This window comes from Scleropages formosus, chromosome 2 (assembly GCF_900964775.1).
Source record: "Scleropages formosus chromosome 2, fSclFor1.1, whole genome shotgun sequence".
NCBI classification, from domain to species: Eukaryota; Metazoa; Chordata; class Actinopteri; order Osteoglossiformes; family Osteoglossidae; genus Scleropages; species Scleropages formosus.
Window position 1 is genome coordinate 20495564 of NC_041807.1, and position 234468 is coordinate 20730031.

At 45.4% G+C, this 234468-nt stretch overlaps 10 protein-coding genes and 1 long non-coding RNA gene across 20 annotated transcripts; 7 read left to right on the top strand and 4 right to left on the bottom strand.

Moving 5' to 3' along the window:
* Nucleotides 1-3812: 3812 nt before the first annotated feature.
* hyal6 (hyaluronoglucosaminidase 6) lies at nucleotides 3813-6169 on the bottom strand. The gene is made up of 3 exons (XM_018747182.2): nucleotides 5234-6169; nucleotides 4872-4961; nucleotides 3813-4271 (listed from the first exon to the last, which is right to left on the bottom strand). Exons 1-3 carry the CDS (start codon nucleotides 6167-6169, stop codon nucleotides 3813-3815), a joined length of 1485 nt encoding a protein of 494 aa, XP_018602698.2.
* Nucleotides 6170-15612: 9443 nt separating this feature from the next.
* LOC108931433 (neural Wiskott-Aldrich syndrome protein-like) lies at nucleotides 15613-39369 on the top strand. 4 transcript variants are annotated; one of them, XM_018747183.2, is made up of 12 exons: nucleotides 15613-16061; nucleotides 20437-20571; nucleotides 21721-21807; nucleotides 22933-23029; nucleotides 23495-23518; nucleotides 27494-27674; nucleotides 28010-28052; nucleotides 29625-29778; nucleotides 29974-29991; nucleotides 31082-31647; nucleotides 32178-32286; nucleotides 33919-39369. In XM_018747183.2, the coding sequence occupies exons 1-12, from the start codon at nucleotides 15954-15956 to the stop codon at nucleotides 33978-33980; spliced, it is 1584 nt and encodes a 527-aa protein (XP_018602699.2). In that variant the 5' UTR covers nucleotides 15613-15953; the 3' UTR covers nucleotides 33981-39369. The 4 variants fall into 4 exon arrangements, with proteins under 4 accessions (XP_018602699.2, XP_029103833.1, XP_029103837.1 ...); XM_029248000.1 differs by lacking the exon at nucleotides 29974-29991; XM_029248004.1 differs by lacking the exon at nucleotides 23495-23518.
* A 651-nt stretch (nucleotides 39370-40020) lies between these two features.
* On the bottom strand, nucleotides 40021-44538 carry LOC108931499 (ankyrin repeat and SOCS box protein 15-like). 2 transcript variants are annotated; one of them, XM_029249811.1, is made up of 11 exons: nucleotides 44423-44538; nucleotides 44040-44146; nucleotides 43811-43863; nucleotides 43573-43704; nucleotides 43260-43418; nucleotides 42413-42519; nucleotides 42274-42277; nucleotides 41748-41919; nucleotides 41095-41653; nucleotides 40444-40597; nucleotides 40021-40358 (listed from the first exon to the last, which is right to left on the bottom strand). In XM_029249811.1, exons 2-11 carry the CDS (start codon nucleotides 44141-44143, stop codon nucleotides 40183-40185), a joined length of 1620 nt encoding a protein of 539 aa, XP_029105644.1. In that variant the 5' UTR covers nucleotides 44144-44146; nucleotides 44423-44538; the 3' UTR covers nucleotides 40021-40182. The 2 variants fall into 2 exon arrangements, with proteins under 2 accessions (XP_029105644.1, XP_018602784.2); XM_018747268.2 differs by having other exon boundaries at nucleotides 42274-42519.
* A 308-nt stretch (nucleotides 44539-44846) lies between these two features.
* LOC108931434 (ankyrin repeat and SOCS box protein 15-like) lies at nucleotides 44847-50512 on the bottom strand. Its single transcript, XM_029259987.1, has 11 exons — nucleotides 50448-50512; nucleotides 49602-49840; nucleotides 49393-49496; nucleotides 48601-48653; nucleotides 48273-48404; nucleotides 47966-48124; nucleotides 46917-47162; nucleotides 46647-46818; nucleotides 45810-46365; nucleotides 45483-45636; nucleotides 44847-45388 (listed from the first exon to the last, which is right to left on the bottom strand). Exons 3-11 carry the CDS (start codon nucleotides 49488-49490, stop codon nucleotides 45222-45224), a joined length of 1737 nt encoding a protein of 578 aa, XP_029115820.1. The 5' UTR covers nucleotides 49491-49496; nucleotides 49602-49840; nucleotides 50448-50512; the 3' UTR covers nucleotides 44847-45221.
* Nucleotides 50513-50516: 4 nt separating this feature from the next.
* Nucleotides 50517-53003, top strand: ndufa5 (NADH:ubiquinone oxidoreductase subunit A5). Its single transcript, XM_018747215.2, has 5 exons — nucleotides 50517-50585; nucleotides 50922-50966; nucleotides 52156-52272; nucleotides 52488-52553; nucleotides 52778-53003. Exons 1-5 carry the CDS (start codon nucleotides 50565-50567, stop codon nucleotides 52877-52879), a joined length of 351 nt encoding a protein of 116 aa, XP_018602731.1. The 5' UTR covers nucleotides 50517-50564; the 3' UTR covers nucleotides 52880-53003.
* A 144-nt stretch (nucleotides 53004-53147) lies between these two features.
* On the top strand, nucleotides 53148-63187 carry iqub (IQ motif and ubiquitin domain containing). The gene is made up of 14 exons (XM_018747121.2): nucleotides 53148-53743; nucleotides 54909-55022; nucleotides 55254-55427; nucleotides 55849-55983; nucleotides 56078-56245; nucleotides 56667-56848; nucleotides 56980-57135; nucleotides 58122-58332; nucleotides 58425-58600; nucleotides 59102-59272; nucleotides 60175-60351; nucleotides 60449-60697; nucleotides 61324-61509; nucleotides 62338-63187. The coding sequence occupies exons 1-14, from the start codon at nucleotides 53587-53589 to the stop codon at nucleotides 62458-62460; spliced, it is 2379 nt and encodes a 792-aa protein (XP_018602637.1). The 5' UTR covers nucleotides 53148-53586; the 3' UTR covers nucleotides 62461-63187.
* A 9604-nt stretch (nucleotides 63188-72791) lies between these two features.
* Nucleotides 72792-159598, top strand: LOC108931435 (calcium-dependent secretion activator 2-like). 2 transcript variants are annotated; one of them, XM_029246819.1, is made up of 30 exons: nucleotides 72792-73221; nucleotides 86760-86873; nucleotides 95693-96025; nucleotides 103803-103883; nucleotides 104589-104828; nucleotides 105717-105838; nucleotides 108680-108791; nucleotides 109339-109478; nucleotides 117704-117770; nucleotides 118056-118164; nucleotides 118263-118466; nucleotides 121804-121940; nucleotides 126245-126432; nucleotides 131593-131694; nucleotides 133717-133780; nucleotides 134190-134313; nucleotides 135824-135924; nucleotides 138156-138312; nucleotides 139613-139754; nucleotides 140863-140982; nucleotides 142394-142423; nucleotides 143877-144032; nucleotides 144532-144679; nucleotides 146804-146818; nucleotides 148341-148415; nucleotides 148867-148950; nucleotides 149066-149098; nucleotides 154350-154457; nucleotides 158130-158234; nucleotides 158721-159598. In XM_029246819.1, the coding sequence occupies exons 1-30, from the start codon at nucleotides 72865-72867 to the stop codon at nucleotides 158889-158891; spliced, it is 3939 nt and encodes a 1312-aa protein (XP_029102652.1). In that variant the 5' UTR covers nucleotides 72792-72864; the 3' UTR covers nucleotides 158892-159598. The 2 variants fall into 2 exon arrangements, with proteins under 2 accessions (XP_029102652.1, XP_029102648.1); XM_029246815.1 differs by lacking the exons at nucleotides 140863-140982; nucleotides 142394-142423.
* A 3683-nt stretch (nucleotides 159599-163281) lies between these two features.
* LOC108931501 (fez family zinc finger protein 1-like) lies at nucleotides 163282-167005 on the top strand. The gene is made up of 5 exons (XM_018747270.2): nucleotides 163282-163344; nucleotides 163488-164650; nucleotides 164785-164919; nucleotides 165291-165423; nucleotides 166687-167005. Exons 2-5 carry the CDS (start codon nucleotides 163808-163810, stop codon nucleotides 166935-166937), a joined length of 1362 nt encoding a protein of 453 aa, XP_018602786.2. The 5' UTR covers nucleotides 163282-163344; nucleotides 163488-163807; the 3' UTR covers nucleotides 166938-167005.
* A 3528-nt stretch (nucleotides 167006-170533) lies between these two features.
* On the top strand, nucleotides 170534-187873 carry aass (aminoadipate-semialdehyde synthase). Of its 2 annotated transcripts, none has more exons than XM_018747482.2 (24): nucleotides 170534-170701; nucleotides 171225-171468; nucleotides 173326-173502; nucleotides 173810-173894; nucleotides 174263-174330; nucleotides 174419-174565; nucleotides 176248-176326; nucleotides 176402-176529; nucleotides 178280-178428; nucleotides 179238-179360; nucleotides 179509-179620; nucleotides 179907-179966; nucleotides 180251-180318; nucleotides 183691-183812; nucleotides 183920-184049; nucleotides 184128-184238; nucleotides 184349-184457; nucleotides 184636-184776; nucleotides 185068-185235; nucleotides 185941-186036; nucleotides 186370-186485; nucleotides 186581-186669; nucleotides 186971-187147; nucleotides 187394-187873. In XM_018747482.2, exons 2-24 carry the CDS (start codon nucleotides 171241-171243, stop codon nucleotides 187510-187512), a joined length of 2802 nt encoding a protein of 933 aa, XP_018602998.1. In that variant the 5' UTR covers nucleotides 170534-170701; nucleotides 171225-171240; the 3' UTR covers nucleotides 187513-187873. The 2 variants fall into 2 exon arrangements, with proteins under 2 accessions (XP_018602998.1, XP_018603000.1); XM_018747484.2 differs by having other exon boundaries at nucleotides 171264-171468.
* Nucleotides 187874-189432: 1559 nt separating this feature from the next.
* Nucleotides 189433-232856, bottom strand: ptprz1a (protein tyrosine phosphatase receptor type Z1a). Of its 4 annotated transcripts, none has more exons than XM_018747491.2 (30): nucleotides 232578-232856; nucleotides 222278-222346; nucleotides 212459-212638; nucleotides 211921-212072; nucleotides 211519-211614; nucleotides 210189-210255; nucleotides 209859-210016; nucleotides 208209-208359; nucleotides 205753-205937; nucleotides 204671-204797; nucleotides 203081-203133; nucleotides 200519-202559; nucleotides 198152-198296; nucleotides 196712-196803; nucleotides 196490-196575; nucleotides 195805-195825; nucleotides 195556-195652; nucleotides 195361-195443; nucleotides 194639-194773; nucleotides 194351-194485; nucleotides 193913-194076; nucleotides 193347-193482; nucleotides 192905-193051; nucleotides 192246-192339; nucleotides 191838-191911; nucleotides 191627-191755; nucleotides 191269-191418; nucleotides 190291-190433; nucleotides 190034-190169; nucleotides 189433-189900 (listed from the first exon to the last, which is right to left on the bottom strand). In XM_018747491.2, the coding sequence occupies exons 1-30, from the start codon at nucleotides 232642-232644 to the stop codon at nucleotides 189757-189759; spliced, it is 5457 nt and encodes a 1818-aa protein (XP_018603007.2). In that variant the 5' UTR covers nucleotides 232645-232856; the 3' UTR covers nucleotides 189433-189756. The 4 variants fall into 4 exon arrangements, with proteins under 4 accessions (XP_018603007.2, XP_029105724.1, XP_029105725.1 ...); XM_029249892.1 differs by having other exon boundaries at nucleotides 189435-189900; nucleotides 202055-202559; XM_029249891.1 differs by lacking the exon at nucleotides 195805-195825.
* LOC114909876 (uncharacterized) lies at nucleotides 208281-213825 on the top strand. The gene is made up of 2 exons (XR_003797434.1): nucleotides 208281-208926; nucleotides 213766-213825. It is a non-coding gene; the product is annotated as an uncharacterized LOC114909876 (long non-coding RNA).
* Nucleotides 232857-234468: the final 1612 nt, after the last annotated feature.

Consider the following 234468-nt stretch of genomic DNA (forward strand, 5'->3'; position numbering starts at 1 on the left):
CGCTACTTCTGTTCAGTCCTGACCAAACCTGATGGCTTAATAGAGCACGTCTAATTTAGGCACGTACCCAGCTAGAGAAAGGTGTCTGTGCTGCTACCGCAATTCACAGCGCTGGCCCTTTAAGAGCGCGTACAGAGACTCTGTGAAAGTCACATGCGGACAGGGTTCCATAAGTTCCGCCAGTGACCTGGTGAAGTTTGAGGCGACGCGACTGCATCAGTTATAAAAAATAAAAAAAAAACTATATATTCTATGACAATTGAAGTAGCTTCCCTGTCAAAAACTTTTTCCTTTTTGCAAATTGTGAACATGTGCTAACAGCACAGAAATCATTGCTGATGAAGCGATGCCACCATATTAGCAACAACAAGTGCGTGAAAGCTAAAAATGGACTGAGAATACGCACCCCCGGCGTCCCAGAGTTTAAATTAAAGCACAGTGGATGACACTGCTCCGCACATAAACCACAGAAATGCCAGCAAAACATCCCCAGCTAAAGTAAACGCACAAACAATGTTTAGTCTTTTAAAAACACTGTGTCAATTGAAGAGTCGTGCAATTATAATGGTCCTCCTGAGATTAGGTCTCCTGACCCCCAGTTCTCCCCCGCTTCGCTGTGGGAAATGTAACATGGAGGTTGAAAAATCACATTCGTCTAGACATGACCTATTGTTAAGTTTAAGGGTTACTTTTACGTAACACTTTGCTGTTCTTGTCACTGTCAAAACTGGTTTAAATGAGATTTTGTTATTATTTCAAGAACCCCCAGCAGTGGCAGATTTACTGGGGTCGCCAAGGTTACCTCATGCTCTTATATGTCAGTCAGCCCATCTCTGCATTCATATAGTAATTCCAAATAAAGTGATGTTTTACATTCAAGCAAGAGAAGATGTCTGAACAGACAAATGAAGTCAATGGTTAGAACGGTGAATTGAGGTATCAGAAAGTGGTAAAGTCGCTGAGGTTGCAGAGTCGTAAGTTTTTACTGTTGTGCTTCTTAATGAGCCACTTAGCTTGAATTTCTCCAGCATGCCTTGTGTTGCAATGCAGCCCTTGGGAGTGCTGACCAGGGACAGAGTTTGTTGGCTTTTCCACATTTCTTCTACAAACCCACCATTATGTGGTGACCATGTGGACATCACACAAGACACTTGCCAAAAGTCAGGGATAAAGTCCAAAAAGTGTGATTTCACATCATTTCCCTGTACTGCAGTGCAAAAAAGATAGAAAGGTTGAGGTTTTTTTAGGTTTTCACATGTCTTTGTTGGCATATATTTAACGTAAGAAACTATTGCAAATAGTGGGGGGGCGTGGTGGTGCAGCGGGTTTGGCTGAGTCCTGCTATCTGGTAGGTATGGGGTATGAGTCCTGCTTGGGGTCCCTTGCGGTGGACTGGTGTCCTGTCCTGGGTGTGTCCCCTCTCCCTCTAGCTTTGCGGCCTGTGTTTCCGGGTTAGACTCCAGCTTGGGATGAGCAGTTTCGGACTGTGTGTGTATGTGTGTGTGTGTGTGTGTGTGTGTGTATTATTGCAGATTGTATCTAGAAACACATTTAATTTAATATATGCAAATGAAAAAAGACCAAAGTTTACTCACTTCTACTTTAGTGTGCTGGAAGTGCTTGCTGGTCTGCGGAGCTGATTTAAGGAACCCGGTGTCATGTTTTTCTGACATATTTTTGGAATGAATGAAAGAGCCTGTCAAATTAAGATTTAAATTTAACTCAAAATCTTAAATATTCTTATTCCTATTCTTACTCTTCAATATTTTCCAAACTAAATTAAACGCCTTTAAAAGTACTGGATTGTCCACAGGTACGTACAATTATATGATTGACTTCTTTGTGATATCAGCTAGATTTTAATTTTACCACTTACCAGTCAAATAGTTATAAATTACACATTGCACCGTTCCACCAAGATTTTTATTTTTAAGGTAATGTTATTCATGTGAATTTATCTCATATTCAGCAAGTTCACAAATATTCATTCACACAGATACGATGGATGCAAAGGCAAATGCTAAACACAGGCCATCTTTTCATAAGCAATGCATTTGATTCAGTACTTTTTAATTGTTATCATTTTCCTTTAATGTAATCCATGTGGTGCTTAGGTTGTAAATGGAGGTCAGGTGACTTGCTAACTCCATGCCTTCTGTCCGGCCACAGAATTGTCCAGGCCTGGTTGGAAAACAGTGACTCCACCTCACTACACCAGAGGCATTCTTTAATCTGCTGTACATATCATTTACTCTCCATCGATGTTGGTTCTCAATGCCTTGCACAAACCATCAGCAAACAGGGTAGCGTTTCCCTCCTTTGGGGTCTTTCACACGCATATGTTCCATATTTCTGTTGAGTTTCAATTGCAATTCAAACTATCAATAATGAAACCCAAACAGAACAAATCCACTGAGATTTGTGGAGTAATGTCTGCAAAAACAACGCACAGCTTATTCCTGAAAGGTTATGACACGTAATTTGATTTTTGCTCAAGACAAAATTCATGAATGTTGCTATATATTTTTTCTCGTCTTTGAAGAGCCATATTAAATACAGATTTTCACCAGCCCAACGTAAGTAAACCCAGGTGTCAAGCATATCACATTTAGCTTTTACGACAAAAAGGTAATCATTAACAAATGGCCGATTTGCTGACTCCAGTGTTAAGGTGTTTCTTCCTCTTAAAATCCATTTTAAAAGACGTGAAAAAAGCTAAGTTAAGGACAGAAGACTGTCCTGTCCCAGTTGAGGAAGGTCCATAATGGCTATCCATTCACTTCCTTGGTCTGTGGTGCTGTTAGTGAGTCTTACCAGAGTTCTTTCCTCTTCATTTCAGTCACTTACCCCCCCCCCCCCCCCCCCCCCCCCAGTACATGGCACACTTCATCTGCTCTTTCTTACTCTTTCCCCCTCTTTCTTTTCCCAAGTTAGGCCTGGCTGATGGCTTCATGGATGGCCAGTATGGGACAGCAGCACAAGTGGCTTAAGTCCTAGTGCGACAGGCTCTCTTGCTGACCCTGATACACTTCTTTGCAGTTATCTCTCCACCATGATTTATTTCAGATCCCTGTGGGTCTGCAGTTACAAGGAACTATCAGCGCTGTTGGCAGCAGCTGTTTGAGTTCTGTTCTCAAAACAAATGAACGCATCCACGGTCCAGTGGGCTACGGGGCGATTTCTAAACTCATCACCCAACACTTTTATTTAGCAAAACTCTAATGTTCTTTCTCCTGTCTGGCAATCAACTTCAAGAACTCATCTCGTCTTCCATCTCCTCCTCATTAAGACCTTCAGCAATCCTTACCCCTGTGATACAACACTCAACACCTTCCAGAGAAGTCACACTTTCTCTCATTTCAGTTCTTCTCCCAAAGACATTTTCTATACTAACTGTCCAGCTAATCTCTCATGATCTGCTGAACTGTGAAGATAGCAGTGTATATTCTTCCTTCCCCTGGACCATTTTTCCAAAGATCCAAGTGTCTCTCCCCGCTCTTACTCATGATATGCAGTAAAAAAATACATCAGAACTGTTCTTTTCACAGTCAGTACAGAAATTAAAGGCCTTTACATACAAACAGTGATCAGAGTGCTTCTTTGTATGCAAATGGATTGTGCAAAACACTCTCATTGTTAGCTCAAATAATTCTAATGTGTCCCAGACACCTGCAACACAGCAGTTTCTGAGTCAACAGGTCAGAGCATGGGAATACCTAGGACGTTTAAAGGAATTCTAACACGTAACATATTCTGTAAATGTTCCATTTGCTCTATGTTGTCACCTCTCTTTCCTTGGGACATAAACACATCTACAGCAAAAGGCACTTGATTATGAGGCAGAAGCTGAGAAAGATGATGACACACAGACAAGGGAAATGGAGGGACAAGACAATGAAGAACTCCCGGAGAAAGGTGTCCTGGGGCCACGGGGGCAAATCGAGGGTCTCGGGCACCTCACAGTAGATTCCCGTCCAGCCCTGGTAGCACTGGCAAGTGAACTTGTGCTTCATGTCCAGGATGTCATCGTAGGTGAGGTGGCCACTGACGCTGAACCTGGATCCTTGGTGGCTCTGAGATGCCGGCTTGCGGTTGATGTGAAAGAAGCGGGGGTTCAGATGAAGCAGAGCTCCTGAATCAAGGCTCTTCCTTACACACCTTCCGTTCTTCTTGCACAGGGCCTTGCTGCACAGTTTAGCTGCTGATGTCACATTGATGACATAATGACCCAAAGGACCATCTATGTACTTCTTCACTATCAAGCAGTTCCTCTGGAATCAGATGCACAAGAATTCAGTTTAAAACTCAGTCTTTTTAACCCTACAAAGTTACTATAGATGACCTGTATTAGCGCAATCTGAGCATTGCCATTTTCAGTCCCATTCAGACTTGGCTTTCAGCACTGCACAGTTTTGGTAAAAAGTATCAGCACAGCATTTAAATAACACCAATTGTGAAATATACAAATAAATACGGCATGAAATATGCATCCAGAGAATTAAGACTTGTAAGCTGTTCACTTGTTCACATTCTTATTTTCTGACTGCAAGTGGCTCATACAGCACATTTATATTTAAACAAATACTTTTGAAAGGGATCCTCTTTGAACGTTTAAAACACTAATGTGATGCACATCTGCTGTCATACTGTCATGCTAAATGCAGTACATACAGACAGATTAATACCCGCATATACTGTACATATAAATGTATCTGTGAAACAACTCATTAAACATTCCCCCACTACAGAAAAGAAGGGCAGGCTTCTGCTCATCACTGGATACTCAGTTGTGAGATTCAATCATTGTTCTTGTCAATTACACAAACGGATGATTCAAAGGTTTACATGTGCCAACCAAGTGGTCCCCATACCTGCGATTGGGCATACTCTGAGGACCCCCATAGGATCACCCCTGCTGCCCCCAGTGCAGCGCTCTCCCCGATGGTGTGGACCAGGTCACTCTGTAAAGGGAGGATGACAGCCAGGACATGTCACTCACCAGGAGCCCATTTTAAATATTCTGGGGTAAACCATGATTTAGCAACTGCTGTTACCACCCTCCAGAACTCCTCTGATGCAATTGCTGGAAGATCAACAGCTTGTGGGTCAACCAGACAACAAGTGGGAGAAGGGGTTTCTTGAATGACATAAAGTCAAGAGAGGAATACTACATGGTATACGTGGTGAACGGTGTAGCATTTAAGGGACATGGCTACTGCATTTTGCTCCTCACCTCTGAAAGGACATGGAAGGTGTAAGCATAGAAGGGTCTGGAGTAGACAAAAACTGGGATTGCGTAGTCGCTGCGGGCAATAGATGCAATCCTCATGGCTTCCTTGACTCGGTAGTGAACGAATTTGACAGCGTTGGGTGTAGACTTGAGCTCATAGTCCAGGTAGACTGAGGGGTAGAGGGCAGTGCTCTGCCTCCAGAGCCACATCAGACGGTCATTGCGCACATGCTCCACATTGGGGCACTCGCCCGTGTATCGTTGAGGGCGTTGCTTATAGCCGTAGTTGTAGCAGTCAGGAAAGAGGTAGAAGCCCCAGAGTCCACGGGGCCTCCGGCTCTCCGACAGCAGCAGGGTGGAGTTCATGAATGCCTGGCCAGCCTTCTCAAACTGCTCCTTGGCCTCTTTCTCTACCTTGCTGTCGGGCCACTGTGGGTGGAGTAACTTCATGAGTTCCTTGGACTTGTTGCGGTAGATATCCTTGGAGCCCCAGTTGCGTACCCACTGCGGTCTCCAGTTCTCCCAGTCGATCACAGCCAAGCCCTGGAAGTCCTTGTATGGAATGAGCTTGTCAATGTCTGCACGGGCCTTGCTGAGGTGCTTGGAGAGGCTCTGGTTCTGGGGGAGGCCGCCATTGATGGGCTCACGTGAGTGCGAGTAGTACGGGTAGTAGCCTAGGTGGGAGTGGTAGAAAATGGTTACATTGGGGCCGCTGAGAGTATCATTGTAGTTGGCCACGATGTCGAAGACGCGCAGGTCCAGGTCCACCCTGAATCGCAAGAGGCAGGCCTCGGTGGGCGCGTTCCACACCACGATGAAGGGCCGGTGGGGAAGCAGCAATGCACGCGCCGGCTTTAACTGCTGCCCGGCGGTGCCCTCGCAACCGAGCAATACAACCACCGTGAGCCAGCCAATCACCGGGGGGCAAAAGAGCTTCATGACCTTAGAGTCTACATGGATCAATTAGTCCTCCTCCTAAACTTAAAAAACAAGAAGAAAAATGGCAGAAATTACATCCTTCAGAAAAATAAACACATTACTGTGCTCACTTGGCACAGATAAAGGAAAACGTTTATGTAAGAACATGCAATGAGGGTTCACTGGGGAGTGCTCCACACTTCTCAGGACGGTAGTTTTCTATGCGGTGGAAAGGTACTACTTACGTTTATATGCTTGATTGGTGAACAAAGCAACTAAAAAAAAGTCAAACACAATAAAGGTCCCCCTTGACGGGGCTGCTTTGGACCTGTCAAAAATGTTCACGTTGATTGTCCATTGGCTGCTTTCCTGAACAAAGGTTGCATTCAGGGCTATATTGTGAATGTTCACTGTGCGCTTCTCCTGCTGCCAACCGCAAAGACCCGCTTCTTTGTGCCATGTAAGATCCTGCAGCACGGTGCAGTAATCAAAACCTACTGTGTTAATAATGGGCCCTGAATTTACATTTTGTCTGAACGCTGTGTGAGAAACCGTAAACCCGCTCTCAGGAAACACGGCCACTGATGTGGCCTCCGTAGGAGACATGGAAGCTCACCAGTAATCACACTGACCGCCAGCTGGACCAAGGAAGGGAGTACAAGAGAGTACAAAAGGGTTCTGGAAGGAACTCAAATGATTCGTGAGAACACGGACATGCTTCCCAGGTTTCCTACTTATTTTTCACGTTTGAAATGCTTTTTTCCAAGATAGAAGAGGTGCACAGGACCACCATGAAGACTATAATGTGCACAACACTGTATGTCTTTGGTTATAAAGTACGCAATGTACACTCTGCTACTTCGCTTATGCCAATTCTTTGATTTCTTGCTGAGAGAGAAAATGAGTCACTGACTGACAAAAAAATCACTTTCCCCAGTGATGCGAAGGCCGAGCCAAGCCAAAAGAAAGCGACGGGGCTGCGGTTTGTTCGCCCCAGACCCAGAGAGCTGTGCGTAGGCCGTAGCCCGGCTCATTCTGTCTGAATAGCCATCTCCTCCTGGCCACAAAAGAAGGACTCCCCAAAGAACACAATAGAGGAGTCAGCATGGCGAAAAATCTGTTTCATGTTTCCAGAAATAGTCCCAGTTCAGAGGCAACAGTGGGGTCTGTGTCAGGATACCATATTAAAGACAGATGTATGATTCTGTGGCATCTCCTTAGACACTCCAGACATCTACTTGCCGGTTACAGTAACAGCACCAGCGGGTCAGCGCTGGGTGGCCAACAAACCCACGAAAATAAGTCAAACATAAGAAAAAAATTAGGTTTGTTGACATATGGATTGTATACCGCCTATACACCGTTTTGCATAATTGCAACTGTGCAAAAAATTATCGTGGCTCTGAGTCACTGCTTCTCCTACTCAGGAAACAGCCTAATTTTTAAAACTGCCAAACATCTATAAGTACATTTACTGCACATATATTCTTATTTTTATGTATCGTTCAGAGATTTTTTTCAAGCACAAATCTCAAAACATAGTTACTGCTCATAAAAATTGAAAAAAGTTAAATGAGAAAATTTCTCTTGCTGATGTTTTGGTTTGTGGCAAGGAAACGGCCACAGCAAACCTTGGACATCTGTGTGCAATTGACATGCTGTGAATACTTTGGTCTGGGTGAGACCCACACTCATTCGGAGCTCTTACGGAGAACGCCTTCATATGCGCTCAATCCGAGCCGAATTTCTGATTTGGAAATAATGACGGCAACCAAAAATGAAGGAAAATAGACCGACGAAGAGCCAAAGCAACCTTCGGTCAGTGCCAGTCACTGTTCTCCCACTGCTGATTGTTTACATCGTGAATGTTTATATGGATGTTTTGTTTTTGTTTTTTCTTTAATTTCTGGGATATGAATTCATGGTTTTGGGACGTCAATTTTTTTTTTTTTTTTTTTGCCAAACAATTGACACAGTTATGACTTTTCCATGGTGGGCATGACATCTTGGATTTCCTAGATACTTGTACCCAAGACTCGCAGCAACGCTGTTCAGAAACCCTGAGTTTTGACATGTCATTACCACTCCCCCCGAAAGGTTTCTCATAACATCTTATACTTTTTATCTTTTGAAACTCCAACGCCTGACTACTTTACCATCTGCCACTGACCGCTCTTCACCGAGCCCTCTGTGTGTCCGTGTTCCAAGTTATGAGCGTAGACACGTAGTTCCCCACTAACGCTGATCAGTGACACTCCCAGGACACTGTCACCCTTCCAGGCCTCATTAGGCGTGGGGGCTCATTCTGATGCCCCGTTCATGTTGGACGGTGGGGAGTTACTCCATGCTCCAATAATTCTTTCACCCATCCAGACTCCAGCGCCTTCATTGACATTTTCCCATCAGCACTCTGGGTTCTGACTCCCACTCCTGTGGTCTGCCCCTCTCCCCAAGTTCGGGAAACACCGTTCCACACGCGCACACGTGATTTTCCTTAACGTTTTCAGGCAGCACAGACATTACCTTTACATTTGTTCATTTAACTGACCCTTTTCTCCAAAGTGGCTTACAATGGCAAGGTACTTTACGATTATTTACCCATTTATACAGCTGGGTAATTTTTATGGAGCAATTTAGGGTAAGTACCTTGCTCAAGGGTACTACACCTGGAGGTGGGATTCGACCCTGCAACCTTTAGACCCAACTTCACAGCATCTTCTCATAGCTGCAGCCACAAGGGTTCGGCGATTTTAGCAGCAGTTTGGCCGGCACCGTTATGAACTCAACTACACTCCACAGACACTAATGTGTCACACAGGAACACTTCAGGTATACAGCCATGGCATTAATGAGCTGTTATACTCATTGAAATTGTCTCTCATGGCAACGTGCACCTACCATGTGCTCTCTTCCTTAGCTGACCTTGAGCTGGGGGCCCAGGCACTTGTTTCTCGTTCCTCAAGAAATGTTATTTTTCCCAGGACTTCATAAGCCCTTTGCTCCAGTGTCTGTCCGTGCGGCACCGGTGATGTCCCGTTCACATGGCCTGAGCAGAGTGAGTGGTGCCCCCGTTTTGCTAATCTGGCTCCTCCTCTAGAACCTGACCAACGCTGGCAGGCAAAATGGGGGCAGTCACCCGGGTCCCAGTGCATCATTATTACTGGTGTTGTACCTTTGTCACTCATGCTCATCTCTCCCAGCAAAGAACCAAAGGCAAAGAGAACAGACGGGAGCTGTTTAAAGGAATGCTCAACCGGAATTTGTTAAAAACACTCTCAAAAAATGCTATATGCTATTGGAATTGGTCATTTTCCAGTTCAAGGTTATTTGAACTTTTTATTAACAAGGTACAATAAGCTTAAAAAATTATTTATTGCACTTTTCACGGCTATTCTCCATCATGGGTGCACACACTTGCACATCTTTCCTGCGTCTCTTTATACTGCTCTACCTGATTTATCCCTTTGTACCAGACAAAAAGATTTCCCATGGTCTTCATAACCCAGTTCCTGTTAAGTGGAATTTTACCAGTAGCAGAAACACTGTGTGTCCGAATCGTTTATGGGAGGCCATATCACAGATGCAAATGAAGCACATATAGAGGTAAATACCACATGGCGAATAATCCATCCATTCAATTTCAATAACAGCTTGTCCTGAGCAGGGTTGTGGTGATCCAGAGCCTATTCTGGAGGCACTGGGCACAAGGCTGGGGGGGTCAATCTACACAGGACACCAGTCCATCACAGGGTAGCCAGAATTCAAATTCAGCCTTCATAAATGTGAGGAAACATCCCATTGTCTTGCGGAACTGAGGACGCCGGGGCGGCTGGACCCAAGTGCAGGATCGTTCGTCAGGAACCAATGAGTCAGGCGAGTTCTCGTTGTCGGGGGCGGGCGAAGAATCGGTCGATCGGCAAACAGAGTGAGAACGAGGATCCATGGACGTGGTCGGGGGGCGATGCGAAAGGTCGAAAGCCGGAGAACAGATACAGGAAGCAAGGGATGAGGAAGAGCAGGACATAGCGCAGGGGACAGTTGTCTCAGCAAGATTCCGGAAGGGAACGGGAGCAGAGGAGGGTCTTTTAAGGGTGTGTGTGCTGATTGGTATCCGGTGCTTGATCTGTGTCAGGTGCTATCGATGGTGATGCTGGCGTGGACATGACACCCATAAGATGAAGAAGGGGTATCGCATGAAATTACTTCTAAAGTGAAGTCTCGTAACTCATTTACCTTGGTATTTCTAATGCCACTGTACCCATCTTTGCGCTCAAACGCATACAGTGTGTGTCCAGTGCAGGCTAGCAAAGCGCATTCTTTCAGGCTGAGTGTTTCCGTTGGAAAATCAGTAACAGCAGGTGTTTGGGCCAACGGAGGGATGTGGCGCTCTCCGTGTGAGCCCATACAGTAACCCTGCACTCTGAAACTCTCCTCCAAACCCACTGCCATGGGACGAAAAGAGGGAGGCCCCTCAGCTGTGCAAACAGAACAAGAGACTGGTACCGAGATGCCTTACCTTAACCGTACTAATGCCCCTGCTGAGGACAGCACAGCGACTAACTGGAAAAACAAGAGAGCAAAAATAACAGAATATAATGGCTCTCATGTGGTTAAAGTTCCACCTTTGGGCTCGAAGGTCCCCTGGTTCGAATCCCACCTCCAGCTGTAGTACCTTTGGGCAAGCAACTGACAATGAAATACACACACACACACACACACATACATTCTCAGAACCGCTTGTCCCTTACGGGGTCACGGGGAACCGGAGCCTACCCGGTAACACAGGGCGTAAGGCCGGAAGGGGAGGGGACACACCCAGGACGGGACGCCAGTCCATCGCAAGGTACCCCAAGCGGGACTCGAACCGCAGACCCACGGAAGAGCAGGACCCGGTCCAACCCACTGCGCCACCGCGCCCCCCTTGTGACAATGAAATACTCCAGTAAAATGGGTAACACTGAAAGGCGCTTTTGTGAAACACATCAGTTAAGTTAATGTAAAATGACATGTAAATATGTTGGGGAAGTTTCACTATTTTATCATGGGACACTGGGTGTCTTGCCAAAGGTACCTCTCCCCAGAGGTGTAAGCACTCATTACGTGTTAGGGGACCACCAAAACTTGAGGTTCTGTACAAATATTAGAGGGACAGATCAGGTTTGTTTAAATGCTCAGTGGGGGGAGCACATCTCCCACCTCCCACCTTCTTACACCTATTCTTCTCACCCTTTGGGCCACAACCTATTCCCTGTTGTTCTGCTGTGAACATCTCACCTCTTGGTCTTTGCTCTCCATTGGCATCACTGGACGGCACAGAGCTTAGGACGAGTCTGGACTATGAAGGGTAGAAAATGCTTTTGGTGAGAAGAGCGCTCTATGAAAACGAACTGAGCCAAAACTGACGGTTAACACGTTTATGTGTGGTGTGGGCTGCCATCTATTGGAGAAGAAAGCTCATAAAGTGAGGAAGCACATGAAATACAGTACAATGCTGACAGTGCAGGGAGGAACACATCGGGCCCACGGGGTCTGCCAGGTACATTTGTCGGTCGAACCTTTGAAACTTTACGATTGTCGCCCCATTATGTTTCACTTCGTAATCTGGATCCAGTAGGGATGTAATTTTAACATGAATAAACATAGATGTTCAGTTACGATTGTTTTGAAGGGAATGGGGTCCTAAAGTACATCACATTACATTTACATTTATTCAAGCAATCGTCAGTAATTATCAGTAATTGTCCAACTTTATAATGAACTCGTTTGGAAACTTGCGAGCACTTTTTCTTCTGGGGAGTGTGACCTCTGCCGTTCTGATCTTCTCACTCTGGCTATTTCCACCTCCTTCTACACCTAATATGCCTCCAGATGGGAGGCCTGGGTCAGAAAGCACATTCCTGTTCTGCCATTCCAGTCGACAGTGTGAGGCTTTAATTAGAGAACATGACCTGTGACTTCTTCAGCCTTGAATCGTGGTGGGCTGAGGGACCAATTGTTTAGATTACATGTGCAAAGCCATCAGTGTTTTTTAGCAACATGTGACATCCTTGTTTTGTACTCTGACTCAAAGGAGACAGGATATAATTAGCACCACAAATGATAGCAAATCAGGACTTCTGCTCTGGAATCGAGAATAAGAATTTGTTTAAATTTCAAGAATTTGTGTTTAGGATCATGGCTGCGCTCTGAAAATGAAATACCATAACAGTTCACACAGGAGCACACAAAAGATTAGGAGAGAAGTGGGTCCAAAACAGATGGGTTTTGAGACCCTTCTTGAATTCAAAAAGGGATTCAGCCGATCTGAGTGACAGTGGGAGCTCATTCCATTATACTGGAGCCAAAAATAACTTTGGGCTTTTGATTTTGAGCCTCATGTGCGTTGGACTACCAAGTGGCCGATACATTATCCTAAAATGAATTATACAGCACATGAATTTTCAGTTTAAAATATATGTATATATACATGATTTTAAGCTTCATCAAATGGATAACAAGCATGGATTAATGAAGTTTTACCCTGAACTGCTGAATAAAATAAGAAAAAAAGATTGGTTTAGTAAAAGAGAATTGAACTGATATTTTTCTTTGAGGAATGTGTGCCTGTTTTCTGCACCTAAAACATTTGTGGTATTTCACATTCCTTCTAAACACGAAACTTAACCATTCTGGTTTTTCTCTGCCTCTTTTTACTGAAGTGTGGTTGAAGTTTACCGCTCTCAAGTTTTCTTTGAGAGGAATGCGGTTTAGCAAGGTTTCTGCAGCACTAATGCTCAGATTCTTGACCCTTCTGACAAAAGTGCAGAGTATTTCCAGTACAATATTTCCAACAGGCAAAATTTGGAGCAGATGCCTGAGCTCCAGAAGCAGCAAAGATCTCAGCAGGGCCACATGGAGCCCAGAGCCATGACAAAGAAACATGTTCATAATTGAGATGGACCTTTTCCACCACCAGACCCCTGCCATTCCAGTGTCTGGGGTCAGCTCTCTGGTCCATGTTCGCTGAGTTTGCACGGTCCAGTCACGTGTTCGCCGACACCAGCTCACATGGTTTATTCCCAGTTTTGCAGTGACTGAGAATGAAAAATTTCAATGGTAATTTTACAAACTGTGATTTGTCTCATGAGTTCCAATAATTAGCGAGTGCTGTCTTGGGAATTCATTTCTTTTTGTAACCTGTGTGTGTGTGTGTGAAGAATGTCTGTTGTGGCAGTAGCTGGTTATAAACAGCCCGATCAGCTAATGATATATAGTTGTAATTGTAATAAATTGTAATATAGTTAAAATTGTATTTGCAATAGTGGGTGTGGTGGCATAGCAGGTTTGGCTGGTACCCGCTGTCTGGCGGGTCTGGGGTTTGAGTCCTGCTTCGGGTGCCTTGCGATGGCCTGCTGTCCCATCCAGGGTGTTTCCCATCCCCCTTCAGCCTTGCACCCTGTGTTTCTAGGATAGGCTCCGGATCGCCGTGACCCCACTCAGGACAAGCGGTTGTTGACATTGGTTGGTTGGCAGTTGCAATATTGTTGTAACTGACAGCAACACACAGCTGGAGGAGTAGTTCCAGCAGCAAACACAGCTTCTTCACAAAGTGACATGTTTGAAAAAATCTGTCATGGCTGTCTGAAACCGCTTGTCCCAAGCGGGGTCACGGCAAGCCGGAGCCTAACCCGGCAACACAGGGCTGGAGGGGGACGGGAACACACCCAGGACAGGACGCCAGTCTGTCACAAGGCACCCCCAGCGGGACTCGAACCCCAGACCCACCAGAGAGCAGGACCCAGCCAAGCCCACCACTCCGCCACGCCACTGTGCCCCCATGACAAAATCAATATAATGAAATCTTTCCAAAGCGGGAATAAAAAAGAAAACATGAAAGTTGCACATTGCACAAATGAAGAGGAAGTGCAGTAATGTACTGTACTTAGGGTTAGTGTACCATCAGTGATTTCCGTTTCTATTCCTATCTCTTTTTTTCTTTCTTTTCATGGGTTTGTGCAGAGCAGTGCAACAATGACTGCCAAACATCTTCCCTCCTCTACCCACCACAAGTCACAATCAACTGTTCTTTTCATTTGCAGAGTACAGCATCAGTTCATAACAGTAAACTATTGTGTTTGTTTATTTGAAATTGTTGTCTCCTCTTATTTCTTTAACATAAATTGTATTACCGAATGTTTGTTGCTGCCTACTGGATATATGAGAAACAGTTTTCTAAATGTACTGCTTTTAAACACACCTGCTAATTACCTGATTTAGTGTTTTATAATCACAAAGTGTTCTATACTTTGCTGAAATGATGGGATGATAGCTATGTAGGGTTTTTACAGTGTTTTGGTGATATAAAATTGGTTTGATTTGGTTTTCAAATGGGCCAGCGAAGCATTTTTATTTTTCCTTTTTAAAATAATGGGAAATAGGCTTCGAAAATGGATTCATGTCATAAATCCAAGGATCACTGTACTTTAAACTGGTGTGTATGCTCTGCAAAAACTTCCCAGGACATTTTAAAACTTAGGCTTACTTGTAACTTGTGTCAGTGTCATATGAAACATATATGTCAAGGATGACCTGTCTTATTCATTTATTGAGCTTCTGTTAAACGGTAACACATAAAGTTTAAATTAATTTAATGTTCATGTATATTCATCCCAATCATGATCTCTGAACACATCCCGATCATGGTCTCTGAACAATTACCGGGCAATTTTTTTGTTTTGGAAAATTCATGTTTTCCTCAGTGAGAATGGTCGGAAACCCACCCTCTTCACTTCACGAGTGGAAAGCGCCATATAAAACACTGAGGGAAAAACACGCACTTGGGCAACAGCTGGCGCAGTTGTTAGCTGTTGCTTTGCAGTCAGAAGGTCCTGAGTCCGAAACTCTCCGCTGGAGTACCGTGAACAGTGACAGTCAAGTATGTTTTTGTAACAGAGTCAATAACTGCGGGATTTATTATCTGTCCGTCGCCCAACGCGGCGTCACAACATACGATACGGTAGTGCTTTTACACGATGCCCAGACAGCTGTGCAGAATTAATAACTTAATAAAAAAAAATGGAGTTGTTATTGTCATTAGGGCGCGGTGACGCCTCTCAGTTCCACGCTCCTCCTCCTCCTCCTCCTCCTTCTCCTCCGCAGCAGCAGCAGCAGCAGCACCAGCAACAGCAGCATCGCGCTGCGCGTTACCGAGGCGCGCGCCCCTCGCCACCCCTCTCACCGCATTCCTCTCACAGAATCCTCGGGAAAGTGGGCCGAACCATTCTCACACTGGAGCGGGGGTGCCCGCGCCCGCCCCACGCTCGCGAACCCGCTCTGTCTCCTGTTCCACGAAAAAGCGCATACTTTCAATAGATTCTGGCTAACGTGTTCAGGCGGGAGTAGGGTGTCTGTGCTCGTGCCAAAAGCGGACACGCGCGGTGCCCCCCCCCCCCCGCGCTGTGGACCCGGTGGTCGCGCTCTCCCGCTGCCATGTTGGACGGCGCGGCTGACGGTGCGGCTGGGAGTTGCGATAAAACTTTGGATTGTACGTCGTGTGGCAACCCGACGGCCCTTCTCGCAGCTTCTGGCTGTTTCGGGGTGCGAGCATTGCGGCCTGAACGGAGGGCGAAAGCGCCGGGAGGAGCGACGCTCCGCTCGCTTTGGTCGCTGGAGGCTCCGGCTGCAGGCCACGGTCACCAATGAGCGCTCCCGTCCGCGCAGGACCCCTGTAGGCTCGATTAGATAACGCGCGGCTCGTCCTCCGCCTTTGATTCGCGTTCTTTGCTCGTGCGCGCGCCGCCGCCGCCGCGGGACTCTGCGGTGAAACATGAGCGGCCATCCGCCTCCCCCGCGGCGGGTCGCCAACGTGGGCTCCCTGCTGCTGACCCCGCAGGAGAACGAGTGCCTCTTCGGACACCTGGGCAGGAAATGCATCGTAAGTGCCAGTGGCGCTCGTGTCCGCTCCGCTCGCCGCGTCTTTCTTTGTCACTTTCGCCCGTGCGAGTGCATTGTGGCGGTTAGGGGTAGGTAGGCGGGCGGCCCCCGCAATGCAGATCGGTGCTGCGGGATCCGATCCTGCTGGGAAACTGCCCCCCCTGGGCTGCATCATCATGCGCGTCCGCTCCCTGCTCCCCTGCGGCCGGGATCACAGAGAGAGAGGGGCCCAGGGGGACGGGTGCGCGCACCACCCCCCCTCCTCGTCCCGGAACCCTATCCCTGCCTGGGTCCCCCCGTGGCATCGTCTCCCGCTGCTTTTCCCCTCAGCCGTGTGCTGCGACCCTGCGCGTGCGTGTGCGCGCGACCACCTGCCTGGTGCTGCTGCTGCTGCCCAGTTTCGGGTATCTCTTCTTGATGCCTCTGACTCTGCAGCCCCCTTTGGGGAAGATGGCAACATTGTTGCAATGCGAGAAGACCCTTGCTAGGGAATGACATAATAAAACTGTTGATGATCATGATGATGCTGCAAAGATGCTCGTGAGGCACACCTGCCCTCGCGAGGCTGTACGCACAGCATCAGTGTGTGATGGACACGCATTTACGTTTATCCATTCAGCAGATGCTTTTCTCCAAAGCGACGTACATCTCTTAGAAAATACAATGTGTCCATTAGGAGAAAGAGACATTGCTGCAGATGTGCGATTCTTAAGCGCAGTTAGTTTCTTTCCGCTATATCCAGCAATGTTCATCGCACGAGCAGCTGCATAAAACTCAGAATATTGACGATTCCTGTTCAAACCACTTGTTTCACCGTTTTTCCTTAATGTCAAACGTGTTGTGATACAGTGTTTATGCAAACATAAGGAATACTGAGACTGTTATTATTAGATGATAATTAACTGAGTGACTGTAAAGTGGTAGGAAGGACAAACCTCCACCTCGCTAGTTTACCAGTCATTACTGTGATTCAAGGGCCACATGTCAGGATCACAGTGACATGTTAACTGTCAAAATTTAGTAATGATGTGTTTTATTGATTGTTAATCCAATAAATGTATTTGTGGGCTGCACATTGCCCACCCCTGATTTATATATCCTTTCCAGTGTGTTCTGTGTTTGTGCTGAATGATGACCCCATAGGTTGGACCGCGGTACGAGGACGTCGGTCAGTGCCGCCTGAACTCTGTTGTTGTCGTGGAAGAATCGGTTGCTGAAAAATGTCTCTGAAACAGGACACGTGTCACTTGTACATTTAAAGTCACATGTTCTTAACTTACTCTTGGGGTCCATTGATTGCACTCGTGACTCAAACGATGCATCAGCGGAGAGGATGAAACGTCTCCGCTCTTATATAACGAATGAGACGCCGCCGCTGCCGCGCTCGTGACACCACTTTGAATAAAGGAACGCGGCTTCCTGTCGGGCGCTCGCCTCGGGATGCCGGGACGCTTCCCCCCCGCCGGGTCTGTGGCGGGGGAGAGACTTCTGCTCCGGCGTCGGTTGTCTCAATAAACTGTTCCGCTGTTGTCCGGCTCAGGTACCCTCTGTTTAACTGTGGAGGAACAGGCCTGGTAACATGGTCGTGATCTCTCCCGCCCACCCCTAACAGCTGTGACTCTCCTCTGGTTATTGTAATTTGTGCCTCGTTCCACAGTACACTTGATTATGGGTTAAATGAACGCGCTACGAAGCCTTGTATGGGGCAAAAGAATGTTTTATTTCCGTACGCGTTTGGGATCCGTTAGATGGGCGCAATGACGGAGCCGGTGTTTGTCGTCATCCTGCGAACGCTCGCGTCATCTGCTCGGCGCGTGTGTGTACGTGAGCGAGCGAGAGACGGGAAAAGCTTCCGCCAGCAGTGCTGCAGCTGCGAGATTTTAGCTGAGTAAACCCGAAGTGGGAGGAAGTGCCGTTAGCGGGGACTTCCTGCCTGCGATCCGAAGGGAATGAGTCTCGCGCTCGTTCATTCGCCGCAGTTCTGGCCTGAAGGTGAAGGGCTCTGGCCAGCAATGCAGGGCGGTGTGTGTGTGTGCGTGTGTGAGAGAGAGAGAGAGATGTACTGCTTGATCAGCATTCCTCCCGGCGATAAAGCTGCAGTGTGTGTTTGTATGCGTGAGGGTTTTCTGCTTGGATGGTCAGAAGTGCTTTCCTACCATTTTCCTCAAGCGGTCGCCGGGTGTCAGCATTTTCTGAGCCTCACTTTCGGATCAGATTACTTCCTCTCCCGGGCTTTCCGCGGGCCCGGGCCAATTTGTTTCTTTTGTAGATTGAAAGCAGAGGAAAAAATAAATTGGTAATTTTTAATATTATTTTCTGCCTGCTCTGAGTGTACAGATCAAATGGCATCTGGAAGGAGAAGCGAGATGATGGGGAACCGTGACTGGGCCTCCCCAGTTTATCTTCTCCCACCTTTTTGGTTCAAGACCCATTTCCAGCCTGGTGGAATCTCCCTCACTTGTTCAGCCCTCTTGTCACTTGAATTAAGTGATCTTTTCAGGTTGTTTGTACCAGGTTAGGGGGTACTTGGCCAACAGGGATGATGCGTTTCACAGTAGCAGTGCAGGAACATCCAGCCTCAGGAGTCCAACAAAATACGTGCGTTCCTCAATTTACAGAACAAAAAAAAAATAACGATTCATCTGAAGCGTGTACAAAGAAAAAAAAGTCTTGTCACTCAGGTGAAGCGGAAGTGTAGTAATGTACTGTAACTGGTGCATCCACATACAGATCAGTTTGTTGGTGTGTTAGGAACTTGGGAATGTGAAACTTCATACGTGAACGAATTTCATACAGGAATGTCTCTTGCCGGGGGGCGCGGTGGCATAGCGGACTTGGCCGGGTCCCCCTCTCTTGCGGGTCTGGAGTTCGAGTCCCGCTTGGGGTGCCTCGTGATGGACTGACATCCCGTCCTGGGTGTGTCCCCTCCCCCTCCAGCCCTACGCTCTCTGTTGCTGGGTTAGGCTCCAGCTCGCTGCGATCCTGCTCGGGACAAGCATCTTCAGCCGGCGTTTGTGTGTGTCCGTTGCCCTGCTTGGGCGTGTATTTAACTGAATGATTCAAGAGACAGCAGTGCGATTAGCAGCAAAGGTTTAGCTGATGGTGTTTCAGGTATTTATGAGTTTTAACAGCAGTGTGCAGTTTTAGAAAGTTGTTCACAAAAGCAGCATGCTCAGCGGATCACTGTTTGTTTGGTTGCTCATCCTGTGGAGAACTGTTCAGAGCAGTAAGCGAGTAAATGTGTTTTATATAATGCTGAAATTGTGGGTTGATTGTTATATAGGTGAAAATTTGTTTGAGGTTTAGAATGGGCTGGAAACACATCGTTTTTTTTTTTTTTTTTTTCCCTCTCCTCCCCCACTTAAAATAATGGACAGTAGGCTTTTGGTATCTGAAATTTCAATATCTGCCCCATTTTCAGGAACGGATTAATATCATAAATTGAGGGATGCCCGTAAAGGCCCAAAATGTATGTCAGCAGGTGACAAATATCTTCTTCGTGCCCCATATCCTCATTCAGTATCTCAAAGATGAGGTACCAGTAACAGTAGCGTGCAGTTTCCTGCAGTTTGTGCCGCACAGAGGCGGCTCTCTTCAAAGACCACCTCGACAGATTATTCCTCTTTCTCACAAGTCCGCAGGGTTGCTGTTGCAGGTCCCAGAGAGTCGTCCTCCTCGGTAGGCAGCGGTCACTCAGCCCTCTGTTAGCGCTGGACCTTTTGTTTCATGCAGTTACATGTCCTGCAGATGGCAGTAGTGAGTGTGTTCCTCTTTCCCCTTTTAATACTCGCTCATTAATCTTTGCTGGTTTTATTTAGGGCATTATTTGTTCAGCTCAAAATTGTTCATTGTCAGTGCCATGTAGTGTTAGCGGCTAGCTGTACCATCAAGTAACGTGACACTTCAGCAAATGTCCTGTGTGACGACGGTCACGTCTCGTCCCCAGGGCAGTCCTCCTTTGTGCCTCTGACACAATTTGCTTAACCTGGAATGCTGCAGCGAAATATACTGTGGTGCAACTGGGTAAGCAAAGCAACAGTAGGAAACGTTTTCCCTCCATTTGCATCCAGTTCCACGGTGAGGCACATGTGTTCGGTGCTGCTCTCTAATTGGACGCTGCTGAACTTTCACCTTGTTGACATGGTCCTTTGTGCATCTTTGACAATGTTCCAGATCTGCACGCGTGGACGAGATTTGTAGGGGTCCTTCCTCTTCTAGTCGATTGCCCCATCATGGAAAGAGGCGTGCTGGGCTGTAAGGGTTCATTTCAGAAATGGGTCGATGTTTGAAAAGTCTCTTTTTGCTAGACTCGTACCCGTGTTTGTATTCGGGGCCCGTTGGATGATTAACGCTCTCCACGTTTCTTTCAAACGCAGACGCTGTGCTCGGCTGTGGTGCAGGTGTTTGCCGCCGACCGCAGCTCCAACTGGGTGAAGAGATGCTGCGGGGTAGCCTGCCTGGTCAAGGACAACCCGCAGAGGTCGTACTTCATCCGAGTCATAGACATAAAGGTGAGGCGGCGCCCTCAGCAGAAACGGCACGCCCAGTGCGGGGTGCAGGTCACAGAACATCATGAACGAGCTTCATGCAGAGTAAGAAGGTGCTGGGGGCGGGGGACACTCTCTTTGATATGACTTTAACATGCTGTCGTGTGATACCAGGTTGGTTAGAGAGGATTCTGGGTAGTGTAGTTCTCTATCACTGTGCTCACCTGGTGTAGTCATTTATCAGCGTGACTTGTCACTCGCAGGAAGCTCGTTCACGGCAGTCATCAGGCTGTATCGTTACTGGACAAACATTTGCCTACTGACTGGTAATAAGGAACCCTTACTATCAGTGCCCAGTTTATAATTTCTGAGTAAATGAAAGGTTTTTTTTATTCCAAGTGTCTCTGGATTGTGGTTTGTTGCTCATGTCAGAGGTCCTCGCGGATCTCAGCTTGTGATTCGAGAACCCGGGTTGCAGTGTCCTTTGAATGAAAGGTGTTGACTAAGCAAGGAAAAGTAATAAATTAAGAATTTACGTCCTCGGTCAGATGTTCTAATCCAGTACACTGACTCCACAGATTTAAACATCAGTTCATGCTTAATTTAGTTTATAATGCCAAATTCTCACAGAAGGCCAATAATAACAATTAAAAAATAATAATAGATCGATAATATATGTTCAGTTTATTCACTGGGTAGACTCTTAGAAACAGACTTGGATATAACTGTAAATATGTAATTTTTTAAAATGTTTTTATTAACTTGAGCTGCATTAAAACTAAAAAGTCTTTTTAATTTCAAGCTAACTTTCAATAAAAATAGATAATCGCCGTAAAATTCTGTTCAGCACCAGTTGTTGACCAGTTCATCCCGTAAAGGGGCAGCATTGCTCATCTTGTTATTCATCTCCAACACTTGGGTGAATAGGAGACCCGGCCTGTAAACACTATGAAAGTAAGTTGAATTAATGGTGCCTGTGCATTATTGTTCTTGGGTGCTTCTTCATTTCGGTCCAGCATCAAATTTGGAAGTCGTAAATTGGAGTGTTGGCCGGATGAAGAGCCAACAGTGAGATGTGGGCGTGATGGAGGGATGCATGCAGTGAGAAGGTGTCATGTGGTACAGTTTAGGCACTCTCTTATCAAGCCCTTTCTCTCCCTTTTATCACTCCAGGAAGGAAAACTGCTCTTTGAACAGGAACTCTACAACAACTTCTCAATAAACTATTCACGGTCGTACTTCATTTCATTCGCGGGGGATGTAAGTTTGTCTTTCTGTTCTTACTTTTGGTTGTTTTGCTATTTTTTTTTTTTTCTTTTTTTTTAAACTGCAGATTATGTCAACTTTGCATGCTTTATCTGTGGTTCCCGTATGTAGTACTAGTAGCTGTTCCGCTGACTTCTAAATGTGTCTTTTCAGCGTGCAGTAAAAAAGCTTTCAGCCGCACGCAAGCGCTCAGTTCAGACGGAGAATGTTCCGGAAGCAGCATTCCGTAACCCTCTGTAGCTTTTCAATCGCACTCGTACGCCATCTCATTCGCTCTCATTTATGTCTCTTTTGTGCATGTAGCTCCACACCCTGCTTGTCACTTTAACACAGTAGTGCATCAGCTTCCTGATCTCTGTAGGACCTGTAGTGACTCCCTGCGCTCCAGCAAGAGTGCCACACTCCTCTAGCTGTGGGTGCCTGCTTGTCCCGTTTATAAGTGTCCAAAATCGCAGGTTCTTCACCAGCCTCGATGCAGTGGAACACACTCCCCCAGTCCCTCAGAACTGCTGAAACTGTTGGAACCCATGTGTGAGAGCCACTTGTCTCCTGATCTCTTGGCAGCTCCATAAATTATTTATGTATTTGCTATTCAAATGTCACTTCCATAGCAGCTACTGGAGGGCTGTGAACCAGCAACGTGGTGGTGTCACACACACAAGCAGTGTCCCTAATCCTCTGTCTGTGTTTGAAGCTCTTTGTCTTTTGTTGAATATGCTTCTCTGTACAGGTAGTCTCCAGTTTACGACGGGGTTCCGTTCCGACAACCCGTCATAAAACGACTGTCGTTAGTCGAAAGTCCCATTATGCTGTACTGTATGAACCGTTAACATGCATCAATATATGGTATAATTGTGCTATTTTCACTACTTTCACACATTCTATATTAAAATACTAATATAGAATAGTAATTAAATACAGTACTTTATAAACTGGACAGTACAGGTAATCCATAGTGAATGTTGTGGTTTATTGAGGACACCCAGTATTCATCAGTGAATATGAACTCTCCCTTTTTCACTTACCGGCTGTTTAAAATAAAAAGCAACTTGAAGGGAATCGCAACACAGAAGTTCTGCAAAGGAAAGTTTAGTAAAGATTTCTCGCCCGTCTCCCCAGAACTGTCAGGTGGGCTTGAACTTCGCCAGCGAGGAAGAGGCCAAGCGGTTCCGTGCAGCCATGGCTGACCTGCTCTCCAGACGACAGAGGAAAACTGGTGAGTGGGGGACCCCCAGCTCCCGCCTTCTCTGCGTCGTCCAGCTTCTCCCGCTCGCTCGGTGCAGTTCTCACCGGCCTTCTCTTAAAAGGACCGCTCGTACCCCAGCCTTCTCTCGCGAATGAGCGGGGGCTGAACTCGACAAGCACTAACATCTGTCGCATCTGCCACTCGCCTTCCTCTTTGTCCCGCCCTCGTTTGGATTCCCGCGCAAGATCTCCAGCCTCCTGTTGGTTCGCCCGATGGTTCGAGTGAGCCCTCGCGGTGGGAGGGAACACGGGGAACGTGAGCTGTTCCGTGGTGTCTCCACTATCATTTCTGTTCTTTTGTAACTAACGCAAAGCAGTCCGTGCGCAATTTAACCCTTTCGCTCGCTCACTCGCCCACTCACTCTTTCCTGTTTTACTGGGATTTGCCAGCTGAGTAGACTTTTGTTTTTAATTACCTTAATTTTCTGTTTTGCAGAAAAAAGACGCGATCTTCCAAATGGTAGGTTATTTATTACCATTGAATTTGAGGACAGTTGTACTGTAACCTTTGTATGATACAACTCATTTTAAGCTACTGTGTCTTGTTTTGTGTCATCTAATTTAGTAATACTTAGTGAAAACTTGCAGTATTTTAACAGTCATGGACACTTACTTGTTTTTTGTTTTCAATATGGTGTTTGTTTTTAGCCCTCAGGTCAGAAATGTTCTCCAGGTACATGAGCACACAGTACGCAGTACCTACATGCTCTCCATCCTGCCACACAACTCTGCACACACTCTGAAAGCAGGAGTTTAATCACTTCAGTGGAGGTCTTACTTGCATTGACCATATGGCTGCCATATGGGACACGCATTTTAATTGACTTTTTCTCCTTTTTTTTATGCCCCCCCTGCTGGGGTGGAGTGGTACTGCTGTTTTGACAAGGGGAAGTACACGGAACTGAAAAATTCTTCCAAAAATTCCAGGCAGGAGTAGAAGTGTTTCGCTTCACCTCGGGTGATCAATTTGCAGGGACTCTGTCGTGGAGTTTCCTGACACATCAGTGCCAAGACTGGAAAGTCCAGGGTTTTATTGGTTGTTTCCAGAGGGCGAAACTGTGTATACTGTGGTTGATGGGTGGTGTCTTCATCGCTGTTTAAACCTCTGTCTGAGCGGCTCGTTTTTCGCACGGACAAGTTGTCCTCGCTGGGTCTGATCAGCCGCCACAGCGTACGTGAAGCCTGAAGTTAATCTCTTTAAAGAGGCTGTTGATTTCTAAAGCTTTTAATGGACTTTTCTCTGCAACATTAACACATCCACAGCACGAAGGTTGTGTTTTGACATTTTTGACTTGCTTTTACTTGGTTTTCAAGTGTTCCTTATTCCCACTGATGTTCGGAGAAGGTCTGCGCTTTCGGAGGACTTGACTGGCAGTGTGTGAGAGCACGGAGTTTTTTTGCCCAAGATGAGAAGTGTGGGTCTTGTGAGCAGCTGACAGGTAGAGGGTACGTCATTGTGGCCACACCTGGTCTTGTGCGGGGGGTGTGTGTCTGTGTGCTAGGGCCCTTTTTAGCGGGGTAGCGCCAAGTCTGAGACGAGTGGTTTGTTTTCAGCACCGCGATGACATAGATTTATCTTGTTTAAAGGAAATTCTGGGATTTACCAGGATTATCGTTGTCTGTGTCGGTTATGCAAAATCCTGCAGTGCTTGTAATTTGTTGGGATTATAGACACACGCACGATGGGTGGGACAGGAGGCACGGGTGGGGAGCAAGCAGGCACCAGCTGGGTGACCTGAAAACGACATTCGTCATTTGGACTCGGAAAGGCCAGGACTGCATGTGTGGGACAGGCGTAGTCGCTTGAAACCTGCAGTCTCCGCCAGCTGGTTTCAGGAGGACGACATCTCCCATCGTGGGTTCCTCTCTTGCCGCGGCCCGCTGGCCAGCATGTTCTGCACGGCTTTCCTGTCGGCTCCAACTGAGGAATGCAAACCTGGCGGGTGCCTGGCACCGTTGCAGTGTTTGGTCCTGCCTGAGGATGAGCTTTACTCTTCCCTGTCGGCCTCCGACTCGGAGTCGCGGCTCTCGCTGCACCACGGGGACCACGCCTGCGTCGTCATGGGACAGATCCTGTTAGATGTTGGTGTGACTGGAATGCTGGAGGGTGAGAGCGGTGACATCGTAGGCCCATCGGTCACACCCTCCTGCAGTGAGAGCGAGGAGGTGATGGAGCCCAGAGGTAGGTGGGGCAGGTGTCACATGGTGCGTGAGCAGTTTGATCAGGGACCGTTTTATGATTAGGCAAATTGTCTAGAGGTGCTGAAATTTTGGGTGCCAAATTTTGCTACTAAAATTAAGAAATAACTTTTCCCCCAAAGATCACAATTTTATTTTAAAAAAAACCTTGTTTAGTAATAGGTTTTTTTTTTTTTTTTTTAAAGAAAATTGAAGATCTGTCACATTATCTGAAAACATTGAATGACATCGCCTCCCCATGCCTTGTCAGGAAATTTTCTGTGAAACTCTGTTGCTCTAATAGTATGTTTATTTGTTCCCTTAAACTTCAGTTTTGAAAATAGTTTTCTGTTTTCAGTGGTTAAAAATTTCAGTTTTGTACATATATAATGTTCAAATATGTGAACATATGTATTATAAATTAGTACATTAAACTTATTTTCTTTATGAATTCAATATTTTTTTGTATATGTGTATATCTAAAAAAAAAACATTATTTTTGTCATATGTGTAGGGTGTGAACAAAATGTATGTACAGGAGTTAAAAAAAAAAAAAAAAAATCGAGTGCTTAAAAATGTACTAAGGAGCTGGGCCACCCTTTATCTTCAGGAGAGCCTTAGACCTTCGTGAAATACTGTCACAAGTGCTGAACTTTGTGCAGTGCGATATTGTACCGTTCTTGAAGAAGAAAACCCTCCAGTTCTTCGAAGAGAGAAGGAGGTGGAAATCTAGTCTGCGCTCCAGAAATCCCCATAAAGGCTCTATGGAACAGTGGAACAGGGGTTAAAAAGATGAATACAGCAATACCTTGATTTACGTAACTAATGCTTTCCCAAAAACGGTGCGGATACAACAAATACCAGAAGATACGAAAAGCCTACCGTAAAATCCCTAATTAATGCCCCCACCCATTTTTTGAAAATACCGGTATATGTTTTTTCGAGTAATCTGAAAAGAATGGGGGGGGACTTAGCGGTACCAAGTTTTAAATCCCATTCTCTTCCGTAGTCCGTAACACGAAACAATCCACAAACTCATGTGAACACGTCAAACTTCCATGAAAAACAGTGGCATTGACAAATGTTAAACTATTAACACATTTACACACTGTGTAAACAACAAAGATAATCCACTGGTTTATTAATGTCCAGGACCATCGTAATCCGACGCCTCCCCGTCGTCTGTCACGTGCGAGTGGTCAGATTGAGTCCGAAATTTCACACCCGGCGAGGCCAGCACTAGCCCCGGCGACATTCTCAAGCACATTTTCACTCACATGAAGTTCACCTGGGTCAAAATCATCGAAGTCCAGGATGCTAGGGGGTAATACCCGATGTGCTTGTGGCATTTGCGTGAACATTTTAGGGAGAGAAATGATCGATTTCACTACCATGTGACCTCTAATAAACGACACCCTTTTGGAAAATGTAACTCCCCCGGGGGCGTTAAATAGGGATTTTACAGTATTTCCCATTACTTTAAATGGGAGAAAAGTAGCATGCTCTCAGCCCATTGGAAAACCCCAAACCAGTTTTCCCAGATACTACTGAAACACTGTAAAACACACCTACATAACTATGATCCCATGATTGAAAACACTTAATGATTATTAAACACTAAATGAAGTAAGTAATGGGTGTGTTTCTAGGCAGTAGTACGTTTCAGAAAATTGTTTTGTCTTGCTGCGCTTGGTGAGTGACGAGAAGAACGCTTGATTGCGACTTGTGGAGGGAGGAGGAGGCTTGGCAGTTATTTTTGCACTTACACCGCATAAACGTGTGAAACAAAGTGAACATGAGACAGGACACCCAACAGGAAACTGCTGATGGTACACTAGTGCCAAGTACAGTACATTACTGTATTTCCACTTGTACCATGTGTCATTTATTTAATTTCTGATGGAGAGCCTTCATAAATTGAAGGATGCCCGTATTAGAAATTGAACCTAATTTAATCGACTTGCAGGGCCTCCCTACTGTTCCCTAAGTGAAACTTTATGCAAAGTTGGAACACGATGGTGTCATTGTCGATTTGATTCAGATCAACTGTGTCTTAAGGAGCAATATTAATTCTTTTGTTGATTTCACCTCATGTAATAATGAAATTAATGGTGCTATCGATCCCTTTTTGCTTGGAGCCTTGCAGTCTGAGATGATACCTCTCGACCTGTTGGTGTAAGGCACCGGAGGCCTTGTGCCAATCTCCTGTGGACCCTGTGGTGTCTCTGGTTCTGAAGGAGCTCTCCTCCTTCCTCAGGGCCGGCCTTGCCTATGGCCACAGTGGACATCAAGAACCCGGAGATCAATAACTTGCGCTTCCACAACAACGTCCAGGTCAACAACATGGTGCACAGCAGCTTCAGCAAGGAGAAGAAGAAGGTGAAGGGGAAGCGGAAGAAGCTCACAAAGGCTGACATTGGGACGCCCAGCAACTTCCAGTGAGTTCAGGGTGTGTGTAGCCCACTAGGCACCTGGGGGAGCAATCAACACACACACTTTTTAAAGCGATCTTTCTGTTTGGTCTGTTAGTCTGGCAACACCAGCTGATTCAAATAATTTATCACCAGGTAGTTCCTTCGCATTGCATCCTGTCTAAACATGGAATATTAAAGTGCTTCTGGCAGGTCCTCACTGAAACAAGTCCTCCATCATGAGAGCAAACAAACCACAGGTTTACCAGTGGTTATTGTAAAGAAATGTCTGTTGTAATATGCTTTCAGTTTCTGTGTGTCTGTGTTTTTATGTAATCAGTTATTTTTATTGTGTTTTATAGGCACATTGGACATGTTGGTTGGGATCCAAACACTGGTTTTGATGTGAGTATATCATTTTACACTTCATCATCTTGGAACGTGTTGTAGCATCTGCTGAGAGGAGAGCAGTGATGATTCCTGAAAATATAGTGGGCATATAAATCGCTTGTATTGCGAGTTCACAGGGATAAGATACCATCTTATCTTTCTGCCCAGGAGGTAACCTCATGGTATGGTGAGAGTAGGAGTTTGTCAGAAGTTTTATCCTTAATTTTGTTTCTGTGATTTTCTTCATGTTTTGCTGTGTCACACTGCGGCGGACAGATTTACCTCGTTAACATGTGGGAAGGACAAGATTTACTGTTAGTGTCACTTCCTCGACCATCAGCATGCACTGAATTCCACAGTGTAAAAAAATAGAGTACTTGACTGCTTATGCAATATGATTAAAAAAAAATTATGTTCATAATCCGGAAATGTGGTTCCAAAAACCAAGATTGGCGTATAATCACTTTTTCTCCTGAGAGATCTAACTGATGCTGCCAAGTCCCGAAAAGGATTTTTCCTCCCTTGTTTGCTTTTTATTGCACCAATTAAGATACTTTTTGAATGTGTACAAATTTATTTTCACTTATACTTGCAATTAACTGTGTATATGCACACAGGATTCTTGTTTTACAAACAACCACATTATAAATTTTCACACATGACCTGTATTTACAAGCCCATCCAGTAAATTGCAGAAAAGAACACCTAAACGGTATAGGAGTGCAGTACTGCCTTAGTACTGCGTTCTGTCACATTGTTTCCCCCCTTGTGTCTGGTGTTTGTAGTTATAGGTGATGAGGAATGTTGCCCACGTTTATGGGGTTAATAGTTCAACAAGTGGAACTGAATAGTAGTTTGTGGAGACATTTTTATTTTCATTCATAATCATTCATAAAAGTTTCTCCTTCAGTGTATTTTAATGTATTTAAAATTGATACTACAATTAAAATAATTTTAATGATACTGTGTATGTTTAATTTTATTTTGACTTTATCTGACCCTATCCGGCAAATAAATGCAGACCAGAACCAGAAAATACATTGAGGGATGCCTGTATTATTAAGATCTGATTGGTTGTGACTTTGTGGCAAAAGTGACTCCAGAGTGACAAACAAAACAAATTATGAACAGGCTTCTGGTCCCAGGTGTTAGTGAGTTGCACAGCCAGTGTAAATATATTTATGGTCTGAAAACAGTTTGTTCTGTTAGTGGTTGGCGATTGACCTTCAAACCGTGAATAACACGGTAACTGCTCTAGTTATAGTACTGTTCCTCTCTTCTGCTTCCACACGGTGATGCTCACACATCCTGGTTAATAGCTAGCACTTTGGAATCATTCAGTGTAATTTGACAATTTCAGTGTGTCTGACTGGACAGAACAAGAGTTTCCAGTCCAGCTTTTGACGTTGACAACTTGGAGGAACTCCCCGCCATGTAGCTGTTCCTTAAAATTCCTGCAGAGCCACAATCGGTTGAGGAAATGAGGTGGTCACTCAAAGGGTGACTCTTATCTTCCTGAATGGTCTCAGGGCCTGTCCAGGTCTTGAAACCTTTGGTGTGACTCAGCTCCTGTCCACTGCTTTCTAGCTCAACAACCTGGACCCAGAGCTGAAGAACCTCTTTGATATGTGTGGCATCTCAGAGGCCCAGCTGAAAGACAAGGAGACGTCCAAAGTCATCTATGACTTCATCGAGAAGAAGGGCGGGGTTGAGGCTGTCAAGAACGAGTTGCGCAGACAAGGTCGGTGGCGCTCTGCCTTCGTTGTCCCTGGTGGGGCTCATCAGAAGCGAAGCCAGAACTGCGTGGCCCGACGAGCCATGACAATGGTGTAAACTATGTATACTGTGTTGGTGCTCTTTTGGACAACAGTTCTAAATATTGATGGGATAAAGGCTGACAGTTCTTTTAAAGTGGTCATGTATGGTCTGTCCCCAGGTCCACCTAGGTGGTGCGGTAGGTACTAGCCTGTCCGTCCTCGTGGGTTGACGTGATGCATGGTCTTTCCAGGACCTGTCAGTGGGTTCTTTTAGGATACACGTGACCTTGTGATGGCATTACAGTACCTATAAAAAGTATTCAAGTATTTAAGAACTGTACTGTCTAGATCCAAATTCCTCATTTGAATGCCCAGGAGGGGTGGCCAGCCGCTGGTACTTGGACCCAGAGGCTTATATTTCTTTCTTCAGTTGGGAGTTTTTTGTTTTCCTCTCCTCGGCTGCCTTGCTTTGTAGTGAACTATAGCTATTTATCATGCCCTGTAACACTGAATCATCCCCAGTAATTTGAATTGAATTGAATCAAATGGATGGCCACGTGGAATAGCCTTTAGTGCTACTGCCTCTAGATGCGGACATTGCAGATTCACATCCCACCCCAACTGTAGTAACTCTGAACAAGGTTTTTACCCTGAATTGCTCCAGTAAGAATTACCAGCCTGTGTAAATGGGTAAATAACTGAGTAGTTAAACATGGGATTTGGAGAAATGCCTCAGCTAAGTGAATAAATGTAAATCGAATGTAAAAGTTGAATTGAATCCAAAACTTACTGTTGCTGCAGAAGGTGTCCCTCATAAATATTGACACAATGGGGTGAATGTTTATGTGCTTGGTTGTATTTTATGTTTGTAACTAATTCAGAATTGATTTCTACAACTGTTTTCTGTTTGACATTTGAGTGTTTTTCCGTTCATCAATGCCAGAAAGCTTAATCAAACCCAGTGTGATTCAGTGACAGAAAACAGTAAAACAAGAAGTGAAGGGGGTGTGAATACTTTCTATAGGTACTATAGGCAATAAGACCTTGCACTGTAGATGTTCTTTGCTTGCTTTAGGTGCGCGCAGTTGTTATGCATGTGTCCAGCTGACCAGTTTGGGTGTGTGTGTGCGTGCGTGCGCGTGCAGTGTGTGTTTAGGAAAAAACGTTCACAAATGAAGGTTTTGGTGATGCTACATATGTGGAACCACAGATTAACATGCATGTGGCAGCTGTATCCAGTTTAACTTCCTCTCTTTTGCTCTGTCACTCTAACTTCACCAACTGTAGCTCCCCCACCTCCACCATCTAGAGGTGGACCACCTCCCCCTCCCCCTCCTCACAGCTCTGGACCTCCTCCTCCTCCACCTCCTGCCAGAGGAAGAGGGGCACCTCCACCTCCTCCTCCTTCCAGAGCCCCCACATCTGCTCCACCGCCCCCTCCTCCATCAAGGACCGGAATGGGGGCCCCACCACCACCACCAACCAGAGGCCACCTGCCTCCGCCACCTCCACCCTCACACTGCTCTCTGGCCCCAGTGGCACCTCCACCCCCACCACCGCCAGCCTCCTCCACCTCCTCCCCCTCTTCCATTGGTGGCATGGTGTCAGGAATCCCCCCGCCCCCCCCACCTCCACCACCACCACCTGGCCCCCCTCCCCCGGGACCACCCCCACTCCCTGAAGTGGATGGTGGAGAGTCACTCCCATCACCACTGGGAAACAAATCGGCGCTGCTGGAGCAGATTCGAGAGGGCACCCAGCTGAAGAAGGTGGAGCAGAACAACAGGCCGGTGTCCAGCACGGGGCGTGACGCACTCCTCGACCAGATCCGGCAGGGTATCCAGCTCAAGACTGTGAGTGGGTCACCTGCACACAAAATCAGAATTGATCTTTATACCAAGGGATATTTTCATAATAAATTTTGGCCTTTGAAAACCCATTGAATCCGTACCTTTAAGTCTGAAATACATTCAGTATTTTTGGAGATAACAAATATTTCCATTGGTGTATGAGGTCAGTTTTAGCAAACTTTCAGCTTCACATTTTTGATGGGTTAGGGTTAGTGTTTTGTCTGACACTAAGCATTGTTGGGGAGGAAAGGGCACATATTGTATGTTCCCATCAAGATAGTTGCTTGTGCTGTGCATTATTGTTTACTTTTTGAAGTCAGACTAATCTGACTTGTTCTCTAGTCTCCTCTTTGACTCTGTTTTAAATAGCTAATTAGTTAACTTGGAGCAGACTTCTGGGAATGAATTAGGTTCATAAACTGATGGGTGGATGTATTTGAATATAAAGGAGGGCACGTGGCTATGGATTTGGAACACAGCAACACTCTTCAGGGCATGACTGTAGGTGCTTATACACCTATCTGTGTGTCCAGGTGTCTGATGGGCCAGATTCGGGCCCACCAACGCCTGCACCCTCAGCAGGCATCGTGGGGGCACTGATGGAGGTCATGCAGAAAAGGAGCAAAGCCATCCACTCGTCCGGTAAGTGGCACCCTACTAAATAGTCCATAAGCTTCTCTGTGGAAAGTTTTGGTGTACATACCACTACAATGTTATTGTTCATCAACTGAGATATTCACACAGTCTCCTGTGATATGGAAGGTGAGGAGCACCACCAGAAAGCAATCAAGTAATCCACCAACCATTGAAACAAATTGAAAAAGAGAAACAATATATCAAACGATAAATTGAAAACAATGAAACGATACCAAAAATTGTCAGCAATCCTTCAATTTACGAAATTAATTTGTTCCTGAAAACGGTGTAGATACCAAAATTTCGGATACATGGGGAAAAATAATAATGCGCTTCCAGCCCATCCAAAAATCAATTTTCTCAATATTACTAGAGTAGCATACAACATATATAACCTATATAACCACACACACATTGGCTGAAACCGCTTGTCCCAAACAGGGTTGTGGAAAGCCGGAGCCTAACCCAGCAACACAGGATGTAAGGCTGAAGGGGGAGGGGTCACACCCGGGATGGGGACGCCAGTCCGTCACAAGGCACCCCAAGCGGACTCGAACCCCCCCCCCCCCCCCCCCCCCATAACTATCTATCCATAATTTCAGCACAATATAAAACACTTCCTGATTATCAAACACTTAAGGTCATCAATGGTTATGTTTATAAGTAGTACATCTAGGAAATTGTCTTTGCTTTATGTCCAGTAGACAACAACATTCAATAACTGGTAAGAAATAAGTTCAGGCAATTTTTAAAAGGACAATTTACTATAATGGAATGTTACTGTGCTCACCAAAGAGAATAGCTGTGAGGTGTGGTGGGTGGAGGAGGCTTGCCAGTCATTCTTGCACTGCAATTGCACAAACGCATGGAAACGATGTGAACATGAGACAAGAAATCAACAGGAAACTGTTGATGGTATACCGGCACCAGTTACAGTGCATTACTATGGGGGCATATATCAGATAAATTTCATTTTACTGATTTTTCTTCATTCCAGAAATTGGATATCAAAAGCCAAAGGCTGACCAATTAGGTCCCTGTCAAAATGTTTGGTCACTGACCAATTAGATTTGTGGCGTTCCTGATCTTTTGTCGGCCAAGGAGAAGCAAATGGAAAAAGGATTTGAAATGCACACACACACCGGCTAAGTCGCTTGTCCCTAGCGGGGTCGCGGCAAACTGGAGCCTATCCCGGCAATGCGGGGCTCAAAGCTGGAGGGGGAGGGGACACACTCAGGATGGGACACCAGTCCATCACAAGGCACCCCAGGGTGCAGGACCCAGACAAATTCACTGCGCCACCCCCCAAGCTGGATTTGAAATAGGAAAATGGAAAATAAAAAGCGTAAAGTAGTAATACAAAAAACAAAAGCAGTAAATTGAAAAGTGAAGCATTATTTACTTATGTATACATTTATCCTTTATTTGATACCGATTATTTTCTTTATTCCTTTTTTCCCCATTTACTGTATTTGGTGCGTTTTTAACTTTAATCTTTTTTTAATAATTATTGAATTACTCATTTGCTCTGTGGTGGCTCTCTTCCATACTTTGCGGCTCACCCTTAAAGCTTGAATGGTGATTCAGACCTCAAGCCCAGTGGGTCTTACTGTACATGTGCATTTGTGTTTCTCCCAGATGAAGATGATGATGATGATGAAGACGAGGACTTTGAGGATGATGATGAGTGGGATGACTGAATTGGATGACATTTCTGCCCCCTTCTCCCATGTATAACTGACACTATTGTTCCTGTCTTTCTGAAACTTATTCAAATTATAATGTAAATGTTCTATCAATTTGCTGTATATTTTTGTTGCCTTTTTGCTTTTTTTATTGATCTGTGCAATACCTCATTTAATCTGTAAAGGTTTGTCATATATCTTTTGTAAAGTTTTCTCCTGGATTAACTTGTGCAATTTTACATCAGGACAAACTTTCTTGATTTGTAGGTTTGAATGTTTTGTTCTTTCATCAGTAAAGGGAGAGAAAAGGAACAAACTGACAGAATCCTTAATGTTGTAATTGTTAGTTAATGCAAGATAACACTATTTTCATACTGTACTTTTCTGTACCTTAAATTTTCTTATTGAAATTAGTTTAGCACTCTTATTTTCTTAAGAATCAGCTACTGGAATATTTAGCCCCATCATTTTCTCTGTAAATTTCCACAGAGTTTGAGGCAGTTATATTTTTGCACGACTCAGAATTGAAATTCACTAAAAGAAATATTGTCCAAGGCTACAAAAGAATCTAAAAACATGCTTTGAAAGGCTCTCCAGTTCACCACCGAAACAGTAATTCACAAACTGCGCTTTTCCTGCTGTAGCCTCATGCCTCGAGGGGTCGATTTCCGGGACTCGTATGACTCCCGTCACTGTGTGTCTAATGACTCCTCGCAAGCATCTTTCTTTTACTTTTTACCATAGCGATCAGCGGAGTGACACGTTTGAAAGTGAGGTCCGTACTCGTGTGACGAGCGATAACTTGAGTAGTTGTCATAACTTAAAAACCTGCACCTTAGCGTCACGTAGTTTACTCGTTTTGCTGAAGGCCGCAGTACAGAGATGGTGAATGAACAGCTTGCGAGAAGGTTCTACGGGGCTGTGGCTTGATAACTGCACGCATGGTGATTAATGCTCGTGGAAAGCCTGCCAAACCTTCCGTAGTAACGGATGCTGTTGTTCGCAGTATTGTATGTACGAATTTTACACTTGTGTTTGCCCCTATGGTTTGTGCTGCAATAAGAAGCCAGGTAATAGATTTCAAACCTTTCGAATAGCTTAGAAAAAGAACGGAACACTAAATTGTATATCTAAATAAATGTTAATATTTAGACCTTTTCTGTTGTTTTTCAAGTATTATTTGATTTTGTCTCAACATTTTTTCTTTTATCGCTGATATGATGTCCATCCGTTAAGATAGTTTTGCGAGTGCTTAGTTTTGTGTATACTGTACACATGGTGAGTGATAGTTTAATCCATCAGTGGATGGATCTGTAATCTGCTGTCTTTGGGCCTCTGTCGTTCTTGTACTATCAGGTTCATGTGAGGTCGAGCATGACATGGGTCTCTGGTCTTTTCATACCGTTCCTCTCTGTGACACTGAGAGGCTCAGTGTTCATGGCACCGAAAGGCATTCTGCAGCCTGTGTTCTCTACGCTTTCGGCGGAACTCCTGTTGACCTTCAGATGGAAGGAAGGGGCATGTTGATGTTGGCATTAATCGGGTAAGGGGTAATCGCTGTCGAGTTTTCGTGGCAAGGGATGGCACGGTTTCACTTTGCTTTTTGCGTGTGTCCTTGGACTTCAAATGTGGGGAGAATGTGAACTTTGAACATGGCGAGTAGGATTCGAACCAACGTCGGAACGCACGGCTCAAGCACGGAGAGTCACCGGCCTTATCGCATTAATGCAGAGTACAAAGCCATTCAACGGGGTGTAAAAATAGACTGTACCGGAGTGCCGTAACACCATGTTGTACGGTGTGACTTTATCCCGTCAGCCTCGAGGAGGGGACACACTGTTCCTGAGAGTGACACCGTTCTACTTATTTTAGAGGGTACCTATCGCCACCCTCCTCAATTAAGTAAATAATTGCTTCCTATAAATACGTGTGCTGCTAAACTGTGCAACTGATAGGTTATTTAGCTGACAAACTAGAATGTTAGCTTACACTAATATTATTGATACATTTATGCGTCTAGGATATTTACTCCATGTCAGTTTGGGTTAAGTACCTCGATCAAGGGTTCTAACGCAGGAGCTGGCATTCAAACCCTGCTCTTTAAAATGCAAGGAAATGGCTGTAAGTACTACCCCACACGCTGCCCCAGTGTGAGAGTAAACCGCTTTAGATGAATGTGTCACGTGAGGAAGTGCAGCTTGCCGGCCAAGGCGGGAGCCCTCTTTCTAGAACAAATTCTCCTTTGGTCAGTTTGGGCTCCTGCTCACACATGTCCCTTTACAGCTGTGCAGTGGACTTAGAGGGGAAACTCCTCCAAGACACAAACCCAAAAGGACGGGATTAGAAGTTCTTCCTGCTACATATTCTGCTTATGCTTCCTCTAATTACAATGTAGGTAGTTGAGTCCTACATCCAGTAGGATGGGTCTAATCTTTTCATCTTCCTTAAGCCAGGATTTTGCAGGATTGGAAAACCGTAAAGCACATTCTTGTCTAGTTCACCGATTCTGCGGGTGATATTTGCCCTTTAAAGCTCTGACTGCATTTTGTTGCTCTTGCTTTGTCATAATAAGGGCTGGAGACAGAAATTCTGGCCTAATGAAATTCAACACAAAGTGGTGTCACCCATTATTGCTGTGGTAAGACTAGAAGGAATGGATAACACGCCTCACGTAAAATTATCATTCCTGGTAGCTTGTCGTGTAACTGATTCCACTGAAACAATCACATCTTTTAGCTCTTTATTGCTTTAAATACGAAAAGGCGGATAAATATTTGCTTCAGCCAGAAAGTACTACTTTTATTCTTATGTTGACAATTACCGTAGATAATGTGGAACTTCAGCCTGCGGAAGGGACACGTTTATAGCCGAGTGTCCTCAAGCATGACAACGCACACACACACGTGTGGCCAAGTGTGTAACGACCATAATGACACGATTATCGCAGACGTTCTGCTGGTTTATAAACGTGCTGCTTTGAAGGAAGGTCCTTACTGGTCTTTTACAGGTAGCACCACACAGGTGTGATCACCTTTGCTCCAGAGAATGTTCTCTGATGACCAGACTCTTCAGCTCACACTCTATGTGCATCCGTGCCCGGAGCTACTGTAGCGCTCAAGACAACAGTAACAATGGAGCTATTTATAATATATCTTGCTAACTGGTCGCAGTTTGTAGTGGCTCTCGTTTCCACAACAGGGCTCTAAAAGCCAGTCCGTTTGCTTTTTTTTTTTTTGTTTTATTTTTAAAAACTAATCTCTGTTTTCTTGAGTGATGTATAGCTACAAAGTCATGTAACAATGTTCTCGGTGACTGCATTTTCGGACATCGCTTTGCCGCTCATCTAGTTGAACGGCCACCTGTTGATACAGCTGTCGTCGATGAATTTGCCGATCCAGCGGCTGCTTCCTGTGTTTTTCCTCCTGGCAGCAAGTCTTTGGAACCACGAAAATATAGCTAGCTTTGTAGTCTATTAGTGCAGCGGATTTTACAAGTAGCCCCAAATCCCAGTACAGTTTCTCCTGTCCTTCCAAATAAATTTTGACGCTACACGATTTTCCAGCTGTGAAAGTATTTGTTGAAGAAGCAGAAACCGAGTTTCTTCCATGAGCTTCTGGTGTTGTGGTATGTTTCTGACTGGTAGCCTTCAGATCCTAGCCCTCATATGCTGTTATTGCTGTTGCGAGAATGGGTGTGTTGATGCTTTTCTGGTGTCGGCTCTCGCTCATCTCAGTGATTGGATGCTGCTACGATGGTACCCCCGAAGTCTTCACAAAGTGGAAGGCCCTTTCACTGGTTTTAGCTTGTTTTACGCCCTTGAATATGCTACTTGCCATCTTCTGTCGTGTGCATTTCAGATGATGTGGCAAGACCTGAAATGAGCTGTTTGTGCTTGAAAACCTGCACTTTTTTCTAAACTACAACAGTTTTAGAGGGAGGGGTGAGGAAGAAGTCCTCCAATGAGCTGCAAGAAATATGTAGTTGTAGTCATTGCAGCTAAAGGTGGAGCAAGGAGGTATTGAATGATAAGGGGCGTTTCGTCGCCTTGCAAACCAATAAAATATCACAGAAATACTGGTCTCCCATTTGCTCTCTGAAGCTCCATTTAGATTGTACTAGAAGTGACAAAGATTTGATCAAGGTCAAGGTCAAAAAAGCTGCAAAAACAGAATTGGAACAGGGCCAAACACTTCATAGCACTGTAGAAGCCATTCCACTGTGTTTTCTGGAAGAACCATAGTAGGTGTGTGGTCCAAGGTTTTGTGATTTCTTCCGGTCCCATGGATGATCTCAGGTGCAGAAGATACCTCTGTTGCCATCTGGGGTGGTGGCAGGTGAGGATGCCTGTCCTCCTCATCCCGAGGCCCGGCAGATCATGCTGTTTTTGCGTGGAGTTGTCCTTCAAGAGCCTGACCAGGTTTATTTGGGCTAGGCCTCCCAAAATGTGCCCTTGGTTTTGGAAGTGAAGTTCAGCCAACATGCCATAGCCCGTATGCAGTTGTTCGTTATGAAGTTTGACTCAGTGTTTAGGTTTGTGAGGCTCCAGTTATTTTCAGTGGTTCAGCATTGCGAACGGGTCACTGCCTGAATGTTAGCGAGACTGAAGAGCCGTACACGAGTGTTTGAATGCAGGGCTTCAGAGAAGTGCACCATCATCTCCTTAGAGATATTCTTGATCATTTTGAGTCTGACCTCAGTGGTATTAATGTTGTAACTCATTACTACAGGGTCTTCTCGATCACTACAGGGTCTTCTCGATCACCACAGGTACCCTTTCGGACTGGTCTGACTTTGGGGTTTTGGTATTCATATGCGCTCAGTTCTAATCTCCTCTTAATCACTTTCCTTTTCCTCGTTACTTTGCTCCCAATCTTCTTTGCGGTCTTCTTTCTTTGGGTTGTTTTCTGTCACAAATTCTTTTTTTCTGGTTTTCCCATATCTTTTACAGCCTTCATTCCCTGTATTGCAGAATAAAAGCTTGGTGCCTTGGCTTTGCGTTGGCTGATCTGTAAATCTATCTGTTAGGAAAAAATCTGAATAAACTTTCAAAACCAATTTGAGTGATAATCCTGAAGAAATGTTGTTTTTGTAAAATTTTGTCGTGTAAAATCCTTTTCTTGAGTGATAATCCTGAAGAAATGTTGTTTTTGTAAAATTTTGTCGTGTAAAATCCTTTTCTAATAGTTAGCCGGCCACATAGAGATCATTGCATGAAGCACAGTTGGTCAAGTTGAAATAAAATAAGAGCTCTCAGAAAACATTTCAGAAACCATCTTTAAAATGTTCGCTAATATGAGACTTGGTTTAACCAAAGGTTGAGGTTAACATACTACAACTCCCAGCTAAACAGGTTCACCCTCTCTCTGTTTGGTTGTATCACCTTGCCTTTGCGGAGTTTGTAGCTCTTGTTAACCTAGTGATTCAACAGAGCTCCTTGCTGAAGCCACAGATGGAGACCTTTGCGCTCTGGTCTCCGTTTCCACCCACTGTGTGCATCGTCGTCATTAGGTATGATCTCCGCCAGCTCCTGAAGCTCCCCAGGGGTCAGTGAGGCTAGTACCTCATCCTCATCTGTTTCCTCAAACTATCTCCCTCCATTGCTGTATCAGACTGTGCTTGTGGCTGCACCACCGGACCGTCCCTGGTTTATGACCTCAACATCCCAGTTTTTGTAGAGGAAACGGGAAGACAAGTCCAAAAGGATGAGTTGATGTGCTTCTGCTTTTCTCAACTCGCCAAAGGAGACTTTAAATGGTCGACTTCCAGACACAAATGCGGCAAAGCTTCATCCACGTGATAGGGTTCCCTTTCTGGTAAGTGAGGGTCAATGAGATGAGCTGCACTGGGGTGAACTCGCGTTGTTTATCAGCCTGTGGGGGTCCTGATGTTTATTTCCTAAACAAGTCCATAGAGACGTCGAGAGCCTCGGAACAATGGTCCCGCTGATGTGTGCTACCAATGTGTGCAGCTTGGCATAAAGACTCAGCCCATGTACTCTATAGAATACTCTAAAGAGCACAGAACTATTTCTTATTAATTTATTTAATTACCCCCATTTCTGGCAGAGCATAAAGCTAATATAAAGTTGAGCTAAAAAAATTAATTTTAAGTCATAGCCATACTACATTTACAACATAAGGCAGCTCAAATGTAAGAAACTGCTATCAAAAAGGGCATAAAAGCAAGTTTCAGCTTCTTCTCTCTAAGGTGGAAGCGGTCACACACTTGTGCCCGAGATTCTGCTGTAGAGATCGTGTTCTTTGTACAGAAGGTAGTCCTTAAGTCTGTGTGGGAAAGGGAAGGAGTCCATAATGTCGGGGTCACACAAACACCTCGGGGTCATCTGTCTGCGGATCGCCAGCCTGCACAGATGCTTCAGGTGCCGCGGGCTCCCTAGCACACGGGGGAGAAAAGACAAAACAGTGCAGTTGTATTCAGCGCTTCCGCAGCATCAATCGCCCCGCTCTCGGTAACGCACCTAGGATGTCGCAGATTTCGGACCACTCCTTTTTCTTCTCCAAAGTCCGTTTCAGACTGGAGCAGATGGGCACGTGACTGACGTAGTCCAGGAGAATCCTCACAACGTTTCCCACCATGTCGTTGAGCCAGGACAGCCCGATAAAGTCACAGAACTTGATACCAATGAACGGACAGAAAGATCAGGTTTAACAGCCAGAAGTAACTGACAAACTGCATCTCGTAACTCTGCGATACCTAAAGCGTGCGAGTGGAGGAAAAGCTTAGTGTGACTTTGTGGATATCCTGAAAAGAAGTTTAGGGCGCGCAGTGTTCATCAGGTCTTGTGGGTTTTATATGCGTTTCTCTAACTGGTCCTTAGTGTATGTTTGTGTGACGTGCAAGGATCCTGCCCTTGGTTTATCACGATTTTCTCCCCGCTCTTCTCAAGACGGGCTACAGGCCACGCACCCTGACTCTGGCTGGTAAAACAGTAACTACAGAAGGACAGATGAAAACATGAGAACATGTCCTATTTGTAAAGCAGTCCTGGACCAAAATGTGGACTTTTTGTAGAAGATACTCAAAACATTCATTTCAAAATGCAACAAACTGTACTGATGATGGATGATCTTCATGAGATAAAGTGCTAACGTACAATCTGTAGACTCACAGGTATTTTGTCTTTTTGGATGTATATTTCATAGAGATAAAGACCCATCCAGAAGGTTCCCAAATCAGGGGCGCGGTCATGGCAACAGAGAAAGCAGCTCTCAGCATCGTAGCCGTTGTTGAGCAGCAGGCGCATCATCATCTCGTCGCGCAGGCAGTACTGCAGGGCCGTGGGGAACACCGTGTCGCTGACCGCCGTGAAGTAGCAGTTCACGTCCGCCTGCTTGGCCAGGAGCAGCCGCACGATTTCGTACCTTCCGGCCCTGACAGCCACCAGGAGGCAGCGCAGCGGGTCGGCGTCGGGATTCGCCCCGGCGTTCAGCAGCATCTCCGCGCAGGTGACGTCCCCGTTGGACACGGCGAAGTACAGGGCGCTTTTCCTCATGTCCGCGTAATTCTCAGAGATGTGTTTCTCCAGGATGGCATTGACATCGAAGCCGCTCTCGATGAGAAGCCTCAGGCACTCGACGTGGCCTCCATCAGCAGCGGAGTGAACCGGGCTCTGACCACAGGCGGCAATGGCTTGTCTGGAGGTCACCTGGATGAGGAGCTCAAGAGCCCTGGTTATGCAGGATGACAAAGCTCAGAAGGTTTGCTGTTTGAGATCTAGAGTTTTGACACAACCGTCATAGATGACAGCCCACGTTAACTCACAAGTAGTGACCCAGGTACGCCGCACGGTGGATCGGAAGGTGCCTGCTCATGCTGGGCACGTCGGGATCGGCTCCAGACTGCAGCAGGAGGTCGATGCAGTCTGGATTCCCGGAGCCGGCAGCGTCGTACAGCACGCTCTCCCCGTTGTAGGACTGGGCATTGACATCGCCACCTGGTGGATTACAGAAGAGGCGCTCAAGGTCTTGTCAGATTGTAGTGCTTCGAATTCTGGGATCCGGAACGATTTAGAGAACGGCACGTTCGCGGCATAACGATTTTCATATTGTTGAACGGCACACCCATGAGCCAAAGGGCAGCAATATGAAGTCCTTGGATTACACTGTCCAGTGCTCCTCTGCATAGGGATGAGGATGTAAATCAAAGTGCATCCAGTTTACATTAACGTGATCCCTGGAGATTAGGAGATACAAAGAGACTAAAGCCACTGGTCATCTGTAGGATTTCCCGATTATTCCCCTTTGGGACTGACGGCATCTGAGGCTCAAGAGGTTGGTCATGCATTTACCTTTCTGGATGAGAAGGTCCAGCACATCGGTCTGTCCAAACTCTGCTGCTATCCCTATGGGCATCACTCCATGGCCAGTAAGATGAGTAATTCTGGCGCCGTTCCTTAGCAACAGCACTGCGATGTCGCTACAGCCCACCTTGGCGGCCTCGTGCATGGCTGTCCAGTGCCTCAGGCAGACCTGGTCCACTAGCGCCTTGTTCTCGATGAGTACAGAAACCAGCTCATAGGACCCGATTCTTATGGCTGCACAGAACGTGAACAACATGGGACTCGGCGCTACGCATCTTAGCAGGAGATATTACAATAGAGCATGCGTACATTTTGCTTCATTGGGGGGGAAGTTCATACAGCTCAAACTTAACATTTATTTGGTTAGTTGACGCATTTGACCACAGGACCAGTTTATCACGCAAGTACAGAGTAAAAACGTACAGTGCACAAAACATCGAGGACAACAGGTATGGCGGAATTACTGCAGCGTGTTTTTCATGTAAAATATCCCATACATTATACAGTAGATGGATTACAAATTTCACATGGATTATAGCTGATATTTACTATACTAAATATAATGATTAGTGAATACAAGTAGCAGGTATTTCTTTATGTTACTAAAAAAATCTGTTACAGTTCCAGTCAAAAGTTTGAGTACACTTGAGGGGAACCAGTTTTTTTTTCTTCTCCCCAGAAGACATTTGATTAACGGGTTAGATCAGCAAATGAGTCACAATGTTTCCCAAACTCCTCCGTAGCCCTTTCCACAGGTGTCGGATAGTTGTGGGTTGTTTTGTCTTGACTCCCCAATCATCCCACGCAGGTACTGCACAGGTGTACTCAAACTTTTGACTCGGGCTGTATTTTAATACAGGGGAATCTTTTGGGAACATTTACATTAAAGTTCCTCCGATGCAGGATGTGCGCGAGCGCCACACTTAGGTGTGTAAGTCTGTGGGCGCTGCACTCATGCAGTACGCCAGCATTACCCAGCAGGAGAGGAGACTCGTTTTTGTCGTTGGTGTTGTGTGGCGATGCCCCACGTTCCAGCAAAATCTTCACGTTCTCCACATGACCCGCCTGAACGGCCAGCGTTAGCGCCGTCTCCCCTTCCAGGGTCTTCTCCTCCAGGTTCAGCTCATACGAGGCTGTTGTCCCCGGGGGGTCGGAGCAACAACAGGGTCAGTCGCGCGCTCCCTTTATGCCCTTCCGCTTGCACTCGACTACCGAGCCACTGCTTCGCACACTTTCCGGTACATCGAGACACGATGCTGTGTTCACAGGTGCAACACAGAGACTCACCGTCGAGCACCAGCTTCAGAACCTGCTTCACGGGTTGGACCGCAGCCCTGTGCAAAGGGAGCCAGCCTCCAGCATCCAGCTCTCCGAAGGCAGCGGGGCACTCGCAGAGCTCCTCGAGCGTGTGCGTGTCACCTGGTGATGGAGGGCCAGGAGGTAAAACACCACCCTGAGGTTCATCTTCACCTGAATTACTCACGTGAAGGTCGGTAAGCCAACAAGGTAGGGAAGAGTGCAGCACCTTCCTCAATGGCAGCTTGAATCGTCACTTGTTCGTCGCTGGCAGCTCTCGAGCTTTTTAAAGAAAGAAAGGGAACCGATTGAGCGATTTAAAGACTCACTCACCAAAATAAGTTAGGAAATATGTTTTGAAATGTAAAAATGATACTTGTATTAGTAGTTTAAAAACAGAGAAGCACGTGCTGCCCAGTTACAGGTCGTAGGGGTTTGCCACGCGCCGAGTCACGCACCTCGTCGGCTTTGTTGAAGGCAGCTCTTTGCACGAATCTTCAATGCTCAGACGAATCACGTAGTCCAAGAGTTGATCTTCATCCATTTCACTAATGTCATCCATGACCTTTGAACGAAACAGTATTAACAGCCCACGTTTAAACCGATCTCCGGCGCGAAACGACGACACGCGCCGTCTTTTTAACCGGAAGCATCTTGGATGGCAAATTTCTGCAAGTTCTCCGCTGGGAGAGAACTTGGATCCGTTGGCAGGTGTCAGCAGAAACGTTTCCACAAAGACAGACGGACTTAACACGCCACGAAATAAAGCATATAAGCACGTGCACATTATCATCAAAATATTACTTAACCTCGCATGTGCGCTAATATGATAAAATAATACCTTTATTTTTAGTAAAGAGATTTCAGAGGAAGCCGGTGGACGTGTTCCTTACAGCTCCAGGCTTCTCTGGACTTAACCAAACCACAGGTCTTGCGCAGTCTGGAACACTTGTTGTTGTTTTGCCATGTCTGTGCTGAGAAAGAGCCCACAGATATTTATAGGTCTGACCTGCTGTCTGCAGATGCAACTCACAAAATTACACTCAGCTGTTTTGGTGTCAAATTCATACAGTCCTGCTTATGCAGTATTAATAAAATGTTACAAAGAAAATGTAGTGAAACATGCATAAAATGACAATAAATGTTATGAAAAGTCAATTTTAAAAAGACTACAATAAAACAGACTGCAATAAAATTCTGAAAACTTTATTAAAATATCCATGTTTATTAGTCACCATACAAAATCTGACTAGAAATATGACTGAACCGCAGTATTTACCTCTCCATGGTAGAGCTTACTGTGAACTTTATCCCCAAGATCACAATGAAATACCTTTATTTTAATGTATGCAAGCAGTAACTCTGAAGCAGAATATTATTTCAGATCTAGTGAGTGTTTCATGTATTCCTCATCAACTCATGGGTTTTCAGAATTCAAGGCCAACGAACGCTGAATGTTGTAAGTTTACACCATTCTCGGTAAAACACCTCATTCTGAACGCAACAAAGCTGGAATCGGAAACCTTCCGGTTTCTGGAAACGGCCAAAGGAACACCAATAGGGCATCTTGGCAAGAGATGAAGAAGAATGTCGTGAAAAAAGAAAGTCTTGCCCACAAGTCAGAAGGCCGGGAAGGGTGTTCACTTGGTGAGGCCCATGATACTGTGGTACAGATCATACTCCCTGAACAACAGGTAGTCCTTCACTCTTGGTGGAAAGGGAGCAGAGTCCATTTTACTGAGCCTCCTCGCGGTGATCCGTGTGCGAATGACCAGTCTGCACAGGTGCTTCAGTTGGCGTGGGTTCCCTGGGACATGGGTTCACAGACAGCGTGTTACCGTGATTTACACTGCAACGTTAGCAACACTCACCGCCCACATGTTCAGCTTATGGTGCCATACCCAGTATTTGGCAGATCTCAGGCCACTGCCTCTGCTTCTTGAGGACTGCTTTCAAGTTCGAGCAGATGGTCACATGACCGACGTAGTCCAGCAGGATGCGCACTGTACATCCGGCCAAGTGCATCAGCCAGGACAAGCTGATGAAGTCGCAGAACTAGGGTATGATCAGCGGAACAGATCATATTCAGACACCATGGTAATAGTCACTTAGTTCACCTGAAATGAGGTACATGTGTACATGACCTGTAGAAACACTGAGCAAATGGTGTCTAAATTTCTTACTAGATGCTGAAAATGCATGTGTGTGTGTGTGTGTATGAAACTCACAAGGATTTTTTCTCGTTGATTTTGCACTCCACATAGGTCATCTCTCCCTGTGTAGCATGAGGCAAGGGCATCGTTGTGGTGACAGCGGAAGCAGCTCTCAGCATCGTAGCCGTTGTTGAGCAGCAGGCGCATCATCATCTCGTCGCGCAGGCAGTACTGCAGGGCCGTAGGGAACACCGTGTCGCTGACCGCCGTGAAGTAGCAGTTCACGTCCGCCTGCTTGGCCAGGAGCAGCCGCACGATTTCGTACCTTCCGGCCCTGACAGCCACCAGGAGGCAGCGCAGCGGGTCGGCGTCGGGATTCGCCCCGGCGTTCAGCAGCATCTCCGTGCAGGTGACGTCCCCGTTGGACACGGCGAAGTACAGGGCGCTTTTCCTCATGTCCGCGTAATTCTCAGAGATGTGTTTCTCCAGGATGGCATTGACATTGAAGCCGCTCTTGATGAGCAGCTCCAGGCACTGTGGGTGGCCTCCATCTGCAGCAGAGTGAACTGGACTTTGGCCAGAGAGCCGGATGGCCCTTTCGGTGGTAATTGGAATGAACCGTCTCAGGGCCCTGATGGGGCAAAAAAGTCAGTCCAGCTCGTCTTACTAGCAATCAGTGCATTCAGTACAATGCTGTGCATGTTTTACCATGTCAGCGGTATTGTGCATTGAAATAAAGAATACAAAACGAATAGAAATTGCAGTGTAACCTTGGTAAACGATGTATTGAGAAAATGAAGACATTACAGTTACGAACACAGTTCGTAGTTTCTGCAACACAGGCAAAAACCTTTGCAGCCTTTAGGATGCACACCGAGAGTGTATGTGAGACGAAGCAGCAAAGACGCTCACAGGTAGTGACCCTCGTAGGCCGCGCGGTGGATCGGGAGCTGAGCGCACAGACTGTGCACGTTGGGGTCGGCTCCGCGTTCCAAGAGGAGATCGATGCAGTCGGGATTTCCGGAGCCGGCTGCATCGTAGAGCGCGCTGTCCCCGTTGGACGCCTGAGTGTTCACGTCAGCTCCTGGGGGGCGGCGGTGGACATCGGTCAGTACTTTGCCTCGTTGCATTAAAGCGCAGACACGGCACTGGTTTGAGGTTTGCTGGAAAGCACCGTCTTACCATTCTTGATGAGAATCTCCAGAACTTCTGCGTTCGCATGTTCTGCAGCGACGCCCAGTGGAGTCACGCCGTGTCCGTCTTTCACTGTGACTTTGCCCCCGTTTCTTAGCAACAGCATCATGATGTCACCGGAGCCCACCTTGGCAGCTTCGTGCAAGGCACTCCACTTCTTCAGGCAGGTCTGCTCCACGAAAGCCCCGCCCATTACGAGCGTTGACACCATCTCATACGAGCGCGTTCTCACTGCTGCAGAGAGCAAATAACAGAAGATGTTTTCTTAGTTGCCGTCTGGAATTCTCTTTAGCCTTGTGTTTCAGCAGCTGATCCAAACTGACTCGCAAACAGTTCTCCTTTTTCTTTTTTTTTTTTTTACCTGAGGTGTCTCAGCACCATAGGAATACTAGCCAAGGCCCTTGGTAATGCTAATGTACTGCCACCTTCTGGACAGATGACCTGCCACCAGGAGTCAATGACCACCTACAAGAACCACTGAGTTCTGCAGCCAGGAGCTGAACACTGCCTACCTTGATAATTAGGATCACCAACCAGGGGCTTAGAGATCTACTTTACTCTCCACTGATTATAGCTATCTCTGACTGACACACGTACCGGACTTTTGTTCTAGACTTCTCCACACAGGTTTTCTGTCACCACAGTAGAACGCCCAGGAGGGATGGGCTGCTACTGGTACTTGTACCCCCAGGGGTTTGTTTTCTCCTCTTCTTAGCAGTGGGAGGTTTTTGTTTTCCTCTCCTCAACTGCCACCTAGATTATCCTAATAGTTATTACTACTACTACTTTATATTATATCTTGGTATTGTATTTTGTATTGTATCCTGAACTTTGTTCAGAGGCCTGTGTCACCTTGGTGAGAAGGATGCTCTATAAAAATAAATTAAGTCGTACTGAATAATTTACACTGTTATAATACGTTATTTCACGCATTTCCCTGATCACATGTAAAGAAGGATCTGAACAGCGGTTCAATGATAGTACAGGGATGTAACAATTTGGTCTTTCTGTGTTGTGCAGCACACCAGCAACATTACCGAGTAAGAGAGGGGACTCGTTCTTGTCATTGGTGGTGTTTGGCGAGGCACCCTGGTCCAGCAGAACCTTCACATTCTCCACCCAACCGGCCTGAATGGCCAGTGTCATCGCAGTTTCCCCATCTAAGGTCTTCTCCTCCAGAGTCAGTGTGTATGACGCTGTTGGGCCACAATTAAGTGTACAGTCCAAAGTTCAAATTTATTTTTACTGTATTAAAATTATTTAAATACTGCAATAAAATGCCGAAACTGTTTTTGTTACCAAATATAGCATAGCTGATTAGGTGAACTGGAAAACCTCACTAACCAACAATGACAGTCTCCAGGACTTCCTTCACGGGCTGGACGGCGGCCCTGTGCAGAGGGAGCCAGCCTTCTCCGTCCACCTCGCCGAAGGCAGCCGTGCACTCGGACAGCTCCCGCAGACTATATGTGTCACCTGGACCAAACCATATACAGTATGTGCGCTGTAAAAAGGGTCGGTAAGAACCTGGGGATGAAAATAAGTTTTTGCTAAGTAAACTAAACAACACAAGATAACATGGAGACCCCCTGGGTTTGTTCAATGCCAATTCTCAAAAATCATTTTCTTGGAGCAATATTTGAGAGTTTAACCGGGTAGAGGTAGGAGGTACCATTGTCAATGGCAGTCAAGATCTTCACGTTTTCATCACTGGCAAGTTCTAAACTGTTTGAATAAGGAAAAGACGAGGAATACAGTGTTATTTCTAATAGAAGACAAAGGCTATAATACAGCAAATACAATGTAAATGCCAGCATCATGCTGAGAAGGTGCTGAATGAGGTGAAGAGAGAAAAAGGAAAACCAGAGACCACAGCTCTGCCCTTTGAATCTTTTTCACTCTTTTTTCACTTCGTTCTTGCCTTTTCTCCACACCTGCGCTCTGCTGAGGTTGACAAACCACAGTTTTAAACATGACACATAAGGGCCTTCGGAACGTTACAATTTCGTAGGTGACATATCCTTTTATTTAAGTTGTAGGTCTTTGCATGAAATGCTGTTAGCTCCCTTAACTAACTAGAAAATAAGCCCAGTTTTCAGTCCATTTTCAGTTGTTAAAAGTATAAACACGAATGTAATATAAAAAATGTGAATGCAAAAGTTACTAAAAGTTAATATAAAATATAAAAGTTACATAAAAATAACATTTCTTTCATAGATTCAAATTTTATTTCTCCATCTTCATGATCTGTACATATAAATATAAAACATATTTTGTCATATATATGCTGTACATAGAGTGTGTATGTGTACCTTGATTAATTTATTAATGAAATTCAATTAATTTAGAGAGAGGTCTAAGGGGTCCCGACTGGATCCAAAGCCTCTCCGGCCCTGGTCATTAATAGAGTCACTGGTGATACAAAATCAATGCTTATTGGAAAGGAAGAGATGCTCCTGCAGACCTGTCACCGCAGGGGACCAGCTGTCCGCCACAGTCTCCAGCGCTCATCTCCAGCACATAGTGAAGAAGCTCACTGTCTATGTCCTCGCTCTCCTCCATTGACTGCTGCACACACAGTACGACAACAAGTAGCACGAAAAACAGCCACCGATTCTGTCCGCAAATGGATGAAATCGAATTAAAGTAAAATGTTACGCTGTTTTTAATTACCAGTTTAGGTCTCGCCTCTGCGAGGTCGGTGTGTCTCGACCTGGAGATCACGGGCTTCAGCTTCGGGTCTCCGGACCAAACCCGAGCCGCTCGGCGGGTTATTTTTAGCCTAAAAATAATTAAATTAGGCCCGATCCGGTTTCGCTCGCGGGACCTCGAGGTGCGGCGGGAGCGCGCAGCTTCACCGTGACTGGAAACTCCGCCGAAGTTCACACTCAGTTCGGGCCTGTCCGTCTTCTCTTGGTTTTAAAAAAAAAAATCCATATATATTTTATTTAATTTCATTTAATTAATTAATTAATTCATTCATTCATGAGCGCAGGGACTTAAGGCAAAAAAAAATACACCCGAGAAATGGCACATTCATTGCAATTCCTCGGTGTTTTTTTTTTTTAATTTTTTTATCACTATATATGATCAACAGTATGTTAAACAAGCCGGGCGACACGTCACGGCTTCAGAATTTTGCAGGAATGATGCATCTAATAAGTTCCACAGCGATGTCCGGACGTTCATGGATTCCTTCAAATTGTGATGCAGATAAAATTGTTTTTTTTCCCTCCTCTGACGGAGGAAATTAAACACTTTGGTGTGTAGAGGGTACCCACGACACGATTCTGTGTGAAACTGCAGCTGGTTTTGCTGCTTCACATAGTAGAAATATAAACACAAAACTGAAAGAACTAGAAACCAATATTAGCAATTAAAATATAATTTCAAAAAGTCAACATATAGTAAATAAATATATACACTAAAGAGTGTAAATACAGAAATATATGAACGTATCAGTTTACGTAACAAGTAACTACTCAGGATGCAATTTTGTAATATACGCAGGTACTTTACTTAGTTAATGCGAAATATCGACGACATCTTAGAGCTCGACACTCAACTTTGCGGCCTTGCTCGAGGATTCGTCCATCTGCTCTCTTGTTGGACTCCCAGCGTGCTTTGCGCGCAATCATGGCTGGTGTCTTGAAGAAGGTAACGACAGAGGTCACCGGTTACTATCGCTTACCGTTTTAAATTACGTTGTAGCCTTGGTGGTTTTCATGAAAGGAGTGGAGTGCAAGGGGATGGTTGGATGTCATATATCATAATTTCGTTGCTGTCCGTGTTGTTGCTTTTATTAGGGTTAGCATGAAAGCTAACGTGTGAGGAGGACTGTGTGTGTGTGTGTGTGTGTGTGTGTGTGTGTGTGTGTGTGTGTGTGTGTGTGTGTGTGTGTGTGTGTGTGTGTGTGTGTGTTCAGTTCAGTTCCGTGTTTTCCTATTTACTGCTCTTCCCTGCACGTTAACCAGTACAGCCCTGTTTTCACAGACCACTGGTTTGGTGGGACTGGCTGTGTCTCAGAATCCACATGAGGTAGGTGTGTGTGGAGCTGCTCTCTCTCTGCTACCACACTGGTCCACAGGATCCGCTGGTTCTGCTTGCCGATTTATTATTATATACTTATACGTACGACGGCTCTCTCTCACGCTGCGGTGCTTGCTTGGTCTAGTCGAGTCCCTCAGACATGGGCAGATGGAGTGCTGACACCTGGCCTGCTGTGTGGGCCTGTTGCCTGGCTTGTAGTCTGAAGGTTGGAGGTTCAAATCGCTGTACTGCCCTGGCTTCAATCAAGCAGGCACTTGATCCTGAATTGTTACACTTGCTGTTTGACATTTACATTTATTCACTTAGCTGACACTTTCCTCCAAAGCAAATTCCAATGAACTCTATGTAGTGTTATCAGCCCACACACCTTATTCACCGTGGTGACTTACACTGCTAGATACACTGCTTACACTGGCTCACTCATCCATACATCAGCGGAACACACACAGTGATAGTCTCTTTGTCGCTCGCACACTATAAAGTTTTAAGAGGCTTAAAATTATGTTGCCTTGGATGTAGAAGTCTCATAAATAAAGGTTAATGCTTCCCTTATGAATTCCTCCAAAGCAACTTACAATATTAAGTTACCTACAATTATCTACACGTTTATACAGCTGGGTAATTTTACTGGAGCAACTTGGGGTAAGCACTTTACTCAAGGGTACTACAGCTGGATTTGAACCTGCAACCTTTCAGTCCAAGGGAAGCAGCACTAACCACTACGCTACGAGCTGTCTGCTATTCATACTAAGCAATAACAGATATCAAGTAATGACTCAGAATGAACTTCATTAGACTGTGCCTGTTGGCAGCTCTTTGGAAAGTTTGCACCAGTCTGTTGACTTAACTAACAGTTGCTCTGGATGCTTCAGATAGCAGACAGATTTGCAACATGAGCCATAAATAACAGAAAATTACTGGTTTTTGAGTCTGCTTCTCACAGGTTTTCTTTCTGTTGTTCCTTTACCATTTTAGCCTACTTGCAAGTTTTTTTTCCCCTTCATATTAAAGCAATACATGTAATGATCACTAGCCTGTAATGATTGTAGCAAATAAGGTTCAAAGTACGAATATTTACAAATGCTGCATTTGCTTTTAACAGCTAATTGTAAGTCTATATTGCTTTAATTTTTGTTTTTGGACTTTACAGACTATGTAAATTTCTGTCTTTCTCCAGCGTCTTCGAATTCTCTACACCAAGATCTTGGGATGTCTGCAGACAATGCCCCAGGATGCTGCCTACAGGAAGTACACAGAGCAGTTGATCAGTGAGAGATTTAACCATGTCAAAATGGTAATGTTTACACCTTGAGCTCTGTGGCACTTTAAGCTGTTATAAACCTATGATAAATTCTGAAACCATCTGGCACTGGGAGGGTTTTCTGGATGGGGAAAATGACATGCTGTGTTTGTCAGAAATAACATGTGCATATTATTAGTTTCATTTGTGTCAGTACTTATTGGTTTCACATAAATTTAATTGCAGTAATATAATTTTATTTCCTCTAGGAACCTGATGTCAGTAAACTAGAAAAGAAAATCAATTGTGGACAGATAGAAGAGGTCATCTTGCAGGTGCGGTAATGCTTGTCTAAGTAAACAGCAGATATGTGGATAAAAATCATTTAAAAAATAAACACAATATTCAGAGAAACATGGAGTATAAAAATTGTATAGTACATAAGAATGGTTTCTCTTAGCATGCATTTTATTGAAAAAATTGACACTTATTGACCTGTTTTTTTTTTGTATTATATTGCTGGTGATGTACCATTCTGAGATGCGCTGTCATGCTGCAGGCGGAAGCGGAGCTCTCTCTCTCCAGGAAGATGTTAGACTGGAAGCCGTGGGAACCTCTGATTGAGGAGCCACCTGCCAACCAGTGGAAATGGCCTATTTAAAGCCTGTTATTGAAGTTAATAAAACCCTAATAAATTTGGATTAAGTGTGTGTGTCCCTGCAAATAGACTTCAAGTCTGAGGTAATCTGTGTGATAACCATGTAAATACAAATATTTAAACAGTGTAATGTTGCACTTTTTTTTTCTTGATGTCCTGTATGTTGTGCCCTGCTTGCTATTTGTCGGGGTGGATGGGGTCGTTTGTCTCGGTCACTTGCTTTGCAGGTTTTGGCAAAACAGTAGTTTGCCACCTCCTGTTAAACGTAACGTTATAAGACACCTCGGACAAAGCTTGATAAGGCTCATAATAATAATTGTTTTCCATCTTGGTCCTAGTCGCTTTGCCATCTGTAATAGCTCTTCTGTTTACTGCTCTGTCTCTTCTGTATCATAATTGTTGATAGTTAATTTCTGAAAAACTGTCTAAATTCAGTTTTTATCAAGAACGAGAGCCGATTTCTTGAAAAGAAAGGGAATCGTCCCCCGCTGCTGATGACGGTGCCTCCAGGCGCCGTCACGTGTCCGTAACCATGGAAACGACTAAACAAGCGGGCCTCGCTCAGTCCGCGCGCGCCGGTGTAAGCGGAGGGAAAATAAGGACCAAACTCGGGGAAGGTTAATAAAACTAGAAGGGGTCTTACCTGTTTGTGGTTATTATGACGGCCGCCTTCTAATTATCAAGGTAATTATCGAGGTTTTACATGCATCATGTCTCGAGAGAATGAAGGTAAAACACGGTACTCCTCCGCGGAGGAAACCGCGGATAATCCCGAGACGGGGGAGCCAAAGGTGCGAGAGGAGGGAGATGCAGAAGACCCCCCACACAAGGAGAGAGGGGTCCATACGGCCGACAGCACTGCCACAGGTATCAAGACAGCTATAGCAAAGCTTTTTAATATGAATATTTAATACGGATATTTTTAATATGCTTTAAGTATTGAAGGAAGACGCACCTTCTGTTGCTTTTAATACACTGAGCACCTCCAGGGCAGAGTAACAGTCTTTCTGATCATTATAAACCTTTATTTGTCTGAGATCTTTGTCCAAGGTGACAAAGGTGTTACATATTAACCCGTATAAAACAGAACTACTTTGTAAGAATGTTCATTTTAACAGTTTTATGGACTTTGAGCTATATTACAATTAAATCTGTGCTAAAAGGACTGAAAGTAATAATGCATTTCAGATGTTGACCCCTTCATTCCATAAATGTGCAAAATTTGTCATCTAGTTATTGACACTAAAAAATAATACCAATAATAAAATTGTAAATACTGTGGAAGTGAGCTGACTGAAGACAGTCCCACCATCCTCTTCTGTTTTTGTACCACCGCTCTGTGAGGAAATTTACATTTACACTTCTCTCCATCATCTGACATTTAGTTGTTTAGCTGACACTTTTCTCCAAAGCAACACAAAATGTTAATCTACCAACACTTATTTACCCCTATGTATGTATGTGTGTATGTATGTGTGGGGACAGCTGGTAGCATAGTGGTTAGAGTGATTGCCTTTGGACCCACAGGTTTGAGCCTCAGCTCCCACTGTAGTACCCTTGAGCAAAGTACTTACCCTGAATTGCTCCAGTAAAATTACCCAGCTGTATAAATGGGTAAATAATTGTAACCTTAACAATGTAAGTTGCTTTGGAGAAAAGCATCAGCTAAAAGAATAAATGTAATTTAAATGTGTGTATGTATATATATATATACATATAAATATATGTATATTTATATGTATATATATACATATAAATATATGAACCTGTGGGTCCTAAGGCAGCAACTCTAACCACTACACGGGCAGCTGACCCTGGGTTATATGCTGTTTTAACTCCCCAAAAGACATACATTTTAGACAATATAATGGTGAAGAAAATGCATTTAAAAGTAAATAGACTAAAAAAGCTTATATCTTCAAGAATTTGTAACTCAAAATGTTCGCAACATGAGGAGTTCAGTGTTTAACTCTGAGCTTGTGATGATTCTGAGAGCTCCTCTGTCAAAGCTGAATGTCCCTTTTGTCTCAAGAAGAGAATGAAGGTAAAACGTGGGAGCCAGAGGTGCGAAACGAGAGGAGTGCAGAAGACCCCCCACACAGCCCAGCTGAGACCCTTGAGGAGAGAGTGGTGTCTACAGGGCTGAGTATGAACCTTCCAGATGATGACAAACCTTTACTTATCAGACACCTCTGTGTCCATGGTGACTTACAGTCTTTGATCACCAACTTTTCACTGTAAAGTTGAACCTCTTTCCTTTCCCTTGGGGAGGTGTAAACACAACAAAGACAAAAAGCAAGCTGTAGGGATATTAATAAGTGAAGTAAAAGTCTGAAGTATTTGTGGTTATTCTTATGGCTTCCTTCCAATTATCAAGGTTTTTCATCCATCACGTCTCAAGAAGAGGATGAAGGTCAAACACAGGACTCCGCCACGGAGGAAACTGCGGATAATCCCGAGACTGTGGAGCCAAAGGTGCAAGAGGAGAGGGATGCAGAAGACCCCCCACACAAGGAGAGAGGGGTCCATATGGCCGGCAGCACTGCCACAGGTAGCAGGGCAGCTATAGCAAAGATTTTTAATATTGATATTTATTTTGAATATTTTTAATATCCTTTTAATATTAAGTGTTGATGGAAGACGCAGATTGAGTTGCTGTTAATATATTTATTATATTTATTATCTATTATCCAGGCCAGAGTATGAATCTTTCCAGTCACTATAAACATTTATTTATTTTATATCTTTGTAAGGTGACAAAGTATTAGACGATCAACATTACAATAATTTACCTGTTTATCCAGCATTGTAAATCCCTGTATCATTGGGGTTCGAACCAACAAACTTTACATTATACGGCTGCAGCTTTACACCACCTGCTGCCACCAGCGATCATGTTCCTTTATTGATCATTCAGTCATGTGTGGGTTTCCTTGGCTTTGTCACGTGTGTTTCGTGTTCCATGTGTCAAGTCAAGGTAAAGCTCCTTCCTGATGGACGCATCGTGACTGCAGCCTTTTCAACTGCACTGACCATCCAGGATCTGAAAATTTATTTTTCAAAAGAGCTAAAAATCCCATCTGATGTCATAGAAATTCTCCTCTATGGTAAGAGTTGCACATTTTCTCCCTTTAATTAATTTGGTCTAAATGGTATTTAAACTTGAACTCACACTGATCTGTTTATTATTTGACCCTACAGGTGATGCTGTTGCAGACCATGAGACGCTCATCAGTTTGGGAGTCCAGCCACATGGCGCAGTTGAGTTGGAGCTGCGTTCCTCTGACCCCACCGGATACCCGATCCGCCCCTTGAAACAGCAAGCGGAGTATAGCACGCAGGACGTCATCACTGTGAGGGTTCAAAAAGGTGAGCACTGCTGGAAGCCCCCGTCTCTGGTCTTTCTAGGGTAGGGTCTGGACCACTGTGACCCTGCATTAAGATGAGTAGTTGTTGAAGATGGATGGATGGATGGATGGATGGAGATGAGTAGTTGTTGAGGACGGATGGATGCGTGGACGGATGGATTAAGATGACTGGTTGTTGAAGATGGATGGATGGATGGATGGATGTGAGTAGTTGTTAAGGATAGATGGATGCATGGACGGTTTGATGGATGGATAAGATGAGTGGTTGTTGAAGATGGAAGGATGGAAGGAACAAAAGGCATCCATGTATTGTGAGAAAGGCCAGGAAGATGCTCAGGTGTACCAGAAACACTTTGGACCCTTAGAGCTCTAGGACTCTCAACATTCTATGCTCTGAAGGGTTCACCTTTATCACTGAGCAGATCCAAAGTCAGAGGCTTTCCAGCAAGTGGTGGTGGAGATAGATAGGGTCATGCAGAAGAAGGCCTTCCTAGGTGGGTTCCGGCACAAGATCTCAGGGACGGAGTTCCACCACGCCGCGGTGCAAACCCTGCCCAGGAGGAGACCGGACCGTGGTGTGAAGATGTTCTCTCAATGGACACAGGTACCTGAGATGAGCTCTTCCTGAGTTACAACCCCTCGTGCTGGTAGCTTTGCATGGGAAAAGGCTCCGATGGATTTAGATCTTCTGCGTTTTACATCATTTGTGTTGAAAGTCTTTATCCCAAAATACAGACGGTTGAGACGAAGTCCCAGGCTGTGCAGCTGGCCAACACAACATCCACGCAGATGACGAAGATCGGCTGCTATGTGTCCAACATGGAGGACAAAGTCATCACCCCGGGAACGTACATCACTGCTGACGAGTACCACAGCAAGAGGCTGAAGGCGGTACTGTGATTTTTACTGCTTCAAGTTGCTGCCAGTTTTCTGCCTAGTCCGGTCTTTTATCTAGAGTGATTTGCAGGATTTATTTGACCCGTTTATTCCACTGGGTGTGTTTTCGGTTAAATGGCTTGATCTCGGTTGATGTCTAGATAAATGTCTTGAAGAGCACTCGAGGGCAGGATTTAAACATACATTTATTCATTTAGCTGATGCTTTTCTCCAAAGGCGATTTAACAATGTTAAAATTATTTACCCAGCTGGTTATCTTTACTGGAGTAATTTAGGTTAACTTCCTTGCTTAAGGGTAATACAGTAAACCTGCAACCTCTGGATCCAAAGGCAGTAACTCTACCAGCTCTCCAGAGATGTGGAAACATAAGGGTGGTAAAAACCAGTCACCTTCAGGGCCCAAGACCCCCCCCCCCCCACCCCGCTTAACTGTTACACTGTGAGCTAGACCTTGATGGAGCTGTGAACTCAGTGTGGATTCCTCCAGGACTGCAGCTCATGACGATGCCAGACTTATCCTTCTTGAAATTTGATAAAGGGATGTTTCCACATTAGGGGGCGCAGTGGGTTGGACCGGGTCCTGTTCTCCGGTGGGTCTGGGGTTCAAGTCTGGCTGGGGGTGCCTTGTGATGGACTGGCGTCCCATCCGGGCTGTGTCCCCTCCCCCTCCAGCCTTATACCCCCTGCCGGGTTAGGCTCCGGCTCCCCGCGACCCCGCATGGGACCGGCGGTTTCAGATGGTGTGTGTGTGTGTGTTTCCACGTCTCTGATTCTCATTTTTCAAAGATTTCTCGTTTTTCTCCTTATTTCCGAGCATCTGCCGTGGTCCATCCTGTTGACGATACGCACTCTTCCCTCTGTTTCCCTCTGGGTGTGGATGAGACTCTTCCTTTGGTGAACATGGTATTCCGTGTTTCCGCTGCCCTGCTGCTGTGAAGACAAATACGGGCAAAAACCGTTCCGCTGTCATTGTGTCCCAGGTGATCGTTCTACAGACGTACGTGAGACAGTGGCAGGCCAGGCGTGTGACGGATCGGCTCCGGAAGGACAAGGAGCGCCGTGTGGAATGGGTGAAGAAGGAGGAGCTGAGGAAGAAGAGGGAGAAGGAGGAGCGCCTGAAAGTCGAGTATCACAGAAGGATGAATCCGGAGACGAAGGAAGACTTTGACCTGCTGTACAACGCTGTGGACAGTAGGTTCTGCTCCTGGGCGCTGGTGCTTCCTGGGGCTGGAGACGGACCAGGGGTGCGTGTGGGCTCATCTCCCCGTGTCTCCTGCACCCAGAGTGGAGGCAGGAGGAGCTGGAGCGCATCAACGCCACCCTCAGCGGGCCGGAGCGCAAGGCGGCCCTGTGCGCACTGCTGGAGCAGGAGACGCAGTTCATCGCGTACATCGGGCAGCATCGCTTCGCCGCCGCCGAGAAGAACCGCCTGAGGTCCCTACAGGCCTTCCTGGAAAAGGTCGGTGAGGTCACCGTTACCGTAGTACAGAGTACCGTGGAAAAGAATTTATTTTCAGATTATTCGCAGATTATTGCCAATTTGTAATTCCTGCAAGACTTGATCGCTCGCTACTGTGGTGGAATGAGCTCCCTGCGTCCCTCAGAGCTGCTGGATCCCTCCCAGCATTCAAGAAGGGTTTCAAAGCTTTCAGAGCCACTTCTCCCCGATTTCCTATGTGCTCGATAAACGTGTACTACGTAATGTGTTTAATAATTTGAAATGTTTTTTTTTTAAACTCCACACGCAGCTACTCATTATAACTCTGGTTTATACCGTGGTATGTGACAAATGGACTGTACTCAAGAAGTATTACATCTCCTCCTTCTGATGTAACGTACTTTTTGTGTTCTCGGACGCGTGCGTCTGATAAACGAAGAAGTGTAAATTTTTGACACCGAATCTTTTCGGGAGCCTATTCATTTCACTAACGCTTTATCTCACCACACGACCACGCGTCAGTGCGCCGCCCCCAAGAGATGGCTGGCGTTTGACGGCAAAGTGACCCTCATGGACACTCAGCACACCATCAGGGCCAGGGAGCTCAAGGAGCTGTACAGCAGCGTTACGGCGCAGAGCGTGAGCCACGAAGAGAGACTTCGAGCGCTTCTGAGCCTCAGAAACATCGTCAAGGTACCGTCGACACGATGTTGAACCTCTTTCCCATCAGCCTCCCACCCACCAGCGTTGATGAACGACTCTGTGTACGCGCTCCGGTTCCCTGTCTGAAACCGTCAAGGGGCAGCAGGTGGCATAACCGTTAGAGTTCGCAAGACTTGGGTTTGTTTCCCGCCTCCTTCTGTTGTACCTTTGAGGGCACAGTCATAAAACTGTATACATGGGTAAATCATTGTGAATTTCTTTGGAAAACAAAACAAGTTTTTGTTACTGCACAAGGGCCGGTCGGTCATTTCTTCATTTCGCTGATATTTTTCCAAAGCAGCCTACAATAAAACACTCATAAAAAGTTTTGTTCCTAATAAAAAGCTGAATTCATTCCCCCTTCGTGGAGCTGAGGAACCAGAACACAGATTCTGTTTAGGGTTAGATTACGGAATGTGCATTAATTATTCTCACACGTTTTCCAAGAAGGAGCGCACTGGGTTTCGCTGGGTCCTGCTGCCCGGTGGGTCTGGGGTTCGAGTCCTGTTTGGAGTGCCTTGGCATCCCGTCCTGGGTGTGTCCCCTCCCCCTCCAGCCTTTCGCCCTGTGTTGCTGGGTTAGGTTCCGGTTCACTGCGACCCCCTGCTTGGGACAAGCGGTTTCAGTCTGTGTGTGCGTATTATTGCTATGGTCCAGACCAGAAGCTCCTTCCAAAAATATGTGTTTAACTCAACTATCTCCCATTTGTCCACTAGAAATGCTAATATTGAACCTGCGTGATGATTTCAGTGAACTCTGGTTTGGTCACCCTTTTTGGACCTTCTCAGGAACGGTCATCTCTGTTGCGTCAGCTGGTTTCTCAGCACCAGCGAGACACTTGTGTCCTGCAGCAGGGCGCTAAAGGTGGACGCACCGCCTGTCCTTTGCCGTAGAATCACGACTGCAAGCTGACACGTGAAATTGTGGAGCTCATCGACAGAGAGATGGACCTCCTGTCCAGAAGTGTCAGGGAGGCCAACTTGGGTGGGCTGAGGACGAGGATCGCCACGCTCTTCCTCCAGTACATCAAGACTCCTGTCTTCAACCCTGAGGTCTCCAGGTTGCTGAAGGTACGTGCTGAAGCCTTGTCATCTGCTCCCCAGCAGCGTCAGATCAAGAAGTCGTTCGTCTGCTCGTTTCACGAGGTTCTCCTGCGTCCTCGGGCAGGTTCCCCAGGATCCTGTCCAGCTGAAGCAGGACATGTTCTTCTGCCTCGGCTGCGGTGGTTACCGCCGAGCCGCAGACTTTTCCCTGACGTCGAACTCGCGGACGGTGGGCCGCTGCACGCACTGCGGACAGCTGGACAATGAAGGCCGTCTGCGAGAGGACCTCTCCCTCTACAAGGACATCCTCTGCCGGCTGCAGCAGACAGAGATCGAGCACAGCAAGGAGGCCCAGATCCCCTTCTTGCTCCAGGTATCCCTTCGGTGACAACGGAGCAGGAGGAGCGTGAATCAAAGGGCTTGATGAGTCTCGGAGAAGGACGAGTCACTGTGGCTTTACAGTGACCGTGTGCGTTTGTCTGAAAACACCGTCTACAGTGAATTTTCGTAACCTCTGGGACACCCCTCGGGGTTACGAAAATTCCACGTCACGACGAGCGTCATTCATCGCCCTTCCTTCATCTTACAAGGCATTTCCACGCACGAAGATCTCATCCCTCGTCAGCCCTAGTTTCCTACTTTCACCTGTTTAATCTCAGCGACCACGAACCGTTGAGACTGTCCAACAGTGTGCACTTGTCCCCTGGATTTACTTTGTTTTCATTCATTACTCTTCCGTTTTCATTTGTTTCCATTTAATGTACACACATTGATCATCATATGCATGAATGTTTTGTCTGTGAGTGTTTATTAAGCGCACGGTACATAACAGGTAGGAAAAAGCTGAACGAGTGCAGGTACACCATGCTACGGTATTATGGAGTAATTAACGCAGTAAAACTGCCCTGTTATGCTGTGTTATGATAACAAATGTTACCTACTGAAATAACTGTTTATTATGCTGTTTGTACCCATGTTGCTGTGGTGCCTGTGTTTCAGGAGCGTGACCTGCGCTACCTGGTGGACGTGGTGTGGGAGGCCCAGTCGGCCCTCAGCGCCTGGAACGATCTGCACGACCTGGTGACGGTGCGCTGGGATCGCTCCCGGGAATGGAGCCCCTGGAACTGCATCCTGCTCACCGAGGACGAAGCCACCGCCCACCTGAAGCTGGAAAATGTGGAGCAGGTGCTACTTGTCGTTCCCTCTGCTGCAGCGTCCCTCCCTGTCGTGTCCACCGAGCTGCATTTTGGCGGCTTCCGCTTCATTCTGTGCATCGAGATTACTAGTGACCTGATGGTTGTTGGTTTAAGTCCCAGCGAAGGCGCTGTGGTAGCCTCGGGCGAAGTTCACCGTCGACCCGATATAACACGCGTTGACGTCTGCTGATTTCCTGCTCTCGCTCGTCACATCTCATTCTCACTTTTCCCCGGTACAGCATCAGGTCTACGTCGAGTCCACATGAGATTCCATTTACCAAGAGTACGAATCCTGAATGCATGCAGTTATAAACTAAGTTATAAATTTTGATGTTATAAATGCATGCAGTGACAGTCGTCACCATCGGCCTGCTGGTACAAACGGATGTTGCAGGCGGACCTTTTAAACGAAACTTGTCTTTCGGGCTCTTTCGTGATGAAAAACAGAAGTTATTTATCCAACTTGTAATGTGAACCTGCTGTCCGCAAACTACTCAACAGCACCGGGAGACGATGGGCTCCAGGTCCCGACTGTTATGTGGTCCCACTTGATATCCGGCCGTGTGACGTCGGCTTTCCAGTTGTGGCGTAACGCTGCGTCATCGCGGCGTCGTCAAGTGTTCTGGATCGCTGTCACACGAGAGCAGTGGTTCCTCCAAAGCTGATCTTTCAGCCCAGTTCGGATGAAAACTAATAGCACTTCCTTTGAGAGAAACCACCAGCAGTCACTTCCTGAGTTTTTCTGATGCTTTGCATGTTCCTCCGCCAGCAAGGAGTGTTGTTTTCGTCTGAAAGAGTCGTGTTCTCCTCTCCGCAGGCGTACGGCGTGCCCTTCGTCCACAGCGTGCAGCACAGACACACACTGGGCAGGAAGTACTTCTCCCGCATCCCACGCATGGCCGAGATGCTCCGACAATCGGACACCCAGCAAGTGGCTTAGGCTCCTCCCCCAATGTCTCTGACGCACCTTGCTGATGATCTGATCCAGCATCCATCTGTTTGTGTGACTGCATGGTGTCCTTTAGAGTCTCCTGGAGCACCACAGCTCAAAGGAGTCTTCCCTGCTGCTGTTTTCACATCCATGTAGTGTTCCAGAACATACCGTGGCCCGGACGCTTATATTTGTTCCTGTGGACGCATCCGCGCATGTGAGGACTTTTTCCGGATCTTTCACGGGAGCTCTGCTGATCTTCGGGTCTTCCTCATCTTCTGCAGTTAGTGGGGTGTCCTCGGCATGACGGAGACAGAGATGTTGCTTCCACCAGCTTTTAACCACTTTTCTGCTTCTCGTAATGTGCTCAGTGTCCATGTTGCAAAGGTTAGGAGACAGAAAGCAGCCTTGTTGAGCCTTGTCAAGAGCTGACATCCTCACGATGATGCTGAACAACGAGAACAGTGTAAATCATAGTAATGTTGCTCCAAATGATGTTTTCAGCACGCCACATTTCAAACACGTCCTTCGTCTTTTAACAGCGAGGCCGTTTTCCCCAGGCTGCACCCATGGGTGCGTCCAAAAGGGTAAAAACCAAGAGTTCTGCTGCACTGCGGTAAGAGGGCACTTATCGCTCACCCGGGCATGTAAGCGTGTGTCTTTCAGCTGTAGACAGACAGCGTGGTGATTATAACTGCTGCCTGTGGACCCAAATGTAACAGGTTTGAATCCCAGCTGCAATACCCTTGAGCGAGGTACTTACCCTAAGTTGCTCCAGTACAACAATGGGTGAATAACTGGAAGTTGTGAGACACCGTAAGTCGCTTTGGGGAAAAGCATCCGTTAAATGAATGAATACGCGCTGTAGGGTGCAGAGGGTGGCCGATGCAGAGTTTCACCAGTAGAGGGAGCCACCAGTTTGCTCCATGGCCTTGCGCTTCATCTCCAGCAGCTCAGGAGGTGTACAAATGAAAGCAAATCCTCTTCTTTGTCATCCCCAGCACTGGAAAATGTTCCTGTGCTGTCAAACTGTCCCTCTGTGTGAATGCGCAAATACCCAGCGACCCCCTAGTCTTGAAAAAAGCAGCTCCCCGGGCTGTGGGTTCGAGTCCCGGTGTCAGGAAGGCCAGCCCCCCTCCCGCTGCAGTATGTTAGTTACAGAGAGAAGATGAGCTCTAAAATGAGTCGGGGGGGGGGGGTTGTTTGTTGACGGTCCCTGTGCACTGTTTTCCACTCGGCTTTTATGGGAGGACGGCACATCTAATAAATTACTGGAATTTACACACACACACAGTCTGAAACCCCTTGGTCGCAGCAAGCCGGAGCCTAACCCGGCAACACGGGGCGCAAAGCTGGAGGGGGAGGGGACACACCCAGGACGGGACGCCAGTCCATTGCAAGGTACCCCAAGCAGGACTCGAACTCAGACCCACCGTACAGCGGGACTCGGCCAAACCTGCTGCACCACCACAACCCCCTACTGCAATTGAGCAAAAATCATTTAAAAATTCATAGCTCACATGAAATTGTTACATTTTTTTGCCCGCAGTTTGTCTGATTGCCTTCAGGTGGACTGTGTATTACTGTGCATCCGCAGGAGTGTCTCCAAGTGCAAATCGCCGCATTAATAAATCATGACTCAAGTATCCCGCTCTTGAGCAAAGGCTCATTTCCGTGACGTGAAATGAGTTTTACTGCCACTGGTGCACAGACTGTATAGTCCCTCGCTGTTGAACCAGGACTCCTAATTCTGCTGGACTTTGAGCCTTGATGACCAGACACGTCCTTCGTAGTGGTTAAGGAAGCAGCCTTATCAACCACAGGTGGTGGGTTTGAGTCCCTGGAGGCACCCTGCCGCTATGATGCCGAGAAAACGACAGAACTGAATGTTACCAGTTTGCACAGAAGCAAATTTACTTCCAAACTAAGTTTGACATGAGCAGTGCATGTACGTTTATGGTGACGCATCGAGTCTCAGCGGAAGTGTCTTCACCCATTTCTTCAGAAGATCCAGCTCTTTGTCGCAGATCCAGGTCTTTTTGTAGCTCAAAAAACGTGAACATCCGATCCAAGAGAATCGCCCCAGTATGGTAAAGTGCGGTACTCTCCATGGAAAAGCAGCTGCCAGCCTTTGATGCTGTGTTCTGAAGGACAACTGTTTGAAACTGGAAAACAAAAGAATTTCAGTGGAAATGCAGTTATGTGCTGAGCTTTCTTATATATAAAAACATCTTTGCATATCAGATGCCAGGTGCATGTCTTTCTATTAAAATGATCAAATTTTCACTCTTAAGTTCCAATTTTGTGTACTTTATCGGCATGACAAAATATATTCACTTTACCAAAGCGCTGGGAGAACCATTGCGTTAGCAATATTTAGTAGCAAAAAAATAATAAGGGGTAAATAAATAACATGCAATTAATTTAAAAAAGAGATTTCTGTGGGACAAAAGCGCTGATTGCAGTAACATCACTAATAAAGAATATAGAAAATAAATTTGTACTGGACAGATGAGTGACAGTTGTGTCCAACATTCGTTATTATTGGAGTGAGATTAAATACACTTAAACATCCTGTACTTTGACTGTGATTTGGACAACCTCATGTCATCAAGAGGCAAAGCAGGGCCATCGAAGCGGAAAGTGATCCGCTTGCAAACGCCCACTTGCTATGCTGGACGTCCACTTTTTCCCACGAGCACCGCTCCGTTACGTCGTCCGCAGGCATTCGAGCGCTGCAGTCCCGATGGACTCGTGAAAACGGGTCAGGGGAGAGATGCGAACGGCGCATCCGTAGGTCGACGGGCGTTTTGAAACACATGAGCTGCATCTTGTCCTCCTCCACTTTGAGCCTCTGGAGTCTGGAGGGAAGCGCTCTAACTCTTAGAGGTCGGAACTTTGAGCCGTCTTCTTCCCGTTGCGGGGAGTTCCGAGAGCTGCGAATAAGAACGTGCGACTGCATGGAGACCACAAGCGTAAACCTTCGATGTTGCCTTTCCCGTAAACACAACCTCCGAATGTCCGTTCGGCCCTCTAATGCGCTGCGTGAGTGCGGATCGCGGCGAAATCGCACTGCGGCCTTTGCGACGCGCCGATGAGTTCGAACCCTTTCTCGCCCGTTGCGGCTGTGCCGTCGACTCGCCGCACGTGAACCGGACTGCGAGGGAGAGCTCTTCAAAGGTATTGTGACGATTACTCGTGAAAATGACGCGAACAAAACGAGTGATTTTTCCAGGGCCGGAAGAGCGAAGGCGTCTCTTTTGCTCGTTCGCCGCGTTCGTGAAATGAGCGCATTTCCGTCGCTCGCTTTCCTCCTCTTCCCCCGGTTGCCGAAATACCGCTTTGCGTTAAATGTTGAACAAAGACCAAATGAGAGCTGCTTATTCGTAAGGCCGGAGCCCCGTGGCTTTCGGCGCTCCATGGTGACGGAGTGGCCGCGTCCCCCAGCAGGAGCGCGTCCGTTTCTCGGCCCGCTGCTCACCCTGGGTTGCCGTGGTGATTCGCTGCGGAGCGGGTTGCGACACAGCTGGCACTTCTCCTTGGAGAGGCTAAGGCATTCCAGCGGCGAGCTTTTCTCCTCTAAGGGACGGCTGGTAGCGTAGTGGTTAGCGCTACTGCCTTTGGATCCACAGGTTTGATCCCCCCTCCAGCTGTAGTACCCTGGAGCAAGGTACTTACCCCAAATTGCTCCAGTACCATAACCCAGCTGTATAAATTGGTAACTAATTGTAACCTTTACATTGTAAGTTGCTTTGGAGAAAAGTGTCAGCTAAAATAAGTAACTGTAACCAGGTGACACATCTGTAATGGATCTTGATCTGTGTTGCTCCACTGATTTCAGTATCACTCCTGTTTCCATCCACTGATGCAGTTCTGTATTTTTTTAAATAGAAAAGAGCCTTTGTGAATTTGACTCTAATGTGTACATGCAGAATATGTTTGCGTTGCATAACTTTAAATATAGGAACGCAGCTGGTACTGTAGAGCTTACAATTGCTGCCTTTGGACCTAAAGGGCGTAGGTTCAAATCCCACCTCTAGCTGTAGTACCCTTGAGCAAGGTACTTACCCTCAATTGCTCCAGTAAAATTACCCCACTGTACACACACCATCTGAACCGCTTGTCCCATACGGGGTCGCAGGGAGCCAGAGCCTAACCCGGCAACACAGGGCGTAAGGCTGGAGGGGGAGGGGACACACCCAGGACCAGATGTCAGTCCATCGCAAGGCACCCCAAGCGGGACTCGAACCCCAGACCCATCGGAAAGCAGGACCCGGTCCAACCCACTGTGCCACTGCACCACCATGCCCCCCACTACCCAACTGTATAAATGGGTAAATAACTGTAAGCTTCTTTGGAGAGAAGCGTCAGCTAAACGAACAGAAGTAAAGACCCGTATGTGTGATCGGTATCGTATGACGGATGTGGACATAGTGGTATGAGGCCATGGCTGCAGATGGTGTGTTCAGTATCAACTGGGGGTCATGTGAGAATTCAGTGTATCTCAGTCCAACCTCCGCTGCCATTGCGGTGAAAAGCTGGGACATTATTGAGCTCCTTCACATCTCTGCCACTCTTCTCAAGAGAGGGATTTTCTCCTCTGTAACAAACGCACTCATCCGTTCCCTCTGCTAACGGAAGCATCCGGATGCTGTTTGCCAGTCCCCCCCCCCACGCAGCTGATGGTCCTGTGTACTCGAGCCCATTGAGTGGGGGTGTCATTCACTGTGCAGAGTCCAGTTCGCGCCCTCTGTCCGACAGCCGAGTGACACTCGGGCCCCCGGGCCTGCAGAGGGGGTTACCACGGGCTCCTGAGCCGGAAGCTCGGATCATCGCGCTGCGTTTTTTAATCCACGTCTTCTTGAGGGAACATGAAACGAGTTTGTCGGAAGAGCGCTGATGTGCAGTCGTCCCCGAGACTTGCCTCGCCGGGTTATGAAAATAGGACTTTAGTAGCCCTACTTTAGCTTGAGTTATATCTCTTTGCGTTTACATGGACCGCATTTAGAACTTGAGCGCATCCCAATAGCTGAGCGGAAACCAGAGTACCACAAGGTTTTCTTTTCAGTGGCCTGGGGATGGAGGTGAGGGGAGGGGAGAAGTGCCCGTAAGTGATTTGTATCCTTTCTGTCCTACACAGAGGCCCTGCAGCCTCCCTGGTCACTTGCGAGTAACCACACTGGGACTGGTTTCACCCACCAGTCACCCCCTCCTCCCTGGACACAGAAATGTGGGAGGAGTCTCTGTGCTCCTGACAGGGTCAGCACACACACACCATCTGAACTGCTTGTCCCTTACAGGGTCGCAGGGAGCCCGAGCCTAACCCGGCAACACAGGTCGTAAGGCTGGAGGGGGAGGGGACACACCCAGGACGGAACGCCAGTCCATCGCAAGGCACCCCAAGGTGGGACTCGAACCCCAGACCCACCGGAGAGCAGGACCCGGTCCAACCCACTGCGCCACCACGCCCTCCACAGGGCCAGCAAGTCCCACTAATTCTGAACTTTCCGTCCTGATGCTGCCACAGGAGGAGTGTCTCCTGGGGGCCCTATCATCACAGGAACAGTAATATTTTAATATTTCTCCTAATTTGCCTTCAGCTGTCATAGAAAGAGCTCTGCAGTGGACTGGCACCCCGTCCAGGGCGTACCCTGCTTAGTCTTGAACCCTGGGCTTCTGGGATAGGCGCTGGACCACCATGACCCTGAACCAAGTATGCACTCAATGATGGTGACTGAGTGTAATGGAAGGAATATTATTTCATTAACAGTCCTCCCTTTGTTTCCAATGACAGATACAGCAGAACCCGCTCTTTATCCTTTACTGTGTATTTACAACGTTTCTCAATTACATCAGAACACAACAAATCAGGGACTCGAGAATACGTGACCATTTATGAAGTTTCTGGACTCTCTGATTTGTGTTCCTGAGTAATTCAATGAAGGCAGAATATTTCAGGCGATGTCCCGAGCTGCCCGTGTTTGTAAGATCAGTACTACCAGTGGAGGTTTCATCCCAAAGGGTGTGTGTGAGTGTGTGTGTGTGTGTGTGTGTGTGTGTGTGTGTGTGTTTATTATAAGAGGGCTTTCAGAGCAATGAGGAGGCCTGAACAGTGCACACACCAGCCCATCAGGACCCACCTCTTTGGGGCTTTCAAATAACAAAGCCAATGCAAATTGTTTGTGTTTGCGTAAGCGTGTGTGTGTTCTTTGCTGCCGATTCCTCTGTGAACTCGTCCTTTGCTGTCATGGGCAGATTTTTCAGTGACAGTCTTAGCTGTCATTGCTCTGTTTCCGCCCACGCATCCAGGTCCTTGCGGATTTTGGACCTCTTTCCGTGGCCTTCCTTGGAATCACGACTGAAGCCCCCCCCAGATGAGCGAGAACTTCCCTGAAGTCTCCAGAGAAGGTAACTTCTAGGTATGTGGTGCCCTAGTGTCATTTCTGGAAAACTGCTGCCTTTGGATCCAAAGGTTGCAGGTTTAATCCCCACCTCTGGCTATAGTACCCTTGAGCAAGGTACTTACCCTAAATTGCTCCAGTAAAATTACCCAGCTGTATAAATGGGTAAATAATTGTAAGCTTGTAATAACTGTAACCTTAATATTGTAACTTGCTTTGGAGAAAAGCGTCAGCTAAATGAACGAACACTGATTTTTACTTTCACATTAAATATGTCACAAACTTTTGCTGCGTTTTTATTACATATTTCTTCTCTGAATCTTTATTTCATGAATTGTGTGCGGAATCTAACTGGGTTATCGGGTAAAGATTTAAGAAGAAGTAAGAATCTCATGCGTGATCTTCTGTAGCAAGGAGCTTTACCCACACTGCTCTAGTCAAACATCCATATCCGTAAGGTGTGGAAAACGTGAACTATTGAACCTGCTTTGGGCCACAACACAACAAAGTTACTAAAGGACAGAGCCATATGAACTGAGAGGCAGGTAAATATTGATTATGAGTGTGTGATTATCACTTATTTCTGGGGCGCTGTCTGTCCCAACTCATCTTCCACCACACATAATAAATATCGATGTTATTTCATTCGTTAATTTCAGCAGTAACAATTTAATCAGAAAAATGAGGTGACGGCACAATGGTGCAGCGGGTGGTACTGCTGCTTCACGGCACCCGGTCTGTTTGGGCGTGACTTCGAACCCGGCTCGGTCTGCGTGGAGTTTGCGCCTTTTCCCCGTGTCTGTGGGGGTTTCCTTCTCCCCGCTTTGTTGATGCCGACTTCCCTTCATGACCTTGTGAGGATTGTGACACCAGCCTCGCTCCGGTGAAACACGCCGGAAAGACTTGTCCTCAACACCTTACTGAGCGGCAAAATGTTGATTGACTGGTGATGCGGATTACAGAAGAAACGCTGTCACTTTCCTCATGGCGCTCAGCGATCCTGCTTTCTTCTCACACAGGGTTTCCTTCTTTTGAGCCGCAAATCTCATTTATTTCAACAGTTTCTTTCATGTCTGTCCTTCCGAGCTTGAGGACCAGGGAAAAAGTGTGACGCCTCTGATCCAGAGCATGTGAAATAAAGAAAGAAAAAGAATTTCTCACTTTTATTGTCTCATGGAAAGGTGCACTCCCAAAAGTGGCCCGAGATCTTTGGTTATGGAAAATCTAGTATGAATACCAAAAAATAAAATGCAACGGAAATGACATCGCGGCTCAGGTACAACCATCACTTCACCCCACCAGTCTTTACATAAAATTTGTCTCTGCAGTAAACTATGTTTAAGGAGATACAACAACCAGATTCCTGAATATCGCTCATAGAAAGAAATTTATGCAACTGGAAGCTCGTTCATATTTGCGAGAACATGTCATTACTGTTTAAAAGGGCCCTGCAACAGTATATTCTTCCTGCACACAAGCTGCAGATTCTTGTGAAATCACGGTATCCGCAGCAGTAAAAATATTTAAACATCTAACTATACAACTTAAGAGCTGTGTTTTACTTTATTAGTCCCATGTGGGTTGAGGAGATTTAAATGATATAATTATAATTATTTGTTCAATGTAAACCGCTTATAGGGAAAATAAATTTAAAACATTTTGTCAGCGGTTTTATGCACAGCACAGGGTCAAAACATCAGACAGAACACCTACAAAAAGCAAATACACTGATCAGCCAAAACATTAAAACCACTTGCCTAATATTATATAGGCCCCCCTGCCAAAACAGCTCTGACCCATTGAGACATGGACTTCCTCTGAAGGTGTCTTGCGGTAACTGGCACCAAGACATTAGCAGCAGATCCTTTAAGTCCTGTAAGTTGCGAGGTGGGGTCTCCATGGATCGGGCTTGTTTTTCCAGCACGTCCCACAGATGCTCGATCTCATTGAGATCTGGGAATCTGGAGGCCAAGTCAACACCTTGAACTCTTTGTCATATTCCTCAAACCATTCCTCAACAATTTTTGCAATGTGGCAGAGCCACTGCCGTCGGGCAATACTGTTGCCGTGAAGGGGTGTACAGGGTCTGCAACGATCTTTCGGTAGGTGGTACATGTCAAAGTAACATCCATATGAATGCCAGACCCAAGGTTTCCCAGCAGAACATCGCCCAGAGCATCACGCTACCTCTGCCGGCTTGCCTTCTTCCCATAGGGCATCCTGCTGCCATCTCTCTCCCAGGTAAACAAAACACACACACCCGACCGTTCACATGATCTAAAAGAAAATGTGATTCATCAGACCAGGCCACCTTCTTCCATCGCTCCACGGTCCAGTTCTGATGCTCACGTACCCATTGTAGGCGCTTTCGGCGGTCGACGGGGGTCAGCACGGGCACTCCGACCGGTCTGCGGCTACGCGGCCCCATACGCGGCAAGCTGCGATGCGCTGTGTGTTCCGACACCTTTCTATCACGGTCAGCATTAAGATTTTCAGCAATTTGTGCTACAGTAGCTCTTCCGTGGGATCAGACCAGATGAGCTAGCCTTCACTCCCTACGCACATCAATGAGTCTCGGGTGTCCATGACCCTGTTGCCAGTTCACCAGTTGTCTTTCCTTGGACCACTTTTGGTAAGTACTAATCACTGGATACCAGGAACACCCCACAAGACCCGTTGTTTTTGAGATGCTCAGACCCAGTTGTCTAGCCATCACAACTTGGCCCTTGTCAAAGTGGCTCAGATCCTTACGCTTGCCCATTTTTTCTGCTTCCAACACATTAAATTAAAGAAGCGACTGTTCACTTGCTGCCTAATATATCCCACCCCTTGACAGGTATCATTGTAATGAGATAATCAATGTTATTCACTTCAACTGTCAGCGGTTTTAATACAGATGTTCGGTGTATATCCCCATACACAGAACGAGGGATCAGGGTCAAAAGGTTACAATTTATCATGTAGCACTTTCTAGTAACTTTCATTTAAAAATTTATGACAAAAAACAAGGTAATTTTAGACCGAAATCACATGAGTGACAAGGTGCAGGTGCCCAGGTGCTTGTATAACAAATACATGTAACAACTGTGTGGCCGTTATCAGGGCTATAATCAGGGTTATTATAAGGGCCGTTATTACTTGGACTATTATTAGTTCAGGGGGGCGCGGTGGCACAGCGGGTTTGACCGGCTCCTGCTCTCTCATGGGGTTCGAGTCCCGCTTGGGGTGCCCTGCGACAGACTGGCGTCCCATCCTGGCTGTGTCCCCTCCCCCTCCAGCCTTATGCCCTATGTTGCCGGGTTAGGCTCTGGTTTGCCCGACCCTACTTAGGACAAGCAGTTTCAGAAAGTGTGTGTGTGTGTGTGTGTGTGTGTGTGTGTGTGTGTGTGTGTGTGTGTGTGTGTGTGTGTTATTAGCTCAGTCCCTTGCTTGTACTTCCCTTCATTATCAGAGTGAACCACGATCTCAAGTGTTTTTTCAGCACAAGTGTGGAGCACTGCTGAAGTGGTCCACTTCGAAGTACATGTCCAAGGTCCTCTCAGCGTCACGTGCTGCTCTTGCGCTCCACTTTCCAGCAGTTTCTGCGTTTCCTACCTGTCTGTCACTTCACTACCTGTCTGTGAGACGTTCGGCTGAGCCCAAGAGCAGGGGGGAGCGGAGGGACGGGACGGGACGGGACGGGACGGGACGGGACACGAGCGCTGACGCGGATTTCCGCGCGCCGAGGAGGGCGGCACCGCCCACGTGTTGAGTGCAGCGGGTTCCATAGGTGAGCCACCTGCGGCGTGTCGCGCGCGTTCCCGGCCCCCTCCGCGCCGATTCGGGGTGGGACAGCGCGCGGGGAAACTCCGCCTTCCAGTGTGCCGTTTCAAACTTGGGAAGGAAGGGGGGCGGTAAACACACGCACACACACACACTGACATACAACTGGAGCTAGCGGTGCGAACGCAGCCCTCTGTTCCCCTCTCGCGACGCGCACGAGGACGAGCCAAGTTTCCGCCGCGGGTCCGTCATGCTCGATCCGTCCTCCAGCGAGGAGTCGGGCGACGAGGGGCGGCGCGAGGTACCCGCCGCGGGGGGCCCCCACCGGGCTCCGTCCGCTCCTCCGGCGGAGCGGCGCGATCGCGCGCACGAGCAGCGCCCAGGTGCGGCCAGGTGCGGAGCCCCGAGCGGAGCCCCGAGCCCCCGGCGGCGCGAGAGCAGCAGGGAAGTGGAGGAGCGGCTGCAGAAGGAGAAGCAGAAGGAGAAGCAGGAGCAGGAGGAGGAGGAGCGGAGGAGCCGCCTGCAGGTGTACGTGTTCGTGCTCAGGTGCATCGCGTACCCCTTCAACGCCAAGCAGCCCACGGACATGGCGCGGCGGCAGCAGAAGGTAAGTGCCGCGTGGGGGGGCTCCTCACCTGTGGACAAGTGCGCGGGAGCGCGCGCTCGTGCCAACAAGTTGGTGCCCGCAGATGGTCGCGATCAGCGCAGTTCTCGCGTTCCGGGTGACCGCGCGTGCGTGTGCGTGTCACGCTCCGCGGCCCCTAAGAAGTCGAAATTGCGCGAGGACATAGCCCATGATTAATCAGTGAAAGATGATATTCAACAAACCTAAACCATTTGTAATGACGATATGCATAAACTTGTGGTTTAGGTAACTGTATGAAGTACATATAGTTTTCCTGTGTGTATTTGTGAGTATATACATGATTATGTATGTATGTATGCAACACACACATACTGTACACAATGTTTAATATGTGTGTGTCTATTATATAGAAGCCTCCCACACACAAAAAAATGCCTTTTTTTGCTCCCAAGCTCTGAAGATCATAGGATAACAATGTTTGCCTGAACTCCAAGAGCCTGGGAGATATACCTATGGAAAACTCGTGTGTGTGTGTGTGTGTGTGTGTGTGTGTGTGTGTGTGTGTGTGTGTGTGTGTCCACAAACCTTGAGAGCCCCTTAAAACAAGGTGGCACCATCAACTGAGGAGTCATAAATGAGCTCAGTGAAAATCAGTCGCGCACACACAGACCGTGAAGAGCTACGCACTGGATTTAATGCAGTCCATCTGAAGGGTGTGTGGCTATTTATACACACACACACACACACACATGCGGTAAATGAATTCAAGAGGGTGTTCTGGGTGATTCACCTTACCCTCTGAGCTCTGTTCTTGCTGCTACGGTTTATTCTCAATTTGTGGAAAACATGGACCTTCAAAAACAAACAAACAAAGAAGTGTTTTAGTTTTTTCCTGCTAATCCCCCCAAATCCATGTTTCTCCAGCTGCTCTGCATTCAGGTGGTCTGCTGTCCTTTTGGGCTGAAACTAGTGAGTCGTTAGCCTAACGGCGTGTGTCCTAACAGCGTGAAGCCCTCAACCGCTCCTTTTCCGAACGCTGACGTCCTGGTAGCTTCTCGTCTTCGCGCTCCAGTGGAGCAACTTGATGTTAAGGGTTGAGGCTCATTTCTCTGTGGTTTTAAACCGGAAATCTTTTTGCAGACAGATGTTTCCTAGTGGTGTTGTGGATGTGTGAAGTGTCCCCATTACGGTTGCAGTGAATGCAGTACATCTTGATCCCTATAACTAGGACAAAGTACTTTTTCACCGTCATTTACCTGGCCTGCTCCGGTTGGAGAAATCCCAGTCCTGCAAAGAGATCATGAGGCGCTTCTGTTGCGCGGAACAAAAAATCCTCAGAAACCCCTCACTGGAGGGTGATGTGCCTCTCCAACCCCCCTTTCCCCCCTCCGTCCTCACCTTTGTCTTCAGACCCCGACGTGCCACTCCCTCCTCCACCCAGAGTGTGGTGGCAATCTCGGCTGCCCCTCTTAATGTGGGGGACTCGCTGCCTGAGCCCGGATTTCACTTATTTTTGGATTTCCCCACTCCTAGATGCTGACTGAAGCTACTTTGAAATGTGTCCCACGCACCATGTTCCCGATAATTCATCCGTTGGCACCGTGTCATTATTTTTGTTTTTACATAACGAGATATTTTTGTCACTCGGGTGTTTCCCAACCCAGACTGCTGGGGAGATGTTGGTGAAGGTTCGGTTTAAGGGAACGTTCCTCCGCTTCCTTGCACGCCAGCGCTCGGTCTTCCTAAGACTTGAGCGACACGTGTGCTGTGATGGCCCCGTTAGTCAAAGGTCTAAGAAGATATGGTGATTCAGGAATGGTCTTAATGGACATGGAGCTCTTCATGACGGTAGCATCATGGCTGTCCCATGACCCTTTTGGTTTCCCTCTCAGAGGACATGTGCTCCACAGAAACAGCGCTGCCTTTCCATCCACACCAGCCCTGGGATCATTTCTTCTCAAAGTGCTAGTGGAAAAGTCCCCTTCTTTCGCCCTGATGGCCTCCTCTGCTGTCCTTCACCACCCCAGTGGACATGAATCATCTGATGTTTTCCACAGCAGCTTACACTGATTTACCCATTTATACAGGAAGGGTTCTTCTGTATTTATTCAGAGTAAGTACCTTGATCACGGCACTACAGCAGGAGGCGGTATTCACACCTGGATCCTTCGAGTCCAAGGTGGTCCCTCCACTCCACAATCTCCTGTCATTACTTCACCATCATCACACAGACTATACCAGTGATCTTGCTGAAGAGGCGGGTTGGGTACGATGCAGTGTTTATATGACAATGCGATGTACAGTAATGATCAGAAACACCTGCAGTATTTTTGGAGAGCACCGTGTCATCCGTCAGAGAAACGTTTCCGTGCTTTTATGGCAGCCGCACTCGACGACACCTGATGGCATTTGACAGGAGACGTTTCTCTGCACTTCCTTGCGCTTGAACGGTCTGGCGTCTATGACACCTGCCCATGACATGTATTTAATATCGGCTTATTTTGGACCGGTCTGCCCACAAATACAAAGCCAAATTTACTTTTTCCGAAGGCCGATTCTGCCCGGGTCCCTGGAGGGAACACCGAGAGCGACTGCCTCCAGCAGAAATGCGAGGAGTAAAGTCTGAATCACAATGTGAAAGAGGAAATTGCGGGAAAGCAAAGGAAATTACTGTAATAATAACATTGTTCTGACCTCAGCGGCCTCTCTTTAATATCACGCGTTAGGCGTTTTTAAAGGAGAGCTTAAACTTCACGAGTTAAGGATTAATATGCGGTTAGTGCCTTGAGGGCAGGGTTGAATTCATGGACTCGCGACGTTTCTTTGTTTCCATGGAGAGCGACGGCATCCGATCATGTTTGACTAATGAGCCGCTGCTTGAATCTGATTGGATGCCATTAGTCAAACAAATTGTAGATGTGCACGATACCAAGGGGTGGTTGTTATTTGCTGCTGCTTTGTCCCTTTGGTCAGGAGCGCGGTGCAGGACCGCAGGGTGCTTTTTCGCTGGCGATGCCTGGACGAATGTCGCCGAAGGATCTCTTCTTGGATTGGTGGAGCTTATTTCCGCTGTTGTGTGAAACAATATGAGGGCTCCTTTACATTTATTTTTGTTTAGCAGACACTTTTCTCCAAAGCAACTTCCAGTGAACTCTGTGTAGTGTTATCAGCCCACACACCTTATTCACCGCAGTGACTTACACTGCTAGATACACTACTTACAATGGGTCACTCATCCATACATCCATGGAACACACACACTCTCTCTGTCACTCACACACTATGGGGGAACCTGAACAGCATGTCTTTGGACTGTGGGAGGAAACCAGAGCACCCAGAGGAAACCCACACAGACATGGGAAGAACATGCAAACTCCACACTGACTGAGTGGGGATCGAACCCACGTCCCTCTCGTACCACCCAGGCGCTGTGAGACAGCATCGCTACTTGCTGTGCTGCTTATTTTTGGCCTTTTCTAAACGGTAGAAGATGGTCTTTGTACGACTCTTTAGCATCACAGCGAGTTCAGTGCTAAACGTTTCTTTTCATTGAAAAACACACCTTCCTTCCCAGTGTTAAGGTACTCTCCACAAAAAGGCCCAGGATCTTATTTCACTAAGGTGCGCTGAACTAAATTAGTCCTTCGATTCCCTTTTCGGTGTGTTCTCCTTCAAACCCGTGTGTTTCAAACTGAATTATCAGTCGGGGAAGGTCATGCTGGACTAGGACTTTGTTTATCTTCTTCAGCTGCCGCACTGAACATTACCGCAGCCTTTCGGAGCAGCAGAATAATTGCATGAGCTGTTTGAAATATTGACACAAACCACTATTTTTACTCATGACAGCTGGCCACTGCACCAGCTGATGTTCTCGCTTGTGTTGTGATGATTGCGAGCTGAAGGAAGGACTTCACCGATGACTTCGTAATACCAGCACCGTGAGCACACTTATCCGGTAATAAGGACAAGCTGTCCCCGGTGGCGGGACAGTAAAGGATGTTTAAAGAGCCAGCTGGTCAGAAGACTGCAGGGCAGGAGATGGGGAGCAGGAGGAAGGCTTCCTGTGTCTGAGTGAATAATTTCTGGGTTTCATTGTACACCGTCTCCTCAACTTTCCAGTGCGATTCGTGCAAGAAATCCCTTCATAACTTAATTAATCAATCCAAAGTCCCTCTTGCCAATAAGTCCCAATCAATGAAAGACCTAATAATACAAAACAGTGTATTTGCTGGTAGGGGGGCGCAGTGGGTTGGACCGGGTCCTGCTCTCCGGTGGGTCTGGGGTTCGAGTCCCGCTGGGGGTGCCTTGTGACGGACTGACGTCCCGTCCTGGGCGTGTCCCCTCCGGCCTTACGCCCTTAGTTGCCGGGTTAGGCTCCGGTTCCCCGCGACCCCGTATGGGACAAGCAGTTCAGAAAGTGTGTGTGTGTGTGTGTGTGTGTGTGTGTGTGTGTGTGTGTGTGTGTTTGCTGGTTAGATTTTGTAAAAACCTTGTACAAATCTGCAGTATAATTAATACTGGTGAGAAACTTAATTTTTTTTTTTACCTCACACATCACTGAAGCTAATTTAAAATTACTGAATATTTTAAAAAAATGCAATTTCCAGGACCTAATCAATCCAGATGAACCTCCCATAAGCACATGCAGTGTTTGTTAGCTTCTTGTCACTTTCAGCTTTATTATCTACACTAAAAGCTTGATAATATGGAGGTACTTTGGTTTATTTGCTGGAGGGGTTCTATGACAGTCTTGGATTAAAAAAAAAAAAATCACAAATGCTTTTTATAATTTTTATGATGATGCATAATTTACTTTTGGCAGCTGCTTTTCTCCAGTGCGATGTACAACTTGAATTAACTTCAAAAACTAGTTAATTTAAATAATTAAAATGCCCCCTGTGTCACAAAGGACAACATCTACAAAGTTTTTGTTTTTTTGATCAATTCATTCCGTAAACATGTATAATGTTCCTCATCTTACTATCGTTTGTGGATACTCGAACAACCTTACTGCCGTTACGTTGCCTTAGAAAAGAAATCTAGAGCTTTGTTCCAATGCGTTGCAGCCTGTGGGTGAGAGATGGTGGTGTGCCAATGAGGTGCCATCTCTGATGATGGGGGGACAAGTCCAGAAATGTATTTAATACATAAAAATAAAACCTCAGAGCTATTTCAGGTATGTGCGCGGTTCTTCTTTTTCCCCTTGTGCTCCCGGGAAACAATGAGAGCAAGAAAGAGTAAGGCGTTGAGGAAGCTCTTGTGCTCTTCACCCTTTGTTTGAGGAAGCCTTTGTCTGGCAGGGGTGCATTAGGGCTGTTTGTTTGCTCGAACTGGGTAAGGCAAAGGAGCCAGACAGCGTACTTGCATTTGGAGGGTGTGGAGCTGCGGGGCTTGTTTTAAGGCTTGTTAGTTCTGCATGTGCATACAAATCTGCATAGGATGAATAAACAACTTTGACTGTTGTCGCACAGCGGTGCAGCAGGTAGTGCCGGTGCTTCCCGGCTCCCGGGTTGCGTGATTGGAGTGGGTCTCGGGTCCCATCTGGATTCTTGACCCTGACGTGCCTTTTTCTCCTGGGAAAGGCTCCAGAGCATCCTAGCTCTCTGATAGGATTTGAAAGCTTCACAGCTATAGGGGGAAGAAGGTGTCAGAAACATCTCCGCAGGCTTTCGTGGCTTTCCAAAATCAGTAAAACAGCTACTTCTTTTATACCTGAGCGCAGGAGATTGCCCTAGCAGCACCGCATTATGGATAGGAACTCTCTTCACCCTCAGGTAGGGAATACCCTGAGGTGCAGCCTCCCCGACCCCCCGCGATATTGATCTGGGTATCGCCGAGTCCGCGAACACGCGCTACAAGCAGAGGACCACTGGAAACGTAGGAATCGTTCACGTCAAGGTGTTTGCGATGGTTTCCAAGCCTCCGTTAAAAATTCCCGGACGACTGCACGCAACTGCAGATTGTTTGGCGAAGCGAAGGCTGGCGAGGAACCCGTTCCGGAAGGACCGCAGGGGTCCGTTCGCCAGCGAGAGCCACGACTTCTCCGTCTGCTGCGATGGCACCTCCCTAACATCGAAGTACCAATCACACCCGAACCGTGGCTGCTTGACTTTACCTTCGTGCCATAAATAATTGAAATTTAACAGGGACCAGAATCTTCTCAAGTGGATGAAATGACATTCTGCTCACTTTCAGTTGGGAAGTGACGTGGCTCGGATGTTTACGGCACAAACACGCTGAAGAGGTCCGGTGAGAAAGGAGGAGATTTATGAGAGAGACGAAGCACACGGGGTCCTTCTCGTAACAGCGAGTCGGCGAATTTGTCTTATGACTGCGGTTGCAGACTCATTGCCAACGTTCGCTTGACATTAGCTGACGGCGTGATGCGTGGATTTGATGTGCAGGCTGGTCAAGGGTTTTCTGCACACATGGTGCCCAGGTACCCAGCGATTCCACCATAGATTTGATCCTCCACTCAGTCTGCGTGGAGTTCGCGTGTCCTCTCTGTGTTTACGTGGATTTCCTCGTGTGTTTGTGTGTCATATTGTCCCTGTATGTTGGATGGACGGATACTTGCGAGTACGTTTGGACCAAGGTGCCAGCTGTTTATTAATAAAGAATAATAATGGCAATACCAATTTACTCACGGATTGAGTCTCGTTCTTTGTTTCGAGGCTGTTTTTCTGCCTCCCTCTGGGTTGAAACTTTTCACCGTCATTGTTCTTTATTTTCACCCAAGAAACCCTGTAAATCCTGTCCGTCATTCAGACCGCGGGGGTCCTTGATCCTGCGTAATTCACGAAAATGAGCGTCTTTGGTCAAATGGCGAAGAGTTTGAATGTTCAAAGGGCAAACCTCTCCGTATTGGTTACGCACGGTCCATCGGTTGCTTGTGACACCGACCTTCAGCTGGGCGTAAATACCCTTGGTGGGCTAAACGGCTGGCTGATCTTTCGGAAGAATTCCCACTGGCTCTGCAATTTTAAGCTTTGCAAGAACTTGAGGCAGGGGGCACGGTGGGACAGCGGATTGGACTGGGTCCTGCTCTTGGGTGGGTCTGAATTTCGAGTCCTGCTAGGGGTGCCTTGCGATGGACTGGCATCCCGTCCTGGGTGTGTCCCCTCCCCCTCCAGCCCGATGCCCTGTGTTGCAGGGTTAGGCTCCGGCTCGCTGCGACCCCGCTGGGGACAAGTGGTTTCAGTCAGAGTGTGTGTGTGTGTGTGTGTGTGTGTGTGTGTGAAGAACTCGTTGAACAAGACAGTCACTGTGTGTGTGTAGCAGGTTTGTGCCTTAATGTGGCACTTTCTGTCATCCACACTCTCCAATATGTTCTCCCAGTAGGACTGTTGCTTCACCTTATCACAGTTTCTCTCATCCGTAGTCAAGGTGTTAGATGTTCCGTGGAGTTTACGTATTGTCTGGCGGCTTCCCAGACCACAGATTCCGTTTCATGGAAGTCGGAGTGCGAAAACGTGCGTGTATCCGCGTCATCTCCGCTGCTCTCCTGCTCATCCTGCCTCACGCCGAGATCTGTGGCCGTGGCGTCGCTTGTTGACACGGGGCTGGTTTTGTAACTGTGCAAACCAAGATAATCGCCTAGAGGTGCTGAAGTTTTGGAGGAGAGGGCAAATTTTGCTACTAAGTTTGACAATTCAAATTTAAAAAAAACACACACACAAACCTTGCTTGATATTCAGTTTCGTTAGAAAATCTGCCTCCACGTATAAATATTGAATGTGTGTGTCAAGCATCATGTGACATAACGTCGCATTATCGTTCATGACATTTTCTATGGAACGAACTCAGTCTACGCAATAAATAGTGCGTTTATCTATTTGCTCCCTTCAAATTCCAAGTCTTGAAAGTTTCCTTCTCGGATTCTTTTTCAGTCGTTAAGATGTAAATATTTGTTCAGCGCAGGGATGATGTTTGCATATGTGTCATCGTAATTAAATAAAAATTTCTGTTCTTTTATTTTCCCTTCCTCAAGACCTGTATCTATAGCTTTTGAAAAATACTTTTGGTCATATACTGTATATGTACTGTATGTGTACCTTTATTAATATAGAGATAGGGGTCTAAGGGGTGTCGGAGTAATTCTTGCCTCGGGCCACCGGAAGCCTTAGTGCCGGCCCTCCGCAGACAGGAAAGAGGAACTCTGGGCCTCGGTTCTGCGGCCAAATCAAGCGGGAGAAAAGGAACTCCGCTGCCGGACTCGACGCCCACATGGAGTTAAACAAAGGCAGGAAACGGACCCGGAGGAAGGTGACGCAAAATACGCCCTCCGCCACCGGACCCGTGTACCGCGAGTAACGTTACGCGCTGCAGCAATACGGATGTGTCACAAAAGTCTTGGGTGCGTACGAACGGCAGAAGAGAAATATGTTCAAGAAAACGCTTAACTTCTCCGAACATCAGCAAAGCTCTGCGTCCTATTTCGCGTTTTGTACGAGCGCTCTGCGTTTGACGGGACGAATTTTTCCGTTTTCCGTCTCGCTCCAGACGTTTTCGTACGGAACAGATCCGTATCTTAGAACAATTTGCATATATTTTATTAGCATTCGGCAGCTCGTCATAAAGCGCCGTAATATTTTTATTGCGTTCGTAAACAGTGGCAGGCTGATGGTTGCTCATCTATTAATAGAGCTTTGACAGTTTTTTTTTCTTCAAGATTATTTTTTTTTATCATACTTTAATAAAAGTTGACATTTTACTGCAGAAACTCCTGCTACAGACAAACTGATGTGCAGCATTTTAAAAGGGCATCAGTGTAGTTTGTTTACTCTAAAATTATGTATGTTCTAAGAAAAGGAGTGTGGTATTATTGTTGAAGCTGCAATTTTTAATTTAAACTATTAAATGCGCACACACACACATTGTCTGAAACCACTTGTCCCAGACGGGGTCGCGGGGAACCGGAGCCTAACCCGGCAACACACGGCATAAGGCTGAAGGGGGAGGGGACGCACCCAGGATGGGACGCCGGTCCATCGCAAGGCGCCCCAAGCGGGACTCGAACCCCGGACCCACCGGAGAGCAGGACCCAGCCGACCCAGCTGTGCCACTGCACCCCCTATAGACTGTTATGGACATATCTAATTTTTATGTGAACAGAACAGGTGAAACTAACATTAGATACCTTTTTTCCTGAGTTTAATATAATACAACTTGTTTTTCTTTCTCAGCCTCATTCTCGGTCCCTCCCTCATTTTTCTTATTTTTCTTTCACACTCATTCGTTCTCTCTCCCCCTCGTTTTCGCTTTCCTCTCGTGTCTGCGCTTCTCCTGCAGCAACTGCCGGGTTAGTCTGACCTCTGACCCTTCACCCGGGTCCAGTGGCTCCAAACAATGAACCGTCTCTGCTGTCCCGCACTGCAAGCAGTCCAGACGTTTTGTTCTCTGGTAAAACACAACTGTGTTATTGTCCACTCTAGAAAGGAGGAAGATAATGGCAATACTTTCTCAAAACGTCTCTCCTCTTCACTAGTTCCTTCAAGTGGGCCATTCGCCGAGATCCTTCTGAAGGCCATCCGGGCAATAATAACAATGTCCGAGCGCCTCGGCCGCCTTTCTTGTCAGAAAACCGCTTGGCTGCTTCAACTCGCAAAGAAGGTAGCGGTGTAGCACGGTCCAGCGTTGCCTATGGAGAAATGGAGAGGCAGTGATTGTCACTTGATGATCCATCGGTTTGGTAGCGAGGCCGGCGCTGGATTTCGCTGCAAGGTGGAGCGTGTGCTGCTCCGCGTCATTATTGGGAAAACGTTCTGCGTTTTGCATGCGCAGTAGCTTTGGAAATGAGTGCTCCTGGGCGGTCATTGCAGCAGAAGGACTTGCTACACCTTTGCAGTAGTGCTGTCCCACCGTGACCCGTTTGGGGCTGAAGGGAGAACAAAACCTCGCTTGATGGTTGCGACGGCAGGAATCCTGGCTAGGGAAACTGACACGCGATGGCTGATGTTGCTATGGCAATCCTCTGAGATGCAATGTCTCAGAAGTCTCTGAGTCTGCAGAGCTCAAAAGGGGAGAGCAGGACCCTCTGACCTCTGCACACCCCCGCGTCTGACCTCCCTCCCTCTTCTGCGTGGAAGTCCCGTTCGCGCTTTTGCCGCTGACCGCAAACGGACGTTTGGTAAAATCTCCAGAGCGGGCTGTCCGTCCGGCGTTTTGGTACGTTCGACACTTTTCACGGCTCTCGAAGGACATGGCGGGAGGAGGTGAGGCTCTTGACTGGCACCTTGCTCTGGCGTCACCCTGCAGAAAAAGCCGCACGTGACTTAAGCGTGCGTTCCGTGTGCGCTGCGCAAACAAGAAAGGGAAACTAACGGGAAAACACGCAAGGCAGACTACGTAGACGCGCGTGAATGTGATTTAGTAAACGGACGTCATCCCGAAGTGTCTGCGTTTTCATTGCCGGTTTCGATTTTCGTCTGTTTGGAGGAGATGGATGAATTAAAACGGGGGCTGTGTGGCGCAACCGTTCGAAGCTGCCTTTGACAGGAGAATTTTCCCCACGGTTCAGCGAAGGAATAAATTATGATGTGTTGTTGCGATACAGGTTTCCTTTGAGGGGTTAGGTATAAATAAGAATCGGACAGGTAAAACTGAGCAATACGGGAATCCCGCCGCTCGCCATCTGGTAAAAGCTCTTCCTTCTAGAAGGTAAAAGTCTTTGGTGCTCAAGGAGTGTTTCTCGTGCACAACACCATAAACACTGGGGTCTGTACGCAACACCAGGGAAGTGACCAGTTGTGTCCAGCATCCCGGCGGCAACTGGTCAGCTGCCCTCTCTGCATTTCCGTCACGGTGTGGAAATTTACCCTAATGAGTGATTACGATGCAGGAGCAGAGAAGAGCGAGCGGGAGGCAGGGAGTTGCTTGCGACCTCGTGGCTTTTATCGATCCACTTTACCCCGAGGCCTCACGCTTGTCCAAGTGGCTCCAAGTCAGTTGCGTGTGTGTGAGAGGGAGTTGGAGCAAGACGGTGCCACTGCGCTGTGTTCCTCCCACAGTTGGGCTATGATGATGCCGGCGGAACGCGGCAGCTGTCGTACGTAGTGCTTGTGCCGTTCCCTCAAGAGAACCCCCCGCGCGTTCTCGACCACTCGGAAGGATTCTGTTCATTAGGCTGTCGGACAGTTAGCCAGAGTTGATTTGTTTTATAATGGTTTAAAGAGGGTTCTTTTCCCCCCTCGGAATCTTAGGTTACTAGACGTTGCAGTTGTTACTTGCGCAATCGGTTTCTGACAATTTTTCACTTTTAAGGCTAAATTACAGAGCCAAGGGACTTTCAAAAAGGTACTTAGAGCCCATTATGTTATTTTCCTGCTACTGACAAATTGCATTCACCCTCGATCTCGAACTAATGAAGACTTCGAACTTGTGGTTCGCAGCAAGTCGGAGCTTTTTCTACGCTCCCTGCGTGTGTCAGGGACTCGGAGTCATTTATGTCTGCAGGACAAGCTTTTGTGTGCCGTGGGGTTTATGGACGTTTAATTAGTTCCTCAACAGTTAGTCCTGTCCGTCAAGAAGTGTGTTTGTGTCGTTAGACTCCAGCGGAACTCGAGGGTCTTTCGCTGCAGTGACTGAATGATTATGAGTTATTCCGTAAGCCGTGCACTGACACAAGCTGTACAATTAGGCTATTGTTGAAATGACACTTTAAGCACGTACAAAATAGGTGTGTTCCCTTAGTATAAGACGGATCCTGTAATTGAAATTTAATTTAGAAAATGACTTCGTGCTTTCGGCTCCTCTAAAGTACTCGAGATGCCGCTTTTCTTGCGTATAAACGCATCGTTAATGTAATGTAGGGGCTTCTAGGATGTCAGTTGATGGAAACGTAAGTTGTTCCTACCAGATGGCAATGAAAAACAAAATATGACGACAATATCCGAACTTCTCTAGAATACCTGGAGATGGTTATTTAACATCCAGTATGTATGCTGGCAGTTTTATGAGTATGATTAACACTAGGATGTATAATTACATACTGTTCTGCAATAATTTGAAATATTGTATAAATTACTACTGTATTACACTACATAAGTGTAAGGTTACTCTAGTATATACCTCTATATAGTAGTGCTATTACATAATGGTAATATAGTACATTAAAATTAATGTACTACCCTGCATAGTTTGCAAAGATTTAATGATGGCCAAACTCATTAAGAAGGAATGGACCTTCTTGCTGTTCAGTCTCTTCAATATGTTGTATACGTGTTTTGCCTACACCGATCAGCCACAACATTAAAACCACTGACGGGTGAAGTGAATAACATTGATTATGTTGTTACAATGGCATAAGGATCTGAGCAACTTCGACAAGGGGCAAATTGTGATGGCTAGACGACTGGGTCAGAGAATCTCCTGAACGGCAGGTCTTGTGGGGCGTTCCTGGTATGCAGTTGTTAGTATCTACCAAAAGTGTTCCAAGGAAGGACAACCAGTGAACTGGCGACAGGGTCATAGATGCTCAAGGCTTATTGATGTGCGTGGGGAGCGAAGGCTAGCTCATCTGGAGCTACTGTAGCACAAATTGCTGAAAATGGTTGTGCTGGCCATGATAGAAAGGTGTCAGAACACACAGCGCAGCTTGTTGCTTATGGGGCTATGTAGCCACAGACCGGTCAGAGTGCCCACGCTGCCCCCTGTCCGCTGCCGAAAGCGCCTGCAATGGACACATGAACATCAGAACTGGACCATGGAGCAATGGAAGAAGGTGGCCTGGTCTGATGAATCACATTTTCTTTTAGATCATGTGAACGGTCGGGTGTGTGTGTTTTGTTTACCTGGGAGAGAGATGGCAGCAGGATGCCCTATGGGAAGAAGGCAAGCCGGCAGAGGTAGCGTGATGCTCTGGGCGATGTTCTGCTGGGAAACCTTGGGTCTGGCATTCATATGGATGTTACTTTGACATGTACCACCTACCGAAAGATCGTTGCAGACCCTGTACACCCCTTCACGGCAACAGTATTGCCCAATGGCAGTGGCTCTGTCACATTGCAAAAATTGTTGAGGAATGGTTTGAGGAACATGACAGAGAGTTCAAGGTGTTGACTTGGCCTCCAAATTCCTAGATCTCAATCCGATCGAGCATTTGTGGGATGTGCTGGAAAAGCAAGTCCGATCCATAGAGGCCCCACCTTGCAACTTACAGGACTTAAAGGATCTGCTGCTAATGTCTTGGTGCCAGTTACCGCAGGACACCTTCAGAGGTCTTGTGGAGTCCATGCCTGGATGTGTCAGAGGTGTTTTGGCGGCACGAGGGGGACCTACACAATGTTAAGCAGATGGTTTTAATGTTGTGGTCAATCGGTGTAATAATTTAAAAGTGACGAATCATGGCTCCTATCCTGTGGAAAGTGGTTGTGCTGCTAGAATAAGTGACAAAGGTTTGAGGCTGCAGTGTAGATGTTATCCATCCCTTCCTCTAGATGTGTGTACTGGCTGCAGCCACTGCTGAGATGTGGATCTCTTTGGGGGCTTCTCTTCCCACCTTCCTGAGCTTTGCATTCGTCTTATGGAACTCCCTCTTCTTCCCCTCTTCAACCCTCCAGCTGAACCGGCAGCAGTTGCAAGCAGTGAAGGAGCGCTTCCAGGCCTTCCTGTGTGGCGAGACCCAGATTGCGGCGGACGAGGCCTTCTGCAATGCTGTGCGGAGCTACTTTGAGGCAAGTCAAGTCATCTTAGTTTTTTGTGTTCTGTCCGTGTCTTCGCCAGGCTCCACCTTCAGAGGGCCATGCAGGACACTTGACACTGAAGGGGAAATCATCAAGACTCCTGTTCTTCCACCACTTCAGTAGCATTAACAGTTTATCAGTGTGCAAACATGTCCCCCCAATATATTCTTTCACAGTCCATTAATGGTGCATTTTCTGTCATTGCGATCTGACAAGAATAACAGGTTTCGGGACTTCTTTGTGTACTTTCCACTCCTCTTGATTGTTTGAGGTTAAGAAATGAAAGACAAAGACCTTAAAGTTCTCACTGCACTCTCAGTTGCCCAATTTCGGTGTTTGGCGCTGAGGAGGTGCTTTGTCTCTTTCCACGGAAAGGGCCAACCGGGCAAAAGTGGTCCCCGCCACTTTCTGTCACTAATTGAAGGTATGATAATGTCGGCGATTGATTACAGCCACTTTGCAGCTTCTCTTATTATGTTAACAGCCAGCTGCCATCCCAATGCGAAAGGGGCGGCCGTCGATCCGGATCTGTGACTCGTCCCTTATGCGTCACTTTGACAGCTTGACATGTCAGATGGATTAATCGCACTTCTCGTTTGAATCTGTGCCGATTGTGACTCTCGCCGAGAGGGAATTAATTCCATTATTCATCCGTCATTTCTGAAAGGACTCTGTTTAATTTGCTTTGTTTTTCATGCTCTCTCTCTCGGCAGAACCAGCCGCAACGTTCAGCAGGACACGGCTACCGCAATACCGCTTCCGCAGTAATTCTTCACTTCGTTTTCTCCTTGCCAAACTAATGCTTAATGAATACATCTGGTTTGATCCCAGTTTGTATTATTTGGAGTGTGATGTTTTTCTGCAAGGCTTTATAATCCATCCGAAGCTGATTACACAGCCCCCAAAGACCTGGATGCGAGCTCGCGGACAGGCGTACAAAGACTTCTGTTCGTGAACCCGTTGCATGCTGGGTACTGATGTGACCTAACGGGCTCTCTGCTGCCCATCCAAACATATCCCTTTCGGGGGACATGGGGCTGCTAGCACTGCACAGAGATATTCTTCTGGGAGGAATTTGAAAGGATGAACACACACAATTTCAGGCGTGCTCAGAGTTCGCTCCAAGATGGAGCGTGTCTGAAAGCTGATCTCTGACCTGCTGAACTGCTGCCGAGTGCTGGTCGGTCAGAGAAAAGCTGGTCCGTGTGAACAATGGCCATTTCCCAGAGCAGTGCTTTAGAGATCAGTGGCTCAGCGCTGCAGTTTATCGCAACCTCCTTTTATGTCGACGCAGGCATTGGAGGATGTCGCAGGCTTCCGGAGAAAGTCTGTAATTGTCTGTTTTTCAACAAATATTTATACAGTAACTTTAAAGTGCGATACCTTAAAGAGAGGGCCCAGCAGAACTGAACCTGGAGCCTGGATATGGCCTATTTATGGCAATATCGAAAGGAGTTGTGGGATTTTGCGGTTGTAATAAATGCGTTTTAAACTCGCTTGCTGGTTGTAATGAAATAAAGGGTCGTTACATTAATTACATTGCAGTTCATTACGTTAATTGCACTCATTGCATTACATTGCAACGTTTTCATAAAAATGTCTTGGCCACTAAATTTCTGCCAAAGAAAACATGTTTGCACAGTCTAATCGTTGGGGAGGGGAAATCCATCCAGGATGAGATGGACATTTTGAGAGTTATTAAACCATGAATAAATTCTTCTTATGCCCCAGGAGGAGTGGAAGGCATACGCTGCCAACAAGGGTTCTCCAGGCCTCCCTAGGAGCTGAGATGTCATGAAGTGTCCTTTTTGGTGTTTTTGTAGCTGGCAAGGTTTTTATGGTGTGGGGTAGCTAACCCCAAACCTAACCCTCCTCCTTTCTCAGTCATGGGAAGCACGGTAGCACAGCGAATAGCACTGCTGTCTCACAGCACCCGGGTGGTGTGAGAGAACGTGGGTTTGATCCCTGCTCAGTCTGTGTGGAGTTTGCATGTTCTCCCCGTGTCTGTGTGGGTTTCCTCTGCGTGCTCTGGTTTCCTCACACAGTCCAAGACATGCTGTTCAGGTTCCCCATAGTGTGTGAGTGACACAGAGGGAGTGTGTTCCACTGATGTATGGATGAGTGACCCCTAGTAAGTAGTGTATCTAGCAGTGTAAGTCACCTTGGTGAATAAGGTGTGTGGGCTGATACAATGGATACTATGTAGTGTTAAGTCGCTTTGGAGTAAAGCGTCTGCTAAGTGAATAAATGTACAAGGTCAAAATGTACAAGTCGGGCTTAGGACTGTCCATGGCGGAGTTATGAAAAAATGAACAAATTATATTTTCATAATCATCCGTTGCAGCCTGAACAGTGAGAAAGGCAGAGCAGCAGGAGTTTTTCCAGCCGGGATCAGTAAGTGTAACCACACAAATTTATTTTCCCATCTGACAGCAGATTCATATCCAAGGTGTATGAATACAGAGGAACCTGAAAGGCGTCTTCAGCCGTACCTGTGGGCTATTCATAGCGCACCTCTTCGATGACGTCCCCTGTTGTCCTTAGATACCAGCTGAGATGAACGTTATGACTGGAGCTCTTCTGCTCCTAATGAAAGTGGACTTGCGTTCTTTCCCGATGATAATGGCATGAGACAGTGAATGAGCTCGCTGACATTCCCCTCTCTAGTCACTGTTGCTCTTAATTGCCGATTGCCGTCGTTCTGGCGACTTTTTTTGTGTAAAAACATACATTTTGTTTTTTTCTTCATTATTATTTTTTAATAAGAACAGCGCATAGTTTATCTGACTTTTATCAGCAGCAGGCGGACACCGTACACTGACCGAGGGTTCTTCCTCTGCCATTCGTTTGTAGACTGCAAGGGGGAGCAGCGACACTACATGGGTGTGCTTCGACAGGATGCCTCCTTCAGCACTCCTGCATGCTTTCATCAAAGAACACATATGTACAGTTTTTGGAACACGTAGCAGGTCGCGATGTAGTAATTGCTGGGGATACAGATAACTGAAACCAGACGAGTAAACCGCTGTAAATCAGAGGCGTGCGCTGGCTCTAGTCGTGATATGTGAAACAAATGGTACAAAACAGACGATTGCAGAGCTAAGTATAAAAGGGTTTGAATATGTCTTACAGTGAGACTGTTGGATAACGAGGACCACTTGAATATCAATAATGCAGTAATTGGGTCACTTTTGACTTTGACTCTTGAAGAGATTCTGTGAATCTGAATGTGCCTAAATGAAATCCTGCTTTGGAGAGACCAAGCATGTCCCTGCACTGCTTCCGGAAAACACAATGAGTACTCTGCTTTGTACCTCTCCTCCTCCGGTCCCGTGTTCCCTCTTTATCTTCACTGAGGGGAGGGTCAGGTCCAGGCTGCTGGTAGACTTTCCCAGAATCAGCAGACGGGCTCTCGGAGGCCATACTGCGGTAAAACTTTAATGGACATCTTGTTTTTGACTGCCTCTTGTTTCTCCACGGGAGATGGACTCGAGCAAAGGCCTGCACGAACAAACGCAGCCGTGCAGAAGCGAGCAGGATGTCCGCTCCCTGACGAGGGACGGTCTTCGTCTCCTTTGCCACTCGCTTGTTTAATAGGTAATGACGAATGCGGAGCCACGCCTGTAGTCTCCTCCCGAGCTTCCGTTTCCTCAGCTGCGATCGGGCACACCTTAAAAGAAGCATGCATTAATCAACCTGTTCTTGTGATGATTTGGTTTCCGCCCATCAGGTCCAGGTTCCACTGCCGGCACACGAGGCCTTACCTTGGGTTCCTTGTGTACACTAGCGTGTGTTCCAGCGAAACTCGGCCACCTCGATAAGGGGTCGTTATGGAAATGAGCACCGGTGGTTTGAGGAACACACGACTTTCTTGCTTTGTTTTTCTCCACCTGAACTTTTGAGGCTGATGTAAAATCTTTATTTGAGAAAACTAATGTAAAGTGAGTTATTTAGAGGGTGCTTGCCATTCCCTGCTCTGTACTGCATGGGTTACAACGGATGCCTTGGAGGTAAGACTCTGCACTTTGACTCGGTGTAAAATATTTATGATGCATTTTTGTCAAATGCATCACGTGGTCATTGATTGGAAGAAAAAAATCAGGTATTTCTGGCTGTAATAAGAATGTGGAAGCGCCCCCACAAACTGCTCACTGGTGTTTTCAGCAATGACATTCCACTCCAGATGTGCCCTTAGTATCGAAAGGGTTAGGCCTTCAAGATCCTACTAGGAATTCCAGTATCAGTGTCTATGTGTCTTGGAAATTGTGTGGACTCCCCTTACTGTTGAAGAATCGCATTGTGAAATTCCTTTAATCAATGTGCCTGCAGTGTCCGTGCGGAACCACAGCCGGTTCCACCCACAGCAGTTACCTGGACCTCTACTTTTCAGCCTGGTGCTCTTAAATTCTATTTATTTTCAATTTGTCAGCTCTCCTTCAAAGACGAATGGTGGCGAAACAGAAATGAACCAAAAGGGAATATTTTAAAGCCCCATGTGTATGAATAAATGTTCTTTTAACATGTAATAAATTTGCATTCATTTATCTGACATTTTCCTCCAAAGTGACTTACAGTGTTAAGCTACTTACAGTGAATTTCCCATTTATACAGCTGGGTAATTTTACTGGAGCATTTTAAGGTAAGTACCTTGCAGCTGTAACCACCATGTTACGAGGTGTATTATGTAAATGATTTAATATACACTCGTCCATACCGACTCCTAAATTTTCACATCTGGCACAGGAAAGTCTGCATGTAGGGTTTTTTTTTTTAATAACTCCAAAGTTACTTTTACTAGTCACAGTCGATAGAAAGCTAACAATTCTAGATTCTTTGGAAGACCTTTTAGAATTTTTGAAATTTGAGAGCTGTGTGTGCTATTGTCTTTGTCACAGCAGTGTAATCAGTGGAGTGTTGTGTGCAGCTTGACTACAACAGCGCAGAATGAGGCTGCACCTTGGGGATGTAACACCATAACTGTACAGTGTGTACAGCACTGAGTTACAGGTGTGCTTCCCAGAATAACCACTTCCCATTTAAACATTAACCATATCCTGGAAAACTTTTTTTTTTTTTTTTTAAACATTTTGCTCATTTTCTTTAAGTATCAGTATATTTTCATGCTATATACATCAGTCATTTCTGAACGTTAATATAACAGCTTAACAAAAAAAAAAAAAAGAAAAGATTACTTATTGTAGACTTGTGATGTTGGAAAGCAACAGCATTTCCTTGTGTTGAAATAATATTTCTTAAGCATTTCATTGCACAGACAGTATCATAGCTGAACTGTGACTGACCGGTCTTTACTGTCAAAGTCAGAGGAGTTTCTAATGCTGCTGCTTATAAATAATTGACTGAGGTTCTAAACCTGAAATTCAGGGAAACAGCAGGCGGAGAGGAAGTCCTCGGTGGCCGATTCATTAGTAATGATGTCTGACATTTGTAACACCAAAGAAAGGAGCCATTTACTTGCGAATCTGAGCCCATCTCACTGACTGGAATTATTTCAGGGCAAAGACATCTCGCTGGGTTCAGCAGAGAAATAGACATTACATAGTTTGCTGCTTAGTGCAAGAAAATGAGAGGAATATGAGTTTAAATATAACAACTATACTGCATGCAGAACAGTGCTAATAGATTAAGAGATGTTGTTTAAGATTCCCATTCAATTGTGTGTGTGTGTGTGTGTGTGTGTGTGTGTGTGTGTGTGTGTGTGTGTGTGTGAATGGAATCTCATAATAAGTCTTCATATAACCTGTTCAGTGAAGCACCAGCATTTTATAGGGTTCATTATTAGTGTTTGCACACGTTGACTGAGATTTAACAGAACATGATGGGTTAATACCTGAAATCGTGACTTTATTCTTACTGATATACGTTAAAAACCTGAAATTACAAACGAATGCTAACAGTTGTGCTGCTTTCCTTTTTGCCAGTATCCCACAGGATTTTTGGTTGTCTTTGTTAAATTAAACGGCATTAAAGCGTTAAATTGTTGCCGATACTCTGGGATGAAGGAGTGCAGCGCAAGGATTTTGACAGCTGGCACTTCGTGCAAAGATGAGGGTAGGGAAGCCTAGCATTTGAGGCAATTGCCCATAAAGCTGACAGCTGGGATGCCAAGGGTGGCCCCGGCTAAGGTGTGTGGCACTGGAATGCAATGAGACAAACCCTGATACGTGGGAAATGAGGGCCCGCACCCTCCAATGTCTTTCTGCCCCATGTAAAATTGCCCAGCCAGGATGAGGCCCTTCGGTGACTGAAATGCTGTGACCCCTAGCCTGAGTTTATTTGTGGGTGATGGGATGAATCCGTATCCATCTCTGTTCCCCCAAGTGCTCTATGATGGTACTGGATGACACTGCAGTGCTTAGCCAAGGGGCCGTGATCTTGTGTGACCCTAGACCTGACTCTCCTGTCAGCGGTCTATTTGCAGACCTTTACTGAAAGAAAACATGTTCTGGTAGTGTGTTCACCCACCATTCACATAATGGAGTTAATTCATTCTGTGAAATTGCCCAAAGAAGTCCTGTTGTGAGTGGATCAAATTAACATTATTTCTTTATGGGGAAACAAAATCACTCCCCAGACTAAAATGTCACCTGAAATTAACAAAAATAAATGGAATTTTCATGCATGACAATCTTAACACCAACATATGTTGGAATATTAGTAACAAAATTATTGAATTCTGTAAATTATAATCCAGATTCAAACAGGTCCCATGAATTGTGCAGAAGAGTAATTTTTCGACTGTGATACGTTCAGACTTGTAAACTGCAACAGAAAATCATGGGATAGTCATGTTATAAAAGCTTTATATGTTTATATGATTTAAATAATTAAGTGAATGTTTATGCATTTATACAGTTTATTTCAAAAAGTTTCTATCAAATCAGTTGTGAATTAGGTTTACCATAATTGATGTTGTGATTGGTTGAAACTGTTCATGTGACAGGAAATAGGAAACAGGAAGTAGAAAGTACTTCTGGTAGTTGTTTTGTTACAGAAGAAGCATAGGGTCCTTGTGCTTTGTTGAGTGAAGCAGACGGCACTGAAAATACCTGTTTTTAATGTAAATATCTTTGTACTGAACGATATTCCTGTAGTTTGAGAAACAAGGTATGTGTTTTTGTAAGTTGTAGCAGTTTTTTTATTGCACAGGACCCCATTATATGTGATGGAAGAATGGATTTATTTTTCTACCAGGTCAGGTGTGGACGAACAACCTTTGTGAAGCTTAGTCTTTTTTTTTTCTTTTCCCCCCTCCCCCCTCTCTTCGCCCCTTCAACTTTCACTTTGTTGAGTCTGTTCTGGTCTGCACTCTGCTGGGCTCCATGGGTAAAGCCCTTTGCTTCACATTAGTCTTTCCCTGAGAGCTCATGAGTGCCCAGATCATTAGAAGAATCGCAATGGCCCTGCTTGCCAATTGCTTGTTAATACCAGCTCTCCAGATCTATTCTAGGGCTCATTCAGCTCATCTCATTGCCAAAGCCTGTTAATTCATATTGCTAATTTTCCTTAAATGTACATTAGATGGCTTTGACTTGCTGTGGGCGGGCTGTTTTCCCACACTCCGGGTGTGCCGCTGCGAACTGAAATATCTTCGACACAGACATAAACACTTCTTCAGGAATCTCTGGCTCAAGTGCTTTTGTTCCACGCCATTACCCTCGACGACGAGATGCGATTCGTCTCCATCTGCTGCTCCGTGCAGACGGTTCTGGCGGCCCAAGATGCCATCGCTGTTCTCCTGTGAAATCTGTGGCACATGTTGTCCGCTTCTCAGTTGAATCCATTCAATCTGCAGTGACAGCCAAGGCAAATGGGTTTGTTCGCACTGAAGTACAAGTGCCTTGAGTCAGAACATTAGCATTCTCTCAGTATTTTTCCATAATTAATTTGGGGTGTTTTTGAAATTTGATGCATGCATTTCTTAAAATTAAATTAACACCTGGTAACATTTAAAAGTCTACAGAAGTAGTTTATCGTTGTTTTAAATATTGCTTTGAATTGAGCTTTTGGATTCGAGTGATAATATCAGTCTGCAATATGGGGAGATGACTTCTAGAAACTGAATGCTGTGATGTGCTGGAAGTGGAAGCTTGGTGCTCTTTGCTCTCTTGGTGAGGTTTCCCTGGGGAGGCTCACCATTCACAGGTGGGCAAGATGCTTTACTGACAGACCCCTGAGCTGAGCTGTCGGTGGCCAGGCAGGTAAACAAGCACTGTGACTGCCTACCTTCCACCTGTTCCCCTGCAGCTTACATTTTATACGGCGAATTTGGCAGCGGGACAGTGCATTCTTCATTTTGGGTCTGGCCAGAGAAGAGCTATTAGGATGCTGAATTATTGCTTTCTAAATATCCAGTGTGCACAGAACACTGTTTACCGCAGTGGTTCCCAGTGGGGCCATCAATCGAGTTACGGTTAATTGTAAAATGAGGCCATCACTCGTCTTGGTTCATTTCCCATTTTTCCATTAACTTGGAGATTTGCTTTGTGGGGGGAGGGCTAGATTGACTTTTGGAGGTATGTGACCAAAAGGATGTCTATTTTATGCTGTGGAAAGCATGAAAATATTACCCTCAATTTACAGTAATTACATCTTTGACTTCACCTTTCACACAGCTTTCCAGGTTGGAGAAGACCTTTACAGTTCTTAAGTTTTGAAAATGAAAAGTAATGAAATTTTTTGAAAATTGTGTACATTCATTTAGGTGATGAGTCAGGTTTCATATATTGTTTCGTATATATTGTACCTGCAATCCAACGGACCTCTTTCTTGCCATATCCCTTCCTTTCCAGGGGTTCCTCAAGAGCGAGCGAGTGTCCCGAATGGTGCAGAGTGGCGGATGCTCGGCCAATGACTTCCGTGAAGTGTTCAAGAAGAACATCGAGAGACGGGTGCGCAGCCTCCCCGAGATTGATGGCTTGAGTAAGGAGACGGTGCTGAGCTCGTGGCTGGCCAAGTATGATGCCATCTACCGTGGTGATGAAGATCTACGGTGCCAGCCTTCCCGGATGCCCTTGGGTGGCATGTCGGAGCTGATCCTGAGCAAGGAGCAGCTCTATGAGATGTTCCAGCAGATCCTGGGAGTAAAGAAGTTTGAGCACCAGCTGCTTTACAATGCCTGCCAGGTGAGTGTCCTTCCCACACCCAGCTGGCAGTGATGAGTCAACAGAGCAAAGTCAATATGAGGAAGGCTGTGCTATCAGTCTATCTGTCCAGGGAAGGTCTTACAGGTGTTTTGACTTTCAGCTTTGCTGCAATAGAACATCAAATGAACTGCATTTTGAAATGGAAAAATCACAGAATCTGGTTTTAACACCATTTTTAATGGCACTAGTTGGTGAAAGATGGGAAAATGTATGTTATTGACAAAAATCCCATTTGCAAACTTCTCTTGAAGGTGTCTGTGATTACATCAGTCTTTTGAAATTCAACTTAAAGGTTGGGGTTCACAGTAATACCTTCTAATTAGCGCAGCCGTGTTCCTTACTTTGCTTAGTGACATGCTCTCTGCAGACAGGAATCTTTTAAAATGAAAAGGTGATTCAGATTTATTACTTAGCTTGTTTTGATCTGTAAATCATCATGTATAACAGTTAAAATGGGAAAACCAGGAAAGTTCTACTGGTTGCCTGGTCCAGCAGAGATGGTGATGATAATTGAAAGGTCTCGGTTTTACATTAAGGATAAAGGTGTTTTTTTTTTTTTTAAAATTGTTTAGGAGAATCGTACTGAAAAACCTTTTGGATCTCTGTTCTTTCATCCATCCCTTGCTCGGTGTAATTTTGATGCTAATTAGATTCACTGCACCCCTCATCTCTGTGTGGTACAATAGGCTAATTAGCCTGCAGTCTTGCTCTCACTGGTCTAACACCACCAAAACTGACCTAACTGACCTTCCTCACTTTTGTCTGTTTCATCAGGGTCCAGAGGACTTTGTCTATTGACTTTGGGTCAGGTGTGTGTGTGTGTGTGTGTGTGTGTGTGTGGGGGGGGACAGTGGTTTGCGGTGCACTAACAAATGACTCCAGGTGAGCTGACCTGAGCAGGTTGTAGCTCCCCTGATCTGAAGACACACAAAGCTGCCGGTAGGAACAGGGTGTCTGTCATTCTGACGTTTTTATTTCTCCCTTCTTCACGAGCCAGCAGTCGACATTAGACATGCATCTTCACGCTTCCTGTCTTTCCTCATTAACATGCGATTGAGGAATTGAGAGATGCTGCCAATGAGGGGGTGGGGGTCCTGGCAAAAACCAGTCAGACTGAACCATCCATCTTCGGGCCAGATGCGAGAGGGCAATGCTCAGTGTTGGGTTGGGCCCTCCCATCAAAGCAGGGGTCCTCATTGAAGCAGGTTTGACACTGCGCATACCTTTTGTGTTATAAGTTTTTATATCAAAAATTATACTTTTCAGGTCCATTTAGTCACTTTGTCCACAATTCTTTGTCTGCAGGTGTGAGGGGACATCTTATATTAAATTATTTGGCACTTTTAGTCAGAGGATTGCCGTGCTTCTCAGTCATCGCAAATGCAGGAACTGCAGGAGTTCTCGGCAGGGGTAGAGTCCTGTTTTAAATTTTATGCTCTGTTGCTTTCAAACAGGACACAATAGGGGCATGCAGAATAAGCTAGAAAATGTATACATAGTACAGTGGATAAGTTCAGTGACTGCCATGTAACGCTGAGCTTGATGGCTTTAAAGCTGGTCTTAGACTGTGCCATGTGTAAAGTACCAATGAAAAGTTTGACTATGCTAGCTGGAAACAAGCATCCCTCAAGCACTCCTTTTTTTGGGAAAGGTGGCGCAGCGGGATTGGAGGGGCACTCCTGTGTGGCAGGTCTGGGGTTCGAGCCCTACTTGGGGTGCCTTGCAAGGGACTGGTTTCCTGTCCTGGGTGTGTTCCCTCCCCCTCCAGCCTTGTGCCCTGTGTTGCCGGGTTAGGCTCTGGTTCACCGCGACCCTGCTAGGGATAAACACTTTCAGACTGTGTGTGTGTGTGTGTGTGTGTGTGTGTGTGAGAGAGAAATTTCAGTATAATGAATTCTGATTCCCAATTTTCATTTTCTGAAATGAAAATTTGGTGTAAAAAATTTATCCAAAGCATGTCCAGAATGTATTTGAAAGTCACGTGTTGTGCTAGTGAAGCGGAAGTGCAGTAACGTACTGTAGTTGGCACTAGTGTATCATCAGCTCTTTTCTGTTGGTTTACAGTCTTTTTTTTTTTTTTTTTTTTTTTTCTTCCTCCCATGTGTTTGCACAACAGCAGTGCAAGAATGACTGCCAGGCCTCCTCCTCCCACCAAAACTCAGTCAACTGTTCTTGTCTTTACTTGCTGAGTACAGTTAATAGTTCTTTACATTAAATTGTCTTGCTTGGTTATTTTTAAATTGCTGTCTGTGCTTATTTTATTTAACATAAATTTAATTATTGAATGTTTATGAATGTCTACTGGACATAATGAAAACACAATTAGTTTCCTAAATTTAATGTCTACAAACACACTATTTACCTCATTAAGTGTAGTAATCATGAAGTATTTTACATTGTGTTGAAATCATTCACTAGTAGATATATAGGTGTTTTACAGTCTTTTAGCGATATTTGGGGAAAATTGGTGTGGGGTTTTTGAATGAGCTGGGAACGTATTACCATTTTCCCATTTAAAATAATGGGAAACAGGCTTTCGGAATCTTCACCATTCTCAAGAACAGATTAATTTTGTAAATTAAGGGACTGCTGTAGTCTTTCATATTTGACTTATTTTTCAGTTTAAGTTTCTGTAAAATGTACTTGAAAATATTTAAAAAAATTGAAGATCTCTGTATTTTGGATTCCTCGATATAGCCACTCTTTGCTTTAGTTTCAGAAATATGCGGTATCAAGTTTCAGCAGGGATTCCTAGGCTTTTGATACCTACTGTACATGTTGCATAGATTTCAGCTGTAGAGCAGAACAGGAAGCTGTTCTGTATCAAGACCGCTTATAATCAACCCTAGATACTTAAACCAGCTTGTCTTTCTGCTTCAGACACAATTGGATTTTATGGATGCCAGCTGAAAAGGAAGAGAATAACAGAAGTAGCTTCTGAGAGAAACTGGCCAGTATCCAAGTGGTTTCCAAGAACATGCTGGTGAATCTGTCAAGGCCAGCGAACATCTTAATTAGGTTCACAGCATAAAGTATTGTATGTGCTTCTGAAATCTGCTTCACGGTTTCCATGCAGTGAAAGTAATGCCAAGTTTTGTGTTTTTTTTTGTTTTTTTTTTTTATTATTTTTTATTTTTTATAAATTGCTTTTACACACACACACACACATTTTCAGAACCGCTTGTCCCTTACGGGGTCACGGGGAACCGGAGCCTACCCGGCAACACAGGGCGTAAGGCCGGAGAGGGAAGGGGACACACCCAGGACGGGACGCCAGTCCGTCGCAAGGCACCCCAAGCGGGACTCGAACCCCAGACCCACCGGAGAGCAGGACTGCGGTCCAACCCACTGCGCCACCGCACCCCTGTATTGCTTTTACATTCATATGTTAATTACGTTTTCCAGATGACAACAAGCCATCAGCACAAGTAGCGTGTATGACATTCATTAGGTTCCCATGGTTGATGCCACAATTAGGAGAGGCAATGACAGCTCAAGCTAAAGTTCGAGATTTAGTTTTATTTTACAATAAATTAAGTGAGGTGCTCATGCAAAGCAGGTGGCGTCAGCCTGCAGCTGGGCTTGTTGGGTCCAACTGGCAAAGCTTGCTGGATCCTCAGGTGCCTGGAGATGCCGCTGGTGTCTTCCAGAAAACAGCACGAATTGGAACGCTGAATTGCTTCTGCGAGCAAATGCCATTCATACTTAGACTTGGGAGGACCAACACCAGGTACTGTAGTTTTACAGCTGTGCGTACAGGGGTGCTTTGATCACCTGTGTCAGAGGACAATAGGAGATGCCAGGGACATTGAATGGCACTCCTTACAGGTCACAGGAAGTGCTGTCTTTGTACACTGCTTCTGTTTAGGACATTGAAGAGGTAAAGCCCAAAGACTTGAGGTTATTCCTTATTTCACCATGCAAGTGGAGCTTTTTCCTTTGAGACCCCAGCAAAATAGTCTGTTTGATTTAAACAGGCTCAATAAAACATGACGGGGGAGGTGGATGTGGCAATGCATGGTTTGTATCCGCTAGGGTTTGTATCCACTAGCGAGCACTGATTCTGTTTTTAATTTTGTGCTTTACATTATTAATGTACCACAAATCTCTGCGGTTCTCCCATGAGGAAAACAAACTGCATGCAGTCACCACACGGATTGTGGGAGTAGGGGGGGAAAAAAACAGCAACGGTTAACTTGTTTTATTTGTCTTTGTCTTCCCTTTCTGTACTGTGGCAATGTGGGCGGGTTGGGGGAGGTATAATCCGGAAATGTAGTTACGCATAAAATAGCGGCGGTGATGCTCTGATGTCATTGTCACGGTTGCCAGCTGAACGAAGGATCCTGTGTGTAATGTATACAAGGCAAGGGCTACCAGAGTAAGCTCAGGGTATAGCGAAAGTCCTCTGAGGAAGTTGGTGGGAACCCACAATGCACTATGCCAATGCACTGGGCCTCTTTCTCCCACTCTTGGCATCTAAGTGGAGGCGAATACAGAAGTTCCTTTTGTCCTATGAGCTCAGAGCAACTCATACTTTAACTCTTTGGAGGGAACATTAATGGTGAAAATGGAAAAGTACCCCTATAATAAATCAGAGTGAGACACCAGTGGATGTTTGAGGAAAAGCTGTAACCATGAGCAGAAAATCAGCGCTAATATACACCTCAGTTGCATAGATGTTAACTTTCTTTGGCATTGCGGTATTGTGTCTGTAAACCGGGGTGATCGTTTACATAACCTGTACACACAGGAGTGTAGCACGACACAGGAAAACAGCTAATGGTACACTAGTGCCAGCTACAGCACATTACTGCACTTCCTGCGTGGGGAACCTGACACGGTGGAAGGACAAAACTGATATAATGGAGGGTGTAGGAGACAGCGTAGGAACAGGTCCAGCAGCTGGATGAACCTTGGAAGCTTAGGCTGTCCTCATGCCGTCTCATATCGAAGTGGATATCGAGGAAATCCTCTGCCTGGGCTGTAAACTATGATGTGACCCAAATCACATCCATTTCACGTGGTGCTGCGGGAGTGTGTAGGGAGTTACTGAGTGGGTCCTCCAGTGCATCGCTTTGTGACGCATTCAAGTTTGATGGGAAGTCTTGATTGTGCTCATGCTGAAGCCAGGAGAAGAGTCATGTGGCTCAGCTGAGGAGCTCTAAATAACACGGTGACTGAGCTCAAATGTCGGAGACGTCTCATTAATGAGATCTGGGAGGTTAATTAACTGCATGTCGTCTTGTGCGTTTATAGACAGAGAAATGAAAAGATGGGCGAAACTGTAATACCAGCTGTTTGATATCAGCAGGCCGCAGTGCAGTCAGATGCTTTATTGGTCTGAACCTCAGAACTTGTTGTAAGTCTAATGGTTTAATGGTGGTTGCAGGAGAGTGGACAGCAAGAGGGTCTTGGTGCAGGTTTGACTGACCTGCTAGAACACTCTTGCTTTAATTTTGGGGACAGCTGGTAGCGTTGTGGTTAGAGCTGCTGCCTTTGGACCCAAAGGTTGCAGGTTTGAATCGCATCTCCTGTAGCTGTTGTACCCTTGAGCAGGTATTTACCCTAAAATTGCTCAGCTCTATAAATGGGTTAATATTTTTAGCTAACTTAACATTGTAAGTCGCTTTGGAGAAAATCGACAAATGTAAATGTGCCACAAGATGAGTGACAATATAGAAAAAAGCAAAATAAAAGAATATACTGAAAAAAGACATCCATCGTAGTATATAGGCCACATGTGGCCCAGTTGTGAAACGGGCAAAAGTACCAGTTGTCATTATCTGAAGATCTGTTGCCTTATCTGTCTGCTTCTTATTGAACTGCCAGCTGCTGCCTTAAATCAGGGGGAAAAAAAAAAATGTTTAAGAAGAGCTGTCAGTTATACAACGGTGGTGGCACTCTGCATATGTGGGCTTGAATTGGCATGAAAATAATTTCTGTTTGGGGGGTAGACAAGAAAATATGCAAAGTGAGATTAATCTGTGCTTCACTGCATTGAAATCAAGTGCCAGAAATTGCTCAATAAGTATCTCTATATTTTTGCTACATGGAGAATATGGATGTGGGGTTTACAGAATCATTGTCTAAGGCTTTCAGTAAGGAGAAGGTATCCTTGAGGGTGCTGTGATAAGCTATGAAGAGCAAATAGGTATCCTATGGATTCCTATATTATATTTTCCCTCCAAAATGATTTGGTTAAAAAAAATGTTGGATTAGCTATAATTTTTTAATCAAAAATACATCAGACTACATAACGCTGACTTGCATTTGTATTTATTCATTTAGCAGACGCTTTTGTCCAAAGCAACATACATCTCAGCAAAAGTACAATTTATGCATTACATTAAGAGAAGGCGACATAGCTGCAGACATGAAAGTCTCAAGCAAACCTAGTTTGTTCCCTTCCACTTGCTGCACCAAGGTTCATCGTTCAAGTAGGTGCATAAAATACAGGATGGACAAATCCTCATACCCTCCCACCAATTTTTTTTTTTTTTTAAAATAATAATATAAGATACACAAGCAAGCAAAAACAATACTGAAGTAGTGGCTGAATAAAGGCATTATCTGGTGATGCTTGTGAAGTTACAATGCATGAACATTTACACCATACATGAGCTGGAGAGATCTTGGGCAAAATGTGTCTGGAAAAGGTGAGTTTTCAGATGCTTTTTAAATGTGGACGGAGTCTCACTCAGAACTGCTGAAAAGGGAAGGTCGTTTCACCACAACGGACCCAGAACCGAGAACCTCTGAGCTTTACCTTTTGTGCGCGGGACCACCAAGCGAGCAGAAGTTGACGAGCAAAGAGGTCTAGCAGTGGTGTAGCGGTTGATCAAGACCTGTAAATAGCTGGGAACAGTTCTATTGATGCATTTGTAGACAATAACCAGGGTCTTGAATGTGATTTGGGCAGCCATAGGAAGCCAATGTAGAGAAGAGGAGATACGTGGGAACGCTTTGGCAAATCAAACACAACACGTGCAGCAGCATTTTGTAGAAGCTGTAGAGGTTTGATGGCAGTAGCAGGAGGGTCACACAGGAGAGAGTTGCAGTAGTCCAGACAGGAAGTCACCTTGGCCTGGAGAAGTAGTTGGGCAGAGTCAATTGTGAGGTAGGGATGAGTCCTACAAATATTATGCAGGATGTATCTGCAGGACCAGGTTGTGGCTTTGATGTACTGAGAGAAACAGACTCATGTCAGTTGTTACTCCCAGACTCTTAGCCAAGGAGGTAGGCAAGATGAATGAGTTGTCCAGTTTGATCGATAGATCATGACAGGACGACGGGCAAGCTGGGAGGAAAAGAATCTCTGTTTTGGAGAGGTTGAGTTGGAGGTGGTGGTCAGACATCCACGAAGAGATGTCCGACAGGCAGGCAGCAACGCACCAGGTGAAAAGGAGAGGAAGAGTTGGGTATCATCAGCATAGCAGTGGTATTTGAATCCATGGAAGGTTATGCCCGGACCGAGGGAGGAGGTGTAGATCGAGAAAAGAGGACCCAATACCGAGCCCAGCAAGACACCGGTTAGGAGAGGCAGAGGAGAACGAGAGCTCCGCCAGACCACTTGATAGGATCTGTCAGATAAGTAGGACTCAAACCATCTTAGTGGTTTAGACTTAGACTTCTACAAACACTTGTTTATATTTGTGTGGCATGCTTCGGTGGGTTGAAATGATCCGTCTGAATTATACAGTAACTTGGTGATAACTTGCTTGGTTCTGATTGGCTAACAAAAAATTTTTCTTTGCAGCTGGACAATGCGGACGAACAAGCTGCTCAGATCCGCAGGGAGTTGGATGGTAGGCTGCAGCTCGCCGAGAAGATAGCCAGGGTATGAATAACAATAATAATGCAAGTGCTAGAAGTGTTGTTGTTGTTGTTGTGTCTCATCATACTCACCCCAAGCTATTCACTGCCCTGGTCAACACTCTTTTAAACCACCTCCTTTATGTGGAACACTGGACACTGAGAGCATGAAAGTGTTTGGCCTACCTAAATACCGTGGTCTTTCAGCTACAGACATATCCATACCGTTCCCTGTAACTGTGGAATTCCCAGGATGGGTGTGCTGTCACTGTGGCACTTGGACCCCTAGAAGTTTATTTTCCTTTCCCTCATCATGGATTGGATTTTTTGGTTTTCTTGTCCTTAGCTGCCTTACTTGGCCAGCTCAGCTGTACATGATCACTATTTCATGACCGCAATGGTCTTGTTTTATATATTCAGCACTCCTTCACTCAGGGGTGAAGAGCATTCTGTAAAACAAAATTGAAATGGAAATGAACCCCAAACAATGCTTCTGTTTTTGGGGGAGGGGGAAACGGGTACATGTACAGACATAACGTGAATGTAAGGATATGATATAATATAATGTAATGTAATGTGTTTGCTGGCCAAGTGCCCACACCACCCACTGTTTCAATGAATGTCTCTTAATATAGTGTGCATGTCAGAGAAAAGGCATAATCAAAGTAAAGGCTTATTTTTAAAAAGAAACAGAATGTGTGTTTACATACCACCCCCATACATTTCCCAGGAGAAGGCATTTCCCAAGTTCATCTCTAAGGACATGGAGAGCATGTATGTAGAGGAGCTGAGGGCCTCTGTAAATCTGCTGATGGCCAACCTGGAGAGCCTCCCTGTGTCCAAGGCAGGACTGGACTTCAAGTTGCAGAAGGTGAAGCGATCCTCCATGAACTCCTCCTTCCTGGATATGATGGACGAGAATGATGTCATGCTCTCAAAGTCCGATGTGGTTCTGTCCTTCACACTGGAGGTGAGTGCACTTAAATATTAAGTCTCATACTTTGCCCACAGTGTTTCAGTCCCACTAGTAATACCATACTATTACAGTGGAGGGGGGATTAATCTCAAATGACACACCCCTATTCTTCGGTTTACAAACCTATATATTCCTGGAAACATGTTCATTATACAGAAATGTTACAAATACCATTTTTGGTTATGGAGAAAATTCTCACAGGGCCCAAGTTTGTCTAATAGTCACGCAAAAACCCGCATAGAGTAGGAAAGTAATGTGACAAATATTTCCAAAAATTTTGTTGGGCTGCATTATTATGCTCCTTTGTGAAATTTTACACGGGAGTTTTATTTATGTATTTGTTGTTATCTACCACCATGCAGAAGTTATGGTCGTCCAGGTGGTTGGTACACTCTTCTTGTATTTTGGCAGATGAATACTTTTCTTCGGCCTCAAAGCCATCCTTCCAGTGTTGATGCGATGCAATCACACATGACATGGTACACCCATGATCTGTCTCTATCACCCACTGGTATCCCAAATCAGACGCATTATACAATGTAAAATTTTGTGTCTTGAACGATCATGTTTCACTTGGACTGAAATGGTATAACAACTCCAAATGTATAGAAAGCAGTCAGTCTGGTGGTCATTTGCAGCCTTGAGTATCAATGACTGAACTATTAGACATGCTGTAGTACACTCTAGAACCCTACATGCTAGCTACAGTGAAGATGCGTTATTTGGACGTGGGCAAATCAAGGAATGAGTGTGTGTTTTACACCTTCTGTCGTTTTGTGCGTCTTTTTCCCCAGTGATGTACCGTATGAGTCTCCTCTATTGCGAGTGGACCTGAAGGCTCAGCAGATGGCCTAACGGTTTCTCCTGTGCTCGAGTTTGCAGATTGTGATTGTGGAGGTCCAGGGCCTGAGGTCTGTGGCCCCCAACAGGGTCGTTTACTGCACCATGGAGGTGGAGGGAGGGGAGAAGCTGCAGACAGACCAGGCTGAGGCCTCCAGACCACAGTAAGAGTTGCACACAGAGCGTTGCTTTGGTGAGAGCTGCTCAGAACACACGGGATGGGCTTTGCTTACATTCCCACACACACACATCGGTTTGATATTTTTGTTGAACAACATATATGTTTGTACAGAGTTGAAATGCTTTTTTTTTTTTTTTTTTAAAACATTTATCTCAAAACATCCAAATCAGTTCATAGCAACTGTTGTTCTTTCAAAAACATGAAGTAAAGGCATCTTTCCATTTCATTGTGATGTAAAGTGAAAATTAATACTTTATGTATGCATGTATGTATATATGCATTATATAATTAAAACACCGCCAGCTCTGTGTGTCGCATGAAGTCTGAGACACACATCGCTGTTTTGTGGTGCCATTTAATGTAAAAATATCTGTAAAACTCAATGTTCACTTATGTAAAACCACTAGGATCGTTGATGACTGTCTGGTCTTTTCATTCTGGACTCATAATGATTCAGAGCCCCACCCCCACCCCCCAGCTGCCTGGCGGGGCTGAATGGGACTCAGTCCTCCTGCTCTCAGAGTCATTGTTCCGTAACATGACTGGCATGGATGGGAGACTGATGGCAAGGTTTTCGTCTAGGGTTCGAGACGCCAGAGGCACTTTCAGTATAGTTGCACCTTTGGGAAATAAAATTCCAAACATAATGAATATGTTTTTTGTGCATATGCTCCCATATTCAATGTGTTCTGAAGTGACACACAGTGAATGAATGTTACTTACGTAGAGTTATTATGGTACTTTGTGCAGTTACATACAATAAAACATATCTGAATCATTCTTACATTAATATTACATATTTTTTTACATTTCGTGTTAGTAGAGCCACACTTGAATTGTTGCCATTTTTGTGTAGGAACCACATGGGCTTGTATTTCGTGATTTAAGTGAATTCTGAATAAACTGGGATCTGTAAACAAAGGATACAAAAAGAGCAACTTTAATAATGTGCACAATTAATATTTTTTGTAAACTGATCTTGAGTGACAATTCTGCTTTTGAACAAATATATAATGAGTTTTATTGAGTAATATGCCATGGGTGTGTCCCCTGCCCCTCCGGCCTTACGCCCTGTGTTACCGGGTAGGCTCCGGTTCCCCCGTGACCCCGTATGGGATGAGCGGTTCTGAAAATGTGTGTGTGTGTATGCATTAATAGGAATAATTTGTTTTCTGTAAAAAAGTGCTGCAGCCTTTGCCCTGACTGACTGACCATGTCACTTCACACAGGTTTATGGGTATTTTGTGATGGAGAAGTGGTCTTCAAGTAGTTCCACTACTCTGGAGGGATTGTCTGTGTCATGGGAGTGGTCTGCAGTGTTAGACATCCAGAATCGGGGTTCTCTGGATAATCTCTGTGTATATGTATGGTTGGATCACTGTGCTGAAGGTCTTTACCATGCATACATGTGGTTCAGTGATCACACACACCTGTGGGCACCAGAACTTCTCCTGGATAGTTCAGTTTTCCTGAAACCTAGGAGACAGTGGAGACCATTCTATCGTACACCTTTTACCGAAGCCACACAGAGTACTGCTCACATGCTTCTGGTGTTTTTTGAAGACGCTCCAGAACTTCAGTTTCCATTAGACGGGTTCTGGTGTGTGTTTGTACTAATTGTCCCTGTCTGAGGAAATGGTAAATGGGATCTGGAGAAATGGTGCTGATCTCCAGCCACTGGTTCACATAGAGTCCAAATGAGGTTCATCTGCGTGTTGAATTGTCCTTCGCCCCGTACCTCAAACACAGATCGAGATCAGAATCACTTTCACAGATGTGCAGGTTGATGGCTGGAACGCCATAAGTGATCAGGTTGGACAATGTGAGACACACACACACATAGAGCTGGGTGATATTGCAAGGGACAGGGCAGCTGACTGTCCCAGAGGGCCAGCTGTCAGGCTGCGGATCAATGTGTCTGACACATTCACACAGCTGGCGGCTCATGTTCTGTGCCATCAGGTAGAACGGCACGGTGCCTTAACCAGCGCCCAAACTCGGACCCCAGCTGTGGGCCCCATGCCCACTGGACCGTGGAAATGAGAGCATGTGGGTGCATTTATAAGCAAAGCCATCAGTGCTGGCTGAGTATGGGTGTGTGGGGATTCATTTTTTAAATTTATTTATTTATTTTTATTAAACTGTGCTGCCTCTTCCAACTCCCAGGAGAAGTGCAGACAAACTGATTCCTGCATCCTGTGAATGTACCTGTGACCCAGGTGGAATTTACAGGGATGAGTAACAGTTTGACACATCTCCCATGGGGAAACATCACTTTTTTGGTGGGGTGGAGGGGGGGGTCCCCACACATAATCAGTGAAGTCAAAGTTTCCAGCGTTCATTTCTTTTCTTCTCCAAATTTATGGCTAATTTGCTTTTCTCCCCCCAGGAATTAGCAATGACGGCAGTGACAGGAACTCTGTTGCTCTGGCAACTCAAAACATGGCGGCATGCTTTCACCTTCATTTTTACATCCTGCAACCCCCCCCAGGCCCAAAGTCGTGCCAGCTCATTCAGGGTTGTATGGACAGAGGACAGAACATGACAGCATGGGGGGGGCTCTTCACTGGTGACATGAAATCCACTTGGAACTTGAACGATGAGGCTGGGTTCAAGTGCAACATGTGAGATTGCTTGCATTCTGAGTGTCATCCTCCAGTGTGACGTTCTTTCCAGAACCAGAGTAGGAATATTGTACAGTGAAGAAATATTGAGTCTCTTTAGAATGAAAACCCGCCCCTCTCAGTAAGGGGGTTCCAGACTGTGAAAGCACTCAAATGTGATGGCTGTGTAAATTAAAGTGGTGGGGGGGCTGATTTCACAGGTGGGGCACCCAGGGAGACTTCACAACAACGTACCCACTGCCCGCCGTCAAGGTGAAGCTGTTCACTGAGAGCACAGGTGTCCTGGCACTGGAGGACAAGGAGCTGGGCAGGGTAAGGATGAGCTATCAATTGACCCAATCAATGACACTAGGCCACCAACTGGGTGAATAACTAATTTATCAACCAATGAATAACTGAACCCTTAAAGCATTACATGTAGACTAAACTTTCATGGTTAATTTGATCAGTCAAATGAAATCATTACCCTTTGACTCAAGTGATCAACCATTCAGTCACCATCATGTTAATCACTGCTTAGTTAAATTCAGACATCTGGTAGTTAAGGCAGGAGAGTCAGGGGACTGCAGGTCCACAGCTACATGATTTGTAATCTAGCAATTAGGGGCACAAAGAAAACTCACTGAAACCGGAAACATGCTGTTCTGAAGGGCTTTTGACTGACTGGTGTTCTTACTTGGGGATTGTGATAAATGAGAGTAGTACCCCCAGCACCACAGGGTACTTCCTCAATAGGGCTCGTTCATCTTTCCTGGGGTAGCAGAGGGGAAACTTGTGAGGAACATGTGCTGAACAGTGCTATATGATGCCACTAATTCCCCCCCGGAGTGAAGTGGTAACCTTGTCTTCTCTGTGGCAGGTGGTGCTGCACCCCACCACTAACAGCCCCAAGACGGCAGAGCTGCACAAGATGATTGTGCCCAAGAGCAGTCAGGACACGGAGCTCAAGATCAAGCTGGCCGTGCGCATGGACAAACCCCCCAACATGAAGCACAGTGGGTAGGTGGGCGTGACCGGGGGGAGGGGCACACTGGAGTTACAGGCCCCATCCACACGACCTATGGTGGGTCTTGGAAGCCTGGCTGTGCTGTTGCTTGGTGGAGAGCAAGAGCTCCTCAAGTGCAGCTGTCAAACAGGATGTGACTGAGGAAAGTCCTGTTTCTTTGGCCCCGATCAAACTCGTGATCTGAGTCAACAAACGCTTTGCTGCCGCCACACGCTTTGCCTAAGCAAAGTTTCCGCTGCAGGGAAGAGGGTCGGTGGACATGCTGTGTTAAAGGTGTGTGTAGGTGTGTGTCCATTCATCTTGTTACCTAAACTGGACCGAAATGTCCCTGACAGAAGCGAGGGGGAAATGGTTCTGATCACTATCTCTGTGTAAGAAATACCTCTACAGAACTGCAGAGTGTAGGAAGTGGTGGAGAAGAGCACAGTGACTCTAGTCGAGACCCTTCCAAGCTCAACACTGCATTCTAGTGATTTTCTAGTGACATTGGTTACAGTGGCAACATGGCGGCCCCTGCCGGATGCACTGAGGATAGAGAGTAGAGTGTAAAGGGCCACTCTGAGTGGTGGCTGTTCTGCCAAGTGTTTCCCTTTGTAGACATAAAAAAAAAAATTAAACACTCACTTTTGAGTTTGGACTCACTGAAGACGTATTTTTCCATGTCAGCATCTACACATTTACTTATTTTAAAGTTTATGGATAGCTAGTAGTGTTTTGGTTAGAACAGATGCTATCAAGTGGTCTGGCGGGGCTCCCATTGTTCTCCTCTGCCTCTCTCAACTGGTGTCCCACAGAGCTCGGTACTGGGTCCTCTGCTCTTCTCGATCTACACCTCCTCCCTTGGCCCTGTCATTCCCTCCCATGGATTCAAATACCACTACTTTTTTTTTTTTTTTTAAACTTTATTTATTAGTTTATCAAATATATCAAAACATCACAACACATAAACTAACACATCCACAACCATGTACAAAATAATCTCACAAAAAAACCCCTCTCCTTGTACATAGTAGTGTCAGCATCCCTCTTTCCTGAACCAACAGAAACAGCTAAATTTATCAGAGTAGCCTGCATAATTGACAATCTATGAGAGAGCAATTTACATTGCAAAATCCATAAACTTTCCTGACATTAATCACCTTTACAGGTTAAAAAATGTCCAAGGAGGAAAAACAGAAAAAAAATTTAAAAAAATAATTAAGTAATCATAATAATAAAAATAGTAATGAATGGCAGGGGGCATTAGGCTATTAAATACCTCATATATTCATTAAATGCACTTCTTACTTTGATCACTGTATATTAAGGGGTTGTGTTGTTTAGCTGTCACCTGTAGAATTAATCTCCTTGAAATAATCTATGAAGGGTTGCCAAATTCTATAAAATTTTTCTTCTTTCTTTTTCAAGGAGAACCTAATTTTCTCTAGCTCCAAATACTTCATAACCTCTCATTAAATTTATATGTGTAGGGGCAGATTTATGTTTCCAATTTAATGATATTAATCTCCGTGCTAGTAAATTGACAAATGAAACCATACTGTGTTCAGCACAGTTTTTTACTATCTCGGAATCTACTATACCTAGAATCGCCTTCAGGAGGTCTAGATCAGATAGGCCTTTGCAATATTCTTGACAGCGTCAGAAAAACACCTTTCCAGTATGCTGACAATTTAGGGCAGCTCCAAAACATATGGGCCAATGAAGCTGGCGCAAGCCTACAACGGTCACATGAAGGGTCTTTATCTGGAAATATCCTGTTCAGTTTTTGTTTAGACCAGTGTAAACGATGTATTATTTTGAATTGTAAGAGACCGTGTCTAGCACACACCAATGAGCTATGAATCTGTTTAAGGGCTGCCTCCCACTGCTCTTCTGCAATTTCTACACCCAAATCTTCCTCCCAGGAAGACTTTGTGTTCTAAAGTTGGTATACTTGTCAACTGGAATAGCGTTTCATATATATATACAAACTTTTTAAAATATTTACAGGTACGAAGTTTTATTATACAAAATAATCCATTATACCCCAAGTTGCCAAATCAATCTGTAATGGAATTGATACTGACACGTGATCCTCACAAGAAAGGGGGTATTTCATATATATATAATGGATTATTTTGTATAATAAAACTTCGTACCTGTAAATATTTTAAAAAGTTTGTCCGAGGTATGTTGTATTTGCTTTGTAGCTGTTCAAATGATGGAAATACTTTGTCAATAAACATGTCTGAAAAGCTATAAATTCCTTTTCCAACCCAATCATCAAATATAGTATTTTTAAATGAGGGAGCAAATAAATGATTTTTAGTAATAGGGCTTTGGAGAGAACCAGCTTGCCAACCGAAAAACCCTCGAATCTGATACCACTACTATTCTGATGATACCCAGCTCTTCCTCTCCTTTCCACCTGGAGCATCAGACATTTCTGCACGCATCGCTGCCTGCCTGTCAGACATCTCTACATGGATGTCTGATCACCACCTACAACTCAACCTCTCCAAAACAGAGATCTTACATGTTCCAGCTGGCCTGTCTTCCTGTTGTGATTTCTCGATCAAACTGGACAACTCACTCATTTTGCCTACCTCCTCAGCTGAGAGTCTAGGAGTGAAGATTGGCTCAGGTCTATCTTTCTCTCAGCACATCGAAGCCACAACCCGGACCTGCAGATACATCCGCAGAATCTGTCCTTACCTCACAACAGACTCTGCGCAACTCCTTGTCCAGGCCATGGTGACATCCCGTCTGGATTACTGGAACTCTCCTGTCTGGCCTTCCTGCTACTGCCATCAAACCTTTACAGCTGATACAGCACACTGCTGCCCGAGTTGTCTTTGACTTGCCAAAGTGTTCCCATATATCTCCTCTACTCATTTCTCTGCACTGGTTTCCCATATCTGCCTGGATCAAATTTAAGACCTGGTTATGGCCTACAAATGGATCAAGTCTTGTAGATACCTGGGAGCAGTTCTATTGATCATTCACTACACCCCAACCAGACTGCTACACTCTTCCACCTCTGCCTGCTTGGTGGTCCCACGCACGAAAGGTAAAGCACAGAGGTTCTCGGTTCTGGCTCAGTTGTGGTGGAATGACCTCCCCCTCTCTCTCAGAAATGCTGAAACTCTGTCCACATTTAAAAAGCATCTGAAAACTCACCTCTTCCAGACTTGCTTTGCCCATGATCTCTTAAGTTCATATAATGTGTAAGATCATGGCCGGATAAACCTTTACGCAGCTACTCCTGTAATGTATGTAAATGTTAGTGTATCTCTAAAAAATTAGTAGGAAGGTGATCAGAAATCGTTGATATTCTCAGTTTTATGCAGCTACTCGTGTGAACATTGGTTCATATGGTGGAAACTAACTTTACTTAATCACGTCTGCAACTATGTCTGTTTCTACTAAGGTAATGCACACATTGTATTTTCTGAGATGTACGTCGTTTTGGAGAAAAGAGTCTGCTAAATGAATAAGTATAAATGTAGAATGGTTGCCTTTGGACCCAAAAGTCATAGGTTTGAATCCCACCTCTACTTCCAGGTGTAGTACCCTTGAGCTACCCTCAGTTATTTTTTTTAATTACTCAGCTGTATAAATGGGTAAATAAATACACAGATTAGCATTTTAAGTCACTTGGGAGCAAAGTGTCTGCTAAATGAATAAATTTAAATGAAGCCTAAAATTATAGACTATTTAAATGTTTGTCTTTGTAATATTATTCAGTTTTTGGTACTGATGATCTGTACTGTCTAATCCAGACAACTCGTTTATTTACATGTACGGGCACATTTTCGGTGGAAGTTTAAGGTATGTATTGTATTGATCAGGAAGTGTTGATTTTAAAAAAAAAAAAAAAAAAAAAAAAAAAAAAAGAGAGAGGAAAAAAATGTAGTTGTAGGTAAACGATGATGCCGGAAGGGGGAGGTGCAGTGCAACATATTGCATAGAGGACTGGGGGGATCGGGGTTGACTCCACTGGACAGTACGTGTCATTTTGTTCTCATTGTGGGTAGATTCTGGCTAATTCTAATTATACATTGGAATAGACAGAATATTATTTTTAGCATGTAGTAATGAATATATTTTGTTAAATAGACAATTTTTATGCATCCTTTCAGGAAACCCTGTACAGACATGGTACTTGTGCCTTCTGATTTTTCAAAGCTGTGTGTGTGTGTGTGTGTGTGTGTGTGTGTGTGTGTGTGTGTGTGTGTGTGTGCTACTTGAGTAACCCCCCCCCAAAAAAAAAAGGTATTTATCTATGTTAGTACCATATTTTGGTGCCCCTTGCCAGTTACTTAGGTTCACCTTATTATAGACGTGGTCCTGTACAGATGGCCACATACCTGAGGACCCCACAGCTCCTCGGTACAAGTAGTGTGAGGGGAGGGGCCATTTTCATCTTGAGCTCTCTGCCCTGCGCTCGACAGCACAGCTCCCTGCAGGCAGGACCAGGCACTGGGGAACGGGAAGCTTTTGGCAGCAGCAGGGTGCAGGAGACCACAGAGCCCCCAACATCCCCTCAAGCGCCATGTTCTTTCATAGACCAGCCCCCCCCGGCCCCGCAACCCCTGCAGTGCTCCTTCCCAGACGGCTCTTTGTAATCTCGTGTTTGTTCCTGTTTTGAATTGCTGCGAAAAAAGCCAGGAGCGGGAGGGGCAAGTCAACTGACGTCTCAATGGCTCCACTGCAGCTGAAAAACAAACTGAACCCTCAGTTATTGCACTGGACTTGTACAATGTTGTTAATAACGTTAAGCATAATATACGCATTTAAAATGTGTATATAATTTCTTTTTTAAATTTTTTTTGGCCACTTTTTGTCATTCAGTCCAACACTCTTTGTTCCTCACACAGTGACTCCAGGGCATCATGGGCCTGTTCTTGTCAGTGCAGACTGGGAAGGCTGTGATGTGATGCTTGTTAGCCGTGTGTGTTTTTCACTTCGCGCTCTGTGTGTATTCATACACACCTGCCTGTGTGCTCTTCCTGCCTGGTGGCCTCTCCTCTGAAGCGGTGCTGCAGTTAGTGTGAGGGACCAGCATTGTCTGTAATATTCAGAGAAGTTATACCAAATAGTGGGAGACTCCATCTCTTCTTATGCCAGGCTTCCAGGGAAGGTTTCATAATTAGATGAGCCTAGAGTATTGCCTGTGGGCTTCGGAACTGGGGGCATCACATTCTGCTATTTAAGTTGAAAATTAAGCTGTAATGTTAATATGTAAAAAATATATATTATGCCTTATACATGTCCTGTAAACATCACAGCTCATGACTGTGTTTTTGAAATGTGGCAAATTTACTGATGATTTTCTGTGAAATGAACTGTTGCTCTGTGCAACATCGTGTTGTAGTTCCCTCAAACTTCGGTCTCGTTCATTCGTTACAGTACATTTTTGCACATATTTTTTAATTCTTCTGTATCAACTTACTGTTTTAGATATGGATACAATTATTTTTTGTCATGTATCTCTGTATAGCTACCTTGACAAATTTAAATGGAATTTCAAGGGCTGCTGGATTGGTTCTGGCTGAGGGACACAAAAACTGCTGCGTTGCCCTTCAGGCAGTCAACAGTTGGCACACTTTTGGCACGCTTTTTACCAGCACTGCTTCAGCACCTCGTTTCGCTCGGGAGGGGGGAATCTTTACTGTTAGTACAGCAATGGAGGGGTAGAAATGGACCCCACAGGGGACGAGCAAACGAGGGCCTGGTCCACGTGCTCCATCCACATGGTCCACACGAACGACTTGACAGGCAAGAAATGCAGCAGAAAACGGTCCCTCCACAAGGGGGCGCTGCGACCTTATTTAGGAAAAAAGGGACCAACGTGCGAACATAAAGTGCAAATATCCATGACAGATAAAAATTAATATTTTAATTGCACAAAAAATAAATTATTTAATTGCACGTCTTTGTCTTATCCGTCATTTTTACTTACTGACCTGTATTTTACACCAGATAAAGGGGAATAACACTTATACTACTAATAATAATCGTAGTAATTTAATTGTTCAGTGGAAAGTTGTACCTACTGGAATAAAATATGGAAATACAGAGCTAGGAATTTAGTGTCCCTTGCTATATTTCGCAGTAATAACTGGAAAGTTTGTGTTCTTTTTGCTCATGTCGGAGAAGTTGCATTTGGCGGTGGCTCGCGAACCTGATTTGGCGGGAACGCAGCGCTGCCACGGGCCGTCCGCGCGCGCGAAAGCGCGTTAATGCCATAATTCCTAATTCCGTTTTCCCTTTAATCTGAGAGTTAGAGCCTAAACAAACGGTCGTGTCCGAGCTTTCTCAACGAGGGTCCTTCGTCTGACCCTTCGTGGTCACAGCCACAGGCCACAGGCGCTCGTCTCCGCGGCGCGAGACGCTAGCCGTGCGCGAAGGCGGGAAAAACCCCTCGGCAGCTGTACTTTCACTGAGTAAAGTAAATACACTGAGTACAGTCAGTGCAGCGAGTACAGCAGTTAGTTCAGTAATTAAGTACAGCAAGCGGACACCCTGTGTGCACTTCCAGTGGTTTCTGTTCTGGAGGAGGACTTTCAGTGTAGTGGCGCCGGGAGCCCGGCAGAAGTAGAAGGACCAGGAGGCCCTCAGCGTCGGGGCCAAAATCGTCTGCATTCGCTCTCCTTGTCTCGTCCCGTCTTTCGCTCGGTGACGAAGCGAAGTACGAAATGACTAAAGCTCCTTTACACCCATCCGAATCCAGGTCCAAAGGAGGCCAGCATTTATTTGTATCATTTCTTATTGACCCCCTCCCCCAGTACACACTGGGTAGGGTACACACCTCACTGTCAGTCGCCTCACTGTGGTATTCGTAGCAGTAAAGTCCTGGTCGGTCTTCGTACCTCTGCAGGAGCGGCAGGTGACTGCAGGGGCCTCCGTGAACAGCCTCGGAAGTGCAGCGGTGCGACGCCCTGCCGAGTTGCGCCTCCGTCGCCGTCGACTAAATGGGATCATGAGGCCCTGAAAGCTGTTATGAGCAGCAACCAGAAATGATTTCCTCAAGTGTCTGATTACTTGAGCGACATGTTAACTGAGCTCGGGCGGGAGATGCCAGATTGCGCCGCCTCCATTCGTGGCTCTTTCAGCCTCGAGTCAGAGATTTTCCTTCATACAGCCCTCTCGCCCCCCGCAAAGCGTCTTAGCGCGTATTGATTTCTTCCCAGTGGCGTAACACCTTCCCACACACACATTCCTTATTGCTTGATTTTTCGAGAAAAGGACCATTGATTATGGGACGCAGGAGTGCTTCCGTTTGCTTCCTTTCACCATGGGGGGGTTCAAAGGAACAAGCTGTCCAGTGGATCTAGGTACAAATTTAATTACTGGGGGTTTGTGTTTGCAGTTTAATTTTTTAAAAAAAAAAATCCAAACTTTCTAAATTGTGGCCATTTTCTAATGTCAGAAAATAGTCTTATCACATAAAAAATATGCGAAATGTTTAACTGTTGTATTGTAATATTTAATTGTATTCCTTGTTTTGCATGATTTTTTTTATCTTTACAAAAGGACAAATTATAGTAACAGGTTCACAGAAATTTAGTTAATGATGCCATATTATTGTCTTGTAACTGTATGTGTGACAAGTCCTTTACACTTCATTCCCAGACCCTCAAGATGTGGGTGTGATGACAGCGTTTAATAACTGAGACCTTCACACACCGTTTGTTTGTTTGTTTGTTTGTGTGTTTGTTTGTGTGTGTGTGTGTGTGTGTGTGTGTGTGTGTGTGTGTGTGTGAGAGAGAGAGGGAGAGAGAAAAAGAGAGAGAGAGAGAGGTGTCCCACTTTGCTCCTGGTTTCCAAGATTCTGGCACATTGAAAAGTTTTCAGGTGTTTTTTTTTTTTTTATTTTTTAAACCTAATTAATCTGTAGTGACACAGTGACACCAGAGAATTATTCCAGCTCAGTTTTCTTCCACATGAAGACATCATTTCGGCAGCGAATTTATTGCTTTCAGTATCACCCTTATTTTACTGATTGGATTGTTCTTGTTAAAGAAAACTTGATCGTTGTCACTATTGTTTTATTACTTTTGAAAATAATTTGGAGTATTTGGTTCTTAAATGTATCATTTAAATAAATATATTGAAACATTCTGAGCACTGCTTGGGTTCTGTGAATCTAACACAGCCTGTTTTTCTGTGAAATGTATGAAGCCATATTCTCATATTGACTTGTATCTGTGTTTGGTTTTTTTTTTAATGGAAGGCACCTTTATGCTCTGGGACAACGTGTGTGGAAGCGATGGAAAAGGCGATATTTCATACTTGTCCAGGTGAAGTACATTTTATTTAAATATTTTATTTCAGATGTGATTAGACCTGTATCTTTTTCATGTAAACTGTAGAAAAACATGTTTTACATGTGGAAGTACAGCAAAAACCCAAGTCAATTAATATGTTTCTGATCCACATGTCAACCAATACCCTGGTAATTTCGTACAACCAAGATTTAAAAAAAGATACATTTAAAAACCAATGAATGAATCAGTGAATGAAATGTAACATGGTGTTTGTGTGCTGTACATGCACGCTGCTTCTGTGTGCTGTTGTGTGTGCAGGTGAGCCAGTACACCTTCGCCATGTGCAGCTACCGTGAGAAGAAGGCTGAGCCCCATGAGCTGCTGCAGCTGGAGGGCTACACAGTGGACTTCTCGGACCCTCAGCCAGGTACTGCACACCTGTAGCCCCCATCAGTCACAGGTCACTGGGGTCTGGGAGATTGTCCATGTTCAGTGTGCTGTGCCTCCCTCTCCTCCTTCTCTCAGGCCTCCAGGGTGGGCGTATGTTCTTCAGTGCTGTGAGGGAGGGTGACCTGGTCGTGTTCGCCAGCGACAGTGAGCAGGACCGTAATCTCTGGGTCCAGGCCATGTACCGGGCCACGGGGCAGTCCTACAAACCGGTACCGCCCTCCCAGAAGCAGAACTGCCAAACAGGACACCTCCAGAATGACTCCCCAGCCTCACTTCTCAGTGGGTATTAAGAGTGTGTGTGTTTGTGTGTCCTCGTGATCTTAGATGTGTGTTTTTGTTGCCTTGTGGATGTGTCAGTCAGGTTTAGCTGGGTCAAAGTAGTGCAGTCGAGGTTAAGGGCTAACTGTCACATGTGAATGTGTGCATGTGTTTGCTTTGGCAGTATAACACACACACACACACACACACACACACAGAAATGCACAAACACATGATCGCACACAGCCTTTTCTGCACTTTCTTCTGCTCTTTTCTCTGAAGGCAGAAGAAGAGAGTGAACATGATCACGTTATTTACCATTGTTTGAACCTTCTGTTCAGTCTGCAGTCGTTTGTTTCTTCGTTCATTCGTTTCTGAACCCCATACAGGCTCCATTCACAGAACTTTGCTCTCATGGGAAAAGGCTATAAAATTGAAGTGCGTTTAAGGTAAGCGTTGGGTGCAGCGCTGACAGCCTGGAGACAATCTCACTCTACATGTCCACTTGTCCTGGTCCTTTTTGTAGGGCCTGTGTTTCTGCTGATGTCGTGTTCACATATATTTCACACCTTAAATGTATTTGTTTAGCTCAAATTTTCATCCAAAGCGACGTAGCACTACATAATTTGTTACATTAACATGCAATTTGTAACTTGTAATAGATTACCCATTGTTACAATTGGATCATTTTTACTGTGTCAGTTCAGGGTAAATACCTTGAGAAAGCGTACTACAGCGGGAAGTGGGAATCAAACCTCGCATCTCCAAAGGGTTCTAACCACTAGAAGTGAGAGAAGTGGGACAAAGAGCACTTTCAGCTGAAGTATTTAAACTAGTAAATTGCATGAAATAAATCCATTTTTATTATCATGTATTATTACCTCAGTATGTCCAGCTTCGGGAATTAAGGGCACATGTTGTAAAAACGAAAAAGGGAAAAAATCCAACCTTTTTAAAAAATAACCAAGTGATTATTTCGATGTTGAAAAGAAATTAATCCTTCCATCTTGTGAGTTGACGGTGTATAATGTGGCACCGTCTTGTACACCACAGAGGCTCGTGGGTCCTGTCTGCACCCATCCGTCTTGGTTGGCGCGATGCCTGTTGAAGCAGCTGCTCACCAAACCCACCCGTACGTGCGCCATACCGTGGACGGCCTCTTCTCACCACGTCCTGTCACACGGGTGTGGCGGCAGTGAAGATAAAGTCCTGCACTCATCTGTCTCTCACAGGTCCTCTGATGGATCAGTGCGATTCCTGAATGTGACTGGACATGTGAAGATGACACCTCCCCCCTCACTCCAGATTGATGTTCCGTTTCCTCATTTGTCTAATAGACTTTAAATATTGACACTTCTCAGAAACACAAACACACACACACACACACACAGAGTCTGAAACCGCCTGTCCCAGGTGGGGTTGCAGTGAACCGGAGCCTAACCTGGCAGCACAGGGCGCAAGGCGGGAGGGGGAGGGGACACACCCAGGACGGGATGCCAATCGGTCACAAGGCACCCCAAACGGGATTCGAACTCCAGACCCACCAGAGAGCGGGACCCGGTCAAACCCGCCGCGCCCCCTGCTTCTCAAAAATCCTTTTGATAATTGTACAGTTTTTTTTTTTTATTGATTAGTAGATCAGCACAGGGTCACAGCACAGAGACGGGGACAGTGCACCGAGAAACATTGCTATGTATGCGCGCAAACACACGGAGCAAGGGCAGAACGTCCTGGGGTGTTACCGAATACAGGTCTATATTGTTACAATTTAAGTGTGCAGTAACGTTGCGGTAATTATTATGGGTTTTTATGAAGAAATCAGTATTCAACAAACTCTTCCTGAACTAATATTTGTAACTCTGCTGCCTGTGTCTAGAGGTCAGCAGGGGGCATAGCGTTTAGAGCTACCACCGTGCACCTGAAGGACCAGGTTTGAACCCCACTTCCTGCTGTAGACCCTTGATCAACGTACTTTGCATGAACTGATACAGTAAGAATTTCCCAGCTGTGTAAATGGGTAAATCAGTGTAATTTAACAATGTAAGCTGCTTTCGAGAAAAGTGTTAAAAGGGAAATTACAGTATCTTTCCCCCAAATATGTGTCCCTTGCCTGCAGCCCACAGTAAACGTACCAGTCTTTGTCTGCATCAGACTGAACACCCTGCTTGCACAGCTTAGTTCAGAGTGCACTGCTGATACAGATGGTATGTTTCGTGTGTGTGTGTGTGTGTGTGTGTGTGTGTGTGTGTGTGTGTGTGTGTTTCTTCAAGCATGAGGACTTTGTAATATGAGTTACAGCAGGAATGTCTCTGATTTCTCAGATCTCTCCATTTTCAGCCCACAATAATAGGAAGTCGCAGCTGTCAGATGCCATATTGTTTCTGGCTCTGTCTGTCTTGTGGTTTTAGGATCTAGTGCGAAACACGCCTCCTACAAGCTCTCTCCCTTTGTCAGGCTTCAGTTATCCTATGGGTGGCACAGCGGGTATTACTGGTGCCTCACGGCTCCTGGGTTGTGGTTTCAAATGTTTGGGCTCAGGCTATGTGGAACTGGGGTCATGATCTCTTTGTGTTCATGTGGGTTTCCTCCCGCAGTGCAGAAATGTACCCCAGGTCAACTGTGGAATCCAAATTGTCCTTTGTGTGTGAGTGAGTGCGACAGAGAGAGATTGGATGGAGGGGCAAGGGGATGGATGCATTAATCTTTCACAGAACTCAAAACACGTGATGAGTGAACATCTTAGGTACTATCGTATCTAGAACTCAGGGTTAGGGTGAGAATACTGTGGTATGAATCGGTAAACATTACGTGAACATTGCCTGTGCCTAAGATGAATTATATGATAAAACAGCTACATTTTGGGGATAGCGGGTAGGTGACAGGTTTGATTTCCACCTCCAGCTGTAGTACTCTTCAGCAAGGTAAATGCCTTCAATCGCTCCAGTAACATTACCCAGGTGTATAAATGGGTAAATAATTGTAAGTATCTTAAAACTGTCTGTTTTTTGGAGAAAAGCATCAGATAAATGAATGAATATCAATTAAATTAAATGTAAATTATTGTAAAGTTGTTTATGTAAAAATGTTAGTTACCTGTCATTAGATCAATAGTAGGATTCTCCCGTATGTTAGTAACTTGTAAAGCTTTTATAGCCAACATTAAAAGTGCTACATACACTGGTGCTCATATGGCCAAAATTATAACCAGAAACATGTCATTAGTAGTTCTCCATAATCATTCAATGTTTTTGAGGTGTGTGATTCTGTGTTTTACACAAAGAACCAGTTTCAGGGAGATGTTATGGACATGCTTTGGAAAAACTCCTGATTCTGTTTTCTCGCCTCATCTTGCTGCAAGGTCTTGAGCGAACGCAACGGCAGGGTGTGGAGGAGCTCATTTCGGCAGTGCCGTGCCGCTTTGACCATGCCGTGCTCTTCTCCATGCTGCAGAGACTGACACTGCAACACCGCATGAACGATTCCTTCTCCTGCCTGGTAAGTTGTGAGTCCACAGAGACCCCCTGCCGTGCAACGTTACCATGTGTCTGGGCTACCGAGGTGTCCAACATGTGGCCCGAGGTTTCACCCAGGAACATTGCCTGTGCCTACCATAAGTACTGTAACTTCTATTGAATCACATGCTAAAACAGCTATAGACACACACTCAAGCACATGCTGCACCTGAAAAAATTTTTTTTTAATTTTCTAGTTTATAGGTTTAATCCAATATCTAAAGAGGGTCATTTTGATCCCAACGTGTTGATTTTGTGGAGTGGCTTCAAAAATTTATAATCACACATTTCAGGAAAGTGTCAAAATATTTTATTACAGCCTCAGGTGATGAATTTTTCATTTGTGTTTCTAGTTTATATAACAGTAGGTTTTTTTTTTTTTTTTTGTGGTATTACAAATTTTAGAATGTATAAGTAAGTTTAACCCCAGACTGGTATGTATGTTTGTTTTTCTGTGTTGCAAAACATGGCATTTTACAATGCATAAATGCAAACTTATGATGTAATGTGTCACAAAATGTAAGTGGGGACACTTTGCCATCCCTTAACATTCAGTACATCACTTGCTATGATTTTACATTTTCACAGTAATGATTGTCACCTTTGCACAAACAAGGTTAAATACCCCTGGCTTTAGTTTGTTAGTGGCCAACTGAGCACATTAAAGGATATTTGACAAATGACAAAAACAACTTGAACTTGATATTTTGTCAAGATTGAGTAAAACAAGCACAATGGTGAGGTTAAGTGCACAAAGTGTCATCTGTGACATTTATACAGTTCTGTTACTCTTTGTTAATCTACTGGAAAAGATACACAACGCAAAGAATGATCTTTTTTCATGCTTATTATTAAGGTAATACTGTATTAGTGTAATGTCGTAAAACACTGCGGTGGCTCTACTGCACATTGCTGTGGTCATGCCAGTAAAATACACTTTAATTGGTGAAGTTAATTGGAGGGAAAGCACATTCCTTCAGTTCCCAGAGGACTGTGGAGAGAAGAGGGTGCGAGATGGCCGCTGTGGAGTGAGGGCGACTCTCAGGCTGTTGTCGCTTTCACATGTCGCTTGGGGATAAATGGTTTCCATCAGTACTTCCCAGATAGGAGCGCTATCCCAGGAGACCACTGTTGTATACCACAGAAGTGCTGGGAAAGGGTCTCATCTCAGATGAGAATTTGCTCGGAGCGAAAGACATGGTAGTCTAGCAAGTGGACAGAGGACATTACACCTGTCCCTCTGTCTCTCTGCCAGGTCTTATTTAACATCCGTTATTTTCTTGTAGAAAAGTCTCTTTTTTTTTTTTTTTCCCCTCTTTCCCTCACACATTCATATAGCTTTATGTGCATTGATCCGGTGAAGGGCATTTGTTGTAAATATTCTCCTGTTGTCAGAAAAACCATCTTACAAATTATGTATTTAAAAATGCATACAAGCTTGCTTATAAAGGTAATTAGTTCCTGAAAAAGCCTTTAAGGTAAATTGTCATAAACTAGACATATCATGAGTTTCAATCTTAAAAAGATTGAATGCATTTCTGAGGCCCAGAACTGACACATTTATGCTAAAATATTACCAAATCCCATTGAAATGGACATTTATTTTATTAGCAAACTTCAGTTATCATAACATAACATGGTCATTTCCCTCAATTATTCTACAGTATTGCATGACCGTTGACCATCTACCGGCACTCGTTCGATCGCACAGTATTTTTTTTCTTCAGTAAAGAAAAATCTAAGAAAACGGAGTAAATGAAGTGACACTCGGTGGACATCGTTGAACAATCCAAACCGTCTCCGATCACTGATAACAGGTGAAACTACAAAACAAGGGCGGATGGGGCGTGAGAGCTGAAGGTGAATTAAACACTACGCAAACTATCACCGAGGAGAGCAGCTCACGATCGCTATGGTGCCCACTCGGCTCAAGGGAGGCGTGCGAAGTCCAAATTCTTTCCTCGTAAATCCAAAGAAATGCCACATAAGCCGAAGCTATTTGACTAAACTTCCCGGAAAGTCAAATTGTCACAACTCCAACAACGGGCCCATCTCGGGCCTTGAGCGTATTATATAGAACGAACATGTTACAATATTTTTAAAAATTTAGTGTCAGAAGCCATTGTTACTAATTAAGTTGCTATACAATACCCTGGATCAGCCCGTAACGTGGCTTAGCTTTTTAGTTTGGGACTCGCTACAGGTGAACTGCGGAGGCAACCGAGTCCTGCGTGTGTGGTGAAGTGTCACATTAGGGATGGGGGAGGATTCTCGCTTTTCCCTCGTCCGACACACTCCACTCACACAAGTGTTGTCATTAAATGAAACATTAGACTGCAGAGTCATGCTCCGCTACAGTGTAATTACTGTCACACCATCCTCTTCCCGCCTGTTAATCACACAATCCGTTCGTTACACACATCTCTGCCGTCACTTCCTATATAGGGTGACAATTAAGAGCCTATTATTCATAAATAAGGCGTCCACGGACAAGTTGGAATAGTAAGACTGTCTTTTTCTTTCTCGTCCCAAAGAAACTCGTGCACGATAGTGGCGCACACTTGAAAGGGGCAGTGAGAATAATGAGGGCAAAAATAATGTTTTGTTTGACATCTGCCGCGAAATGCTGAAATGGTGGCGACAGCCGTCGATAGAAAGGTTTTCGTTACAGCGCCGCGGCACAACGAGGCCCAGCACTCACTCACTCACTCAGTCAGTCAAGGGTTCCGCAAAGAAGAGACCCCGAGGCGGAGAAGAAAGGGTTGAGCGCTTGCCAAGGTCTCCCGCTCCCTCGCAGCTTTGTCAAGTCAGTCGTTTTCCCTCACATTACTTAACAACAGCTCCTTTGTGCCGCAGCCGCACTCACGAGAGAGCGCAGGTACAGCGGTGCTCCGGTCTGGAAGGAGCCGCGTCCACGCGGACGGGGACGTTCGTTCATTAGCGGTAACGAGGCGCTCGGCTCCTTCGTGGCGCGGCCGCTGCCAGCACCATTCGGGCCATCTGTTTGTCACTGTGGAACATCTTGTCGGATTGCGCTCTGCGAAAGGAGGCACTTGTGAAGAGCGCGCGGTGCAATATTAATAGGTCCTAGTCGGAGACGGAGGGAGACAGCGGACGGGGTAGCGGAGAGCGGCCCTAGCGTTAGCTCGTTATCGCAACTGCGGCGTTAGCTCGCGCGCAGGATGCCGTGTCACGCGGCTGCGTGGGCGAGCGGCGCGCGCGTGCTAATTCGCTAACGTCCCTTTTGAGAGGCGTCTTAATTAAGTTCCTGAGTTTCGCGCCCAATTTGGTGCTCGTGCGGCGCTAATTGACCGCGACAAGATTTCAAATTGCTGCGCGCCATCTGCAGTTTTTGTCTTATTTCTGGATTCGAATTAATTGTTAGTAATTAACCTTACACTACCTTTGTTTTACTGCTTAGTGCAGATTAATATTTTCTTAGCAACAAGTTGTTGCGATGAAAGCTGAGCTAATAGTCGCCCTCATTTTGAGACACGCACTGATGCCGAATAAACGCTTTAATTCCAACTATAAATACATGTTTTTGTTTCATTTACGCTCTCAGGAAAAAGTTTGTGAGCCCTTAGGAATTACCTCGATTTCTCCGTTATTCATTATTGCTCATAAAATGATGATCTGATCTTCGACTGATTTACAATAATCTCTTGCGTGATCAATAAACTTGTACTACATTATCTGTTTAAAAAAAAAAGCCCTGAGGCTGTGTGCAGGTTCTGGTGTAATCAGTAATATACAGTGTGGTATGTAACAAAATTGACTGTACTCTCTATGCGTCCTTATCCAAACCGCTCCTTCTGTTGATGTAACGGACTTTTTCTATTCGCTTTGGAGAAGAGCGTCTGATGAACGAATAAATGTACATGTGATGTGTTAAATATTGACAAGAAGTATTTAATTAAAATGAATTAAAGCAGAAACCCAGGTAATTCCAAAGGATTCAGAAACTTTTTTTTGTAATTGTTGGTAATATTATATTACAGTAATAGTTTTTAAATGATCAGTCAAATGTTTGGAACTGTATTAATGTTTTATGTCTCATTAAATCCACAGAACTGATAGTTTTTGGGTGTTTATATACTGTGAGTTATTTAAGTGCTATATTGACACTTATCTGAGCCAACATACACAGCTTAGTTTTTTTTTTTTTTTAAACTATGCCAAAGGATGCTTCTGAGACTGAACCCTGCAACCGGTTCCTTAACCAGTCTGCCACCTGTTGTTTTTTCTCCTCCTTCAAACCTCATCCCCAACACCATGGGTCTGCAGGGCTGGTTCAGCCCTGGCCAGGTCTTTGTCCTGGATGAGTACTGTGCCCGGTACGGCGTGCGCGGCTGCCACCGCCACCTGAGCTACCTGAGGGACCTGATGGAGTATTCGGAGGGGAACGCGCTCATCGACCCCACTCTTCTCCACTATAGCTATGCCTTCTGCGCCTCTCACATCCACGGCAACAGGTATCCCTGGCATGCGTGTCTTTACCACTCCTGAGCTGCTCATGCTCATGGCAACAGGTAACAAGAACTGTCCACTGTTTCCTTGGCAACAAGGACAATTCCCAGTGCTGGGATGTTACTCCTTCTTGGTAGCCCTGCTTAAAGGAAAGCAAGCATGCTGATTAGATATTGGCGTATTACTTAAGTTCCAGTGTAGTAATTTCAGTTTGCACAGGCACAGTTTTTTACACCTTATCTCAGGTGGAGAGGAAAGGAAATGGTTAACATTGTTAGCATTCGGTCAGATTTACTTATATTTTTCCCCCAGAGTTTTGATGTAGTGAGATGTAACAAAAATGAACATATGCCAGTTTCCTTTACCTTGCTGAAGAGATAAAATCCATGTTAGAATCAGGACGTTTAATTTTCACGTGCACGTGTGTGACATTTGTGCGAAAACACCAGGTAAGAACATCATCGATGTTCAGTGGACCACTGAAGTCCTAACAGAGGTTTAGAGGAGTTCACTGCATCCCAGGTTCACAAGAGTTATCACGTAGAGATGTCACGTAGAGAAAATGACAGGAGTTACTGTTTGTGATGATGGTGATGCTCCAACGCAAAGCAATTAACATTAACTATTCCTCAATTATTATCTTGTAATGTTGTTGCCAGAGTAACCTGACATATTTCCAAGGTCTGTTTTGCATTGTGACATTTCCATCTGTGTGGAAAATGAAAGGTTTTGTTTGATCTCCATCTCAGTGATAACACACTAACGTGACACTATAGACAAAAGTCATTTGTGATATTTGTTATACATGTTTATTTTTTTCAGTGCCGGCTAGCAATTAATCAGAAATGTGACTGAAACGGCTGTGTACTTAATTAGACAAGGATACAAGGACACTATGTTCATCTGCCAACGCTTGTTTTTGTTCATTTGTTAACCGTACATATTTTGTTCTTACTCCCATGTACATCATCAGTAGTTTGTTATATTGCCACTTATCCAAAATACCCTCATTTGACTTTCTGTGTGTTAAACGCAAATTTCTGTGCTTCCGCTGTTTGTTAGCTAATTTAGACAATTAGGAAAAGCAATGATTACCCTCTCTGCCTAATCACCACCTATAAATGTGGAAAATTGCTCTAACTGGCTTTTTGTCAGTCGGCTCTCTCATTGGAATAATTAATTTGCAATGCGAGCGTGCGGGACTGGGGGGCACATGTGGATGGAGAGGCCTATTTCCACTGGACCCCAGCTGCTCCTTGGATGAAATGTGTCTGTTCATTATTGGGAATGAAGTGAAAGATAGGGGGACCCCGGGGGGGGAGAGAGAGGGGCACCTTTGGGAAATGTCACTTGTTCTGAGCCATGGCATGAGTGTGAGTTCTTTGTGCCCAGTAAATTATATCGGATCGTGTACTATTCAGTACATTCAGAATGAATCTGTCAGCATTATATCCTGGCCATTTGGTGACTTCAAACATGTATTTAGGTCTCAACTGAAGCCAAGCTGGGATAGTATTCAGGTGATTCTCTTGTTTGTGCAGGTGTTCAGCGTGTTGCCCTGTACTGTGTTTTACTGTGCAGGACACTGCAGTGGCCGCGAGGACATAACCTCATGGCATACGAGGGTTTGCCGGAAAGCTTTGACACCCTACCTGTCGTTCAGCATCATTCAGAGGGTTCCTTCTGATTGCTTTTCACAGTATCTTCCTTCATACAGAGCAGCATTTTTTTTGACAGATGACTTTTGTCAGCCCGTAGGCAGATCATTAACAGCAGCACTTGGTCTCCTGCACTGAACATCAACACTGAATATGATCACTCACTATCATGTGGCTGTCTTTGAAAGGCTCCCACCACTTGAATGCCACTGCCCTGCTCATTGCTAAATCTTGGTCTCTGATGGCTGAGAAATTGGGGTGATGATGGCTCAAGGACCAAACAGAAAGTGGTTTTACCATAGGGAGCTTGCAGTATAGTCTGTCCTCTCAGTCAATCCTCTTACATATTTGATGATCAGTAGCTTTGAGTGGCACTTTTCCATACCACACTCCTACGCCTTGTGCCCCCTCCCCAGTGTGCAGTCATGGCTCTGTGGTGCTGCAGGTGATCTGACAGGCAAGGCTTCCACCTGACAGCTTTGATGATGCTCTAAATAGAGCAGAGCTTGACGTGACATCAAGGACATGTTTGACAGCTCCACTCTGCTGTACCTGTCACTCCCCGTGGCTGCTTTTCGCAGGTGTATATCATGTGTGGCGTGTGAGGTGACAGAAGCACTTACTTCTGCCCCTCAGTCCTCATCATTTGGAAAATGTGAGACCCTCCTCAGTGACCCCCTCTTGTTCCGTCACATCTATCAACTGCTTGGTAAGCGAACATGACACACGCCCATAATTCTAGGTGTGAAGGCAGTGATGAGGACTCTCTCTTTCTCTCTCTCTCTCACACACACAGAGAGCCCTCTGTCACCTGGGTCTCTACTGTGCCTGTCGACCCATCTGTAGCATGTTTGGAGCGGATTGACTTTGCCTGGACCCGACACACTCGCTTCGTTTCACATCACAAAGCCGCTGGTTTTCACTGGTTCTCATCACTTCCTGATGAGATCTGATATGTGCAGCCTAGCAAAATGGAAAGAATGTGTGCGTGTGCATGCATGCATGCATATGTAGGCATCTCCCAAAAATCTGCTATAACAATTCATCTTTTGCCATTTTTTAATGATCTCACTACATATGCTAAATGTTCTATGTTTAACAAGGTTATACCTGCCTCTGTGTGTGTTCAGTACACCCTCTCCCAACATAATGGAGTTGTAACCATGTGAGTTCCTTTTGTGAGGGGTTTCAAAATTGACATTATTTCCTTTGAGAAGAAAAAATGGTTAGTAGATAAAGGATATCACCTAAAATTCATTAGAATGCCAAAGTATTAGTATGTATCTTCAGGCATGACAACGATAACGCAGACAAGTTTTGTAATTTCTGCGTTGAAATTCTAAATTTCTGTCTTGTAACAAACAGTTTTTCAAAGGCTGAAACAAAAGAAAAAAGCCCTTTTGCACGTTCTTTTCGACTTTTTTTTTTTAGGACATAAGTCAATAAGTGTACTCAAATGTCATAAGTTGAAGTGTATCTAACAAATTACATCTGGTCCTCATTTGAAGGCCATGTTAAGATTTTTTTTATGGTAGTAGTCTTTGTTTCCAGGGCACTGCAAAGTCAGTTGCCAAGTTAACACCACTGTCTGTCAGAAACCTTTACGGTTAGAGACACCAAATGTACATCTCTGTCCCCAAATGTCTGATACAAACAAAGATGATGTTATGCAAAAATTCCCATTGTAGAAGGAAAATGACTCCACTGTGCAAAAATGTGCTAAAGAAGCAGGTGTTCATATATATAATCTTAATAAGTTATAGTTGCGGATTTCCATTGTGCTGGGGCTCTATGTAAGGGATCATTTAACAGGCATTTCTCTCCAAAGTTATGTGCAGTATTTTCCCTTTCATACACCTGGGCATTTTACTATAGTAGTACATAGTGTGGAGCTTGTTCAAGAGCACCACGCCACTAATTCCTACCCTTAGCAGTTACCTGGTGCCCCTCCTTTAACAGATACGGCAGTAGTTTGTCAGAATCATTGCGTGAGTCCCTTGGAGAAGAACTGGAGCTCATTCAGAGTACAATGAGCACCCACACCAACTCCTACAGTCCAGCCAGTTCTCTCATTGTCCATCTTTGCTTTTCACCAGGATTTCACCACTCAGCATTTTCATTGTGATGCTGCAGCTCAGTAGTGATGCTGTCATAAGACAGTCATGCAGAAAGAATCCCTTGTAGCTTCAGAAAAAGGCACTTTATATTTATTCATTTAGCAGTTTTCTTCAAAGTAATTCGATAGTTGTTATCTTGTTTTTAGCCGACACGTCTGTCCAAGGTGGCCTGGATACTTTATTAATCCACCTAAAATCTTTAGTTAGTTTATATGGTAAAGCAGTGCTACAGATGCACATATATTGCACGTGGCATTGACGAAAAGTGTCCGCTAAAAGAATAAACGTGAACATGTCTTTTCTTTGTGTCCTGTTTTGTAGGTGTGAATCATCCGTCCACCGTTCATTATCAGGAAACACTCATCCTAGTGCATGGTTTTCGTGGTCCAGAGTCTATCCTGGGAGCGTAGGGCATGAAGCAGGGAATGCGCTGGACAGGATGCCAGTCTCACACACACAGTTCAGATGGAAAATAAGTTTTTGGACTGGGACACCAGAAGAAAACCTGTGGGAACTGGCAACCCGTGTTTGTGTCCTTCGGGAATCAGCAGAGCTTTAACTCAAAAGCATAGGGTTTTTCTCACTGGCTTCCTTTGGTTCGAGGAAGCGCCAGTACGCGACTCTGTTTTAAGTGCTGCTTGAAAGTGGGATTCATGTTCAGTGCCAAAGGCAGGCAGCTGCGGCGGGAATAACGGACTGAGACATAGAGAAGGCCTCGCGTTTAGGTGACAAAGGCACCTTGTTGTTGTGTGCCTGAGGTCTCTTCCTTCGTCATTTCCTCTCCATTTGCACTTGTGTTCCGCATGGTGGTTTTGTTACAGTGCTCATTGTCTACGTTAATTTAATATGGTTTCGTTCAAACTCTGTCAGCAGAACGGATGTAGAAATATATGCTGCATATATGCTGAGAAGTTTCTGTAAAAGTTCTTCTCATTGCTTCCTTAAACATTTAAATGCAATAATTAAATTGCAGCAGCATGTATATACACTTTTCACATTTCTTTTCTCTGAGGTCACCACTCATCCTGTCTTTTTCCACACAGTTTCAGTCGTCAAACCCATGAACAGCCGCTTTTGTTGGGGGAAAAAATTGTATTGGGGTTACCTTGAACAATTTCAGATGGAATAGTAACAAAATAGCTGCTTAAAAAAACAAAGTTTAAAAAAAAAAAAAAAATTAAAAACAAAAAATAATCTTCCTCTTTTGTTATGGAATTTCCTGTTGCCTATACAAAGGAGTGCACTTTTAGTAGACCAGAATATGAAATATGTGAAGGCCATTGGATTATCGTACTGCTTGCCTCTGACCTGCTTCTATGGAAGACCTAGCAATGAATAGATATATAAACAGATGGCTGTGTTGTTTTTTTCTGTACATATTTTTTCAAAGGCCAGATGGCATGGGAACAGTCACAGAGGAAGAACAGGAGCAGTTTGAGGACATTCGAAGTAGACTTGTAAGTCTGCTGGAAAACCAGATCGTGCATTTCAGGTAACCCATCTTGCTGAATCTCTCACATGCACCCTTTCGAAAATATTCAATTTATTTTCAATAAGATATCTACTTTTTTGATCCCCGGGAGGAAATTCAGTCTATGTACGTAAATACACTGGCTCCTCAATTTACGAGCACAACTGGGATGGAAATCAGTTCGTAACACAATGCATTCGTAATTCGTTTACTAATAACTCAAAATCAAAAAAAGCTGAATATTGCTGCTGTCACTTACCACTTACAACTTCCCTTATTATTTGCAAAATTAATAAAATAGATTCCTCTGTTTATTTGTGAGGTTATGTAAAATGTTATTTAGCTATAATAAAATAACATGTTTCATTTCAGTGTTTTTTATGAAGCTACTTTCACAACTTTGTATTTTCATTTATTTTAATTTTAACTTCAACAAATTCTTTCAATGCTGATTTTTGACTGTCTCATCCTATAAACATGTGCAATGTTCATCATGTCATCATTGATCACCAGACTCAAGAAACCCAGACACCAGCTGTAAATACTGTGGAAGTGAGTTGAATGAAGGTGCTCCCACACTGTTTCTGTTTTGTCTGAGTGTGTTTTGTTGCCAGCAAACTCTTAGATATGAAAATTCAGCCTTCACTCCCTGACCAACTGAAGTTTTAGAAAATATGACAGTGAAGAGAACACAGTTGAAAATAAACTGGAATAGATTTTCAAAGACACAAACCTAACTTCTGTGTGTGTAACGTGAGAAGTCGATGTATGTCATTATTCGCACAAGTAATTTCAACTGTGTACAGAAGTAGTAAAACAAAAGGTGTTATTAAAAGGTGTGCAATAAAACACATTTCTCCTATATTTAGGGCTCAAACAAACTGTATAATCTTCCTTAAGGGCTGTTTTTTTTTTTTTATTATTTTATTAAATGTTTAATGCTTGTTTCTCTGCACTTGTAGATTTGCAGTCTTCCTACTATAAATACCCTACCTGTAAGCTTTGGTTCACGACCGGTCCTCTCTGTAATGTAACGCTCTTTGAGAAGCTTTAGCGTAACATATACATATGACAATGTGGTTTTCCCCTGTTGCCCATTCTCATCACCTCTTTGCACATCTCCGGTGTAGAGGACCCTTCAACTGGTGCCCAAGAGGCCCCCACTTGCAGTGGAAGGGCTCACTGGGGGCCAAAATCGGCAGGAATCGTTTACCCACACCCTACACGGGCAACCTAATGGCAGTAAACAATGAGCGTAGACAAAGTGTGGATTATGGAGAAGTGCATGGGGCTGCCTCTTGCTTTCCAGTGTGTGCCTCATTTGCGCTAAGGATTAGCAGCAACACGGCAAAGCTGATTAAGGCTGTTCAAGTAATTTGTTAAAGCCCCGACTGCCACCCGCCACCCCATCCCCCTGTAGCAATGGACAAAGGGTTTGAGCATGCCTTTTGAGTTGGCTATATAGCCCTTCACTCATACCTGCATGCATGTGAAACACCCCAACACCCCATAACCTGGGGCTGTGGGAGGAAACAGGAGCACCCAGAGGAAACCCACATGATTACAGAAAGAACATGCAAACTCCGTGCAAAATGAGCCTAATTCAAACACACAGCCCCTGAACTTCCCACTGTACCATTGTACCCTCCACCACTGAATTCATTCCCATTGCTAAGAGTCACCGATTCTGGAAGTTAGAGCTTAGACTGGAGACTCCGCTACCACGCTGTTTTACCTGTTGTTCATTTCTGCATTGAAATACTTAATGAGGCAGACTGTATTAATATTGACCGCTTATTGATATTTCATGCACTGTATTTGAACAAATTATCTTGTTTTATCAGTGATGCTTTTATTAAAAGTGACCTATTTGTGCAATTTGGAGCTGCTCTGATTATTAGCTCCCTCAAAGGTGCAACAGCCGATACCCTGCTGTGATTTCTAGTGCCGTCTTTTGGGCTACAAGTTTCTCTCATCACCACAAGATCCTCAGACTTTTCCATGGCAGCTGACTGATGCAGAGCGGTGTACCTGTGTCCGCAGATACTGCTTCCCATTTGGGAGACCAGACGGAGCCCTGAAAGCCACACTCTCCCTGCTGGAAAGGGTATGTTCCCCTTCCTGTTAGTTCATTGGAAGCTCTAGCAGGGATTCAAAGAAGAGAACATGGATCCACTACAGGGCTTTTGCCTTTCTCAGCGTGCTGCTTTGAACACACTCTGTTTTACTCTTTTTAGCCTGCCTGTTGTGAATTTAAAGTGAAGGGGGGGACTTGAATAGTGTTTAAAACTGAGAAGAGCAGACTGAAGAAAGGCAGATAAGCTTGTTATCGTTCCTTTGTGCGTACAGCGATTGACAGCATGCTTTGCCTGAGGCTTGTAAGTAGTGATGTCATGCTGGTAACCATGTTCTATTGAAAAGGGATTTAGTGATCACACTGTTTAAGTGTGAAACTGTCTCCGTTAGGGGTACTGCCTCAGATCAATAATCCTGTCCCCTCCCCGCACCCAACTCAGGTATTGATGAAGGACATTTCGACGCCTGTCCTGCCTGAAGAGCTGAGGAAGGTGGTGCAGAAGTGCCTGGAGAAGGCAGCCCTCGTCAATTACTCCCAACTTACTGAGTATGCCAAGATCGAAGGTGGGTCTTCGAACCACCATTGTCTCTTAGAGACCCTGAAAAGCTTCACTGAACTGATGTGAGGGGGTAAGGATCCATCTGCCTGATCTAAAGCAGCGTCTGCCCACCGACAAATCATTCAGTACACAGCAGGAGAGATTTACACATTTGCCGCGCTAATCTGTCCCCTGGGCATCCCCCCACCATCGGCTCCCTGTTTTGCCTCTGCAAGCTCTCAAAGTAAATTGTAAAATGAAATTAGCTTCTGTGCTCACCGGTGTTTGTAACTTCTGTTCAGTTCTGAAGTACGGTACCGATGATTCCTCAGGGCGTAGGCCTTGGATGCCTTTGTCATCCGTATCATTTCCTTATCATCCTTTCCATACAGCTCTGCCCTGTGCTTAAATAGTCTTCTCTCCTTCACAAAGGTCATGCGTTTGTGAAATACCCTTTGGAAGTCGGATTCTCGTGGGTTGAAGACTTAATTACTATCAGTTTTAATCTTTCAAATAAATTGTATGCGTTCCTGAGCCCCAAAACTGACATCAGTTTCTGCTAAAATATCACCAAATACTGGTAAAAGGACAGTTATTTCAGTAGTGAACATTACTTATCATAACACAACGTAATAGTGCAGCTTCTCTCATCAATTACTCTATAATACGTATGACTGTCTACCTGCACTCATTCAGTGCTTTAGTACCTTTTATGTACCGTACGCTTAATAAACACGGACAAAACGCACACATATGATACTCACTGTTTATGTATTCTTTCAAGATTTAATGTGAAAACAGAAGAGTAAACACAAAAGAAATCAAGTGTACATGAAGTGACCCTCAGTGGACAAGTGGATGTGGTTTGGACAGTCCAAACGTTCCATGATCACTGAGATTATAACAGGTGAAACTAAAAAAACAAGGGATGATGTGGGTGAGAACTGAACGCAGCACGACACAAATTATCACTGAGCTCATGGTTGCTCCTTTCTGCTCAGCTGTCTGGAGGTGCAAATTCTAAATCTGCTCCTCATACAGGCAAAGAAATGTCTCGTAGGCTGATTTAGGGCAATTAAATGAAACTCCTCAAGTCAAATTCTTTGAAAATTCCAAGGGAAGGCCATACTCTGCAAAACTGTTTTGCGTGTTTATAACTCTTCGCATAATAACATACCTCATCGGAAAGTTTTGCCAACTTTATAATCGTTCTCTGATGCGAGTATCTGAAGTAACTTTGCTTTTGCTGATTAATACCTCTAGATATTTTACTGAAGCAATTCAGTGTGTGTGTTTGCTCAAGGGAACAAGAGCAGTGATCCTTTCCTCAGTGATCCCCTCAACAGCCTACAAAACAGACTGCTGGTGATGAGGTCACCTCCCAAAGAATAAATCCTAATAGCTTTTCTGGTGGTCTCATCAGTCTCCCTCCTTGCCTTGTCTGATGATGTGTGCATGATGCCATAATGCAGAGCACAGGCCGGTGTAGGTGTGCTGATGTCAGTCTTATTTGTGTTACCGTGACAACGTTGCAGTGGATCCCCAGGCTTCTCCAGAGAAAAAACTGGAGGATGTGGTTCGCTTGGGGGAGCTGTGCATCGACGTCCTGCAGCAGAACGATGAGCATCATGCAGAGGTGGGTCTTATTGGTGCCCAGCACTGATTATAAATTCCTCCTTTGTGGTGTGAAACAACAGGGTCATCTTTGGGGAACTTTTACAGTCAAGTTTGATCGCTCATTGAGTCAAGTGTCTGTGTGCAGGTGCCTAAAGATGTCCTTGTAGTATAACAAAGTAAGAACATAGTTATATTTAAGCAGTATAGTGGCACAACAGGTCTTTGGGCTGTGGGTTCAGATGTGGGCTCAAATTCAACTCTACATGTTCCTGCCATGTTTGTGTGGGTTTCCTCTGGTACTCTTGTTTCTTCCCACAGTCCAAAGATACGTGTTTCAGCTGATCTGGTGACTCTGCATTGTTCTCACTGTGTGTGAGTGATTGAGTAAATGAGTATGTGCAATTATCCTGAGATGCAGTAGCATCCTGTCTATGGTGTACCATGCTTATGCTTCCAGGATAGGCGCCAGAACACTGCAGCCCTGTACTGGACAAGTGGTTTTCAATAATGAATGATAATTATATGTTGGTGCTAATCAAAGATTATCGTCACACAATACTGCAGCACTTATTCCCAGCAGGAAGTCTGTCTTTTGGGGAAATAGTTGGGATAATACTTCCACATATACCCTCCCATTACTGTCCACAGGAAGCCCTCAGGCAAGCTGCTTGTAAGTCCTTTGATTCCCCTCATTTGGTAGCAGCTGGTTGTCATTGTTCTGTTAGAGTGGGGCAGGTCAGTGGGAGCTGTCCATCCTGCCTCCTCCACTGACCAGCTCACATTACTCATTACACCAGTTGGGAGCAGCTGATACTTTAGTGGATAGACCTGCTGCTGTCTGATCTGAAGGTCACAGGTTTGAATCCCGCCTCCAGCTGCATCCTTGAATAAGGTACTTCCCCTAAATTGGTCCAGTAGAATTACCCAGCTGTGTACGTGGGTAAATAATTGTAGGTAGCTTAATGTTGTAAGTTGCTTTGGAGAAATACTGTGGAATTTTCTGGAAACAAGCCTGATACAACTTTCAACACTTCAGTCAGCTGAGTGACATTCAGCCAAGTGGAGACAGAGTTGCAGACATTTCAGAACACATACACAAATATGCCAGCGTGCATTTTTAAACAGTACAAGTTGTTTGCAGTTAATGAAATGCGGTATCACAGGGCACTCTATATATGAGTGCAGACAGCTTGCTCTCTATGTACTGCACTTGAACCAGTCGTGAGCTGATCTCAGTTTGAATGTCTGAACTGTTTCCAGTTTGTTTTCTTTTCCCTGCACGCACTCAGGGACGAGAGGTATGGATGTGCTCTGTACACTGTATTTTTTTTTTTTTTGTTTGTTTTTAACTGTCTGTGTCTACAGATATCACATTCTCCTGTCCATCCTTTCCTTTCAACATACCATACGTCAGTGACATAACCTGTTGTCGGAACTGACACTCTTCATTCACGTCTCATTTTTAGCCCTTTTATATGGTTTGCTGTAAAATGTGTGCGAGATGAAACCTTTATCAAAGCATTAAAATAGTTTGGTCTCAGTTCAGTACAGCTCCAGAGCCTGTCTGACGGCACTTTTTATGTCTTGAGCATGTTCACGGAAGCCAAGGTGAATTGTCCGGCCATCGCTTAATCCCTCTACTGATGACAGAAAGTCGTCCAACGGGCAATCGTCTGAATTCTAGAATTAGTCTTTTGAGTGACTTGTATGAGCTTTCATTTCAGTTTTATTTGCCTGAGCACTAGTCTGTGTTACAGTCCTGAGGAATTATTACAGGCATTACATTTACAGTTTTTTTTTTTTTCTCCCCTGCCTGGAGCCTTGACATCTCAAAGCCATTTTAAATGCAGACCATTCACTTGTAGCAATGCAATGTGCAGGCAGAAAATTGCAGGCAAGTGAAGGATTAAATTGCTTTATTGGTAAAAAAAAATAATAATTTTACTGTACATGTGCATATGTAAAATATATCTATGTTTTTTTAAGTTAAAAAAAGAACAGGTTTAATGTGCATCATTTATAACATTTGCATCTAAGAAACCGAAATTCTGCATGTGTACCAGAGAGACATTGAGGCGAAGTCCCTTCAGTGAACAATGTGCTTGTGATATTTCTCTAACACTGCTTTTACACTGTCCTCTCCTTGGCTGCCCCTCCTTCTGTCGCTTTCACGTGACTCATGTCCCACATTGATGCAAGGTTCTCCTTGCTCCCTCTCCAATCCTCTCACCTAGTTTGTGTCTCCCACAGGCCTTCTCCTGGTGGCCAGAGGCCATGGCGGAGCACGCCGAGACCTTCTGGTCCCTGTACAGTGTAGATATGGACACAGCATTGCAGGCTCAGCCCCAGGACTCCTGGGCCAGCTTTCCCCTCTTCCAACTGCTCAACAACTTCCTGCGCAGTGACCGTGAGTGACCTTGCATTTGGGCAGCCCTGGTGTCTGAGCTTGTTTCCCAGAAAAAAAGCTGCCGCACAAACCATGTTAATTAACACCATCGGCGCTGCAAGAAAAGGGGACCTTGTTAAGAAAAAGGTTAACGTTCGATGTTCATTCATCATCATCAATATAATTAGAACTGCAGGGAAAGAGTACTACGGGGGGAAAATGGTATAGATAAAGGACAACAACAGGTATCGAGGCAGAATGAGGTGGTTTAAGCTCCACCCTCAAGGTGGGCATCAACTCTGGAGGGAGCTTGCAGTGCAGCTTGTTAACTGTCACTCCATGTACTGCACAGACCTGACCATACTGAATCTGTGAACTAACAGTGTGTACGATGTGATACACTGAAGCTGTTATGATTTCAGAAATCAATATATACTTTTGAGGATTGCATCTTAAAGTATTGGTGTATTCTGCAATTATTTTTTCACTATACAACGAGGAAGCGATTTGTTCATAGAAACATTCAGTAAACTGTGTGATGCAGTGCAGAAATGGTACACGTTGTAGTGTGTTATTGTTATGGTAATATTTGTGGATTACTGTTGTGTCAGAGTGTGCTGTGAGTATAGAGAGAGCGAGGTGTGACCCTGTGTGGGGAGCAAGCACCCCCCCGCCCAGGAGAATGAAAAGGCTAATGTTAACAATAAAGAAATCCAGCCCATGAGGATGGAATTAGGTCTTAATGAAGCCCGAAGTGCCACCTTGCCCCTCCTCCTGCTTGTTATCTGAGAGAGCCTCCTCGAGAGCGGAGAAGAGCAGGGTTCCTCTTGGGCCCCAGGGTCAGGAGCAAAGCACCTCATCTGTCGCCTTCCTTCCCTGACTCCACCCACAACTTTGCCCCTCTGTCAGTGCCTCTTGTTCCATAGACCATGGTTTTTCCCCATCAACATGGCTCCAGTGTCTGTCAAATGGAATTAGTACAAAATCAGTTATACTGACCAGAAACACAAAGATTATTGCTGCTGTCATTGTTTTCATCAAAAATGTCATTTCAGCAACTTCGTATTCTGAATATGTGTTCATCATTACTATTGCTTGCTATCTTTAATAAATATAATAATAAGGAAATTTATTTAGGTTAGATACCATGCTGTCGGGTATGAACAGCAGGGCCGTTTGTGAGACTTGAAGCAGCAGCCTTCTGGTTTTAAACAATATTTGACTTGCTGCCCATCATTTATCGACTGCCCGTAAAGCTAATCAGTAACACCAGCTTTGTCCGCTTCCTTTATATGTGTGGCTGTTTCCTGTCTCATCACAGCTCACTTGTGCAACGGTGTATTCCACAAGCACTTGCAGAGTCTGTTCATCCCCTCAGTGGTGCGCTACATCGACCTGATGGAGTCCTCCATCGCACAGTCCATCCACCGTGGCTTTGAGCAGGAGACGTGGCAGCCCGTCAAGTAAGGCCATCTATTCCCATTGAGTTTGTCAAGCGCCATGACTCCTCTTAACTCGACTGCAGCAGAGTGTCAGAGCAGTCCCACACTGGTCTTTGGGCCTCAGAGACAGCCGTGATGAGCTGTGTGATCTTTAAGTTGAACTGAAGTGGCTGCTGCATACAGTTGCTTCCAGTGGTTGTTGCTGATCTTCTCTACAGCTAATGTCTGATACTGTACAGGCTTCCCTCGATTTATGGAATTAATGCTCTCAAACTATTGTGGATATTGAAATTTTACATTCCAATTCCCATTTTTTTGAACTGGAAAATACTACTGCATTCCCAGCCCACCTAAAAACCCCAACAAATTCTTCCAAATATAACTGAACCACTATAAAACACCTATATAACTATCAACCCATGATTTCAGCCCAATGTAAAACAGTTATATTTACACACTTACTGCTCCAGGGTAATTCCTACTTTTGTTTTTTTTACTTGCTCAGCTCCCTGCAAGATGACCAATCAACCTAACAGGTATCCATTGAAAACATTGCATTTATTATGATCAACTTTCTAAAGCTGTGCACTGTTCCCAAAATGCCCAGGCATACCTGAGAGACCATCAGCTGAACCTTTCCTGCCAGTTGCTGTGCTGTCTCCAGAATCGTTAAATTAAATAGCACACCCAATATGGCCAACACACTCCTGTGTAATTTCATACTCTTCCCATAGTTCCCCACTGTCATGCCAACTACAGTACATTACTGCACTTATATGACTAATATGACTTTTAAATTTTTTTTGGACCCACTTAAGATAAATTTTGTTAGTTTTTTTTTTTTTTTTTTTTGCATAAATTCAAAATTGGGTACCAAAAGCCAAGAGCTGTTAACCCAAAATTTTGGGTGAAGAGATTTTGTAAATCAAGGGATGCCTGTCATTTTTGATACTTCTTCCAATCTAACGCTTGGAGTCATGTGAGCACCTGCTGTTTAAATGTGTAGTGGACAGGAGAGCAGTGTCCCAGCTGCATCGCAGTAGTAAGTAGGGGAGAAAAAGCATATCTTGATCTGTCGTTTCTCTACTGTTTTGCATTGCATCGCTATGCTGTGCTATTCCTCTCACAGGACAATAACTGACAACCTTCCCAGCATGCCTCTGCCCAAAGTGCCCAACCTGTCCCTTACCTTGGCCCAACTGCCGAGCTTCTCTCCGCCCTCGTGGATGGGCCCCCTGTGTGACCACACGTGTGTACGCCAGGGTGGGGGGCGGGGGGCATGTCTGTATGATGGCTTGACCACAGTGAGCCGCAGTGGCATGTGCTGGCTGGGCATCAGGAGTCCGTGGACAAGGCAACTGGTGCCTCAGAATTCTCTCCCCTTTAAGAGCTGAGAAGTGTGTCCACCGGTACAATATTCCTAAGGTGTCACTGGAGATTGTTGAAAAAGTTGTCAAAACATTGCAGACAGAAAGACTAGTAAATTGTCGATTGTCACCCAGAAAGACATTGAAGTTCCTTTTGTCCATCTGTCAGTGCCTCTCATCAAGCAGGTTAACCATCCCCATGGCAGACCTGTAGCTGTGTGCCTTGTGCCCCAGTTCAGACTGCGGTTCTCCATCCCTTTTTCAGAGCTCCACTTTAATCACCTTATTATGAGCCTGGACATCATCAGTGCAACACACGGCAACTATATATATACACACACACTCATTCACTCAGACATACATTATTTTTCTCTCTTTGGCTCCATTCATTTCATCATAGTTGTTTTGAAAAGCTGGGAAAAAAGAGAAAATGGAATTTTTTTCACTGTGCTGTAATGACTAACTGCAAGTGTTACAATCTGAAACATCACATCTATTTTAGAGCTTAATGGTGCATGTACTGAAAAGGCTTTCTGTCAATGTGAGACTGTCGCAACATAGTAGCTGTGCAGTATTTGGCATATTTTCCAGGGCATAAATGAGGTCTGATCAAAAATTTTGAGGACTTTGTTACAGGTGGCAATACAGAGGCAGTGAGCAACACTGAGGTTTGCAAAGGAGAAATGCTGACCTGTCGAGGAGCAAGCCATTTCCCCAAACCTTGTGCCACTATTGAGAAAGGCATGTTGAAAAGCAAACATATCTATCGCTCGTCATAATAAAAACAAGTGGAAAAGAGGAGCAACGTGTGCATTGCGTTTTGCATGTAAAAATGGTAACTAACACACACACACACACACACACATTTTCAGAACCGCTTGTCCCATACGGGGTCGCGGGGATCCGGAGCCTACCCGGCAACACAGGGCGTAAGGCCGGTGGGGGGGGGGGTACACACCCAGGACAGGACGCCAGTCCATCGCAAGGGGGACCCCAAGCGGGACTCGAACCCCAGACCCACTAGAGAGCAGGACCTGGTTCAACCCACTGCGCCACCGCGCTCCCCTCACTTTGAATATGATGGCACATATTAATGGTATATGTACAGCTCTGTTTTAAATTAAAGCTAAGTCTTACAATTTTTTGATCAGACCCTGTGGGAAGAATAAATGGAGATCTCCATGATGTCATTCAAGGCCACAGTAATAGTCCTCTGCTGCTGAACTGTGATAGTGAGGCATTTGGAACTATTTTCAATTAATGTTTATCAACTAATTTTATTTTTCATTCTAGCTTGCATGGAGTAAATTTACCCGATATGCTGTGAGTATGGAGTCCTAGTAGCTTCTGTGTGAAGTTCATAGCCTTGTTGTCTTTTCTTACTGTTTTCTTCCTGTCATATCTTTCATGTGTGATGTTTGTTGAACTGATGAATGCTTTCATGTGCATTTATTTAATTTTTTTTATTGTGATGCCTGTTCCTTGATGCCTGTTTCCCACAACGTGCCAAAGCCAATTGTCAGCCGTATCTGTAACACAGCCGCGGAAAGTCACAGATTTGTAAGCTCCACCGTATGGTGCAAACACAGAGGTTTGAGTCCTCTTACATCTAAATGAACATTTATTCAAGTGGAACAGACCATGTGAGACAGGTTTCTGTACAAGTTCGAGCTCCGCTACCTCACCTGTCACTGAAAGGTGGGAGCATTTTGGGAGGGACTTTGTCATTGTGGGACCAGAATATTGTGGGTTGTGTCTTGGGGGATGTGGGTCAGTTTGTGCTCCGCTGGGATTTTTTTCACATCTTAGCAGCAAATTGTTCACCAAGTGTTTGCTGCGAGGGGGGCGGAAGAGGGGAGGTGCCTGGAGACGAGGAGGAGACATAGGGGCTAATTAGGCAAGAGGGGACTCAGTGTTGCACACATTTAATTGCACTGCACATTTGACAAACGGTTTGCGCCGAGCACCACTTGTGAAGGTGGCCGTCTTTTAACGGCACATCCCGAGCTGCTCGCCGGCAGCTGCCGAGTGTCTGCGTGACTGCGGGATTGGCCGCGCCAGCGTCTGTGGAGGCCCATCTGCGTTAGAGAGCTGCACTGAGCCCAGCGGGCTTCAGGGAACTCTCTAATGGGTCGAACACGAGCCAACAAACAGCGCTGCGCAATTTTAACTGTCAGGGAACAAAGGGGGGGGATTCAACATGTTTAATTTGAAGAGCACTGATAAGGCAGTGAAAAGCAAATGTTTATATGAACAATGCTAAGGTATTTTAATTTACATAAACAACTGATGGAAGTGGACATTGCTTGAAGGGAGGGCATATTTTACACATTTTACACTGAGGTTAAGGGGGCGCGTGGTGGCGCGGCAGGTTCAGCCAGTGCCTGCTGTGTGGCGGGTCTTGGATTCGAGTCCTGCTTGGGCTGCCTTGGACAGACTATGTTGCTGGGTAAGGCTCTGGCTCACCACAACCCTGCTTGGGACTAGCGATTGTTGACAATGGATGGATGGATCGATGGGCGGGCACTGAGGTTAAAGCTTAAAAGTGCATGCAGTGGGGTATGTAATGCAGAAAATGTTAAATCAAGTAAGCATTCTCCACTGGAGGCATGTTATCTTCCAGGACTTCTATGACAAACCTTACAGCCGTCCATATCCAGGTGCCGTCTCACATCAGTCATCTGTCTCATGCCTTAAGTGGACTGGTATTTTATCTTCCATCGAAGTAAAAGCGTGTCTGCCTGTCTTTCCGTCTCTCTCTCTGTCCGTTTCCCAGTAACGGCTCAGCAACATCAGAGGACCTGTTCTGGAAGCTGGATGCTTTGCAGACATTTGTCCAGGATCTGCACTGGCCAGAGCCTGACTTTGCCAAACACCTGGAGCAAAGACTGAAACTCATGGCCAGTGACATGGTGGAGGCCTGCGTTAAGAGGTGGGAATGCCTTGACCTTGGTCCCTGTCTCCATCTTCATCTCCACCTCCCTGTTTCAGCAAATATCTTCAGCCAAAATTGACCCCCTTACAGCTCTGTCCTGTCCTTCACTTGCAAAATGTCTGACATCCTTTTGCTCCTCCCCTTGAACTGTATCCCTCTCACACCTTCAGGCTAGGCATCATCACCCACCTGGCTGGATTTCAGAAAGCATGGTGGGTGGAGCTGAAGGGATGCGTCATTCGTTGTACTGAACATTGTTTCCAGACTCCGTTGTGCTAACAGTGTCAACTGTTTGTGAGGTGTGAACGAAATAGCCTTCTATTTTGAATGTTCGTCAAATGTTCATTTACGATTGCAGCAGTGCCACAAAACGTGTTGTTCGCGTGAGAACGTGCTGTACGAAGCAGGGGATCTGGGGACAGCGAGACAGCGAGGCGGTTTTTAATTGGTCCCCGTGGACGACCCATTTCACATGGCCTTTTATTGTCTCCACCAGAACAAAAGCTGCCTTCGACGCCAAGATGCAGAAGGCCGGCAAGTCGACGGACTTCCGGGTGTCCCCGTCCGTCTGCACCATGTTCAATGTGCTGGTGGATGCCAGGAAGCAGTGCTCCAAGCTCTGCGTATTGGACTCGGGCCAAGAGGTACTGTGTCCCTGGAGCCTTGAGCCTCCTGTGGAGACTGGGCTGTGCGAATGAGGAAGCTAAAATCATCAACGCTAAACCTGCCGCCGCAGCCTCTTCTGCATGTTCCAAAATAAACCTTGGATAAACTTGTGTGACGATGCATGCAAGGAGCGGGCGCTGCACAGGGTGGTTTGTGGGTGAAACGTGTGAGGAGCGGACGCAATACAGCCTGGTCTGTGTGGAACCTGAGGTAGAATAGGACAGTGGGTCTAAGCCATAAACACTGGTTTTTCTTAAACCCTTGATTTTCCTGATTATATTTTCCAAACAACAACATTGATTGTCTTTTACTTTCGATCTACCTCGTCATTATGCATTTAGTTTGTTTAGTAGAGCCAGGGTTAGTCTTAGGTGGGCAGCTAATGACACAAACTAAAACTACCATTTTGGAAACATGTCTGGAAAATATGGATGGCAGGACACCTAGAGCAATCCCTTGATTTAGGAAATCATTGCATACAGAAAGCCTATTTCCCATTATTTTAAGTGGGAAAAATAATAATGCATTCTCATCCCATCCAAAACCCACAAACCAATTTTCCCAAATATCCTATAAAACACCTATGTAACCGTGAATCCATTATTTCAGCGCAATATAAAACACTTCATGATTATCAGACACTTAATGAGGTCATTAATGGTTATGTGTCTTGGCAGTACATTTAGGAAACTAATTGTGCTTGTATTATATCCAGTAGACAGCAACAAACATTCAATAATGTAGTTTATGTTAAAGAGACAAGTGCAGACAACAGTTTAAAGTAAAGAAGACAATTTAATGAACTGTTACTGTACTCAGTGAGTAAAGAGAAGAACAGCTGATTGTGAGTTGTGGTGGGTGGAGACAGGAAGAGTCTTGGCAGTCATTTTTGCACTGACATGGCATAAACGAGTGAAACCATAATACAGCAAATCAACAGGAAACAGCTGATGGTACACCAGTGCTGTAGAACTACAATAGATTACTTCTACTTGCACAACATGCAACTTTCCAAATTCCAACTACTCAGTTTGTTTTTGGACACACTTCACATAAATTTCATTATACTGGATTCTTTTTTTTTTTTTTTTTTGTTCTGGAAATCAGGCTGGGTATCCTAAGCCAAGAGCCATCATACCAAAATTTTTAATACAATGAGTTCTTAATTCGAAGGTTACCTGCACAGTTACAGATCCTTTTTTTTACCTCGTCTTATTGGTACGTGTAACATCATTCATTGTCTGTGTCCTCTGCTCGGGCATTTCTGTGAGTAGCTTGTGTTCTCCTCAACGTTGTTTCAGAAACCTCAAGTGTGAGAGTCGGCCTTTGGCTGAGGACCTCCTCCATCCTGTCTGTGGGACTGTTAACTCTCAAACTCGGTCCCAGCGGAGGTCATACTCACTTAACTTTGCTTTTTTCTCCATTCTCATTCCACTTTAGAGTACATTTAGTCTTCCTCAGCAACGGAAGCGCCTTCATCAGCTGCTCTCCCACTCAAAGACATACAAGATAAACTTGTGTCGACTGCTGAGAAACAGATCGTTTTCTCACCAAGTAACCTGGGCACCTTGCTATATTGATCTAATGGAATTTGCCGATTAGTAGCTATAAAAACACCCTTGAAATGCATTGCTTTGCAAGTGAGTGCTCTGTACTCTAGAACCATTTGGACTTTCTCCTTTTCGTCATAAAAAATTTTCTAGTGCTTGGTTCTTCTTCTTTTTAACAGCTATAGCTGAAACATGACTTTTTCACCTAGTCAAACAAAGAGAACAAATAAGCATGTGAGGCCTCACCGATTCATTTGTGTTTGTATTTGCTTTTATTTGCTCTCATTAAGAAGGCATAATCACTTGTCATTTGTCTTGGAGAGAACAAAGCCTTTCTTAGAATAAACCTAATGTTTGAATCAAGGTGTCTAATATTTGAACAAAATTATTCCTTTTTGACCGATCTGTGTGTTATTGTGATAACAGCTGTCGTGCTCACTGTCCTTCAAGACACACAAAATGAATTCAAAACCTTTGATTTGCCTTTCATTTGTTTTTGTTCTTTTCTTTTATTCCATTGTCATCTTCTGCACATCATTGTTTGAATCCAAGACCGATAAACAATGGGTAAGTGTGTTCTGATATATTTTTTTTTTTGGGGTCTTTTACCCCACTCTGCACTGTTGTCGTTGGTTCATGTATTGCACCATATATATATTTTTCTTTTCAATAGCCTTTTCATGTTTTATTTCTATATTACCATTATTTGCTCATTTTTATTTTAACTTTCTTATTGCCAATAAATATGTAGCCTGTTCTGCTGAATTTCTTTATATGTCTAAGGCCAGCAGTTTTAGATTTTAGTCCACACAAAAGCAGAGGTTTTCATTATCTGTTAACGCTGAATAGGGTTTTGTCGGTTTTGTTACTCCTTTTCATAACACCCCTGAAAGGTAGAGGACTGAACTCTCAGAAGTGCGGAAATAAAATTCCTGCGACACAGTGAAGTGAATCTGATGTCTCACTGACTAATGGCTGAACTTCAGCAATACAATAGGGAGATACAGGCTTTTGTGTCTCATTCACTTGTCAACTCAGTAGTTTGGTCTTTCTGAATTCTTGGCACTTACTAAAGTCTTTCAGGACACAGCGGCATTTTTTGGTATATTTTAAAAAATTAGTTTCCTGTATAATTTTGCGTGTACGTAGAATCATTAGATTTACCCATAATCTGCCTTTTTTGTGTCATACTTTCAGTGCAAGATTAAACTGCATGAAAAAGCTCTTTTCCACAAGTAACTCTTAGCTGACAGCTATCAGATAACTGTGACTCGGATGAATAACTGTGCTTTTTGTTTTTATGTGCATGGCGAAGGTCTCAGCTTTCAGCCACTACTGTAATAATTAATGTCCATATGCGCTGGAGACCAAAAAAGCAAACACAGGCGTGTTAATTGAAGTAAGAAGTTCTTAAGACATGCCGCGAGTCCCCTGTATTCAAAAGCAGCCATTTCGTGTCGTGAAAAAAGGAGAAAAGAAAATTGGGACTGCCCAGAGTGACCCCTCTGCACCTTCAATTTGTCACTGATCGCAGGGCTTTGTTGATCTGAAATTTTTAATTTCACCGTTCTTTAGAGGTGCAGTAAAAGGGCATTATGGCGGGGATGAACTCCCGCCTGCGGCGCTAGCACCAAAGGCTTCCTTTCACCGCCGCAAATGCACGCTCATTCCCCCCAGCGTCCGCAGTGCAATTTAAATACACGCTGAATAAGAGTTAGCGGACATGAAATGGCGGATTAATTGAATCTAGTGTGAGTCTTTGGTTCTCCCAGCTGGACCAGTCCTTTAGAAAAACACAAGGCTGTCCTAATTGTGGGGAACACAAAAAGTATCCTTCAGATTCCTTCGCCCCAACCGAGGGCGGGAGCTCCATTCACACACATAATGGAGCCATTAGCTGCTTAACTCAGCCTCGAACATGGGAAGATTTTCTCCGTTGAATTCGGAGCTGTGGGGGTGGCGTTGCCCTGCGTGTTTGGATTGCTCTACGTGTTTTGCGCTGCGCTGCACTCAGGATGACCGTTCGCTTGGGGGGCTTCTGCTCTTTGCATGTGCAGCCACGTTGACCTCATCTGTTTCCTCTCCCTAGCAACAGTACCACTCGAAAATTGACGTCCTCATCGACCAGGCCTTCAAAGACATGATTTCCACGCTGGTCTCTAAGGTAGAGTACTAGCACACGAGGTGTGGTCTACAGCGGTGGCCTCTGCCTGTAGAGATGAGGAAGGCGTCAAGTTATGGTTTTCTTTGGGTTGCAATGAAGCCATCTCAATACACAGATATATCTTCATTCCCCCCCCCCCCCCCCCCCACTGTCTCGTGAGGGAGCTCAAGGAGCACATGCTAACGGAGGGCTCTTGAATGTGTGTCTTTGAGCAAGGGCTAGCTGACGGTACACAACACGTGGACATTTCAGAGAGCGTTGACAGGAACAGCTCTCGTATGATGTTGGGGGAAGCATCTCCGTCCCGCTCAGCGTGTCAGGATTTTACACCCCCTGACTGTGAAATCAGTTCTGCTTTTATGATGAGTGTAAAAGGTGACTGTTTTTTTTGTTTGTTTAACATGCCTGCACGGCTGCATATAATTTTTTCCTCCCCCTCTCCCATTTGCAGTTTACTGCTGTTTTAGATGGAGTCCTGTGCAAACTGTCCAGATATGATGAAGGCACCCTCTTTTCCTCTATCCTTTCCTTCACAGTGAGTAGCATGTTTTTAGCAGGTGGTACCATTACTGAGTGTTTCATCATGCCTTATATAATCTGTAGTAACACTCGTATCTAAAACCGGACTATTTCCTTTCTTTCATTTTAAGGTGAAAGCAGCTGCTAAGTACGTGGACGTCCCAGTAAGTACAGTACTAACCTAACCACTGTGTGCTGCAGTAAATGACACTACATGAATACAAAATAGTAAAATAATTTCCTGTGAAAATTAACTATTTATTTGTTTTGCTCTTGGTCGTGACGGGTAACGCATCAAAAAACCGTAACATCAGACTGATTGAAAGACACATGGGGGGGCTAATTTCAAACTCAGTTGCAAGTAAAAAAAAAAAAAAAAAAAAATTTAGCCATTTTCGCGAATGTTGATAGTGGGTGGTCACAAGAAGCTAATGAGACACAATAACAGCGCTGATTACGAAGAGCCTTTAGGACAAACAATGAGACGGAAAGACTCTTAATTATGGGAGGAACATGGAACGCATAGCAACAGAACTGAGACTCAAATTCTGACTCGTAAGTTGACCGCAAAAAAAAATATACATTGATCAGAACTTAATCCCTGACATTATTATAGAAGACTCATTTTCACTCTGGTTTCTTCATTCGGTATAGTACAGTACATTACCGCAGTGTCTGAGTCAAGCCTTGGCTCCTTTGAGCATAATCACATTGGACTTCTGAAGCATGTTTCCCCCAGTGCTTCACTTGAGTTGAAAACTTCTTTAAAATTTCCACTGAGACTATAGTTATAATTCTTATTGTTGTTATTATTACTGCGGGACAAATAGTGCTCTTCAAAGTGAGTCATGGTTCTAGACGTGATTAGGTGGGCGTTTTACTTCTTATTGAACGAATTCACAGTGGCACTACAGGCAGCACTGTTGCCTTCCAGCTCTTGGGTTGTTGGATTGGCTATGGGTTCGAACTGAGGACAGACTAGAGTTTGTACGCTCTTCCTATGTCTGTGTGGGTTTCCTTCAAGTGCTCTGGTTTCCTCCCACAGTCCAAGGACACATTGCAGGTGAAGTGGTGACTCTACCTTTAGTGTATGCGAGTGTACGAATTAGTGTGTGTGATTACCGTTTTACTATGGTAAGAAGTGCCATTCTCCAGGGTACAACTACAGGCCCTGTCCAGGGCTTTGAACACAGTCTTCAGGTTACAAAGCTGTGTCCGTAAGCAACAGTAACATGTTGTGCTGCCTATACATGACTACGGAGATACGAGCAGTGCTAATTTGTCACTTTGTAATGTTGGCGTCACCTTGATCTTTAGTGCAGGGATAAAATAAATGTCATAAAACCTGTTTCAAAGCCTCAAACAGAGAGGGGCAGTGAGGAGCATTTTAGTGCTTCTGCTGCAGATGCACCTGTGCGCTTCTGTCACACACCTTCACTTGGGGTTGGGCCTTGATTTGGAAAGTGGCTCACTTTTTCTGCCTCACTAATACACACCTGCGCACGCACACACACCTGACGCCTTGCACCTGGAGAGAGGCGAGATCCACAGCAGGAAGCCAGTTCTGCAGCACCATATAATTAGAGCAGGTTTCTGAGCACTTCTCTCATCTGCTGATCGTCGTGGACCTATTCATCCAGGTTAACCAGTCATTAACCCACACTTAATACGTCCCCTTGTGCACTGTTCAGTCAGCTTTAATGACCGATCCAACCTCCCCCACCCCCACTACCTTTGCCTGCTCAAGTGCAATGTTTACAGGCATCATTTGTTCTACACCCAACTTGTTCTCCTGGAATTGCAGAGCATGTCCAGAAGGAGCTGTTAGAGCACCGATCGCTGTTACCTGTCGTGTCGCACCAGTTGGATCGAGTGCCTGTAGTGCCAAAAGGCACAAGGGGGAACCTCGGGATGAGTTCTGTCTTTGTTGCACCGTGACTTCATTGTGACAGGGCAAGTGGCCCCCTGACCAGGGCTCTCCCGCTGCACCGCAACTCATGTCTGCCGTCACGGAAGAACTCCTCTATTTCCTTGTGAGCCAAGAGCGGAACTTACCCCTGCCTTCAGGTCCACTCGTACCCCCTCGTTGAGCGGAGACGAGCCCTGCCGCTGTGGAAGGCCAAACCAGTCACCCCCCTCTGGTCCCGTGTAGGGGTGGGCTGCCAGCATATTGTTTCATTCTCACACAGAGTTCTGTCTTCTCAGGTTGGAGGAAAACATTAGTTTATCAAATATAATTAGCACCATGTAATTACAGTAATTAACATTCTTCTGAGCACTGTTGTACTTTAATAAATTTAACGGAGTGACATCTCCGAATAACAGTGTTTCACGGCTCTGCCGGCACCTTCACAGACATGAGTAACTGCCACCTGACCGTTTCTATACACCTTGAGAGGCGCAAAATTCTTTGAAATGGAGTTTATCGGTATCTTTATTTATTGTGTTGGAAGCGTTTTATGTACATGTTCTCTTAATGTTCGGGTCACCTTGGCCTTTAATTTATTTTCCTTAACTTTTTTTGCAGGAGAAATTCAGATTAAGTGCAGAGTCTGTCTGAAGAGTCGAACAGTAGTTTCCCTTCTGTGACCTTTCATGCAGCTTTGTCTCTTGTTTTTGCATTGTTTTAGAAATTGTGTACATGTCAGAACTGTGATATATATATACGAAAGATTAGTGGGGCAGCTGGTGGTGTGGTAGACAGAGCAGCTGCTTTTGATCTGAAGGTTGCAGGTTTAAATCTCGTCCACTGCTGTAGTACTCTTGAGCAAAGTACTTACCCTAAATTGCTTTGGTAAATGTACCCAGCTATATAAACGGGTAAGAATGTAGGTAGATTAACATTGTAAGTTGCTTTGGGGAAATGTCTAAGATGAATGTGATGTAAATGGTGAACTACCAAGCAGTTCCGTCATATCTGACTTATGAAGACTCCGAAGGGGAGAAAGGAGGAGACAAAATATGCACAAAAAAGTGCTCTTGAGTGTGAACCTCTCAGGTGTGACACAGGATACCCCCCACATTTCACCCTTTCCGAATGCATGCAGATTAGTATGACGTGTGCAACCGTGTGGTGTGTATTACTGGTGTATATTTTTTGCAGTTTAACGATTCTTCGTACAGTCATATCCTGCAAGGGTTACGATGCAGCATTTGGCTCTGTGGGCTGTGTTTCCACAGCCCAATCTGCACATCGGCAGCTTGCTGTACATTAAATCTAATTTAGAAAGAATTTGCGCATCCTGTCCTACAACTTTAAAACCAAGAGCGCTGAAAGAAGGAGGGAGGCAGCCACGGCAGGCAGTAATTATGACTTCATGAGCGGTCTGGAGAGGGAGAGGAAGGGGTATGAAACGGCCAGGTGTGTGAGACATTAGTGTGGCTGTAAGGTGACACCTGCCTGTGTTGCACAAAGCTCTTGTAGTGCAGGAGACATTCTTCTCCGCCCCCTTTGTTTGTGCACATACTTCACATCTCAAATAATGCTGAAATGTCTAACAATACGGTCCAGCCAACTGTGCACAGTTGGGGTTGCATTACAGGACGACAGTAGTAAAAATAACTTCAGCTCACAAGAATAGGCTTTGTTTCCAAATGCCAGCCTGTAAAACTCAATAAGTTTTTTGCAAACACATTACATTTACCTGACACTTTTCTCCAAAGCAACTTACAGTTATTAACCATTTATAGGGCTGGTAATTCTACAGGGGCTATTTAGGGTAAGTACCTTGCTCGAGGGTACTACAATTGGAGGTGGGATTTGAACCTGTGACCACTGGATCCAAAGGCAGCAGCTCTAACCACTACAGTACTAGCTGTACCTCAACCTTGGATCCTTCTGCAAATGTGAACACAAGAAGTTGAGGTACAGGTTTTTTTTTTTTTTTTTTTTTTCTTTTTTTTTTTTTTTAAATTCTGTTGGTTTGTCCTTGCAGTTGTTCTTTAACAGTTCAGTACTGCACTGTTACTGTAAGCAAAGTTAACAGCAAATTGCTACAGCTCCACGATCTTCTGCTGTCAACGGATGGAAAAAAAAAAAATCCTGAAAGTAGTCTTTTGTCTTCTTGGACTCAAAGCGGTTCAGATATGGTGGGAAAAAGCGTGGATCGATATCGTTTTTCTTTTTGTAAACTGACAGTGCAAAAACCAGAATGACTGCTGATGGTTGTTAATTAACTTGTAGCTTTGACTGCGAGACGCGAGGGAAGCCGACACAAAAGCTTGCCGTCTTGGTGTGTTTTCCATTTGGCGAGTGTTTCGTCCTTGGTGCCTGGTCAGGGAATGTGTCTATTTGTCCTGTCCGCTAATTGAAGTGCTCCCTGAAGGATGTGTGTTTCTCTACCCCCTCCCCCCGAAGTCCAACTGGGGGAGGGGTTGATATAAAGCCGAATGTTGGCACCAGAGCTCAGTTTTGGGGTCACCAGCACCACCTCCTTTGGATCTGATCTCTTCTGGCTTGATTTCTACTGGCTTCTGTTGTTGAAATTCAAATTCCTTCATTGTGACTGAGAGCCACCGAAGCCCCTGCACTTTGATTCATCTCATCTGGACTATACATTTAAACTTTTTAGCCACCCTTTACTCCTCAGGTGCCATTATTTCTGTTTGTGATGTATGGCAAACTCACCTGTGCTCAGAAAGGCCCCTCAAGGCAATATATTCTTGTATGATTATGAATATTAAAGTAGGAATAATGTAGCCGGACTGTTTTGAAGGGAAAGTGTGAAGAACTAATAGCTCTAAACAGTCAGCTGCTTGTTGCCTCGTCCCGTCCCTCCCCAAATTTGATTTTAGTGTCAGCATGACAATTATACTGTACTTACCGTACTCTAATTATCCTAATGAATGTGGCCATTAGGCAATAAATGGTTAAAGAAAAAGAATTCCAAAAGAAAAGTAATTTTGCTGGATTTCTCCTTGTCCCTCAGAAATCAGCAGGAGAAAACAAACTGTCCTCAGCTGCCAACTCGGACGCTTATTTTTCCATCGCGTTTGTCAGAAAATTTGAGGAACATATTCATTTTTTTTGGTAGACCTTTTCATAGAAGACGGAGGAGTTTGGAGTTTCTTATGGCTTTGTCCTCTTAAATGGTGCAACGCTTAAGAAATGATTGCGTTTAATTTTTCTCGTCTCTCTGTTGCTCCCTGCCTTGTCCTCGGGTTATGTGCGTTTACTCTTTACCTTTATGCTTTTTCAGCAGTTTTTGTGGGATCATACCGGGGGCTCAAAGAAAGTGTCATTTTTTAAAATTCCTTTAAAATTCAAGGCTAACATTTATCACTAAGGGTGTATTTTTAAACAAGGCTTTCCAGGGTGAGAGCCTTTCCTCTTATTCCCCGTGTAGTGCTCGCTCTCCTGCTTTTTTCCACAGGCACACAAAAACTCCCTTTTCTCCCTCCTCGTTCTCCACACAGAAGCCTGGGACGGATCTCGCAGACACCTACATTACCTTTGTGAGGGAGAACCAGGACATCCTGAGGGACAATGTCACAGAGGAGCTGTACACTGAGAAGGTATTTGAGGTTGGTATCAGCCTCGTACTGCCATATAGGATTCACATAAAAAGAAACAATAAAATGAGACGCACACCTTAGATGACACCACCAAACTCTGCTTTCCTGGTGCCTCCTTTCTAAGGGTCATCTACCATTAAAAACACATGACCTACATACTTTTAAAATGTGTGTGTTCTCATGCTATTGTCTCTAAATGTGGGGGGATTTAAAATACTGAAACGGTACATTTTTCCTAGTTCTCATACAAATCATTTTTTTAATTAAATTTTTATTTTGTAGGATGGGAAAAGATAACCACCCCATCCCAATACTCAAGAAATTGATTCAGCAAAAGTATGGAAATGGAGAAGTAATAACTTACTCAAGGGGGGGCGGCTGCTGCTGCTGTGTGGTGGATCTGGGGTTTGAGTCCTGCTTGAGGTGCCTAGCGACGGACTGGCATCCCATCCTGGATGTCCCGCCGCCCCCTTCAGCCTTGTGCCCTGTGTTAGGCCCTGTGTTAGGGGGTTAGGCTCCAGCTCGCTACGACCCCGCTTGGGGCAAGCGCTTGTTGACAATGGTAACTTACTCAAACTGTGTAGGACTGAATGAGCACCAGGTGTCCCTCAGAGCAGGACAGGAATACTGCATCATGGGAGATTCTCGTGCTCATTCAGCCAAACGAGAGAACCCGGAGCAGACTTGGGCCTTGCCAGAAAGATTTGTGTCACGTTGTTGTGGAACTGCCAGAAACTTTCAGTGTTCAGATTGTCATCATCACAAGTGATCAGCATCAACTCGCATCAGAAAAGTCCCAGCAAAAGTGGGTAAAAGGAGCTCATTGTTGAGGGTTCTGGTGAAGACATAAAATAAAATGACATTCCTTTAAACAAAGAATAATGTTTCCTGAAAGGCTGTGAACAGGTGTTATTGTAAGGTTTAAGTAATTATTTCACAATCAACTTTTTTTTTTCTCCCCCCCCCCCCCAGCGGTCCACTTTCGTACTGAGATGGACCAGCACCTGACCCAGAGTCTATGTACTTCCCCAAATGTTCTTTGTATTTTTCATGTCTAACAGGATAAAAAAACAAGTCATGTAATGTGGAAAGCAGGAGGATGGATAATTATATTTGTAATATATATATATAACATATATAATATGTTATTTATATAATAAAATATAACAACATATTTATACTTCAGAGGGCTCAGTGGCCCAATCAGTTTTCTAAACACAGTTTAAACCTGGTCTTAAACCAAAGAACTTTATAATATCTGTCTGTTTCCTGCGGAGGCATAAAGAGGGCAGGGGGCTTCTTTCTGAAAGGTTTCTGGAAATATGACTTATTCTAGTTTGGGTACGAGAAACAGTGCAGAAGTGGACTGATGTGTCTCTGCAAGAACACATTGAATTGTGCTGTTGAACACCGCAGCTCTTTGCCCACAATTAGTATTTCCCCCGTTCCTATTTAGTAGCTGTTCCTCATAGCAGTTTTTTGCTGCTCCGACTTGTCCCACATTATTGATGTCCCTGTTTACCAGTGTGTAGGCCCTGTCGAGCGCTGACGGTGACACGCACCAGAAGGCGAGGGGTCACATCCCCTGGCAAGTCACACCGAGGAGATTAAAGTGGCACTTATTGCTGCTGCCTGTGTTTGAAGCCCCCCCACCAGCCACTTAGTTAACACTCCAGTGCCTGCTGTCATCACCGTAGGTGTCCGCTAATCCATTGTGTGTAATTTATTCATTTATTTATTTAAAGAGCCTCCCCCCTCCTGCAGGCTCTCTTCAAAGTGCTGCTGGGTAGTTGTGGAACATGCTGGATTCTCCTTTTAAACACATCCTTGGAATGTTTCTAATCCCTGCTGGAGAAAGTGGGTTGGTGGGTGGTGGGGTATGGGGGGGGAGATGCCGTGCAAGTTTTGAGGGTAACAAAGAACCTGAGTCCCCTCTATTTGTGGGGAGCCTCTTGTGTGAAGATCAACTCCACCCCAGGCAGGGCAGGACTGTTTGAAAAGGAGGAGATCTGGAACCTGTCCCTCTTTCCTTCCATTCCTCCTGTCAGTCTTCCTCTCCTTTAACCACCTGCCCTGGACCCGTGTTCCCCTTGCTTTGCTGGGTCTGCTTTCTCTCCGTCCTACAGCCAGCAGTACGTGGCTTAGGGTGAAGGAGCAATGTCCAATGTCTGTGTCTGCTGTCACACAGCTCGCAAGGCTTTCGTTGACCTGTCAGCAGCTTAAAAACGCCTCGGCAGTCCTGTGTAACCTGGTGCACCTTCGCCCAGCATCCTACCTGCTGCTTGAATCCCATCAGTGCTCAGCAACAGCCCCCCCCCCCCCCCAAACCCAAACCCAAACCACCTCTTTAGATTGGTTTTGAAAACTTTGCTACGACAGCTAGATTAGACTAATGCTTTGTTTTCCGCGCCCCTGTCGATTTGTTGAACCTTGGTTGGGCCTGCAGGCAGGTGCCGGGCGGAGATGGGGGGGCAGGGCACTAATGCAGCTCAGCCGCCTACAGTCATGCGCGAGGAGTGCCGCCGGCCGCTGGGGTCTCGCTTGGTGGGCGCCAGGGAGCTGTGGGGGGCAGGGGAAGAAGCTTCGGGAAGCGAGAAGGGTAATGTTTAGCCTTGCGAACGCCGGGCTGTCTGTGAATAAGAAAATAATACTGATTAAGATGTTGATGAGGTCTGTTGGCTGAGACAACTCAAATCACTCGGCCGCTTGTAAGGTGCGAAACCTGCTCTTGACTGCTGCTTTTGTAATAGCTGTGGAGACACTTGTCTCTGCTCCTAATAATAGCACAGCTATGATGAAGGATGAGAACTGCTGGCCCACAGCTGCCCTCTTGCTCCGGGAGATATAATAATAACATGGGTCAGCGCAGATCCCTCCCTTACTTGGGTTACTAGTGTGTGCCTATTATGTCCACCTGTTTCCCTCTCCAGCACTAACTGGCCTCTTAATGAGATGCCCTCTGCTTCCTCTCTTTTGGTTCAGTTTACCAGGCTACAGTCTGCACGTTGTATGGAATTATAGACTGCAAAGCTGAGTTTTCTGTATTGGAGATCTCCGTGTCAAAATGAGACATTTAACTGAAGCATAATTGGAGGAAGATAAGTCGTCAGCAGTATCAGATGATCATATTTAGACGATGCTGATCTTTGATACGGAGAAATTTTTGGAATGTGAAATATTGTAAAGTTGTGTTGTTTTGCAGCATTCAAGGTTGTCTCAGCCACCTTGGTGCTGGACAATAGTGATGAACGTTAACAGGAAAAACAAATAGAGCCATCAGCAGAAGATGATGATATGAACTGTTTGTTGAGTGATCGCCCAGCGTCCGCAGGACTTGGTACATCAGTAAAAAATCTATCAACTGCACTGTTGCAGTGCCACTGGATTGTATTGTGCTTATTTGGTTTGTGAATGACTTCCTGTTGCTTTTCCCCATAAATCCTCTTTAAATTCTTTGCAGCCTGTTTATGACGAGTTTCATGCAGCTACAGCTGGGTTGGCAAAGGCTGCAGTATTAGGCTGCAGCAGTCAAAGCTCTGGCTTAATTGGCTGTTAGTTTAGCTTGAGTTTAAATAATATAAATAATACTAATAGTATATTTAAATGTGCATGTCACTGTGCTAAAATCTTGTGAGCTAAGTGCTCCAAAGATGCAATGAGAATGTGTGTCTGTGTCCTCAGCAATGGTACAGCAGCTCCACAAAGGCCTTGTGCATCTGGCTCACCGACAGACTTGACCAGCAGCTTCACGTGTTCCAGCTCAAGACACTGATCAGGATAGTTAAGGTAACACCAAAGCAGATGACTTCGCTCAGATGCCAGTGCTGTTAGTCGACATTATTCATTGCTGAAAGCCTGTACAAGTGTGTGGTGTGAGGGAGATTATTTTATTGTGTTAATAATAGCACGATCCTAGAAAGCCCAGAACGATGGTGTGGCTTACCTGACAACGGTGTCTCATCGTAACCAAACTGCAATGCTGTGAAAAACTGCAAGTGTGTCGGCAGCCTTTATCCTCTCATTCAAGGCAAATAGTTTTACGTGTTCGGTCTGCGCCCCGCAGTTTTCTGGAATCTTGTCATCTCTGCAATGAATACATGAAATACAGTGAGAAGGGGGAGAGACGTTTGCGCTCAGAGATCAGCACCAGCATTGTGGCCAGGTTCCGTCTCAACGTCCCTGCCGTTGCGTCCCGTGGCTGAGTTGCATGGCAGCGATCCTGTGTTTATTCCAAGAAAATAGCAAAATTAAGATAATTTCTCTCCTTTGCAGAAGACCTACCGGGATTTCAGACTTCAGGGGGTGCTAGAGGGGGCTCTCAACAACAAGAGCTACGAGACCGTACACAACCGGCTAACAATGGAGGAGGCAGCGGCATCCGTGACTGCAGACAAGAGTCTCCAGGGCATCTCTATGAAAGACAGCGATGAAGAGGACAGTTAGTGCCCACCAAGTTCCTGGGTTGGCAATGATGATGATGATGATGATGAGGAAACCATCATGGAAATGTTTATGGGGACAGTTCACATCCAACATTTGTCACAAATGTGTCTCACCATACAGATGTCATTGTGCTTGAGTCCAAATGCAAAAAAAAAAAAAGGTGTGCATAGGTTGTGTTTTGCCTTTTTACGTCATGTCTATACGAACAAAAGAACAGAAGCCAACATGTCACATGTTCATGTTACAGTTCCTGATGTAAAACCTGTGAAACCTGTAAGCCATGGAACTGGGTTCAGGAATTTGCACACTACTGACTCTGGGAGCTAGAAGGTACCTGGTGATTTGACCAGGTTTCTACTGCTTTTGTGTATGAGGAGAGATGCTGGAACTCACCCTGTGGTTCCCTGTGCAAACAATGACAGTCTTTGGTTCCTCGACACCAAAACGCTCTTTTTTCCAGTTGATGTCGTAATACTGGTTTTCTTCATACGCTTCCAGTTCATGATTGGTGGCAAAAGTACACATGATTTTTCTCTGTATCCACTTCTTGAGTTTGTGTAAATCAGGTATAAGCAGTTATTGAAGAGTCCTCTGTGAAATGCCAGAATACAGCCATGAAATTGTGACATTCAAGCGAAAATGTTTATAGTGTCAATTGTGCACCTGTATTTGTTCAGGTGTGCTCTAAATGTTTAAATAAAAGTGTTTTAATGCAATAGGTATGTCCTGATCTTTTTCTTTTCCTTCACATGCAAATGTTCATTTTTGGGAATGAACAGTGTAATAATGCTGTACAAAATATTAGTTTTACATTGTTGCTTTCTTTTTGATTACCTTTGACAATTTTAGTGATCAGGGCATTGAAGTCCACAAAACAACAAATAAAAAATGTTTGAGAACATACACCACCAATTCATATCATACCAATATGTGTCATTGCGCTGTTGAGGCTGTGCTGACCTCTTATTGTCCTCCTAGCACTGAGCTGTCAATACTGCTTTTTCATTTGCATGCTTTTGATATATTTAATTATTTGAAATATGTGATGTATCACTTGATTGTGCACAATCTCTTTTCCATAAACACATGGCATTTCAGCATATATACAATTTTCTGTTTTGGACCAGATAACCCATACAGTATAAAAGGTAGTCCATATAAGTGCTGCATTTCTTTACATATTATTATTGTTCAAGTTAAAAGTTCTCAGGGTTAGATTATGGAAGTCATTATGCTTTAATTTCACTGCTTTTCTTAAAGCTTATGCCAAAAAAAATTTAATTAGTTAAATTTGCAATTATTATTAGAGATGAATTCTTTGGAGAAAAATATTAACCCGCATGAATTTCCTCCTTTTATCTCCATTGCTGAGAAGTAAGCCTTTCAGATGAAATACAGGTAGGAATTCTACAACACGGTTTAAATTGTGAACTGCAACAATTTTATTTTTTCTTTAGCTGTCATTCTACGTAAACCTCGCAAACCATTTTGGCCATGTCTAAGATTTTTAACCAAAACATTGAAAATGATCATTCTTATTTTCCAAATATCTTTTACTTAATTTTGTACCATATAGCTGAACATTTAGCACTTGTTGAGTAGGGAAAAAACAAACCATGTAGTTATAATTACAAACAAAGATTTAGAAATAAAGAAAATGTTGAACAACTTTCCATTAGTGTTTTGGCATTTAAAGATGAGTCTTTTAATAACTGGCCACTTGGTATTGCTGGTATTTCTCAGCTAACCACTGCGCATCCAGCGGACACGTGGAGCTGGAGCAGGACTCGGTGTGGATGGACAGGAGCATCGTTGCTTCTCTCCCGCACGTAAGACTGTTCGGTGACTTTGTGACCCTGCCAAGCGACACACAAAGCAAGCTTGGCAAACTAATGACTATTTCCGCATGACTTGAGAATGGGCGAAGGGGAGGCTCCGAGTGGCCCATCTAGTGTCCGAGAAGGTAAACGCTGTCCTTGCCTGCAGTGTACTCTGCTCTACTGTACTCTACTGTACTTTTTTTCTAACTCAAACATTTTGAGCTGAACTGTCAGTGTGTCCAAATGGGAATCTCATAGCCTACTCCAGCATGCATGTTATTATAAGGTCTTTGTTTATTTAAAAAAGAGGCCCTTGAAATATGTGAGGACGCAAATGAGCATAGAAGTGACACCCACAGACCTTCTGTCAGTTGCGCAGGCAAACCCAAACCATCCTTCAGCATGAAAAGTACCCTCTTTGTACCGTGTCCTGTCAGCCAGCTCACTGTGCTCTCTCACACACACACACACACACACACACACACACACACACACACACACACACACACACACACACACACACACACACACACACACACACACACCAGGAATTGTAGCATACTGAGTAAGGGCTCCAGTAAATACCTGGGCTGAAATACTCATTTCTAAGAGCTTGTAAAATGATTAAAACGCATGGTCAGAAGTGACACAAGAACCCGCACTTAAAAACAAAAACTGTCTTTATATAAAATCCTTATACTGTGGGGGGGGGGGAGGAAATAAAATGTGAATTTTATTTATTCTAATGAAACCCGTTCGACATGAAATAACTTTCAGGGAAATGACACACTTATTTTACTGTAAGAAAGTATTCTCTGTCTTTGAATTCCAAATGGTTCTCAATTTTTGCTGCCCGAGAGGTTTTTTTTTTTTTCTTTTTTTTTTTAAACGAGAGATGTAATATGTAAATTCGGGCTTAGTGCGTTTTAATACTTCAGTTCGTCCAGCTTCTGCGCGAGTTTCCACCTCCAGGGCCACGCGGACAGCGAAAAATACAGCATATTCATAACCGAATGTTAAGGGTTACTTCTGTATTATTAATATAATGACAATGTGTGTTCGCGTGTATGACACAAAGAGCCGAACGTTATAAATGAAAGGAACACAGTTTTTTTTCCTTGTGAAAAATGTAACACTGTAAAAACGAGAAAATCGCATCACCGCCGTTCGTTTAGCTTTACTGACTGCTTAAAATAATCTTAGTGATATTAGTGTATAATCCATAGAGTAAATACCTAAGGTCAAACACACACTCAGTAAAATAAATTGTATAAAAATGAAATGATCGCCAATAAGATCACAAAAAATATTTAATGCCCAGCCGAGGGAGGTACATGATGGACTCATGAACATTCCCGAACAATTTCGAAGAAAACTAATATTTTAGCATCCTAATATTTAGTACTTCTTGTCTGCACGTTCACAGCACTTCGTCTGAAAGATACAGCTGAAGTCATAAAAAATCTGGGCCACAAATTAGACAAATGCCATAAATCAAAAAGACGCACTTTACTATCGATACCAAAAATAGGAAACTATGAATCCAACAAGTGTTCATTTTCATTATAAAAAGTCGAGTTAGGAACGATAATATCAGTCATATAATAATAATAATAATAATAATAATAATAATAATAATAATTTTAGCTAGTTATATCTCATGCATGATTATCATAGCATGATTCTTTTGTTACTCTGCACCTCTGAAATATCTTCATATTCCTTTCTCACAGACACACTGGTTCACATTGTAATAGATCATTAAAATACTCGCAGTTCTTTAAATTGACCATTAAAACGACGTGGATAAAATGACTTAGAAGACGCGCTGTTTCAAACTGGATGCTCATAAACTTGTTTCTTTCCTCTCTCCAGCATTTTCCCCTCCCAGTGAACCAGAGCTCAGCGCTGCGCGTCGCGCTGCTGTCGCTCTTGTTTCATCTCCGCTCGCGGAACCGCGTTCGAGCGCTTTACCGCATCTTGTACTGCGCTAGCAAAATACTGTAGTAGTATAATACCCCCAGTCTAAGAAAACCGGAGGAATTGTAACTCGTGTCCCTTCTGGGCGAGAGGGAAGCATGAACTATTTTTGATAAAAAATGTTCTCATACACAGTACTATTTATTACACCCATAAATAAAAGCTAAGTTTAGAGTAAGAAATAGAAATGGAATTAACCCTAATAATAAGTAGTTCTTCACAGACCAATCCAATGTGACGTGCTTTTTTTTTTCTTGTTATATGTAAATCTCCTTAACGGTCAGCTAATTCATTAAGTAAATATGTGCATCTTTGAATTTCTTTTATATTCTATATAACATAATAATATACTACTACCAGTTAAAAAAAAAATTGTTCAAACTAATTTAAATATGAACTATTTCCGTTTGTATTACTCGTGCAAGAAGTGACTAAGACACGTGGAAAAAAAGTACAGTAAATGATGTGAAAAGACACTAAATCGAAATGTGTCAAATGTCGAGGAGACTCGGTCCAAACCCGCGGGGCTCGCGCCAGCCCTTGCGAGTCATAATGATGTCATTCGAACCCGCGAGGGGACGTCGGGATTCGCCGCACGCTGAGCGGCAGCGCGAGGCGCCTTGCCAATAAGAAGCATCTCACTCATGCAGCCGGTGAGTTTTTTTTTTTCTTTTTTTTTGCGGGGGGGGTTCGTCGTAACAGCGGCGCAGAAGAATAGTTAAAAAAAAGAAGTTTGTGTTGACTGAAAGTTACGTGAATTGAGCAATTATCTACTTCCCCCTCTCTCGTGCACAAGGACACGATTGGAGAGGTGACACAGCACGTGCGCTGAGCGGTGCGGGGTTGGACTTAAAGTGCTGATTGTCCGGAGTGAACCCAACCCAACCCAACCCAGCCCATCCCGTCCCATCCATCCCATCCCATCCCAACACGAGACGAGACAAGGTAACGCAGCGCAACGCGACGCTACGCGAGGGAGCGCGGGGCAGCGCGAGCTGTGGGGGCTCGGCGGGGACGCGCGGCTCTCGCAGAAGATGCGCTCTCCAGTCGCTCGCTGAGAAGAACCAAAGCAAAGCAAAAGGAAGGAGCCGGAGCGAGGGCGCGCGCAGTCACGCCATGGAGACGCAGGGCAGACAGTACCACCACCCCGCAGGAATATTCACCTCTCCCTCGGTCACCGGACACTTGAGCCGCGGGGAAGATGTGATCGCCCTGAGCAAGCCGCTGGCTTTCTCCATCGAGCGGATTATGGCCAGGACGCCGGAGCCCAGGTCCGTGTCCATGACCACGTCCACGTCCACGTCCACGTCTTCTCCAGACGCGTTCGAGGCTCCCCTCAACAAAGTAGTGGAGCCAAAGCAGCAGCAGCAGGTGATCCAGCTGAGCTCGTCCCCGCTCCACTGCATGATCCCTTTCGTACCTCTCGCCTACGAACCTGGGAACAAGCTGAACGCCGGTGGGTCGGACCCGAGCCACTTCGATGCTTCCTCCTATAATAACCCGAACGACTTGCTGAACGTGGGCTTGAGTTACAAAAGCGACCTCCCAGATCATCATGCGCCGCTTCCGAACCCTTCGGTAGCGCAGTACAAACTTTTTCGGCCGCGGGTCATAAACCAGTCGCCTTTCCACGCGATGGGGGCCGTGTGCTACCTGAACTGCGCCGAAGCAGGGTCGTGCGGACCTCCGGCCGGCATCCTGAACCTGCACCCCATGGCCTCCTACATCCTCAACTCGCCGATCCACGGGCGCCACAAAGCCTTCCTCGCGGAGAAGAGCAAACTAGGCCCGTGCGTGGAAAGGTACCCCCCCGGCGGCGTGGCTTACAAGGACCTGTCCCAGAGTGAGCTGCAGCACCTGGTCAAGGAGAAGCTGTTCAAGAGCTCCTCCAAACTGGGCTGCGGCTCCGCGTCGCCCGGCGCCAAGCCCAAGGTGTTCACCTGCGAGGTCTGCGGAAAGGTACGGGGTCGCGCGGGGTGATGGGTGGGGGGCGGCGGCGGCGACGGCGGCGGCGGCGACGGCGGCTCCTCTTCCTTCCTTCCCCCCATTCTTGTGCACGAGCTCAGAGTGTGACGCTGTGCTCCAATCCACAGGTGTTCAATGCCCACTACAACCTCACGCGACACATGCCCGTGCACACCGGCGCGCGACCCTTCGTCTGCAAAGTGTGCGGCAAAGGATTCCGCCAGGCGAGCACGCTGTGTCGGCACAAAATCATACACACCCAGGTAATAACGACGTTCCTGAGCACATGATGATTTTCAGTGCTGAATCATAAATGTTCCGTGTCGCCGCGGCTCCACAAAGCGAATTACCTTGTTAGAAAAACTGCTTTACGACGATTTACCCGCCGTGCTCACGATTTTCATCACAGACACTGTTGGAGTGGGATTCGAACTGGAAACCTTTACATTGTAAGGTGGCAACCCTAAACACTACGCCACCTACTGAGCCAGGTGTCAAACTTTACTCTTAAAAAAAAAAAAAATCACTATTCGTCATTATTGGGTTAAAACACCGATTATGAAATACATGTAACTCGTGACTGGTTTTTCGAAAGCGCGTGCAGCCAGTTTCAAAGCGAGTGTTTGTTGTGCAGGAAAAACCACACAAATGCAACCAGTGTGGGAAAGCGTTCAACAGGAGCTCCACGCTGAACACGCACACGCGGATCCACGCGGGATACAAACCCTTCGTGTGTGAATTCTGTGGCAAAGGATTTCACCAGAAAGGTAAAAAAACGGACACAGGTTCCATGTCCGGTAATATTCTACTTGAATGCATAATAATATTAATAATAAAAATAATAATAATAATAATAATAATAATAATAATAATAATAATGGGCGGCATGGTGGCACAGCTAGTAGTGCTGCTGTCTCACAGCGCCTGGGTGGTGCGAGAGGATGTGGGTTCGATCCCTGGTCAGTCTGTGTGGGGTTTGCATGTTCTCCCCGTGTCTGCTCCGGTTTTCTCTGGGTGCTCTGGTTTCCTCCCACAGTCCAAAGAGATGCTGTTCAGGTTCACTCATAGTGTGTGTGTGTGTGTGTGTGTGTGTTCCACCGATGGATGGATGAGTGACCCATTGTGAGTAGTGTCTCTAGCAGTGTAAATGACCTTGGTGAATAAGGTGTGTGGGCTGGTAACACTACACAGAGTTCATTGGAAGCTGCTTTGGAGAAGTGTCTGCTAAATATGTAAAATATAATAATGAGGTAGGTCTATGTCAGAATAGTGTAACTTCCATGGTTTACTTCTACTCTCAGTTTATCGCTGTTAGTACAAAAATGAAGTTTGGTGTTCAATTCATATATTGCGGGAAGGTGAGGGGACACAAGGAAAGGTGGAGAAGGATTAATTGAGCTATGAATTAATTAATCTGTTCAATAGATCAGTGACACAAGAGTTGCTTTGCCCCCTCTATACACCCCTTGAACCGCAGGCCACATTCTCGTGGGGCGGTTACTCTTAACCCTTCGCTTCCAAAATGCTGGTTTTTGCAGCGACCCGCACGACAAATAAATTCTTCTCCCTCCACAAGTACAGAATGTCGCTTTGCTCAAGTGTTTCACTGTCCCGGAGCCAGAAAGTTATCAGTCACTCAGTCATTCGCGTTTGCAGTAAATTCTGGAAGAGTCGGTGGGTCACCGTCACAGTGCAATAATAGTGCAGTACTGTACTGCGTTACCGCGCTGCCCAGGCTGTGAAACACTGTGAGCACGTGCCCTGGCGCCACTTGGCACTTCACCACTATCATATATGTATTTGCACCTTCCGGGGACACATTGTCTCCTTACATATTGTTGTGACGCAGTTTTCTTCTGCTGTGAAGAAAATACATTCACGAATCAGCTTGCTTAGATGTTAGAAATGTGTACATATATATATACTGTGTGGCGCGACGTACTTCTGTTCACCACAGTTACTACTGAATGTGTCGCGTGGCCACACTAAAAGTTTGGCCCGCGCGCGCGTCCTCGCGCTCATCCCTCTAGGTAACTACAAGAACCACAAGCTGACGCACAGCGGGGAGAAGCAGTTCAAGTGCAGCGTGTGCAGCAAGGCCTTCCACCAGGTGTACAACCTCACCTTCCACATGCACACGCACAACGACAAGAAGCCCTTCACGTGCCCCACGTGCGGAAAGGGCTTCTGCCGGAACTTCGACCTGAAGAAGCACGTGAGGAAACTGCACGACGTGCCCGCGCCGTGCCACGCGAAGAAGGAAGCCCACGAGGGCCCGTGAGATCGTTCCCCTCGTTATCGCTGTCGCGCGCTAACGCCCCCCCCCCTCCCCCGCCCCGCGGCGCCCATCCACCCTCCCGCGCGCCCATGCATGCGACCACTGACTTGTTTGTGCGACGTGATACCGTGGACTCTACCCGTAGTTACAACAACAACAACAAAAATCTACAGACTTTCCACGCAAAAATCAGTTTCACCATTGTCGTTTTTCATTTCTTTTTCTTATCTCAGGATAACGGATTTTAAACTTTTTATATTTAATTTAGATTGCAATCTTATAATTTAAAAAAGAAAGATTAAACTATGAATATACAGAGACAGTTTATCGATGGTTGTGGAGTGATTGCTGAGTTCCTTTCTTTATTATTTATATGGTTATCATAAGTTGTCAGAATTCACTACTTGGCCCGTCGACGTTTTGTCAGGTAACGTGACGTTATGCGTCTTCAGCTCGAATCCCAGTTATTGCAGTGTTGTGCGCAGCACAGAATCACGTTCATGGGAGAAAAGACAGATCATTCATAAAAAGATGTTAAATACTGGGAATAATTTATTATTATTAATAATAACAAAAACAATAATAATAATAAACATTGGTTATTTTGTGTCTTATTCATCTTTCTCCTTGCTGATTAGAATAAGACAATTATCTTATGGTCTGGTTTCTATCAGATACATGCATTGGTATATTTTATTAATATACGCTTTACCATAACAAAAATCAGAAGAACAGATGTCTTCTAAAATAAAATCATTCTGCTCTGCACCGCTTCTATCGCTTATTGTTAAAGGACGCTTCTTTAAACCAAGATACAGGTGGAAACTGCGCTCAGAACGGAAGAAAATGAAATGATTGGTTTTAATTTTTTCCCGACGATTTTTTGAGATCAAATATTTCTTTAAAAAAAATGCAGCCGAGACAGTTTTAATCATTGAATTATTTTATCTAAACACAATTCAGAAATGAGCTACGCTAAAAGTAAAACAAAAAGTTAACGTTTAAAGTTAAAAATGCTGTTCTATAGGTTTTAATAAGTAATATATGCTTACCCATTTTGGGTTATTTTACACAACGATACTTTTGATTTAAAACATATTTTGAAAAAGCATTTTAATTCTGTGCGACAACAGTGTATGATTAATTTTGGGACATCAGTATTAGCTTTATGTGTGGATTTAGTGTGAGCCGTTGAATTTTTTTTCTTGTTTTCATTTTTATTTCTTTGTGACAAAGGTACATATTGAAAAAAACAAGGAAAAGCTCATTTTGGTAGCTTGTTTAAAAACAGGATGAAAGATAATATAGTAGAGATGTGAGTATCTCCCTCTTGTGGACTAATGCGGGAATTTCATCAAGGTAGAACCCGTGTCTACAGTCCCGCAGTACAGTGACACAAGAGGGCAAACGTGCGCGTTTCATTGAACTAGACAAAGAGCGCTATCATTTATCATTATTACTGCATTAATTCGTCTTAAACACTCCAGGAACAAGATTGTGTTTGTAGTTCAAATCTTTTACTTGAATGAATTTAAAATTAGGGTAACAGACGTCACAATGAGCTAAACTCTGCAACTGAGACTTGGTTTGGATGATGATGTCATATTTATAAGCGCACGTGAGCAGCATGCAACACACTGACCTGGACTTGCTCATCGCGGACCTGTTCCTCGAAGGGGGCCTTGTTGTCTTACCCTGACACCTTCTTACACTTACTAAAATGGAAAACAATCTCCAGGTATGTATGCAAATTATTCTGAGTGAACGAGATAAGATCCATGTAAATAAGAGAACAATTATGGAGATACGATTAAACTGAATAAATTGGTTTTGTTACTTTAGTTTAGTTAAATTATAATGCTTTTGCAGTATTGCATACAGGACTCCCATATGATCATATGAAGTGTTACTATCTTAATTATATTATCAGATTGTATATATTTGTTTTTCTTTATGCATGTCTTTTATGTGATGTAGAAAAGCATTTTGCATGTGTATGGGGAAAATATGTCTTTTTTTTTTCTTTTTTTTTCCAGCAAACGTGTGCACTGACGCCAGAGGGAGGTAAAACCGCAGTGGGCAGCGCCAGCGAGCCCTGTAGCGGAGTGGGACGTGGGTTCCCGGCCCGTGAGAAAAGAGGGTGTGGAATTCCCACGGCACGCGCGGCGGCACGGACTGCATGGTCTTGATGAGGTTATTTTCTCTCGCTAAAAAAACCTCGGGAATCTTATTGGCGGGGCGGGGGCGGAGACACTGGGTGATGAAGGTAATGTTGTTTTATTCAATTGCCAAGTTGTTGCTCAAATTTAAATTTTAACTGGATGTAAAAACGCGTTGACAGCGGTTCATTTTCATTCTTATCAGACTGGGGGTTTCAATCAATGGCACTGCTAATAGTTAATATGCTTGAGTTGAGCAAGGTAACTTATCAGCTAACTTACTTTATCAAGTAAAACATAGCCAGCTACAGTACATAGATGGATCATTGTAAGTAGCTCAGCAATGTCAGTCCTTGGACAAAGGAATAACCTACATAAGGTTTAATGATGATATTTTATGAACAATAAAGCGTTGTCCCTAAAATGTATTTCGTTTCCATACAACTGTAATTACCTGCATAGAAATTCGCCATAATACGGCCCATATGCTTACATTTCCGTGTGTTATGGATGTATTTCTGTGAGCAAGTTTTTTTTTTAGAATATCAAAATGCACGGGGCAAAAATATAGACAATATTTTCCTAATATAAGACATTCCTTCGCAGAAACGACAAGTATTCCGTGTTCTGCCCGCAGATTTGTTTAGTTCATTTAAAAAAAAAAAGAAAAGAAATGTTCAATGTGATTAATTGCTTTGTTGAGCGGAACCTTTATTTCAATACGTCGATACGCGATTTGTTCACGTGTGGTAATTCCATGCACTGTCAGGATAGGCATAGATAGTTAGTGGAAGCGTCTGAGTTCTGTGTGTTTTTTCCTACGCCCGTGGAAGCAAAATAACTGTAAGTTGTGAAGTTCTTGCAGACACTGGCAATCACTGGTTAAGATGTTTACTTGCTTTTAAGTTTAATCTCTGTAAACTCTGTTTGTTTATTCAGCGGCCGTAACCCCACGTTACTGTTCTTGTGAAACGCGCGTGTGAGTTCGCGCTGTGTCATGCTAAGTTAACTGTGCTATCGGTGAATGAGTTAACTGCCGCTGGTTATTATATACATAGCGATTTGTTGTAATTAGACTAAGTTTCTTTTACTGTTTCTGTTAGTTTCACTTGCATTTTTACCTGTCATTTGGAGACAATAATTTAAAGGAGCAAGGCGCTCATATCCTGGCTCGTGAGAATCGAGTTTGGCTTGCTGGTTAACTGCGTTAACGTACTGGATGTGCATAACACGCGGAGAGAACAGTGTATTCCGAGTATTCTCGCGCAGAGCTGGCACAACACCGTGACAGCTGCTCCAAGGATAGGGGGCGGAGGCTACGGCGCTATGTGGAAGGGGATTGGTGGACAGAGGAGGGGCGGCTCCCCCGGCCTGACAGGGGATTGGTGCCCACAGTAGCATCGCAGATATTATTGGTGCGCGCTGTGCAGTAGCGGAACTGATTTGGGATCAATGGAGTGCGCAATCTCAGCTGATTGGTCTCGCCTACTACATCGTTCGAATTACATGCAGCGCATTCTATCTGCGCACCTCCGGGGGTTCGCGCCACTGCTCTATGTGCAAATACTGGAGCAAATAAAGCAACGGCAAGAGGAGGTGAACACCGAGGTAACCGCTTTGGGTTATGGAAACGTGGATTTATGTTGCCTTGAATAATCACGAACACTTACTTAATTATGAGGTATCAAGCTGTAACTTAAAACTTGGGAGCAGTAAGGAAGATAAGTATTTGAAATACGTTTCGACAATAAATATATTTCGTCGACGGAAAAAAATGAGCCAGCCAGTTAACTAAATACAACACGCAGACCCAGCCTAGAAGCCCTGGCTTACTTGTTAGTGAGAAATAGCACTGGTTGGCATGGACGTAATTTAAAAGCCTGTCGTTGACGTTGTCAGGTTTCTCAGTTAGTAAAGTGGACGTGTGTGTGGCGAAGAGGTCGCGCATGCGCGCCGTGGATGAGGCCAATGGGGGATGGCCGATAGAATATCCCGCTATCCCGACAGACTGCTAACCACTAGTAGCTAGTCGTTGAACTATCTTTTCACGGCGCTTTTAGGTTTGTTAACATGTCTGAGGGTTGAGACGTGTGCGGCCTCGCTGACTTGTCTGCTTTCCCGCCGGTGTCAGCCGGCAGGGAAAGAACATGTATGTCATGTTTCGGCTTAGAAGACGTCCGTGGAGCTGGACGAGAGGCTGCGTCTCGGGCCAGCGCTGGAGCCATGGCCCGGCGCGCGTCATGGCCATCCGGCGCGAGGACATCAACGTGTGGGAGAGGCGCGCGCCGCTCGCGCCGCGTCACGTGAAGGAGCTGACGAACGCCGGGCACTGCGTTCTCGTGCAACCCTCCAACAGGAGAGCCATCCACGAGAAAGTGAGTCCGCGCGCGGCCCCGAGTTGTTCAGGAAACGATAGGATTAGCCTGGGCTCCTCCGAATTCTTCCTCGTAATTTAGGGGGGAATCGTGATCATCTTGTACACGCTGCAGAGCAAAAAAGTTGGAATCACCCTCAATACACAATAATGTTTTGTTTGAGGAAAAGGACATTTGATAAGGACAACAAGTATATCTCTGTGTGTGTGTGTGTGTGTGTGTGTGTGTGTGCGCACACGCAGCTACCTTACTATGCTTGGCACTCAGTGTTTTTCCAGGGTATTGAGAACTCAGGTGAAAAACAGAATAATGGTCAGTACCACCTTCGTAAAGTTGGCGTCTCTGAAATGAACCATTGAACCGCAGCACTTCAGCAGTTCCGTCCTTTGGACGTGCGTGTTGTGACGGTGGACGTTCGGTTGAGTTCCCTGCTTTGGCACGGGGTTCACGCATAGGCGTATTCTTCAGTTCCCCCCCAAAAACTGGTACGACAAGGTCACGCAGAAAGGAGTACAGGGTGTTGTCACTCTGGGCACGGGGCAGAAATGAGAGTGGAATGTGGTGTGCAGTGAGAAGCCGATTTAATTTGGGTGCCGAGATGCAGAAGCCTCTTCTGAGGCCACATGTTTTAAAAAAAAAAAAAAAAAAACAAGGCGTGAAAATGTCCAGCGGTGAACTGGACATTGCAAGATAGGGACAATGTCCTTTTGAGCCGTGAATTCAGACTTTTGTCAAAATGCAGACCTGAAAAGAGCTACAGAGGGGATCTTATCGTGTAGTTCCTTCCTAATAGGGAAGGGCGAAGGATTCAGCTGTGGTGTTCCTTCTCTACTGGGAGATTTGGCTAATATTTATTCTGTCCTCAGCAAACAGTCCAACGAGAGAGTCCTGGAGAACAACACTCTTAAAGCTATCAGGTCTTAGTCTGATCGGTTCCAGGTCTATAATGATCCCAGAGTTCCAAATTATGGTGAGGATACCCCACGAAAAGACAAGAAATTAATGATAGGGAGAGAGCAGCACCGTCAATAGACCCAGTTTAGCTGGAGCTTTTCTCCAAAACAATGTAGGATGTTAAGTTATTTACAATAATTCACTCATTTATCCAGCTGGGTAGTGTTTTTTTTTTTTTTTTTTTTTTTTTTTTTTCTTTTTTTCTTTTTACTGTAGCAAATCCAGGTACCTTGCTCAAGAGAACTACAGCAGTAGGTGAGATTTGCAACGGAAAGAGAAATATGAAGGAACATTGTGTCCAGTTCAGCAGTGACTGACGGCAGATCTTCAGGGTGCATGGAGCATTGACTCATTGGAAATGATAAAAACATTACTTCCACTTACATGGTCAGCACTGTTTATACTGATTGATGAAAGTCCTGACTGATTGATTTTCTGTCCACAAAATCAACGCTGGTGAGGGATTTTGAATTTCAGAATCCCTTTCAACATTCAAGAAGCATGTCACAACCCATCCGAAAATTTGCATTGCGTCATCCGCTAGGATCACCCTCGTACTCAGTTGTGTGGGTAGCTCATCCTGTGCCAACAAAAACGGTAGTACGAGAAACTGGCTGTGTGCTAAGAATCATGTGTCTACATGTGGTGCTTTTTGCCTGTTGTAAGAAGCATCTGCTAAGTGAGTAAAGGGAAATGTGTTATTTTATAGAACTTTACATATTGCACACTGAATTTGAAGATGGTGATGGTTATAAAGTTGTTCTCCTGGATGTTTGGATTTAGTACACTTCTAGAGTAGATGCTCTGAACTTTTTGACCTTCAGCATCAGACTGTATCTGTGTGAATGTTTGTGTTTACATCAAAATTATGTTTCTGTGTCTCTTCCTTCTGGTTTATCTAAGTATTATGAAAAAGCAGGTGCCATTATCCAGGAAGACATCTCTGAGGCTTCACTGATAATTGGGGTCAAGAGGCCACCGGAGGAGAAAGTTTTCCCACGAAAGACCTATGCATTTTTTTCTCACACAATCAAAGCTCAGGAGGCCAACATGGGGCTGCTTGATGATATCCTCAAGAAAGTATGCAGCAAAATTTATATTTTCTATATACATGAAGTGGCATTTACACCAATTGTATGAAAGCAATTAAATGTGATATGAATACAGATTTAAAAACTATTAAAGCAATGAAAAAATGACGTGACAAGGGATATAATTGCATAAAAATCGTGGCTTTAAAATTTTTTGTGTTTATAAAAACACAAGTATAATTCAAGGTTAACAGTGGTTCTTCTGTAAATATTGTTGAAAGAACTCTTATGACAGTCTTTTTTTTTTTTTACCCTTTATGCTGCTAATTACCCTTTATGCTGCTAATAATGTTTAGGAAGTTCGTCTTATCGATTATGAGAAGATGGTGGATTCCAATGGATTCCGCATTGTGGCCTTTGGTCAGTGGGCAGGCGTAGCAGGTAAATGTGTCTTGCTGACATTCCTTTTCTGGTAATCAAGATTGGTGATGGTCCGTAATGGAGAAGATGGAATGAATTGATTTTTGGTCTTCTATTAAGAGACATCAGAGTCACAAATTGGCATAAAGAATTCTTGCACACCTGTATGCTTGACAAATACTTACACATAATCCACGTGATTTGTTGGCAAAGAGAATATGATGAATGGCACATATTATATTCCAAATTTGAATAGTTTCTCCATATGTAACGAGAAAATGAGAGGACCAGGTCATTCACTAACTAATGGTTGTTATTGTTATGGCAGATTAAACACATTGTGGTTAGTGTTTGTGGTATTTGTGCCTAACTCCTTTACTATTTTGCAGGAATGATTAATATTTTACATGGTTTGGGCCTGCGGTTCCTGGCATTAGGACATCACACTCCTTTTATGGTAAACTGGATTGCCAGTTTTAATTTTTGTTTACCTTTTCAGTTCATGAATACTCTGCACCATGTTTCCTAATTTTGTCACTTTTTAGCACATTGGCATGTCCCACAACTACAGGAACGTCAGCCAGGCGGTGCAGGCAGTGAGGGATTGTGGGTACGAAATTTCACTGGGCCTGATGCCGAAGTCAATTGGACCACTAACTTTTGTGTTCACTGGAACAGGGAATGTCTCAAAGGTAAGCCAACTTGGCACATATCCACACACCACACCGGCCAGTTTACATAACTGTGGTTGTCAGTACAGGCAGTCCCTGGGTTACGAACGTCTGACTCACGTAAACCCATATTTATGAACCACCCCTGCTTTTTTTTTTTTTTTTTTTTTTAAGCTCACGCACCCCCGGGCCGACAAACCGCTGTAGACGCGCAATATTTTGTTGCGCGTCGCAAAGTAGGGCCCGTTTGTTATTAAAATAATTGTATGCAATTAAAATTTTTTAATATAATAGGCTTTACATTCACATTTATTCATTTAGGAGACGCTTTTTTCCAAAGCAACGTACATCTCACAGAAAGTACAATGTGTGCATTAAATTCGCAGAAAGAGACTTAGATGCAGACTCAAGATTCTTAGGTAGTTTCTTTCCACCATATGAACCAATGTTCATCACACAAGTAGCTGCATAAAACTTTATCAGAATGTCCACGATTCCTGATCACCTTCCTATGAGGTAGGACAAAAACTTTTTTTTTTGTGTGGGTTTTTTTTTTTTTTTCGGTCGGACTGTCATGCCTACAACCTTGCCCCGAGGGCCCATACCTGCCCGAAATCAAAGCAGCAGGGTATAAAGAAGCCGCACCTTCACACCCTGGTTGCGGAGTCTCATTTGAGAAACCCGTCTTTCCAGCACTCTCAAGTGAACCCACAACAACCTATCCATCCTTTCAAATCCGTCGTTCACGCTCCTGACGTCCACGGCTCTCAACACTTGCATCGCCTCCTCAACCATGGCATGGAATTCTTCCCAAGACCTACATTTGTGCATTGACTGACCGACACCTGTCCCCAACCACAAATTTCGCCTGCTCCCTTGCGTACCGACAAAGATCCCGCAATTGGACCCACACACACACACCTCAGTCTCCTGCCTGCTCAGTATGACACAGACCACGTTGCTTTTAACGCCATCTCTTGTGTGTTACTCTGCTTGGCTTAATTTTTTTTTGTTTTGTTTTTACAGTGAAAGCCAAATACAGTAACACACACACAATTGAAATTAAAGTGAAAATAATAAAGTGATTGGAAAAAGGTGAAATGCCAACAAACATTGGGAAAGCGAACATTAGTTTCTTTAATGTTTTTTTTATACACTCTCTCCTCTTCCCCCCTCTCTTATAAATACTGTAGTAGCATTTATCTGTCTCTATTATAAGTTCTGCAGTTACATTCATTATTATTACTGTATTGTTATATTAACATTTACATTTATTCATTTAGCGGACGCTTTTGTCCAAAGTGATGTACATCTCAGCAAAAGTACAATTTATGCATTACATTGAGAGAAGGAGACATAGCTGCAGACATGAAAGTCTCAAGCAAACCTAGTTCATTCCCTACCACTTGCTGCACCGAGGTTCATCGTTCATATTAAAGGTATTTTAGTGTATCTAGAAGTGCTTCTTTAATGTTTTTTTTATACATAGAAAAGTACACGATATGCTATAGACTAAGACAAACATTTGACTAACTGTTTTAGTCTGCGTAAAAAAAGAGAAACCCAACTTAGACAGACTGAGGAACGGAACTTGTTCGCATTCTGGGGACTGCCTGTAAACACAGGAACCACTTTAGATACTGCAAGCAAAAGCATGTTTGCCATTTAACTCTTTAGTAGTGTCCTTTGTTGCAACTTTTCAGGGTGCCCAAGAAATAATTAATGAGCTTCCATGTGAGTTTGTGGAGCCCCACGAGTTGCCAGAAGTCTCCAAACATGGAGGTAGACCTTTTCCCCCTACCATGTGCTCACAGTACCAGTTGGCTTGTTTCTCATGACCTTTTGTTCAAACTTTAGATACGACCAAAGTGTACGCCACAGTGCTGAGCCGTCACCACCACCTGGTGAGAAAGAGCGATGGCTTGTATGACCCAATTGAGTACGAACAGCACCCTGAGCGCTACACCTCCAACTTCCGGGACAGCGTGAGTACCCCATACCCACTTCTGTGCTTAAACAGTCTTCCAGCAGGGGAAGGGCATTTGTTCCTGAAAAAGTCCTTTGCACGACAAATCCTCAAACATCATTACCTTTAGTTTCAGTGGTAAAAACATGTTGCCCAATGCCAAAACTCACACCCATCTATGCAAAAATGTTACAAAATTCCATTAAAATGAACACCGTTACTGTTATTTACTCGTAGCTGTACTTAAACGCTTACAAACGAAAAACATACAGATTGTGACAGTGCTGAGGGTGAAGCTGAATTAGTTCCCTTGTATCTTCTTGCACTAAGACTTTTTGTACATTTTAGAGTTTTCTTGTTCTCATAGGTTCTAGGTTTGCCTTGCTGTACATTGTGGGGTGTATGTTTGGGGCAGCTGACTGTAGACAGGAGTTGTGTGGTTGGGAGTGACCTGCACAGGATTCAACCATGTTTTGTGTTAGTCTCTCTACTGTCTGTTGCATTTTGTGTAAGACTGCTTCTCAGACATATGGTGTTATTAACAAACATTTCCGAAGGTCTCAAACTCTAGACCCAGTGCGCTGTAGCACCACACAGGGCGTACTGCAAAATCAAAGACGACAGTGCAAGCAAGTTCACTCGCTGAACATGGTGATGTTGTTTGGATAGGCCAAGTGAGGGCCATGACCAGTTAAGATGACCAACTGCCAAGCAAGGGCTAATTGAGGTTTGAACTTAAAGGAGTACAAGGCAAACTATGTCTGACTGTATGATACTGCCTGGATAAGCCTTTACATAGCCTGTAATTGTACGTAAATGTTTGTGTGTCTCAAAAAAAAAAATTGTAGGAAGGTGATCAGGAATCGTGTGCAGCTACTTGTGTGATGATCATTGGTGCATAGGGTGGAAAGAAACTACTTAATCGCATGTCTGCAACTATGTCTTTCTCAGAATGCGCAAATAGTATTTTCTGAGATTTCCGTCACTTTGGAGAAAAGCGTCTGCTGAATGAATAGATGTAAATGTGCTCACCCCCCATTATGTCATATTTTAAATACAGCCTCAAATTTAACATTGTGTTTTTAAACACAAGGTTGTCTAGGCTTTTCAGTGTCTCCCTGTTTCTCTGGAAAATTACCAAATTACAGAGACTATACAGCATGCAGTTTACAGTATTAAGTAAAGGAAAAGACATGATGAATAATACAGTGAAGAATAGGTAAAGAAAATCATAAGGAGAGTACACTCCAGCAGCTATTGCTTTCGATCCTAAATATAAACACATATTTAGAATCGTCATAAAGTGGGGTTTTTTAACATAATTATAGCATAAAAGAATAAAACAAATCAAACTTGTAACTACTGTAGGCACTGCTTGATCGTGGACACCTGCTTCTGCAGCCAGATGTTCTCTTCCTCCACACAATCTCACGTCAATATAATCTCAGGATTTTTTTTTTTTTAATGCAGCCTCAGAAAGAGATGCCCTATTCCATGCTGCATGCCTTGAAAGTCCACATTTTCCTCTCTTAATATTTAGTTTGGCTTGTTCCTTTGGAGCTCAGTTATTCATTGCGGTACAAAGACAGATTACACATCTGTTGCTTAACTTGGAAAGTCTTCTGACTCTGTAGTCCAGGGAGTGGTGACACAAAATATCGGTACCTGTTCTGTTATTTATTGTACTGAAGTTGTGTGTTCACTGGGAAATTGCATCACAGTATTGTTTGAATATTCATGACATGATGGCGTGATACTGTCGTTATCAGATTGCCCCATACACCACTTGCTTGATAAACGGGATCTACTGGGACCCCCACACTCCACGTCTGTTGAGGCGGCTGGATGCGCAGAGGCTGATGCGACCAGTTGAACCATCCGTGAAGGTCACAGAGGGTTCCCCAGAACTGCCTCACCGGTGAGCAGGCCTTGTTTTGTAACCCTGGTCCTTGACCAGGGTGAACCTTAACCCATTTACCTGTTTAATTTCTTTAGTAGTGCCAAGGTCATCATGAATGTGTGATGAAATGTTCCTTAAAAATATCTTCTACATTGATTTCTGTATTTAAAAAAAAATTCAATGAATAATGGTTGTGATATTTGCGCAACTAATTGTACAAATAGTGTTGGATACATGAGGACATTGGCACTGAAGTTGCATAAATATTAAGAAGTTTTAATGACTCCAAGAAGGCCTGTTAATCTGATCCATTTATTAAAGAGGATTCATTTTAAGCTTCATTAATTCTGCACGGTGAGGTCCTGTATGCTGAAGCTGAGATGAGGTGTGATACTTTCCATCTGCCCCAAATGTGTAAATGCTCTTGTAACTTGTGTGTCTGAAGTTCAGGTCTTACAAAAATTTTGCTTGCTTATGTTAATGTCAAAACTTGGTCAGGGTTTGCCATAACAGTAAATTCCAGAATATGAAAAAGTATACTAAAACATGATTTGGATAGATCTGTTAAATACCACTCCTATAAAGGAGTTTTTTGTTAATTGGTTTTTACTTTACTACATGGGCATTATCAATTAAACTGTTAAACATAATTTAAAGTGCTTAGAAGAAAAATGAAAATGCGTAACGGATTGTTCTGACAAAGTGGTAAACTGGTTTGGCCCAGAATGACAGTGATGAAGAGATGATTTATGGCCTAAATTTGCACTGTGAATGGATACCCTAAACTCTTTGTGGCTTGATGCTCTGTTGCTTATTTTGCTTTTTAGATTTTTGGCAATCTGTGACATTTCAGCTGATGCCGGTGGCTCCATCGAGTTCATGACAGAGTGCACCACTATCGATAAGCCTTTCTGTATGTATGATGCCAACCAGCATATAGATCACGACAGGTACATAACAAGGAAATCTTAACAATATTAACAATGACTACATGAGAGAAATTCATCTCTTTTCATTTTTAAAAATGAGAAGATTCTCTGTTGTGGATCAGTAGATACATGAACTTTAATTACATTAAGGTGATGTATCTGTCTGCAGTGTTGAAGGCTCTGGCATTCTGATGTGTTCCATCGACAACCTTCCTGCTCAGCTTCCGATTGAGGCCACAGAGTACTTTGGGGATCGACTCTTTCCTTACATCTGGGAGATGGTGAGAGATGCAATGTGATGTCGAGTGAAAGGCACCAAGACCAATGTTTAAAGGTTACATTGCAACAAATATGGGCAGAAGGGGGTAGTGTTGGCAAGAGGGTAAGTGAGGGTCTTAGCTGCCAGTGTTCCATGGGAATGTAATTTCTTACGTGTTCTAACCTGTCCTACTCCAGTAAAATTGAGGGCCTCATGCAAGGTGTCCTAGTGCAACTGAAAGTAAGTCTCTCTGTTTATCAGATGTTACTTCTACCAGTCAATTGCATGACTGTGGGTTTGCTCTTTAGCTTCCCTCTGATGCTACAAGACCTCTAGACCAGGAGGATTTCAGCCCACAAGTCAGAGACGTGAGTGCAGTTTTGTGACTTTAAAAAAATTGAAGTGATGAAGTTTTAAGATCAGACCTTATGAACAGTAATGTCTATGAATGTGTAATGTCTACAAAGAGGAATTGTGGTGCAGTAATCTTTTTCTTTCCACTGGGGTTGTTGAAGCACCTCCAGGGGTCCCTGTGAGTTCCTTCAGTAGAAAGTTCTTTTTCCAGTGTCCCAGTGTTGAAAGATGGGATTACTTTTGAATCTTTCTTGTCAGCATTGCAGTTATCTAACAAATGTTTAATTTTCAAATTAAGGCTGTCATTGCATCAAATGGAAAACTTACACCAAAATTTGAGTACATTCAACGTCTTCGGGAGAAAAGGTACAGTTTTCTTAAATGTAGATTTCCTGTGCTTATTCACATAGTGGGTGAATGGTCTTGGTCTTTCTGCTCTGCTATAAAATGATCTTTTGTTGCATTATGTGTTTAATTTGTGAATAAATGTTTTTAAGACATTGGCATGTTCAGTATGTGTTAACCTGAATAGGTCCTGAGTGCTTTGTTCCAATTTCATAGTATTCATTTAACATTTGAAAATGTACTTTTTTTTTTTTTTTTTTTTTTGGTAACACTCTAATATAATGCATGGCTATGGTAAATTTGTTTGAAGAGCCCTCCAAAGATTGCATGACAGGTAAATTAGTTCAGTTGCTGTATAGCAGTTGCAACATAAAAATGCTGTGTTGGAAGTTACTCTTTTTTTTTTTTTGAAAAAAGCATAGACATGCTAGAGCAAAAATTAGCCAAATAAAATCATAGTACAGCTGTAGTGCGTAGTTTTAAATGGACATCGCCTTGTCCACTTTCTTCACTTGTATTTCTGTACCAATCTGCACTTTTCCTGCTGCTTCTCCAAAGGGATCCCCCCAACAGGGGCACCCTCTCTAATCCAGTCCTGTAGCCGCCGCTTCCCAGGTGTCAGGCTCTAGGCCCTGGGCCACATGGTGCTGGTGTGACTTCCGCCTTGCATGGCTGCAGCAATTGTCTTCATAGAGAATGCATTCTCTCCGGTAGACTTTTTCCCCCTTTCACCCCCCAACTTTTTTTTTTTTTTTTTTTTTTTGGTCATCTGTACCATTACTGTAGCATGCATGTTCACATATATTGAGTGGTAGATTGAGTGTTTATATGTAACTCATCAATTAAGTGCTGTGTAAAACTTTATATAAATATAAATTGCATTTAGTGGTTGTGTTTTAAAGCAGATTTTTTTTTATGTCAGTAACAATTACCTTCATCTTGTGTAGTAACAAGATAATCCTGCCCTTTAATCGTAGAGCTCTTTCTTCTAGTTTTATGGTTAGTTTTTGAAACTTTCCGGATAAATGCAGCTTATTGATAATGTAGGTGGTAACTCAGTGTGGTGTTCATTGCTAAAATGGAAAACTTTACCTGAATCAGTTTGAAATTGTGATATTAATTCAGATATAGATTTACATAAAATATTTTGCCAGTGTTTATCGGCTTTGAAAAGTAATGCATTCCAACAGCATTGTTTATGGAGTTAGATTTGTTTAGCCTAGCTACTACAACTAATTTTACAGAAAAATCTGACTTACAAAAAAAAAAAAAGCAATCATTTGGTAGTTGCCTGTCTGTTTATACAGTCATGTAAAAAAGTAGACCCTCTTTGAATTCTATGGTTTTACGTATCAGGACATAAAAAAAAATCATCTGGTCCTTTGCAGGTCTTAAAATTAGGTAAATACAACCTCCGATGAACAACACATGACACATTATACCGTGTGATGATTTATTTAACAAAAATAAAGCCAAAATGGAGAACCCATGTGTGGAAAAACTATATGCGTACTGCTTCTGTAGGAATTAAGAGGGTAACTAGCAGCCAGGTGCTGCTAATCAAATGCCCTTGATTAATTGATCATCAGCAAGTGTGACTGCCTCTATAAAAGCAGAAGTTTTGGTAGTTTGCTGGTCTGGAGCATTCAGGTGTGTGGTAACACAATTCTAAGGAGGAAAGATATCAGCAATGATCTTAAAGAAGCAATTGTTACTGCCCATTGATCTGGGAAGGGTTATAAGGCCATTTCCAAACAACTTAAAATCATCATTCTACAGTGATGAAGAATATTTACAAGTGGAAAACATTCAAGACAGTTGCCAATCTTCCCAGGAGTGGGCATCCCAGCAAATTCACCCCCAGGTCAGACTGTGAAATGCTCAGAGAAATTGCAAAAAACCCAAGAGTTACATCTCAGACTCTGCAGGCCTCAGTTAGTATGTTAAAGTTCATGACTGTACAATTAGAAAAAGACTAAACGAGTATGGTTTGTTTGGAAGGGTTGTCAGGAGAAAGCCTCTTCTCTCTCAAAAGAACATGGCAGCATGGCTTAGGTTTGCAATGTTGCATCTGAACAAACCGCAAGACTTCTGGAACGATATCCTTTGGACAGACGAGACCAAAGGGGAGATGTTTGGCCATAATGCACAGCGCCACGTTTGGCAAAAACCAAACACAGCATATCAGCACAAACACCTCATACCAACTATCAAGCACGGTGATTGAGGGGTGATGATGATTTGGGCTTGTTTTGCGGCCACAGGACCTGGGCACCTTGCAGTCATTGAGTCAACCATGAACTCTCCTCTGTATACCAAAGTATTCTAGAGTGAAATGTGAGGCCATCTGTCCGACAGCTAAGCTTGGCTGAAACTGGGTCATGCAACAGGACAATGATCCCAAGCACACCAGCAAATCTGCAACAGAATGGCTGAAAAAGAAAAGAATCAAGGTGTTGCAATGACCCAGTCAAAGTCCAGAACTCAAACCGATTGAAATGCTGTGGCGGGACCTTAAGAGAGCTGTGCATAAACATATGGCCGCAAACCTCAATGAACTGAAGCAACATTTTAAAGAGGAGTGGGCCAAAATTCCTCCACAACAATGTGAGAGACTGATAATCATATAGAAAATGGTTACTTCAAGTTATTGAATCATAGCTTTTCACACGTCTCCTCCATTTTGGCTTTATTTTTGTTAAATAAATCATGACGCTGTGTAATATGACGTGTTGTGCATCTAAGGTTGCATTTACCTAATTTTAAGACCTGCTAAGGACAAGATGGGTTTTTTTTTTTTTTTTAAATGTCCTGGTACGTCAAACCGTAGAATTCAAAGAGGGTGTACTTTTTTTTTTTTTTTTTTCGTGTGTGTGTGTGTGTGTGTGTGTGTGTGTGTGTGTGTGTGTGTATACATATAAAACAAAAAATCTGAAAGCCCCATCTATAATTTGTTTTCCTTGGTAATATTGGTAGTCCTTTTGTAGTTACTGAAGGATAAATCCCTGCACTGCTGGTTAAAAATTATTGAATGCTTTTGCGAGTACCCTGTCTGATCCAATTATGTTAATTAGTCTGTTGATTAGATGTTCACTGTATGTAATAATGTTAAGGGTTCTCTTTAGTTTGACTGTTTGAGGTGCAGTAGCAGTTCCCATTCATCTTTGTGTTGCTGTAAGACTTGTTTTTGTTGACCACTTGCTTGAATGCCTAATATGCATGTTTGCTTTTTTTCTTCAGAATTTATTGGCAGTTTCATGTATTTGTGCTACATTTTTCAAATAGAAAGTGTTTGTTTTAACAATGACCAGCATCACTGATACAGATTTCTTTTGATTCTGGTAATGTGGTGGTTATGAGAAAGAAGCTGTTCCGGTTCTGTCTGGGTTTCAGGGAGCATGCACAGATTCTGAAGGTGAGCGGCAGGAACCGTGTCCTACTGCTGGGCTCCGGCTACGTGGCTGGCCCAGTCATTGAGTATCTGACCCGAGACCCTGGGACTCAGGTCGCCGTAGGTAAGGACTGCATAGCCAGATTGTAGAGGGCTTAAGGGCATCGGTGATAGTGGATGATACTAGTGTGTTAAAACAGCAACTAAATGAAACCCGTTTGTGCACCTCAGGATCAGTGATGTTGAGCCAGGCTGAGGAGCTTGCCAAGAAGTACCCTAACACCATTCCAATTATGCTAGATGTGACAAGCCAGGAGAGTCACCTTGAGTCACTAATCAAAGACCATCACCTGGTCATCAGGTGAGGAATGTTAATGCTGAAAATATGTTTGGAACCCCAACCAATGTTTTTAGTAAACCAGTAATATTTTCCCCATAGTTTGTTGCCTTATGTGCATCACCCCATGATTGCCAAGCACTGCATAAACAAGAAAGTGAACATGTTGACAGCCAGCTACCTCAGTCCAGCTGTGAAGGACCTTCAAAACAGGTATTTAGTGAGGTGTAATATGAAGTATGCCTTCACGTTGCACCACAGCTGAGTTTACAAGAAACATGTATGTGCTGCATATGATGTGTGTGATGTGATTGACTGTGCAGTGCTGAGGAGGCTGGCATTACCATTGTGAATGAGATGGGACTTGACCCAGGTATTGACCACATGTTGGCAATGGAGTGCATTGACCAGGCCAAGGTGGATGGGTGCACTGTATGTATCTTTGTTCTGTGTTTGTTTGCAAATGCCTTTGATAAATTGAGCAATTTTTGTCTCAGTATTGTTTAGTGGCATGCCTTTAAGAAAATGACAAACTGATTATACATTATTAAGGTTTTGATGCCTGTTTTTTGACTTAATTGTAATGATTTAATTTCAATGGTAAATACAGGTGGAGTCCTACAGCTCATTCTGCGGCGGTCTGCCAGCACCAGAGTGCTCAGAAAACCCACTGCGATATAAGTTCAGCTGGAGTCCGTATGGTGTACTGCTCAACACCATCAGCCCTGCCATCTATTTGAAGGACAACCAGGTCAATTCCTTCTCACCGCTAACTTTCCATGTCTCCCACCTTGTCGGGCTCTGTAGGATAGAATCAGTATTGAATAACTTTCTCGCTCACGTGTTATAGGCTGTTTTCTTTGCTGTTGGTGGTCACTACAGACTGACAAATGAGGGGGAAAAAATTTGCTTAGAACAGAGACAGCACCATGAACAGTAAGGAGGCAGTCAGTGCAGCAGCAGAGGGGGGGTTAATAGTTAGAGCCATGGGGTGTGTGTGACTGCAGTATGGTATTCTTTTTGTGTTTCCTTTAACACACAGCTGGTCAGTATCCCCCCTGGGGGAGCACTGATGGATTCTGTGACTCCCTTGGACTTCCTTCCTGGCTTTAACTTGGAGGGATTCCCAAACAGGGACAGCACGAAGTATGCCAAGCCGTACGGGATAGAGTCGGCCCACACACTCATCCGTGGGACACTGCGCTTTAAGGTAGTTTTCTGCAGACATGAATCTCCAGTGAAATGCCAGAATTACTATGCAAATACTTCTATATTACAATTCTCTGACTCCTGTGTGACAGTTAAAACACAGCCGTGCTTTGACGTTATCATTGGGACAATTTCATGTAAGTGTTGGCTTAAGTCTTAACCAGTGAAACTGAAACTTACTGACTTCTGTTTCACTGTTATCAATGATGGCTGCTCTGGTGCCCCTCCATACTGGGGGTCAAACTTTTATTATGTGGTCAGCTGTGGGGTAGAGGCAACCACAAGGCAGGACTAAGGCACAGGACAAAAGAACTTTAAATCATAAGAGGATTTACTTAGAAACCAAAACAAATGGAAATAGGCCCTTCTGGGCGTAAGGCAGCACAAAGTCTGTTGTCCTCCTCCCAGCCAGATGATGATGATGATGACTTTCTAAGTTCTCAGTCAGTCCAGCTGCCTTTACATTACCCCCCCTGTTGTGCTTGAGAGGGGGGAGCTGGCTGTCATTATTCAATTAAGGCAGAAGCTGGTTGTGGCAGCTTTTTATCATGATACTCTTACTTCCTGCCATGGGTTGGACCACCCAATACTCACAGCTTATTACTGTTTTTTTTGATATCTTGTTGCACATTTTTGCTGATAACTGAACCAGTGACCCAATGTCCAAAAGTCAAGCTATTTAAGATGACTCTGGCTTGATCTGCAGGGATTCTGCAATGCTATGAGTGGATTTGTGAAACTGGGACTGGTGAACACAGAGCCATGCCCGATGCTCAGTTCTACTGCATCCCCCGTTTCCTGGGTAAAGATGGTTTTCCTCCAGCACAGACCTTATTGTCTGTCCTTGCAGCTTGTGCATAACTTGTGAATTTGACTGTTCCCATTTCATGTGAATTCATTTATTATTAAAATGATTTTAAGGAGTGTGTTCAGTGATGTATTCCTTTGCACTCACTGGAAAAATTTATTTATTTTTTTAAAAAAAATGATGAAATTACTGGAAACTGCCCATGTTTCAGTGTGGTTGAGGCTTAGTTTTGGCTTAGCTGTGGTTTTCTTTGCTCAATCTTTGATCCTCTTTTGTGGTTGTCGTTTTTTTTTTTTTTTTTTTTTTTTGCACTGTCATTTCACACAGAAAGAGCTGCTTTGCCACTGTATCGGAGTACCGCCGTCTATTAGCAGCGACGCCTTCAAGGAGGTGGTTTATGATAGAGTAGGACGAGATGACCACCGGATGGAGATGCTCAAGTGGTAAGACCCACACACTGCCTTTCCGGTTCGTAATGGCACTGCCGTGTGATGAAAGTGGAATCTCTGCCCACAACCTGTTCTCTTTGACCAATTAGGTTTGGCATGCTGAGCAGAGAACCTGTACCCCATGCTGACACAATTCTGGCTGCAGTCACAAAGCACCTAGAGTCCAGACTGATGTTTGGTAAGGGCACAGGAGTGATCATGATTCCATCAGTTTTTTATTTTTTTTTTTTTTTTTCCTCATGGAGAACATTTCTCTCTCAAATTGCTGTATGGGGATTTTTTTTCTTTCCAGAGAAGATTTTTTAAAAAAAAAAAAAAATGGGTAACTGTTAGTTTGTAGTCAATTACTTAACCATTTACTGACCATCTATCAACAAAGTGTCGGTACAGTTCTGGGAAGATGTTTTTGCAGCTATGGTATTTCAGAAAGAGATGCGTGTAAAAGTGCAGTCACGGGACGTGATGTGCTACATCTGCAGAGAAGGGAGAGAGGGATTTGATCGTCATGAGGAACGATGTGGGAATCAGACATTCCACTGGTGAGCTGGAGACCAAGCACTTCAGCCTGGTGGTTTATGGGGACTCGAATGGATTCTCTGCGATGGCCAAGACCGTAGGCTACCCCGCTGCTATTGCAGCCCGGATGGTGCTAGACGGTGAGTGCGTCTTGGTAAATCGGTTAAAAAGCGCCACTTCGTCACACTTGTGTCAGGGAAGGCTCTAGTGGTTAGACATTTGGCATAATCTGAGCATGGAGTCTTGAACATTTGCAGGATATCAAGCCATTTGTGGTTTGCACTATTTCACTGAGACAAGTGAAGTGTGTGATTTAGTTTGCATGTCTGCAGCAGTGTTTTAGGCATAGAGGTAAAGTTTGTTGGTAATGTTTCATTTTTCTGTAGGTGAAATTAAGTCTAAAGGACTGGTGATGCCCTTGACTAAGAACGTCTACAACCCAATTCTGAGACGGTTACAGGCAGAAGGAGTGCAATACACCATAAAAAGTTCATTCTCTGAATAGTTCCCTCAGAGAAACCCTCGCATTACAACCAAAAATCTTCAGGGTATTTATCGATCACTAAGGTATCATGTTTCTTGGTTCAACATTGTGCGCAGTCTTTAATTTTTTTTTCTCTGTATTTAAGGCACAGTGGGGTATCATGCAGAAACACTATCAGATGGGTTACTTTCTCAAATCTAAATTTTGAAGTTTGGCACCAATGTTAAGGGATTCACGTTACTGGGTTTTGCCAGCGGAGCCAAAAATATGCAGCAGCTATACCGTTACTGTAATAAACTTGTTCAGTAGGTTCCATTCAGCTGCTAGTGTGGATTTTTCAGTGACTGGGTTCCTCAACCTTCCCCCCCCCCCCCTTTTTTTTTTTTTTGGTTAAAAAAAAAAAGTATTGATATCAAACTTTATTCTATCGTTGATTATATTTTCTTGTTTTACTGTTGCAATTTCAGTCAGACTGGACATTCTCAATGTACCGAATGTGTTAACTGTGATACATTTTAGACAATGTGTTCACAAAGGAACAACACTTTGTACTTTAATACTTTGGTCACATTGTTTATAAGCTCTAAACAAAAACACAAAGTTGAAAACTGAGCCCATCATAGGCCATCTCACTTGCCCCTAGAGTCAGTTGAAAAGTGCTTTTTAAAAGCAAACATTCAAGACAACTCCAGCCACACTTTTGTGGAAGCAAGTAGTAAGGATATCTGTTGATATTTATAGTTCAAATGTGTGATATTGATGAAGAGTTCTGTTTGGAAAATGCTCAATTATTACAGTATGATGCACCAAGAAGGATGTGTGTTCACATGCCTGCATGGTTCTCTCTGTGATCTGTTGACATTTTTGTATTTCACAGAAAATAAAAATCGTTACATTTCAAAAACCTTTTCTGGGGCCTTTGACAGAATTAACCGGTATAAATGATTCTTTTGCAAAATGGGTTATCCAGTTCTGTTATGAATTGTCATTGCTGTTATTTCCAGGAGCAGCAAAAAGACACAGACATTAGGCTTTGGTTGCAGCTTTGTTGATGAAACTGGTTTAGATTCTAGATGGGAATTTCAGATTACATTGCAAATCATAGGTACAGGATAAATATTTTCATACTCCTGATTTGTAAAGACATGAGTTAAGCAGTACAGCAAAGAATGGTTTGATGATTGGGTAAACGATGTATCTGTTCCATTCATACGGCCGTATATGTTTCAGCCAACATCTGGTGCAGTTACAGGCTGAAAAGTCAGGGGAGAAATCTTACGCCCTAATCCAAACTCAAAACAAAGTTTAAAACATGAATGCTCTTATTTTATAGGGTAAGTGTTCAAGATTTTAAGTGCATGAAAGTCAGTTTAAGTATCACTGGTAGCCGTGGGCTGTATGCAAAGCTGGGTGAGTCAAAGCCCCGTCTCGCGTCATTTACGTTACATACCTGGTCGCCTGTCTTCCTTTTCCCGAGTTCCGAGTGTATTGTCTACTCGAATGACAACAGTGGTACACTGAAATATTCTTCTTTATTGGAAGTTGACTGTAAAGCGAGACTGCTAACAAAGGGAAAACCGAGGACTGGACAAGCAGCTGTTCGTAGTGGCAAAGTTTAAGGCTCTCGCAATCTGCAGTTACACCTTTTTTGCATAACTAAAAGTCAGTCAGTAATTCATGCTTAAGAAATACAGAACACATATCAAAATTTAAAAAGGAATAATTAGAATCCAGTTAAACCTTTCAATATGACTAGAAAACTTGTACTGTAGTAAAATATAAAAGTCTATCAGTATAAATAGAATTTTGGTCCATTGTCTTTAACTATAACACTATTTACATACTGTATATTAGAATATTATATCCTACTGAGCATTGTCATGTCTGTCTGAACTGTATTTACAATCTTTGTGGAAAATAGCAATGCTCACTGTCTGAAAAATGAAATATAGACTTTTTTTTTTTTTTAAAAAAGTGATTCCCTTTTGAGTGCCAATAAATAGGAAATTTTAGAGGAAGCAATAAGTCAAACATTAAAAGGACCCTAATGCTGAACAAAAAACTAATTAGTGTACACTAAAATTTTATAAAAGCTGTTAAAAGTACCACATGAATTATAGAAAGGCACGCATTGCGAGATCATTTTGTGTCAAACTGTATACTCATCTGGAAATAGAGGGACTGATGGAAATAGGCAAAGCACTTTAAGAAAATATTAGCGGGACTCCTGCAGAATGTACTGCGATTAAGTGGCCGTTGCCATGGTCACACCAGGGACTCCAGGCTCTCTGTGCCATTGCTGGAGCCGCCGAGAACAGCGCCGTTGTTTTCTGTGGACTGGAGCGCTTTCTCGTCCTCCTTCGTCCCAACCAGACTCAGGATCGCTTGGTAAAGGAACTGATACTGATCCTGGGGAGGTGCAGAAAGATGCCAGGTCACCACAGAGAACATCCAGTACTACAGAAAATGAGGTAAAGTACTTTCCTCAAGGGCCCAATTGTAAATTACACAAGCCCTAGAAAGAGGGTCCCGAAGCACTTACAATCTCAGTGAAGACACCTGGTCTCATGAGGTTTGTCATCTTGGCCACCTGATAGACATCTGTGGAGTTCTCCATCTCAAGCTGGTGCACCAGTGTTGTCAAGGCACAGAAGGTTGCTGCGGTGTTGCCACCAAACCTGTACAGTGGGAGGCTGAATGTTAGCTATTAATTCACCGAGTCCCCTTTGATACATGGTGACTTTGGCTCTGTAATGTGTGTTTCCTTTATTGATCTGAAGCAACAGCACAAGGGCCTACTGGTCGAGCACCACTCTGGGGCCATCCCTGCAGCTGCTCTCCTCTTTGATGATGTTGATCAGCTCAAAGGTGCTGCTGATGGGACTGTCTGGGTTTGGCCAGCGGGGGGCGCGGTACTGCCTCACCTCCAGAGCGTAGTCATCCTGTCATGTGGAAGGAGACATGGAGGCGGAGTAAGACTTTTTGTATTCTGGTACTCCTGATTTCATGAGTTTGCAGCACACAGGTGAAATGGCAGTTTGAGGAAAAATTATAGATGTGCCTAACAATGACTATCATGTTCTTACATCAGAAGCCATAAAGTCATGATGTATGATTTTTGTCTGTAGTCATACATTTAACTGATGCTTTTCTCCAAACAACTTACGATGTAAAGTTGCAATTATTTACCCATTTATACAGCTGGGTAATTTTAGGGTAAGTACCTTGTTCAAGGGTACAGCAGCCAGAGCTGAGATTTGAACCAGCAACCTTTGGGACCCAAGGAACCAACTCTAATCAGTACACTACCAGCTCCCCACTTGTATTCACCATTACATTTCCCAACTACTACAGGTTAGTGCAAACTCCAATAATAAACACTCATCCCCATTATTCAGTGCTCTGATAATATGGTTTTTCATTACGGAAATAACAGTGGCGTTTGTTATGAGGCCACAGTTGTCCAATTATTGTTACTATTTGGTCCTCAACAATTTCTACAATTAGATGTGAAAAAAACCACTGAACTAAAAGAGGGTTTACTTTCTTTTTTACATGACTACAGCCTTTGTGTTTCTTAGTGCAGTCCGTAAACACTAAGTTTATGTTATGAGATCATTTTCTATAAATTTAGAAAAAAATAATGCAAGTGATGATCATTATATTTTACACAGCATTTCTCATGGTATTATTCATTTAGGATTATTTTGCGGTGAACAGGGGATGGGCTTGGAATTCATTCCTACAAGTGTAATGTAAAATAAAGTTCTTTCATACCTGTGTGGCTTCCAGAATGAAGTCCTGCACCACCAGCATCTCCTCATTGGACAGACACATATGATCTTCCCCAGTGAAGGAGACGGTGAAGGTCTCGCAGTTGACTGGCTGCTCTTTGCTTGGCCAGTACTTCAGTTCTTCTTCCTGAGCCTGAGGAAAAAATACATTTACTTTGTCTACTTACTTCTGTTGAGCTGCATGGCCAAAAGCATGAAAACCTGAGAAAAGACGTGAACGTTCTACATTCTTTTAATGAGCATTCACAACCTTTCTTTTCCACATCTGGACAAATTCCCAAAAGTATAGCAGCTACCGAGGTGGAGAAATGAATGAATGACAATGGAACATTTTCACTCACCAGGCCTTGAGTGTCTGGCAGCGAAACAATGACCTGAGTGTTGTGGTCCCAGATCATCCTCCAGAAGTCCTTGATAGTGCTGGGAAGTGGGGTTTGTGTCACAATAAACTCATTGCACTGGTTGTAGCCCTGAAACAGAAGAAAGACTCACTGGCAAGACCTGGAGTAAACCAGTCGTCTAATGCCATCCTTTACGGGAAAGCGCCTTTACCGTAATGTAGGACGCGTTGATATAGTCCGAAAGCTCTCCAGCCACTGTAGACAGACATACTTTGGACCTCTCCACTGTAACACAAGAACAAAATGCTATCAGTCTATTAACCCCGGTCTGTAAGGACAGAACGTGATTGGAAAAGTCACAGCAATACAGTGCTGCTTGAAAGTGTGTGAACGCTATAGGGAAAGTCATTATTCTTGTGTAAAATGTTAAGCTAAGGGACATGAGGGGTTCACATACTTCAAGCAGCACTGTCCATGATATATGTAAATAATATGTACACACCAAACTGAGCCCTGGTATAAACTATTACAATTGCTACACTGTAAATTACACATTTTATTCAGCGTACTGATGTCGACACAGGATGTAGGCTACAGGATAATTTTGCATGGCGCTTACCAGGTATGAGAGAAGTGCTTCTATTCTTTTCTCTGTTGCCCAGTTTCAAGGCCGTAGTGTAGTCGTCATCCTTGGCGTTAGACTGTGTCACCAACTAGGAGCACATAATAACACTTTATTATAACACACTGAAGCGCCAAAAAACCTGACCATTGATGCATTTGCATTCATTTGACAAGTTTCTCAAAAGACACTTAACGATGTTGCATTACCTACAACTATTTGCCCAACTGGGTAACTTTTACTGTAACTTTTTATTGGAGTAAAGAGGGGTACCCGGCTCAAGGGTAATATAGCAGTAGGTGGGTTTGGAATATTCAGCCTTCAGATATTTTGCACGATAGCCAATGGGGTGTGGTGGTGCGGTGGCACAGCTGGTTTGGCCCGGTCCTGCTCTCTGGCGGGTCTGGGGTTCGAGTCCTGCTTGGGGTGCCTTGTGATGGACTGGTGTCCTGCCCTGGGTGTGTCCCCTCCCCCTCTAGCCTTGCACCCTGTGTTGCTGGGTTAGACTCCAGTTTGCCGTGACCCCACTTGGGACAAGTGGTTTCAGACTGTGTGTGTGTATCCGCTACCCTACGAGCTCCCCCACAGCACACTTCATTAACTCCAAGTCATGTTACCATAGATGGCTGCTCTTTAAGCGATTCATGCAGCTTCACCTTGAACTGTTTCTCCAGGCGCGTTGTGCCAGAGGGTCTGGGGGTGAGGAGGTCATTCACATAGCTGTGGATGAGGCTGGAAGGCATATCTGTGTCTCTGCTCAGGATGGCCTCAACAAGAGCATCGTGGATGAACACGTACTGCTCCTGGAGTGGCAGAATGCACCGAATGAGTTACACTCCAACATTAACCATTATAACGATGTGACACTTGGCACCATCTATACATATTGCAGAAAACAACGTATATTTTTGTATAGGAATTACCAAATAGTATAACCGGTCAGTCAATCCAACACTCACCGACGGCTTTATAGTCATCAGGAGTTCCATTTTCCCCGTGTACATATTTAGGGTACCGCAGAAGGACCAGTCAAGTCCAGCAAAAAGTTCCTTCTCTGCATGGGTTTCACAAGTTGTTTCCGCTCATGCTGACTCTTACCTCGGTCTGTACCAGGTAGTTCCTCTGTGTGCGTATGTGTTTGAGGAAACCCATCACGTTGACGGTCCCTTGCTGCCGAATCTGCTGTAACATGGTGTCGAGGACGATGTAGGTACCCGTTCTGCCAACACCAGCACTGCAAAGACGGAGACACAGATGGATGTCCAGTGGCCTGTAAGACTAATCTTTTTCTAAAATTCAGAACTTTATGAAGTGTTGACATGGATAACCTAAACAGTCTGTTACCATGCTGTAGCCCCATCCCTCTCAGCCCTGGTGTCCGCAATGAAAGCCATGTATAATCAACGTCAATTTGCCACGACTGAGCAGATGACTGAATGGCCATGCAATGTCAACGACATTAATTAAAATATTTCAGCTGAAAAGCTGCTACAAGTCTTCTTTTGGGTTCAGTGAGTTTTCTTTTTAATGAAGATGAGCTAATTTTAGTGTGAAGCTGACCATCTATGTCTATAAATAAGGTCATTATGTTCATGAATTCCAGAACCCCAGAGAAAGTGCAGCTGGCATGGCCAACATGGGCAGCAGGACTGTGGGAAATCAACCTGCAGTGCACAACAGTGGGGCCCATGTTACTGGTCCAGGCTTGAGATGACTTCCGCACGAAGGAGAGCACAGGCAGCGTGTATTCCGGCACACCCATATCAGGCCACTGGGTATAGTGGTACTGCACCACTGTTCGCTCATGACTCCGCCCCTTTTGAGAACCCTAGGAAGGAGGAGTCCAGAAGACAGACTCAAATTCCACATCTTTGCAAAAAATGTCTGAGTATCGAAAAGTTGGACTTCATTCTTTGCACAAACTTCTAGACGGGATACCGGTAAAACGAGGTACATGGCAAAAAAATAATTTTTTACATGAAATACTGTATACTTACTAAATGCCACAGACTTGCAATGCTGTTGTAAAATTTAGGGATTGTTGCATTAAAGCTTTTCCACAAAGTGCTTTAGAAAGAAACTCATAGAGAAAAGCAACAGACCTTCTTGACATTGGTGTTTCTCAGGACAAATGTTCTAACGGTATAGTAGGACAGCATGCTGGTACTCTTCACGGTCACAAGGAAACAGCCGTACTCTTCCTGGCTCTCCAAGGGCCAGTACTGGTCACACTTCCTCTGAGGAACATGCCCAGGTAGAACACTGATGAGTCATCACCTGAGCAGCGCTGGTGTCAACCGTTGTCTTGCGCTCATAGCGTTTAGCTCAACAGCAAAGTAGACAGACTTGGCGATACGGGGCCACGTGGGCACTGAAGAATGAGCGCTCACCCTGCCCTTCTCCACCAGGTTGGTGATCATGACGATCACTCCCACGTTCTGCTCCCAGATCATGCGCCAGAAGTCCTCCATGCTGCACTTAAGCGGGCCCTGCGTGGCAATGTACGCTCTGGGTTTGTTAAAGCCCTGTGGAGTAAACATTTGGGTTGTCACAAGACCCCATCTTACATACACTTAGTTTTTGCATTTTTGTCGCTTTTAGAGCCAATTAAAGTGAGGGATCATGCTCTCGAAACACCCGTCCAGATTTTCGTCCTAATTTTTCCCCGCCTGTTCCTTGCTGGCTGAGTTCGGGACTAGAGCTCATAAATGCCTATGGAGATGCCATTAGCACAGCACTGCATCCCAAGTAGGATTAAGCACCTCATTCTGGATCGCTACAGTGTGACAGTGACTCCAGATGACATCGCTGATGATGTCTGCAGGTGCATTGCAACATGTGCGATATTACAAAAGCTGATGAAAAGTGAAACGTGAAGGAGGCACTCGTACGAGGACCACGAAGCCACTAATTCAGGTTACACGCAATGACCAGACAGATGATATCTGACTGCACAGAGAGGCCAGAAATTTCCCATTTTGTTACCGCAGTTCATTAGAAAGGTCCACAAGATTTTTTTGGGGGGGGGAAAAAAAAAAAAAAAAAAAAAAAAAAAAAAAACACATTTTAAACTGGCAAAGCAAAGACAACGATAGAGTGAGGAGGCACTTACATCAACATAGTTGGCATTAATGTAGTCTCCACCCTTCCCATCTTTGTCAGTACTGGTTGAGAGTCGAACCCGACTGTGTTCATCTGAAGTGGAACATAAAGAGGAAAAACTATAGTGTGTGTGTGTGTGTGTGAGAGGAAGAGAGCGAAAGAGAGAGAGTGAGAGTGAAAGAGAGAGAGAGAGTGAGTAACATACAGGCTAAGATGTTGGCGTATCGGTTCTTGTTCTTGTTGTCCGAATGGCCAGAGCTTTCCGAGGTTATTCCCAAATCCACCGTGCATGCCTGTACTTCCTGAAAATTCAAGAAAGTTTTGTCATCGTCAGTGAACCTGAGCTCAGTCAGCATCACACATACACAGGGTGAGTAATGGGACACCACACACACACACACACACACTAATGCTAAAGCTACACTAAGTGTGAAACGAATGAGGAGCATCTTACCTGGTAACCCTCTTTTAATATCTATGGGGGAGGAGTGAGAATGCAGAAAGCAAGCGATGAAACTTCACAACAGCCAGTAAACAAAACGGAGCAAACATGACACATGCTGGGCAAAAGAAATGAACCGTCTCAAGGCGTTCGTTCGCTCGCCGAATGGGGGGGGGCGTAAAAGAAGAGACACGGGGACGGGAGACGTGCCTTCCTGCGCTATGACCAAGCCAGGCAGAAGCGGAGATCATGGAACCGACATGCCAAGGCGCGACACAAACAGCACAAGGTACAACGGGCATCATAACCTATCAGCGCACCACACAGCATCGCGACGGCGAAAATCTGTGCGCTCTTGGGTTTTCAAGCCTGTTTTTAATTCTCTTCGCACCACGTCGCCTCAGAAGTGACGGGAAGACGTAAAACAAAGCGTCTCCGAAGATGTGATACTAAGGTTGTGTACGGACGGTAAAAGTTGGTGAAAGCTCGTCTTAGCGTCTTCATGCTCGAAGCAAAAAGCGTCAGTTTGTCCTGGACCGAAACAGCAGCAATGAGGCCCGGCGGTGACTAAATTTTAAATCATGTGACGAGGACCCTCGATACTTCTGATGGCGAGTCTAGAGAGCCCTGTAGGGATCTCTGCCGCTACATGATGACGGCAGCACGTTGTGCGAGTTGCGTGTATCTCGAAGCTTACCTCGAACTCTTGCGAGAAGGTGTTGCTCTGGTGCAGGTCTGCCACATGCTTGACAAACTGCTTCAGAGACAGAGCTTCGTGATCGTCTGGAAAAAGACCACGGTCGATATGAAAAGCGGTTAACGTAAACACGTCGACGTTTAACGGCTCGTCAACTGCGCGCGCGTCCTCGAGCGGACCGGCGTTTCTGAGCCTGCCTCTCGCGTTCTCCGAACACGTTACCTGCGGTCGTAAGCATGGGCGTGGGTGGCGTGGAGATGACCCTTGGGGACGCGTTGTCCTCTATGTAGAAGTGAGCCGTTTGAAAGCACTTCCTGTAAGACATAAGGACCTTCACTGAGGAGAAGGAGAACAGTCCCGACGGGGCGCCGCTTCACACCGGTCGAGTCCCATCGCTACCTACGATGCTGAAGCAGCACACACACACACACAACATGCTGCCTAAAGTAAAAAAACCAGCGAGAATAAGCAACGTGACGAGTGTTCAAGGAAACGCACAATTTCCATTCAGCAATAACAATGTTTACTGTGAACACACATCGCCCTGGGTCTAGCCATCAGCTCCCATTATTTCTAATTTACTTGGGGGCGGACAGGACATAAACAAAAGGCCCTGGTCCTGGAGACTGGAACCATGGGTGTGCTGTTCTCATCTTTCCCTTCCTTTATTTTTCACGCAGCTTTTCTGCGGAAGAGTATAACGTGGGAATTCAGTACGAGTATCAGTAGAACTAAAGGATATAGCCCGGTTATAGCCGGGCAGATCCCGGTATGGGAGAAACTCGCAAATCGCTCACTGAAAGCCGAGTTTGGCAGGTTTCTCAGCTCTCCTTTCCGCATGAGGAACCATAACTGTGGTTATACGGGTTCAGAGAAGACAGGAAGTCGATTTTCTGCCCCTATGATGTTGCCTGATCTTGCTTCCCGCAAGGCTCACGGTGGCACCAGCACGCAGTGTTTCTGGGAGCCAACGACTGCATACTGCACCTGATGATATCAGCAACCTTGGACGCTGAATTTAGCTTCGATAGATTGCAGCTGAGTCTTGACAGTAGTACTGCTCTTTTTTTCTATTAGACTTCTCCACATCGGTCCGGTCACCCCGGGTAGGAGTTTGTCAGCCACTGGTACTTGGACCCCGAGAGGCTTATTTTTCTCCCATTGGTTGTGATTGGGAGCTTTTTGTTTTCCTCTCCTCAACTGCCAGCTGCCAGTTAAATGTACCTACTGCTTCTTACACCCTGCAACACCGGATCATTCCCAGTAACTTTGCTCAGTGCTCTGTAAAACAGAGCAGAACTGATTTGAAAACCGAATGCACAGACCCTCTCGGACGTAGCTGTAGGACGTCTTTGCGTTCGCCACGATTGTAACAATTCATGTAGCAGCTGAATTTATGATAACTGACACTGTGCACTGCCTTGGACAAAAGACTAACTAAAAAAGGGCTGCAACAGTAATAAGATTTTTGGATTCGGTTGGGTTTGTTGGGAGTTGGGTTTCGAAGGTGACCTTGAGGGTCTGGCTGAGGGTGTGACTGACTAAGCAGCGTCCTGTAGCGTATCTAGCACTGTAAGTCAGCTTGGATAAGAGGTGTGGGCCAAATACCGCAGAGTGTTCACAGTAAGTCGCTTTGGCGGAAAGACTGCTTGTTGGGTTTACCTCCAGTAAATGAGGATGGCCACCAGCACCAGCAAACACAGGAAGGTGAGGGTGGACACCACGGCCAGCGGCACAACGGCTCTCTGCTCTCCGTCTCCACGGCCCACCACGCCGACGCGGGACTCGTGGCTGCTGTTGCTGGCCTCTACACACACCGAGAACATGGGTCACATCACGGCGGCACACAACCACGGGTAATGCGATGCTCAGAGAAGTTCTGCGAAGCTCTCTGGTGCCCGACACAAACGGCTTCGGGAGACACGCACACGCACACCACGCAAATGATCATCACAACTTCAAGGCCAGCACACAATCAAGGTCACACACGTGGCATCTAAGGCACAGCACATGTCCAGCACACGAGAACACGTTATCGTTTTTTGCCCATGTAGCAAAGTGACGAGCGTTTGCAAACCGGTGAGAGAATAGGAGGAGGAGAAGATGGCAGGGAGAAGGAAGGCCTGTAAACGCAGCTCTCGGAAAGTTGAAAAACATTCACGGGAGTCCAGTGTGCGTCGGTCTGCGCTTGAACGCACTAGTGAACACGGCTATGCAAGAGAGCAAGAGGACAAACACACTCCAGCAGGGAGCAAAAACAAACACGCGTCACCGCAAATACAACTTCGCTAGATAACTCCCCAAAAAACACAGGTATATTCCTCTCAGATGTGCACACGTTTTTAAAATCACATTTCGCATTCTAAATAACAGCCTGAGTGATTTTTAGGATACACTATAGGATGTTAAAGAACCAGCAGTGTGAGAGAACAGTTCTGTTTCCACTTGTGGACGGACAGCACCGCCAACGTCGGTCATTCAGATGTTGGTTTAAGCTCTGGCACGATGAATTAAAAACAACTAGATTTAATAAATAAAAAGATCGGAAGACCCGAGAGGCTGGACCCCAAATGAAGGAGCATTAAAATCAAATACTGGAGGCGTTTCGAGAATCCGACCTCCTCTCTAACAACGAAAGGCGGCGTCACGTGCGCAAAAACCACGTTCTCATTTGGCGTCCAAGAGTGTCCCAAAGAAAGGAATCTGTAATTTTATAATTGATACCTGTGGGGTGACAGAGGGGAAGAGCTTCCCAGAAAACTGATTGCAGTTGCTTTCTCTCTGGATATAATTCATGGAAGTTTACGATCCCTCATAATTAACATTTATGAATTATAATTATTACGATTAATTGTTTATTAACCAAGTACAGGTGCAAAAATAAGCTAAGCCCAATTTGCACTGGTAGAATCCAGCATGTAAATCACAGTCATTTACTTATTTTATACATTTAAAAGTTAACATTTAGATTTTATAAGATTAATATTCTGTACAAGAAAAACGACCGTCCCTGTAACGGTCACACATTCAATCTGCACTGTACCAGCACGCGTTGCTCATTTATATATTAATTTCCTCACATTTTCACGTAGGCTGCCAATAACCCTTGATCCTTCACTGCATGTCTCTTTGGGTTCATTTACTAATCTAGGGAAGAAGGGGGTGTAAAGTTCACCTTGAGGTGAGATGTGAGGGTAAAATGGTTAAGGATCCCTGATCCCATGGAGCCTTCTTATTGCCCTCATGCCATTTCAGTTCAGATTCAGACTCCACACGTTGCCGAAAGCCCTTCTGGCGGAAGGTTCCCAAAATCCCCACTCACCTCATTACGGCAGCGTCCTGCGTGCGGTTCTTGCTGCTGACGGGTAAAGCTCACCATGCTTTCTACATATGCAAGCTCATTAGACCCACTACATACTAGTCCTTTGAGAGAAAGTTACGGGTCATGCGTGAGCCACACGTGGTTTGTTAGTTAGTACAGTTAGGTGTCTCTTGTGCAGTTATGCGAGCCACGCGGCGTGCCCGACGTCGCCGGGACTCGGCTGCAACGCACACCTACGGCGGAGCATGCTTCGTGACGCACGTATGTACAGAGACATGCACATGATGACACTCCAATGGACACCAGGGAAAGTTTCACATGATCCATGCAATGAGAGCTGACAGGAGTTGCCGAGGTCTTTTGGACCTGGGAGCTACAACACAGTTAGATCTACAGCCGCGCAAAATGGCCACGGTGGTCACACCGGAGGTTTAATACACGTTAGGTGACGTTACTACTCAAGAAGCACCCCAAACCTTACCTTACTCATGTGTCACTGGAATTTAGACACGCAGACGCGCTTTAACTTTCTGCAGATTTAGACAGAGCAGTTAGTCATTCCGTTACCCGCCGCCGTTCCACACTCTGTCTTCGGCTCTCGGGCGCCAGGACTCTTTGTCGGACCCTTGACTTGACTTGCCATCGTTTGCCTAGACTGCATCACCCTCTTGTGGGCGATGAGGGCACTACGGGACAGCGAGCGTTACCTGGCTCCGGAGTGTCTTCCGCCTCCCTGCCCGCGGAATCAAAGGCCAAAGCCGTGTCGTTCTCACGGTGACTTCCCAGAAGGCCCTGTCCCGACCCGCTCTCCTCTGACCCGGCACCCAGCGACCACGCGCTAGAGCCCACGTGCTGCTGCCCCTCCGTGGAAACCGCGGTCTCCTTGATGCTCTTGGGGTAAAATGAGGACGTGTGATCAGCGGCAGCTCTGTCCTTCGTTCCCTCAGCTCTCGTCCCGGGTGCGTCGGGCGGCACGGCAGACGCGTCGAACTCAAACGGGTCCACGGAGTGCCTTCTCTCCCATCCAGGATGAACGTCCAAGGGCTCCTCGTGAAAGGCACAAGACCCCGAAGCACTATCGTCTACCTGTGCTCCCGGGTAGAGCGGGCTGCTGGAGCTCAGGTCCGAGGAGGTGGCGGGGGGCGGGGTGGGGAAGTTAGAGGGTGCGAGCAAAGTGAAAACCGACACGCTGCTGGGATCGCTGGCAGCAGCGGTTGAAACCGAAACGTACGCGTCGGTGAAAGGGTCAAAGGGCGCTCTGGGCAGAGAGGCCAGAGGGGGGTAGGCAGATGGGAGAGAGTCGCTGGGGCCCATCGGGGTGTGATCCAGGAGAGTTGTCGAGCTCAGTGACAGGGACGCGTGGAGCTCCGCCACACCGCCAGAGGACGAGGGGCCTGCTTCGGCTACAGCGTCGGCCAGAGCGTAAGCAGAGCCACCAGAAGGCGGCAGGATGGAAACGGAGTCCATCGTAAGGTCCAAACCGTGGACACGCGACAACCAGACACCAGTGGGTGTCGGAACGGCCGAGGGGTACAAACGGAGACCGCCGCCCAGGCTGGTGACGGAGGATCGAGGATCATCGTGTGCCGACGACGGTTCCGCCGTGTAGCTAACTCCGCTGCGCTGGTCTCCGTGGAGATCGGTACCATCAGCAGCAGACCAGCGCGATCCCGCACCGATGCCCGGAAACGAAGCCGAAGGTTCGAACGCACTGTCGAAAAGCGAGGCGGTGCGGACTTGGGACGAGGCGAGCGTTCCCGGAGACGTGTAGAGACGAGTTCGGTCCTGTGCAGAAGCGGAGAACGCAAACTGCGCAGCGGCAGATGAATGAGGTAAAGTTTGAAGGGGTAAAGCGCGACTAGACATGAGTAGCAGATCACCGGTGGCCAGAGACGCCGAGCTCGACAACCCGTCACCATCCTCACCATCGACACCAGCGCCAGCACCGCTGGAGACACCGGCTGCCTCCCAGACAGACGCTGCAGCGGAGGGGGGTGATGGTGCGGAGGAGAGGGGTCGCAGGGAAGGACCATCAACAGACGGCAGCGTCATTGACGCTCGGATGACGTTCCACGTCTGGTCAGACGCGCCCTGACCACTAGAGGACCAATCGGGGAGGGTCTCCGACATCTCACCGGGGGAGGGGGTTGACACAGCTACAGCATGCAAGCGGGTGACAGGTCCAGCGTGGAACTCGGGGGTCAGTGTGTCACACACAGACAAGGGGGGGGTGGCTGCCTCACCGTTGAACGCTGGCTGCGTGGTCTGAGAGAAAGGACCGCCGACGGTGGAAGTGGACGTGAAAGGACCGTCAGGCCTCGTAGGCCGCAGCGGGACCTCCGCCAGGGCGGGGCCAGGGGTCACAGGGGGCAGGGACTCAGCTAGTGGAGTTGCGTCGGGCACCGGGCGCTCCCCGGCGGCAGCGGTGGTGCTGGCTCCGCCCACTGCGGACACCTCAGAGCGCTCGGGGGGACAGGTGGACGCCGGGGCCGCCGCGCCACCCTTGGAGGTGGGCGTAACCTTAGCGGAAGGGGGCTGGCCTCGGGGGGTCGTGGCAGTCCCGCTGACGGATGGTCTCCTGCCGGTCGTCCAGGCCGTGGGCCGCGGGCTCGAGCGAGGCCAGGGGGTCTCCTCCGTGGTCTCTTTGTGATGTGGGGGGGCGTCCGGGGTTCTTTGACCTCGCTGCTCGGATGGAGCGGTGGTCGAAACCACCAACACCTTCGTCGATGCCGTCGGCGGGAGGGTCACCTGACAAAGGGACAAAGCACAAGTCGGGCAGGTTGGACATCTCCGTCTGGGGTGTCCTGTCCACGAGTACACACGAAACATGAACCCAGCGACCCAGATGTGCAGGCAACGCAACGGCAAGGTACTTGCCCCACATCGCTCCAGCGAAATTACCCAGCCGCGTGAATAATTTTAACTTAACATCGTAAGTCGCTTCGGAGAAAAGCGTCAGAGTAAAAGATTCTCACAGAACAGAATAAATCGAGGGGTGCGTATTATTAACGCTTTACTCGTTGTGACGTCGTGCTGAAAATGACATTGTAGTTTCAAACAAAACCAGTTACGATTGGGACAGATTTGCAGTCCCAGTTATTTTCGCAAGATGAGGAGCCGGTGTTGATGCCCCTAGTTTGTGTAACAGGAGTAAATTTCCTAGGAGTACTTAATGAAACTGAAAATCTGTTGTCACCGCGTTAAAACCGAGTCTTCTGTTCACACACTGAGGACACGCAGCGCGGCAGCGTTCGGCGGATGATAAACACCTTAAAGTCGCCGCCCATCTCAGGGGGTTCTGGAAAGGGGTCAGGATCAGACTCTGGAGAAAAAAAGGCAAGAGGTCATCAGCAGGGTCATAGTGCCTGTGCTCAGTGAGCAGTGAAGTCCCAGTACCAAGTACTCAGTACTCATTACCCAGTACCCAGTACCGCACACCTGCTGGAAAGCACAGAACAGCATTGTTGACTTTGGGGAGACTAGCTTTGAGCAGCGTGACACCAGCATAACAAATATCACACCATATTTCATATTTGGGCTCGGCACCATAGTGCAACGAGTTACTCGGGCAATTTCCGTATCCGAAATTTCGGAATCTGCTGTCAGGAAAGGATTCATTTCCTACATCGGGGAATTACTACGTTGCAAATCAATCCATTCAAGGCGCCGTTCCTTATGAAAGCCAGACATCCGCAAAGCTTGCACTGCTCTTACTGCAGTTTGAGCACAGAAATAAGCGTTATTTGTGTGAAGAGCAGTTAAGAGCGCAGTGTCGAGCCTCTGGACTGAACATGAGGTACAGAGAGCAGGGAAAGCCAAGGGTCACCTCGGGTCACAAAGGTGACACTTCCCGGTCACCTGAAGCCAATGAAGAACGAGTACAGATAGGAAAGCGGACCCCCAGGACGGACGGACAGACGGACGGGAGGGAGGGGGGTCTTACCTGGCTGACGGCACTGGACACGCCTTTCATCCCGTGCGTTTGTTACACCTCGGCAGGGGGTGGTCGGGGTGCAGCGGAACGAACTCATTCGTGTCTGACACACATCCTTAATTTCATCATCAGCTCATCGTCAGCATCAACACCGACACGTCGAACATGGTCCGAGTGAGCGAGGACTCCAGACACACACACACACACGTAATGATGTGTGTGGAGCAGCTTATTGACAGTATTTCCAGGGTCACAATCCACAAACCGTTTGAACAGCGATGTCGCACAGAACGCGGGGAAGGAGACACCAGAGGAAAAGTGCTCTTTCCAACCCTAACCCTACATGACTTCATCCGTTACAAAAAAGACAGAAAACATCTGAACAGCCGCGTAAAAGACCACATGCAGCGGCGTGTGGCAGAGACACACTGGACACGTACAGGCCTCACATTTACGAAGGGGATGAGGAGAGAGCGAGAGAGAGAGAGAAAGAGAGAGAGAGAGAGAGAGAGAGAGAGAGAGAGAGAGCGCTCGCCCTTCATCAAGAAGTGCCACACTGGGAAATCCCAGCGGGAGAAACGGCATCACATCGAAGAACCAGCTGCAGTGCTGGTGAAAGGAGCCCCTTGTGTGGAAACAATGGTGGATTCGGAGATTCGGAGTCATGAGCAGCGCAGAACCAGTGACACACACATCGGGCGTCCTTCGCACTTGTACAACATCCCACACGCCAGTCGCGCTGCTTTTTCAGATCGACAGCAACTCGCTCGCAAAACAGAGACCTCGAGGGCAATTCCATCTGCGGCGTCCAACATCAGAGCAACAACATCAGTACAGCGCAGCACAACATGCAGCCCCCCCCCCCCCCCCCCCCACACACACACACACACACACGTGACCACGTCACTCCTGGCGCAGCTCTTACCCGGGTCGTCCAGAGGCATGTCGACGATGAGCCGGTCACTGACACGGCCACGCAGGCCATTGACGCACACGGCGACCACCTGCACCACGTAGCTGCTGTTAGCCAGGAGGTCTGCAATTATCGCCCCCTGCGGTAAAACAGGGTACAAAGAGAGTGACGGGCTAACACCTCGTACAACTGAGTGACCAGAGCAGTGCGTTCGCTCAGTCTGGGACGAGGCGCCTAATAACTGGGCAACGGGCAAAATTGAAAATCAACTTTGCTGCACGATAAAGACACAATTTTATTAGAAAAATTAAGATCTGCTGCCTTAAATATGATGCAAACGCAGTACGACGCATCACCGCCTGTCTTTCAAATGTGGCACAGCGAGTGGGGCTGCTGTCTCACAGCGCCTGGGTGGTGTGAAAGGACGTGGGTTTGATCCCCACTCAGTCCGTGTGGAGTTTGCATGCTCTCCCTGGGTCTGTGTGGGTTTCCTGCGGGTGCTCTGGTTTCCTCCCACACTCCAAACACATGTTGTTCAAGTTCACCCCTAGTGTGTGAGTGACAGAGAGAGTGTGCTCCGCTGATGTATGGATGAGTGACCCAGAGTAAGTAGTGTATCTAGCAGTGTAAGTCACCTTGGGGAATAAGGTGTGTGGGCTGGTAACACTACATAGAGTTCATTGGACGTCGCTTTGGAGAAAAGCGTCTGCTAAATAGAAGTACACGCTGCAGCTTCATGTAGGCGTAAACAGGGTAAAAACAGCACACAGTAAACCAGTGTATACAACATATTTCTGCACAGATATATTTGTATCTATTTGTGCCCTTAAGCAACTTTTCAGTTTTCAGTCATTAAAAAAAAAAAAAAAAACATTTGTGTGTGAGTTTTATTTTGCCTTCTTCCTGACCTGAACGTGTCTGTGTGTAAAACATTTTTGTCACATGTATCTATGGGCTCCTTAACCACTTTAGCGTCACGGGTCCAAGTGGTGCTGCTCCAGTACAGTCCTTGTCAGAGGGAATGAAACGCGGGCGGTCGAGCGCAACCGCAGGCTGTCCGCTTGTCTAGTTACTGTCCGGAAGTGCGACATTACCACGTCCTGGTCGCCGTCCGTCAGGTACTCCAGCCGGGCCGGGTGCGCCCCCCGCAGATCCTGGTAGGTGACGGCGTACCTCTCGATGCTGATGTCGTACACGGCCCGCGGGCGCTCCCACACCACCAGCACACTCGTGTAGTTGTAGGGCTCCGCCTGGACGTTCTGCGGCTCCGAGCTGCAGGCTGCACCCCCCCCCGGGAGCAAAGAGAACAAGAGTCACGCCGCATCGCTGGGCTCCGCCCCCGTTCCTCAAAGCCGCCCGAGCCTGCTGCGCATCACGGGTTCGAATTGACCGGAGAAACTCCAAACCTTCCCCCGCCCACGGCGACGTTCACGACCTCCCGTTTCATAGAGGGTTTAAGCGGCCGAGCACCGGTACCGTGGCACAGCGGGTCGCGCTCCAATCTCATGGCGGCTGGGCTGCGCAACTGGATGTGGGTTTGATCCCCACTCAGCGTGCGTGGAGTTTGCACGTTTGCCGTGTGTGTGTGTGTGTGTGTGGATTGCCTCACGCAGCCCAAAGACACGTGATACAGGGGAATTGGTGACTCTAAAGTGCTCATAGTGCGTGTGTCACGTTGCTCTGCTGTACAGATGTTTGAATGAGCGCAGTTACTGTACAGTAGAGCATCTAACACTGCAAGTCACCCGAGACAGAGGCATGGGGTAAACACAGTAAATCACCGTGCAGCACTCTGAAGAAAGTGCCGCTAAATGAATGAACGTGACGGCAGGACAACAGCGGACACACGCGGGAAACACACCATGCCTGCTGACAGTTGAAGATTCTTACAGTAAATTCCAGCCGTATGTCCTATGATGGGGACGCAGTGGGTTGGACCGGGTCCTCCTCTCCGGTGGGTCTGGGGTTCAAGTCCCGCTTGGGGTGCCTTGCGATGGACTGGTGTCCCGTCCTGGGTGTGTCCCCTCCCCCTCCGGCCTTACGCCCTGAGTTGACGGGTAGGCTCCGGTTCCCCGCGACCCCGTATGGGACGAGCGGTTCAGAAAATGTGTGTGTGTGTGTCCTATGATCTGGTGCTACAGTATTAATTATGCATGTTGACGTTGCTCATTTATCAGTTTCAACACTCTCTGCCTCTGATAAATCGGGAAGGAGCAACGCGGAGGAGCGGAGTCCAGCTCGGACACAAGAGGGCCGATGCAGGAGCCTCTTGTCGGAACAGCGCAGAAAACACCAGCAAAGGAAAGAGAACAAGATATAAAGACGCACGCTGCCGACAGAACCCATATTTTCGATAAATTCATTTATATCCATCGGCGCATTTCGCATTTGAGGGCAAAGGAAGAGCTGCGGTTGGCGAAGGACCATTTAAATCACTTTAGCTGAACTATTTACATTTGAAAAGGTGACAAAATAATGGGGTTCAGTTTAGGTCAGTTAGCACGGTTGCCTAGCAACGCAGAGTCGCATCCAACAGAGACAACGCAAATGTTTGATGGACATTCAGGCTCTCGCCCTTTTTCTGCACCTTCTCACTGCTCGGCGTAGTTCCGCAGGAGGACCGTTCCCCGCCCGGCGCGGAGCCACTCGGAGACTCAGACACCTCAAAGACGGACGACACTCAGAATTTGGGAAGAACCCCTTCAATGTGTCTTTTTAATGCGCTAAACCCGTGAATCCCAACCCAGTGGGAGCACATACTGTACAGGGCTGCGGGAAAGTGTCCTCAGCTTTACCACAAAATGGCTATTTAACGAGAAAGAGCCTTTCTCATCTGACATAACAGGTGTGTAATTATAATAATAATTATAATAATAGTGGGGGCGCGGTGGCGCAGTGGGTTTGCCCGGGTCCTGCTCGCCGGTGGGTCTGGGGTTCGAGCCCCGCTTGGGGCGCCTTGCGACGGACTGGCGTCCCGTCCTGGGTGCGTCCCCTCCCCCTCCGGCCTTACGCCCTGTATTGCCGGGTTAGGCTCCGGCCCCCCGCGACCCCCGCTTTGGGACAAGCGGTTTCTGACAATGTGTGTATGTATAATAATAATCAATAGAAGTTTCAGATGTAGTAAGTGGGTAATGACCAATTCCATATGTAGCTTGAGAGGAAATCGTGCATGTAGCAGAAACACAGAAGTAGTGCAGGTGCAAAAATAAGTGAACCCCAAGTTGCATCGGTTAAACCAGGTATGTAAGTAGAGTCAGGGCTGTAAATCATAATCATTCAGACATTCAGCTTCATTTTAAGATTTAACATTTCAATTTTATATGTCTATTTTAATATTGGATGTACGTTGAACTGAAGAGCGTCATGGCACGTGAGCGGCGCGAGCGCACCGGAAAGCCTGTCAGTTAAACATGGTGAGTTAAAGGAAAGTGTGTTGAGAAGGGGGGGGGCACGACATGCTCAAAGCTCCTCTGCAGGGCGGGGGCGAAACCAGGGCCCCTCAGACGCCGTCCCCTGCGATTCCTAACCTTCGGCCCGCCGGGATACCCACCCGCGGCGTGGAGCTCCTCCGTGCCCGTGTAGGACCCGAACACCTGGCCCACGAACTGCTGCTGCTGCTGACGGAAGTTGTTCTGCAGGTAGTCCGTGAGCATGACGTAGCCGGCCTGCTGCATGGTCATCACCTCGCAGAAGACCTCCAGCTGGGACGGCGGAGACAGAGAGAGACGCGCAAGGCTCGTCACAAAGGTCCCGCTCGCGGTCGCTCGTCGGGGCCACGCGCGGCGCCTGAAGAGACGACGTGCCGGAGGACGCCGGGTTACTCCTGACAGCAGATGGGGAGGTGAATTATTGATGGGCTCCGCCTGCTTTCTACACGAGGCTTTTCCCCAGAGACGTCGAGAACGCATTTTGAGGGCTATTTTTAAGAGTTTGCGATTTCCGGCCGCGCGCAAGGGCTGAGGGTGGAGCTCTGCCGGCGGAGCTCTGCCGGCGCGACAGCCCCAGGTCTCACGCACGTCCAGAAAGCAGAGCGGCATCTACACGGACAACACGGCGGTAAAAGCGAGGAGAGAAAGGAGTCGTCGCGGCCGGGCTGTCGTCCCCTTAGAGATGGGGAGGGGTGTGAGCTCGGCGGAAAACGCTGGAAGCGTATCGGGGACAGCGGCTCGCTCCCCTTCTCTCGGGCCGGGAGGGAAGGAGGCGCTGAGGTACATCGGTGATCACGTGACACCTGCAGGGGTATCGCTCCGCACGACAGCGGTTGCCAGGTAGGTCAAGTCCAGACAGCCCGCTGACCGCCAGCGGTCGAGGTTGGGCCACAACAAGAGCACCGCGAACGGACGAGCTGGGCGGCGATAATAATAAATAGGGAACCTCGACCCTTCACCTTCTTCACTCGGTTTAAAGAAGAGCAGTTCCCCGAAAATAATAAAAAGCTAAATGTCAGTTTAAAAAAAATTCTAAAAAGAAATTATTTAAATTTCTCCCACTTGGAAAAAGTGACCTTCGCTCTGTGTAATAATTCCAGTGAATTCTGGAATATGCGGACACCCTTCGGGAAGTTATTAAAGTGCTGCATCATGGTTGTACCTCTGATTTACTGCAACCTTTCCACCCTGAGTCCTCGCTACAGCTATGCGGACATACCTGCAGTTCCTCAGCGAACTGCCTACAAAGCCAATAATTTTTTTAAATGTAAAAGTTTAAAAATATTAAAAAAAGAAAAAAAAAACTGACCGCATCCATGAAGCTTTTCGAAATCACGGCCGCAAGAGTAGTGGCAAATATAGGAATATACAGCATGTTAAAGCTTCATTAATGTGTGGGAGAGTTTTTTTTTTTTTTTTTTTTTTTTTTTTTTTTTGAAGTCTGCATTTGGAATATAGGTAAGAATGATTTTTTTTAAATTTCATTATATTTGCCATTTATTCCTTTCTTCTTTTACTGTAATCTATAAATGAATACAGGAATATGTTAAAAACTCGTTTCTTTTCTTTTTTTAATCTCTACTGTCTACAAAGCAATGCAAGCGATCTGTGGAAATTTCACACGGGGTCCGGCATAGAGCTTAACTTGTGGTTCGGCAGCCCCGCTGCGTTGTGGCTGGCGCCCCCCGTACCCTGACTCGTACCCTCACCGTACCCCGTGGTGCTGCCCGACTCCGCGAGCTGAGTGGAACCCGAGCGGAAGAGCCACTCACCTGAGCGTCGGAGATGGACACGGTGTTTCTGAACACGATCCACTCCACGGTCTCGGAGCACGGCGGCGTGGTCAGGGATCCGTTGTACGTGTAGTATTTCTCCGTGCTCTCGGGCAGGAGGCTCAGCATGGAGAAGGGTCTCAGAGTACCGCTCTTACCTTGGAGCACAGGAGCACGGACACATGTTACCGGAGTACGATGCGGTAGGTGGACAGACAACAGCTCCCCGTCCCTCGCTTTCTGCTGCACAACGAGCGTAAAAAACCCGCAGCCCGCCGCCAAGGGTCCGAACAGCTTTGTGCTCACCAGAAGAAGAGTGGAGTCACGTACCGTATCTGCTCGCCGAGTTCACGCCGTCGATAATTGCCCCGTAGTTGGTGTTGTCCACAGCACCGGCCTGCAGGGGACAAGTTTGCCCACGATACGATGACAAGTTTCACAAGACACATTAGAGCCGCTGCCTCGAACCCAAAGGTCTCAGGTTTGAATCCCACCTCCAGCTGTAGTACCCTTGAGCAAGGTACTTACCCTAAATTGCTCCAGTAAAATGACCCAGCTGTATAAACGGGTAAATCATTCTAAGCTGCTTTGGAGAAAAGCGTCAGACAGACTAGTAAATGTAAAATATGTCCAACGTCAGACCGCGATATGTATTTTTTCAGTCGGTTATGTTGCGCTGAAAGGTGTGCGGAAGCCGAGTAAAAGTGCTTCCTCCTTCGCTTCCACGTGGTTGACACGTCCCCTATGTCTAAGTGTCCTGTGTTGTCCACGCTAGGCCTGATGGGAGATAAAAGCTCCTCCTAGGTGGCAGCACTGGCCTCAGGCTCTGTTTTCACCCACCGCATCAACCCCCCGCTGCACTGAGCCTGCGCTCGTAGACAACACCCCTGCGGCCAATCCCATTTCCGTTCTGCTCCCCGCTCTCCATCCCCAAGTGACCCCTGCAATAAGCGATCGTTCTGATTCGTTTCCCAGCATGCTTTGCTATGGATGAGAGACCGGCTGCTGTACGGGATCCTTCTGGGACCAAGCGTCGACTGGGGAGCGACACACACTTCAGAATACCGACAGCAGGTCAATTTGCGTTCTTGGAGAATGTGTTTGCATAAGCTATGGCTTTAGTTTGACACCGAGAGGCTGGAACACACACATACTCCCACACGCGAACACACACATACTCCTACACGCATACACACACGAAATGGGACTCCGTCCATTCGTTTACTCTGGGCCTTACAAACACACAGTTCCTCCAGCTAACATCTTAAACCCTCAACCACCATGGTCCCCTCAGCAAAGACCTCCTGCCCCCCCGGAGCCTCTACTGAGCTCAGAAGCATGACCAGGGCTTAGGTTCTAGCTCATCTCGCAGTGATGTTCCCCTCAAAGGTAGATGCCTGGTAAAAGCAACCCAGAGGAACACATCGTTTTAACATATTTTAAATATTCATGGATAGACGCGTCTTTTTTTGGCTTGACTGGAATCTCCTGGTGTTTCGGGAAGCAAAAATAGGCGTGAGCCACCCACGTTCCTTCTCTTCCCGAAGATTCAGCAGCAATCCACCAGAGCCGCACACACACACACTGCAGCAACCCTGGCCAGTGTGTGTGTGTGTTTGTGTTTGCGTGTGCACGACCCCAGCAGAAAGAGTGCGCCCACCTCAAACAGGACAGCCAACGCCGTGATCTTTCCGCCTTCTTTCAATGCGTCATCGATAGAGTCGAATTTGTGAGCTTCGTAACAGTAAATCTGCATCTGCGAGAGAGAAGACATTGACAGCTGGGAAGATGCAAAAATCCCAAATCCCTGATGTTCGCTCTGCGATGTAGACGCTCCTTCTTCAACTGATGTACTGCAGCCCCTCATTGAAGCCTTTTCCACTTTTCAGAACGACGCCATAGTGCCCTTTCATTGTTGGTCCATATGTGATGATCAGTGTAAACGGCGGAGACTGCAGTGTAGAACGTTCACTGTAATAATCGCCGTAAAGTGCGGCTATTGGAGCGGTGAGAGATGATCCCCAAGGGGGGGTTTCTGGTGAGATGCAGTGGGTGCGAGTACCTCCAAGGGGAACTTGACGCCACTGAGGCTGTGCTCCGAGCCATCAGACGAAGCGTTGCACCTGCCCCAGTGGAACGTGATCTTTCCCACTCGGAAGGTAGACCGTAGCCCCCCTCCGCTCACGTGGTAGTGGCCATTGAGGCTTATGGCAACTGTAAGAGACCAACCAACCAAGTAACCAACTGACAAACCATACATCCATCCAACTAACCAACAAACCATCCATCTGCATCCATCCATACACACACTCTTTGGAAGCATGCGCATATGTAAAAGCTGTGCAGAAAGGAGGCAGGTAATCAGTCATGTGACACATCCCTTTCGCACCCTGCTCCCTCATTCAGTATCATCACAAAGCTCCAGTTAGATAACAACCTGTGATTTCCCATCGTGAAAGACTTAAGGATTTATGGATGAGCGCGACTACTATGCACATCTTAAATGCTACTGCCCTTCTGATTTAACTTCTCTCATGAGATCATGTTCTCCAGCCTGACTAGCCTACAGCCCTCGACCTCCCACACAACGGCAGGCCTACCTGTCTTCCCGTCATTGCGAATGACTGTGTTTTCTGGTGTCGCCTTATCCCACCCCTCCAGCCTCAGCTTCTGGAAGTCCACTTTGACCTGGACGAAGTCCTCCTCAATGTCGATGGGGGACTGTCTGGCATTGTTGCATGCTGGGTACTTCTTTTGCCAGTTCTTTTGGTTTAAAGTTCCTGAGGGTGGAATTACGGTGCACAATACATCGGTCACATGCTCACAGCTAAATGACAATTAATGCAACCCTTTTGCTTATGGTTCAGCACAAGCAAAATGTGGACTCAGTATTCTCTTCCTTGCCCATTCCCTCGGGTTTCCTACAGCGGAGCGTAAAACGAGCGGTAGAGACGTACAGTAAACCCCACAGTGAGAGTAAAACCCCAAAGCACAAGTACTGGTGTCCAGAGAGCAGTGCTGATTTTTCTCAGGTAGCCAGAGGCAATGATGACACAGAAATGAATACAAAAGGACGGAGTGAAAAAGATGGGACAAGTGGGAAGCTGGCAGAGCATCAGAAACACAGCTTGTATGTAACAAGTGACTAAGGAGACGTTTTCTTTTCTCTTATTTCATATTTTGGCGAATTTCGTATCTGACAGTGGATTAACAAACAAAACAACTTAATGAATTTAGTACCTTAGTGCCACCATTTTTTACAGTCTTCTAAGCACAGAACCAAGGATGCCTATATATGATCTCTAAATGATCACGGACCACATATTAAATAGTAAAGTGCAGAGCAAACACTTATCGGTGTAGTGCATCAGTACCATTACAAGAAGATACTAATGGAAAAGAAAAGTATAAAATATGAATGAAGCTGTACTGGTGCATTTAAATATATTTAGATGTACAATTCGTCTGAAACCCAATTTCCTCTGTAGGCGGTAGAGATAAATGAGGTCACTTGGAATTCTGGGCCTCTGCCATTTCCATGTCAATGGCTACACTCCACAAAGGGGGACAGACTTGGGTACAAATTGGATTCTACCACCAGTTGTCATGTTGCCATATTTTCCTCTCACTAGAGGCATCATAATTAGCATGATTAAGACACATCTTTACGGACAAAAGGATAGAAGAATCATCTGCATGGACAACAAGGCAATATAAAACATCCCCCAAGTAAGGAAACTTAAATGCCTCAAAGCACACCATTACCTGGGTGCCCAATATATTACACTTTAGACTATTACCTCTGCACACATTATGAAATTTGCAAATAAAGGCATTCCTCAATTCACAAATTCTCTTTATCCAAAAGCTTCTGTACAACTGTTTCTGGCATTTCTTTAATTTCCAGATGTCACGCCTCAGACAGCGCGACCCGCCCCTGCACCAACTGACGACCATTGACGGGCAATAAAAGGAGCAGCTTGCCGGAAGACAGACCACGGAACCTCACTTGTGCACCGCTTTCCTAGACCTCTCGCTCTGTTGCTTGCCTGTTGTTCCCGACTCCCTGTTCCCAGTCCCTAGTGCGCAACCCCGGCTCCCTGACCTCCGCTCGTCTCTTCAACTTCCGATTACTAGTAGAACCCCCTGGATGATGTCTGTGCCTTGGCTGACCCTCGCTCGGACCTCGACCTGTCTCTTGTCTTGCCTTTCAATAAAATAGCACCTGCACTTCAGTCCGGTCTCCTGTGGCGTCCTTTGGGACAATGACACCAGAATAAAAAAAAAAAAAAAATCAGTATCACAAAATGTATGCAAGGCGTATCCAAAAAACTCTTAAAAGTTTTGTGAGTGAAGCGAAAGTGCAGTAATGTACTGTCGTTGGCACTAGTGTACCATCAGCTGTTTCTTGTTGGTTTCTTGTCTTGTGTTCACTTTGTTTCCATGAGTTCGTGCAGTGTCAGTGCAACAATGACTGCCAAGCCGCCTCCCTCCTCCACCCACCACAACTTACAGTCAGCTGTTCCATTCACTTTCTGAGGACAGTAAATTGTCTTATTTTAAATGTTCCAAACTTATTTTTTATTATTGAATGTTTGCTGTCTACTGGATATAAGGAAAACACAGTGAGCTTCCGAAATAAAGTGCCTGGAAACACACCCATTAATGACCTTATTAAGTGTTTTATAATCGTTAAGTGTTTTATATTGTGCTGAAATCATGGGTTGATAGTTATAGGAAAATTAGTTTAGGACTTTAGGATTTATATCATGCAGAAATTGTGTCTTGATAGTTTTGCAGCTGCATACAGATAAAACAGATGTTCTTTGTTTCTATTTTGCCGTGTCCAGCACCCAACAGCACAATAAAGACAGGTTGTAGCGTACAGGTGTTTCGCAGCGATCTAGTGATCCTTAGGAAAATTGTTTCGGGGATTTTGGGTAGGCTGGGACTGCATTATTATTGATCACATTTAAAATAATGGGAAATAGGCTTTCAGTACAGTACTTGAAATTTTCAGGAATGGATTGATTTAGTAAATCGAATGATCAGCCATCAGTGTGAAGAGTGAATAAATCTCTTGTTGTGGATTCCGTGTGTCACCTGTGCCCTATTACATTGCGAGACGCTCCCAGATGAACCATTTACCATGTTTAATGTGCGACTGTGCTGGCCCACTCTTCCTACGGACGCGGTTTCAGCTTAGTACCTCCTTGCCGAGTCCCGTTCTGAGTATTCCCGCGATGCTGAGGTCTGTATAACAGAGTGACTGAGAGCATCAGAGTGGGACCCTGAGGGCCTGTGAAGTACTGCCTCCTGTCAGCACTACACATTCATTACTACTACTAGTGAGTCCAACAGCACTCACGGGAAGAGGCTCCACATGGAAAGCGGGGAATTTTTGGCCGTGCACGCGGCATTAGTAAACACAGCGAGCAGTGTGTGCGTGTGCGTGCGTGCGTGCGTGCATGTTTGCGTGCATGTTTTCTTTCTGACACGCAAGACTATAACTGGAAACACCGCTGGGTGTAAACAACGCACAGTAACGTGTGTGCGGCGTCAGAGTTAGTGCCGCACAGGTCTTGCCCTTAATCTAAGCCTAGACTAAACAAAGGATCAGAGCAGTGATTGACAGAGGAGGGTGTCCTCGCCTATTAGCTGCTTGGTGGGGATCTGGAGTAGGAGTGGGTTTTATGGGGGATAACCACCAAATAAGGGCTCAGGATAATCCTGTTGAAGGCCTTTAAAAGAATACTGGAAAAAAGGATACATAGAACCACACTCGCAGTCGTCATCGTATTTATTACTGCTTGGAATCAAAGGTGTGAAATTGAAACAAAAACACATTTCAGCCTCAGGCCTTCTTCAGCATGTAAGGACATTGATGGAACATATAAATAAATAGAAAATGTACGATCTCACGCTCACACTCCTCTCAAGAAACAGGGAAGTCAGTGGACAGAAAGCGATATACATAATGGCACATGACTGGACAGCAGAAGACACACAGATGAATGGATTAGGAGATTTCGTTACAGTACTGCACAGTACCATTAGTCATTTCACCCGTGCAATATGCACGATAAAGCAAATACGGGAAACCATGCGCAAGTTGACCGAAATAGCGTTATTTTTTCGGACGGATGCATTTTGGCAAGATGTCTTCACCAGCGCCGCCAAAATGCATCTGTCCCATAAAAAATAAAATTATTTCGGGAAACTAGTATATGTTCTTCCAGCTTTGCCTCAATTTAAATAAACCGGGGGGGATCCGAACGCCCAAGTCCTTTACTTGATTAGGCTTAGAGCACGTCTGCTGTTTTTCCGTTTCGTAAACGACACTATTGTAGTGCAAAACAGAGCCTTGCGAGTGACGGTAAATCTAGTGACATGAGCAAAGACACTTGGGCCAGTATTAATGGCGGAAAAAATAGCAAAAACGAGAAGCGATGACGAGCATAGCTCCAAATTAAGATTAAAATATCAATTAAAATAAGCATGTTGGGGAAACACCCTCATTCATACCCAGGAGGGTTACTGTGGTAAACACGTTGAGATACTGTGTTTTGTTTTGGAGGCGGCACTCAACACCATCATTTCTCGAGTTTCTTTTGTGACACACACACACACACACTGACTGAAACCACCTGTCCCAGGCAGGGTCGCAGCGAGCCGGAGCCTAACCCGGCAACACAGGGCGTAAGGCCGGAGGGGGAGGGGACACACCCAGGACGGGACGCCAGTGCATCGCAGGGCACCCGAAGCAGGACTCGAACCCCAGACCCGCCGCATAGCGGACCTGGTCAAACCTGCCGCGCCGCCGCACCCCCCGGGAGCGGTAACTGTTCCGGACGAAGTGCCTCCAAGACGCGAGCGCATTCCTCCCCGACACCATACCACGAATTGCTGCACGGGGCGTTACAGCAGCGCCCTACGGGGCACAAAGGCGCACGAAGCAGGCGTCGGTGGGTTGCATTTCTGCGCGAGCGCTCTCCGTGCGCATAACAGCACGCGTACGTACGTCAGCGGTGCGGTGCTCAACTCATAACTGCGCGCTCATTAGTTGCCCGAGGGACAGAAACACTCGGGACGTCCGCTCATAGGCAGCACCCGGCGTTTTGTTTTCACGTTCAAATTGCTAACCTTTAAGAGGCTATTACAGGTACGGGTATTACACGTATGCGCATAGAGGTCAAGCAGGTTTTTCAGAAGCAAAACGTGTCTAGAAGAAGATCTCAGCCCCGTTCTGATGCTTCCAGCAGCTTTTCGTGCGATTTCAGCACAGCTCAGGCTCCGGCCGTGTTAGTCACGGGTAATGGGCGCAACGGCCATCCTGTCAAAGGGTGCTTCCGTGCTCTTCTCGAACATGAAAACTACGGTAAATGCAAATCGCTTCCTTATCATTTACATTTACATTTATTTATTTAGCAGACGCTTTTCTCCAAAGCGACTTCCAACGGACTCTGTGTAGCGTTATGAGCCCACGCACCTTATTCACCGCGGTATCTTACACTGCTAGATACACTACTTACACTGGGTCACTCAATGGGTCACTTTTTACTGTTACTTTCCTTTAAGAACTTATGGTAAATGCTTGCAGAAGATGAAATCCTCCAGTGTTTCGTACAGTTTGAAGTTATCATTTCAACTCGAACGTTGGGGCCTTTTATGTGATTTTGTTCAGTTTTTTTTTTTTTTAATTCACTTTCCCAGAAACTCTTTTTTTAGTGTAAAAAAACAAACAACAAACTCCTACGCAGGCAGTTTCCCTTTCTTTAACAAACTGGGTTCTGTACCCAGAGCCAGATCAGACGCCTTACAGAAAACACGCTGCCAATTGTGGCTTTACGGTCATTATCTGAGACGGGATTAAAGCAAACAACGCAAAGCTCAGAGCGGCAAGAGCTTGAACGGTCCCCCCTCGCCGGTCCGTCCTCCTCGGCAGACGACGTTCTCCGCAAAGCGCCGTCCGACAGACCGGAGCAAAACTCCATCTCATTGCGATGATCCATCTCATTCTCTGTCCGCCCCCGAGGCCGATTTTTTAAAATCAGTTTCCCTCCAGGTCAAAAGGACGTGGAAAAAGGAGAGCTAAAGGAAAGCTGAAACTACAGTCGACATTGATAGATTGATTTTTATTTCTTATTACACTTATGTATTTTTCATAACCTTTTCCAATTCACAAATTACACACGCTTTCTGAAACTGCTTGTCCCAAGTGGGGCCGGGCGAACCGGAGCCTAACCCGGCAACGCAGGGCGCGAGGCCGCAGGGGGAAGGGACACACCTAGGGTGGGACGCCAGTCCGTCACAGGGCACCCCAAGCGGAACTCGAACCCCAGACCCACCGGAGAGCAGGACCTAGTCAAAGCCGCTGCACCACCGTGCCCCCCTTCACAAATTACTGCATTCGTAATTTTTTATTATTTTGCCTAGTTCAAGTATTCACTTTCTTTCATATCTGTGTAGTATTTATGTTTATGAAATGTCTTTTTCTGTTGTGTTGTCATCCCTACTGTAATACATCCACATGTCCTGTATATGAAACATTTAAATAAATTTAAGCTGAAGACCAAACAATTTTTTAACTGTCTAAACAATTAACTGTTTCCACTTTTAGCAATTTTAATTTGACTGGACAAAGCCACGAGAAGGTTTTTTTTTTTTTTCCTTTTCTACAAATGCAATATTGTCGCTTCATCTCCTTGTCAGTTGTGATTTTCTCACGCTTCCACATCGCAACCGCCAAAAGGACGGGACATTAGCAGGGCGAGCGGTTATTCGAGGGGGAATCCTTCGCAGGGTTCACCAGCATGTAGTTGTGACCGAAGCCCTGGGGGGCCACGTGAACCGCGGCACAGTTAACGAGAGCGCAGGCTGCGGGCAAACGCTACCCTCACGACAGATGGGGAGCAGGCAGGCTGGAGCCAGAGGGCGATGGTGCCAGAAGTGTGGATAACTGTGGCCAGGCTGAGAGCGCGACCCGACACATTCGGACACGCACCCTTACGCGTGATGGCGGAGCAGACGGAGGGTCAAAACTCCAAGTCAGCGTTATCCGCTCGCAGCATGAATCACTCCTGCGTGATGGGTCTGGGGTTCGAGTCCCGCTTGGGGTGCCTTGCAGTGGACCGGAGTCCCGTCCCGGGTGTGTCCCCTCTCCCCCCCAGCCTTGCGCCTCGCGCTGAAGGGTTGGGCTCCGGTTCGGCCCGACCTCACTCGGGACAAGCGGTCGTAGACATCGCGTGTGCGAATTTGCAAAGAAAGACCTGAAACATATGCTGTAACACATACGGAACTTTAAACGAAGAAGATTTTCAGTCTTCGGTATTTTTGGACAGGGGAAATGGGACATAGATGAAAACTTAAAAAAACTGGGAAATTGACAATGAAATAAATATACACGCGTCGTCCTTCACTTACGACAACCCAAACTTACGATGGCCGTCCCGTGAACCACATTATGTTGTTCTCGAGTCCTGACTTTCGATCGTAACGTCTCACAACAACCTTGACAGGGCAGCGCGGAAATACAGCATAATAATAGTAGTGCGCTGTATTTATATCAGGTCTTTTATCAGGTCTGCGCTGTGTGCTCTGCCCTTTACTCATTTTTTAAAGCAAATCCAAAACAGACATAAGACCTCATGGTCCAGGGCGTGTCACCCACCCCCGGCATTAAGGGGACAACGAGCCAGTCCAGCACCCCGACGTAGTTTATGCACCGCCGGTTAACCCTTTATTATTCAGAATATATCCAGAATGAGCTTTATTGCCAAGTATGTTCGCACGTACAAGGAATTTGTCTTGGTGACAGAAATTTCCACAGCACAGACAGAATGACAGTGACAAGACACAGATGAGAAGATAGAATATGTGAATAAAGGATAAAAAATATAGAAAAATATAAAGTACCCAATATACAAAAATAGTCACTAGACATAACATGTATGTACAGGTATGTTCTATACAAATGCAAGGGAATGTGAGTAAGAGATATGATGTGATAAATAGATATAATTATAAATATAAATAGCGTTGTGCATTGCACTGATTTACTCTCTGGTAGGGATTCAGCTGTTCATGAGGTAGATGGCCTGAGGAAAGAAACTTTTCTTGTGCCTTGAACCCTTCAGAGAACTACGCCGTTAGCTGTGCCAATACACACACGATGACCCTACTTCATACGTGTCTCTGCGTTGACCAGCCAGCAGACAGCTTCGCGCTTAACCTCCTCTTTCACATGGAAATCCGATATTTCGTGCCCCAGCGCTCGCATTGACACGCAAATCTCCATCAAATGCTGAAGACAACTAACAATTAAAAACAAGTTCTTCGCTTTGCTCCCACGGACCAGAGACGACGCCCAGCCCGGAGGCCGGGACCGGAACGAATCAGCATGCTTGCAAATCGCAGGACTCGCGTCGCCGCTTGCCGTTGAGCGAGATGGTAGCTTGACACGATAGGTCGGGGGGGGGGGGGGGGGGGCACTCACTAACTGTTGAGCCAGGGTTCAACATCAACTGTTGTCCGGCTGTCTGGGACAGATAATTTGCTAAAATTTTCATACTGAGGTCAGGTGGAGTCGCGATACCTGCTGGGTGGACAGCTGGACCATAAATAAACGTAACAATATTCAGAAATTCAATGTACAACGACAACCGGCATCATAATAAAGAAACTGCGTGATGTCACTTGCATTTCCGTCACGAAACTGTTTTCTCACCAGAGCGCACAAATTCACGAGAAACAAAGGGAAATGCGCCTAAAACTTTGCCACTCAGGCCGATTTCCTTTAAGGAAATAGGGTTGGTCGCACTACATAATTGCGACGGTGCGCAACTGTTGGCTGGCAAACGGAAGACGCAGCGTATAATGAGGTTTTCTGGAGCAGGAGAGTGTAATGGAAGAAAAATGAGATGTAGAACAATGAAAGAAAATTAGGACACATTAATGAATATTTATATCTACATGGAAATAACTGTTTCCTTCTATGAAAGAGTGAAGTTGCCCTGAAATGAACCACATGCTTGACCGACAAAATCTTTTTTTTAAAACACGCTTCTATCTTATCACATGGAACGTGTAATTGGTAAATTCGACTTCCCGCCTATTAAATTATATTTAACACCTGGACATTTACTTATTTCTGACACGGTTGGAAATTATGAAATGTCTCTGTAGACGTTACGATATTAATGTCGGGCCATAGGAAATACACTAGGAGGGCGAGGGCGAAATGTCTGCTAAATTCCACCTTCCCATCACACCCCCCACCCGTCTGGCACCATAAAGGCCCCATTGGCGGCTGGTGTGACGTGTCCGGGTCCAAGCTGCCGCGGCGCCGCTGATGATGAAACGACGGAAGAGTGGAGTTCTGGACAGCGGGGGGAAAGGGGGAAACGACACAAACACACACCGCCTGCCCTCCACGCACGCGGGCTGCAGTGCCGAGTGCTGCGCGACACCACGAGGGACGCATCCTCACCCGCGCAACGGAAGCTCCCAGAACCATGGCGACACCAATGGGTTCAAAGTGCATTATTTGACAGACGCGGGAGCGAGGTGGACGACGGTATTCTTCAACGGTTGAAACGAACAAACCGCAGCGGTACAACGTCCTGCTCTCTGGATGCGCCGCTCGTCCCTGTGCCGCGACCTTAGACACTGGAAGTCCCAGCGCTCGCTTCGGGTCCCGTTCTGCCCCACTTTCTAAGAGAGCGAGGTCATTCCGCCGGACCCGATCCCTGGGCCCGTTTGGTTCCGACTGTCTGCTTTTGTTCAGACGCCGGTCCCTCGCGCCTCCTCGAGTTCGCACGCATCCGTTTTCCGCAGCAAGTCCGCATCTAACCGAAGACAGCGAGTTTGAGATCCAAAGCACGGCTCTCGTATTCTACTGTCGTCCAGCGTTCGACACTCTTTCAAAATTGTTTAAAGGAAAATCCTAAGATAGGATGGAACCAGGCTACTCAAATTCAGGGTTCGAAGGTTCCTTTCTGAAAGCAGAAAGTCCCAGTTTGGACATGAATTTTGAGGTCTGGACTATTTCTGCAGACTATTTCTCCACTTTGGCAGAAAAAAAAAAAAATAATAATAATTACAAGGACAGCAGCTGCTTTAAATGGGGCTTTTCTCTGGAAATATAAGTTCAGAATAATACATTCCATTTAATTGTTTGTTTGTTATCTATCTATGTCTATTTACAGTATCTGGTTTTATTGATGAAGAACAGAATAGCACCGGGTCACCAGGAAACTATTCCTCTGATCATGCAAATTATAACAATAAGTCCATATAGAGTAAGGGAAGACCAGTGTAAAAGGAACACATGGTGAACATAAGTTGAAGAGAACATGTGAGACCAGAGTGCGGGACGAGGACATTCGAGGACTGAATGCGACCAGCGTCCCCACACTTACCTGCGTAGGACCAGTCGATGTCCTCTGCGAACTTGCGCTGTGTTCTGAAGTATCCATGCGTGACGTTGGCTGAAACCATAACAGAACAAATCAAATTCATGTCTACAAACCAAATACCGCACAAGCAAGTCCCCCCATCCATCCAAGTATTTAGAAATGCTCATGTTCACTAAAAGAGGGGCGACAAGTTGTGTTAAGGGCATTAAGAACATGGACTTGTAACCTGAAGGCTGTTAGTTCAGGCCCCACTCATCACTACCCTTAAGTAAGGTACTGACCCTGAATTACTCCACTCAGAGCACACAACTGAGTAAGTCTCATAGGACAACTGAACCAACTATGTAACGTCAAAAAGTTTCGCTCCAGATCGCAGCACATTTTTCCTGCTGTCACATGCCATGACCGTGTTTTACACTCATTCAGCAGTGTGAGCGCAGCTCCTACACCAAGAGGTTTTAGTGGGCAGCCAAGCACAGCCCGACTACACACCATACCACGGTAGAGGCAAAAGACACTGATGACATCATCGTGGCCATCGACATTTCAATGAGTTTCGTCCCCAAGTCCCTCTTCAGGGCAGCAGTCAGCAGATCCCTGCTGGGTCTTTGGATTCCAATCCCAAAAAGCAGTCCTGCAGTTAAAACCTTACATCTACATAAGTGACTTACCATGTTAAACTACTTACAGTGATTTAACAGCATATTAATTTCTACTGTATCAATTCAGGGTAAGTACCTTGGTCACAGCTGGAGGGGGGATTCAAACCGGGGTCCTTTGGATCCCAAGGCAGCTGCTCTAACCACTACACCACCAGCAACCCCAAGCAGGTTACATACCATGAATTGCTGTAGCGACAAAGTCCAAGTGAACAAAGGAGTAAAACTGAAAGTCCTTCAGGTATGAGTTCTTAGGTACCATCCAAGCAGAAACACACAAACAAGAAAAAAACAGAGCTGGTCAAGGCAAGAATGCCTGGAAGGAGGGCGGTTGACCACCACAGCTCTTCACTCAGCAGCAGAGGACTGAGGGCCGTACCAGTCCGCTCCCCTGTACCTCTTCACCGTCCATGTCCCTTCGATGGACAAATAAGAGCGTCTGAGGCTATAACGTAACCCCAGAAATGCAAAGTCCTGAAACCGGACAGCAGCGTGTGCCACCCTTGGTGTCAGGAGGTCTCCCTGTAGTGACTGTGACCGTGCGTACGAGGACACGCACACTCACCGACACACATGCGCGCGCGCGCGCGCACACAACAGGGGCTCGTTGCGTGAGTTTTCACCCCTCCTCGCGCTGGAGGGCGGCCAGAGGAGGCGGCAAATCGATCCAAAGCAGCAAATAATCTCACCGTTAAAACTGCTCGAAGGCTTAACACACATTCGTAACGTTCTTCGGTAAAACACCAAGCGCTTTTAGAGGCGCAGCACAAAACCAGGCATTAACAATATGTCACATTATTACTATTATTACAAAAATGACATTATGACATTCTATGCAATCGGAATCAAAGCCCTTACCACCAAATACTGTATTGCACTGTACAGTCATTTTATAACAGCGCATAACGCTGAATACATAACAGGAACAACAGGGTCAACAGCGAGGGAGTCGGCAGTGGCAGGGAAACACACTTTACTCTCTACCAAATTACCCTTCAGGGAGACGAGAAATATGATTCTCTGGAGGATCTATGTTATGTTATGTGTGTGTGTGTGTATGTGAGAGAGAGAGAGAGAGAGAGAGACGCCCCCAGAACACCCTCAGACCACCCCCAAACTCTGGGGCAGCAGGGATTTGTCTGAAGAGGGGGACCCTGTTTCTCTAAAATCACAGCCTGAGGAAGATTAAGAAGATTATCGCAACCCATGAGGGGGGAGTTGAGGGTGTCCTGGTTCAGACTGTCGACTGAATCTGCGGGCGACCGAGTTTCGGCCCCATGTGTTGCAGCGGGCTGAGCATCCACTTTGTGGACAGTGAGCTTCATTCTCGGGGCGTAAACTGTCCACACTGGAGTGGACAGAGGAGGAGTGTGTTACCCTGGTAATGAAGTGACCTTACTGTGGGATTATCAGAACAGCTCCTCAAGAGACAAACTGGAGAAGGCAGAAACTGCACAAGTACAGTGGTATGAGGTCAATCCCAGCACAGTCCTGTCCCCATGAGGACAACCAGGGACAACACAATATTATCATACTAACCCCAACCATTTATTCATGTAGGAACTTACGGTTACAGTGATTTACCCATGTATACAACAGGGTCAATTCAGGCTAAGTACCTTGATCAAAGGTGCTGCAGCAGGAGGTAGAATTCAAACCTTCAACCCACACAACTAGAGGCAACGGCTTTGACCACTACACCAGTGTTCACCTACGATTACCTTCGGACGACAGCAGCCATCGCGCCTGAGAGCGCCACGTACCGCGTTACGGTGATGTACACGCGTAGAACGTTGAGGAGCTCAAACTGGAGCCCTATGTCACCCAATCAGCATGCAGGGTGCGTCAAACCCAACTCTGGGCAAACAAGCGGACCTTGTCGTGGCTTCTCGCCATTGTGACTAACGTCCCCGCCCCCCACCATTGCCATGGACACAGATTCAGGGGCTCTCCTTTCAGCACAGGTCCCTAAGAGTTTATATCATTTTAGCGGAGGGAGCGGTCGGACCGCGGCTCTCCAAGCCAGCATTACCGCTGAACCCCTTTGAGCAGCACCGTCTTTTGTCGTTTCACACACAATCGCTGCGATTGTCGGCCGTCTGGGTAACTTCAGACGCTTCCTGAGGTCGGAGAGGAGGGGGGGAGAAAAAAGAGAAAGAAAGAAAAGAAAAAACTCTCTTTTCACCCTCTGTGCAATTTTCGTCGGGTCGTGACTTCCCTGGCGAACCTTTCCAAACATTTACAGGGGGATCGCGGATGTTTTAAACAAGAAGGACATTTAGAATGCTGTTTACAATAGAGCTGTTCCAGAGGACGGCAAAAGTGCTCTTCGCCATCGCGGACTTCAATAATTTATTTACTCAAACCCTTTTTTGCAGAGTTTCAGCCCAACAGCAGCAGCTTCCTACTTCAGGAATGGACCGTGGACGCGCCATCGGGATTAGAGCGCGCTTCCGTCGCTGGTCTCGCATCAAAGCCAAAAGGTTCTAGGTTATTCCGGTCCTGCGGGGATCATATTTCGTTTTAAATCGAGAACCCTGAGGACCGAGCGTTGTTCGAGCTCACATTTACACTTTGTGCGCCACGGTAAAGTCATGACACACATAAAGGGGACTGTGAGAACTCGCACAGCCGACTGACACTGGAGTCAGAACTGGGCTCTCGCGTTGGCAAGAAGAAGCTCTTACATAAGAAACGATTGTTCCTGCTTCTTCAGCCATGATGCCCAGAGCAGAGTGACCAGCAAACCCGATCGCTCCTGCGAACTACTTTCGGGTCCTCGTGTCCGTGAAATAGTCGGGACTGGGCTTGGCACCGTTTCACACAATTGCGTCATTACGGTGTTACGTCCCACAATCGATCCCCTCTGGTCTTGGCCATCACGACAAATATTCCATTATATCGTCGGACCATGTTTTCCCCACCGTGCCACTGTATCCCAGCGTCGTCTACTGACAACTACGCGCCCGTTTAAAGTAACTTCGCTACGAATAAGATACTTGATTTCGGTATGTGAAGCCGGTAAACGTGGCATGTGCCCCAACTTACAGCACCGTAAAGTGGAAGATTTTCTGCAAAACTTTCACTTTTCAGTTCCCGCTGTAGCGCTTCCATAAACTAGCCATGCCTCTTAGACCAGAACACAAACATTTCACTGCAGCACATAACTCGGGCTAGTTGAGTCTTGCAACTAATAAAGTTTAACTTAGTGGAAAGATTTACCGTCCTGCATCTGGACTGCAGTGCGGTGACAGTCGACAGGATGCGTCCCATGATTTTCATCCAGCGTAACTTGTACTCTCTTTTTCGTTTTCCAAACATGGTTCTCCTCCCAGAAGGTAACCCTGTATTATCACTTCTAATTCCATGTGTAAAACAACAAAAAAAGCCTGAAAATCGGGGACGCTACCAAAGGTCTTACAGCCAACACTAATTGCTAATATCTTTTAACCTGATATTCTTCCCAATCCTATCGCTCAGCCAGAAGGGTCTAGGAAGGTGAGGGCGATTAATAAGAAAAGTAAAACTAATTACTAGAACTCAGAAACTCCATCTGTGTGAAGTCTTTGGTGGCTTCCAGAACCCCAGCGATTAGCTATTTTGGGTGATATCCTAATTGCAGAGGGATTTCAGACAGAATAGAGAATGATGAGAGGGAAGCGATCCAGGCCCGTACTGTCACACTGTATATGTTACCATTACGGTGGAAAACCAGGCCATGGACACAGTAATCTTGGTTCCTGTCCAAGAATTTCTCTGCCCAAGGCATGGGATGAACACATGACACAAAAAGCACTGCAGTGCAAATATTTACAAAAAATAGGCCATTAGAGGCATTTAAATATTTGCTATTAAAGTTCTCCTTAACCAACAGAGACAGCTGAAGACACTAATGGTGCTGCGCAGGTGTTCAGCAACTGGAAAAATAAAATGCATTTAGACATAGATAGACACAGTTTTAAATTCACCGGGGCAGCTGGTAACATAGTGGTTAGAGCAACTGCCTTTGGACCCAAAGATCACATGTTTGAGCCTTACCTCCTTGTAGTATCCTTAAGCAAGGTACTTACCCTGAATTACTCCAGTAAAAAAAATTACCCAGCTGTATAAATGGGTAAATAATTGTAACCTTAAGACTGTAAGTTGCTTTGGAGAAAAACATCAGCAAAACAAGTGAATGTAGTTAAACGCATTCATTTTCCGGACCCATTTCGCCCAAGATCTCTCCAGCTCACGTACAGTGTAAATGTTCACGCGCCGTAACTTCAAGAGCATCTCCAGACACAGCCATTATTCAGTCGCTACTCCGGCATTGTTTTGCTTGCTTGTGTATCTTATAATATTATTAAGAAAGAAAAAAAAAATTGGTAGGAGGGTATCGGGATTTGCCTATCCTGATTTTTATGCACCTACTTGAACGATGAACCTTGGTGCAGCAAGTGGAAGGGAACAAACTAGGTTTGCTTGAGACTTTCATGTCTGCAGCTATGTCGCCTTCTCTTAATGTAATGTAGAAATTGTACTTTTGCTGAGATGTACGTCACTTTGGACAAAAGCGTCTGCTAAATGAATAAATGTAAATGTAAATTCAAAATCCTGAATGCATTAAAACATCCCAACTGAATCACACAATTACAATTTACTCCTCCCATAATTCCAAGAGGCACAGGATTTGCAGGACTAGGCTACCTGCTTCATGGCAAATTCAGACAGACCTTTGGATTAAATAAGCCTTAGCCACTGGAAACATGGACTGAGATGTGTCCCAAAAAGCATTTGAAGTTGTCCTACAGGGGACTGTGCAACTGTTCATTTCAAAGTGTATGCTGGAGTTCAACGGACAAGACTTTATAGAGAGCTTCTTACTGGACAGGTTTTATTGAGTGAAAGTCAACTTTCTGTTGTCCTCTGGTTTGTCCTGGATGTCCTCAATACCAGATCATCAGTACAATTACAGTATTCATGTAAATGACATCACTGACATTTCTAAACTCATAATAATCTGTACTTTAACAGTTAAAGTTGCTCATAAACACTCATCCATCCATTCATCCATTGTCAACAACCACTTGTCCCGAGCGTGGTAGCGGCAAGCCAGAGCTTCACCCCATCCTCAACACAGGGCGCAAGGCCGAAGGGGGAGGGGACACACCCAGGATGGGACGCCACTCCATTGTAAGACACCCCATCAGGGCTCGAACCCCAGACCTGCATAAACGCCCATCCCTTTTAAAATAGGACGCAATTAATCATGATTAATTATATTTAATGTGGAATTAACTGCAGTTAAAAAAAATGAATAAATTGGTAGCACTACTTAAAACAATGCAGTGGAACAGCTGCAGTACTGATTTTTATCCCCAGTCTCCGTCATCACATCTCAAGTAGAGATCTGTACTCAGTCTGTAGATAAACATCTCATGCATCAGCTTATTAGAAATTCTCAGCAAAAAAGCAAATAAATTTTTTCTGTGGATTTTCAAAAAGCCTCAGTCAGAACCGACTCCATGAGCAAGAGAAAATATAGTCAGAAAAAGACACCGCTGTCCACCCTACAACTGTAATATTTCACCACAGAATGACGACGGGTTCTGTGAATGGAGCAAAATTTGGACACTTGAGCATTTTGATGAATGCGCAAAGAAAGGTTGAGGTCACACACAAGACGGCTCCTAGTGTCTTGGATTGGAAGTCTTTGGCAAGTCAGACTTGAATCTTCAAAAAAGCCTACTTGTGGCTGTGGCACATGAAAAGGAAGCCAAAAAAAAAAAAAAGAGTTCTGCTCTTAGAGACTGTGGGCCAGGCCTTAAGTGGAACTTGTGAGGACATGAGAAGCGCTTTTTGTTGCGCTTCTCTTGTCCTCACAAGTGTCTCGGTTAAAGCAGCTCTTCTACACTGATGGGGGCCTCCACTCATCTGCTGCTACTCATGTCTCTCCGTCAGGAGGGTGGTCTTGTGGGAGGAGGAATGCAGAGGACCACCGGTTTGTGAAAGGAGCCTTGGTGATGGAGGGGCAAGACATTAGAAGGGATGGAGGTTTAGACGAGCAGACAACCAAGACGTTAGATGAGAAAGAGAGCCGTGGTCAGAGAGAGGGAGAGGGGTACCGAGGAGAGTGACAAATTGGGGTAAGGGGCAACAAGGTGCAGCAGAACAAGTGTGGTGAAGTGTCGTCTCCCACAGGCCTGAGTCTCACACTCGAGTTCTTCTTGAATGGGGCCCGACAATCTTTCAGCTGAAGGTCACACTAGGGGATGGGGAGGGTGCAGTGCTGCTTTTGGTCAACCTCTTGGTCTGAGTCCCCACCCACTCTTCAACCATACACAGTCGGACAAAGAAGAGGAGAGCTGAGTGTCCCGCTCACACAACCCTTGCACAAAAGTGAGCGCTGGGGCCCCCACGTCTCTCCGCCTCTAGTGGCCAGTGTACCTTCCCGCCAGCTCACACAAAACAGCCGTGGCACCCAACAGGCGCACTCGCTGGAGGTCACCACCTCAAGCCGTAGGCCTGATGCTTGGGGTCTGTGTCCCGGGGATCCTGCTCCATTCAGGCACCGCAAAGGCAAGGGAAAGACGGATTCAGTATGCAACGCCCAGGGCTTCCAGGACCACGGCTGACTGAAAAGTGTTGAGCATAATGCGGGCTAATCTTGTCGTGAAGTTCTCCTGCAGCCATCCACAGAAGAACAGCATTGTTTTCGAACTCCAAGGAGTGCCAGGCCATTGTGTGGGGTATCCCAGACTGCTCTGCCTATTGTGTCTTAGAGCCGCCTCTGTGAACCAGACGAGGCCTTGTAGCTGGAGCAGCGCTGAAAGGACAGGCGCAGTGCTGTCACTGCATGTTCTCCGCTTGTTCTTGTTCAACTCCTCCCAAAGACACGTGTTTCAGGTGAACTAGTGACTCAAAATTGCTCTCAGTGTGTGTGTTACATTGCTTTGGTGTATCGGTTGGGGAAAAAATTGCAGAGATTGTGGCGTAGTATTATGCCGAATATTATGGTGGCACAGGGTGTAAAGTCAGTGCCTCGCAGCCCCTCAGTTGTTTGATGAGCATGGGTTCAAATCCAGCTCAGGGTGGAGTTTCCATGTTATCTTCATGTTTGCACCCCAGGCATAGAAGGAAGAAGGCAACGGTAAACCACTTCTGTGCCTCTCGTACCCAGAAAACCGCTAGAGTCAAACAACTCGGTGGAACTTCAATCCATCTCGTGTTGTACGTCACCTTGGATAAAGCTGTCAACAAAATGCTACGTAGAAGTCATTCTACACTGCTTCAGAGAAAAGTGTCTGCTGAGTGAATGTAATGTCTTGTTTGCTTTTAAATGTTAATTTATGAATACATGATGCTTTAATAAAATCACATTTAATCTTTATCTTGTAAGAACACCCACTGAACAGCTGGCTAAAAATGTATTCAGATACAGGCATCCCCAATTTACAAGGCCTATATCCGAAATTCACAATGGCTCCAGGCTTGTCGTGCATTTTGAAAGCGAAGGGGAAGTGCAGCAATGTACTGTAGCTGGCGCTAGTTTACCATTTGCTGTTTCCCCATGGTTTCCTGTCTCGTGTTCGCTTTGGTTCCACATGTTTGCGCAGCGTCGGTGCAAGAATGACTGCCAAGGCTTCCCCCTCCTCCATCCACCACAAGTCACATTGCATGAGTCACAACTGTTCATCTCTTCACTCGCTGAGTACAGTAACAGTTCATTACAGTAAACTGGCTGCTATTTTAAATTGTAGTCCGTATTTGTTGTAACATAAATTTCTTTATGGAATATTTGCTGCTGCCAACTGGATATAAGAGAAAACACAATTAGTATCCAAAACAATCTACATAGAAACACACTCAATGTCCTCATTAAGTGTTTGATAATCATGAAGTGATTCACGTTTTTGCATCCAGATCTCACTCTCAGGTTCCTTGGTGTAATGCACTTTTCTGTTGTCTTCTGACACGCATGTCACTTGGAGAAAAGCATCTGCTAAATGAATAAACGTAAGTTTAAGTGTTTCATATCTTGCTGAAATCATGGGTTGATGATTATATAGGTATTTTACAGTGATTTAGTGATACCCAGCAAAGCTGGTTTTAAGTTTTTGGATGTGCTGGGAACGGATTGTTTTTTTTGCCCCATTTCAAATAATGGGAAATAGGCTTTTGGCATTGGAAATTTCAGTATCTGCACCATTTTCAGGAACAGATAATTTTGCAAATGGAGGGATCGCTGTATACTTTTTCCAGTTCAACATCGGGGTGAAATATTTGTGTTCAGTTTAATGTTGGGAAGGAACAGAGAACAGGAAGACCTCAAAGTTAACGTGAGGAACTGCCAGGCACAAATTCTATCCATAAAGGTATTATGGAGCCTTAGAGGAGCAGACCGACTTACTAGCAGGACCACAATGCTAACGATCAGTCTTCGGTGGCCAAACGAAAAAATGACACCACACAAAAATCACAGTGTTCCACCGATGGTGGAAAAACACCTCATCTGCAGCTCTGCGGCGTAGTCCCACATCGACAACCAGATGGCACACAGTTTGGCTTCCTTTCCCATGTGTCTCTTCCCTTCCCACTAGGCTTTGCTACCAAATAAAACGGCGCCCCTTTTGTGCTTCTGGATTCATCGAAGAATCATTTAAATTTCCTAATGAAAGAGTGACTGGGTGAGACTGGAGAGGAGATGTACAGTTGGGCTTTGAGCAGGTACCAGCACGTTAAATATCCCAGCAACACAGCTGATTCACACAAGGCTCCTTTCTCTAAGCACACTGGCTTTGGCAAGCCTTTAAAATCCCTGGCAACCCTTTACACCGAAAAGATTAAAAGAGCCATATGAGGCACCTCCTGGGCTGAAGCAGTGTGAAATAATGGGGCTCAATTCAGAGCGGATGTGAAGAACAGCAAAGACCAAGCAAATGGGTGCATGACTGACATTCAGACTTGGATGACTGCACTCAAGAATGGAAATATTTGTAAAGCTCATCCGCAGAACAAACATGAATCATGCATCATTCACGAGCCTGCATTAAGCGTAGGAGACCCAGAAGAACCTTTCTTGAAAACCCAAACGCAACAAATCAGTAGTTTACACTGCATGATGATGGAACATCCTCCACTCCTGCGTGTGTCTGACATGATCAGAAACACCCAACTGACATGTGGGCAACGGGATTAGTGCACTTCCGTGGATAAAAGCCTTAGGATTTCTGGAATTAGTTGAAACACTCAGCCATCAAGCCGCGTCACCTGCGCACATGGCATCATCAGGACCGCAGCATCGCAGCATCGCTTCCGAAGCGAAGCAGGGCGGTCGGTTGCGAGCGCAGGACGCGACTCTGACAGGCAGGTACACTCTTTTCTCATTGAGTCAGTGGTGTGTGAGAGCCACGCCGCTTTCCAACTGTAAACACACTCATTTGACCACTTTCCGGGTAAAGGAACAACGCCGCGCTACGACGATGTGCGCCGAGAAACCGCACAGAACAATATATAATATTTCCCTCCTCGGAAACGATCCGCTCCACACGAGCGGGATTCTTCGTGGAACGAACGCGCGCCCTTCGCGGCAATCGAATCGATTCGGCGACGCACAGAACAAACAAACAAACAAACAAACAACTTTCACGCAAAGCCCTTACCCATGATCCCGCAAATGCAGAAGAGTTGAGCAGATACCAGGTATCTTCTTTTAAGGGACACTTCCATATTTCTCGTCTAATAAATGGAGCTGGGGGGGGGGCGGCAATGAATATAATATAATATATAATATAATAAAGGTGCGCGCAGGAGCGGTGCGTTCGGCCGGGCGGGTTCACTCCCAAAGCGCGTCCACATGCTAAACTGGGTCCATCGCGCGTCTGCCGCTGCCTCTCGGTGACAGTCGCTCCCGTCCTGCCGGCGCGTGGCTGTGCGGGGCGGCGCGCGGCTGCGCGGGCGGCTCGCGCTGCGCACATGGAGAAAGGCGACATCGGCCGCGTGCGCCACCCACAGCCCGGATCGAGCACCTCCACGCGCACGGGGGAGGAGAGTGAAGCGCTTGAGCCGGAGAAGAACTTGTCAAATTAGAGGACGGACCGTGTGGCGGCTAATAGTACTAATAATAATAATAATAATAATAATAATAATAATAATAATAATGAGCGATTCACCTTTAAAACATGCATCAGTAAGAGTCGGGTCTCACCCTGTAATATTTTGTGCGTTAAGGAGGGACTAATGTGGGGCAGCAGGTGAAACTTGGGGGTCAGGGATGAAGCGCCGCACTCTGAAAGTTTGTGGTTTAAATCCCGCTCCTGCTGCAATAGTCTTGATGAATGTACTTTCCCTGAAATACTACAGTAAGAATACCCTACTGTGTAAATGGTTAAATCATTATAGATTTGATTATCTAAGCACTAAGCTGCCTTAGACTAGGATGTCAGCTGAATAAGGGTTTACACACACACACACACACACACACACACACACACACACACACACACACACACACTGGCTGAAACCACTTGTTCCAAGTGGTGTCGTGGAGAACCAGAACCTAACCCAGCAACACAGAGCATAAGGCTGGAGGGGGAGGGGAGACACGCAGGACCGGATGCCGGTCTGTCACAAGGAATCACAAGTGGGACTCGAACCCCAGACCCTCCAGAGAGCAGGCACAGGCCAAACCCGCTGCGCCGCTGCACCCCCCATAAGGGTTTATAATACAGTAGAAATAAACAGATAGAGAAGGAACGGATGGAAGATTTAGGAATTCTCTGAGATGCACATTATTGTATAATGTCACTGTTACTGTATGAGCTGTGTAATTTGTTTCCAGACTTGATGAAGAACGTTTCAGCAAAGGCCAACTGCTACTCAGCGCTGCCAGCTGACCGGTGTCACTGGACAGCCACTCCAGCCACTGCACTTGCGCTTTTCACTGCACACTGTCTGTACAGCATTAAGGTTCACTGCTTGTCACATGCTATACGCATGGCCAGGCAGGTCAAACTTCATTTCATTATTTCAGTTACTTCTTTTTCATTACATGTCAGCTTCAAGTGTTCTGCTTGTTACAAATTTGATTCAATGCAATCATAAAAGAAAGCGATGGCCTTCTCAGCATGTAGCGTGGATGGTGTCACACGTGGCGCTCAGCTCGGGAAGCCAATTAAGAAGGATGTTAGGAGGCACTGCTTGACAGAAGCTTCCCTTTGTCTTATCCACTCGAAAAGCAGCTGTTGCAGACAGAGGTTGCCAGGACCCGTTTATTTGTCTAAGCAGGACACCATCACTAACATTTCCATAATAGTGGATTATGGACAAAACACAAAGACTCCACCTTCCTACAAAGGACAGACCAGAAACACGACGGTTGGAATAACACAGCTCTGCACACTCCATCGCAAAAGTTGTTTGCCATACTTAACCATTAACTGTGGCATCTATTATTGATCACTACTTCTTGTTGTGTTCCAATAATCGTATTTAATCATTTTTGATAGAGTTAAAGTAATGTAACTGCAACAAGAGCTATCATTTGCTTTGTCC

Excerpts from the sequence above, each read along its gene's own strand:
- hyal6 (XM_018747182.2), bottom strand. The coding sequence starts at position 6,169 with ATGAAGCTCTTTTGCCCCCCGGTGATTGGCTGGCTCACGGTGGTTGTA. Across the intron at positions 4,962-5,233 it reads CCTTCCATGTCCTTTCAGAG|AGTGACCTGGTCCACACCAT; the intron begins GTGAGGAGCAAA and ends CTCCCTTTACAG. Across the intron at positions 4,272-4,871 it reads CAGAGTATGCCCAATCGCAG|AGGAACTGCTTGATAGTGAA; the intron begins GTATGGGGACCA and ends ATCTGATTCCAG.
- LOC108931433 (XM_018747183.2), top strand. The coding sequence starts at position 15,954 with ATGAGCGGCCATCCGCCTCCCCCGCGGCGGGTCGCCAACGTGGGCTCC. Across the intron at positions 16,062-20,436 it reads ACCTGGGCAGGAAATGCATC|ACGCTGTGCTCGGCTGTGGT; the intron begins GTAAGTGCCAGT and ends TTTCAAACGCAG. Across the intron at positions 23,030-23,494 it reads CAGACGACAGAGGAAAACTG|AAAAAAGACGCGATCTTCCA; the intron begins GTGAGTGGGGGA and ends TCTGTTTTGCAG.
- LOC108931499 (XM_018747268.2), bottom strand. The coding sequence starts at position 44,143 with ATGGATGACATTAGTGAAATGGATGAAGATCAACTCTTGGACTACGTG. Across the intron at positions 43,864-44,039 it reads CCTTCAACAAAGCCGACGAG|CTCGAGAGCTGCCAGCGACG; the intron begins GTGCGTGACTCG and ends TTCTTTAAAAAG. Across the intron at positions 43,419-43,572 it reads TCTGAAGCTGGTGCTCGACG|CCTCGTATGAGCTGAACCTG; the intron begins GTGAGTCTCTGT and ends CGGGGACAACAG.
- LOC108931435 (XM_029246819.1), top strand. The coding sequence starts at position 72,865 with ATGCTCGATCCGTCCTCCAGCGAGGAGTCGGGCGACGAGGGGCGGCGC. Across the intron at positions 121,941-126,244 it reads ACGATTCCTTCTCCTGCCTG|GGCTGGTTCAGCCCTGGCCA; the intron begins GTAAGTTGTGAG and ends ATGGGTCTGCAG. Across the intron at positions 135,925-138,155 it reads ACGATGAGCATCATGCAGAG|GCCTTCTCCTGGTGGCCAGA; the intron begins GTGGGTCTTATT and ends TGTCTCCCACAG.
- LOC108931434 (XM_029259987.1), bottom strand. The coding sequence starts at position 49,490 with ATGGAGGAGAGCGAGGACATAGACAGTGAGCTTCTTCACTATGTGCTG. Across the intron at positions 48,125-48,272 it reads CCTGGAGACTGTCATTGTTG|CGTCATACACACTGACTCTG; the intron begins GTTAGTGAGGTT and ends GTGGCCCAACAG. Across the intron at positions 46,819-46,916 it reads GGAGATTCTCATCAAGAATG|GAGCTGACGTGAACACTCAG; the intron begins GTAAGACGGTGC and ends GCCGCCCCCCAG.
- ndufa5 (XM_018747215.2), top strand. The coding sequence starts at position 50,565 with ATGGCTGGTGTCTTGAAGAAG. Across the intron at positions 50,967-52,155 it reads TGTCTCAGAATCCACATGAG|CGTCTTCGAATTCTCTACAC; the intron begins GTAGGTGTGTGT and ends GTCTTTCTCCAG. Across the intron at positions 52,554-52,777 it reads TAGAAGAGGTCATCTTGCAG|GCGGAAGCGGAGCTCTCTCT; the intron begins GTGCGGTAATGC and ends GTCATGCTGCAG.
- ptprz1a (XM_018747491.2), bottom strand. The coding sequence starts at position 232,644 with ATGGAAGTGTCCCTTAAAAGAAGATACCTGGTATCTGCTCAACTCTTC. Across the intron at positions 203,134-204,670 it reads CATGCCTCTGGACGACCCGG|AGTCTGATCCTGACCCCTTT; the intron begins GTAAGAGCTGCG and ends TTTTTTCTCCAG. Across the intron at positions 190,434-191,268 it reads TCATTCTGGAAGCCACACAG|GATGACTACGCTCTGGAGGT; the intron begins GTATGAAAGAAC and ends TCCACATGACAG.
- aass (XM_018747482.2), top strand. The coding sequence starts at position 171,241 with ATGTATGTCATGTTTCGGCTTAGAAGACGTCCGTGGAGCTGGACGAGA. Across the intron at positions 186,037-186,369 it reads CTGCATCCCCCGTTTCCTGG|AAAGAGCTGCTTTGCCACTG; the intron begins GTAAAGATGGTT and ends CATTTCACACAG. Across the intron at positions 186,486-186,580 it reads CGGATGGAGATGCTCAAGTG|GTTTGGCATGCTGAGCAGAG; the intron begins GTAAGACCCACA and ends TTGACCAATTAG.
- LOC108931501 (XM_018747270.2), top strand. The coding sequence starts at position 163,808 with ATGGAGACGCAGGGCAGACAGTACCACCACCCCGCAGGAATATTCACC. Across the intron at positions 164,920-165,290 it reads ACAAAATCATACACACCCAG|GAAAAACCACACAAATGCAA; the intron begins GTAATAACGACG and ends TTTGTTGTGCAG. Across the intron at positions 165,424-166,686 it reads CAAAGGATTTCACCAGAAAG|GTAACTACAAGAACCACAAG; the intron begins GTAAAAAAACGG and ends TCATCCCTCTAG.
- iqub (XM_018747121.2), top strand. The coding sequence starts at position 53,587 with ATGTCTCGAGAGAATGAAGGTAAAACACGGTACTCCTCCGCGGAGGAA. Across the intron at positions 57,136-58,121 it reads ACAGCAAGAGGCTGAAGGCG|GTGATCGTTCTACAGACGTA; the intron begins GTACTGTGATTT and ends ATTGTGTCCCAG. Across the intron at positions 61,510-62,337 it reads AGCTGGAAAATGTGGAGCAG|GCGTACGGCGTGCCCTTCGT; the intron begins GTGCTACTTGTC and ends TCCTCTCCGCAG.